Here is a 258,760-nt window from a genome sequence, read left to right on the forward strand (position 1 = left end):
AAAAACAGAAGCCAGGGAATCAGGGACCTGGGGCATTCCTAAACTGTCAGGGAGACTCGTGATGGCAGGACTGTCCCTGGGCTGGGTTATGGAGGGAGCTGGGAGCCCTCTATCCCTTGGAGCCGGCCTGGTCCTTATCAGGCAGGGACACGTGGAGACAGTGCCAACCAGCACAGGTCTCACCAAGCTGGTTTATGTCTTGGAAGGTTTCACTTGACATGGGGCTCTGCTGCTCGACTCTGAAAGCCAGGCTGCAGGGCTAACAGTAGGGCCCGGGTCTCCCGCTGGGCACCTTCCCTCCTCGGCAGCACCCTGAAGCCCATAAGCCTGCACCTGGCCTCCTGTGAGACTCCTGCAGCTGAGAGGGGAGGAAGTGGGAAGAGGAGTTAGGGAGATGGGCCCAAGGAGGGGAGTGGCCTTGTCCCACGGTGCATACCCGGAGAGCACCTCTCTGGGCCGGGCAAGCAGGCTGGCGCACACAACTAACACCCCATGCCTGTCAGGTCCCTCACAGTCATCTGTGCAGCCACCCAGGAATGGAGAAGGGGCAGTGGGGTCCTGCAGCGAGGTGCAAGGAGGTGAGTTACGAATGCTCTGCCTAGACAGGCAGTTACGAAGACCCACTGGCCTCACAGCCAAGGGCACAGAACATTTCTGAAGATGAGCACCCTGTGACATTCCGGAAGGATGCCATCAACGGCTTCTCTGCAGTGAACATCCCTGGGCTCCTCCTGTGTGGCTGGGGCTGCAATCAGCAGTGTCCTGGGACAGAGTAGGGCTTGGGAGTCTCACTCCTCAGCAATCTTCTGATTCCTTATTGATGTCAGCCACCAGGCCACAAGGAATTCAACGTCACCTACAAATGTTACTGGACCTTAGGATTGTCCTAATTTCTTTAAAGACACATCTTCTTCAGAGTTCACTAAGATATACTGTTTGGGTGAAACACATTGTTTCAGAGGTTTTGATGGGGGTGTTTTGAGATTCATGCAATTCCTGAAATCTCATGCAGTGATGAATGGTCTGCTGTGGCTGGGCACCACACGTGGGTAAGAAGATGCTGTTTAAATCACAGCAGTTTCTTTACCAAACTCTTCAGGAAGCACCCCCTTTTCTCTGAACCCCTGCCCATCTGGGTTGTTTGACTGTGCAGGGCAAACTGATTTTTCCCTCCCGGGCTACGGGTAGGTCTGTCTCCTCCCTCTCTGCCCATTCCTCCTTCTTCCGCTGCTTTTTATTTAAGTAAAAACAAATCTCTACAAAAAGAAATTTTAAATCTTTAATGAAATGGACCATTTCCTAAAAAAAAAAAAAGACCAAAACAGACTACAGAAGAGATTTTAAAATTTCTGAATAGACTGATTTCCATAGAATAAACAAAGAAAGGTGAGCACCTTTTCTTCCCCCAAACACTAGGTCCAGAACATTGCTCAGAAAAGTTCTTTTTTCCCCCTAAAATGTTTATTTCTGATTTTAAGAATCACACTGTGACATCGTCAGTGATTAGTTCTGCCTCACCGGAAACGGCTGAAACTGCCGGGAACACAGGGCGCCAACGCCATTGTCCTTCCCACGGCGGTAGAAAAAAAATGAGAACCTCCAAATCCTTTTCCAGAAGAGAGTAAAACATTGATGCCAAAGCCCGGGACAAAGGCTAAATATAAAAGGAAGTTACAGAGCCACTTTACGTATGAGTGTCAGCGTGAAAATCCCAAATAAAATACCGGAAAACAGAGACAGGCAGTGCATCAAAAAGAACAGAATGCGTAATGTCGTCACAAAGACTGCTCGTTATCAGAAAATCTATTAGTGGAATTCATTATAGTAATCAGAAGATCATATCTATAGGTGCTCAAAAGGCACTGTCAAAATTCAAGAGCTACTATTGATTAAAGTAAAACTCCCAATAAAACAGGAACAAAAAGCCCTGGCTGGTGTGGCTCAGTGGACTGAGTGCCGGCCTGCAAACCAAAGGGTTGCTGGATTCCCAGTCAGGGCACACGCCTGGGTTGCAGGCCAGGTCCCCAGTAGGGGGCGTATAAGAGGCAACCACACATTGATGTTTCTCCCTCTTTCTCCTTCTCTTTCTGTCTAAAAATAAATAAATAAAATCTAAAATAAAAAGGAAAGAAAACAAGAACAAATGGATACTTTAAAAATAAGAACAACAACACTCAACACCCCCATCTCAGTCCACGGGTCAGCATCATGGTCTGGAGGGAAAACAGCAGGAGTGTTCCCGCCGCGGTGAAGACCACTCACGTCCACCACTAGAACGTGCTGCTGTACTGGAGGGTCTAGTCCATGAAATCAGGGAAGAGAAGCAAATTAGAGATATGAAAACTGAAATGCAGCAGGGAAACACACTCTACTCACAGACCACCATAACCATGCATTTCATGGAACTCTATTGAACGCAACATACACTTGCGTCAGTCACTCTTAAGTGCTTTATGTGTAATTCACTTGATCCTCACCCAAATCCTCCCTTGGAGATATTGTGATATCACACTTTACAGAAGAGGAAACTGAGGCATATAGAGGCCAAATGGCTTGTCCGAACTCACACAGCCAGTGAGTGGCAAGGCTGGGATGGAATCCTGGCAGTCTGCCCCCAGAGCCATAGATGGTACAGTCTATACTGGGAATATCCACGAGACTCATTGGAAAGACAACTATAAATAAGTCAAGCAAGGTGGCAAGGCACAAAACCGATATGTAGGACAAGCAGTAATTGAGTAGAGGGTATAATGAAAGAAAAGACCCCATTACAATGGTGACAAAAATGAAAAAGTGCCCAGGAATACAATGAACAAGAAATGTGCACAATCTCTGTGAAGGAAAAAAGAAGCACAGAAAACAAGGGAAAGATATACCATGATTTTGGAAATGTACACTCTACATATAAAGCTGTCAATTCTTCCTAAGTTAATAAATGTAATATAACCCAGTAAAAACACCAGCTGGTTTTGTTTTGGAATAAGCAAGCTTATTGCAATTTTGCATTGAAAATAAACACACACACACACAAAACCCCTAAAAAAGAAAAGTCATAATGGGATATTAGCCTTGTTGAATGATATGATAAAGCCTAGAACTTAACACAGCGTGAACTTTCACACGTGGATGGGCCAGTGGGTTAGAACAGAAGGTTGAGCAGACTCGATGCCCCCAGGAGGCCAGTATGTGCAAAGGTGCCTCCTGAATGAGTGGGAGACAGGTTTGTTCTGTAAATGCACTGGTGCACCCAGGTGGCCCTCAGCAAAGACAGCATGTCAGAGCACACATGCCAGAGAAGAACACACCGGACCTCGGTCTAGAGAAACAGAAAGGATGTCCAGTACTTACATAAGTTGTCACAATTACTGCATTTCAAGAGGTTTACATCTCCGGGGTCATGTTAAAAACCAGTGGTTTTCAAGTAATGGAAATTATTAAACTAACTCTGAATTTGATATAATTTTGTCAGAGCACTTAGAAAAATGTAAACATGAAATAAATAATGTGATTCATTTATTAAAAACAGCTGATGAAGTAACTGAATTCATGGGAAAATGTGTATAAAGTGCAGGGGTAGACAGAACAAATAAACCAGAGACTATTGCTTCTTACCAAGATGAAATAATAAGGAAGATTTATATTGCTGCCTGAAACAAGATAAAACAAAACAAAAACAAAATATATGAAACAATGATTTTGAACACTGGATGTGGGGCGATGAAGGACAGTGAACCTCAGAGAGCAAAAGGAAGCAAACCAGTTAAGTCCTGAAATTGCTCAGTTAACTGTCTGGAGATTTTCCAGGCTACGGTGCCTGGAGGATTGCTCTAAAGGAGGAGCTTTAAAGCTCTGGGGAGGTCAAGGCAGTGTGTGTTCTCAGGGAAGAGCACTGAAAAGAATGGAGCTACATGGAGAGAGACCCTCAGGCCTGCTGGTAGCCCCTCCTCCATATTTAGCGGAATCCTGATCAACACGTGTGTAAGAAGAGTGCTCAAGGAGAGGAGAACAGCATCTGGAAGGACTGGAGGGGATGACAGATTTGTAACTGTGGAATGATGAACTTGAAGGCATTGCTATAAACAATCCAAAATAAAACTCAGAGAAAAATGAACTTAAAAGAACAAAGAGAGCAGCAGTGAGCTGTGAGAAAACTTCCAGTGGTCTGATACATGTGTAACTGGAGACCCTGAAGGATAGGAGGACACGGAATGGGGGCGCATAAAACATCTCTTTTTTAAAAATATATTTTATTGATTATACCATTACAGTTGTTCTATTCCCCCTCTTCATTCCCCTCTACCCGCACACTCCCTCCCCCACCATTCTTCCCCCCTTAGTTTATAACCACGTGTCTCAAGTTCTTTAGATTCTATATTTCCCCCACTATTCTCGCCCTCCCCCCTATCTATTTTCTACCTACTGTCTATGCTATTTTCTATGCCTTCTCCCCCCTTCTCCTCCTCCCACTCCCCTGTTGCTAACCCTCCATGTGTTCTTCATTTCTATGGTTCCACTCCTGATCTAGCTGTCCTCTTGGTTTGCTTTTGTTTTAGGTGTGGTTGTTAACAACTGTGAGTTTGCTGTCCTTTCACTGTTCATATTTCTCATCTTCTTTTTCTTATATAAGTCCCTTTAGCATTTCATATAATAAGGGCTTGGTGATGATGAACTCCTTGAACTTGACCTTATCTGAGAAGCACTTTATCTGTCCTTCCATTCTAAATGAAAGCTTTGCTGGATAAAGCAATCTTGGCTGTAGGTCTTTGGATTTCATGACTTGGAATACTTCTTTCCAGCCCCTTCTTGCCTGTAAGGTCTCTTTTGAGAAATCTGCTGACAGTCTGATGGGTACTCCTTTGTAGGTGACTGTCCCCTTATCCCTTGCTGCTTCTAGGATTCTCTCCTTCATTTTAGTCTTGGCTAATGTAATTATGATGTGCCTTGGTGTGTTCCTTCTTGGGTCCAACTTCTTTGGCACTCTCTGAGCTTCCTGGATTTCCTGGAAGTCTATTTCCTTTGCCAGACTGGGGAAGTTCTCCTTTATTATTTGTTCAAATACGTTTTCCACTCGTGGCTGTTTCTTTCCCCCTTCTGGTACCCCTATAATCCGGATGTTGGAACGTTTAAAGATGTCCTGGAGGTTCCTAAGCCTCTCCTCATTTTTTTGAATTCTCATTTCTTCATTCCTTTCTGGTGGGATGTTTTGTTCTTCCTTCTGGTCCATTCCATTGATTTGAGTCCCAGTTTCCTTTCCATCACTATTGGTTTCCTGTGCATCTCCCTTCATTTCAATTAGTTTAGCCTTCATATGTTCCTCTAATTTGTGACTTTAATCAACCAGTTCTGTGAGCATCCTGATAAATAGTGTCTTGAATTGTGCTTCTGAGAGGCTGGCAATTTCTCGGTCGCTGAGAGTTATCGGCTCTGGGACTTTGAGTTCTCCTTGCGCCATATTTTGGGCTGTTTGTGCCTGTTCCGTAGCAGGATCAGAGCCCTAAAGTGTTCACTAGAGCAGGGCAACTAAGTCGCTGGGTTGTGATGTTGTATGTGGGGGCGGGGTCAAAGAGGAACAATTGTGTTCCGTCTGCTGCCTGCCTCCGTGGCCCCCACCGCCGCAGCCACCACTGTCACCAGGCCCACGTGTTTCGTTCCACTGCAGGCGAGTGTGCCACCGCCGTCAGCCCTCCACCACTGGGTTCGCCCCCTGGGGCCTGCGTGGTCCATCTCACTGTGCACGAATGTGCGACCGCGGTCAGTCTGCCCCACACCCCAACTGGTTCCGGGCTGCCTTCACGCCTAGGTTGGGGGATCTGTCCTGCCCGACCCTGCTCCGCTGCTGGCTCCGCCCCTCTTACCGTCCCCGTTGAACGGTTAGTAGTTGTCGGACTTCCGTATAATTCAATTTTCTGGTCTTTGGGTGTGTCCTTGTTCTCCAAACCTTTGTTGTATTCAAACTTGGCTGTGGGAGAAGGCACAGTGTTTCCACCTATGCCTCCATCTTGGCAGAAGTCCTCAACATCTCTTAAGAAATAATGGCGCCCTGGCTGGTGTAGCTCAGTGGATTGAGCGCGGGCCTGTGAGCCACATGATCTTGGTTCGATTCCCAGTCAGGGCACATGCCTGGGTTGCAGGCCAGTTCCCAGCAGGGGACTCACGAGAGGCAACCATACATTGATATTTCTCTCCTTCTCTCCTTCCCTTCCCCTCTAAAGGTAAATAAATAAAATCTTTAAAAAAAAATAATGGCTGAAAGTATCCTCAATTGATGAAAACTATCAACCATGCAGGTCCTAGCAGCTCAAGAAAACACAAGCATGAGACACTTGAGAAATTATAATAAGGCACACCATAATCTAATGGCTCAAATCATCAAAAAGAAAGATTTTAAAAACAGCCAGTAAAAAAAGACACACTGCGTATGGAGAAACAAAGATGACAATAACCTCAAACTTCTTGTTGGACACAATGCAAGCGAGAAGACAGCGGAGCAGCACAAATGAAGTGTGAACCGACAAAGCCCGAGCGAACCTGTCAAACGCAAAGGTTTCCCACACAGACCTTCCCGAAAGAAGCCCTGCCAGCAGAGCCATACTGCAAGACACGGCCCAGGTTTCCCTCGGACAGAAGGAGCAGACCACTGGGCAGAAATCTGGGTCTGCACAAAGAAGTGAAAAGCACTGAAAATGGTAACTATATGGGAAAATAGTTAAGATGTTTTCCTGTAAAATCTTTAATATGAGATAAGTTTTTATAAAAATTGCAACAACCTAATGTGAAGTTTATAACATATGTGTAATTAAAATGCAAGACAACAGTATAAAAGCCGTGAGGGCAGGGGTGAAAGTGGGCTCTTTTAAGTTTTTCACGTATGCATGACTGAAGTAGTGTATTACTTGAAGGTAGACTGTGAGAAGTTTACAAACCCTCAATCAAAAATAACAAAATAAGGAGTTATAGCTAATAAGCCAACAAAGGATCTAATGGAATCATAAAAATATTAGGTGAATCCAGAAAAAGTCAAGAAATGAAGAAAAAGGGAACAAAGGTGGGATAGCTAGCTATACAACAGACTTAAATCTACATATATCAATAATCATGTTGAATATACCAATAATCATTGGCAGTGTTCTAGATATTCCAATGGAAAGAGATGATCAGACTGGATTAAAAAGGCAACTAATTTTAAATATAAGACACAACTAGGTTAAAAGTAACAAGGGTGGAAAAAATATACCATGCTAACACTAACATAAGGAAAGCTATAGTGACCATGTTAATCAGACAAAGTGGATATCAGAAAATAGAATAATACTGGAGGCAAAGAAGGCAATTTCAAAATAACGAAGAAGTCAATTGATCCAGGACATTAATGACACTAAACAGTTATGCACCTAACAATGGTTTCAAAACAAAGTGAAAATAGAAATGCAAGGAGCAACAGACAGACCCAGAACTGCAGTGTGGTGCGCAGGTTATAGATACAAGATTAATATACACAAATCAACTGTATTTCTATATATTGACAATGAACAAGTATAAACTAAAGTTAAAAATTCAAAACAGTATAGAAAATATGAGATACTTCAGGATAAGTCTGACAAAATATTTGTAAACCTGTACAATGAAAAATATAAGCATTGCTAAAAGAAACTAAAATATAAAAAAAGAAAGAAAAGATATACCTGTTCATGGGTCAAATAACTCTTTATTGTTAAAGTTGTCAATTATCACTGAATTAATTGTAGGTCCACACCACCTCAACCCAAACTCCAGCAGATTTTCTTTTGTGGGAAATTAGCAGCTGATTCTAACATTCATATGGAAATACAAAAAGGACCTAGAATAATAGTCAAAACAACTTTGAAAAGAACACTGTTATCTGATTTTGAGACTTAATGGCTACAGTGGGTGAGACAGTGTGGTACAGGCATAAAGACAGACAAACAGGCCGAGGGAATGGAAAAGGGAGCGCAGACGTAAACACACATACACAGAGAACCGACTTTTGAGAAGGTGCAAAGGCAGTTCAGAGGGGAAATGACAAAACTTCTAGAAGAAAAAAATGAGAAAATCTTTGTGATTTTGGGTCAAAGATTTCTTTAACTACGACACTAAAAGCACAATCCATAAAAGAAGAAATTAACAGTTGGGACTTCATCAAAGTTAAAAACTTTCATTCTTCAAAAGACATCATTAAGAGAATGAAAAGACAAGCTACAGACTGGAAGAAAATATTTGCAAAGCATGTACTTTAGAATCAATATGTAGAATATATTAAGAACTCACAAAACTCAGTAAGAAAACCAAGTTCATAAAATGGGCAAAAGATTTGAACAAATACTTCAGTAAAGAAGACACAGACAGAGAATAAGCACATGAAAAAATGCTCAGCATCATCAGTCACCAGAAATGCAAATTAAAACCACAACCAGGAGCCATTTTGCACTCATGGAGACAGGCAGAATGAAGACTGAGCCGGCGGATGCTGCTGAGGGCGTGGGAGAACTGGCACTCTCACACAGCTGGGGGGGTGTGGCATGGTGCAACCACTGTGGAAAACAGGTTAGACGTTTCTTAAACAGTTAAACATACACCTACCATGTGATCCAGCCACTTCACGCCTACGTATCTACCCACAAGAAATAGAAAAATATGTCCACACTGGGTTTCATACCTGGACATTCATAGCAGTTTTATCTGTAGTGTCTACTCAAGGGTGAGCCCTGACAACACCCCTCACCTCAGGTTGCTGGGCATCACCTGGAGCAGGTGACCCACCTGGCACAGGGTCATCCCATCTGGGCACAGCCCCTGCCCCAACTCCCCTACCCACCCCGTGCTGACTCCTACAGGGCATCCTACATGAAGCCCCCTCGACACTCACTCCCCAGATTGCTCCTGGGCTGCTGCTACCACCCGACAGACCAGTTGCACCTCCCTGTCCCTCCCTGTCCCCACTCTTCCCCCACTGTCCTGCACCTCACTGGCAGCTTCCCAGAGCTCAGACTGAGAGCCCTCTGTCTGCCTAGACCCTTTCTTTCACAGCCTGCATTTTGTGAGGAATCCTGTTGGCTCTCCCTTCAAAATGCCTCCAGAGCCCAGCCCATGCTCCCTGGAGTGGCCCTACCTTCTGGCAGTGCCTGCAGCCTTCAGAGCCTGTGCCCTGTGCCCTTGCGTTACCTGCACCAGCTCTGGTGCCCAGCCCTGGCTCCAGCTGCCCCTCCACCTGCTGTTCTCTGTCCAGGCCCACCTTGTCGCCCGTTTAACCCAGCACTTCCAATTTTCTGATGCGCTCCTCATTGCTGGGTTTATCACATCTATTGCTGAGGCCCTTACTCACCATGTCCACTGGCCACCTGCTGCCCCCATACTGATGGGGGTGCCCAGAGGAAGGCCTGTGTCCACCACACCCCTGCCACTTCCCAGGCCCCAAGTGCAGGTTGGCACATGGCCAGTGGGTCCAAGGGATGGGTGAATTGCATGGACTTCAACCATCCGATGTGAATGTGGCCTGGCACTGCTATTCTGTGCACCCGGCTTCAAGTGGGGGACCCCAGGGATGGTGAAGGAAGTATGTTGCAGAGGCCTGGGCACACGGAGCGGGGCCTGAGGTCTGGCCCGACTTTGGGCAGACAAAGGGGACTCCTGCTAAGAGGTGAGTGGTGGGCAGATCATCTCAGCCACTGCATGCTTGATGGGTTCTAGGAGAGGTAAATGGTCTTTGTATGTCTGTGAGTCGCCCTCTGCCTGGGACCTGTGTCCCAACCAGGGCTTTAGCGTCCAAGAGGAGCCATGGGCTCATTCAAGATGAGTACAGGTAAGCCAAGTAGACAGTTTGGTGAGGGTGTGAATGTACATCCTGGGAAGTGCCTGGGGTCACCATGGGTGGGCCAGCCTCCCACGCCCCCAAAGACAGTGGGAGAACTGGTTTCACAAGTTAGAGACTGGCACTTTGGAACAAGGGCAAGAATGGAGTTTTCGTTATTGTTATTTAAGTAGTTTTGCAAAAGTAAAACTAGAAAGATTTGTGCAAGTCAAACAATTAAGAAAGGGTTGGGAGATAGGGAACAAAGTCTTAATTTGTGTGAGAGAGAATCAGCCTTGTTAGATAGCAGGTGGCCACAGGGCCAGGTCTCATTAGAGGGTGACTAGGCAGGTGTGCATGTGTGTGCCCACACAAGCATGTGTGCACGCACACAAACATGTGTGCATGCCTATGGCGGGGTCTGAGCGAGGGGCACAGAGAGGAGCCAGAGCCAGTGGGGACAGCCCACGACATTTATTGAACTCGGACATGGTGCTGAGGCGCTTCCTGGTCAGTCCATGCCCTCCAGCCACCCGGAAGCCCCCCAGGGCCCATGTGTGCCCCCCACCATGACATCTCTGTGACGTTGGGGCCTAGCACTCCCCTTCACATCACTTCTCAGATCAGGACCTGGCACCCTCTTTTCCTTCCCTAAGAACAAGGGGAAGGACACAGCCTGACCCCAGCACAAGACCTGCATGGACACATGGGCCGAGACAAGCAAGGCTGCAGGGGAACAGTGAGCGGGTAGGGCCAGGTGAGAGAGGAGCAGGCATGGGTCTAGATGGTTGAGGGAGGGTGGATTATAGGGTGTGCTGTCAAAATGTTTAAACCAACTCTTAAAACAGTTACACTGACACTAAGGAACGGTATTTCTAAAATGCCATAGATGGGAGTGCCCCCAAGCATTGAACATAATAAGTACTGCATGCGGACATGTGAGCAGACTGGAGAAGTTACTGAATGAGTGGAGCCAGGGACGGGCCTGCAGCTCACAGGCAGCTGTAGATATAGACTTGCTTTGTCGACATGTGAACCTCTACGGCACAGACCGTTCTGTTAGTAAAGAAAACCTCTATTTGTATTTGTGGCGAAGGGTGGGCTGTCTGTACAGGACGTGTGAACCAAGTGGACGCCAAGGTTCGTGGTATGGAGGATGCTGGGCAGGATTAGAGCGCGCCCATCCCAGTGACCTCAGACGTCAGCCTAGAAGAGACAGAGGCACAGGGAGACAGGTCACAGCGTTCTCATAAAATGAGACCATACTGGAAATGCATCACTCTGTGGTATCCTCACAGCTTTGGCATCCGTCTCCCTTTTTACACAACAGAGTCTCAGTTCACTGCTCAGTAGCCTTGGGCTGGAGACAACAGCCCAGCAGAAGAAAAAGGATGGCAGGGACCAGATCCTGGGGTTCTTCCTTCCCGGGCTCCCAGCATCCCCACCCCAGTGCCCCATGCTTCTCACCATATTAGGGGCATGACCAGAACCACCTGGACAGTCAGAGGCCATCACAACCATTTCTACAGCAACCATTGGGGGGGGCACTAAAGTCATACTGCCCACAGGGGCTGCCTCTCTGTCTCCCGGGGTCTCCCTCCAGCTCCCCAACATTGTGGGGTAGGGAGGAGGGTCTGGCCCCCAGTCGAGGAGAGGCAGGGTGCCTTCCTGCCCCCTTGGTCACACCATGTTTTCCAATGTGCCCTAGGCAAGGAGGCTGAGGTGAGTGGCCCAAGAACGGTCAGAAAAGTTGTCTACTACTCTGGGCTCCTCACCATGTGCCCTGGCTGGGACACAGGACCCTACCTCCCCCAGCGTGTAACCATGAACCCTCGCACAGTTCCCTAATGCACTACTCTGCAAGTGTCTAGGTTTGGGGGGTCTTTACAACACACACTATGAGAGCACAATAACCTAGTAACGTGACTCTGAAACTACAGGACCCTTTATGCTGAATCTCAATTAACCCAGGTATATGGCCGACCCCAGACCTTGGTTGGCATAGCCAATGCCTTCCTGAAAATACTCTTGCCTCTAACCACCTAGGCCCTCATTAAAGACCCTTCAGGGTGAAAGGTGAAGTGGGAAAGGCCCCATGTCTGTGTGGAGACTCTCCAGCACCTTCCATGCTAGGCCCAGCCAGGGGAAACCCTGGGGAGACCTACTCTGCACCCACAAGAGCCAGTCTCTGAGTGCCCTAGCCACTGACTGCACTCACCTGGCATTGATGAGGTACTGAGCGAGGCTGATGTTGGCCGGGGTCCCTGTGATGGTGATCTGGCGCTCTGATGACCCTTCTGTAGCGTTGGCGATTTTGATCTGAGCTCCAGACATCTGTCGAATTTCATTGATTTTGGTCCCTTGGCGTCCAATTATACAGCCTATTAGCTAGAAGAAAGGATGGAGGAATTTCTTAGAGAAGAACCCACAGTGGCCCTGAGCAGAGTGTGCAGAGCCCTGGGAGAAGTTCATGGGGTGGCCCAGCTTTGGTCTCCACCCCAGGCCACCAACTCCTTGCTTCCAGAAGGGAGAGACACTGCTTTCCTGTGGAAGGGATGGGAGGTATGGACACCAGGGCTCTGCTTGGTGACCTGTTTGCAAGTTGTCCCAAAAAATCAGGAGACTGGAGAGCCACATGGCTGTCACTATCCAGTGTCCTTTGGGGGCCTGAGAGACATGGAGCCTGGAGGCCCAACACCAGCACCAAGGCTAAGGCCATGTTGACATCTTCTTGGCTGGGTTCTCAAAGTGGTGGGATGTTTGTCTGAAACCAGAGTAAAGCTCACTGCTGCTTAGAACCTGTCTTCTGATAAACCTGGATGAAATTCTGAGGACATGTCAGATGCTCTCTTTCCTTCCCATCCTATGACCTCTGTTCAAGGATAAATGCAGTAGCCTCTGGCCACTCAGCCAGCTAGAGGAGGGGATGGCCATGGAGAGTGAAGGAGCCAGAGGGACCAGAGCCAGGGCGTCCCCTGGGACATGGAACAGCCAAGTGTGGGACCAGGGTGCTCCTGAGGTCAGGGCCAGCTCTCCACGGCCTCTCCCAGACCACCCTGCTGCACGTGGAATTCTGAGTCCTTTCATTCACATGGGGGCCGTCAGTGAGAGCTCTTAGCAGGAGCACAGAGAAGAGGCCGGAATGTGGGGCCTGCGCAGTCGGTTTCCTATCCACCTCTCCTGTGGCAGTCTGGGCAAGGGTGTCAGCACTTGTGGTGACACAAGTTCTGATTTCTTATGTCAGCAAGGCGGCAGGTGCAGGGTTTGGGGCTAGGCTGGAGGAAATCCATGTTCAAATGAAGGGATTCTGAACCTGCACAATGACAACAGCTCACTGGGGACACAGGTGCATCTCTGCCTCTTTTTCCCGAGGTAACTATGGCATCTCAGTTCTGCTCATCTATCTGTAAGGACATCTCTGCTACTCTCCTAGGTTAGACCAACTGCCAACTAGACCTTAACACAACCCCTCGCCCCCAAATGTCCAGACACACCTCTGACCCCAGGCTGCTCAGCTTCCTCCACCTCCTGCCTAAGTCCCCCAAACTCTACCTATACCTCCCCAGGCCCTTCCCACACACCCCGGGGCCCACCTACCTCCCCAGGCTCTGCTCGTATCTCACCAGCATCGCCCCTCACTCCTTCGTGCCTGGCCCTGAGGTTAGGGAGAGTGACTTACAGAGTTACCAGACCGGGATCCTTGACTTGCTCTTCCCTGCCACCCTCCCACTAGCAGAGAAATCTTGAGGGCTCCTCGCTGACCCAGTCAAGGCAGGTGACTGGCAGGCCTGCTGCGGCGGGCCTGGGCACAGCAGAACTGGAAGGAGAATGTGGGGCCAGCTAAGTTCCCTGAGGACTCGGGCACTCAGGAGTCCACCTAAGCTTCCTGCCCTGACTTGGTGTCCTTCCCTTGTCCTCCCTCTGTCCTCACACCTTCCTCGGCCACTAGACACCAACTGTCTGGCAGCCCACTTTCCCTTCTCGTACCTTTGCACCTCAGTGTGAGAGGCCCTGCCCAGCCCACACAGTGCCACGCGCCTGCTGCACAGCCTTCCTCGTTTCCGCTCCAGTAAGCCGTCTGAGGAAGATTTCCTCCGGCATGTCTCCATCCCTCGTTCTCTTAAACACGCCCGTCTTTCCATTTTCTTGCAAAAACGTTCTCACACCCAGCCCTCCCCACCACCTCAGGGCATCTCCCTTCCCTGAGACCTCTCACACAAGGGCCCCTGAGCTGCTCTCTGCCCACCCTCCATGGCTGATGTGAAACAACTCCCTCCCAGATAAAACTGTGCTGAGTGCTAATGAGAAACCACAGCTCTCAGTGCAGCCCCCTGACACTGACAGCCGGCTGAGCATAAGATTCTTCTAAGCAGCTAGAGGGGACGTGAAAAGCCACAGGCCTCTCTAATCTGGACAAAGCGTGAGGCCCGCACCAGCTAGGGCCTAGACTGGCTCCTTTGGTAGAAAGCATGCTAGGCCAGCCCTGCAACCCAAGGCCGCCGTTTCACACGACCCCTCAGGCTTTCCAGGCTCCCCAGACATTCAGTCCAGAGACCAGCCCTCTAAGCCTTTTGTGCCCCATTGGACATTTAAAGAAAGACTAGAGAGGAACTCTCAAATAACACAGCCTCCTCCTCACCAGACTTCCCCGTCAAACCCCACAGGAACCAAGGGGCATACCTACCCTATCATACCTCCTACAGCTGCCTGTGTGAGCCCTAAGGTTCCCTGTTCCAGTAGAAGGGGCCCAAGCATGGGGCCACCACAGGCAAAGTGACATGAGTGAGGCAAGCTGTGCAACGGGCAGTGAGAGCATAGCGGTGACCATTAGAGATGGAACACAAGGCTGCCAGCTGCTGGGGGCAGCTCCATGCACAGCTCCATACACGGCCCTGACCTAGCTGGGTTCCCACGGCCACAAGGGCTGGCTGGCTATGTCATGGATCCTGTGTGCCATTTAGGTCACCACATTCATCTGTGGGTAAGTCATGGTGACATACAGATGTTGGCACAATTTCCCTTTGTCTGATTTAACTTTGACCAAGAGACAAAAATGGACAAGATGACAGGCAAGTGTCCCAGCAGACACATTCTACTTCCTTCCTTCCCTCCCCAAGGTGGCAGGAGGCCCAGGGGAGCTCCCAGCAGGAGGGTGGTGGCCATGCACTGGGAGGGGACCCAGGAAACATCTCCGTACAAGCTTATCCCCTTGCCTTTTAGGTTCACTGGGTTTAAAACAAAGGCCCAGCTCAGAGCAGGATACCTGCCATTGGTGAAATGGTGTTTCAGGGAAAGGCTACACAAAGGGGACGCCCGGAGCAGAGGCCACGTGCACGTATGGTGTGGGTAAAAAGACTCGCAGGCTGCCCAGAGCTGCCGCTCGAGGACCAGCCACAGGGGAGGACATGTCCGGAGCCTTGAGAGCAGAAACCATCTCCATTTGAGAACGAAGAGCCACATTACCCGATGCAGGAGTCTGGCCTGCACCTGCATGAGGGGCCCTGGTGAGAGCAGTCCTTCTGGAGGGCCTGCCTGTCCAATCGTCCCACACTGCCTGACCCCTCCCACACCAAGAGCAGGCCTCCCTCTGAGGTCACAAGTCTGTGCTTCCTGTAGTTCGTCCACTGAAGGGAAGAGGCAGGACTTCCTCCTGGGCCAGTGTGAGGCGCAAAGCAGTGAAGGTTACCAGAGGCTCTAGTGCTAGGGCAAGAGAGCCCACGTCCCCACATGGCAGCCTTTCTGCACTGCTCAGGACAACTGTCCCTCCAGGACACATGGCCCACGTCTGCCTTGGTGTCTTGGGTTGGGGATCCGAGTCAACATTTTTAGTATGACCCACAGGTTCGAGGGGTGATGCTGAGGGGGCTGAGTGTGAAGGGAGCTCAGAAGGCCACCTCCTCAGCTGAGCCCAGGCAGGAATAGATGGTGGACACCAGATCTGGGAATCAGGCAAACCCGTGACACTCCTGCATCCTGCAGACTCACAGAGAACCCCAAACCCTTCAGAGACCTGGGGGGCACAGGGTGGGGCCACGCCAGACCATACCTGGGCCCCCATTTTTCAAAGGCAAACCCTCAACCAGGGCAGTGCCTTCCCATGGGGTCAGTGGGGCCCTGAGCTTCTCAGCCAGCTCTGGCTTCTGAACTCTAAGTAAAACTTGAAGACCTGTTTGCTCCTTTCTAATCTGGTATCTTAGGGGCTTTTATGGGTATTAAACTGCTTAATGCAGGAAGGAAGGGGGAGGTCATAAATAGGGTCAAGGGGGCTTGGGCATACTCACATCATTGGGAATGGTGAGCTCGTGAGTGCTGGCCGGGGGGCTGGCATCCAGACCTGGGCACACCAAGGGTACACGGTTAGGCTGGTGGAAGGCTGCTCCCATGGCACCCCTGTGCCTGGTCCATGCTCGGCCCACACAGGCCGGGCAGGGCCAGGGGTTGGCTTGAGGGGTAGGGTCAGTGTAGCTGGAGGCCGAGGACCTTGTGAGCTCTTCACTCTACTGCAGTGCAACTCCTGAGTCCCAGCTTCTCTCAAAACAAGGAAAATGAAACCCAGCAGAGTAACATTTCACTTTCTCCTTTTGGACATATCATGATGTCCCTCCTCTGACACACGGAGGGACATCTCTAGAAACCCTTCGCAGGCACATAGAAAGCACCATGCTAAGCAGCTCTCGGGGTGTGGCTATGTCTTAGAGACTCCATGGGGTACCCAGGGCACAACTCTGTGACTCTGGTGCCTGTCCTCCACGGGTTCTCTATTCCCTCTGCTCTTCCTTCTCCCTGACCAAACAGTGCTCAGCCTCCTCTGCTGGCCATCTGCTCGGCTGTGGTGTCGGCTGTCTCTGACACTATACTCCCCAAAGGCAGCTACCCAGCCTGCTTCAAGTCCCAGCATGCAATTCTTCCAGTCTGGTGCTTCACTGATCCCAAAACAGTCTGCTGCGTTCCTAGAAGTCTGCATTTCTATATGGGTGTCCTATGTAGGAGATGAAGACACAGACATAATTTGTCACCAAACCCCAATCTTTATCTTGACAAATCTTAGTTTAGGAGCCAGCAAATCAAGACAGCTTATCAGAACTCGAGACAAGATCTATTCTTGCTTTGAAAACATTGACAACAAAAGGCAGAGGGGGACTGGAGTGGGAAAACCAGTGGAGACAAAGGCCCAAGGCAGGCTGGGCCCCCGTACGACACACTTCCATCTTCCCAGGAGGCATATCATCAGACCTGAAGTTCACAGCCGAGACCTTGCTCTCTTCTTGCTCCCGGCCCCATGTGGTCCCAGCATCTCGGGTGACACAGCTCAGCCCAGAGTGTGAAGTGCTCTGGCTCCACCCCTCCTTGCCACCTACAGCTGACTACAAAGACCAGGCTCAAGTACCTTCAGGGTATTCCAGAACCAGAGCCCTCACCCCACATTGGTCCCTTCCCCTGCTCTTGCCTCTCAGGACGGCCTAGAGAGGTCCCAACAAGACGCGCATCAGATCCCTTCAAGACTCAAAGCCTGCCAAGGGTCCCAGCTTCTCCCCTGTGCCCCCGGCCACCAGTCTGTGCTCCCTGACACTGGACCTGGGGCTGGCTTGTGCCCAGTCTCACCTCCTACCCTCTCCTAGTCCCCACCCCTTTTCCTGCTTCTTCCTTCACAGCACTGGTGTCTCTGAAACCAGATGCACCGTGACCATCTGTTTCGCTGCCATGAGTGACTCTGTGAGGACGGTACTGTCCTGGGGGACTGCTGAGCACGAGGACTCAGATGGAAGATGCTGCATGAACCATTCATCCAGAATTGTCTGTCATTTTTATTTTTTAAAAGCTAAACCTAGTATTTCTGTTCTTTACCTTCTTTTAATAGAGGTATTTTCAATACAATTATTTGGTGCTCAACCATCAATACACATTCTATTAATAGTGACATTCAAAATGCCATTTAAGAGATTTCTTCAGTCCTGTCTGAGTCCTACACAGGAACTCCTAGCAGCCTGGCTTGGGAAGGACATAAAGCCACAAGTCACGTTTGTTCAATGTGGTATATTTTGATCAAGGGGAGAAAGGTATCAGATTTATTTTCAAGAGGAAAGTAACATTAAAATAATAATGTGAAGACATGGCATTTAAAACTCACTTTCCTGTGTGCCAGGGCTCTGTGCCAGGGTGAGTGTCTCTCTTACAATGATGGCATCCCCTCTCCAGGACGAGAACAATGCTTCCCCAACACAACCTGAGCCTGCTCTGGAAGCAATGCTGGCATCAGCCTTCAGGGTCCTGTCAAACAAGTCAATGCCCCTCTTCATGCTTGCCTGGTTTAATCTGCAGCAATGCACATGTGTGTGCATGTGAAATGTGTGCACATGTGTGTATGCCTGAGACCGCATGAGCTGCAGGTCTCATAAGGCCTTGGGGGGGGGGAGGTCACCACAAGGAGGAGTGAGTCCCCTGTCCCTGAGGCCTGAAGGCCTTAGGGAGGGGCCCTAGGGGAGGGTGGGGGCCTTAAGACTTCTGTGAGCCCCAGGTGCACAGATGAGCCCAGATGCAGCCTGTGATGAAGTCTTGGGGCTTCCTTCAGCCTCAGCTGCACCCTGGGGCCCAGAACACGCCCCTGGGCTGACAGCCAACACCACCGGAAACGCTCCTCTCCTGCACATTTCCTTTAACTGGACACTTGCTCTTTTGCTCTGTTTCAGGATTTCCAGGGGGAGTGGGCGGCCCCTCCCTCAGAGGACACTCGCTATGTGGGACCACAGGCCTCCAGCGGCCTCACTGCTCCTTGCTCTGGGCAAGGAGACCTATAAATCTCTGCCCTGCCCTGCACTATCCCAGGACCGTTCTAATTCAAGTCAGAAGGGTGACCAGAGTAGTCTTATTGGGGAAAGTGTGCTCCTGCCTCCTGGAAAATACATTCTGGGAAGGCACACATCACAGCAAAGTCTGCACTACAGACCCCCACACGCCGTGCCACTAGGAAAATAAAAGACAATACAGACGGTGGCTGTCATGTTTGAGGACTTTGGATGATGGGCACTGCTGGAGCCCATGACCCACCATAACACTCCTAGCAGTGACCAAGGCAGAAGCTAGGAGCTATGGATGTGAAGGTGGTGGGCACACAGGCTCCGTCTCCACAACATGGGCCTCCCCTTGCCGAGGTGCTGGCTGTCCCCTCCTCCCCAGGTTATGCCCCGGAGCCCAGGCCTCCGCTCTTCACTAGAGCACTTTGTTTTACCTGACGATGGGCCCATCAGATTTTGAGCTTCTTCGGAGGAGTGTAAAGGCAGCTTTTCTCCTGGAGAGCAAAGAAGAAACAAATTTAATGTTTTGCCCTCAAGGAGATAAGCAAGGTCACTTCAACTAGGGAAGCTCAAAATCTGACTGGCGCACGGCAGCCCAGCACGTCTGATGGGCTCTCATCTGCCGCAGCTGCCAAGGCAATGCTCTGTGTGTGTCATTGGAAGGAACCCACCCTTCCTCCTGTGCTCAGAGGGAGCTGAGGACCACTGTGCCATGGGCTGGGGTCTGGCTTATCTTGGTTTTCCCAGGGGCAGGGCAGGTGCTGTCCTGTTGGGTGTCACTCCTGGGATGTGCACTGGAAGAGCATCCCTGTGTGCTTGTCTGAGTTCTCAAGCCTGGACAGAAGAGGCCCCAGGGCTGGCCAGATGGATATGTTCAATAGGAAGGGCCCCCAGAATGCCTGAGTGCAGCAGAGAACAGGCAGACCCTCGATGGGACAGATGTCCCTTCTCATAAGATGGCCAGCTGTGAGGTGACTAACCCTCTCAGGGGACACAGAAAGGCCTTCTACCTGGCCTTCAGCAATGTGCACACTGATACATGTTAACACACCCTTGGCATTCACAGCTAGAACTGTACCTGCTCTGCTCACTGTCCTGAATAAAGCCAGTTCAGAGAGAGAAAGTCCCCAGGTGAGAAGAGAGGAGGTCAGAAAGGGCAGCTGGGTACGTACCGGGGAAAGCGGGGTTGGTCTGTCCGAGGGGAGGAAAGGGGGTTTGCTGCATGGCCAACTGGTGGAGCTTGGTCAACTGCTGGGGGTAGGAGGGACATGAGAGCTAAGAAGGTTATTGTCATCGAGTACAAGTCACACCAAATTAAAAAGGCAGTAACAGAACTCCGTACAAATAGAGATAAAGAGGGGCCATGCGAACACATGGCAGACGCAGCAGAACTCAAGGACTTGGCCTGGGAAAACCAATGGGCTGTTGTCAGCAGGTGCACTGAGCCCCATTCTTCTTCTTGGTTCCCTGGCAGCTGTGGCCTGAACCAGCCAGACTTCCCAACCACATGGGCCTGAGTGGACAAATGACCCCCAGACCAGTGGGGAGGCCGCTGGGCCCCTGGGATTCATACGGAGTGCCTAAGAGCCACAGAACAGGACCAGCTGGGCCGCTAAGAGCTTCACAGTCACGCTGTCACTCAGAGCTCACGTGCACTGTGGGAAACCCATGCGATGCTCCCTTCTGCAAGCCTGCCCTGCCCAGTCCTGGACTAGGCCTGGGTCACTCCTGGGGCTAGCCACGCCTCCCATTCTGCCTCCTGTAACCTCCGAGATGAGATTATAGGGTGTAGTATTTTAAGGTTCTGTGGAGGGCGTGTGTGACAGTGCCCAAAGGCCTCCCTGCACTGGTACCCACTGTGTCTGAGCAGGCAGCTCTCTGTCCCCTATCCTCAGCCACCAGTCTTTGGGGCAGGGGGCTTTGAAATAGTTTATTTAGTTCTTTTATCTTGGCCTCATTTCTTAAGTGAAAACTAAACACATCCCTGAGGGGAGGACAGCACATTCTGGGGAATGTCCTCAACCCCTCAGCCTTTTCCCAGCACAAAGACCAGTCCGAATGCTCCCGGCACAACTTCCAAAGCCAAACCTGGACTCATTAAGAGGCAAGAATGGGGTCCTCTGTGAAGAGCCCAGAGGCCAGTAGGTGGGGACCCTCAGGTATAATGAGAATCTGACCAGGCACCCACATCTGTGCCATCTTGCAAGATCTGGGCACCTTCAGCACTAAGACATATGCCAGCTGCTTCTTTCTAGTGCGTGGAGGCTCACTGCTGCCCACAGATGGCCCCTCTCCCTGAGCCTTCTGTCCCATCCTTGCCCTTAAGCTCTGCAGGGGCAGCACCTGGGCACAGGGGTTTGGGGTATGCTAGACCGTCATTCTGGCCACTTCCTGTTTCCACAGGTCAGGGCCTCAGTGTGAGGAGGTGTGAAGTCAGGCCATGACCAGCTTGTGGCCTCTTGATCACATCTGTGAGGCAGAATTTTGGAGCTGTGAGGCACTGGGATGCAGGTGGCCTGTCTTCCTACACTGTTCTTAAGCATTTCCATCAAAGAGCCAGCTGATTCCCTCTTTCCCTCCTGGATATCCTAAGTGCATCCAAAATGTAGTCTTGTTCCCTCTCCTAGGGGGTCTCCCTGTCTTCTGAGGTGTTTCTTGACCTGCAGCACTTGGGTGGGTGGGTCTGCTCAGAGACAACTGGCCACATTCCAGACTCCATGAGGCCATCCAAGGCAGTTATTGTGCCGACAGTCCTGAGGAGAGGAGGTTAGGGGAACTTCTAAGAGTTCCCAACAAGGTGGTGCTGGTCAAGGCCACAGTAGGGGCTGGGGTCCGATAGTCACCTGCTGCCTGGCACATACCCCCTTGACCTAACTTCCCTAGGCACAGTGGGACCTGAGTGGACAGGCATCAAAGCCCCTGAGAAAGGTGCCAGGAGAGCATACCCAGGAGACACTATCGCAGAACAAGCAGTGAGACTTGGCCGTACTTGTGCCTCAGGCAAGATGCTGAGAGGCCAGGCGACCCTGCAGAAAAGGGGCCCAGACCTAGCTGCACGGCCAGGCAGCCTAGCAAAGGCTCCTCTTCCCAGAGACATGGAAGTGCCTTGTAGAAAGACAGCAAGTACCTAAAGGTGTCCTGGAGCATGAGGACTAAGGAGTGCATGAGACCATCCTCAGCCTTCTGGGGACTTCATTGTACGGAGTTGATTCTGCAAACCCCACCTTCCACTTGATGGCCCTGGGGCTGGGACAGCTGTGCCCTGTGTACAAGTCACACGGAGTCATGGAGGCATTCAGTGGGGGCTGTGCTCTGAATTTACCCACATGGGAGAGTTCAAACTAGGCCTAAGATTTCCTCACAAGGAGGTAACTACAAGTTACTAGGGTGTGAAGGAAGCCCTGCTTCTGGAGATAACAAATGTGACCTCAGAGAGTGAAGGCCAGCCCTGTCTTGCTCAGGGTAGTCAGTCATCAAGGATGGGACATGCTTTGGGGTCTGACCAGCACTGGGATTTCCATACAGACTCACATAGGGAGGGCACCCTGGTGTGTAACCAATCGTTGGGGGCTTCAGGCGTTCCCCCAGGGGATGGGGCCAGCAGGGAGGCCAAAAAGCCCTGACAGGCTGCTTTCTGTTTCTGTTCCACTATTTCACTCCCTGTCACCTGCTCATGTCTGACAGTCAGGCTGGAATGCTCCCATGAGAGCAGGCCCTCTTATCTGTTCCTGCATCTCCAAGATTGCAGAGCTATGCACTGGTCTGTTGGAGGGAAAAAACTGGGCTCTGAAGGCAGAACCTCCTTGAGTCAACCAAACCCTGACAGCTCTGTGGAGACAGGACCATCTGGTATCCTGGGGCTACCATCCCCACCTGTAAAGTGGGGGAACACATGTGTGTAAATGCCAGGCTGGGAATGCTGTCCGGGCTAACTGGTATGAACAGTCACATTAACTAGCAGGAGCTTTCCCACCCACTGTCCGCAGGCTCCAACCTTGGAGGTTTCTCTGTCGCCTCCCTGGCGGTTAAACAGATGAGGTGCACCAAGCAGCCCCTGCTCCGGAGCCACCAGCTGTGTGTCACAGCATGGCTCCGCTCGTACACAGGGGTCTGACACCTCCAGACCCAGTAATTCCCACTGCAATGCATGTGCTGCTTTTTATGAAACAACGGCCACAACGGCACATACATCCTCATTCCCACTCACCCACAAGTGTAAAGTGACACCTCGAGGAAGCGCTGGACCAGCACCAAGATGCCCAGATAAACACCACTGGTGGGGGGCTGACAGGCAGGCGCCAGCTGGCGTCTCTCGTCCTGGCTCTGCCCTTTAACTAGACAAGCACTTCACCTCTTTGAGACTCCATTTCTACATTTTTTAAAGGAGGAAGCAGAACAAAGTGCTACGGGGAATTCCTGCTTTTTGAGGTATTTTGCCATTAAAAAACAAACTCACAGACTTCCAGTTCCCACCAATGGCTACAAATCACAAGGAGGGAAGGCGAGGGAGGGAACAGAGGAGGTACATTCTAGGTCCTTCCCCAGGGCTTGTCGTTTCTACGTGGCGTTGTGTCAGGAGATAAAAACACAGGCAAACACCAAGCACAGACAATTGCTAAAATGTAAACATCCATAAATAACTCCGTGAATTATCACAAAACATACCATGCAACTACCTCTCACGGTCGTAAATATATCAGCAAAGCGGATGGATATGCATTCACGTCTCTTTTCTGTAAAATGCTTGCTTGTGACGTTTGTCTGTTTTTTTTTTATTGGGTTGATTTTTGGTGATTCACAAGAACACCTTATGTATTTCAGATACTAATCCTGTTTCAGTTATATCTGCTGAAAAGTTCATTTCCTCACCCTCCTTATGGGGTCTTTGGAGAAACAGAATTCTAAAATTTATTGTAGTCAAATTAATTCCTATTTTATGGGCTATGTTTTAAGAAACCCTTCCCTGACTTGTGTACAGAACAATATTCTACTATATTTTCTTCTAAAAGTGCTATGTTTTTCTTGATACATAAGGAGGGTTTTGTGGTTATTGTTTATCTTGTAAAAACCCATTTCCCATGCGGATGACCTGCCACCCTGGCATCTCGGTCACAGATCTGGCTCTCTCACCTACGTGGGCCAGATCCCGGCTCTCTGTTCAGGCCCACTTGCCTGTGGTCTCTCCTTGCACCCAAACCAGTGTCTCAGGTAGGACCTCCCGACTGTAGGTCTTCCTATCACTAGGGCAAATATCCTACCATATATTCTCTTAATATTGGCGATTCTTGGCTTTTGCTCTCATATGAAAATTTTAAAAAGCCAGTCAAGATTTTGATTGTAATCGTATTATTGCATTTTGTGCCTCACTTTGGGAAGAATTAACATAGTTAAGATACTTGGTGTTTCTACCTATGGTATAGAACATGGATTGTTTCTCCATTTATTTCGGTCTTCTTTAACTTTTAATGAAAGCAAATCTTTTTAAAAGTCATCTTTTAACTACTGATGTCAACTGAACTGCTTTGCGATCTATGATTCCAATTTGTGAGAGCTGGTGAGTCTTCTTTACGGTTAGAATGTCATCAAATTTCATCGGTGTTTTCACAAATTCTTCTGCTCTGTGGGTGTAGTGTTCAATATATGTCAATTCTATCAGTCTCACTGACTGCACTGTTAACATCTTCTTTGTTCTTGTCTACTTGACCTTTACTGAAGGAGAGGTATATTAAGGTTCCATTACAATGACTGTCAAATTCTCTTTATGATTTGTCATTTTTTTCTTTATATATGTTGAAGCTATGTATTAGGTGCATATAAATTTTGAATTGTTGTATCTTCTAGTGACTGAACCTTTTATCAATATGTAATGACTAGATAATGAATTTGCCTTAAAGTCCTTTTCCCCGGATTGATATTTGTAAATTGGGTTTCTTTTGGTTAGTATTTTCCTAGAATAGCTTTTTCTATCTTCTCAGTTTCTCCAGGTTGTTATTCTTTAGATGTCTCTTGAAGGAAGAAAAAAAGCTAGATTTTTACACAAGTCTGATAGCCTTTAATTTTACTGAAAAATCTTTTACTTTGATCACAATTACCCATAGATATAAACTAATTTCTGCCATCTTTTTTCTTTGTATTTCTTACTGACCTGATTTTCTAGGGTTCTTTCCTTTTTCTTCATCTGTGTTCTTCTTTTATAATAATAATTGTCCCCTTACCCACTTTCCTTTCTGTGCCTTTATGGAGTTTATATAATTGAAGTCTTTTCTACTGGTGGTCACTGTGTAACTGTTATTAACATGCACATTTGAAGCCTATATTCAATATCTGTACCTTTTCCTGGTGGTACAGTGACCCACAGGGTATTTAAATCCCCCTCAACCCTCCTCAGTCTTCTGTTCGATATTCCTATCTATTTAGTTCTATTACGTTAACCCCACAAAGTAGACAGCACTGATATCGATTTTACAAAGTGTGTTTTCATTTATCCAAATGTTTACATTTTAGTGTAGTAGAGAGTACCCCTGTTTTCTTTATGGTTTGTGCTTGTGCTAATGAAAGAAATGGTAATTGTCTTTGCTCACACTCCTCCTTGCCTTTCTAGCCTTCCTTCTGGGATCATTTCTCTCCTCCTAAAGGGCATTCATGAGAAGCCTGTTGGTCACAGCTGTTTGTCTGCAAATGTCTATATTTAGGTCCTTGGAAGATGCTCTTGAGATATAATTTTAGTAACTAGCTTTTATTACATCACCATCTTCTGGCTCCTACTGTTGCTGGTGAGATGTCAACTCATTCTCACTGTTGTTCTTTGTAATATTCTTTTTGTCTCCGACTACTTAGATTTATTTTTGGTCTTTGATGCTGTGTGGTTTTGCTTTGATTTGTCTAAGGTAGACTTCTTTTTGTTTCTCTTGTTTGGGATTTGTTGGGACTCCTGAATGCAAGAATTGGTTCCTTTTATTAACTCTGAAAATTTCTTACTGCTTATCTCTTAGAATGTCTCTGTGTCCATTCTGTTATCTGTCCCCGAGGCTGCAAATTAAATACATGTTCTTCCCTGTTATCTTTGTTATCAGTGTTTCTCAGACTTTTTGTGTGTCAACAGGTCACGCAGAAGTCTTGATTCTGAGAAGGAGCAGGCTGGGAAGGATGGCCTCCCCAGCGCCCTGCTACTGGGCAGCTCAGTAGGAGAAGGTGCTCATCTACTTGGTTAACCCTAGGGAAGGGGGACACAGACATGAAGATTTAGCTCAAACCAACAATAGTGGCAGTCAACCCAGACCTCCTGTTTTGTTGAGAGTGGCTGTGGTAGCCCCAGTCTGACAGCAGGTGGGTCACGGGTACCTCTCCCCGACTTGGAGCTACTCAGTCTGGAAAGAGCAGAGACTGCCGTGTGGCCATCGGCTGATGGCCATGGAGTGCAGTGCTGGTAGTGCTGGTTACTCTTCCCACGTGCGCTACGAAATTTGAGCAGTGGCCTCAGTACCACCTCCCCACAGGGCGAAGGGAGAGGTCTCCATGTGTCTGCAGTGAGCCATGCAGCCCATCAGCCCCTGGAAAGATGTAACTGTGCATACTTCCACTGATCTCTTTAGTTCTATTATTACTCACATGTTGCTTATCTCACAATAAGTAGCTACCTATTCCACGCCCCTACAATTTCCCCTCTGTTTACTCTTTAAGGGACAAGTTTCCTGGCAGACACTGGTGCCCATATGACTCCCAATTATTTAACATCCTCTGCTGAACTCAGGCGGTGTGGGGAGTGAGCCCATTGCTCCATTCTCTGGCTCCTCACTGAAAATGTCCACTTCCTTGCACATGCAATTGGATGATGGTCCCGACCGCTACTTCACACTGTTAGTGTAAGGCTCAGGCAAGAAAACAGAGGTGGCCAGTGCTTTGTCACCTCTAATATGCTGGTTTTGTTGTTGCTTGCACTCAGCACCCTCTCTAAATGAGGAGCTATTAAGTCTAGGGATGACGTGGAAACTGAAAACTAGGAATAAAGATCGCACATGAGGGTAGGCTTGAAGCTAACTCATTTCTATCAGGAGAAAACAATTTCTTCCTGGTGCAATCGCATTAAAGTGGCAGAGAAACTGCATGAGAGAGAGAATGGGGCAGTCTCTGCACTGTCCATCCAGGCTCTGCAGCTCTCCGCACCTGCTCCCACACCTGAATCTGGAGTCCTCGCTGCCTGACGCCAGGGGCAGGACACGCGGAAGGCAGTGGGCTGCTTCTGAGACTGATGAGCAGCTGGCCTAGCACTCCAGTGGCCAGTGGCTGTGAGTCCTCCCTCCACCCAGCACTCCCCATGGTTCTCCAGAATGTACAAGAGTGATAAGCTTCCAGAAGGATTCGAGTAAAAGAATGAAAAAACCTGGAGGGAAACTGGTGGCAAGGTGGGTGGGAGGTGTTGACAGTTCTCAAAGGTAAATCGGAAAGCCTTCTGTAAAACTGAGCACAGAAAAAAGTGTGTAATTTCCTTCTAGATGAAGAAATATTCAGATCAGATCTAAGAAGGGTACTCTAGTAAGACATGTCTGATTCGGGTAAGATATTACGATCCTAAGAGATGTCTATGGTGTATTAGCCACTGTGGTTGAAATATTTAAATTGGACATTCAATTATATTATAAAGTAAATTAACATTTCCTGTAGTGATTATATTTGGGTTCTAAGAAATGAAGCTTTTAAAATTACTACTGACTTTAGTAATTTTAAAACTGCCCAGATAAAAACTGCCTTCCTGGCCATCACCACCTATGTCACCAAACAGTCATTTTATTTTTGTTTGGGATTTATAAATGTGATTTATAAATAACCATCCAAGTCTTCTACTCTCTGTGCCCGCAGGAAAAGCAGTTACAAAAGCTGCTCCTGGCCGGGTCCCAGCAGCTGCTCCCAGCGCCACTGTTGGTCCACAGGGCAGAACATCCGGCACAGAAACCCATCTCGACAAGCAGCCACCCAACCCCATCTCTACCAAATGCAGGGAGGCAGCTGTAGAACGATAGTTATAAGTTAGTTTAAACCAGTCTGAAAAAACTGTCAAACCTCCCACTTTGAAGAGACACTAAGAAAATCACATGAAAAGAGCAAAACAACCGACTGATATAAAAATCAACCAAACCAATCACAGGCACCTGTACCCGCCACTGGACATTTCAGATCAGAAACACTTCTCTGTCAATTCAGAGCCTGAGGCAGGAGGCAGTGGTTGTGAGACCACCAGNTTTAAACCAGTCTGAAAAAACTGTCAAACCTCCCACTTTGAAGAGACACTGAGAAAATCACATGAAAAGAGCAAAACAACCGATTGATATAAAAATCAACCAAACCAATCACAGGCACCTGTACCCGCCACTGGACATTTCAGATCAGAAACACTTCTCTGTCAATTCAGAGCCTGAGGCAGGAGGCAGTGGTTGTGAGACCACCAGCCTCGCGTCATCAGTGGGTCTGAGCATCAGTCTCGGGCCCTTCATCAAGGGCCAGACCACTGCTGAGTTCTCTAGCTGTAAGAAGGTCAAAGAGCCACATCTTTGAACCTGCTACTGCACACACACACATTTCTCGGGGCGAGAGACCACCACACCCAGGGTTAAATGAAGGCTATGTCATCCTGGGAACCAGGCCCCTTGGCTCCACTCTGATCTCCCACCCCCGCCACTTCAGACACTCCATTGGAGGCTGTGGAACCCGCCCACTGCAATGCCACTGATCCCAGCTGGTCCCACACGTGCCCCCTTGCCCTGCACAGCACTCCTGCATGTGGGGTTGAGCCAGCCCTCCCTCAGATGCTAACATCGGCCTCCCTCAGTCCATGGGCTGTGGGTTAAGATAATACAGGACAGGCATCACCCATCATCTGGAGTCAGAAAGGTTCCTGGGCTATGGGCAGTTCCTGCCAGCTGCTGGGGCCTCACAGCTCTCCTGCTCTGGGTTTCATGGGCAATGCCACTGACCTCCTGGAAGTATGAGACATCCACTTTTTCTTTAAAGCTGCTGATGGTTCTTTTGAGAAGGCAGAGGAGGTTCACACCTTCACCCCCTGCCCACCACTGAGATCTCATTAAAATAAACCCATAGAAGGGCAAAGAGTATCCCAAGTAACAGAGAATGGGGCGGGGGGGAGTCACTGGCTGGGCCAGGTACTGGCACCCATGGAGGCCGAGGTGGCCGTGGTGGCTTCAGCAGAAGGTTCAGGAGGGTTGGTCAGGGGACTGCAGTAAGATGGGGTCAGAGCTGGGTATCACCCTACAAACTGCCTGACATTGGAGAGCTACGCCCCCCGCCTAGCTTCTGTTTGACAAGTGGAGCCCTAACAGCACATTCTGGGCAGGAGGAATATGGCTTCCCAAGGGGACAGGCGGGTGTGCCCACCACGGATGTAGAATTATACTGTCCTCACCTCAGGGTGAAAACCAGGAGCCATTAAAAATGGCTTGGGGGTGTGATGGGTGGGGAGAAACTTCTTTTCACCATGTCCTCTATCATTTGATTTCTATACGTGCTGATTAATAAGGTGTGTTTTTTTTAAGGAGAAAAATCGTCAGCATTTCTTTTCTACTCAATAGAAAATTTCCTTCAGTGACAGTGAACTGATCTCTGCATTTCCAATGCACGTACTGAATGTTAGTTACTTCTGAAAAACCCTCCCCCACCCTGCTTTTGCAGGGCACTCAGATGACCCCCACTTCACCTGCCCAATTCAAAGTGGAAGGGTTTGCAGAAGAGCTGAATGCAGGCTCGCCTGCGCGGCAGCACCTCCCTGTCAGGAGCAGAGCTGGAATATTTGAAGCTCAGCAAATGTGCAGGACAATGTAGAAAAGAAAAAGGGTTCTTAAAATGGACTGCAGGTTCGCTCCACCTGCCAAAAGCAGCGAAACCAACGGCCTGCCTCAGCCTCTTTTTCTTGTTTCCTCCTCCCTCACCCCATTTCTCCTGGCACCAGCTAGTGTGTCCATCTTTACCTTTCTGTACCTAGACAGAAAGCCCTTCAGCTCTCCATTGCTGCCCCACATCTCAGCCCGAGAGCTGCAAGCGGTCCTCTTGCCCCCCAGGCCACAGGAGTCCAAGATGCTTCTCCCTGAAGTGCCTTCAGGATGTCTTTGTCCCCCCAGCAATGATGTTATTAACTCTAGAATGAAACCAAGGCCTGTCCCCTTTGGCCTTCCTACTGTATGGACCCTGTTTCAATTAGGGCTTCTCCGTGGAAGAGTATAGCCTCCCCAGATGTTCAGATACCCTTTCTGATGCGTCTCAGACCTATTTAACAGCACGTCACCTCACTTCTTAGGTGCCTGTAAGATACTGCTATTCCTGCCAGGGGGCAAGGGTGGGCACCGGGGACAAGGCAGTCCTGCAGTCCTCGCCCACCCAAGGCCCCGTGTGCGAAGGAAAGCCCCCACTGCAGCAATAACCAAAACAATTTGACATCAGGCCAAGTCCTCCACATGAGTAGAATTAGTGCTAAGAGGTTGAAGGTTATTCAAGGTCATATGGATACGACAGAGGTCAGGGACACTGAGAGACTGGTATTAATATTATTGAGTAATATTAATATTGTAGCAGTTCACAGCAGCATGCAGGTAGTAAATGGTAACGAGAAGAGGAGGGAAGGGAAACAAAGTGAAAACTCACATCTGGGTGCGGGATGGCGTACTGTCCCTGGATCGTGTAGGCCTAGAGAGAGAAACACTGTCAGCCAGGGAAGCGGAGGCCCTCTCCTGCAGAACAGGCTTTCTCCTGGGTGGGACTTTCATGTGAAGAGGTCCCAAGCCCTCTGGTTACAGCTGTCCCCTCCCAGAACACATCTCCACCTGCCTCGTGAAGGACAAAGGGGAGTGACCTGGAGTCAAGCCTCACCACCACCACCCCTTGCTGGCTGGAGCTACAACCACACACGAGCCAGGGAGTTGCACCCCACTTCCTAGAGGTCTGCAAGAGGGAAATGACTCACCCCTGAACGCTTCTGACTCCCATACCCCCAGTTTCTTAAAAAAACACCTAAAAAAAAAAACTTTAAAAAGTGACTCAAAACCAATTTTGCAAAAGCCGGATTAAATAATAAATGCAACCAAATCAGTCACAAGATTGACCAGTTCATCTTCCAGCCTCTGAGAATGGGGTGGCTGTTCTGACTTGGGAGGTAGCACACTCCTGGCACAACTCCCAGGGGGACCAGAGTGGGTACTGAGGCCTCATTTGGTTTCAAGACAGTCAAGCCCTGGCTGGTGTAGCTCAGTGGATTGAGTGCAGGCCTGCAAACCACACGATCATGGTTCAATTCCGTCAGGGCACATGCCTGGGTTGCAGGCCAATTCCCAGCAGGGGACTCATGAAAGGCAACCATACATTGATATTTCTCTCCTTTTCTCCTTCTCTTCCTCTCTAAAGATAAATAAATAAAATCTTAAAAAAAAAAAAAAAAGACAGCGACTGGGACCAGTCACAGCAAGTGTGGGACCCTGCAGCCTCTCCTACTGGTCCCTGCACAAACCCCACTGACAAGTAGAGGCCCTGCCCACCCCACCTGCCTCAACAGTCCATCAGCTAAGATACTTCCAAAAATTAATGGCCAAAAAACAAACCACACAAAGTCAAGGGAGAGTAAAGACCAAAGACTTGCCATCAGGCCTTGGTGATGTGGAATGTACCCACCAGCCCCAGGCCAGCCACACTTGGGCCTGTAGGGACAGGGTGGCTCAGATGTGGAAGGACATGGCTTCTAGCACCTGGCCATGTAAGACCCCCATGGCATGTCCTAAGCTCACAGCTGATGGCCCACCCACATAAGTTCCTGTGAATCTGAGGGAAATCTCAGGCCTGTCCAAAAGTCACTTCCAGAGACCCCAAACTGAAGGTGTTTCCAAATGGCAGGTTTTGCATCTGCTGAGTTTTCATATAAACAGTCCAGCCTGGGAGCTAAAGACCAGCCAGCCATTGGACAGGGCCATGAGAGGAGAGGCCCGAGTGTGGCACTTCACAGGAAGTGAAGTAATCTTATCAGAGAGCAGTGTCCTGGGGAACCAGCAGTGGGGTGCTGCCTGTGCTTGTGTTGTGAGTCCACAGAAGCTGTGTCCACACCTCATCCTCAGGGTTTTTGGAGGTGTCACCAAGCATGCTCCAATGTACCACCAAACATACACTGACCTGGGACACACGCTACCCACAGAGCCAGGCAGGGACAGGCTGGCCTTGCAGTGCAGTCCTGCATGTCTGAGTGGAGCCGGTCTTTGCCCTGACATCTTAAGTTTCTGGCTCACTTTCCCCTCACTTAGGTGGCCGTGGTCTTCAGTTTCGTTTAAACTGTGTGCACAGCTGACCATCCCCTCTAGATCTAGGCAGAGTAGAGGTAGACAAACAGATAAAAGGTTCTGTCAAAATGAAACTTGTATCATCTGTGGTCAGCTGGAGAAGCAGGGTGCCTGCCTGCTGCCTCCGAGACCTCCAGAGGCGTGTTACCACTGCAGGCAGGCCACCTGCAGGGAGGGGGATCTGCTCACAGATAAGTCAGGGTGAGATTCTCTGGCCACACATCTCTGAAGTCCAGGTTTGAAGTGTGTCCAGAGGGCAGTGTGGGGTATACTGGAGGGGGTCTCCTTGCTGTGTTAGGTCTCATTTACACCCTCATTTCTGAGTCTGTACTGTGGCTCCTCTGCCTGGTTACCTGCAGTGCACTGGTGACTCTGTCTCATGTGACTTTGGCCCCCAAAGATGACCAAGACTAGCCATTGGCTGGCCTGGACTGTCCCAAAGGCATAGGCACTGGGTTATGATGCTGACAGCCTGGTGATCACCTCGGGACAGGTGCCCATGTTGGTGACTTAGAGGTGGGCCCACTGCCCTGCCTTACAGATAGGGAGATGAGGTGGATGGCAGGGTGCTGAGCACAGCTCAGCCCAGCCATGGGCCCCTGTCTGTGTTAATATTAATGAGCCTCCTTTTTGAATCAAGTTCCACACTTCACTGAGTGGTATGGTCACTGGTTTGTTCCCACCTTAGAGCTTAGAGTCAAGACCACACAGGTAACTAACCTGCTAGCTAATCACGACTGTCGGGGGAAAAGGAAACAGACTTCAGAACAAGGCCCACTGTGACACCCCCTCCACCCTGCTCTCTGAGGTTGGTGAGAAGAGAGGAGCAGCCATGAGCCCTCAGGTCCTGGCCTATGGGCCTCCCTTTCCTGCCCATGGCTGATGTGGAAGATGTATGAGCGTGAAGCCTCCTGGCAAAGGTCAGAGGTGTTGGGAGACTTAGTGTGAGTCAGGCTGGGGGAAACAGAGACACCCCAAATACGTACACCCAGGGGGGTCTGCCGCATCTGGATGGGGAAGCTGGGAGAACCACAGGGGAGCTGTTGTGTCCCTCAAATGCTACTAAAGATGTAGAAACACAAGCCCCATCTTTCACCTGACATGGGAGTCAATTCTGAAGATTCCCTTATGTAGAGGAGAAAAAATGGAGAAATTTGTTATGTGCCTCTTTCCTTCCTCTTTTAATGATAAAGTAAAACACCATGGCTGTTCTCCCCTGACCTGGATCACCTCTGGAAAGTCTCTGTCTTAACTCTCCTTTGAACAGACACACATCACTGCCGACTGGACACAGAGCTCCTCCAGGCACCACTGGCCAGGCATCTTCAAAATCCCACCATTTGCTGTGGCTGGACAAACTGAGATGCTGGGCATGCCTCTGGGCACAGCTCCCTCTCTCCTCGCTCTCTCTAGGCCCTACTAAGTTAACTGCTGCCATTGCATAAAATTTTTCTGTGACCCCTGGCCTCCTGAGCCCCTTCCTGGTAGAAGAGCAAAGAGGGCAGTGGCTAGGCCATAACGACAGGCGTGTGAAGTGAATACTTCTGGACTGCTGTGACCGAGAAGGCTCTCCTCCAGTTGAGCATCTTTCCCTTCCTCAGAGGCATGACCCTTCCCTCGCAGGCTCTTAGGAATGCCTCGGTGGGAAGTTGGGAATGTGTGTTTCACGGAAAAATGGGACTCTAGCTCTTATAGTCCTAGCCGTTTCAGCTGGTAGCCATAAAGGTCACCTGTAATAATCCTGGCCCTCCTACCTGAGCTTCTTAAAAACACTTGAGGACTAGGTATGAGCAGGTGCAGCCCAGGGAGAACTGGTGGGAGCGTGGACCCGTGGTCCTCCTGTGCCAGGTCAGGGAGAAGATGTTTCTGGGGCCCAGATTCCACAGGGTGCCCACCTTGGCCCTTTCTGTCTGTTGGACACCTCCTAGCCTGGCCTTTCTCATGCAGCAGCCCACCACGTTCACCCCACTGCCCACCCCGGAGCCTGGCAGTGGGCCGAGAGAGCTCTGCATCCAGCGCTTGGGGGGCAGGAGACGTGCACGTGAGAAGGGAGAAAACCTGAGTGCACTAACGGGCAGCGGCGGGGGCTGCAGTAAAAGGCTGAGGTTGGCAGTGGAGGCCGCGAGCGGGTCGGCTCTTACCTGACCACCTGCAAAAATGACAGGGGTGGAGGCGGGCTTTGGGCGGTAGGGAATGGTGGCACCTTTCGGTGGGGACTAGGAAAAGGGACAGGAGAGGGAGAGAGAACGTTAGACAGCCTCACAGCGTGACAGTCATGAGGGTGGGGAGGCCTCCTTCCCGAGCCCACCCACCTTGCTACCCTAGTCTGCCCCAACCCCCTGGGCCAGCAGCACCAGAGGGGTGGGGGGACTCCCCATGGGGGAAGGATGCCTGCCTGAAACCATGCCCTTACCACCTCAGTCTCTTCCAGGGGGGTCACTTCTCCCCTCTTAACCACTGCCCTAATTGCATCCACATAGGTGACAATCACCCCAGCAGTATGGTGGGCAGTGTGGGTTTGAGAATGGGGAATAAAGGAAAGATGTGACCCTGTCTTTGCCTGTAGGACCCCACACACTGGGCAGACAGCCAGATGGTCGCCTCAGGCCTGAGCACTATTGCTCCACACATGTGTTAGCCTGGAGTTGTCCTGAGAGAGAAACTGTCCCTTTCTCTTGGATCCTCTGGAAGCTGGGCTGTGTGTAGCTCCGCTATGGGTGCTTCAGGCCCTGTGTCCCAAGGCCTTGCTTAGCCCGTGGTGATGTCCAGTTGACATAATCACAGCAAAGTTAGAAACATCCAGTTTCACTATTTAGAAAAGGAGCCTTTTAAAAGAACAAAAGGCTTAGAGTCCAAATTAAATATTCTACAGTCATGATGAGCTTTGCTATAATTTCCTTTGATTACTTTGTGTCCAAAAGTATAGGATTCTTATCTTCTGGCGAATGATCTTCTCAAGTATCCGAAGTCTGCCAGATTCTCATAAAGTTGACCTAACTCCTGGGTCAGAGGCACTCAGGCCCTCCGAGTTCTCCTGGTGGGTAGTCCGCCCTTGTTGCAGAGGCCACAGGCCAGGCCCGGTAATCGAGTCAGTAGCCAGAGGCAGATGGTGGGGGCCAGGGAGGCCTGCCCTATTGGCAGTTCTGGAGGTCTGGCCCACAACCTGGCCAGGTGGGTATGACATCAGAGTGTCCCCACCCAAGACACACAGTCACACACAGTCATGTGGGGACAGCAGAATAGGCAGCAGCTTTAATTCTGCAGCCCAGGCCACCTTCAATTCCGCAGCCCATCATGAAACCTTGAACAGATTGTGCAAACTTGGCTATGCTGGGTGTCCTTGGCTGTGCTGTTTGACTTTGGCCACGCTGTGTGATCCTGGTCATACTATGAGACCTCACCATAATGTCGAAGGGGTACCAAGAGGGTCTATGAGCTGACTGCGACTGGTGTCTGGGGTTCAGTATTTCTGCAGTTATGACTGAATGCCTCTAGAAATGTTTCTGTACAAACTGGGGTTCACTATGGTCTCAGACTGGACTCAGGGCTCACTGTGGAAGAACCATGACTAAACCAAGAGTGAACAAGTGACCGTTTTCACGCTTCAAGGAGAGGGCTCAGCCTGGCTGCTGCCCCTGTCCCTGAGCCAGGCATCTGTACCATGAGACTCAGCCCATTCCTTCCCCCCGACTCCATAGTGCCCTCTGACCCCATCAATGGCAGCATCAGCAATCCCAGCACTGAGTACTGCCAGGCCATGTTGCCAAGGATGACAGGATTCCTGATTTCCAGCTTCCTCTGATGAAGGAGAGGCCCTCCGAGTACAGCCTCCTGTCCGGCTTCCCCCTGGAGCAGGTGCTGCTGTGCATGGTTTGTTACCCAGGGCCCCATCCAACTTGCCCGCACTAAGGGGCAACCTTCTAGGTGGCAATTTCAAAGGTGTGAGGCCCCCCATAGCCATGCCTGGGAGTCCTTTTGTCTTCTGCTTTGTTTGTGTAGTTATTCTTCACTGAGAAGTGGACCCGACTGTTTCCAGGTGTGATGAATTTTCCTCCCCAGGTGGTACAGCTGCTCCTGACCTTCAAGAGCTTTGTGACACTGACAAGAAGAAGGCATCACCTCAGTCCAATGCTTTCTTTGATTTTAGCCCTGTGTACTTCACCATTCACCAACCACATAAGCCTCCAGCCATCAGGAAAGACACAGGGCAGTTCCAGTCATGGCCTGCGGGGGGCGACGGTGCCCCACAGTTAAGGAGGGTTGAGACTGCTCAGGGGGGCTGACTGACCATGAACGTGGCACAGGCAACACCACCTGGAAGGCGCTCTGAGCAGACCACAAGTTCTGTTCTGACACTTGACTGGGGACATGGGCAGCTGTGTCAATACTGAACCTGTTATAACTCTTCGCCACCCTGAGGCACCCACCGCTGCTTAGCGGACGGGAGTCTGCCAGCACTCAGGAGTCCTAGGCCTATTGCTGCCGCTCATGTGGCCTCACTGGGGGCTGAAGGGAACATGGGCAGCACCAACTGTCGCGACGACCAGTGGTTGGGAAACGTGAGAACAACAACATTTAGGAAAACATTTTTTACTTCCCGAAATACACTTCAGGAAAACAAGAACTATACAATTTTTTTGAAGAGTTGGACATGGGTTTTAATACCAAGCCAAGTATGAAAGGGCAATACGCTCACAGTTGCCCAGCAGGGCATCGGTTCCCCTGGGAGATGGTTGTGGCAGTCACTCAAGCAGATCCTCGGGCCCCCGCTGCCTGGCCGCCAGCACAGTTGCTGGAACCTTGAATTTGAGCCAGGATGACTGCATTTGAGCCTAAAGAAAGACAGGTAACTATTGGCTGCTTCAGTGATTGTTGTTGCATTTGGGGTATTGTCTGAAATTTAAATATTGAGGCTTTTTCCCAAAAATTTGAAGAGAGGCTTTGTCTTGTTCAGCTGGCTTTTAATCCTTTTATTTACTTTTCCATCTTTAGAATTTGGGCATTTTCGTGTGCTTTTCCTAAATCCTGTCCTTTGTATCTCAATGGGGCTCTCAGATGCCTTCGGCAGGTCCGGAGCAAGGAGTCTCGCCCAGAGGAAGCACCCTTCCCCCTCCGGTCCCCTTCTCCAGCGCAGACGCCCTCCAGTGCAGATCCCCTCTGGTGCAAACTCGTCTTCAGAACAGACCTGTCTTCACTGCAGATCTCTTCTACCATTTTTGAGGCCCAGCACTTTAGTAAAGGCCCTTCATATCACAAGTAATAACTCTCCACCTCAGTTCCAGGGAAAAAGGGAGGAGCACACGCCTCCCCACATGTCTTCTCCACTGACAGCCCATTGAAGATGATGGACCACCCCCGATAGGTGGCAGACACCAGTGCTGTCCCTCCACGGTGGCTGGCATGGCTTCCACTCAGGTGACTTTGGGCCTGGATCAGTGACCTGGGTCATATTTCTGATACCTGGCCCCTACACAGCCCTGACCTTGTGAAACCTCAGGGCCCCAAAGCACGAAAGCCTTTGTTGTCACCAACACTAAGAAGCCACAGCCAGCGTGGAGCGAGGGCAGGCTGGCCATGAGCACAGACGCAGAGACTGTACCTCCAGCATGACCACACAGATCTGCTTGACGCACTGGATGATAGCGTCGGGAGTTCCTGAGATGGTCACTGCCCGCTCTGTGGAGTTGGGCAGCATGTCCCCGGCCACCTGGACCTGGGCACCTGTGGACTGGAGAAACCAGACGTTGGAAGAGGCACAGCAGAGAGAAGAGGGGGCAGTGAATGCTGAAGCAGCACTTCCTGGATTCTCCGGAGGGTCTGCCTTGGGCACAGTGTACCAGGAAGCCACCCTGACATTAGCCCCATGTTGTTCCCTCCATGGGCAGCCAGGCCCTCCGCATGTTCCCTTGGGGAGCCCCTGTGGGCAGATCTTGTGTGTCTCAGCACAGAGCTGGTGCAGGATGAGCATCCCTGCCTAGGAGGTGTTTTAATTGGTGGGCAGGCATTCACAGGAGACAAAGACAGAAAGGGAATCACGTTTTTCAAATATGTGGAATTCTATCTCCTCTGTGGAGTTCTAGATCACAGAGAAAGATGGATTCAAGATGAGCCTAAACTTTGTGACCTATTCACTTGAAAGAATAAAGATGAGGTGGCCACCCTCATTTTGGAAGGGAAGGATCAGGCTTTCTGCGAAATGAAAGAACATGAGACTATAGAGTCCGCAGTTCCTACCAACTCCATCCCAGCTGGGATGGCTCCTGTTCTCCCAGAAAACTGAGGGCAGAGACCACAGACCCATGTGTAAGGCCTCTGTGCCTCAGAGCCACATGGCAGGGGCGGGGTTCTCAATCCACCCTGTACTAGGAGGCCCCTTCTCGTCTCCAGTCAAGACACATGCAGTGCCTGGCACCTGTGCACATGCCCCCTTATCCACCCAGTGGCTCAGCACCCACCAGGATGGGAAGGGTCCTGTTACCTCCCTGATCTCCTTGATCTTGGAGCCACCTTTGCCAATCAGGGAACCACACTGGCTGGCTGGGACCACCAATCTCAGCGTCACTGGGGGCTTGCTGGTGGCAGGGCTGTTGCTCATGGAGTTGATGATGTCCTGGGGATGGAGGAAAGTGTGTGTGTTGGCTGACAGCCTGTGTGTGAACACCAGGAATGCAGATGCGAGGCTCTGCTTCAAGCCCCTGATGAGCCAGGGGGCAGGGAACACAGGCTAAACAGACTAGCAGCAAGGGCCCTTCCCCGAGAAGCTCCAATCCATGGGGAAGAGGACCCAGTGTGAAGATGCGTGCACTCCTAGATGAACAAGCACATGCCCAGGAAAATAGCTGAGTGTGCAGAGAGAGGGCACGGCAGCCAGGTTGGGCTGGTTACAGCAGCCTGAAGACCAAGTCAGGCTCAGAAGGACAAGGAGAGTGGTGGGACGGACAGAAGGGGACCCACAAAGACATGTGCCAGGGCAGCCGTGGTGCTGCTATGGACAGGGGAGGGCGCAGATTGGAGGGTACCTGGATTCAGAGCCTGACATTTGTCCTTAGGGCCTGGCAGAGCAGGGGGGGTTTGGACAGAGAGGGTGACATTTTTGACAGAAAAATGTATTCTCCAGCTTGATCATCCTCTGAATACATTCAATGTATCTCCAAATAATTTAAAAAGTTTTGAAACACATAAAAACTTTAAGATGTGACTCACTGACATACGTACACAGGCATTCATGTGACCCCACAGGGGATTCACTCCTCCACCTGTGTCCCCTCACCCGTTCACACCGAGGCCAAACTACTCTACCTGGGGTCAGGCCAGCTGCTGTCGAGAGGACTGAGGCCCACACATGCCGGTCAGGGCCTGCAGACACATCAGTGAGATGGGCAAGCACACCTGCTGACCAAACAAGGGAGACACTGGTCCACCACCACGGGGACCAGAGCAGGGAGAGTCCTGAGAGGCGGAGGAGGGGACAGGAGCTGAGAGACGTTGTCTTGAGTGGGCTAGGCCATGACCTTGTCCAGATGTAGGGGAAGAGGTGCCTGAGAACAGGCTGGGACCAGCCCTGTCCAGCACTTATCTCAAGTGGGCGAATCTTACCTCCTCAAACTTGTAGGCGATCATGGCAAAGGCCTTGAAGATGGCATCAGTTGGGCCTGTGATGGTCACGATTCTTTCTGGGCAGTTTCCTTCCGAGATATTGATCCGGGCGCCACTCTAGAAGGGAGTTGAATAACCCTAGAAACTGGATTGAAGCTGACCCTGCAGGGCCAGTAATGGGTGGCTTCTCCCCCAACAACTGATACAAACATATTCAATTGGCCACTGGTGGACTAAGCTTGGCACTAATCAGTAAAGGTCTCTCCAGTACTGCCTTCTACAGTGAAATTTTAATTAGAGAAAGGACCTGAGTGACCAGTAAGGATGCACTGTGCCCATGGCAGCCCCTGCAGGCATCTGCATGTCAGGGAGGGGCCTCTGTGCTGCTGGGTGCCTCTAGTCAAGTGCAGTGACTACAGCAGCCCTCCCGCCCACTGAAGACAGTACACAGCTGATGCACACAAACTCACCTCTTCACGCATCTTCTTCACAGTTTCTCCTTTCTGCAATAAAGATTTAGACAACAGGAAAAAGAGTCACTCAGGGGTCCGCTACAGGCAAACAGAGGGTTTAGTGCAGCAGCCAGAACCTCGGGAGCCCCAGAACCTCAGTGTGCCCTGGGTGAGCAGGCAGCAGCTCCTCAGGAGGTAGGGCTTCCTACTACCAGGTGCTGCCCAGAGCCTGACACACTCCATGACTCACTGAGCCCTCAGCACACCCAACATGTGAGCCCACAGAGGAGGAAACCCAGGTGTTTACCCAGGAGTATGTAGCTATGAAGGCAGAAGGGCTTGGAGCTGGGGACCTGATTGCGTACCATACTTGGCCAGGGCACCTGCTCCAGAGAGACAGGAATACACCCAGGTCATAGCTGTTCCCATCTTCATCATAGGCAAACCAGGCCCAGGCCCACAAGGGGGAGGGGAGAGGGGGACACCCTGAGGCATATGTAGAAAAAGCTGAACTTTGAGCACTGGAGGTGCCCCCACTGCACAGGGACCACTTGGGACCCCAGGGATCCTGAGGTGGTCAGAATGGACCAATGGGAGGACAATGCCTCCCCGCTGACTTCTCCCATAGGCACAAGCTCCAAATATGCTGACTTTTCCCCACGGAATGTTTCTTCTGTTTTGGAATGGAAATGCAGAGACTCACTACCACTCACAGAGGCAGATGACCACTCTGAGGAATGGAAGTAAAGAAACTCTTACTGGGCTGTCACACCCAGGAGGATGGTCTGGCTACCAGGGCAACGGGAGGCAGGCAGGGCTGCTGAGCAACCAGCTGGGAGCCAGTAAACAGGATGCCCTCAGTCCAGCCCCATAGCGGTTTGTCTTGAGAGGAGGGGACTTGGAATTCCTCTGGGATCCTCAAATGCACAGAGACGCACGCTGCTGCCCTGCAGGCACTTCTCCCCCAACCACAGAACAGAGACCCCGGCAGAGACAGACAGTTTGCTTAATTATTACCTTTCCGATGATGCTTCCAACTTCCTGTAAGAAAGATCACAGAAAGTTGATGTCATAGGGCAGAAGGAGAAAGCAACTATGACAGACACTGTGAACCCACCTGTTCTGAGTGAGGAAGGGGCATTTAGACAGTCAGAAGAGGGCTTGCAGGCCTGTGTCTGGAGAGTCCCTCTGTGCCCATCTGACCACCACTGACCCTGGTCCTGCTCTGACAGACAGACAGCCAAGCAGAGGGGAACGGCCAGCTGCTTTCCAGCTAAGCAAGTCAAGAGACACACCTATACACTTAAGGCTGAAAGGAAACCCTGTAAGAAACAGGTGAACAACAGAATCTCCCTCAATTTTGTGATATACAGAAAAGTTAGCACTGCCTTTGCTACTTCACTTTTTTTAAAAGGTAGAATATTCAAAGACACCCTTGAACTAGTTCTAAAGCCTGGAGCCCATGACAGTTTGGACATGTGGCCCCAGCCAGGTCTGCTCATCACAGCACCTCTCTGTCCTGGAGAGACCCACACAGTGCCACTGTGCATCTCACAGAGGTGGGACCAGCCTCTTTCTAGCCACCACGAATGACATCTTTCAAAATTAAACTTCTTGGTATCACAAAACAAAGACCTCGGCAATTACGTTTCCACTCCCAGGGGTGTCCAGTCTGCAGCCTGTGGGCCACATGCAGCCCAGAATGGCTATCAGTGCAGCCCAACACAAAATTATAAATTTACTTAAAACATTATGAGGTTTTTCTGTGATTATACATATCACAATGTATTTAATGCGTGGCCTAAGACAACACTTCTTCCAGTGTGGCCCAGAGATGCCAAAAGGTTGGACACCCCTGCCTAGGCTAAGGGGAAGGGATGTATGTGCACTGGGGACTGGGACAGCAAAGGACAACTAGGCATGAGACAGTGACCCCTTTGGAGGCCAGTCAGGGACTTCGCCTCCCATGGGCAGGGTTTGGTGCTTGTTGGGGCAGTTGAGGCTGGAGGTAGGGGCTGCATAACTGACTCCACAGACTGCCTACTATGGTGCACACCCAGCTTCCACAGCCTTGACCAAATGCCACCCCCAGCCGAGGAAAGGAAAGGCTGCTGGTCATCTCTCCATCAAAGAAAGGGATGCTCTGGGTGTCAGCACTCCCCTTTCTGGAAATACAGGGTGGGAAGAGCCACAGGCACAAGAGCAGAGCCTCTGCCAGCCCTGACAGAGGCCACACACATCCTGAGAATCAGGCTTCTTATAGCACAAATGTGGACAGAGGGGAAGCTAGGATGGACCCTGTACCATTGGATTGGAATTAGGGTGTAAACTGCTAGGGCCCAATCTAGAAAAATCAATATGCAAATAAATATGCAAATGTGTATGTGCATGTTTGTATTATAACACAACATTCACACATACACATGCACACATATACACACTGGCACACATGTATGTTTCCCATCTCTGTCTGGGACCCAAAATAGACCAAAGGCAGTGACCACCCTATGTGCCCCAATACGGGCCTCAAACACCATCCTCCCCTTGAATACGTCAGGCTTCTTTGAAGGAACGGCTGATACCATGACTGCAGCAGGGGAAGCACAGATCAGTCATGAGCAGCGTTTTGGGCCAGAAGCCAGGCAGTGCTATAAAAATGATGGGTCATGTCAAGGGGACATAGAGCCAGCATGGAGGGACCCCCACTGGCCAAGTCAGGGACAATATGAGCATCAAAATAAATAATGACAGAATGGAGAATAATTGAATAAAAGGGCAAACCCTGAGTCAGCCTGTGCAGACATGAATGAGCAAGGGGATGAATGAATACACTGAAAGCCTGCTGACAAATAGGGTATTTACATAGTGTCTATGTACCCCCATAGTGTCTATGTTCCCCTAGGAACTACCTAGGAACAGTGGGAGAAAAGCAGTTCTAGGTGGAGATGCCTGGCAGATATTTCCCAGATTGGGTGATCAGTAATGGGACATGCTGAAATCTGGACCACCTGATAGGAAAGTTTCTGTGATTTTCCTGCCAACAGTGAGGAAACATCAGAGAAAGCCAATGTGAGAGGCATTCTACAGAAAACTGGAGAGAAATGTTCAAAGGTGAGAGGCCAAGGAAGATCAGGGCAAGTCCTCCAGGTTGAAAGAGGCTGGAGACATGACAAGGACATGCAGTGTGAGGCCACCTCAGAGTGTCCTGTTGGGAAGGGCAGTGCAGGGATGACTGGGACAGTCAATGGAATCTGTGGTCTGGTGGCCAGAACAGATCAGCATCACTGTCCTGACTTGACAGGTGCAGGTGGTAATGGAGGAGAACACCCAAGCATGTAGAATATACATGCTAATGTACTCGGCGACAGGACATCAGATCTGCGACTTACTAGTTTCAAATGGTACTAGGAGAAGTGTACTTCAGGCTGGACTGCTCCTGCTCTGTAAGTCTGAGATTACTTAAAATTTTAGAATGCATAATACAAAACAGAGTCCCCAGCAGTGGGCGAGATCTCCCTCCCTCCCAGCCTGTCTGATGCCTTCTTTGGAGAGTGACGAAGGCAGGGCTTGTGCTTCTGTACCTTTCCATGCATTAGCAGGCGGATTGTCAGGGTCACGTTCAGGCCACCTTCTGAGACCTTGGACTCCATCTTTCTTCCAAAATGCGGCTGGGGGTGGTAGGTTAAGGTGCCAAGGGTGCCGTGAGGAAGGATAGATGGGGCCCAGATGGTGTCACCTGGAAAGAGAAGGCACAGATGCTGCTGAGAACACCAATGGCCAATGCAGTGAGGGATGTCCTGGACTCTGGGGGAGGAGGAGGCTGCTGATGAGAGGCAGAGGCTCAGGAAAAGGCTTCCTTGGCCTCAGTGGAATGACCTGCTGGGGCATGGGGTACAGGGCAGTAGGGGGATGGGCCTCAGAAAAGCCCTCCAGGGATGGATCCAGCCCCACTGCTCAGTAACTATAGGACAAGCACAGGTTATCAAGTCCTCTGACCTCAGTTTTCATCTCTGTAACAAAGAAACAGATCTCTTAGCTTCCGGAGCGTCCCAGGTGGACGCTCACATCCAGTGAGTGCCCATGGTGCTGAGAGTTTAATGCTGCCCGTTCCTCTCACATTGATGCCAGGATCCCCACCCTCCTGCCATGGGGATCACTCTGACTTTTTACCCTTAAAAGTCAGGAAATTCCAGGTATTGCTGTGCCCTTGACATCTAGAGTAGAGATACCTTGGTAATTCTCACTTCAGAAGTGGATTTTGTGTCTATCAACTAAACTGCCCCAGAGCTGAGCATGCCCCTTTATAAATTTTCAGAAAGTGTTTTGCACCCCCATTTCATTGGTCTGTTTGCAGTTTACTTTCTGCAGACAGCTGGCTCAGAGGTTAGTGAAGGCAACATGAAGGCTCTACTTTGTGAGTTACAGGCAAGGAGTGATTGTGGGCAGTGAGCCTCTAGGACTGGAGGGAGGAGTGCAATGTGCCCCCAGGCTGTGTGCTGGTGCTCAGGTCCTCGGGACTCGGCCTGAATGGGTGAATCACGGAGGACAGTGTCCAAGCAGGGAGCTGAGCCCCCCACCCAGGTCTGCATGGGGTTCCTGACTGCAGCCCCTTCTTGGGGGAGGATCCAGGTCCTCTTCTGGGCTGGATCCCGAGGACAGGTCACCCCCGACCCTAGTGTATGGAGTGGCCACACAAAACCAAGACAGGCACTTGTGAGGATTTGGGCAAGGTCAGTTGAGGGCTGGTGTGGACAGTGTGGAGGGGACTCTCAGATCAGACAAAGAGAGGTCTAGGAGAACTGGGCATGTGCAGCCCAGATATTGGGGGGTGGGGTACACCTGACCCTGCCTCTAGGGCTGGGAGTTGCTACCTCACTCTGAGGGCAGGGGTATATGTGAGTGGTGTTTTTATAGCCTTTCTTGGAGTTGGAGCAGGCAGTCTGGGCTCCTGTCTGTCTGTGCAGTGCGCAAAAGGGGTGGGTGCTGGAGAGCCACCTGTCTGCGTGCAACGGAACATGGCAGGATGTGGAGAGGTGAGGGGTGTGTACAGGGACATTGCATGATGAGCAGGTTAAGGGACACATGGGTGCAGAAACATCACAGCATCATGGGAGACCCACATAAAGGAGGAGAAATGAGGATGGAAGTGGCCCCAATGGGAGCAGGGGGTTCATTGGTTTTGGAGAGAATGGGTGGGTAGGCAGGCAGGGGAGCTGGAGATGGGGGCCATAGGGATCTGACAGCAGAGTGTCTTTATTGGTCAGAGAGGGAAGAAGGGCTGGCCAGGGGAAGATTCTGGATGGCCCCTGGTGTGGGTCCAGGCCTAGGAGAGGCCCTGAGCCAACCACACATGGCGGCATGTCAGGCTCCAGGAGCCACAGCCTGCCCAGGTGCATACGTGAGTGTGCCAGGACAATGAAGGACAAGGCTTTGGAAGCCCTAGGGGAACCCAGGGCTGGCTCTGGAAGAGCTCCTCACATACTACCCCACATTTAGTCCCTTCGATAATGACAATGTCACACTGCCTAGGCTGCTGCTTAAATCCTTCAGGAACGAAAGTGCTGTGAAACCTGCATGCGTCCTCACGCACCCGCCGGGCTGTCTGGACATTGGCCCTATGATGTAAATTGTAAAGATGAGATGTTCCGTCCACACAGGTTAAAGGTTAAAAAGGCAAGCTTTTCCTCTAATCTTATAGGGTTTTTTTTGGGGGGGGGCAAAAAGTTGTTTTTCCTCATCAAACTATTTCTGCTAAAAATAGTCTAAAAGGAAAAAAAAATAAAGCACAGAATCAAAGCCCATCCCATCACTATGTAATATGTAACGGACACCTGCAAAGAGCAGTCACGGGTGGTTGACGGGCATGGGCAAAACTGACAGCTACTAATGCATTTCTGCAATAATAAGCACTTACATTTAAAAATGTNTTGTTTTTCCTCATCAAACTATTTCTGCTAAAAATATTCTAAAAGGAAAAAAAATAAAGCACAGAATCAAAGCCCATCCCATCACTATGTAATATGTAACGGACACCTGCAAAGAGCAGTCACGGGTGGTTGACGGGCATGGGCAAAACTGACAGCTACTAATGCATTTCTGCAATAATAAGCACTTACATTTAAAAATGTATTTATAGGTAGCTTCAACACACTCCAATTATTAGTTCTAATTATTCACAATTAGAACATTTAAATAGCAAGGATTTTAACATGAAGGTATAACATACAGCAAGAGAATTCTAAAAATCACCCTTCTATATGCATGTCCTCTATCCTCACTGTCCAGCACAGTAGCCACTAGCTGTGTGGGGTTATTTGTAGTTAATGTAAAAAGTTCACCAGCTACACTGAAGTGTTGAGTGAACAGCCTCATGTGGCTACGGGCTGCAGATGGAGGAGCACAGACAGAGAGCGTTGCTGTCCCCCAGAGTTTTGGTGAAAGGTTCAGTGCTCCCGGGCACTTGGAGGAAAGACCTTGGAAAGGAAACAGGCTCTAGCTCCAGTGACTGGTGTGGCACCAGATATAAGTGTGGCACCCTGCAGCAAGCCCTTTTGACTCCAGGATGTGGAAGGCCAAATTCCCAGTACCCATACACTGGATTGCCAGGTGCCAGGTTGGGGAGCCTGCTTCATTTTCATTAGAAAAACCTCCTCCTGTGTCAGGGGGACAGCAGGGCCCTGTGGCCTTCTGTTATATAAATGTTTCCAGCCCATGGTGGAGAAAGTAGGTCAGCGAGTGCCAGGGGTGCTGCAGGCTCCAGGCTGTCAACTACCATCAGTCACACAGGCCAGCGAGCTGCTGCAGAGGCCAGTGCCTTCCTTCCTCACACACACAGTGCGTGTCACAGTGCTCTCTGCAGACTGATGGGAACAAGAAACAGCCCAGGGAGGTGGTTAAGGTCACCTGTGACACAGTACCCTTGACCCTGAAGAATTCACCCTGTGCCAGCTGGCGAGCGGAGCCAGCCAGAGAGTGGCATGGGGCAAGTGACTTCTCCAGGATAGTTGGGCCTCTCAATGGGTGTGGGTCATCCTCTGGTTGTCCTGCCAGATGCTAGGACACCTGCTCATCCTAGGCAACCTCAAGAGTGCCCAGGGCCTTGCTCCCACTTCAGGGGCAGCAGCAGCCAGACTCCTGTGTTCACAGTCACCCCAAAAAGTCAGAAGGGTGTTCTACAAACTGGCAGATTTGTCTTACCAGCTTTTTTTTTTGGTTAGTGTTAGCATGGTTTATCTTCTTCGTCTTTTACTTTTAACTTCTTTGTGTCTGTGTATTTGAGTTTCTTACAGGCAGCATAAACTTAGACCTGCTTTTTTTAAAAAAATCTTATTTGATAACCTCTGCCTTTTAATGGGCCATTTAGACCATTTACAGCGGTTGCTGATATGGCTGAGTTTAAACTGATCATTCCATTTGTTGTCTGTTTTTACTGTCTATTCTTTGTTCTCCATCTCTATTGTTTATTTCCTCTGCCATCTTTTGGATTAAATGCATGCATTTTATGATGCCAGTTTACCTCCTTTGTCCACTTGCTAGTTCCAATGCTTTGTTTTGTTATTACAGTGGTTGCTTTAGGGTTTACGTCATTACAGGACAACGTGAATCGGTCTTGGACACTTCACATGGAGTGCTGCAGGTTCCAGGCTGTCGACCACCATCAGGGAACCTCAGCAGTCTGCTCCCACTTACGCTCTCACTGGCACTGCTACTATCATACACTTAAGTTCTACCTATGTCATAAGCCCTATTTTTGGTTTAAACAATGATCTTCTAAAGGGATTTGCCTAACAAGAAAATACCTCATTCTTGCCCGTTCTTCACTCCTTAGGGTGGATTCAGACGCCTACCTGCTGCCATTCTTCTGCTACCTGAAGAACTTCCCTTAGCATTCTTGGCAGTGCAAGTCTCCTGGTGACGGATTCTCTCAGCTCATATTTGTCCGAAAAATCCTTTTTTCAAATTCAGTTTTGATGGCCATTTCACCTGGTGGAGGATTCTAGGTCGATAGAGTTTTCCTTTCAGTCCCGAAGAGGTGCTGTCCTCACCTTCTCACTCATCTTGTCCCCAGAGAGGAATCCACTGAGTCTCACCGCTGCTCCACTGTGTGTCACATGTCTTTTTCCCCGGCGTAAGAGTTCTTCTCCTAATCATCGGCTTGAGCAGTTTAATTATGATGTGCCCTGTTACAGTTTTCTCGTGATTTTTTGTGCTTGGGGCTTCCCTGAGCTTCTTGGACATGTGCCTTAGTTTTCATCAAATTTGGAAAATTGTGGCCATTGTTTTTCTAAATATATGTTCTGCCCCTGCCACTCCCCCACTTTCAGGGCCTCCAAATACACACACACTGGCTCCCTGCAGTTGTGCCACAGTTCACTGATGCTCTGTTCGTGCTTTCCTACCTCTTTCCTCTCTGTCTTTGAGCTTACTGACATTTACTATGTGATGCTTAGCTGTGGCTCCTCCCACTCAGGATACTGTTTATTTCAGACTGCAGTTCTCACCTCTAGGAATCCGTCTGGGTTCTTTTTTTTTCTTCTAGCTTCCACATCTCCAATTGTTTAGCTATAATAATGATTTCAAAATGTTGTCATCATTGCTGAGTCTAGGTCTAGAGGGTGAACACCAAATTGGGAGAGCACAGGCACTGCCAACCTGGACAAGGGCTCTTTTGCTAGGGGTCACAGGGCAAGTACTCAGCAGTGCTTGGCTCAGACCTGGTCTTCCGGGGGCAGCACACCAACAGCACTCTTGCGAACCAAGATGAAGGAGACCTGACAACTGAGTCGCTTCTTCAAGCCCACTGCTCTTTCCAATCCTGTGGGCTGGCACATGGCTGCAGCGCAATGGCAGCCACAGTACCCTTATTCAATTCAGTGTGATCTATAATGCGATGATCCAAACCTGATATCCCCTGGTTTCCTGTGCTGAGCAGTGCTGGAGAGCGGGACTCCAGAGCCAGAGTATCCACTGGGAGAAACTGGTCTCAAGTCCCCCAGGCAGGGCAGCAGTAGCCTTCAGATGGTACATTTACTTGTAAGGGCTGCCCCCGGTTTCAAAGAGTTGCCCTCTAATGCTGGGCTGGAGAGAATTAGTGGGAACAGAGGCAGATTTTGTGAGATTGTAATTCCGTGTCTAGATGAACTCTCCACGTACTTAAATGTTCTTTCCACACCTGTGCCCTAAGGCCAAGGGGCACGTAAAGCAATAAATATTTGTAGCTATTTCAAAGTAATGCCACAAGTACACAGCAGGGAGACTAAGGTATGGACTGTTCAAAATCACAAAGTGACTTAAAGGGAGAGCTGTCTCTTCACACTACTGCAAATCCTTTCCAAGAGTAGCATTTGGGAGGAGAGAGGGAAGGATGATTGTGGGGCGCTGGGAAACTAAGGGGAGGGGCTGATTTGACACTGGGGTGAGCAGATGGCCCACACTCCCATGCTGCCTGTGGGAGTGCTGAGACTGCTGAGTCTGCCTGTGATCAAGACCAGATTTTCTGCTCTGTGGCCCTCCTGCAAGCCAGTCTGTGGCTGGAGGAGCCCCTCTGAACTAGGTCGAAAGGGAGCCAGGCATGCAGATTCCCATGTTCCTATCTGGGCTGTGTCTTTGCAAATGAGGCATCAAGAGAGAGGTGGGGAAGAAAATCTTTACAATTTCTAAAGACATCCCAGGCTTTACATGACTTAGTAATTCTTCTCCAGTCAAAGGAAACAAACAGAAGGCACTGATATCTGTGCTGCTGTCCCTATCAGCACTTGGGAGCTGGCCCCAAGCCACTTGGAGCTTTCCTGCCCACACTCTGCCTTCCCCAACTCCACCACCACTTTGGCTCCAGAGACGAAGACAACTCAGGAAGGAACATTCAGGAAGCAAACATACAAGGGTGATTTGACATGCAAACTTTGTAATCATCCACATATACACACATTCTTTCTTTCCCCATATGTAAAACACATTTGTTTAAATTTCACTTAAAACTAGTGACAGATTTAAGAAGTCAGCTTCAATGGGTGGTTCTGTGAAAGGACTGAAACTGAGGTTAGGAGGCGGCAGGAGGGCAAGTCACCGCACAGGAAAATTCTATTGCTGCCTCGATGTGGCACAGCCAGCCCCACTATGACACAGCCCACCCCAGTGTGGCACAGACAGCCCTGATGAGGTACAGGAGTCAGGCATCAAAGATGAGGGCCTGAGCCTGCACTGGCTGCTCTCATACCAGCTCCTTCCTCCAGGAACACATAAAGGCAAGAAGTAGACTGAAATTTGCCTCATAGGTAATTGGTAATTAACAACTTTGTTAATTCAACAAGTATTTCCTTGGCAATTATTAAGCTGCAGGCAGTGTGCTGTCTTATAGGCAGGGATAAACAGGACAGGGATAAACAGGTCAAAAAATCATGATAACAGTGACAGGAGATAGAAGTGGAAGAGGGCCCACAGAGCAGGGCTGTCGTGGGTGAAATCCCCCCAATGTAAAGCCATCTGGGAGTTAGTCATAGGCCAGGATGAGTCCTCAGGCAGCTGTACTTGGGGACTGTGAGGGCTCCTGGGGGAAGCTCTGAGAAGGACTGTCACCCTTACTTTCCAGAACTGCTTCCAGGGCAGCAGTCATGCAGGCATCCTATCCTAGGAGGGCAGTGCAGCTGTGAGATTCCACTCTGGGAAAGGAGGCCCTGCCCCACCTTAAACCCTAGTGCTCACTTGGTGGCCCAGTGCCTACCCAGTGGCCCAGTACCTCACCTGGTAGTGCAGTACTCACCTGGAAATCTAGTACCTCACCTTGTGGCCCAGTGCCTACCTGGGGGCCCAGTGCCCACCTTATACCCCAGTGCTCACATGGCCAACCTGCAGTGGCAGAGAAAGAAGGCCTATGCTTTGGAATCACCTGGATGGGGTGTGCTGCCCCTTAGGGCATGATCCAGCTGAGGAAAAGAAAGGCTGCTGGTCATCTCTCCATCAAAGAAAGGGATGCTCTGGGTGTCAGCACTCCCCTTTCTGGAAATACAGGGTGGGCAGAGCCACAGGCACGAGAGCAGAGCCTCTGCCAGCCCTGACAGAGGCCACACACATCCTGAGAATCAGGCTTCTTATAGCACAAATGTGGACAGAGGGGAAGCTAGGATGGACCCTGTACCATTGGATTGGAATTAGGGTGTAAACTGCTAGGGCCCAATCTAGAAAAATCAATATGTAAATAAATATGCAAATGTGTATGTGCATGTTTGTATTATAACACAACATTCACACATACACATGCACACATATACACACTGGCACACATGTATGTTTCCCATCTCTGTCTGGGACCCATAATAGACCAAAGGCAGTGACCACCCTATGTGCCCCAATACGGGCCTCAAACACCATCCTCCCCTCGAATATGTCAGGCTTCTTTGAAGGAACGGCTGATACCATGACTGCAGCAGGGAAAGCACAAATCAGTCATGAGCAGTGTTTTGGGCCAGAAGCCAGGCAGTGCTATAAAAATGATGGGTCATGTCAAGGGGACATAGAGCCAGCATGGAGGGACCCCCCATGGAGACCTAGGTGGCCCTGGGAGCAGCATTTTGATGTTGCCCAGATTCCTCTTGAGTGAAGCTGCACAGGAGAACCACTGATCCTAATTCCCACCCCAGACTTTCTGCCACTCTACTGTAGGAATTCTGGTAGGCTGCCATTAACAGGAACCGAAAACTACCCAACAGTGACCTGGCACTCAGGCCTGCTTTCCTCCTTGAGAAAGAAATTGGGAGGGGGGCAGTGAGCTGGTGGAGGGGGAGTGCAGAGTGTGGGAAGTGAGGATGTGGAGGGACAGAAAGACTTGCAGCCATATGGCCAAGGGCAGAGGAGGGGAGATGTTTTTATAATGGAACACCACTCGGCCATAAAATGGAACAAACTATTTATGTACTCAACAACTCTCTGGTGAATCTCCAGAGAATTAGGCCAAGAGTAGAAGTCAATCCCCAAAGGTTACAAACTGTGTAATTCCACTTATGTAACATTCTTGAAATGAGAAAATTCTAGAAATAGAGAACAGATTAGTGGTTGACAGGGGCTGAGGAGGGGGTGTGGATAAGAACAAAATGCTTGTGGCTATGAAAGGGCAGCATGGAGACCCTGTGGGGATGGAATGCTCTGTGTCTTATCCGTTCTGGTGTCAACTTCCTGGCTCTGATATTTCCACTGTTGTATTCTAGATGTTACCACTGAGGGAAGCTGAAGAGCCTGGGATCTATCAATTCTTACAACTGAATTGAATCTAGTTACCTCAAATACAAAATTTATTTGAAAGCAGCTGCTATGACTTGAGATTGTACCAGATAACTCTCAATTCGCAACAGATTAAGGGGACCAAATATTTCCTCTGACAATTGAACAAAATAACCATCTGGACACTGTATGAAGTCATCGAAGTTTTAAAAAAAAATTAGTATCAGAGATAAAAAATCACTAGCTCCTCTTGGGGGCAGCATTTAGACCAAGTTCCTGACTTTAATGTTAAGTCAGAGAGCCTACCCCCTTCCTTCACCAGCCTACCACCCACACATCTCCTTACACACTCATCTATTCACACATGCACCCACTCACATATACACACTCATACTCACACACTTATACACTAATCCACTCACCCATGCAGCCACTCACTCACCCACTCACACATGCACACTCAAACAAGCACCCACTCACACTTATCCACTCACACATGCACTCACCCACTCACCTATACACCATCCCCTCACACTCACCCACTCACAGATGTTCACCTCATTTGCACACCCACACACTCATATATGCACTCGCTCACACCCATCCCTACTACTCATTCATGCACATGTGCACACTACATGCACACTTAAGCACCCACTCATACCCACTTGCATACACACACACTCAATCATACATGCACTCACTCAGACTTACCCCTCACACTCACCCACTTATGCATGCACACTCAAACAAGCACCCACGCACACCCACATACTCACTTGCACATGTATTCCCCCACTTACACAAGCATACACTCACACCCACCTACACATTATCTACTTTAGCACACACACTCACCCACCTGCACATATACACATTCAATTATTCATACATGCACTCACAAGTGCCCACTCAGACACTAACCTGTCCACCCACTCACCTACTTGCACATGCACACTTACACATTTCTTGCATGTGGATGTTTCCCCAGTACCTACTTCAGTATGTATTGGTACTGGCATGCAAGGGCTGTGGCAGATATGTCCCTTGAGAACCTCTACTAACAACTTGGACTCAGCCTGTCCAGGAAGATACAGATCATTCTGGGGCCCAGCAGTACTTGGAGATGTGTACAGTCTTTGCACAGGGCTGGCCTGGTGAGAGGACATTGTGTGACACAAGCCTTTCTGCACAGCTCAGGGGTTATGGGTGTAGGCAGAATTTTGGGGATGCATAGAAAGGTTACCCATGACTCTGAAGATTGCACAAGCCTGTGTCGTTTTGCCCCAGTTTGTGGTGACAATGTGACGGTGACTCCAAGTACCACAAACACAAGAGAAAAGGACTTCCAGTCCTTCCTGTAAGTACTGAGCCAAGGCCAGCCCTTGCAAGGTGGGTCTTGCATGCCCCAGGGAAGTGCTGAGAGTCCACACCCATTCCCTCCAGGGCAGGCAGAGAAGTGTGTGCCTGGTACCTGATGGCCCTGGTTACCATTCTCAGAGGACGCAGCCTCTCTACAGTCACACTCTGCGGCCATCAGCTCTTGCATTGGAACTTAAGAGAGATACATCTTGCCTTTTTTTTTTTTTTTCAAATCTTGCCTTTTATCACCAGGGACCTTTCAGGACCTCAAATCAGGCTGTCCCTCCCTTGCTGACACCCTTGGGCATCTTCCCATTGCCTGTGTAATTCAAGCCAGGCTCCTTTCCTCCCGGAGTGCTGCCCTCAAGCCTATAGGTGCCATCCCCCACCAACCCTGCAGAACCCTACCTGGCTCCACTGGCCTCCCTTCCAGCCTACTGCCTGAGGCCTTCTGCTGAAGACAGTCCCTGCCAGGCCTCTACCTACACTCCCTAACTGCCAGTGTCCCATCTTTCCTGGGCCCTGTCCTCTCCCACAGCCCTGGCCCTATTGCACTGGGGCAGCAGACATGTTTATCTCCTTTATTCAACAGTGAATGCCCAGTTCCTAGCACAACTCCAGGCCTACAGGAGGGCAGGAACAAACCCAGTACAGATTTAAAGATTGGATGAGTACATACCAAGTACCAATAAGTAACAAGCTCTGTTTCCACAGTCCCACAGGCTACTCTGAACCAGAAGTCAGTGAGTTTTAAACTCAGATACTCATGAAACAGCTAAGATTATATTTATTTTTCTCTGAGATAACATTTCCATTTCTCCTCCCCTTATTCATTCACTTGGTCACTGAGGGTTTGCTGGGGGCTTCTGTGTGCTAGAATGGGAAGGGGTGTCTGGGAGATACACTCAGCTGGGGCAGCAGACGGCCCAGCTAGCCAGGAAGAGCTGGAGACCCCTAGGCCTTCTGGGGAAAATGAGATCTGTTTGCACATCCAAGCTAGATGACCTTCCTCTCCATCCCAGGCTCAGTGTAATTTGCAAACCTACCAGTTCCCAGTAGAGGGCAGAGGAAACACGTGTCTTGTTAAGGCCAATAAAAGGTTGTAGAAAAATACCAAAAAAAGAAAAAAGAAAAAAATCCCACCCCTCTGGAAATAAAACAAAGGACTGCCATACCTTCTAAATTCTCAAGATACAGGGCTGTTTTTGTCTGCCTGTATTTGAGGTGATCCCAGTTAAAGAGGCCTACAGTCCGTTTTCAGTTTCACTGGTTTCTGTTACTTTATTATTTCCTCCCTCTACTTTTTTCTTTTGGTTTTTTTATGGTGGAAGCTTAGATTGTTTGGGAACTTTTTCTCATGTTAGTACTTAGAACTATAAATTTGACTAGGGGCATTGATTTACTTGCATCTTACCAATTTATGTATATGAGTTCAAAATATTTACTAATTTTCTTTGAAAGTTCCTCTTTGATCAGCACATTATTTAGAGGTGTGTGTTTTAATTTTCAAATATTTGGAAATTTTCTAGTTATCTTTGGTTATTGATTTCTAGTTTAATTTTCTACACTGGACAGAAAATACACTTTTTATTATTTCAATCATTTTAAATTCTTTAGGCTTTCATTCTTTTGCACAGAATATGTCCTACCTTGGCTAATATCCTGTATGCACATGAAGGCTATGTTGTGCCCTTCTTTGCTTGGTGGGCAACCTGTAGAATCTACCTGGTGGGCTATGCTGTTCAGTATGTCTCTCTCCTGACTCTGTCTTCTTGGTCCATCAGTTACCCAGAGAGCGGAACTGAAATCTCTGACTATAATTGTGAATTTGTTCTTTTCTTCTCTCTATTCTATCAGTTTTTGTTTTGTATATTTTGAGACTATTATTTGATATATATGTACATCTCAGATTGGTTCGTCCTCCTAGTGAACTGATCATTTTCTAATCATGCAACGTCCTTCCTCATCCCAGGGCATTTCCTCAAGCCCTGTCCTAAATGCCACTTCATCTGACATTCTCTTGACTAGTGTTCACCTCTGTCCTTCAACTTTTAACTCGCCAATAGTATTGTATTTCACACTGGTGTCTTGTTGACTGCACAGAGATTGATCTTGCTTTTTTTATCCACTGATACTTTCTCGCTTTAATAAAATTATTTATTTTTAAAATTTTTTATTGTATTTTTCCATTACTGTTTATCTCTCTTAAACTCTCACTTTTAATTGGTCTACTTACATAATCTACTTTTTATATTTGCAGATTTAATAGTTATCAACTCTAATGCATGTGTATATAGGTGTGCGTACAACTTTGAAATAATTTTAGCTCCATGAGAAATGGCAGAAATCATACAGTTTCTGCATACCCTTACCAGCTTCCACTCAACATAACTGCAGGACTTCACCAGAACCAGTGCCGGATGTGGGTAAGACCCTAGTAATAAACTGCCCCAGTCTTCCTACGCCCCTTTGTTTGTTTGTTTGTCACATATGGGATTGTATCACACATACAGATTTGTCCACCTACCTGCACAAGCAGGATCACCAGGGAAGCTCCTGTATACCAACCCTTTATGGTCAACCATTCCCCCGAACCCAAACCCCAGGCAACCAATGATCTGTTCTGCATCACTATACTTTTATCACTAGAACTCCACATAAATTGAATCAAACAAATGTAATTATTTCAAAGTGGCCCTTTCACTCCACATAATAATGCCTTCTAGAGCTGCCAAGTTGTTGGACATAACAGAGACTTGCTCCTCTTTGCTGCCCAGTAGCATTCCCCTATATGGTTGTACCACAAGTTGTATGTCCAGTTACCAGGAAGGACATCTGGGTCAATTCCAGTTTTTGTCAATTACAAATGAAGCAGCTAAGAACAATAGTGTGCACAGCTTTGCATAAACATGTTTTCATTCTTCTGGGATAAATACCCAGGACTGTGACCACTGGATAGAGTGTTAAGTATACGTTCAACTTTATAGAAAATTGTCAAACTGCGTGTCCGAGCAGCCACACCATTTTCTGTTCCGACCAGGACAGACAGTCCTAGGAGCTCTGCATCTGTGTCGGTACTCGGCACTGTCCGTGTTGCCACTGTAGCCATGTTGACAGATGGCAGTCAGACCTGGCAGTGGTTGAGTTTGTTTTCCCCAACAGAGAAGGATGTGCCATCTATTCCCGTGTTATTTCCCATCCACTTGTCCTTTTTGGAGAAGTGTCTGCCTCAGTCTTATGTCCATTTTCTAACTGGGGTGTTCGTCTTCTTACTGTGGAGTTTAAGAAGTTCTCTACAGATCAGGGGCGCACCCCTTGTTGGAATCTCTGGTTCGTCTTTTCAGATCTCAACAGGGTCTTTCACTGATCAAATGTTTTTGTGACCAAGTGCAATTTCTCAATTTTATCTTTTATGGCTTTCGTTTGAAACTCTTATCTTTATAGGTGTGTCTAACCCTTTCTCCTAGTTTTCTACTAAATAGCTTATTGTTTTACACTTTACATTTAGATATTTGATCCATTTTGAGTTAATTTTTGTACAAGGCATGAAGTTAAAGTCAAGAGGGGTTTTTTTTGAGGGGGGGGCGTGTTTTGTTTTTTTGTGGATAGACAGCCAACTATTTCAACATCATTTCTTGAAAAAACTGTCCTTTCTGTATTAAGCTGCTTTATTACCTCTGTCAAAAATCACTGTCCAGCCCTGACTGGTGTAGCTCAGTGGATTGAGTGCGGGCCTGTGAACCAGACGATCGTGGTTCGATTCCCAGTCAGGGCACATGCTTGGGTTGCAGGCCAGTTCCCGGCAGGGGCCAGTTCCCAGCAGGGGATGCACAAGAAGCAACCATACATTGATGTTTCTCTTCCTCTCTCCTTCCCTTACCCTCTAAAGATAAATAAATAAAATATTTTTTAAAAAAAATCACTGTCCATACTTGTTGGGGTGAATCCTGGGCTCTGTTCTGTTTTATCTATGTATGTGCTTGCCTACGCACCAATATACAATATGTCTGTTACTATAGTATCACAGTGCCTTAAAATTACTCTAACTTTATTCTTTTCAAAATTCTCTTGGAATAGCTAGTTCCTATGTGTCTTCATGTAAACTTTAAAGTCACCTTGTTTATATCTACAATGATCCCTGCTAGGATTTTTATAGGAATTGCATTAAACTTATAGATCTATTTGGGAAGAATCAGCATCTTTACTATGTTGAGTGGCCCAATCTATGGAAACAGGATGCCTCTTATTTAAGTCTTTTTGTTTTCTAGCATTAGTTTTCTGTTGTTTTCAGCATACAAATTCTGGGCACACTTTTTAGATGTATTGCAAGTATACAACTTCTGGAATTCCTATAAATGGTGATGTATTTTGAATTCTGGTTTCTGACTACGAATGTACTATGAATAGTCAAAGTACATTCATGTACTTTGAATTCTGACATTGATAGCATATAGAATATTATAGATCTTTGTATGATGACCCCTCATGCTTAAACAAGTGAACTTGCTTATTAGTTCTAGGAGGTTTTTGTAGCCTTAATGGGATTTTTGATGTACATAATCATTTCATTTGCAAACACAGACTTATTTCCTCCTTCCAAATCTATATGCCTTTTATTTCCTTTTCTTGTCATACTGAACTGGCTAGAACTTACAACATGCTGCCCAATAGGAATAGTGAAAGCAGACACCATTGTCTTGTTAACAATTTTAGGAATAAAGCATTTGTCTTTCACCATTAACTATGATGTTAGTTTATAGAGGTAGCTTGCTCCATTTTGACCAGAACCAAAGCCACATTGATCTTTTATAATGATTAAAATGGAAAAATCTATTTATAACCAGTATTAAGTGAAATTCTGATACAATAAATTTTCCAACCATTCTTTTTCTTTTTTACAAAGGAATCAACAGAATTGTAGTAAAATACTGTCATAATAAGCTGCATAGCTATAACAGTAGTAGGAGCGGTAAATAGTGCACATGTCCCAGGTTCTATTACATAGGCTAACCCCTCTGTCCTAAGGCAGGAGGGCCAAGGCCATCACCATTTACATATGAGAAAAAGAGAGGTTATGAACTGAGTAACAACCAGCTGGCTCCAGATCTCATACTCCTGACCACCAGATAGGTAAAGTCTACATATTTTCATGCTAGTCAAATATAAAGACCAATGATGGTATTTGTTTCAGAATTAAAGGAAAGAGTCTCATGGTTGAAAGTGGCATGCGACTTCCAAGTTTTAAGGCTTTTTCTGGGGGTGGGAGCAGCAAGTAGATTTGGGTATTAAAGTAGAAGTAGTTTAAGGTGTCTGGGATTTTTAACAGCATCACACTCACAGCAAATGCGCTAACTTGTCCTCTACAACATGAGATTTCTTGCCCAGAGAAGGGAGCAGAGGTCCTGCCAGCAAACTGCTACCCAAAGCCCACATGGCTGCATGGAGTGCCAGTCAGGGCTCCCATCAGCTGTGCTAAGTCCAGGGCTGTATCTGGGCCTCAGCTGTCAAAGGAGGTGGCTATGATCAGAACCCCAGGGAACAGGCACAGACTTGATTTATTGTGTTTAACAGCTCAGTGCCCATCAGGCTGCAGGAGCCAGTATAGCAGAAACCGACAGAGCTTATTAGCTACTTTCTGCTCCTTGAGAGACTCACAATGCAGATTTTGTCCTTGGGGCCATGGAGGGGAGGGGAGTTCTGTCCTGTAATGATCTTGCCAGGCACGGTTAGCATTGGAAAGACAGTCAGGGTTTACACAACCTGACTTCAGCAAGCATTCTGCACAGCCTGCTGGCTTGTCACTTGCGTGCACACAGACAAATGTGATGGGGCTGGGGAGTCAGTGGCCTTCCTTCCCGTGCACAGGCCCTGGCATGCTGGCCTTGTATCAGTAGTGCTATGGAGATTTTCTCTTTCTGGCAAGGTGTGGGCTTCCGCCAGTCCTAGCTCTGAGAAAGTACACAGGGTCTAAGGTGTGACCTGCCTCAGAGTGTCTCTAACAGACATTTCAGGTATTTCAACCATGCGTTCAAGGTGAATAACAACTCTGCTGTGGAGACAGGGCAGGCCTCTCTAGACCTGGGTCTAGGCCTGGCTCTGCCATCTCCACCTGCCCCTATGGTGAGGAGCTCGTGTGCCCAGCATCCACACTCAGCATGTGCACGGTCTGTCTGCACACAATCTATCTTCCCATGGACCTTCTGGCCACAGTGGGAAGCCAGCCACAGCAGGGACATTTGACTAAAACACTCAGTTATTACCAGGAGCCTGGGACCAGTCACCGGACAAAGGTGCCATCACTCTCGAGTGGCTCTGAGTTTGGTGAAACAATCAGGCTGCAGCCTGGGGCAGCTGGCAATTCCAAAGGTTGAAAACCCGCCATCCCTACTTCAGCCCTTAAACAGAGATAGGTCAGGGGTCCAAAAGTCCTCTTCTGGAAGGAAGGAAAGGAGAGCTGCTTATAGTATCAGAGTCAATGAGACACTAAGGGGAAAGGCTGGGGAACAGTCTCCACGCTTTCACTGCACTGGGAAGCACTGCACACCCCTCCCTCCTGCCTTCATCCCGGACTGAAGGCACTCCCTAGGGCACTGCTGGCAGACATCTGAGACCACTGGGAGAAAAGAAGCTAGGTGTGGGCAAGTGGCGGCCAGAGAGTCAGGATGGCAGACGTGCGGGGCCTGCCGATTTGGCACTGTGCAGGCCCCAGTCAACGAACAACCTGAGCTTTCTGATGATCTGCGACTGGGCTCAGTGCAGCTCAGTGGACACCACAGGTGAGAGCAACAGCAGGAGCAAAACCGTGCTGAGCCCATGGCCGTACAAGGCCAGGGCCTAACCCGATTGACGAAGGTGTCTGTATGGGTCACACAGATGTCACAGTGGGCCAGATATGCAGCACAACGGGAAGGGATGCCCAGGGACAGATGCCCCAAATCCTCCTGTAACCTCTCATGCAGGGACACACACACTCTGCTGTGGGTCTGTGCTTCCTGAATTTCAGGGCCTTGGCAGGCCCTTGGCAAGAGAGTGCCCCCACAACACAGAGACAGGCCAGCAAGACAGGTACAGATGACAAGACTGGGCACATATGATTCAGAAAAATCTACAAATAATTATAAGAAGGGATGGATTTAACAGGGTGACTAGAATGATACCTCTCTTCACAAGCAAACATAGAAAATACAATTAAAAATTTTTCAATTTATAAGAACCTACTAAAAAATCAGAGTTGGGATAATTCTAAGAAAAGGTATGTAAAACCTCTATGTAGAAATCTATAAAACACTAATAATTTGTCAAAACAATAATTTGTCAGTTCTCCCTAAATTGATCTGAAGATTCACTCCAACAGACAAGCTTATTTTTAAATGTATGTGATGAAGAACAATTAAAATTAAAAAAATGTATGTGAAAAATTAATCAGGCCAAGTGTAGGCAAGACATTCCTGAAAGAAAGAACCAAGTGAGAACACCTATTTACCAGAAAGTGTGGGCAGTCCGATCTGTGTGACAGGGGCACAGGAACAGATGACTAACTGATGTGCCATGGCAAAAACTCAGGGACAGGAACACATAGTGCGAGAAAGCAAACGATAGTCTTTGCAGTCAGTGGCACTGGTTAGCAGGGTCAGCAGCTGCAGAAGGAAACACTGCCCTATTGACCCCACCCCCAAATCAATCCCAGGTGGACTGTGGCTCGAGATGAGGAGACAACCTAAGGATGCTATCTACGTGAAGTGAGGACGGGGACAGATCACCTAGACGTGACAGCTCAGTGGTTCCGAGAAGACTGATACAATGGACCACATTACAGTGAGGGTCTCTCTGCCAACAGACACAATTGGAAGGGCGAAAAGGGGCCCACAGAGTGGATAAAGATATTTTCACTTTACTTAATCACTCAGAGCTCCTATTCAGAAAATACTTACAGATTGCTCACAGAGAAGTGGGCAAAGCCTTGACCAGCCACCTCCCAAATGGCTGATGAGTACGTCAGAAGGCAGCAAATGTCATCAGTGATGAAGGAAATGCAGGTTATAGTCATAGGCTGGACATCAGGATGGCTGACACTCAACACAACACAGCACAGACCCCCATGCCAAGCCTTGGGGTGCACAGCCTGTGCTGGAAGGCTCAGCTGCTGCGCACACTGTCACACCAATCCCAGCCCTGTGTCGGCTGCAGGTCTGTGCTCTGACCCAGCACATCCAGCTTCTGAACAGCAGCATTCTAACATTCTGATCAAACACTCACAGAATCAGCATGTATAAAGAGTGCTAATAATACACGGCCAAAAGGAGGTTTATTCTCGGAATGCATGGATGATTAATATCAGGAATTCTGTCCACGTCATTAGTAAGTTAAAGGAGAAACTCAACAACCATACAAATAACAATGAACAACACCCAATGCTGGCATCATGTTCACCACGTGCCAGGTACACTCCTCGCTGCAGCCCTGTAAGGAGGTGTGTCCCCACTTCACCCCCAACATAGGGCCAGGGGTCACAGCTGGGATGTGGGGGACCAGGACTCAGCCCAGGGCAGGTTTTAGATCCCCACTGAGCAAACATGCGCTGCTTCTCAACAGCGGCTGAAAAAGAATTTAATAAAACTTCACAGCCACCAATAATAAAATAAAATAAGGAAAGGAGAAATGTCTTAAGTAAGGTAAAGATTGTTTATTCCCTCCCCTGAAAAAACAAAACATTGATTTGTGTCTGTGTCCTTGTGACTCTTTTTTACGGGGAAGTGGGTGGAGCATAGAGCTTTTATTACAACAAAGGGACACATGTTAATTTATACCAAGAGAAATGTGAAAATCAGGAAGAATTTTAGGTAAATAAAAAAAAGGGTGCCGCGCTGCAGCACGAAAGGCAAAGGAGGCTAAGATTAGTTGAGTACGTGAGATTTTTAAGGAAATATAAAGCCCAGCCAGTTATGATGGAAAATGCTGGGACAGGGCTGCTCTGGTCCACAGGGACCCTTCCTGTTCAGAGGCCGACCCCGCCTGAGCCTACTCCCCACAACCATGTAGGATACTGCTTCCTGTTAGTCACATGTCACTAGATGCTCACACTGCCCTGCCCCCCAGGAACGAAGCTCTTCATTACTTTCTGGCACTGATTTGTCCGCTGACTAATGTGGCACCCCAAGTAGACATCTCAACCTCCTTCTGGGGCACCCTGAGCCAGCCCCACATGCAGTGCTGCTGAGATCATAGCCCCTCCATTCCCTGGCAGGAAACACAGACCAGCAGCCAGCAGTTACCTGGAAATGTCCTTCCTCTACCAGACGTAGAGATCTGAGTGGTGGAGTGGGCCCAGAGTTCACACACAAGAAGGCCAGTTACTGTCTGGGGCCATAGGGTTGGTCAAGGCAAGAGTGCCCCAGCCTAATGACTGGTCAGGGTCACGGAACCTACGTATATCATTAGCACTGCCCAGGAATGCAGGGGTGAGGCAGGCTCACGGCCTGCCCTCCTGCACTCAGTCACCTCTGCAGCAGAGGTTCTTCTTACCTGAGGGGACTCGGAGTGCAGGAGGCAGAGGCCTGGCTTGCTCATGGAGGTAGTCAGTACTGTGCCGCTGCCTCAGGACCCTGTCCTTGGTGGGCATCTTCACAGGATGTGCACCAGTCAGGGCACCTCAGGGACACAGGGGTTCTCCCTATTGAGAGGGCTGGCTTCTCTTTTGTAAAGGGCGTAGGGTCATCCTCCAGAATGAGAGCAGCGCCATGGGCACAGAGATGCGGTGATGCTATAACAGAACAGTCCACCATACAGTATGCAGACCAGACACAGGGGCCAGAGGCAGTGAGTGGCTTGCCCATGTCACTGAGAGGGTAGGCTGTTGGCAGGCAGTGAGCTGTGAGTTGGGGACATACTGGCAGCCCTAGGCAGCCTGGCCTAGGCCCCAGCCTCACTTCCTACCTTGCCATGTGAAACAGATGGGCCTGGGACCTAGTGGTCCAGCCTGTGACCACAGGGCCCAGGAACTTCCAGCCAGAACACACTGCTCTCAGGCCAGTCCTTGTGCAACTGCCCAAGGTAGAGGCATTAAATCTGTAGGTCACTTATGTCTTCGTGGGGCCCCAGTAAAGCAGGAGAGGGCCATATCACTCGTTCCACTTCACCAGCCCAAGGTCCTGGCTGCCTGCTGTCAAGTCTCCTAGAAGATTAGGCTCGTGTTCTTACAAGATTCCCGCAGCATCACAGATGAAGTCACAAATACTCCTAGCTGTGCCAGAGGAATAAGCTAACATGAGTTTATTTCTGTCAGTGTTGTAATATTTTAATAATAATATCATTACAACACTGACAAATAGCATTGGCTAAAAATAAAATATATTTTTAAAAAAGGTATGTGCTAAAGAAACTAAAACCATTAATAATGTTTCCAAATGAAGAAAAAGAAAATTCAGGAAGAAAAGGAAGAGAAATAAAGACAGCAAATGTGAGTAAAACTCTAAGGGGAATAAAAATGGGAGCAATACAAGAAAAATAAATGATTCAAGTAGTTAAAAGTAGACAAGATTTATAAGGGTTAAGAAGGCAGACACAGCACCAGAGAGCTAAAAATTAAAAATAATTTCAGGAACAAAATCCCCACAAAACAACTTAGATACGTAACTCAAAAGACAAAAAAAAAAATCAAGTTTAAAGTATGGCTAAAGGCTACAAAAAAAAAAACCAGATTAAAAAATTAAGAATACCAACAAGTTGGAAATTGAGCTTGGCACCCCTGATCTGAAAGTGACTTTGATAAATGGGGGCAAGAGCACTAGCTCTGGGCCCTGCCCGAGGATGGAGCTGAGCCACAAGGATCCGCAAAGACCCAGCATGCAGACGCAGGAGGCAGCGCCTAGGCACGGGCTCTAGAAATGCACACACACGCTCAAGCATGTGGTCTGGCTGGGAAAACTCGCTCCCCCGAAGCCTTGGCCTGTGTTTCCTGCTGGGCATGAACTGCTCTGTCCACTGAGGATGCACTGACCCTATCCTGAGAGGGAAGAGTAGGAGGGGGACAGCCAGGGGACCTGGAGGGGGCAGTGGTGGGCCCATCCCCATGTGCCCTGTACTGTGCTAAGGGGTTTGAAATTGTAGTCAGGTCCCACCCTTTGGGAAACCCACCCTGTGGGAAGCCAATTGAGGATCTCATAGGAGGGGGCCCTAAGCACATTCTCAGACCTCTGACTGTCCTCACCCTCTCTCTGCCAAACTCGCTCTGGGGGAGGGAGGGGAAAGCTGAAGATGACCCCTGGGCACCTGATGGGTCCTGGCAGCTTCCAGGGGTGGGGGCAGCTTAGCATAGAATAGAAGATTGGGGGCCAGCAAAACCACAGCAGTGACCGCACTATGGGCTACTGTGGGAGAGGGCAGGGGCGGGTGCTTGGTGCTCCTGACAAGATTTAATCCCCTGATTTCAATCTGCTGATGGTCCCTTAATCTGAAAACTGTATAGTAGCCAACACATTTAATTTACTTGTAATGGATTTGGTTGTTTTTATCTGCATGTGTGTTGGAGGAAGATACAGACAGTGTGCGGACAGTGGAGCTCGGTATTTGCCACTTGACAGAGCACAAAGGCAGAAATGCTGCACTGGCGAAGCCAACAGGACAACCAGACGGACCCACATTCTCAGATTTAGTCCTACTGCAAACAAGGACTTCACTGCAGCAGGACCTGAACTTTATCAGAGACAGGTTTCCACTGACCTGCCCATTGCCAACCCCAGCACTCCACCACCAGGGCAGGCAGCAGTCTGGGCTCCAGTGATGACGTGCTGCCATGGGCTTCCTCCGGAGCTAGCTGCTGTGTCCCAGCACGCCTCCCCAGTTCCTCAGCACCATAGGCCAGGATCTTTGCCAACTGGGGCTACAAATGGGGGATCAGGATGGGGACGGGGATAGTGGCGGTGGTCAGGAAAGCCCAGCCAGGAGATGGTCTCTCCGTGCTTCTGGAAGTCTGGCCAGGCAGCTGTGCTGGAGGCAGGCACTATATATGCAGCCAGGGGACAGGCCAGCATTCCTGTCTCGCTTCCTCCCTGTGCACCCCAGCCCAGTCTGAGGCAGGGAGCTCTAGAACCCAAGGTGTCACCTACTGAAACCAGATGCTACTCTGTAGGTTCTTTGGCAATTTCAAGCTGAGAAAGTAAAAAATATTCATTTCGTGGTCACCTAGACTAGTGGCTTTTAAAATATTTGATTGTAACAGCCACAAAATCTTTTAAAACAAGTTAAAAGCACAACATAAAAGCAAAACAAATGCAGGCAGAACCACCCTGGCTAGGTGAATGGGCAGCCCTCTCACAGCTGAGGAGACAGGACCCCAGAGGCTCTGAAAAACACGCAGAGGGACAGAGCCATCCTGAATTTTCTTCCAACCCTACCAGGGTGGGAGTTGATGTCACTGGAATCTTTTCTCCACAGAGACCAAACACTATGTTCTCATTTTGCATAGATACCACAGTATATGTGTGTTCTGTGATTAAATTTTAAAACTCGGGTCTAATTAATAGGTAGGAAAATGCACAGATCATAGGTATGCAGGTTTATTTTCACATAGGCACTTACCCACGTAATCAGTTCATGACGTGCAACACTCTCTACCCAGAGAGAAGTGCCTGTGGCTGTCTTGCAGCCCAGCCAGCCCCATGCAGCGCTGCTTGCTGCTGTCACATGGTCCCTTCAACTGCTGATCTGCTTGGTGCAGTCTCCACTTTCCTGCCTGGCTTCTCTCACCCAGAACAATGGTGCTGAAATCTGCCTGTGCTGTGTGGCAGAGTCAGCCTCCCTAGCACTACTGACTGCCCTGCTGACTGGGCCCCATGGTGGGAGCGGGGCCACAGAGGTGACCCTTGCCCTGTCAGTGAGCATCGGCTGAGGAGCAAAGTCTCTGCACCATGTGTATGTCTGCATGGGGACATGGTCCTGCCAGGGCCATGGATGTGCCACCTTCACAAATCTCCACGAGATACTCCTCTCACTTCCAGGCCCAAACAGAGCCCACATATCCTAACAGGTACATGAAGGGTCCCCATTCCCCCTTATAAACATTGTAGACACACATGCAGTGAGGCAGATTCCCAAACTGTGGGAGACCTGCATAGACGCTGCTCCACGAGGCCCTGTGCACATCTAGCTGTCCCCTAAGCAGTTTTCCTTCAGGTGCTGCCATCCTGGATGCCTCCTGGATGGGATCCATGCTTAAGCAGGTGTGAGCAGCTGGCTACTAAGCTGGCTGCCCTCTCACTCTGGAATGGGACCCCTTCCCTCAACTAGGCCTCCAGAGATGTCCAGACATGACAGTGGCTCCTGCAGTCCCCCTGCTTCCCAACAGACAGCCTGTGGTCACTCACTTCCTAGGCGAGGGTGTCATGAGGCGTGGCCTCCTGCCTGCCTGAGTCCCAGTAAGGACCACAGTCTCTCCATGGTCCCTTATCTTCTGGTTTTCTGTGAGCAGCATGCTCAGCAATGGAGAAGATGGGCACTGCTTAGCAATGGAGTCTTGCTGTGTGGCACAGACACAGATGGACCAGGCCCTGTCAGACCTCAGCCCCACAGGACAAACCTATACACCAAGTCACATGCAATGGAAAACCCGTGAGACCATACCACATGCTTCCCCTGGTTCATATCTGACCTGAATGATCATTAGACGGCTATGCTCAAGCACAGTCACTTGCCTACAACAGTGTCTGCCTCACTGCAGCAACAGGTCACCCGCCTGCTACGCAAGGAGTGCCATGTGACCATAGTTTATACTTTTACTCCTGTGTAATTGATTCACTGGCTCTCACACTTACACGGACATCAGTACCCCCAGGAAGGTGTGGTAAATCAACCATACCCCACCCCAGAGTTTCTGATTCAGGCTGTCTTTGGGAAGAGGTAGCCGAGAACCTGCCTCTCCAGAAAGTTCTCAGGTGATAGTGATTGTTCGGGACCCTATGGAGAACCATTGCCCTGTACTATTCATAAAATGATGCAGCCAACTTGCCCTGCTGGTGTGGCTCAGTGGATTAAGTGCCAGCCAGCGAGCCAAAGGGTTGCTGGTTTGATTCCCAGTCAGGGCACATGCCTGGTTTGGGGGGCCAAGTTCCCAGTAGGGGGTGTGCATGAGGCAACCACACATTGATGTTTCTCTCCCTTTCTCCCTCCTTTCCCCTCTCTCTAAAAATAAATAAATAAAATATTTAAATAAAAATAAATAAATAATGAAGCCAACACTCAGAAAGAAGGAAGCCCAGTACTATCCCTGCAGGCACACCACACCGACCCTGCTGAAGGATGGCCCCGGGTTCACAGCATCAGACTGCTGGTCCTCAGTCCCTGACCTCTGAGGCTCCCACCTTGGTCAGAATGAAGGTATGTCTTCGAGAGCTCCAGCTCTAAAATGCTCAAGACACCAAACCTTCCTGAGAGTTCCTCATATAGTGACAATCTGCTTAACGGTGGGTAGTTTCTGCCACTCATAAAGAACCTGGAAATCTTACAGACATGGATGGCACACACCACCCACATGTGAAGCATTCAAGGTCAGAGGGCACCTAAAGAGCAGCCCAACTCTATCATGTGCCCTTTTCAGTTCCCAAGTGAGTCAAGGCCAAAAGCAATGAGCATGTTGTTAAGACACCAGGCCCGTGTGTTCCCTTCCCAGGTCAGTGTGAAAGGGAAGGACATGCATACTGGAGACAGGCAGAGACAGATACCAACTATGAGGGCCAGCATGCCCATTCTTCCTGCTTTATGTTAGGACAGTCTTCCAAGACACACAAAGGGGTCACAGCCAGTTACTTCTGCATGGTTGCATTTATGTTACCTCTGGGGGAAAAAAGTCTATTCTGCTGTAAGAAAAGAAAATTGGCATCGCGTAACACTTGTGGGGCAGAGAGAGCAGTTCTCATTTCCCCCTAAAGGCAATAATTTGAGGGTATAACTTTGCAATTTTATTAACATAAACATACATGGTTGTCACACCAGAGTGTCTCAGTCTTGTTACCACATGAGATGACTAAGTGGTCACATTATCCTAGACAATGGGGACACATGTCAGGTGTGGTAGAAAAAGGAGACTGTTAAAAACTGCATCAAAATATGTGGAACCTCCCCAGGATTGAACACATTTTATAATCACACATATGAAAACACTAAAATTTTCTGCCCTATCTTACTGAAAGAGTAGAAAGACTTTCCTTTCTTCAAGACTGGAAAATGGATAAGAAAGAGTCTTTTAGAAATATTCCATGAGACTGCTTCAAAGGCTGCAGTTGGAAGGAAATGGACATCGCTCTAATAAAGAGTATTTGCACCAGGCATTACTTTCAAGAAGAGAAAAGCTTCTTCTCTTACCAAGGGTGCAAAGGCTCTTTTTTACATCTAAAATGTAGAATTCATGATCGGAAGTGTTTACATTTACTTCTATGAACTTGGCCATAGACCCATGATTCCTGGGAAGTTAGTTAAAATACAAATAAAATATTAGATATTTTATCTATGAAAGGCAAAAACATTTTTCCTATAAAATATAAATCAAATATCATTATGACTTTGGTTCTGACAAACTATTTCTGGAAACATTTTTTCCCAGCAAATACAAACAGGAGATACAATTTGTCTCACCATGGCACCAACAATCTACATATATTTTGAGGATATTTTATTTTACTCATTATTTGCCAAAATACGTTCATTGAAGGATCCTGAACTAATGGAATACCTTAGTTCATTTATAGGACAGGCAAAACCCCCCAAATTTGGTTATTTATAAGCTGTAAAATTCAGGTTATTTTACAAACACCTTTAAACTATTATACATTCTACATCTACTTATCACAAAGGAATCACGTTCACTGGCCTTCCCAGAAATAAAAGAATTATGTTATTTCTCAAGATTGGTATCAAACTCCAAAACTGTATGTTCTCCATCCAATACTAATACACAAGTATTAACCTTATTCTGATATGCAGATCTCACTCTCCGTTCATACTACTGGAAGCCAAAGGCTCACCTGTTTCCTTGAGAGGCCAACATTCCCAAACAAAGGCGCTCACCACACGGAGAGCGCAGAGCCCCGCTCCACAGGGATGTACTCAGTATTCCCAAACCTACTCCAGTATCACTGATGACAAACATCTGTAAAATTGCATGTTTACTTTTCTACACAATAACACTTTAACATTAGACTGGTAATAGTTGACCCTGATCCTTAAAAACGAACCAGATTTTTGAAACAACGGACCCAATATGAATACTCTCCTCAGAATGCCCAGAACTATCTAAGTTAGACACCCTGCCCACTCTCCTGGTCCTGAGCAAAACACAACATTGCTGCAGCAGGACCTCACGACGCTTCCTGATGACCCGCACCCACCCTGCTCTTCACCCTGGTCTCCGTGGGCTCTGTGTGCATGAGCCCGTCCTCCTCACTAGGGCAGCCTTCGCTAGACCCCAGCACCTCCTTACCTCTGAACAGAGCAGCTATGCGGTCGGGCAGGGCTGGGTGGATGTGGCTATCGGACAGATGGTCACTCTTCCCGTTTAGAGAAGGAGAAAATTAGAGTGATGCTTTGTTCTAAACCAAAGGAAGCTACAAATCCCATTGGCCTCAGGTTGGAGACCTCGTGACATGGGACGAGGCACATGTGACCTACTTTTTGCCCAACTCCCCTCATTCTGTTGGAGGGGTGCGCCTGGCACAAATGTGCTGTCATTTCAATGACTCTTTCCCCCAAACAGGGGCCACCGCACAAATGCCTGCAGGACATCCAGTGCAGCAGCTAAGCCCTTGGAAAGGAAAGGGTGGGTGGGATCTCATGACCCAATATTAATCAAAATGCAGCTCTTAAGACTTGAGCTGTCACTGCCACTGTCCGCTGTCTGCCGTGGACAGGCCTCACAGGAAGCCAGTCCTACCGATACACAGCGGGCTTGGCCCTGGGACTGCAGGCTGAGGCTCTTCTTCAGCAGGATGAGGGGCCTGAAATGGCACCAAGTGTGAATTCTCACCTTCCCATTTTTTCTTCATTGTCATCTAGAGCTTCCAGGTCCAGCCGTAAAAGCAAGCTGCATGTGGAAGCTCAGTAAGAGATGAGCCCTGTGCATCTTTCAGAGCCACCCAGATGTGAGGGTTCTGATGTGGGCAGTGAAGGGTGGAAGGGTAGACCAGGACCCCAGGAGAGAACACGCTGGAGAGCCCATGGAGAATGCACACTGGTCTACCCATCAGGACGGGCACCCACCAAGCAGGAGAAAGTTGCCCTCTAGCTCCAACTTCAACTGAGTTATTATCTGTATCTCATCATCTCACACAAAATCAGGTGTGGATAAGTGACAAAACACGTATCAGCCTGACCAGTGTGAATCAGTTGGTTGAGCAATCTCCCACAAAGTCAAAGGTCACCTGGTTTGATTCCTAATCAGGGGGCATTACTGGGTTGCAGGCTGGTCCCTGGTTTGGGTGTGTGTAAGAGGCGGCCTATAGATGTTTCTCTCTCACACCAATGTTTCTCTCCCTCTCTTTCTCCCTCCCTCCCCCTCTCTCTAAAATATATATAAATAAAATCTAAAAAAAAACCCACATATGGGGTAGCGGTGAAAACAGGGATGCAGAGTAGCTGTGAGGATGGGTATGCATTCAGCCAGGGGCGCCTGAGCTGGCCACTGTGCGCACCCCACTGTCGCTGCCATGGCTTTCTAACACCAGCAGAGGTGCATGGAGAGAAGCGGGGGACATGCAGGTATCACTGACCACGGTCAGCCTGATCATTCCTTGCAGGATAAAAAATTTAAAATAACACAAGTATTCAACACAATATATGGATGATACATTATCAAGTTGTACACCTCAAACATACATAATTTTCTTAACCAATGCCACAGCAATAGACTCAATAAAAATTTTTAAATAGATAAAATAACACAAGTACTGGATACTCATTACAGAAAAGCAATAAAAATGCATACATGCAAAAAATAACATAATTATCCAGAAAGACCACCAGTGGTAGGGATATGTTTTTGAAGTCTACCTATTTATACTTTTTTTCTAATAGGTGTGTGTTAATATATTTTAAACAAAAATAGGATCAAATCACCCATGACTGTCCTGTTTTTCTCACCACTATATATAAAACATTTTCCTATGTCAATATATTTAAATCTACATAATAGGGATCAAATTCCCATAGCATTCTATCTTATACATAAGATTTCATGTATTTGTATGCATAAGAAAGTAACCAATCTGCTATAATTGTGTATCCAGGCTTATAAATTGTTGCATTATACAATGTTTTAATAATAATCTTTGGGTGTACCTCTTCATATCCTTCTCTTATTTCCTTGGAATACATATTTATAGATGTAATTTCTGGGTCAAAGGATACATGTGCTCGAAGCTCTGGCAAACAGTGACACACTGTCTCAGCCAGCTGCACTCCAGGGTATCCCACCCTCCCACACCAGGGCAGACTCTGTCATCGGTGCCTGATTTCGCCGAGCCCTGGGGACGTCAACATTCAGTGTCCAGGCAGAGGAGGAAAATGCTAACAGTGAACATTAATATAAGCCTTGCTGTGTGCCTGGCACTGTGGGCTCACTCACTCCTCCCAGCAGCTCTCCACATAAGACCTGCCCTAATCCTCCACAGACAGCAATGCAGTCACTCATGGCATGCGCAGAGTCAAAATGCTCAGCCATCGAGGGCCCACGCCCTTGCCTATGGGGAGTCTAACAGCATCAAGTATCACTGAGGGAATGTAGGGGAGGTCTGGATACTGACCTTTGGGTCTGGCAGGGGCAGCTCTGTGGACCTTGACAAGGCAGGTCTGGTGTAAGATCACCGAGTGGTGACAGCAAGGACAGTTGTCAAAGGGACAGATTTGGGTGGTTACTGCAAGTGGATGTGCTGCCAAAGGGCGTGCCTGCCTGCTCATGTGCAGTGGAAGCAGAGACAGGCAGCAAGGCAGAAGTCACACCCTTGATGAGATGAGAGGAAAGAAAGCAACATGCAGAAGGGACATGAAGGACCAGGGTCACCAGCTGAAGAAAAGGAGCTGAGGGTGCAGGGACCACAAAGGCGAAGAGGAGGCATGACCCAGAGGTTGAAGAAAAATGGGAGATGGTGGCATCCAGGGCACGAGGGGCAGAAAAGCTACCACTAAGTAAGCTGAATGCTGCTAAAAGGGACAAGGCCGGGGGGAGAACTGAGGATGTGAGTGCAAGCAATTTCAAGGGTAGAGGGAGCATCGCCAGTGGAGAGGGGAGTGGAGGAGAGGCAGTGGTAGGATGTGGGGGCAGAGGAAGCACACTACTCCCCTGGGGGGTCGGCCAGCTCTGGGTGCTCAGTGGCTTTGTGTTCATTGGAATGAGTTGGGCTAATGGTCAGTCATCTCCTCCATAGCTGTGGGTTTTCTGTCTTAGTGGATTCCACCCATTACTTCTGTAGCCATGTCCTGTGCATACGTGGGGTGATACACTTAGCAAAGAGCACATGGGTACCTGCCAAACATGGCCAGGCCGAAAGCAGGCAATAAGCAATGCAGGTCTTAATGGATGTGGGCAGGCAAGAAAGGACACATAGAGACCAGCAGGGGCCCCTTTGGCTCCTGGCTCCTAGCCTGGGGGTATTCCCAGCCCATCCTCTACCATGTACCTGAAGAACTCTGGTCAGTCCCAGCTCCAGTTTACATAACCAGCCTTGCTCTTGACCACAGCCTGGGACATGCCAGTCGTGTGAAAGGAGTCATTTCCGTAGGCTCCTCTCCAAACCCAGAACAGACTGGCAATCTACTGTGACCAGTCACTGACGTACAGCCGACACAGACACCTGGAGGCTGAAATAGTTTTAACCTTCCTTCTTGGAAAGAAGAACAAAGCAAAGATCAAAACATCACAGGACACAGGCTTACAGAATTGGGTCAAGCACCATCAGATTAAAAATGCTAAACTGCAATTCAAAAAAACACCAAAACCGGACAGGCAGCATCTAGGCAGGGCGGGCAAGGAAGCTGGTGCTGAGAGGAATGGTGACCTTCAGAGTGTTGACAAGGAGGTCCCTATTAAGTCTTATGACTTTTTAAAAAGTATTTTTATTGATTATGCTAATACAGTATTCCCAATTTCCCCTCTTTATCCTCCCTCTGCCCTGCAGCCCCCAACCCCCTTTCATCCTCCGCTTAGTTCATGTCCATGGGTTACACATAGGAGAGTCCTGTGAGTCCTCTGTTTCCTATACCATTTTTTATCTCTTTGCCTATTTTATGCCTACTAATTATGCTTCTTCTTCCCTGTACCTTCCCCCCCATTCCTGCCTTCCCTCTCCCTACTGAAATCCCTCCATGTGATGTACATTTCTCTGATTCTGTTCCTGTCCTGGTTGTTTGCTTAGTTTTTGTTTTCATTGTTTTTCTTTTCTTTTAGGTTCATTTGTTGGTAGTTGGGAGTTTGTTGTTATTTTACTGTTCATATTTTTTATCTTCTCTTTCTTAGATAAGTCCCTTTAACATTTCATATAATAATGGCTTAGTGATGATGAACTCCTTTAACTTGACCTTATCTGGGAAGGACTTTATCTGCCCTTCCATTCTAAATGAAAGCTTTGCTGGATAGAGTAAACTTGGATGTAGGTCCTTGCCTTTCATGACTTCAAATACTTCTTTACAGCCCCTACTTGCCTGCAAGGTTTCTTCTGAGAAATCAGCTGATAGCCTTACAGGCACTCCTTTGTGGGTAACTCTCTCCTTTCCTCTTGCTTCTTTTAGGATTATTTCTTTCTCTTTAATCTTGGCTAACTTAAAGATGATGTGCCTTGGTATGTTCCTCTTTAGGTCCAACTTCTTTAGGACTCTCTGAGCTTCCTGCACTTCCTGGAAGTCTATTTCCTTCACCAAATTGGGGAAGTTTTCCTTCATTATTTGTTCAAATAAGTGTTTAACTTCTTGTTGTCGTTGTTCTCCTTCTGGCACCCCTATGATTAGGATATTGGAACATTTCAGGTTGTCCCAGAGGTCTGTAAGACTCTTTTCATTTTTTTGAATTCTTATTTCTTCATTCTGTTCTGGTTGAATGTTTATTTTTCATTTTGTTCCATCATTGCTTTGAGTCCTGGTTTCCTTCCTGTCACTGTTGGTTCCCCGAATATTTCACTTTATTTCATTTTAGGTATCTTTCATTTGCTTTTTCATTTTTCGACCAAGCTCAATCAGATCTCTTAAGATGCACACGCACTTGGGAGGTATGTTAACTCAGAACTTACTGAACATTTGTGTTGGGAATCTGGATTAACACATGAAACGGCTTGAAGGAGACTCCCCGTGGCTGCTGTTGTGGCTGTAGGTGAATAAAACATCCTCAAGTGTATTCTTAAGGCTTTGGCAGTGCTTCTAATTAAAAACACATGAGGGAATAATCTAGAACTGGGTTGGAGAGGGGCAAGGCATGTGAGCTGACGAAGGAACTTCTGAGGCCTGATTTACAGGTATAAACTGGGCAGACAAAAGTCAGTCCTGCAGGCTCAGAACTTTAAGGCCCATCAGAGAGACTGTGGACCTTGGGGTGGAGCATACAGCAGTGCACAGAACACATGCTCCTGCATACATGCACACTGGCATAGAGACACACACGCTCTTGCATACACACTCCTGCACAAATACACACACATTCCTATACTGGAACATACATGCACATACACTCCTGCAAACATGCTCATGCTTCTACATGTGTTTCTGACACATTCTCATAGACACTGGCACACATGTTCCTGCACACATGCTCACAAGCTTCTACGCACACAATTATACACACGTGCTCTGCACACGTACACACATGTTCCTATATCCACACACACATGTGTACTTTCCTGCACACATACTCTTGCACCCTCCCCACACACACACACTCATGCACACCACACACATGCTACGACTGTCAGCAGAGCCAGGCCAGTGTGCGGTGCTTAGCACAGGACCATGCACACGGCTGGTGCTCACTCACAGAGAACCAGTAAAGAAGCGGACAACAGACCCAGCTCTTCAGATTCCCCACTCAGCATTCTTTACAAAATGTCAGGATGAAGGTCTATGAGAGTAAAAACGGGAACTCTTAGGGGAAAACAGTTCTAAGGGTTCCCATGCTTGACAAAAATTCAAAGCAAAGAGCCATGGAAAAACATTTCTGCCTCAGTGTCGACCTGCTCCTGCAAGCACAGACCAGCTTCTTCAAACACCAGCTCAGCACAAAGTGACGTCTCAAGAGTCAGCAAGCCAAGAGGTTCCCACATTATCACATTATTGCACTGACTGCCTTTCTTGTCAAATATTCCCTCTCATGGTCTAACTTTCTCCCACGCACTGCTTCCCAGTTGACACCCTGTCATGGACTAAAGACAGTGAAATGCAGGTGGGCCACACGGAACATACTTCACTTTCAAAGGTGAGTCTGACTTTGTCACATACATTCTTGGTAAACAAACAAATGAGCAAACAAAAGATACTTTACAACAACTCACCTTCCCCCATAAGCAGCTCTAAGAGTCAGAGCAGATCCATAGACACAAATGTTCGGACTCGTCGTGATTTAGAGCATCATAACTGGAACTGGTGATTTACAGAAGGCCTGACTTTTGTCTTGAAGCACAACTACCTGAAACACAAAAACACAGGACATATGAGCTTACAAATTTATGATTCTGTCCACTAGGTTCAAGAGAATAAATGGCTTTCTTGCATTCACAGAGCAGCAAATGTGTCTTAAGCATTCAGGTACAAGGCAGGTACAGAGCATGGAAATGCGGTGCCAGTGAGGACGTACCCTGGGGCACTGCTCTACCATAACCCTAACGAGGCAGCTTGGAACATGAGGAGGCTTCCACTTTATAAACGAGAAATCCCAAAGAAGTTTTTTGGTAAAGCTGTACAAACTTTTGAGAATATACATAAAACACTCAACTTTTTATTTATAATATTTAGTATGTATTTACACTGATTTAAAAATAACATTTATGAAATTATGTATTAATTTAAACACATAGCTGGTTTCCACTTTCATGGCTAGTATAAATGCTTCAATTCAAACTCTTCCATTTCAGCATGCAATTTTGTCCAAATAGAGCTGCCTTCTGTATCATCTGATGCTTTTCTAGAGTGTATCATTTTTGCCTCAGTCTATCTAAGGTTTTTGACTTTCTACATTTTGAATTCATGTTTATAGCCCAAATTGGAAATTTAACCCTCAGTCACAAGTACCCATTTTTATAAAATTATCCTCTTTGCTGAGTTTTCCACTCTATTCCATAGGTATATATTTATGATCTTTACAAATTATTGCTTTAGATGTCTTAAAAGACTTGTTTACAACACTGTCTCAACATTTGGAAGTGTGAGGTCATAGTACCAAAGTAATTAGAAACCTATGTTAAATGCCTTTGCCTTTCTCTGAGTCAATCAGGTAACCACTGCAGGCAATAAACCACAGCAATGATTGAATTTGTCTCAAGCTAAAATGTCATATCCATATAATATGTTGAGGTTCAAATGGAATGTGAGAAAATACCACACGTAAGAAAATTCCATATAAGATAACATTGAGTAAAACCTCCCTTTCATATGGTCACACAGCATCTCACTGGAGAAGACCGTCACACACAAGTGTAGTCAAAGGTTTAACATGCTACTGTTCAGTGGATCAGAGGCGCCTGATTGTCGAGTTAGGCTTCAGGTCAAAGAGTGAGAATTCATCAGAAAGCAATGGAAGACTTTTTAACAGGGGGCTAAGACAATTCAAAGGGGAAAGAATACTCTTTGTAACAGACGGTGCTGGAAAAACTGCATATCCACACGCAAAAGAATGAACTTGGGTCCTAAGCTTACACCATATACAAAAATTAACTGAAAGTGGATGAAAAACCTAGACTTATGAGCTAAAACTATAAAACCTTTAGAAGAAAACATTGGGAAAATCTTTATGACACTGGATTTGGCAATGATTTTATGGATATGATACCAAAAAGCACAGGCAACAAACAAAAAAAAAAACCCAGATGAATTAGATTTCCTCAAAATTAAAAACTTTTTTGCATCAAAGGGCACTAATCAGAAAATGAAAATATAACCTACAGAATAGGAAAAAACATTTGTAAGTCATATATCTGAGAAGGGATTAATATTCATATTACATAGAGAAAGCTCGCAATTCAACAATCTTTTTAAAACAACAAAAATTGTGCAAAGGAGTTGAATACATATTTCTCTAAGGAAGATAAACAAATGTTGAATAAGCACATGAAAACTAGCTCAACATCATTTTAGAAAAATGCAAATCAAAACCACAATGAAATATCATTTCACACACGCTTAGGATGGCAATAATGGTAGTAGGAAGAAGAAGAAGAAGGAGAGGAGGAGGAAGGAGAAAGAGAAAAGGAGAAGGAAGAAGAAGGAAAAAAAGCAGAAAGTAGTAAGTGTCAGCAAGGATATGGAGAAACTAGAATTGCCATGTACTGCTGGTACAAATATAAAATGGTGTAGCCACTTTGGAAAACAGTCTGGAAGTACCACAAAATTAAATGGAGAGTTACCATATGACCTAACAATTCTAACCCTAAGTATATAACCATGAGAACTGAAGACATGTTCACATGAAAACTTATATATAAATGTTCACAGCGGCATTATTCGTAATTGCCAAAAAGTGGAAAAACCCAGGTATTCACCAATTGATGAATAAGTAAACAAAATGTGGCATATTCATACAATGGAATATTATTTAGCCACAAAAAAGAAATAAAGAACTGATAGATGCAACATGGATGAACCTACACAAATTATGTTGAGGGAAAGAAGCCAGACAGAAAGCCAGACACTGTGGCATCCCATCTACATGAACTGTGCAGAGCAGGCAATCCGGAGACAGAAAGTGGGTTAGAGGTTCCCAGGGCTGAGGAAAGAGGGGATGGGAGCGCCTAACAATGAGCCTGAGGTTTCTTTCTGGGGGATGAACATGTTTGTAACTAGCGGTGATGGGTGCACAGCTTTGTAAATATTCTAGAAACCACCAAACTGTATACTTTAAAAGTGTGGATTTTATGGTATGTGAATAATAGTTAACTAAAAAAACAGGTAATAAAAATTCAAAAGTTTTTTTAAAGCAATGGAAGAAACCTCCCATTAAACATGACAAAGTTAACATATGTTTATCCACCTTACAGGATCTGCACTAAAATGACACAAGATAAAAAGGCACAAACTCACAAGCACTAATAAGTCCAAAAAATCTAGAACCACCACCAAGTAGTGTCAACACAACTCTGGAATCCGGACAGTGGATGAAAACATGGCGACCAATACAGCCAAGCAAAGAGCACTGAGCCTAAGCCTATAGGGGAGAAGCCACTAGGAAACTCTCGTTCACACAACGGATTCTAGAAGGTTGTCATGTAGCTCCCAAGGTAAGACGTGGAAGCCAGGGAGTTGAAACAGAAATCCTAATTTACAGTTTCTGGAGGGTAGCTTCAGGCCCCCAGAAAGCCTAATCAGTAGGTAAGTACTATTCTCCTCCCACGGGCAACTGAAGAGAGTTACCCACTCAGGGTATGACAACTAGTGGTTCTGAAGGTAGGGAAATGCTGAAATTAAAACCGCAGTATTACGTTAGAAGACAGATGAACAATGAAACTCTTGCCCCCCTTCTCCCCAAGAAGCTCTCAGAATGCCAGCAGACAAGGATTATTCCCTCAATAAGTTCTACACAACAGAAATAGCATAGACAGAAATCTCTGATACGAATTCAATCAAACCAGAAATTAATGATCTTTAACCAAAGGACAATTTACACTGTTTTAGAAACATCTAAAGGAAACTAGTTTACTAAATATAAATAGCCCTGTGACACTAAACTGGTAAGGAACACCATGAGACTAGCAACCTGGACAATGACGTGACAGACACATTCATGCAATGCCTCACTTCTTACATCACCAACATGTACCAAGGAGCCAGGGCCAGCCAGCACCCTGTGCAGTTAGATAAAATAATGATGAAATCTCAGAGAGGAAAGGCTCTGCTATTCCTTCCCAAAACACAATCGGTATTAGGAAGGAAGACACTGAATGAGGGACATGACCCCTTTCCTCACCTCTATGGCCTTTGCTACACGACCCCCTTAGGAACAGGAGAAGCCACAGTTTTTAATGCCTTGCTGAATAGACTGCCACAACAAATCAGTGTCAAAGGCTAGTCCCTTGGTCTTTCCTTATGCCTTCGTCTTGTCTAAAGAGGGTGAGTGAGGGGAAGGCAGCTGAAGATGGTGTGGAGATTGAGAGGGGCTGTGTTGGGTGGGGTGTTCTAGGCCATTTAAGAAAGGGTACAGGTGAAATCTACAGGAAACCAGGTTCTGAGAAGGTTCTGAGAGAAAAAAAAGGCAATGATAAATCATGATATTTTAACACAAGCAACTTTGTTGCTGGTATGAAAAACAGGCTGAAGGTAAAGAGGGGCAGAAGAAGCCAGGAGAAAATCTAAGAAATTAAGCAATAATCCAGTCAAGAGATGCTATTATGTGCATTGAGGAAGTATGCAGTGGCTGGGAATTCAGTCTGATGAGCAATACCCAAGCCAAGCCAGCAAACGGCCCATCCAGCAGAAGATGCCAACATGCCATTCTGCTACAGTTTACATAGTGACAAGGTAACGAAGAGGTAGAATACAGGAAACCACACAAACATCAGAGTGTGTGTGCATAAAACGAAGCACCTGCCATTTAGAGGTTACCCTTCCTCCAACCCTCAGGGAACAACAACAAAAACTGGCCATGTTCTGACTCACTGTGCAAGTTTCAACAAACGGAAGACAGGAAATCAACAGACAAGGCTTTCCACCCACTTGGCAATTAAATTAGAAATCATTAGCGAAAGATAACTTTGTAATCCCCCTCGACAGAACATCTTTTTCCATGCTTCTCAATAAGAAATGAACAGCACAACATAATAATGAAATTAGAAAATAATTAGACCACAACAATAATAAAATTACTGCATGCCCGAATTTGAGGCAAGCAGCTAAGAGAAAGCTAACAGGAAAAGTTACATCTTTAAAAGTGTGTATTCTGAATAAAGAAAGGCAAAAATTAGTGAGAACAAAATCTAATTTAAAAGTTAGAAAAATAACAAGACATCCACAGAAAGTAGAAAGAAGGTAATAATAAAAAATAGATCAGAAAAGAAAGAAGATCCAACTGAGATCCAAGAAATAAATATAAAATTTATTTCTTCAAAAAAAAAAGGTCTAAACATATGCAACTTGCTGATGACATTGATCAGGAAAAGTAATCCAGAAGGTACAGATAACTTAGTACTTTAAAGGAAGACAATGATTTAGTAATTTAAAGGGAGACTAGACTATTTCTCTGTAGCTTTCCTGCTGAGTCTACTAAAACTCTGAGCATTAAATATGAAAGAAACATGAAAGAGAAAAAAATCAACAAATGCTAAACACTGAGAGAACAGGGATGTTAAAATTATCTGACAAAGATGGTAAGGCACCCATCACAAAAATGCTTCAAAGATCATTTATGAACATGATTAAAGCAAATCTCTAAGAACCTTCACAGAGACACAGAGGTGAATAACAACTTACACACTACCAAAAGTCAATCAAAATAAAATAAACAATCTCCAGATCCCTACAGTCATTAAAGAAATTGCATTTATAATAAAAAGGTCCAGGAAAAGATGTCTCCAGGCCCAGATGGCTTCATTGGAGAATTTCAACAGACACTCACAGAAGACTGAACAGCAACCTTGGACAATCTTTTAGAGGAAGTGGAATACTTTCCCACTCATTTTGTGAGGCTCCTCTCACCCTGAAACCAAAACAAGAGATAAAGAGTACGGAAAACAGAAAACTACAAACCAATCTCTCTCATGAACAGAGACACAAATGTTTTTAAAAATTTAAATTAGCAAAACAAACCCAGCAATGTGTAAAAGAACCATACGCCATGACCAAGTAGAATTTATCCAAGTATGCAAGACTGGCTCCATGTCGAAACTCATTCAATATAACCCGCCATTATCTACAAGCTAGGCTAACATTGAGCCGAACAAAGGTCAGAGGGCCTGTGAAGCATTCAACAATGTTCTTGATTCCTCTCTGGTCAAAGTTCCCTGCCCCCTGTGTCATGCATGGCCAAACACTTGCGCTACCCAACTAGATGTGGGCAGACAGCACAGGTCACTTTGCTGCACTGGTGACAAGCATCCTGAAGATGTACAGCAGGACTCCAACTGACCTGCGACTGATGGGTGTGACATGTGCAAGCCACAGAGACCTAGGCCATGCTGACAGTATCGAAGCCACTGCTGGGTGGGGGTGGGGGCCTCCATACAGTGGGCTGGGCAATGACATCAGAGGTTGGGATGACAACAATCATAAAAGCAAAAATGACTGCCTGGCAGAGCAGAAGCAGACAGTTTCCTGACAATTAGGAGGTGCCTTCATTTTGAGAGGCCACACTGAAGAGGCACACGAAGGAGAAGAACCTAGAAGAGGCAGGGTGTGGGCTGGCGGCAGCACAGGTGGGAGATCCTGATGGGAGGCCTGGAGGGCAGATGGTGCAGCTTTCCTACATCTAAGAGGGAAGACACCCCCAAAACTTTGGATCTCAAGACCCCTTTACTCTCTTAAAAATCACTGGAAACACCAAAGTGCTTTTGTTTGTGTGAGTCCTATCACTATTTGCCTTATGAGAAATGAAAACTGAGGAATTTTAAATATTTTGCGTAATAATTTTAAAATAATAATACACCCAAGTTAACAAATGTAGTATTTTAAAAACAATATTTCCCAAAAATCAGTGAGGAAATGTGACATTGGTTTCTATTTTCGTAAGTTTCCTAAAGCCTGTCTTAATGAAAGACAGGAAGGCTACTGTATCTGCTTCTGCAGTTAATTTGTCGGCATGTGTGTGTCTGCGTTGAAGTAGGTGAAGACAATTGGCCTCAAATGGACATGCAGTTGAAAAAGGGAGAGAGACTTCCATGACCTTTTCAGACCCGACAGTGGCGATTTCTTAAAGGCTAGTTGCAGAGTGCACTCTAAAACGAGAGGAAAACCACATCAGTGACCTCTCTAAATTATTACATTTGAAAAGCCATTGGTCCACCTAAGTCCTCAATACACCTTTTACCAAGGCCTGGTTTTTATAACATCCTATATTGGTCATTGGAAAATACTGGTTCTCCCTTATGCCAATCTCCTTATGTCACTTATTTTACTAAATAATATTACACATCACCATTAAACTCATCAGAAAAGTCTTGAGGTATTCTGAATCTGTAGATAGTAGCAGATACACACTTCAGAAAATTCTAATTTTTTGCTTGAGAGCTCAAAGGTCATTGGGGCAATGAAATTCTGACACTACAGGCTAATGTCAATCATTTCTGAGAAAATGTTGGTCAAATACCCAAGTCCAACAGCTGTTCTCCAGTCATTCCACTAAGTGGAAGCAGTGCCCCCCGTTGGGTGTGGTCTCCTGCTCACCAGCCATACCAGTGCGCTTCCTGGATGGCCCTGTGCTCGGGGGCCAGCAGAACTCCGTCACCCACCATGCTGAAAGCTTACAATCTGATACAAGAAATAGTTTAACTCTTCATCAAGGTCATTATCAAGTGTGGCTGGAATTTTCTTTTGGTCATGAGTGAGTCTAGCTAGGAATACAGCGACCACCAGAGGAGCCTGGGGCCATGGCCTTACTGGTGCTCAGGCAGCAGTTTAAATTGCCATCAGCTTAAAAGGCATGTGATGAGAAGGAAAAGTCACAATGCAGCATCGCTACGAAAACTAATGTTTGACCTTGCAGTCCCCAGAAAGAATCTGTAAACCATGCACTGAGGACCATAGCAGTTGAAGATAAAACTGAATGAGAATGCATTTGAGTGACAAACACCTGTTAAAATTCAACTTCATGACAAGGATCTAAGTAAGGATATGGCCAACACATCTGCAGTCAGCTTGGGTGGCCATAACAAAATACCACAGGCTGGTATCTTAAAAGAAATTTACTGTCTAACAGTCCTGGAGGCTAGAAGTCCAAGATCAAGGTATCATAAGGCTAATTCATCTAAGGACTCTCTCCTTGGCATGTAGATGGCCATCTCCTCCCTGTGTCCTCACATGATTGTCCCTCTGTAACTGGCCCTATTCCAATCTGATTAGTGCCCCTGATCTCTTCGAATAGGGACACCAGTCAGATTGGAGTAGAACCCCCCCTAAAGACCTCATTTACACCCTTCAAGGCCCTAATCCCAAATATAGCCAGAGGGGAGGTCAGGGCTTCAGCCCGTGAATTTTGAGGTATACAATTCAGCCCACAGCACCCTCCATCCAAACTGCCAATGAAACACTTCCAGATGGTAATGGGGAAGACCTCCAGCTGGAGGTTCCCTATAGAACTTTCTAGACTCTGAGGCCCAGCAATTCAGTCTAGAGAGGGGTGAGCCTCCGAAAGAACTGGGGGTTATGACCTCCAGTACACAGCACCGGCTGCCATTCAAGAAAATGAAAAACTAAGTCTATGGGGGTCCTGCACTGGCAAAGGTGCTACTAAAGAAAAATGCTGTCAGACCTGGGAAGAGGAAGGCACAGGCAGGGAAAGCGCCAGGCCTCTAGGGTCCTCTTCACTGTGGCCAAGGAGGAAATGGAGTACAGGCACCTCAGGGGAAGGGGTCTCCGAACCATAGAAATCCACCCGGGCCCACTGCCTGGTCTTGTAAATAAAGTTTTATTGGCACACAGCCATGGTCATGCACTTGCTTTTTCACATTGATGGTTCTCTCTTCCTTCCTCTCCAAAATCAATAACCATATCCTTGGATGAGGACTTTTTTTTAAGGCATGGAAGAACCTTCAATGCATATTGTGAGGTAAAAGAAGCCAAACTGAGAAGGCCACACACTATATGATTCCAACTCCGTGACATTCTGGAAAAGGCAAAACTATGGAGACAGTAAAAAGATCAGTGGTGGCCAGGGGATGTGGGGAGGGATGAATAGGCAGAGCACAGGTCCTACTCTGTGTTACAGAGCAATGAAACTACTCTGTATGTTATAATGACAGACACATGTCATTATCCATTTGTCCAAACCCACAGAACATACACCACCAAGAGTGAGCTCTAGTGCAAATTATCAACTCCGGCTGATCATGTGTCAATGTAGGTTCACCAACTGTAACTAATGTGCCCTCTGGTGGGGGCTGTTGGCATGAGGGAGGCTATGCTTGTTGTCAGGGCAGGGATGAGGACTATATGGGAAATCTCTAAACCTTCCCCCAAATTTTGCTATGAACCTAAAATTGCTCTAAAAAAATCTAAACTCTTCATTTAAAAAACTGTTTGGTTCTTCCTCACATTTACTTCTTTGCTAAGATTTTCCAGGGTTTTGTGTATTTCAAGTGCACAAAGTAACGGCCTCCGAAGCGTTTTTATGAAAGCTTCATCACTTTACCACCTGTGCACCTCAGTGCAGGTGTCTGTCCTCTTTTCTCATTCAAACTGAGTCCTCCTGGTTCTTAGCATGTGAACTGACTTTCAGCTGAAATCTGGGCACCGTGATATTATGCTATGAAACCTGGGACTTATTTAAAAGCTTGCTCTGGCCTCCTCGGACCCCATTCTGGCAAGGAAAGAGGTGAGGTGTTGCCTTGTTGCTGCCTGGTTGGGTAGAGGCCCAGGTTCTCCACTCCACCTCCACTGGCACCTTGGTGGGGGCCCTATCATGGCGAGGCAGGTGGGGGAGTGCTGGCTCCCCTTTTGGCCCCCACTGAAGGGGGCTTCTTCAGAGCCCAGCAGGGATGAAGGCACGGGACTCCCACCCAGCCTTCTCCAATGCCAGTGTGGCTTGGGCTGGAGCACCTTGTTACAGCCTGGTGTTCTCCACTGGGCCTTTCCTAGAAAGGGCGCATCTGGAGTTGGGGTTTTAGGGGAATGTGTGGCCAGAGTAGAATGCTTCTTATCAGATGTTTCTATCTGGCTAAGCCCTTTTGCTTAGAGACAGAAGGGCTGTTTGGATTTTTCTTTGTTTTTGGTCTACGTCCACTGGCATTGCAGTTTCTGACTTGTCCAGGCCCCAGTCCAGGACAAGTTGAGGCAAAAGGAATTCCCAGGGACACCACTGGGTCTTTCCTCAGGTCCCCAGGGCCTGGTCTGGCTAGTCTGTCTTTGTCCCTCCACTTAAGACTTGAGTTCCATGCTTTTTTCCCATGTAATGCCCAGGGTTTCAGTGGCACTGTTGCAGGAATAGGAAAGTAACTCCACTCTGTTGCCCTGGGAGCAGAAGCCCGCGGCCCCACTTTCCATCCTCACAGACAAGTCTGTACTTAAAGGACATTATGGAAGTGCCATCACAGAGTAGGCATGCTCTGACATCTGCTTCTTTTGCTTATCCACAGTGCTGCCCAGTAGTTTACTTGTCTGTCTTTGCCCAGCAAAATTCAACTGTTCAGATAGATTGCTGTAATTGACAATGCTGGGATTTGTCTCACTCTCATTTTTTTCATGTCTTCTGTTATATACTTTGCTATGATTCATAGCTAGTAATTTGGGAGTAACCATATCTTAATACTAGTGGTTAAAATATGAAGAAAAAGAAAGCCTGCATTTGAATTTATTTCTCTGGCAAGGTCAGAGTGCTGCTGTGAAATGGAAGACTCCACACGCATCCCCACATCCCATCACTGATCCCCCTGTTGAAATGACCTCACTGTCACGCCTGATGGAGGCCTGAGCAGACACCCCCAACTGGCTGCGTCAGCCAAGGTGCCTCAGAAAAGATGAGGTCAGGGGTCTGAGCTTTCCTTCCTTCCATCTGAAGTCCTACTGAAATGAGTATAAATGTACACATCGGAATGGTCTATAGTCCTGAAAAATAAGACAGGGCCCCCCCCTACTCCCCTTCTCCAAACAGGCCACAACCTCAGGGACTCTTGTCCAATGACACTGGGCTGCAGTCTATACAGATGGACCAGTCATCCTCTCACTTCTCAACCCCCCAGCCCTGGACTGGCCCCCCTCCACATGGGCTCTCCAAAGGGCAGTGTGCCTTGCTGACCTCAGGTGCCCCACCACCAGAAAAGTCAGAGGCTAGTGCCCTCCTGCCCTGGCTGTCCTTTACTGTCACCTCCTGAGGGTTTGTCATCTACAGGAGGCTCGACTGAAGTAGCCGAACCAAAGGAGCGACTGCAGTCCCAAGGAGCTGGTATCCCAGGGACCCTGCCCCACAAAGCATCTTCATCTAGACTCTGAAGAAACTTGCTTTCCACTTTAGAGCCTGCTGGTGGGATGGGGGGTGTTCAGGCTCTTGGGAGACCCCATAAGAACCACATCAATGAGCAATGAGGCAAGGCCCAAGGCACACGTTTGTAAAGCTTCCTAGAACCTAGTGTGTAGCCCCAGCTGGACCACGGGACTGAGGGATGCTGGCCTGGCCTCAGGGACCAGAAGTGTCCTCTCTTCAGTTGCCTATCTGTGAAATGAGGGGCTTTGAGGTTTGCAAACATTTCCCCCAGGAGAAACACATTCCTTTCCAAAGCAATTGTACTCAGACCCCATATCCGCCACCAGGAGGGGGCTCTTCAGGAAGTTCAGACCTCTATTGCTAGTGAGAGTCCCATCTCTGGATGGCCCCTAATTCCTGTGCAAATTTCTTGGGGCCCCTCCTACACACACAGGGTCATAAACGTTCTTGCCAAAGCAACAGACTGAACACAAGAGAAAGCCTTGGCAGGTGTGAAATGATGAAGCAGCAGACCAACCTGGGGGCCAACCCCAGGATGTCATCATAAGAAACCATCATTGCTACCAATACCCCCCAGAATTCCTGTCCCCACACCCACATGCCTTGAAGACAAAGCTGGGAAGGAAGGGCGAGAGCTCATGGCTTGGTTGTGAAAGTGAATATTTCGGTGTCACTGCATGATGCCAGGCCTGCTCAGAGCCACGTGGCTGTAAACAGGCAAACCTGATGTTGGGGTATAGGGCACATAACGTCATGCGGCCCTCTGCTTCCACGAGTGAATGTGAGGACTCTGGGCAAGACTCTGAGAGTATCTTTTCTGCTATTATTTGGCTTAGTGACTTAAGAGAACAAACATACTGTACGAGAGAAGAGAAGAGAAGAGAAGAGAAGAGAAGAGAAGAGAAGAGAAGAGAAGAGAAGAGAAGAGAAGAGAAGAGAAGACTAGAAATCCAAAAGGTATAGCAAGAAGTTGAGAGTTTTAAAAACCCCAGGTGCTCTGTAAACTAATTTGCAGTTCAGTGCAGACTTTTCTCTGGAATGGCCTAAAGTGTTCTAGAGAAATAAGGAGGGGGGTAGGACTTCTGGGAGACAGAGTGAAGGCACAGCAAATTCTCTCCCCCAATGACAATGATAAAATTACACAAAAGAATCCAAAAATAGTCATTTCAGGATGCTGGAAATCAACCAATGGCATGTAACAAATTGAGAAGCATTTATTCTAGAAAACCTATTGAGTCTCGTGTCTCACAGCAAAGGGTGGAAGCCTTCCTGCTACACGTGTCTAAGCATAACTGAGGCATGGGTGAAGACAGGCTTGCCCACACAGGCACAGTCCCTAGGAAGTCAGCCTTGAAAATAAACACAGGACACTGAGCAGAGAGCTCATGCTGTGGAGAAGACAGGTTCCACAATTTTCCAGGCAGCAGGAAACTCCAAAGTGTTTCATTGGTAAAGAAGAGTTATCATAGTTCTGTTGTTCCCGACAGACCAACATTGCTCAGCGACACAGGTAGACATCACCAGGGATCCTGGACCACAGGCATCCATGTTGAACTGTTCTGGTTTGCATGTTTGTGCATGTATGTGTGCTTACAGGTGCATGTGGTAGGTGCGTGTGGTGGCTGTACAATCAAACCTATGGAGAAACCAGAGGCCAAGAGAGTTGCCTGGTGTCCTGGAACTGCTCCGCAGAGGCAATGCCAGGAGAAGACACTTCTGGATGCAAGCGTGGCACAGCCACAGATGGCAGGGGAAAGGTGTTGGTGGACGGAGAGCACAAGGAAGCCAGAGGTCAATCCTGGGCATGCAGAGTGAGAGGCCGGACTCCCTCCTGGGCACGAGCAAGAGCTGGACACTCAGGCTGGGGCTCAGAGCGAGCTAGGTTGGAGATACTATCAAAGTTGTTGTGACTCAGATGAGGCTGAGTTCCTTGGCCCCAAGCATAGCCGAAGACCAGGCTCCAGGACAATGTGACTAGAAAGGAAAAGAGGAGGGGGACACAGCTAGCACTCACCGACAACCCAAGAGTAGTAAGACGGAAGGACAGGCCATGCATGAAATACGTGCTCTTTCTGAGGGTGGGTTCTGCTTCTAACAGTATCAAACCCACCAAGGTCACCTGTAAGGGATGGCCTGCCAGCTCTGGACATGAGTATTCTTTGTCAGGAAAGAAGTAGCTGGACAAAGAACAAGTCGGGGATTTTAGTTCCCCTTTACAGCATACTCTGGATACATGGCGATGTGGGACATTCCCTCCAGCCTGTTGAATAACTGTCCCCACATAAGTCTCCTCAGTATCCTGTGTGTGATAGTGTCACCCTGAGCAGGATCCTCTCTAAAGAGGCTAAGGACGTTGGTCAACAGAACCTCCCCAACTCAACAGGGGTAGTACTTTCATTCTGGATATTGCTAAAAGCCTTTGGCTTCCTGTCACAGAGAAGCCAGAACTGAGTAGTAAGAGCCACCCTGGTGACAAGACTGGCCACTAAGTGGCAGCAGAGCTCTGCGGTCTAATGGTAGTCCTTCTAAAGAACACTCAGAAAGACTCATACAGAATGTGTCCCTCCCAGGTTTGGTCTCTCCCCGCTCTCCCCCAGGGGCCTGCAGACTTCGGTCTTTCTGGTTCTACCTTCTTTATTCAGGAGGTGTATTTACACACAGTGCCCCTCACCCAAGACCCCATGGGGGTCTGGCAGTTTGGCACTGCAGCACCAAACATGCATGCACTAGGTTTTCTCCTATCCACACACACCTATGATAAAGGTTAATTTATAAGTTAGGCACTGTAAGAGATTAACAGTAACTAATAATAAAATAGAACAATAACAATATACTATAATAAAAGTCAACTGAATGTGATCCCTCTCCAGTAATTTTTTCTATCTTTTAGTCCCTACCTATTTCTGAGTCTGTGTGGCCATCCCTTATTTGCAGTAAGTGGCTTGGTTTTACCTGTTTAAGGGGATCGCTTGCTGAAGTCCTCGTAGAGAGGCTCAGTGTTTTCTGGAACAACATGTTGCCATCAATTAGAACATGTTTTTGGTTCACGTCTTCTACCCACAAAATTAATACCTTTTTCACCTTAACTAAGCATTATGAACACCGTGGCCATAACTTTCACAGTTTGAGGTGTGACAGCAAAACTAACATGAATTTCTTTTTCCTTCTTCACAAGAGCCAGGAAACACAGACAGGCCACGGCCCAGAAGCAGTGGCCATACAGCCCCTACACAAAGCCTTGTGGGGCCCAGGCCTGGCCACACATGCTCCTATCTGCCTCTCAACTCCACTCCCAGAAGTGCTGCGCAGGGACTATTTCCCGATCTCTGCACCTTGTGTTCCTCCTTCCCCGCCTGTGTTTTGGAGGAGCACAGTATGGCCCCTGACTCCCATCTCCAGGTAACCCTGGCTATTGACTAGTCCTCTTTAAGTCTCCTGTTTGTCTTCAATCAATCCAGGCATCTGGCAATAAGCAACCTACTGTTACCACAGTCAGTCAGCTGGAGCGCCAGGGAGTGTCTCCCACTGGCCAAGATGGCGGCAGGGGGAGGTTCTGACACTGAGCGCCGCCAAAAGCTAGGAATATGAATGAATAGGTCCCCAAGCTTGTCAAAAGCTAGGAATATGAATGAATAGGGCTTGAGCATGCCAAAAGTGAGAGAGATGAATGGAAAGGGCCCCAAGTGCACCCAAAGCTAGCAAGATAATTGGATAGGAAAAACAGCCCTCTCCTCCCTATCCCTATTAGGAATGGAGGGCTTGAGCAGTGAAAGGAGAAGGCCTTCGAAACAAGAGTCCACCATTCTCCCAGGTTGCATGGCACCTGAATAAACCCTCTCTCCTTTTGCACCAGCACCTGCCTCACAAATTTGGCTTTTGTTGCAGCAGGCAGCTGAACATCTGTTTTATTCGGTTATACTACCAGCAGTTGCTCTTGTAGTGGAGTTTGAAAAAAAATCTAAAACCTATCTCTGAAAGTACAGGAAAAGCTGTAGATTAACAATTGAGTAAAAAAAAAAGAGAGAAAGAAAGAAATGAAAAACAGATTGCCAAGGTTCAATCTGCTTTAACAGAAATGCCACAGATGAGAGCTCATATGAATCAGCAGCAATAATGAGTCAGTCAAACAAGGATGGCTATTTTCTATTGATACAACGATCATGTTTCCACAGAAGAGCAAGCATTGAAATATGTATGGCCAGATGGAGTAGAAATAAAAGGAAAAATGAACATAGCATTGCTAGCCTAGCATCTCACTGCGTTCCGAACAGTGTAACATGATCATCAAAGTGTGCAAGTGTGCTGTCTTGAGTTCAACTTATTAGTGTCACTGCATAGGCCTTTTCTCTTCTGTGACCTATGACAGTTTGGACAATTGCTCCCAACCACATTCTCCCTTTGCCAATGGAAGCACACTCAGCACAGCCACACTCCAGACCCTCTAGCATCTCTGATGCTAGGCAGTCACATGACTTGTTTGGGACAGTGGGACCTTAATGGGCAGAGGAGGCAGGACACAAACCCCGAAGGTTCCTGTCCAGGTGGCTTGCCCTGTGTGCTTCTGTGACCCAAGAGAGGAGATCTGTGTTGCTGCCACTTCAGCCCAGGCATGGTATGAACGCAGAGCAGACCTGAACCAGGGGATAAGTCTGGGTCCCGCCTGGTTAGCCAAGCAGGTATTCAGACAGCATGCCATGTCACCAGTACGTCTCCAATGTACATTTAATCTAGGAATATCTCTCACAGCCACCATGCAGTTCCCATATATAATAAAATAAAAATTCTTTAATGTCACCTAACACCTAGTCTATATTCAAATTTCTAATTGCCTCTAACATGTCTTTTTACAATTGCTCTTTTCAATAATAATCCACATCAGGTTTACAAAATGACCTTTCTTAAGATATATATTTTGCCTGGCTGGTGTAGCTCAGTGGAATGAGCACGGGCCTGTGAAGCAAAGGGTTGCTGGTTCAATTCCCAGTCAGGGCACATCCCTGGGTTGCAGGCCAGGTCCCCAGTAGGGGACACATGAGAGGCAACCACACATTGATGTTTCTCTCCTACTCTTCCTCCTTCCCTTCCCCCCTCTCTAAAAAAATTAATAAAATATTTTTTAAAAAGATATATATTTTGTTCTGTACCTGCCCCTTCTCTTTTTACAAGCATTTAATTTATTGAACATACAAGTCCTCTTAGAATCTTCCAAATTTTACATTTAACTGAGTGCCTGCTCGTTACATCTTGACATGTCCTCTGGCCTTGAATTTCTGAAAACTAGTAGTTAATTCTAGAGGTTTGCTTCAGACTCAGATTCAATCCCTCCTTTGTGCTGGGCTGTGACCTTCCCATGGGGTCAAAGCACAAGGCAGAACAGAATCTGGTTCAGCCTATGGAGAGCAAGACCAATAAAATGGCATTGGTCTGGCCAAGATACCATTAAGTATGTAAAGTGGAGTCACTTATGTCAACCAAGATGGCTGCCAGTCAGCTATGACACTGGTTCAAGAGGGAAACTGCTTAAGTCATGATAGACACATTTAGCCAGGAGACACACTTAAGATATCTGCACACGAGGCCAGAATAGCCATGTCTGCAGAGAAGGACCACCCATAGACAGGCTCCTGGGGAAATTCCCACCTGCCATCAGGGTGCCAAGAAAATGGTAGAGTACACCACTTTCAAGCTATAACTGACGCAGGCTCCAGACCACTACTGAGACTGCTGAGATCCACACCAGACTGCTGTGCAATGCCACACTGATCTCCCTTGACGTGGGCTGCCAGAAGCTCTGCCCTGCTGAACTGAGGACTTCGTCTGCCCTCCTGCCCACCTGGCTCCGGAGATCCTTCCTTGCAAGACACTGATGACTCCCTTGCCCACCGTGCTGTCTCCTGGACCTGCAGACCGAGACTCTGGGACTCGGGTTTGTTACTCCCCACTGATTGCTCTGTGTGTGTGTGTGTGTGTGTGTTATATTTCTCTGAACTTGTTAAAGTGTGAGTAGGATATTAATATATGTGGATTTACTTTGAGTGAACCTGCATTCAATAAAGGCTGAGCAAATAGCAAAGTTACTGTGTGTGACTCTTGTCTATTCCTTGGTATGGTATGGCTGGTGAGGATGCTCAGCAGGTAGCTAGCGGAGCAGTTGCCTGGTTGACTTATAGAAAAGACTGTATCAAGAACATATGCTCACAACATGGCCCTCTCTCTTGATACTGCAGTTGGCAGTGAGTCTGGTGGTCTCTCTGAAACAATATGAATATAAGTAGAAGCTTTACTTCATCCACTGCTTGATACACTGTTTAAAATACAGTCTTCACAGCAAAAGAGGGATGCTTGCTGGATCCTATCATTATTATTTACTGATGATTAAAACATTGAGCAGGTTTCACCTAACGACCTTCAGGGAACAATGACATTTCTGTTGTGATTCAGATTCATTATGACTCATAATGGATTATTATGTATTTGCTCTATTTCAGTCCACTGCAGTCCCTAGTTTTTTGATGTTCACAATGTTACATCTCTGGCACCCAGAGTCTTTCAAGGTAGCTCACGTGTGATTTTGAAATCACCTCATTAGTCTTGTGAGTTCCTTTCCTTTTATTTTAAACCAGATGTTTGAGGCCTCTCTTATACATTTACTTGTTTACACAAAATAATAAACCACTCCTCCAAGAGATCTGCCCTTTTAGACACTACAATACGGACAGCAGAAGTGATCATAACTCCTAGAACTGTCACACAAAATGTGCTAGCATACATTTTTTTTAAAGTAAATCCTGCCCTGGCCAGTGTGGCTCAGCTGGTTGGAACACTGTCCCACAAACCGAAAGATAGTGGGTTCGATTCCTGGTAAGGGCACATGTCTAGTTGCTCGCTCAGTCTCCAGTGAGGGCACTTACGGGAGGCAACCAATTGATGTTTCTCTCTCACATCTGTCTCTTTCTTTCTCCCCCTCTCTCTCTAGTCCTCTTTCAAATCAATAAGCATGTCCTTGGGTGAGGATTATAAAAAAAAGAGAAAAAAAGTAAATCCTGTGATTCATCCAGACAATGGAATACTATTCAGTGACAAAAAGATATGAGTCATCAAGCTATGAAAAGTCATGAAGGAACCTGAAATGCATGATGTTAAATGACAGAAACCAATCTGGAAAGGTTGTATGCTGTAGTAGTCTACTAACCCAGAAAATAATACAATATTTAGAAAGACTAAAATCACAAAAGGTGTATCTGTGGCCACCAAAGAATTAATGAAAAATAACTAACAAAAGATATCATGAACTCCCCCAAATATCTGAGAATTAAGCAATACATTCTAAACAATGCACAGGTCAAGAAAATAAATTGCAAAATAAATTAGAACTTTTGATAATGATTAAAAAAAACAATAGGTCACCATCTGTGGGATGCAGCTAAAACCGAGTTGAAAAAATGTAGAATTGTATTAGAAAAGACGAAAGGTCTAAAATCAATGATATAATCTTCTACTTTAAGAAGCAAGAGAAAGTAAAGCTAATTAAGTTCAAGTAAAGAAGGCAGGTGTGGAAGCCACAGTGATGCCCTAGCCCTGGGATCCTATGAACATGTGACCTCACCTGGCAAAGGGACTTTACAGATGTGGCTAAGGTTACAGACTTTGAGATGGAAAATTATCCTGGGCTTATACAGAGGGCCCAATATAATCACAGAAGTACCTTGAAGTGGAGAACCTTTCTGAGCTGGGTCGAGAGAAAACGGATGACGGACGGAGGATCAGAGAGACATGCTGCCTTGCGGAGATGGGAGGCCGAGGAAGGGATCATGACCCAGGGGGTATGGGAAACCTTTAGACACTGAGAAAGACAAGGAAACAGATTCTCCCACTATACCCCCCTCAGAGACACCTTCTGGAGACCCCTGACCCAGTCTGGACTCTGAGAAAGGGAAGAACTCAGGGAGGAGGGTCCAGGCAGCTCAGTGACTCATACACTATTAGGCCAGGGAAAGGAGACTTGGGGGAATGGCAGCCCAGGCTGGCTGAGTTAAGGCCCGCAGGGAGCTCTTGGTGAGCTATTCTCAATCCACAACCACAGTGATAGCTCACATCTCAGTCCGTGGGACAGGGCCCTGCATATCCTGTGGGATCTAATGAGCAGTCTGAACTGTGACCCTCAAGCCCAAGGATGTACAGGGCCAGGATGCCCGCTGCGTAAGGGGGCAAGTTTGAAGACAAAGCACCATCTGAAAGAGATCACTGGCTTTACAATTTGAAAAAATAGTTTTGATTTCTCACTGTGAACTATTTCAAACCTAGAGACACCAGAAGCTATGAGACACCAGTGTACCTGATATTAAGGATTAACAAATGTTAACACCATGCTATATTTGCTTCAGCTTATTTTTTAATGACTAAAACATTAAAAAGACTAAAGAAAAATGGCCCAGAAGCCTCTTTGCTCTTGTGCCCCCCAGGCCCTGCCAATTGAATGGGCATTTACCCCCTGCTCAGTCTCACTTCTCGGTGTGTGAGCTCCAAACAAGATGTCCTGTTATGGCATGTGTTCAGAAGGTCAGCATCAGTGGCATGACACTACACATGTCCCACTGTGGCTCACATTCAAGACTTATCCACACGGATCTAACTCTTCACTTTACAGGTGTATTTATACACAGTGCCCCTCATCCAAGACCCAAGGGGGTTGGAACACAGGTAGCACCAAACACTGCATATACTAGGTTTTCTCCTAACCTTTAGCACCTATGATAAAGGTTAATTTATAAGTTAGGCACTGTATGAGATTAACAACAGTAACTAATAATAAAATAGAACAATAACAATATACTGTAATAAAATTTATGCAAATGTGATCTCTCTCTCTAGCCATTTTTGTATTTTTCAGCCCCCACTTATTTCTGAGTCTGTGTGGCCATCCGTCACTCGTAGTAAATGGCTTGGTTTCACCTGTTTCGGGGAACCCCTTGCTGAAATCCTCACTGCCCTCAATGGGAACTGTTTTGGGTTAGTGCCTCCTACCCACAAACTCAATACCTTTTTCATCTTCATTGGGCATTACCGCACACTGTGGCTGTAACTTGCACTCTGAGGTGTGACAGCAAAAGCAGCACCGACATTTTTTCCTTCTTCACGATTTCACAGATAGAACAGTCGTTCTTACCCTAGATCTCAGCAACCTCAGCATACAACTTTTTTCTTTCCTTATTGAGAGTGTTTACCTCTCACTTAACGGAAGCACTTTACAGCATTTCTATGGCATCTCTGAACTGTCTGCATCACTGCTCTTGCACTTTGGAGCCGCTGTTGAGTAAAATAAGGGTGACTTGAACACAAGCCCTGAGATCTGATAACTCAGACTGCTCATGCGCAGAGAATATGCACAGTGTGGAGATGCAGGACAACGGAATAATTCACATCTCGGGTGGGACGGAGCGAACAATGTGAGATTTCAACATGCTGCTCAGAATGATGTGAAATTTAACTTATGAAAACTTGTGAAATTAAAAACTTACACATTCCAGAACTTATTTCTGGAATTTTCCACTTAATATGTTTGGACTGTGGTTGACTGTAACTGCAGGTAAGTGAAAATTGGCCTGAGTATTTGCCCAGGAACCTGCTCAGGTGTGTCTCCTTGTACACATGTGCCTGGTTTCTCTTGTGTATATTCCAAGGAGTGGGAACGTTGGATCCTGGGGACATGACAGTCCTCCACCTTCCTGGACACTGCCAGGCTGCGCTGCCAGGTGGAAGCCCTAGTCTAGCTGCCCCAGCCACGTTTGAGGGCCCTCCGGCATGCTAGTCAACCTTCTGTATCTTCAGCCCGTGTTTACCAAAAGTTAGACAGCAGCCCCTCCCTGTCCTACTTCTCATTCCTGGGGCTGAGGGAGGCTGGACCCCTCAGTGGACACTGGCCAGATATTTCCTCCTCCATGGCTCTAACACATTCTCTGTCTGGTTTTCTAAGAACTGTTTGCACTTTGCTTCCCTGATCTGTCGCCTTCCTTGCAGTCTGCATACGAGTTGAACCCAAGTGCATAAGAAGGTGCTCAGAGTACATTGAGGACTCTGGGCTCATGTTGGGATGTGTTAAGGGAACATGAGGCAAGGGGACAAGGCTGGAGGGTGGGTGGTGCACTGCATTCAGGAGGGAAAAAGCAGGTTCTGGGGTCAGGCTCCTGTTGGGTAGCCAAGAAGACACCGTGGGAGGATAGCTGGCCAGGCCCAGAATGTGTCCTGGCGGAGAGGTGCCCATGTTCACATCCCTGTCTGTGAGCAGAAGAAGGCCTCAGAGAACAGGCAAAACACCTGAGCTTTCAAATGCTGCTCCATTTAGTGGCAGACAAGAAAAAGAACGTGTATGGCCAGGAAAGACACATTCTCAGGGGTGGGAAGGGCAGGGCTGGTGTGGCAACAGCCACAGAAAGGGAGGTTTTCAGAAAGGAACACAAGAATGGTCAATAATTTATTGACTTTAAAAACCAGCAGGCCATGCATAAGTTGCATTCGCAACTTCAAGGCAAGGAAAGATGAAAAGCTGGCCAAACGTGGACAAGACTGGCTACAACTCAATGTTTTTTCTAAAAATTTAAGCAAGATAGTTACTTGAAGATAACTAGGACTATAGGTACTTAAAAAGGAAGGCATCAACATTATTATTTGTGATCATGTGATTCTCTACCTAATATATCTTGACTTATAAGACCCAAGAGGATCTTAGTAGGATCCCAAGAGGATCATCAGTAGTTTACTGATGACAGATTATAAACTAAAGATGCAAAAACAAATATCTTTGCTATACATCAGTCATAATTACAATAGAAACCAAGAATACAAAATATAAAATGAAATGGGATAACTTGAGTAAGGAGTGTGCAAGATCTACACAAGAAAATTACGAAGCCTCACCAACTGTTTAGGGTGAAACACGGGCAGATGGCCCACATGTCCTAACGTACACGGGTGACTTCAATGGGGCGCCAGCCAAAGTCCAACTAGGCTTTTTATGGGGTGGGGAGAGTAAACGGGTCACAACACAACTTTTCCATAGAAACAGACAAACAGCCACGAGATGGACTATATCTGAACACTAAAAGGGGCAAGCACAGACTGTTAAGTTACTGATACAAGTGGCACTTCTCATCAATACGGAAATTTTGATTAATTGTAAAATGGCTCTGAGATGACTGGCTAGTCCTTTAAAAACAAAGTATAACAAATAACAGTTATCATCTGGCTTTGTGACACTGTCTCCTGGCCCCAAACCCACTCCTCTGTGCTGCTGGGCTGAGTCCGCAAACAGCACCAAGTCAGCTTGCAGCCCCAAAGGGCACAGGTCTGGACACAGGACAGTTGGTTCTCTGGGGCAGAAGGCTCACACATGTAGGAGTCAGCTGGCTGCATTCCTGCCTGGAGCTGGGGCCTCTTCCTGGCTGCTCAGTTGATGTGAGGTCAAGTGCAGCTTCCTGAGGCTGTAGGACTAACTTCCTCGATAGCCATCAGCTCCTAGAAGCTGCTTACATTCCCTATAGCACAACCCTCATTGGGAATTTTCTTGTGCTTCCGATCTCCAGCTTCCTCCATCGCCTACTTCTCACCATGACTTAAACGGCTCATGTCACTGGGTCAGGCCATCCAAATAACCTGCCTTCTGATTCACTTGAAGTCAGCTGACTAGAAATCTTAATTACATGTACAAAATCCCTTGGCCAGGCAACACAATATAATAGAGGAACATGTCCCATGTCCCACATACTCTAAAGGGGAAATTAAACAAGGCCTGCACACCAGGTGAAAATTTGGGAGGACTACCCTAGATTTAGGCCCACCATACCTCAAAGGCCGGCTTTATGTCAGGTTCTTTAGCAGGAGGTCCTGGAGGGACGGACGGAGGTAAGAGGGCAGACAGGTTCCTCCTCTGGCTCCTCAGGCAGTGGGGAGGAGGAAGTCTTGGCAGAGGCAGCTCCTTTTCCAAAACTCAGCCTCTTCAGCATCTCCACCAACACTAGAGCTGTGGCAGCTTCCCAAGGTGAAGGGCACTCCCTGGAACATGGTGACCCCCAGCCTGTGACCCTAGTCTTGGGGGCTTGCTCTACAGAAACGACCGGGCTAACCCACATGACTAAGCAGTTCTCAGCCTCAGCTCCTCATTCTAAATAGAAACGAGAAAACACCCACCTTTCAGTATTTTGAAAAGTACTCTGTAATTTGCAAAGTGCTATACAGATGGAGAATTTTAGGCCTTACATTCCTAGGATGATTCTAGAGTAAGAATAGGAGCTAAAAAAGCAAAGTGTGAAGAAAGCATTTTCTGCATTATATCTGAAGGTGTCTGGGTCCAAACAGCACCAAGATCTGACTATTTGCTAGTGGGTTTGGGAAGAAAGGAAGACCTGTGCCATGTGCTCTGGGGAGGACATGTCTCCTGACGACTCCCATGTGCAGGGCCAGGAGGCTGCATCAGGCTCAGGTCGTCCTCACAGAAATGCCTTACCTGCTCATGCAGGAGACCAAAGGGGAACCAGATAGCATTATCTTCAAGGTCCCCAGCTCAGCTTTAGCTGCTTCTGTGCCCTTCTCCACATGCTGCCCCAAGAGGCCTCAAGCACCCAACCCAAAAGGTCCCACATGGCTGGGAGGCAGCAAAATGAGGGAGAACATAGGGGTTCCCCAAGGAAGAGAGGAAAGATTACTCTCCATTCATAATATGAACTGGCTGGAGATCCTGACCTTGGCTTCCTCCAGATGGCCAGCTCTGGGTGAGAAGGTGAGGGGTAGTGTGCAACCCCAGCAGCAACCCCAGTCACACATAAAGAGCCCCTAGGGGTCCTTAGACCCTCTGCTGTCAAAGGCACAGAAGTGTCCTGAAACAGCTCTGTGCACGTCCAAAGCCATAGCTAAGAGAGTGTCATCCAACCTGCCACAACTAGAGACAGAGGACAGCTCACTCCATGCTTTGCTCTGTGGACACCTGAATATCAGGTGCACCAGCCCGAGAGATCTCGGGATGAAACTCAAAGTCAGGCAGTCTGAGTGCCTGGCTGTGCAGCCCCCAGTATCCTGGCTTCGTCTGACTCATCAAACCTCTTGGAAAAGGGCAATGGCAATGGGCACCTTGCTCCCTGCACTCCTAGGATAAGACCAACCAGGGGCTTTTCCAGAAGGACCCACAGGAGCCCCAGGGACAGCATCACCCTACTTAAACCCCAACTTCCCCTTAGCTGCAAGAAGTGACCAGAGGAACTGCTCACACAGCAACCCAGGCTCAGACTGAAGGGGCAGGACCAGGTTATATAAAGGAAAGAAAATTCAACTCAGTATCCATTTTGAAGGGGCTCTGCAAGGGATTCTCAGTGACTCTCCTTAATGAAGCTAAAGAATCAGGAAAAAAAAAGTATTCACTACAAAATAAAGAATTTTTATTTCAAATTATAATTCTGTGCAATATAAATTAAACTTTCTTTATTGAAAACAAGAAAAATAGTTACAAAGAACTATAGGCGTTTAAGAGAAAGATCTGAGTATCAATTAAAAGTGCAGGAAAACTAGCCCTGGCTGGTGTAGCTCAGTGGGTTGAGCGGGGGCCTGCGAACCAGATGATCGGGGTTCGATTCCCAGTCAGGGCACATGCTTGGGTTGCAGGCCAGTTTCCGGCAGGGGCCAGTTTCCGGCAGGGGCCAGTTCCCTGAAGGGGATGCACGAGAAGCAACCATACATTGATGTTTCCTTCCTCTCTCCTTCCTTTCCCCTCTGAAGATAAATAAATAATAAAATATATTTTTTAAAAAGTGCAGGAAACCTAGACCACCCAAGATATGCATGAAAGGTGAAACCCTTTTCCTCATGCAGCCCACACCCAGTGTCCCTGTGGTTGGCAGCCCTGGCACCTCCAGACCTACCCCCACTGTGTTCTCATACCCTCAGCTGCTCTCCAGAAGCCCTCTCCTGGGGCTCTCACATTATCCTGCTCCCATCTCCCTGCAGGCTTTTGCACCCTCTGCAACCAGAGCAGCATCCCAAGAGCACAAACTGATCTGCCTGCTTATAAGCCCCAGGCCTCTCAGTAGCCAGGAGAAAGTGTAAGTCCCCAGCCACACCTCCCCACATCATTCAAGCTCCATGTCTTCTCTCCTCACCCTGCTGACCTTACCCTCAGAGCCCAATCTCAACATCCAGGGCCATCACAGCCCTGAACTCTCATAGCCCAGGAGACAATACAGATACTTGTAAATGTAGTTATCTTTCATGACCATTAAGCCAAGAAGAGACAAGAAAGGGAGGCTAAGTCATCAGAGCTGTTTTATGTTTTGAAAGATCATCCTGACCACTGATGACAGGACCTCGGCTCCAATGAAGCTTTGTGACCTGCTGGAACACCTTGGGCCCTAGCCAACCTGTAGGACTGGACAGGACAGGCCCCCCTGGTGGAGCCACTAGGAGGAGGAGGGGAGCAGTGAGAGTTAAGCAGCATGTGCACCTGTCAGAAGGCACCCCAAGACAAGGACCCCCTCTGGCAATCCAGCTGAGAGGCCACAGATAGCTCATGGAGAGGTCCTTGAGAAATATTAGGAGAGCTTGCGGAGGGATGGTAAGCACTGGAAGGCCACAAACTGGATAGCTCAGTAATGTAATTAAGAGACACTGGAGGGACATGTGAATTACAAAGGCAATTCATTTTTAAATTTTAAAAAATATTTTATTTATTTATTTATTTTTAGAGAGAGGGCAAGGGAAGAGGAAAGAGAGGGAGAGAAACATCATTGTGTGGCTGCCTCTCCAGCGCCCTGCACCAGGACCTGGCTAGCAAACCCAGGCATGTGCCCTGACTGGGAATAGAACCAGCGACCCTCCAGTTCGCAGGCCTGCACTCAATCCACTGAGCTACACCAACCGGGCATAGGTGATTCATTTTTATAATTTAATTAGCTTAAATTTTGGTAGATCACAGAGAATAATTATATAGGTTTGAATCTTCACATGCTGTTTTGCTGTTTCCCTCCTATATTATCTGCCCTAGTCTCGCTGGTACAAGCCAAATATTTACTAATGTGATGGATCAGCAGACGCAGTGAGGGGCCCTGATTAGCACATACTTTCTAGAATTCCTTCCAAACAAAAAGGCAGTCCAAAGCAGAACCTGGGCAAGAAGCACACTCCTGAGATAAAAGGTACTGTTTTCAAGTTGGAGAAGTGAAGAAAATAGTGTGACCAGGGCAATGCCAGGTGTGGGTCACCTCCCTGTGAAACCTCCTAGAGAAGAGCAGAGGCAGTAAGGAAGGAGGCGGAGCACATTTGCGTGCTATCCTGAGCCGATTCCCTTTCCCTATGGTTACCTCCTTCAACATCAAGAGGTCACCGCAGCACGGTAGGCTGGCCTGGGACATCAGATGTCCTCAGAAATGGTAGCCAGTGCTGTGGGGGAGAAAGAAGCTGGTACAGTCAGTCCGGGAGGTGGGGCTACATGAGGGCTCACACAGGCTATGTCACAGACATATCAATTCACACAGATTTCCTCCACAGTTAGGTCCAGGATGAGACTGCCACAGGGCAGGAGTGAAAACAAGATAGAAGATGATGAAAACAACACTGTGGGCAGATCTGGAGAATTTTCCAGGGTCAGGCGGGTGGGCATGGCAACAAGAATGGAGCAAGTCCGGGACTTCCAAGTTTAGTGGTCCCAAAGGCTCTGAGCCTACAGGCCAGAAGGAAATGGTCCAGAAGGCTCGGAGCCTACAGGCCAGCTACCGTGTCCTGCTTGGGGTGTAAGCAGAAAGCTCTACATGAGAGGCAGCTGTGTGCCCAGTGCCTGCCCAATCTAAGGGCTTTACTGAGCCCATCTTTCTTTGCTATTGGTCTTCTGGGCACACTACCACCCAGCAGCCGGTGCCGTTCCTGGCTGCTTGTAAACCATGAGTCCACAGAGAACTGTGGGGCCATGGCTGGTTTACACTTGACACTGAAGAAAGCAGCCACAGTGACAGGACGAGGCACTGCAACAGGAAAGACTGCCCACCCCAGATGCCAACCTGGGAAGGAAGCTCAACGCCAACTCCCCTCTGGGGCCTCCTCCCTGAGAACCCCAATGTCACTTCACAAGGCTACTTGTCCTCTTTTCATCAGATGTTTAAAATTATATTCTGAGAAATTTATTTGTTTTAATTAAAATTCCAGTTTGAGGAAAATATTGAGAAACTAGAACAAAAAGCCTGGCTCCAGCAGCCCTAGCTCACCTTTGAGTCCCCACCCAGCACATCCAAGTGTTGCCTCATCCTCCCAAAGTCTCCCAGGACGTCTGTCTGAAGACAGATCATCACATCTTTCACTGAGGAATACACTGTACTTACGTATTGGACAATGGTTTATTGTGATATAATTTCAAATCTTGAGGAAATCATACGACTATTATAAAGACCTCCTATGTATATTTAGTTGTTCCTCCAACTGTTCACTTTTAGGCATATTGTCTGTCATGCATATTTTCATTCATTCATTTACTCATTAGTTCTCCCTAATGATCTACACCTTCTGAGAGTGATTAGCAGACATTACGCACCTTGACCCCAGATATGTTAGTGTGTATTTCCTAAAAACATGGACATCCAGATAAACAAAGTACATCAATGCAATACAATTACATAATTCCCTGGCCACCCAGTAACTGTGCCTCCCCACAAGGGCTAAATTCATTTTAGCCTGTCATAAACATAATTTAAGAGGGCATTCTAGAGCTATGAAATTAGAAATGCTATTATCAACAATGTCTCCCTTCTAAGAAATTCAGGAAAACAAATTTCATGTGAGGCCAAACTCCATGCAAGGTTTTTTAAAGACAAAAGAAAATAAGAAACAAAGTAACATCCCTACTGACAATAACACAAACCATAGAGACATGAGAAAATAGAAAAACCATAATCTAATATCTTTAAATTGATTTAAAAACATTAAGATAATAATGCAAGAGCTAAAAAAAAGAGAGTAAGTCAGAATGAGAAAAACTCAAGAATGAGATCATAGAACTTGGGAAAGAACTTGGAAAAGAAAAATATTTCAAAAATCAAGATGAAATTAAAAGATCAAATAAACACAGCAAAGGAAAACACAAAACTTTTAAAAATCAAAAAGAAAACAAAGCAATGAGAATTCATGAAACATGGAGAAGAAGGAAAGAGCAGCTACAAAGAGGACTAACTCAGGGGCCAGGTGGCTTCCAAACCACAGCTCAACCAACTCTTAAAATGAAAATATTTAAGACTAAATGCTTTGTTGGAGACCATCTGCTAACACTTTATTTATAGTGTGCACATCTGTCTTTGGAAAGGGTAGTCACCTATAGGTCACTTTAAGATGACCTGCACAATCTTTGTGTCTCAATGTTGCTAATCTCAAAAACCGATTAGGGGAATTTTTGTGTCTTCTTTGCACTATGAAACAATTTACACACCTTAAAAGTGCCTTTCCCCTTAGAACTGGGGTCTAGTGAGTTACAGATCTCTGAGCACAGTTTCAGTCACTGCCCCAGTGACGGGTTATTCAGACTTTTTATGCTTCAATCATATTGAAGCAATTTGGTTGATTTACATTTTTTTCTAGAAAATTATTCATCTAGATGTTTCAATTATTTTGCATTAAGTTATAAATAGCCATTTCTCAAAGTTTTAACAGCCACCACATATAGTTTTTACTACTTTCTGGTTACCCAAGTTTTAAGTTTTGCCTTTTCCCCCTTGATCAAAGTTGCTGACAGTTTTAAGTATTTCATGGTCCTCTTCCAGAATTTATCGCACCAAGTGACAAGTTTTCAGGTTCTACTGTATTCATCTCTAATTTGTCTTAAATTATTTTTGAATTCTTTCTCTAACATTTTGAGTCACAGAGAACTCATTTACTTCAAATATTTCTGGTTTTCTGACATTTCCTCCTAAGAATTGTTCTGGCAGCACCCTCCATGTTTTGATATGCAGCATTATCTCATTTTATTACTTTAGTTTACACTTTATTTAAAAGCATTCCAAAATCCCTACAAATATAATGGAGTCTGGGTTATTTGGAAATATCATTTTGTGATTATTTTCCATTTTTATTGTACTTAATGACTTCTGCTGAAAAATAAAATTTTCTTTAAAATCAAATACATACTAAATATACATATATATATATTTAAAACCCTCATTTTTTCAAACCAGGGTAAATGGTCCTGATGTGTTTAAAAGAAAGGAGGGAGGGAGAGAGAGGACAGGAAAAACAAAAAAAAGAATATTCTATGTTTGGAACAGAGCTCATCAAGAATGCTATGAAAATTCTTCAGACGTGTATGTTTTTCGTTATTCTTGATTTTTTAAAATTAAAGTTTCCCATTATGGTACTAGGTTTGTCCATTTCCTGTCCTACAAGCTCTTCCTTCATAAATTTTACAGCTATGTAATTATGTACATAAAAGTTCATGAATACCAGCTCTCCTTAGAGGATTATAGCTTCTCGAAATGAAGTATCTTTGTCCCATTTAATGCTTTTCATCTTTTTCTTGAAAATAATATTGTTAGTTCTGCTTTCCGGTGATTAGAATTTGCTTACACCCTGGCTGGTGTGGCTCAGTGGAGTGAGTACCAGCCTGTGAACCACAGAGTAGCTGGTTTGATTCCTAGTCAAGACACATGCCTGGGTTACAGACCAGGTCCCTGGTGGGGCACACATGAGAGGCAACCACACATTCATGTCTCTCTCTCCTTCTCCCTCCCTTCCGCTCTAAAAGTAAATACATAAATTTTTTAAAAAAGAATTTGCTTAGCATACTTCCCATGGATAAATTGTTTCTGTATCATTTTTAAGACTGAGTTTCATCTCTTCATAAAGAAAATGAATACTTTTGTTTATTTAAAATGTTTTTCAAGTACAGTTTTCTGTCTTTTACTCCCATCCCAGCCCACCCCTCCGGTGCTCCCCACCTCCCTCCCATTTCCACCCCCCTTAGTTTTTGCCCATGTGTCCTTTATACTTGTTCCTATAAGCCTTTCCCCTTTTCCCCTGAAATTCCCTCCCCTCTTCCCTCTGGTCACTGTCAGCCTGTTCTCTATTTCAATGTCTTTGGTTATATTTTGCTTGCTGGTTTGTTTGTTGTTTAGGTTCCTGTTAAAGGTGAGATCATATGGTATTTGTCTTTCACAGCCTGGTTTATTTCACTCAGCATAATGCTTTCCAGTTCCATCCATGCTGTTGCAAAGGGTAGGAGCTCCCTCTTTCTTTCTGCTGCATAGAATTCCACTGTGTATGTGTACCATAGTTTTTTGATCCACTCATTTACTGATGGGCACACCTAGGTTGCTTCCAACTCTTGGCTATTGTAAATTGTGCTGCTATAAATATTGGAGTGTATAGGTTCTTTTGGATTGGCGTTTCAGGGTTCTTAAGATATAATCCTAGCAGTGGAATTGCTGGGTCAAAAGGCAGATCCATTTTTAGTTTTCTGAGAAAATTCTATACTGTTATCCATAGTGGTTGTACCAGTCTGTAATCCCACCAACAGTAAACTAGGGTCTCCTTTTCTCCACAAGCTTTCCAACACTTGTTTGTTGCTTTATTTATAATAGCCATTCTGACCGGTGTAAAGTGGTATCTCATTTTGGTTTTAATCTGCATCTCTCTGATAGCTAGCGATATTGAGCATCTTCTCATGTGTCTCTGGATCCTCTGTATGTCCTCCTTGGAGAAATGTCTGTTCAAGTCCTTTGCCCACTTTTTAATTAGGTTGCTTGCCTTCTTAGAGTGGAGTTGTGTAAGTTCTTTGTATATTTTGAAGATTAAACCCTTGTCTAAGGTATCATTGGCAAATATGTTTTCCCAAACAGATGGTTCTCTTTTTATTTTAATACTGTTTTCTTTAGCCATCCAGAGGCTTTTTATTTTGATGAGCTCCCATTTGTTTATTCTTTCCTTTATGTCCCTTGCTCTAGGGGACATATCAGTAAAAATGTTGCGTGACACATCTGAGATTTTCTTGCCAATATTCTCCTCTAGGACTTTTATGGTGTCATGGTTTATATTTAAATCTTTTATCCACCTTGAATTTATTTTGGTGTATGGTGTAAGCTGGTGCTCAAGTTTCACTTTTTTGCACGTAACTGTCCAGTTCTCCCAACACCATTTGTTGGAGGGGCTATTTTTACTCCATTTTATGTTGCTGCCCCCTTTGCTGAATATTAACTGACAGTAGAGACTTGAGTTTATTTCTGAGCTCTCTGTTCTATTCCACTGGTCTATGTGCCTGCTTTTATGCCAGTACCAGACTGTTTTGATTAGTGATCTTGTAATACAGTTTGGTATCAGGTATTGTAATCCCTCCTACTTTGTTCTTCTTTCTCAAAATTGAAGCTGCTATTTGGAGTCTCTTATGGTTCCATATAAATTTTTGAAGTGTTTGTTCTATGTCTGTGAAATATGCTGTTGGTACTTCAATAGGTATTGCATTGAATCTGTAAATTGCTTTAGGTAGTATGGACATTTTGATTATGTTAATTCTTCCAATCCATGAACACAGTATATGCTTCCATTTGTTTGTGTCTTCCTTGATTTCTTTCTTCAGTGTTGTGTAGTTTTCTGCACAAGTCTTTTACCTCCTTGGTTAGGTTTATTCCTAGGTATTTTATTTTTCTTTTTGCTATATAGAATGAGATTTTTTTTTTATTTCTGCCTCTGCTGTTTCATTGTTGGTATACAAAAATGCCTTTGATTTCTGGATATTGACTTTGTAACCTGATGTTATGCTGAATTCATTTATTAGGTCAAGCAGTTTTTGGATGGAGTCTATAGGATTTTCTATGTATACTATCATGTCATCTGCAAACAGTGACAGTTTTGTTTCTTCCTTTCTGATTTGGATGCCTTTTATTTCCTTTCCTTTTCTGATCGCTGTGGCTAAAACTTCCAATACTATATTGAATAGAAGTAGTAAAAGTGGACAACCTTGTCTTGTTCTTGATCTTAGTGAAAAAGGTTTTAGTTTTTGCCCATTGAGTATGACGTTGGCTGTAGGTCTCTTATATATGGCCTTTATTATGTTGAGAAATGCTCCCTCTATTCCCACTTTGCTGTTTTTATCATAAATGGGTGCTGTACATTATCAAGTGCTTTTTCCACAACTATTGATATGATCGTGTGATTTTTGTCTTTGCTTTTGTTTATGTGATGTATTACATGTACTGATTTGCAAATATTGAACCATCCTTGCATCTCTGGGACAAATCCCACTTGGTCATGGTGAATGATCTTTTTAATGTATCGCTGGATGCGGTTTACCACTATTTTGTTGAGGATTTTAGCGTCTATGTTCATCAGTGATATTGGCCTGAAGTTTTCTTTCTTTGTTGTGTCTTTATCTGGTTTTGGGTTTAGGATGATGTTGGCTTCACAAAAAGAGTTTGGGAGTCTTTCATCATTTTGCATTTTTTGAAATAATTTGTGAAGGATAGGGGTTAGCTCTTCCTTAAATGCTTTGTAGAATTCTCCTGGTCCAGGGCTTGTGTGTGTCGGGAGTTTTTTGATTACTGCTTTGATTTCTTCTGCTGTTATTGGTCTGTTCAGGCTTTCTTCATTCAGTTTTGGAAGATTATATTTTTCTAGAAATTTGTCCATTTCACCAAAGTTTTCAAATTTCTTGGCATACAGTTCTTCACAGTAATTTCTTACAATCCTTTGTATTTCTGTGGTGTCAGTTGTACTCTCTCCTCTTTCATTTCTGAGTGTGTTTATTTTGGTCCTCTCTCTTTTTTTTCTTGACGAGCCTGCTTAAAACTTGTCTATTTTGTTTATCTTTTCAAAAAACCAGCTCCTGGATTCACTGACCCTTGGAATTGTGCTTTTAGTCTCTATGTCATTTAATTGTGCTCTGGTCTTGGTTGTTTCCTTCTTTGTACTTGCTCTGGGCTGTCTTTGTTGTTGTTCCTCTAGTTCTTGTAGGTGTAGGGTTAGGTTGTTTGTTTGAAATGCTTCTATCTTTTTTAGGTAGACCTGTATTGCTTTGAACTTCCCTCTCAGGACTGCCTTTGCTGTGTCCCATATGTTTTGGGTTGTTGTGAGTTCATTTTCATTTGTTTCCAGAAACTTTTTTATTCCCTCCCTAATTTCATTCTTGACCCATTCTTTGTTTAATAGCATGCTATTCAATCTCCACAATTTTTAGTGTTTTGGGTTTTTCCCCTTGGGGTTGGTTTCTAGTTTCAGTCCCTTGTGGTCAGAGAAAATGCTCGGTATAATTTCAATTTTCTTGAATTTGTTGAGCCTTGTTTTGTGTCCTATCATGTGGTCTATCTTTGAAAATGTTCCACACGTATTTGAAAAGAATGTGTATTTAGCTTCTTTGGGGTGAAGGGCTCTATATATAACAGATAAGTCCATTTCATCTAGGGCGTTGTTCAATGCCACAATATGTTTGTTGATATTTTGTTTGGAAGATCTGTCCATTTTTGACAGTGGGGTGTTAAAATTCCCTACTATAATTGTGTTGCTGTCAATATCTTTCTTAAAGTCCTCTGAGATTTTCTTTATATAGTTAGGTGCTCCTATGTTGGGTAGATATATATTTACAATGTTTATGTCTTCTTGGTGTATTACTCCCTTGAGTATTATGAAATGACCTTCTGGGTCTCTCTTTATGGCCTTTTTCCTGAAGTCTATTTTGTCTGATATGAGTATTGCTACCCTGGCTTTTTCTTTCCTATTAGTTTGCTTGGAAAATTTGTTTCCAGTCTTTCACTTTCAGTCTGTGAAGGCCTTTTGTCCTGAGGTAGGTCTTTTGTAGGCAACATATGTGTGGGTCATGCTTTCTTATCCATTCAGCTATTCTGTGTCTTTTGATTGAAGCATTTAATCCATTTACCTTTAAGGTTATTATTGATAGGTACTTATTCATTGCCATTTTTGTACCTGTGTTTTTCTGTCTCTCTCTTTTCCTCTCTTTCCTTAGAGCAGTCTCTTTAGCATCTCTTGCAGAGCTGGTTTGGTGGAGGTGTATTCTTTTAGACTTCTTTTGTCTTGGAAGCTATTTGGCCTTCTATCTTGATTGAGAGCCTTGCTGGGTAAAGTAGCCTTGGTTACAGGCCTCTGGTTCTCATTACTTGGAATATTTCTTGATATTCTCTTCTGGCTTGGAGCGTTTCCATTGAGAAGTCAGCAGCTAACCTTATTTGGGGCTCCCTTGTATGTTACTTCCTGTTTCTCCCTTGCTGCCTTTAAGATTCTCTCTTTCTCTTGGAATTTTTCCATTTTAATGATGATGTGTCTTGAAGTGGGCCTCTTTGGGTTCCTCTTGACTGGGACTCTGTTTCCTCAATTTGTGTGACTTTTTCTCCCATCAAATTAGTAAATTTTCCATCATTACTTTTTCAAATAGGTTTTCTATCCCTTGCTCTTCTTCTTCTCCTCTTTCTGGTATCCCTATTATACTGATATCATTACGTTTCATATTGTCTTGAATTTCTCTTAATCCCTCTTTATTCTTTCTGAGCCTCTTTTCCTTTTCTTGCTCTTTCTGGGTGTTTTTTTTCCTACTTTGTCCTCCAACTCGCTGAATCAATCTCCTGCTTCATCGATCCTGCTTTTGATTCCTTCCACTGTGTTCTTCAGTTTAGAAATTGTATTCTTTCTCTCCTCTTGGCCCTTGTTGACAGTTTCTATTTCCTTCTTCATGTTGATATAGTTTGCAGTGAGTTCACTGTAGTTTCCCTGTAGTTTCTGGTAGTTCATTGTGAGCTCACTGAACTTCCTGATAACCAGTGCTTTGAATTCAATATCTGACTTGCCTCTATTTCATTTAGCATTCTTTCTGAGGCTTCCTCCTTTCCTTCCATTTGGGGATTGTTTCTTTGTCTTTCTATTATTTGCGAGACTTTTCTTGTTAGCTTCAGCTTCTTAAATTGATCTGTTCTGGCTCCCTGGGTTTATGGTATGAACTTCTGTGGTAGAATACCTGTGCGATTCAGTGGTGTAGTCTCATTGATCTCCTGAGCTCACTGGTCTTGGGCTCTCCTTTAAGTTGGCTCTGTGCTTGTGTTTTGATTGTTTCTGGGTCTTTCTTTAGTGGGTGCTTCCCATCAGCTGGTTAACTGAGGGTCACTCTGTCCACCACCTCTTGTAATTTGTTGTGCTGGTGAGGGCAGGTTGTGTTGAAGCTAGTTCTTCCATGTGTACAAGGTTTTGAGGATTCCCTTTTGCTCTTGTTCAGCTGTTTGTACTGGGTAGTTTCTCCACTATTTAGTTGTATTTCCAGATAGGTCCTGGATTGAGGTTTGTGTGGTTTCCACCCCCTCCTTTACCTTCTTCTGTTGCTATCTGTTGGTGGTTCCTTTGTTGTTGGGTTTCCTCTTCCAGTGGGTATCCTGGTGTTCACTGCTTCCACCTACTCTCTTGTTGGTTTCAAACCGGCCAAACCAGTTTTTCTGGTATTGCTGCCGCAGCAGGCTGAGGGACAATTGGTGTGGTTTCTCCCTTCCCAATGTGTACTCAGCCAGTCTTGTGAGCACTCTCCCAAGAGCTAGTCTGGCGCCTCTCCCCAGCACCTTAGATGGGGGATCCAGGTCTTCTTCAGAGTGCTCTTTACCCAGAGTTATCGCTGGGTGACTATCGGGGTCAGTGCAGGTCACTGTTCAACTCTCAACTCTCTCAAGCCGGTGACCACAGACTCTGTGGGTGATCACGGTCCCTGTGTGTTTGCCTCTTTGTCCTTATTCCCCTCTGCAACTTCAAGCAACCAGGTCTCTCCTGCTGCTGCTCAAACCCTGCTTGTCCGGGGAGGGAGGGACATGAATACACATCTGAACTAATACCTACATGATATCTTGCCTTATATATTTTCTATGATTTCTATATTTTTCCCTTCTATACTACCTTTTATTGACTTAATCAGATTTTTTTTGTTCTAGAGTTTTTCCTCTACAAGATTGAAATTATACCATCTGGGCCTCTGACTGGCAATGCCTCATAAATTGTTACTGTGTTTAAATGCATAGTTACATACCATAGGCTATATAGGAGTAGAATCTACACATCTCTTGGAAAATACCAAAGTTTAGGGAACTTTCACTTTTTTCTTTCTCGTCACTATATAAATACATATACATATGATTTTTAACTATTATTTTAATTTGTACCCCAATGTGCATCAACAATTATTTCATAACTGGACTCTTTCCCTACTATTATTAGTGGGCTCAAACATCACCCTCTTTTATAGATGGTTGCCTTTTTTTCACCGTGTCAAGTGTCTTAAGGGTGAGGCTAATAAGTTCTGAGCCCTTGACTGTCTGGAAACATCTTTCTTTTGCCCTTCAATTTGAATTCAAGTCCAGTTGTGTATAAGATTTCCGATTTGGAATAATTTTTCCCCAAGTTCTTTGAAAATGTTGATACAATTAATTCTAGAATAAAAGTTTGGCATTGAGAAATTTGATGCCAATTGCTAGGTAGACCTTTGCTCCTGCTGAATGCTTTTGGCAGTTTTCTTATGTTTGGTAAGATCCTGAAAATGTAGTCCTTATACATTGGGACACTTCCCCTGCTCAATATTTAGTCCCCTGACATGTTCTGTGCCTGAGAAGGGTCCTTATAGTAGCTTTTCATTATCCCTCCTGAGCCTTTTACATTCTCTCCTTTTTAGATTCCTATGCAACAGAAAATGGAACTTTTCAGACTTGCTTTGGCCTCACACTCTCCAACTCTCAGTCCTTGATCTTCATTCTAGAGTAGCTCCAGATCCTCGGGTCTGCATTCTGGAATATCTCTGGTCCTCTAAGTCTGCATTCTGCAATAGTTTCATGTCCTCTGATCTGCATTCTGAAATAGCTCTGTGACCTCAAGGTCTGCATTCTGGAAGAGCTCCAGGACTTCTAGGTCTGCATTCTGTAATAACTCTGGGTCCCCCTTCCAGGTCTGCGTTTTGGAATAATCACTGACTCATTTGTCCAATCACTGATTCTGTCTTCATTTTGCCCGTACTGTGATTTTAAGCCACCCTGATTGTTCCATTTTGACTAAGTTTTCCTCCCAAAATCTTTGATTTTTCTTTTGAAGGAGCAATGTTCTTGTTTTGTTTTGTTTCATTTGAATGACTGTTCTTCTCTTTATGCCATTAACTCTTCCCTTGAGCATCTTCTTTTGTTGCTTTTGGTGATTCTTTCTCCTATTGTTAGTTCTCCTCGAACCCATGACAGCTCCTGGCTACGCCTACAACTCCACTATTGAGAATCCTGATTTGCCTGCCATGGATGTAAGTTCCATTCACTCTGGTCTGCCCTGGTACTTGGGGGGAGGAGAGGTGGGTATCTTTGGACTGTATCTGCCAAGATTCTGTTTTCTGGAGTAATTCTCTGCTCCTTTCTAGAGCTGGTTGCTGTCAGGACACAATACCTGGTCCAAAGAATACACTGGCAATGGGAGTCAAGGCATGGGGCAGGGGTGGGAGGGGCTTTCAACCAATCTTCTTAAAGTCCTGATGTCCACTAACCCTGAGCTGGGTGTCCAAATTCTCATTCATAGGACATTAGGAGTCTCTATCTGTCTTCTGCGATATTTTGATTTCATAAGCACTATCTGTTTCTATCCCTTAATAACTAATTAAAACATCTGACCCTCTACCTGCATTTATCAGTGTTTCTACAAAAGTCCTAAGTTACTTTTGTTGTGGCTGTCTTAGAATGTCTGCCTTTTGGGGGATTCTGGTACAGGTGACAACGGATGAATCCTCTCTCAGATAACCATCCTGTTCAATCTGCAAAACACTGACTTGTGTACTGATTTGTATTGTCTTTTTGAAAAAAAAAAATAACAAAACCAAACCCCACTTAGGTTTTCTTTTAACAGCCAGTTCATGAACTACCTAAAGTCTAAAAATACCCATTTTAAAGTTCTGGTTGATAAAGTGAATCTCAAAAGCCACAGCCTGTAGCCCTGTGTGTGGCCTCCACCTGCTTCCTAGCCTAGTCCTGGCATAGCACCTACTTCCCAGCCTAGTCCTGGCATAGCAATCCACAGAGGCATAGGATGAAGGATGGGGAAACTTGAGGACAACCTGCCTGAAGTCCCAGTGAAGAAAGGAGAGAAGAAGCAGGACTCATACCTAAACAACTGTCTGTTGGCCCGTGAGTGGGCACTGCCACTGGGCTAAAGGCAGGCCATAAGGTGGGGGTCAGAGCAGATGAGGCCAGAGAGGAACCACAGACTTGCTTTCAGAAGCAGAACTCAACCATGTAGTCGCTTTGTATTTAAGACTTACCCTGCAATTTCCCTGTTGTCTAATTACCCTGTGTCACCTCATAATACTTACCATATAGTTAAATGGTTGGCAGTTACCATGGAAACCAAGTACCATTCTCTAACTTGGAAAGGTAGTTGTATTTTTAAAAAATTCTTAGTTGTATTGTACTTTGATAGAGATTAATTCACAACTGCTGCCAACTTAAAAAAAAGTTAGTTATGGACAGCTGCCTTTTCTGCCCTCCCACCTCCTTCCTGGGGAAGTATGTCCATCCCAGATTACACCTAGAGTCACCATCATCTGCTATTTGCATGAGTGCTTGTCTCCCTTTGTCCTCAACTTGCTTCCTTCTTGCTTGGCAAACGTGACAACCTGTTGAAATGACACTCTTTGCCAGTCCCTGCCTATACAGAGACAGTTGCATAGAACTAGAGAAGACACAAACCACTTCCACTCACACCACAGACCGCAAGATAGCTGCTGCACCGCAGTCTCCAGTTCTCCAGCATTCATACACAAACCTTAAGTCGAACCCTATGAAATTACCTTTCACTATATGGCAAAAACATGTGAATACTGGCAGTTCCTAAGGATGATGTGTATTTCATTCTAATTCCTCTGTCTTCAAACTTCCCTTGTCCCCCTCACAGGAAGGTTTCCTGGGATGAAACTCCTCTGGGCAATGACCTACCCCCTTAGCCTGCTCCTCCAGACAGCCACCTTCTCAGCCCCTGCAGCTCAGCTGGTGACCCCATCTACCAGTCACTGTTGCTCCCACCGTGGAACAAACCTTCCCTGGCACCTGCCCTAGTGCTCACACATCACTTTTTACTCTCATTCCTTTCAGTCAACAAAACTGTTCAAGCTGCCAATGACCTTCATGAACCGCAGTTCTCTCTCCCAAACTGCTGCAGGAATAGAGTCAGACCTCACTCCTGACCTATGTAGTGTCCTCTGGGCCTCCTCATCTCCCTCATGGGTCCTGGCTTAGCCCTTAATCAGTTCTCTGTTCTACTGCAGCCTGTCAGGTTGGGGCACCCAAACTCATCCCTGATCCTCTTCCCTCTCTGATGCTCCCTTGATGAGCCTCTGCTTCCTGCATGGAATCTGCATGAGTCCCCACTTCCAACCCATCCTCATCTTAGCTACAGTCTCATCTGTCCAGCTGCTGATTCAACAGTCACCTGAATGTCAAAGTGTCTCACCTTAACATGTCTGAAGGCTGACACTCCCACTATGCTCTCCACAGCCTTAGTCTCAAAAGCTCAAGAGGATGCCATCCTTTATCAGCCTAAAACCTTGCCATCATCCTTGCCCCGCTCACATCACTGCCACTCTGCTGGGAATCCACACTGGCTCTGCCTTCCAAACATATCCCAAACCTGACCAGATTTCACCACCTCCTCAGCATTACCTCTCACCTGACTCATGTAGCATCTCCTTATTGGTCCCTACTTCCTCCCTGGGTCCCCTGAGCATCTGTTCTTCACCCAGAAGTCAGAGCAATTCTGCAAGAACCACCTTCTGCTCTGGGCCCTCTGCCCTCACAGAGTGAAAGCTCTCAGGCCACAGTGACCCATTCGCACCTCTCTCCCTTGCTCACCAACCCACCACACTGGCCCATGGCTGTTCTCCAGCCATCTTCACACTGAGGTCTCATGCTGGCTGTTCCCTCTGCCTGGAATGCTATTCTCTCTCCATTACTTATGCACTCACCTTTACTTAAATGTCACCTTCTCAGTGAAGCCAACCCTGATGGCCCTGCTGACCACTAACAACCTCCAACCACAACCATGCATGTGCGCACACACACGCACCCTCTCACTGTTGTTCTCCCTTTTTCTTTATCAGTGGAGCTCATCACTTGCTTTCTCAGGTGCAGTCTACCTTTTAGGGCTGTCTCTGGGGACAGAGCCTGTCAGTGTGTTTGCTGAAAGGCCTGACCCAACCTAGAACCAGGACCTGGCATAAAGCATATACTTGATCCGTCTGCAAAAGTAATCTGTTGAATCTGAGTTTGCAATTAAATTGTCCCAGCTTCATTAGAATTACTCCTAAAATCAGTTTTGATTCTGAAGTGTCTCATTACCTTCACTATGTTTCTAACCCAAAGAGAATCACCTGTAGTCGGTGAAAGCATTAACATTCTGTATAGATGAACAGTAACATCACCACACACTCCAGGTTGCATCACTGAAGGGACAGGACGTTCTTTCTCATTTCACTACAAATGACCCTGTTAAAGGAAACGAACAGCTGAGAAGCATCCGAGAGGCATGAACACCGGCAGGTTGTGCTCACCCTGTTAAGAGGTTAATGGAAGCCAGGGTACAATTCAGGGTTAAGAACCGTAAAAGAAGTGGTCAAGCAAAGGGAGCAACCAGAAGTGAGGACCAGGCCCCGAGTTGGGGTGGGAGAAGGGAGGGTCAAGATCTGGGCTGAGGTGGGTCAACCAACAGGCACTGAGGTCGGGCACAGGCAGGGCACAGGTGGGCAAAGCAGACCAGGAGAGGCAGGGGTCACAGGTGAGTCATTGTTTGCAAGAGGATGGGGCCGGGCAGGTAGGTCACCAGCAGGGGTAGATGAGAGTACCTGGGAGTGTCTCCTTCTCCCGGCCTGTGGACGCCTGTCCTGCCAGCCCACCTGCTTCCCCCGAGGGTGAGGACACTGTCCATCTACCAAAAAGCAAGGGAAAAGTGTCACGTTACCCAATGAACGCAGCAAGGCCAATGTTGTGGCACACCTTGAAATCCCACTTGGCCCCAATTACTTATCATTCTCATATCTGGGGGTTCACAAACACCTGATATATTTGAAATCTGATTTGTGCCCATCAGCAATTGTCACACACAATTTCATAGGCCAAGGCACTGCTCCCTGGTGTGTATGTGCCCCTGTCCATGCCCCACATGGGTGCTCCCATTGTCTCCAAGGTGCCCTCCCTGCCTCTGCTCTGATCTACTCAAAGTCCTTACACTATCCTCGCAGCCTGTATAGCCTGAGCTGCATCTCAAAGCTTCAACTGATTACTGTGGCTTCTGACTTACAACACATTGTTGGAACAGTAAAGGCCCTCAGATACAGCAGAAATGTGTTTTTACAAATCTGGCAACACATTTGGAAGAGTTCAGGGGTGTCCGGCATGCTGTGGACCCCAGCTAAGCACCTATATCTACTTCAATGGAGCAAAGCAACTGAGGAGGAGGCCCTGCCTGTGGGCACTGTCACCCTCCTGGGAGGTCTTTCCTGGGACTCCATGCGCAGTAACCCAGGGCCACCAACCCTACCCTCACAGGGAATGACTGGGGTCTCAGGAGGCTCCTTAATAGAAGGCGGGCGGCAGGAACATGCTTCTAAAAAACTTAGATGAAACCTCAAGATGTAGTCATTATCCTACTCATACCCAAAGAATTATGTTCCAGAAATAGGCACTGGATTAAAAAGACATGCCAAATCCCTAAAAGGGGGAGAAACTAACAATACTTAAGCACTTTATTTTTTACAAGCATTTTCATTATTATTCCCCTACACCTAGTATTTGCCAGATTAGGAAGCAGGTATGATTATCCCCACTTTCACAAAGTGGGCATAAGGCTCAGGGAGGGAACGCAGCTGTCAGGGTCACAGGGAGGGAAGACCCTGCCCCATCAGCACACTGCCGCCCTCTGGGATGCGCTTCTGTGCGAGGAGCAGGGCAGACGGCTCCTTCAGAGGGCGAGGGTAAATTCAGGACATGCTGCTATTTACGGCATTTTAATGACTGTTATTCTGTGTCCCTTCTATGTAGGAGAAGTAATGATGCCAGAACATTCTCTGCTCTGTGTGTTCCCAAAGCGGTGGGTGAATTACTTCACTTCATGTTTCAGGTTTCTCAATGCTTAAATAATAGTAACCAACCATGAGTCTGGAATAAGCTTGGCAATACACGTAGATTCTTTTAACAATGTAACAATTAAAACCCTTCCTGGTCTTAGGTAGTTTTCATAACACTTCAAAGCTATAGATATTTAAGTATAAAGAGTAAAAATATAAAGAAAGAAAAGTCAGACTCTCTCCTACTTTGCTGAGTTCACGGTCACTGTCACCATCCCTGTGAGCCCATCCACAATGTTCTGCCTGTGTGGCAGGAGTCACGCAAGCCTGCGCCACACCTGGCATAGTATTCTTCACCTTCATACATCTCAGAGTTTTCTTCAATCAGCACATTCAGAGGTACCTCGGCATGAGAGGTAAAATACTGTACTTTTTTTTAGAATTTATTTATTTATTTATTTATTTATTTATTTATTTATTTATTTTTAGAGGGGAAGGGAAGGAGAGAAGGAGAGAAATATCAATGTATAGTTGCCTCTCATGAGTCCCCTGCTGGGAACTGGCCTGCAACCCAGGCATGTGCCCTGACTGGGAATCGAACCGTGATCATGTGGTTCACAGGCCTGTGCTCAATTCACTGAGCTACACCAGCCAGGGCTATTTTTAATTTCAGAGAAATTAACCAAAACCTTCTACATATAGGTGTAGGCAAATTATATCCCATCAGGTTCATGAGTACTATCCTTCCAGCCACTGCCCACATGATTCACTGTTCACATTCTGATCTCTGACAAATTGAGAGGTGAAATGTTACCATATCAGTTTAATTGTTCAAGACTTTAAGGTCTGTTTATGTTCACTGAACATCTGGACCTTGTATGTGAAAGGCCTGCTCATGGTCTTTGTCCACGAAGCAGAATAATTAATGACTCACCATGGATGGGGTGGGAATTACCACATTTACATGGTGTGAGTCCTTATTAACCATTTTTGGTTCTTCTACTGATAATCTCTATGTGAGGCTCTTAAATGCCTCATGCATTGGTCAACTGGCCTGGAAGAACATGAAGCAAATAGATCATGCCCTGGTCCCCTCTGCTTGCTCATTCCTCACTGTGCTCCTCCATCACTGCCATGCACACTACTACTGCTTCTCATGAGGTCTGCGACATGAACAGCCTGTTCTCCACACTCCCTGTACACTGTGCACGTGGGGTCCCCACCAGACTTTCTCTGACCTTTCACACCCTCACTCCATGGCTGTCTGGTCCCATCTTCAAGGAGCCCTTTCAGCATGTGTGTGTGAGCATCGCTTTTCCCTACATGCTCACATGTTTGAAAATATATTATTGAGAAAATTCTTTCTTTCCTAAAGATTTCCTATACTTTGCTACACTTTTATCTAGCATGAAAATCCCTGTGGAAACATCTGGGGCCAGCAGACATAAATAGAAAAATGGGTAAAACCCAGAAAAGCACTTCACAAAAGAGATCCAAATGGCCAATAAGCACATGAAAAGGTACTTAAGTCTCATTAGTAATCAAAGATATGCAAATTAAAAACAAAAATAGATGTAAATACTCACCCACTAGACTGCCTAAAATATAACAGTCTGGCAATTCCTTGCCAAGTGCTGGCAAGAACAAGGAGTAACGGGAGCGCTGAAACACCTTCCCATCACTTAGGCTGTTATTTTGTTCTGAAAACCATTCTACTATAGAGGAAAACAACGTACCCACTGATTGTAATGGAAAAACTATGATGTGTTCAAGCCCAACCAAAAATAACCAAACAATTTTCACAGGTAGAAAAAAATATGACTTGGATGGTAAAAACAAACTTATAAAAGTAATAAGTAATTTAAAAGCAAATAAACACAATCTGCATTTGTTCAAAATGCAACATTAGGAAGACTTGACAGTATGCCTCAGAGGAAGAGGACAGGATTTCCCAGTGGTCTGGCTGGAGGAGAAGAGTGTCACTCTCGGGAAGGCACATTCCAATTTCTGCGCTATTTTCTCCACCAATTTATATGCCTTTTGAGGTTCATGGTTATTTTGCACTGTGAGTGCATGTACAAGATGCAGCACAGCACAGCACCATTAGGACGGAATGATGGCACATGGAAATAGATTCACAACACAGGAGGGTGTGATGGGAGATGGAACCGCTGTGGCAGTTCTCACAGGATGCACACATGAACCTATTGTTCATCCAAACACTGCATGCAGTGACATTCATTCCATATTTTCTGATGGAAAAAGAGAAGGGGGAAAATAGGAGAAGGCCCATCAAGGGACATGTATAAAGGACACATGCACAAAGAGCCAAAGGGGGTAGGTTCAAGGGTGGGATGTAGGGATGGGTGGGGTGGGGGCGTTGAGGTGGGGTGAAAATGGAGACAACTCTACTTGAACAACAATAAAAAATAATAAGAGTAAGAAAATTTTAAATATTAAAATCCACAGTAGTAAAATTATAATACTTTGCATTAAATCTAATAAAATATTTGTAAGGGAAAAAAGAACTGATACATGTCTCTTTTTTGAAACCATAATGCTATAATATCACTCCATACAGTTTATGTAATTTGTTTGGGGTAAAGAGGTCATTGTACGGAGGGGAAAAGATGGTGCTCCAAAATTTGGTGTAGTTTGGAAGAGCAATTGTGGAGAAAAGGGCTTGCCTGATCAATCACTACCTGAGGCACCTCTGTGTTTTGCTGGTCTGAGTACAAACTACGAAAAAAAAGAACGGGTCAGATAAGACAGCTGTGCACGAGCAGGGCGCAGCAGCTCCACTCGGAGAGGCAGGGCCAAGAGACTTGTGCTAGATGCAGGCCGTGGCTCCTGGAAAGGGATGCACCATCTTGAAATCTGGTTGCTTTTCAGACTATCTTTGCCTCTAGTCGTCAACAATCATGTGCTTAGATGTGAGAAGAGTGATTCTTGTTTGTTTCCTTTCTAACTTACACATTTTAGCATAGGCTGTTCCATGAATCTAGCACTGATATCTTTCAATGGTTTGAAAAACTCCATGGCCTTTACCTACTCAGATATTTTTATTTATTTATTTATTTTTAGAGAGAAGAGAAAGGAGGAAGAAAGAGAGGGAGAGAAATATCAATGTGTGGTTCCCTCTCACATGCCCCCTACTGGGGACCTGGCATGTTCCCCGACTGGGAATTGAACCAGCAGTGACCCTTTTGTTTGCAGGCCAGCACTCAACCCACTAAACCTTACCAGCCACGGTACCTATTCAAATATTTTTTTAATGCACTGCCCCCCCACTAAAACTCATTCCATTCCATTTGACCTTTTGACTCTGCCCACAGGTCACTCACATTCTACTTTGTATTCTCTGTTCTCTTGTGCTTCCATACAGATATCCTGCATTGAACTGCTGCCCACTCACTAAGCCTGTTTTCTGTTATGTCCAGTCTCCTGTCCAATGAAATTATTCATTTCAGAGCCTATATTTTTCAATTGTAGAATGTATGTATGATTCTTTTTATAGATTATAATTCACTCTGGATCCCTTACTTTCTGTCACGGGTTCCAGTTATGTTGCATATGGCACAGCTGTCTGCCTTGCTCTTGGTCTTGCCTCCCATTACCCACCCACCCACACTCTGCAGTGTCTGAGCCACATAAGAACTTGTGACCTGGAAAATAATGTTTCACAGGACCTGGTGTGTTGGCTTTTCCCAATTCGTATTGCTCTACTCTGAGCCTGGCTACAGTGGATAGATGCTATAATGATCACCTTTGTTATTATGGGCACACTTTTCCAGGGACATTGCCCCCACCCCTGTTCAGGCCAATATGCTGCTCAGAAAGAGCTCAAGATCGAAATTTACTTTTTAGCCACCCATGACACTACACTATTAAGTTTACAATCAACCAAAACCCTAAGTCTTTATTGAATATCCACCAAATTTTAATGAATTCACTCAACATGTAATCTGTGTAGAATTTTAGGTAGCCTACTGTCCTGGCCTCAAGATGTATCATCTATTGGACACGAGCATAGGAAAGCTTAATGTTACAAAATCCAAAGCTTGGTTCAAGGCAACAAAAGCATCAGGGGCATAAGGAAGGTATGATTCTGTCGAGGACAGCGATGCAGACTCCTGGCTAAGGGAGAGGGAAGAAGCAAGCATGGTGAGGTACGATGGGAGGACTGGTGGAAGAAGGCCACTGGCTCAGCCATACCCATTTCCCTCTCTACCTCCCAAACAGCCAACGAGTCATGCAAAGAAGTCAGGAAAACAAACCACTCATGGTCACAAATGTAAAAGGCTCTCTGTAAGCCCCAGTGTGACAGCATGGATGGCTGGGAACCTTAAGGCCCCTCTGAAGACCTTCCAGAAGTGCCCTGGAGGGAGACTCAGGTCCCAGCCGAATGGGGTGCCATGTAGGAGCCAGAGGTCATGGAGCCTCCTGTCAACATCCTATATGAGCTGCTAGCTTCTAAAGGGGCATGAGGCCCAGCCCAAGTGACCTGTCTGTCACCCTGCTCAAAGTGCAAGGCCCTAAGATAGATGAGGGCCTCACATACTATCCTCACACACTTTAGGGCCCAGATAGGACCAGACTGGGCTTCTCTTTCAAGAAAACACCGAAGCCATGAAAACATCCTACCACATTAAAAAAAGCGCACACATATAAAACACAGCAGGAGATAGAAGACGAACATATGTTCAGAAATATGTACAAAAAGAAACATGAGTGGTTTCAGTCATCAGCCTGTCAAGTGCTTCCAGAGGAGAAAGAAAACAAAAACTCGCAAGAGATTTTAAAACTATGGACTGGCCATCTAAAAAGAAAGGGAAATAAGACTATCATGTAACAAAGTTACATTAGAATTTAAACAGCTTTAGATGAAGTAAAGTCTAGACAAACTGTAAAAGAAATGTAGGACTCTGGGACCCAAAGGAGAACTGTGATGAGGGGTGACACAGAGCCAGGACAACCTGCATTTCACTCGGGCACTAGTGTTTTCTAGCGTTTAGAAAAATTACTGTAATCTGCCCAATGCCAGTTCCCTTTCTGTTGATGGGAATGCATAGACGCCTTGGGAGGCAGTTACAGAATGGGAGTGAGGCCCTTCCTGGGGACACACACAATCCCTCAGTTCACACAGGGAACAGTGCTCTCCACAGGCCTTCAAGGGCAGTTCACGCCTGGGGGCACACCAACACCTTCTAACAAACAGCACACTATCACCTGGTCTCTAACCCAGGGTTGCAAGTGTCATCTCCCTCCCACCTCCCAAGGAGGCAAGTCTTACTTACAGCACTCTGTCAATGGTGGAAACTTTTCCTGCAGATTCAAACCACAGAGATGTGGGAGAGCACTGTGGGAAAAAGTACCAGCAACCCTGGCGGCCCCAGCACTTCATGGGCCCAGAAACTCAGCCAGGCTGCAGGCAGTGAGTGAACTCAAGGAACCAGTGAGGGCGAATGAAGGAGAGGGGGAGACTGTGCACGAGTTAGTCCAGGAGCCCTTGGGCCTGTGGCGATGTCATCCAAAGCCTGGAATGCTGCTACTGGTGACAAATCCCCTGAGCTTGAGAGGCAAGTAGAGTCCTGTGTTCTGGAACAGCCCACCACTGCTGCTGCTTCCTACAGATCTGTGCTCCCACAGGACAGTGCAGTGGTGTTCTCACACCTGGGTGAGAGGGGCAGCAGTGCAGAGGAGGAGGCAACAGGTGGCCGGTCCACACCAGGGACTTCCTCCTGCTTCTGTTCTCTGGGCAAAAGGAGTGAAAGTTCCCAGGAGATAAAACCATCAGACTCTCATGCAATGAACACATTACCAAGAGTTTTGAGCTGTCTTCAATGTTCTCTTTGCTAAACAAATTTAAATCTCCACAACTTGTAAAGAAAAGTCATGCTGATATATTAAACTAAATCAAGTTGAATTACCAGGAAACTATCACACAAGAATGTGATAATGATATTCTGGGAAATCTGAATAAGTCTCCCTTCAGATATATTTGCTTTGCCACCCATAAGAAACCACGATTAAATCCCACAGTCTGATGCTAAGTAACAAGAATTCTGCTAATGACTTTCACTGTGTAATTGAAGTGCCTGCAGCAATTTACTGTCAGTAAAAGCAAAGCCAAGTAACACCATATCTAAAAGTGAGTGTCTCCAACGGCAGAAATCTTCATCTTGTTGAAGGATTGTTGCTGGGGAGCACGAGGGCGCCTCCGAGGGGAAAGACAGTGATAGCTCCCCAAGGCCTCTGCCTCCGCCAGGCTGCCACACAGAGGGCGGTCCCACAGTCCAGGGGTCTCCTCTTTAAAAGGTTAGAAGACAATCCCACCAGAGTAAGCATGAGGGAACAGCTTGAAAGACAGAAGCTCACACATCCTGCCAAGCAAGGACATGGGCGGTGGCTTTGGCCAACCTGGGTAGCAGCAGGGACTAAAAACTACAGGTACCTTTTCAAATAGTCGGACAAAATCCCAAACCATGAGAGCTCAATAACTCCCTGAGATTCTGTGCCCTCTTTCACACTGCTCATTCCTCAGAGGGCCCTTGTGTCTCCTACTCCAGAAAAGGCCCAGCATGGACACCCTTCCTTCTGAGCCCATTTCTATCCTGTCTCACTGCTCTGGCCTGAGGGCGCCCAGCGGGCGCCCAGCCAGAGTCTGACATACAGGCCGGGGAGCCAGGGCCTGGTGGTGGATTCCCAAGGACAGGCCAACAGAGACCTGCCTTTGTCACCAGAGGGCTATCTTACTTATCCTGGGCATGTCCTTCTGCCTCCCCATACATAAGGTCCTTCATTTATTAAAATAGGAATAAAAGAATGCTGGGTGGTTTGTCAATAAGTTAAACATATGACTACCACATGACCCAGCTGTTCCACTCCTAGGGATATGTCCCCAAAAGTGAAATAGGTGTTCAGATAAAACTTGAACAAGAATATTCATGGCAGCATTCTCCACAATGCCAAAGGGTGGAAAATACCCTAACGTCCATTAATATTGCACAATGGTGGAATATTACTCAACCATAAAAATGAATGAAATTTTGATACATGGTACAATATGGAAAACCACTGAAAACATGCTAAGTGTAAGAAGCCAGACACAAAGGGCCACACGCTGTATAATTCTGTTTCTGTGCCACATCAAGAAGAGGCAAATCCAGAGGCAGAATGCAGATTGGTGTGGCCAGGACAGCAGTAGAGAGGGCTGGGAGTGACTGGTTAATAACAGGTATGAGGTTTTTGGGGGGCCATGACAATGCTTTAGAACAAGATGGGGCGACTGTACAACATGGTGAATGTACTCAATGCCACTGAATTGTACATTTTTAAATGGTTAACTTTATGTTGTATGAATGGCACTTCAATTAAAAAGTGGCTACCTCAGAGTTGCTTTTAGGATCAAAAATGAGCACTATGTCAATGTGTGTGTGTATCTAGATGACAGATGATAGATGATAATAATGAATGTGTGCATTTGCATATATTTAGATATACATTTAAATGTTTCTCTTTAAACAATGCCTGACACGTAGTAGTGATACTCTTCTTGTTCTTGTTAATTATGTGTTGCCCTTCCCATTTGCTGAAAAAGAGCCCCAAAGAGCCAGCTATAAAGAACGGACAAGTTAATGGCCATGAGGCCCAAAGGGGCAAGCAGGCTCTCAGGTTGAGGAGAGCCCTGACAACCACATACCCGTCCCGAACCTCCTCAATGACCAATAAGTGACATCTGTTTATATCTGATGGGGCCCACCCTCAGACAGGCCACCCGCAGATTACTCTCCCAAAAATGCAGCCACTGAGTATATACAACATGGTGCCTTGAGCAGCTCAAGCACCACAACATAATGCCACAGACAAGGTGGCTCGAATGGCAGACATTTGTTTCTTGCTCTTCTAGAGGCTAGAAGTCTGAGATCAGGGAGTGGGCTCGGTCGGTTCCTGGTGAGGGGCTTCTTCTCAACTTGCAGATAGCCTCTTTCTCACAGTGTCCTCACATGGAGAGGAGAGAGAGCACTCCGGTGTCTCTCGCTCTTCTTGTAAGGCCGCAGTCCTGTTGGATTAGGGGCCCACCCTTAGCATTTCACTTAACCTTATTTATCTCTTTAAAGGTGCTGTCTCCAAGTGCAGTCACACTAGTGGCAAGGAACTCCATGTGTGAGTTCAGGGACAAATAGGTCCACAGCAATGGTTTCTCAGGAGGAGAAAATCTGTCCCATGATGAGCCACGTGAACGAATCAAGTGCATCCTTAATGATTCCAGTGCTCTGCTTACAGGTGAGGCTTAAGAGGGACATCTGGAGGCTCTAAGTGAATTGTCATCTTCAGTCTCTGCTATGAAACTCTCCATGATAATGATACCTGGACTGCCACATCAGTATTAGGAAGGGACAAGAATATGGCAGTAGACCATTTTAAAGTCACCATGGCATTTCCACATTTAAGAGATATAATTTACACCCAACATTACTCACCATTACTGTTAGCCCCAGAGTGCCCATGAGGCTTTCTGGAAGTATTCAACTAAAAACATCATTCCTAAGCACAATTATTAAGAGGAACATAATCTAAGCCTTTCCCAATCTCAACGACAGGAAGGAAAAGAGCAACCAGCCCTTATTCAGAATGAATGATTTGCTTCTTTTATTTTCTCTGACTCTGTTAAACATCATCCCCAGTGACTTTAGAGAAGGTCAGTGGCCTCCACAGTAGTCCCACAATGCAAGGCTGAAGCTGTGCCTGGGCCAAAGGGAGGGGGAATCCCTGGGTGATCAGACAGAAAGTAGGAGCCCAAGACAGCCATGGGACAGCAAACAACCGATGAGCCACAATAGGAAACTGTCCCCAGGGTTGGACAGGCTGGCTGGCTGCCTGCTGGCTGGGATAGCAGTCACAGCTCATTAGTGCAGATACCGCCCTATTTATTTATGCTAGCCTTCTAGTTTATGCTGCTGTTCCTACCGACTTCTTCATTTTAGGAATGTCATTTTTCTAAAACAAAAAATCTGGTCACATCATTCCTTGCTTTATACCCACCAAAAGCCTACCCTGGCCTGAGAATGTGGTCCAATTCTGTATGGGTCTCCTGGGCCCTAGCTCGACCCCCCACCAATCCCACCCACGGCACCATACCAATAACCTGGAGCAGTCACCGCAATGCCACATGGGCACCGGCTCACACTGCTCGGTCTACCTTAAGTACACAGCTCACCTCTCACCATCCCCAAAGGACCACTGGCACCAGTTCCCCAACTTGGGAATGAGGGTAGACCCAGCACTGCATGCCATCACACAGAATAGTCAAGGCTGCTCCAAAGGTGGACACAGTGCCATGTACCATCCCAAACCTGAGCAAAATAAATTGGCATCAGACTTTGCCTTAAAGAAATGTAATTAAGACAGTTCTCCCAAGCCAATTAGGTACAGACTGCTCTCAGAGGTGACAAAGACGCTTCAAGGCCAGGGCCAATGTGGATTAGGGCTAGGGGCATATATTAGAAGTGTATGTGTGCATGCATGTGCATGCAGGTGAGAGATACACATGGATCATCACACACATTCTTATCTTACTTCACACACAGGATACCAAGTACACACACTTTCCAGTCGGCATCTAGGAGCTTGTGTAAATCTCTAAAGCTCATCAGCTCACTAAATGCACATAAAATATTCAATGAAACATTTCTCTTTTCTTTAGAAAGGAACTCTATAAGATGACAAGAGGTATTCTGTTTATGTAAGTAGCTGCTCCCAGGACCCTCATGCAAACCCCTGCAAGAGATACTGTCACACCTCCCTCTCTGTAAGGAAATCCAGGCAGTGGCAGAATGCCCATGGGTCAAGGTCACTCAGGAAACATGTGGATAAGCTAGGATTCAAACTGAGGGGACTGGCCCAAGGTTAACCACTAAATACAAAGGAATGAATAGCGCCAGCGTTCACGCAGTCAGCAGTGCTCTGGATATTCGAAGCATTCATCTCAACAGCAACCGGGACAGAGTGCTGCAACCTGGGCCAGTGTCATAGCCACAGGCCATACAGGCGGGCCCCAAAGCACCAAACACTACCAGCAGGTGTGCACAGAGCTGGGGAGGAGGGGACACCAGGAGAGCTGGCCCATGAACTCTACATAAAGAGTCGCTGTCCTTGAACCACATCAGGCCAGAGAGGGCTCAAGGGGAACCTACATATTGTATTTGGTAGCTGTTCCTGTGGTAACAGTGGCCCTGGGCAGGGAAGAAGGAGCCACACTGAAGGCACCTTGTGAACCAGGTTCTGAGCCAGGCACTTGCATTGCCTAATTATTCCCCACAGTCCTCCAGCAGATGAGATGCTTGGCTTGGAGAGACTAAGCAAGTTGCTCCCAGTCACAAGCGGTCGGTGCAGGGGCCCCATTCTAACCAGTCCCCATTCACTGTGAGGCAGACCTAACTAACCCAGGCCACAGCGGAATCAACGTGAGCAGGTGCAAGAGAAACGCCCACAAAAAGGGGATGGACACCTCTGGCTTCTCCCCAAAGCTAAGCTGGAGAGGCTGCAACCCTCCAGAGCAGGTTACCCCTAGAAGCTGACCCTGAGGTTTCTCTCAAGCAGCAAGGTAAGTGGAGAAGCAAGAGAAAGGATCTAACCTAGCCCAAACCCTTGCCCTCCTCGGGAAGCATCCCTACAGTTCCCCAGACTGGCCTTTCCTACTGGCTCCTCCTGTACCAGGCATGTGCCACATTTGAGAAGGAGGTGCTCTGGGCAGGCCAGGCTGTGCCAGCTGAGAGCAGTAAGTAGATTCCCTGCCCTGCCCACACTGGGCCTCTACCACTGACCCTTCCCCCTCTAGTTCCAAGCTCTTGGGGCCCCTGTCCCAGTCAAAGGGGCCAAACTCACCACACCCCCTTCCTTCCTGGAGCGCCACATTATGGGCTCAGTTCCCTCAGCTCCCAGGAAACTCACATCTGTCTCCACGTTTGTAATTATCACTTAAGAAAGAGTACAGAGTGATGACACCATTCCCTCCCTTGCCAGAATGCAAGACACAGAAAGGAACATTTAGACCTTGCTTTTAGGTTCTGTGACTGTTTAAATTAAAAGTACGAAAACACCCTTGAGTCAACTGACTCCATGTGTCCCCCACGTGCACTAACCAGAGCTGACTGCCCCTTCCCAGAAAACTCTCTCAGGGCTCCTGTCTGCTGGGTTACATGGCAGCAGTGAGATGAACTGAAACAGGCAGAGAAACAGGGTCAGAACCACCAGCGCCTCACACCAGCAGACAGTAACTAGTAGACAGTCGGCTGGTTTGACTGGAGCACAATGATATTTGTGAAACTCTGTATTTCAGAAACAATTATTTCAATAAGAAAAAAGGGGAGGAGACTTTTGAGCTAGACTTTCACATTTCTAATAATAAAGCTATTTTCTGTCATTATTTCAATAACAAAAGTCATGCATAGCACTATATACATTGTATGATTAGAAGTTAAACTAACTGGTTGTTTGATACAAATAAAATCAAACCTAACCTATTAGTGAGCAAATCTGAGCAAGGTGGGGCCAGACCAAAAAAAGCCAGTGACCAGAGGCTTCTAGGAGCATGATAAATATGGGAAGACAGAGTGAGAGTCCTACAAGAAGCCAAGAGGGGATAAGAAAAAGGTAGTTGTATTTGACAGACATGTCCTGTGCATGCAGAGCAGTCCACATAAAGCAAATCACATTCTCCCCAGGGCTGACAGCTCTGCTGCGATTACCACTCAAGAAGTCATGCAGTAGGCAGTGTGGCTGCCCCTCCCATGGCCCTCTTCTTCTGCACCATGAACGTGTACACTCAAGTTGAAGGTGGCTGAGACCCAGCCAGTGTCACCCCTCCACACCTGGGAATGCCCCTCTTCCTTCTATTCCTCTTCTCTGACAGGCGTCCAACTAACCAGATTCCCTAAAGTTAATTCTGCCACCAGCTACTCATTGTTTTTCAAATATTCCTTGCAGAGAGAGTTCAGGGGAAGACAGATGACCAAAAATGAAAGGAAAACAGTAACAAACCCGTGTCCATACAGCACTCTCGTGGCTTCTTCCCCACGTATTACAGTTATCACAGTGCAAACACTGAAGCGCCATCAATCCTGAGACTATATCAGGAAACCTTGTGCCCAGGGCCCACACAAGGTCTGGTACATGATCAGAGCACCAGGAGGGCTCAATGAACGTCACATAAATGAATTATCATCCAAGTGTCATCCAAGCCAGAAATGGGGAATAAGATTTCACTCAAGGACTCACACTCCAAAACCTGAGTTCTGCAAAATATGCTCCCAGCACTAGAAACACCCTTGCTACTTGTATTGTTTGCCAGCGAAGAAGCTGGTTAGAGGAAGGACAGATTTAGAGCTGCTGTAGCACTGTCTGCCCAAGAGTGACCGAATTTGGTCCCTCTAAACTGTTAAACTTCTAAGCAAGGTGTGTCAAACTCAATAATAAGCAAGAAGGCAAGCACTAAAGAAGCTAGACACATATATACTGTTTTTTAAATTAAATTACTTAGACAAAAGCCCATAACACACAAAAAAGATGATGAAAACAACCATGAAAGTTGTAAGACATGGAAAAGGTCAGATTCAGGCTAATGCTTGGGAAGTCTACAAGGTAGTGGTCTGATCTACAAGGGTCATGTGGAGATGGACCTCAGGGCCACTACCTCACTTCAGACCAAGTGACCACTGGAGGAATTCCTCCCTGAGAGTGAGGTGGTTTCATACATGTCCACAGATTCTATGATGCTCCTTACGTTCTACGATTCTCTCATGAGAATATAACTCCCTTCCCACAAGAGTAGACTACTTGGTAACACACTTGTGAAGTATCAGTGTCCTGACATCTAAGATTAGGACATAACAAGCATGTGATTCTCCCTTACTCCTCTTTTAGATCACTGGCTTCGGAGGAGTGAGTTCCCATGCCACAAGGACACCCAAGTAGCCCTATGGACAGGCCTAAAGGTAGGGAACTAAGGTCTCCTGCCCAAAGCTACACAGGAAGCCAACCTGGAGGCAGCTCTTCCATCCCCAGTCAACCTTTACACTAGGGAATTCCATTATGACTTTTCAATCTCTCTCCACATCTCTTATCCCCTCTTTCATTGTTTACATTGTTTTGTCTCTCTGTGCTGCATTGTCAATAATTACTGTAGTTACAGCAAACAAACAAACAAACAAACAAACTTAGAAGCACAGTGAATATGGAAAAGAAGGTAAGTGACAGGAAGTGTAGAGTAAGAAAGTCTGGAATAATATAATTGAGTTTTTGAGGAAGAGAATGTGGTAAAAATAATGTGTGACAAGATAAACCACATGGAATATTTTTAAAAGCTACTCCAGTAAAAAGGATTCTGATATCAAACAGAAACTTCGATCTACAAAAGAAATAGAGTATTACTGGGCTGGCCAAAAAGTCCATTATATTTTTTCCGTATGATGGCTCTAGTAGTGCAACTTCATTTGAAACAGTCTTGTTAAACTGTATTGTGACAGCTATCAGTGTGCATTTTTAAAAACTTACCAAAATCGGTGAATTTTTGTGCAGCCATTATTGAAGATGGAAGAAAATACGCAATGTTTTCGGCATATTATGCTTTATTATTTCAAGAAAAGTAAAGACACAACTGAAATGCAAAAAGCAATTCATGCAGTGTATGGAGAAGGTGCTGTGATTGATTGAATGTGTTAAAAGTGGTTTGCGAAGTTTCTTGGCACTGTTGACACTTTGGCCAAATAACTTTTTGCTGTGGGGCTGCCTAATGCACTGGAAGATGCCTAGCTTCTACTCACTAGAAGCCAGTGGCAGGAGATAGCCGACATATTCAAAATAGCTAAGTCATTAAGATATTGGTGAAAATGAAAAATGTGTCTTTTATTTTGTGGAAAAAATGTAACAGACTTTTTGGTCAACTCAATGTAACAACTAAAGAGATTGAATCCACAGTTTAAACTGTCCAACAAGGAAAACTCTACACTCACTGGCTTTAAAGGGAAATTCTAATAAACAATTAAGAGAGAGAAACACTAATTCCACAGAAACTCCTCCTGAAACTAAAACAGGAGCGAACACTTCTCCACTCACTTTATGAGGTCAAAACTACCTTAATAACAAAACCACATAAAGCTATTTCAAGGAAAGAAAACTACAGACCCTAATCCCTCATAAATATACATGCAAAAATCCCTAACAAAATCTCTTTTACATAATACATCATGACTAAGTAGGATTTAACCTGGTAATGTTAGTTCAACAGTGGGAAATCAACCAAAATATCATTTTTATACTCTTAAAAGTGAAAAACCATTATTTCAATAAATGTATAAGAAGAATTTGACAAAATTCAGTAATATTTTATAATAAAAACTCTCAGTGAATTTTTTACCCTGATAAAAGGTATCTATGAAAAACCTACAGCTATCATCATACTTAATGGTGAGAAACTGAATGCTTTCCCTCCAGGATCAGAAACTAGGGAAGGATGTCCATTGTACCTTCTCTGATCACCATCACACTGGAAAGCCTAATAAGTGCAGTAAAGGAAGGAAAAGAAATAGAGCATATGGACTAGAATCTATTAAAAAACAGTAAGACCGCAAGATACAAGATCAATATACAAAAATCAATTATATTGATATACAATATCAAAAATTCAAAATGAAACTAAGAAAACAATTACATTTATAATAAAATGGAAAGTAAAATACCTAAGAATAAGTTTAACAAAATGCAAAGCCTGAACTTTGAAAACAAAATATCACTGAAAGAAATTATTAAAAACCTAACTAAATGTAAAGACATCCTGTGTTCCTGGACTGAAAGACTTCATATTTTTAACAAGGCAATACTTGCCAAATTTATTACAGATTCAAGACAATCACCGTGAAATGTCTATCTGCTCTTTTCAAATATAAATGGTCAAGGTGATCCTAAAATGTATATGGAATTGCAAAAAAAAGCCCCAAAAAACAGAATAGCCAAAACAACCTTGAAAAAGAAGAGCAAAGTTGAAGGACTCACACTTGTTAATTTTGAAACTTACTACAAATCTACAGTATTCAAGATAATGTGTTATCAGCATAAGGAAGGAAGGATGGATGGATAGATGGATAGATAGATACTAGATAATAAACCTATACATCTATGGTCAAAATTAATTTTTTTAATCTTTATTTTGTTTTTTTTCCATTACCATTTAGCCCCCTAATACAATCACCCCACCAGCAATTACCACATTGTTGTCTATGTCCATGAGTCTTTCCTTTTTGCTCAATCCCTCCATCCCCTCACCTCCTGCCCCACCAGCTGTTCATGCTGCTCTCCACCTATGATTGTGCCCATTTTCCTTGCTAGTTCAGTTAGTTCATTAGATTCTACATGAGTGAAATCATATGCTACTTGTCTTTCTCTGACTGGCTAATTTCATTTAGCATAATATTCTCCAGGTCCATTCATACAGTCACAAAAGATAATTTTTTCTTCTTTATAGCCAAGTAGCATTCCATTGTGTAAATGACCCATAGATGTTTTATATGCTCATCTACTGATGGACACTTGGGTTACTTCCTTATCTTGGTGAATGTAAATAATACTGCAGTGAACATAGAGGGGCTTATGTTCTTTCGAACCAGTGTTCTAGATTCCGTCAGATACACTCCCAGAAGTGGAGTCACTGGGTCAGAAGACAGATCCATTTTTAATGTTTTGAGTTATCTCTATACTGCTTTCCATGGTGGCTGCACCAATCTGCATTCCCACAAACAGTGCAAAACGGTTCCGCTTTCTCCATATCCTTGCCAGCACTTGCTGCTTGTTGATTTATTGATGACAGCCATTCTGACAGGTATGCCATGATATGTCACTGTGGTTTTAATTTGCATTTATCTGATAATTAGTGACATGGAGCTTCTTTTCATATGTCTAGTGGCCATCTGTACATCCTCTTTGAAGAAATGTCTATTGAGGTCCCTTGCCTGGTATTTAATTGGGCTGCTTGGGGTTTTTTTGGTATTGAGTTTTGTAACCTCTATAAATTTTGGATATTAATGGTTTATCAGATGTATTGGTGTATATGTTCTCCCATTCAGTGGGTTGTATTTTTATTTTGTTGATGATTTCCTTTGCCTGTGGAGCTTTTTATGTTAATGTAGTCATATTTGTTTATTTTTTTCTTTTTTGTCCCTTTCCTGAGAAGATATATATGATAAAATACTGCTACAAGCAATGTCAGAGATTTTGCTGCCTATATTTTCATCTATGATTTTTATGGTTTGGGGTCTAACATTTAAGACTTTGATCTGTTTTGAATTTATTCTTGTGTGTGGTCTAAGAAGGTGGTCTACTTTCATTTTTCTGCACATATCTGTCCAATTCTCTCAACACCATTTATTGAATAAACTATCTTTAACTCATTGTATGTACTTGCTTCCTCTGTTGCATATTAATTGACTATAAAGGTGTGGGTTTATTTCTGGGCTCTCTATTCTGTTCCATTGATTTATGTGTCTGTTTTATGACAGTACCATGCTGTTTTGATTACTATGGTCTTATAGTATAGTTTGATATTAAGCAATGTGATTCCTCCAACTTGTTCTTTCTCAGGATCACTCAGGGCCTTTTATGGTTCCATATACATTTTTGAAACATTTGTTCTAGTTTTGTGAAATACATCATTGGAATCTTAATAGAAATTGCACTGAATCTATAGATTTGAGTTGTTTTCACATTTTAATGATGTTAATTCTTCCTATCCACGAACACGGTATGTGCTTCCTCTTATTTGTATCTCCTATTTCTTTCTTCAGTGTCTTATAATTTTCTGAGTACAGGTCTTTTACATCCTTGGTTAGGTTTATTCCTAGGTATTTTATTCATTTTGTAACAACTGCAAATGGGACTGTTTTCTTAACTTCCGTTTCTGTTAGCTCATTATTGGCATATAAAAATGCAACTGATTTCTGGATTTAATTTTGTATCCTGCTACTTTGCTGAATTCATTTATCAGTTTGGTAGTATCTTGTTAGAATCTTTGGGGTTCTCTATGTACAGTATCATGTCAACTACAAATGATGATAGTTTTACTTCTTCCTTTCCAATTTAGATGCCTTTTATTTCTTCTTACTGTCTGATTGCTGTGCCTAGGACTTCCAGTACTATACTGAATAAGAGAGGTGAAAGCAGACCTCCCTGTCTTCTTCCCAACCTTAATGGGAATGCTTGTATTTTTTCCTCGTTGAGTAGGATGCTGGCAGTAGGTTTGTTATAGATGGCCTTTATTATGTTTAGGTATGTTTGCTTTGCTGGGAGTGTTTATTATAAATGGGTGCCAGCATTTTATCAAATGCTTTTCTGCATCTATTGATATGATGACATGGTTTTTATCCTTCATTTTGTTTATGTGATGAGTCACATTTATTGATTGGCAAATGCTATACCAACCTTGCAATCCCAGAATAAATCCCACTTGATCATGATGTATGATCTTTTTGATGCATTGCTGTATTCGGTTTGCTAATATTTTGTTGAGAATTTGAGTGTCTATGTTCATCAGGGATACCAGCCTATAATTTTGCAGTGTCTTTATCTGATTTTAGAATTAAGATAATGCTGGCCTTGTAAGATGAGTTTGGGAGCCTTCTCTCCTCTTGAATTTTATGAAATAGTTTGGGAATGAGAGATGTTAGTTCTTGGAATGTCTGGTAAAATTCATCTGTGAAGCTATTTGGTCCAGGGTACTTGTTTTGGGGGAGTTTTTTGATTACTGCTTCATTTCATTGATATAATCTATCTATTCGTACTCTCTAATTCTTCCTGATTTAGTTTTGGAAAAATTGTATGTTTCTAGGAATTTATCCATTTCATCCAGGTTGTCCAGTTGTTGGCATTTAGTTGTTCACAATATATTCTTACAAACTTTTGTATTTCTTTTTTACTTTATTTATTTATTTTTAGAGAGAGAGGAAGGGAGAAAGAAAGGGAGAGAAACATCAACGTATGGTTGCTTCTCATGTGCCCCCAACCAGGGACCCAGCCTGCCACGTAGGCATGTGCCCTGCCTGACTGGGAATTGAAGCAGCAATCCTTTGGTTCACAGGCCAGCACTCAATCCACTGAGCCACACCTGCCAGGGCCAATCCTTTGTATTTCTTTGGTGTCAGCTATTATTCATCCTCTTTCACTTCTGATTTTATTTATTTGGGCCCTTTCTCTTTTTTTCTTGATGAGTCTAGTTAGAGGTTTGTCGATCTGATTTATCTCTTCAAAGAAACAGCTCTTGGATACACTAATCTTCTATATTTTTTTAGATTCTATTTCATTTCTTTCTGCTCTGATCTTTATTATTTCCTTCCTTCTACTCATGAGGGGCTTTGTTTGTTGTTCTTTTTCAAGTTCCTTTAAGTGTAAAGTTAGATTGTTTATTTTGAGCTTTTTCTCATTTTCTGAGATAGACCCGTAATGCTATGAATTTCCCTCTTCGGATTGCTTTCCCAGTGTCGCTCAGATTTTGGATTGCTGAATGTTCATTTTCATTTGTTTCAAGGTATCTACTAATTTATTCCAAGAGCCTGTTGTTGACCCATTCATTGTTTAATAGCATGCTATTTAGCTTCCATGTCTTTGCATGTTTTTTTATTGTTCATGTGATTGATTTCTAGTTTCATAGCACTGTGGTCAGAGAAAATGCTTGATATGATTTCAGTCTTCTTAAATTTACTGAGACTTGTGTTGTGCCCTAAACGTGGTCTATCCTAAAAAACATTACATATGTATTTGAGAAGTATGTATATCCTGCTGCTCTAAAATACCAATGGGGGTATTGCTGCTCTAAAATACCAAGGGATGAAATGCTCTAAAAATACCAATTAAATCCATTTGACCCAGTGTGTCATTTAAGGTCACTGTGTGCTTGTTGATTTTTATCTGGAAAATCTATCCATTAAAGTCAATGGGGTGTTTAAATCCCCAACTATGCCTGTATTTCTACTGATCTCTTCATTTATGTCCATTGAGATTTTTTTCACATATTTAGGTGCTGCTATGTTGGTGCATAAATGTTTACTAGGGTTATATCTTCTTCTTGGATTGTTCCTTTTATCATTATGTAGTATCATCCTTTGTCTCTTACTATAGCCTTGGTTACAGTCTATTTTGTCAGACATAAATATTACTACTGCAACTTTTTTTCCTTTCCATTTGCATGAAATATCTTTTTTCATCCCTTTACTTTTAGACTGTGTGTATCTTTCAATCTGAGATGGGTCTTTTCAAGGCTGCATATCTATGGGTCTTGCTTTCTTATCCATCAGCTACCCTATATCTCCTGGTTGGAGCATTTAAGCCATTTACATTTAAGGTAATTATTGATAGATGCATAGTGCCATTTCATTCTTAGACTATTTTCCTCTGTCTCTTCTTCTTCTTGTTAAAGTAAGCCCTTTAACATTTGTCGCAGTACTGGTTCGATGTTAACAAACTCGTTTAGCTTTTTCCTATTTTTCCTTCAATTTTAAATGATAGCCCTGCTGGGTAAAGTAGTCTTAGTTGTAGGTCCTTGCTTTTCATCACTTGAATATTTCATACCACTCCCTTCTGGCCTGAAATGTTTCTGTTGAGAAATCAAATGACAGTCTAATTGGTGCTCCCTTGTATGTAACTACCTGCTTTTCTCTTGTGGTCTTTAGGATTCTCTTGTCTTTAAACCTGGTTGTTTTAATTATGATGTGTCTCAATGTAAGCCCTCTTTGGGTCCAACTTGTTTGGGACTCTGAGCTTCCTGAGTTGTTGGTGACTGCTTTGTGTGGTTTCAGAGACTATAGCCCCACAAGACCAAGCTCTGAAAGGGACTGGTAAGTCTCCCTGGGAAACCAGGTCATAACACAGGTGGCAGGCATGACTTGATTCTAACACCGAGGGTCCCGTGGGAATCAGGCCTGAAATGTATATTTTTGTTCTCTGAAGCCAGCTCTGTTCAGTGATAAGCCCTGTTAGAATAACTCAGATGTTTGAATTCAAGGCATAAGGAGTGAAACTCCCTACTTCATGATTTTATAGCCATCTGACGCCTGCATGTCTCACAGACCCCAACCTGAAAGATTTGTGTTTCTTTAATTGTTATCTACAGTGTTCGTTTTTTTTATGACTACAGCCTGTTGGACATTGATTGATAAGCTATGCACATGTGCTGTATCCCCCTGCACTTCCCAGCCCTAATAAAAGCTGTGTCAGAGAAGGGCTCAGGGCATTCTCCACTGGAGGGAATAGCCATCCCTTTTTCTGCTGGAGCAACAAGATTGCGTCTGGGACCACTCTATTTCCATCTGCAGCAGCCCTCGGGAACCTCGTGGGCTGAAGTTCCCCTCACTGGATTGTGTGTCTTTTTCCTTCACCAAATTAGGTAAGTTTTCAGTCATTATTTCTACAAATAGGTTCTTGATCTTTGCTCACTCTCTTCCCCTTCTAGTATCCTGTGATGTAGATGTTGTTACACTTCATGTTGTCTAAAATGTTTTTTAAGATCTCATTTTTTTAACTTTTTTTCTTTTTGCTGCTCTGCCTGGATGCTTTTTTTCTCCTTGTCTTCCAAATCACTGATTTGATCCTCTGCTTCATCTAATCTACTGTTTATTCCTTCCAGTGTATTATTTATTTTAGATATTGCATTCTTTATTTCTGACTGATCCTTTTTATGGCTTCTATGTCTTTTTTCATGCTGTTGAGTATCCTTATAATATTACTCTAAACTGTCTGATAAATTGTATGCCTCCATTTCATCTAGTTCTTCTTCTGGGGAATTCGCTCATTCTTTCATTTGGGGTTTGTTTTTTTATCTTCCCATTTTTACTGCTTGTTTGTTTTTTCTACCTTAGTTATTAAATCAATCAATGAAAAAGCCTCAAGCTATAATCAGCAGTCAAAATTAAGCACCACAAGAGTGGAACAGAGTAACTCCTGTGGGCATGGCTATTGCTTCCCCTCAGGCTGATGCCACTTGGGGAGGAGTGCTCTCCCCAATAAAAATGGCTTCTGCAGTATGGGGAATGACTCAACGCAGGGACCCTAGAGGCTGTTCCTTCAGTCCTCTCCCCACAGCCACCAACCAGACTCTCCTCAAGTGTCTCTAGTTCACTCTGCCCTCCTTCTGCTATAGCCCAGGGTAAGTGGATGCAAATGAAATGTTGTGTGTTGGCCCTTTAGGAGGCCCTCTGCATGTCATGCTGTCTCTCCCTGGTAGACAGAAACCCTGCTGTTTTTCACAGCTGGATGTTATCTGGGTTCCTTTCTAGCTCCAGTGCTGTAGGCTGGGAAGCCCAACTTGGGGTTTAGAGCCCACACTTCTCAGGGGGAACCCCCCAGCCACTGACATATCCCTCTGGAATGTCAGCTGCTGCCTGTGGGAGTCCAGTCTGCCCTCTCATGCCTCCTCCACACTCCCTACCAGTCTGGTCATGGTAAAGTGGTTTCTTCTGTCTGTCCTTGGTTATAAGGCTTCTTTCCAGCTAGTGTTCAATTGGCTTCATCTCTCAACAATTTAGTTCTAATTCCAGATTGGTTCTGCAAGTAGTTTAGTACAGCTTTCACTTAGTCTTCCTCCATCTTGGATCTCCAAAATGAATTTTAATTAGAATACTAAGACCATTCAATGGGGAAAAGTTAGTTCTTTCAACAAATGAAGCTGGGACAGCTTGATGTCTATGTGCAAGAGAATGAATCTGGACCCCTGATTCACACCATATACAAAAATTAACTCAAAATGGATCAAAGACCTAATGGATCAAAATGTAAGAGCTGAAGCTATAAATGTCTTAGCAGCCAACATAGGATAGGGCAAAAACTTCACAACCCTGGATCTGGCAAGTATCTTAAATCCAAGTAACCACAGAAAAAAAACAGATTGTGCTTCATAAAAATTAAAAACTTCTCTGTGTCAAAAAGCATGCTACCAAGAAAGTGAAAAGACAATCCAAATAATGTAAGAAAGCTTATATCAATTATATATCTAAGGATCTGGTATCCAGAATATATAAAGATTCCTTGTAACTCAACAATAAAAAGACATCTTATTTTAAAAATGGGCAAAGGATATGAATAGACATTTCTCCAAAGAAGATATACAAATGGCCATTAAGCACATGGGAAGTTGCTCAACATTATTAGTCATTAGAGGTATGCTAATCAATAGCACAATGAGATACCACTTTCCACCTACCATTAGGATAGTTATAACCAAAATAAACAAACAAACCCAGAAAAGAGCAAGTGATACAAAGAAACTGGAACACCCAAACATTGCTGGTAGAAATGTAAAATGTTATAGTCACTTTGAAAAATAGTTTAGCATTTCTTCAAAAAGTGAAACATAGAATTATCATATGATCCCACAACTCCACTCCTAGGTATAAACTTAACATAGTTTAAAACATACTCAAACAAAAAACTTACACATGAATATTCATATAGCCAAAAAGTGGAAACAACCCAAATGTCCATCAATTGATGACTAGATAAAGAAAATGTAGCATATCCGTATAATGGATTATTATCTAGCCACAAAAAAAGGAATAAAGTACTAACAGATGGACCTTGAAAATATTATACCAAGAGAAAGGAGCCACTTATATGAAATGTCCAGAATAGGCAGAGAGACATATTGTAGATCAGTGGTTGCCAGGAGCTGGGGGCTGGGAAGAGTAGGGTGTGACTGCTAATGGGCATGGGGTTTCCTTTAAGGGTAACAAAAATGTTCTAGAAATAGACAGTGGTGAAGGTTTCACATGTTAGTGAAGATACTAAAAAAAAAGCCACTGAATTTTACACTTTAAAATAGTGGATGTTATGATACATGGATTTTATCTCAAAAAACAAAATAACAGAGAGATGCCAATTATCCCCAAATTAATCTGTATAGATCCAACACAACTTCCATCAAAATCCCAGCAGTCTCTTTTATAGAACTGACAAGCTGGTTCTGTAATTTATATGGAAAAAGAATAGGACTCACTAGGAAAACAGTTTTGAAAAAGAAGACCAACATTGAAAGACTCATCTTCCTGATTTCAAGGCTGACTTTAAAGTTACGGTAACCAAAATATGGAGGTGTTGGTGAAAGGATAGGCATATCAAGTAATTAGGCAGAATATAGAGCCCAGAAAAAGATCTACCTATATAAGGTCAATTGACAAAGCAGCAAAGATCATCAGTGGAGAAAATAATAGTCTTTTAGCAAACAGTGTTGAAAGAAATTACACCCACAGGGAACAAAACAAACTTTCCCAGTATTTTGTGCCATATTTTTAAAAACTAGCTCAAGGTGGATCAAAGGGAAGAAAATGCAGAGACTAAAATGTAAAACCTAAATTATAAAATTTCTAGAACTAAACATAGAAAATAATTTTTGTGACCTTAGGGAAAGTGTAGAATTCTTGGCCATGACACAGAGCACAACCCATAGAAGAAAAAATTTGACAAATTTTACTTTATCAAGAGTAAATATTTCTGATTCTTTGAAAGACACTGTTAAGAAAATAAACCACATTCTGGGATAAAATATTTGAAAAACATGTATCTGATAAATGACTGGTATCTAGAGTGTATGACAAACTCTCTCAACAATAAGAAAACAAACAGTACAAAATTGAATGTGTAAATTTTAATGTGTACATATCAGAACAGACTCTACACCAAGAAGGCATACAGATGGCAAATAAACAGAAAAAGTGTTTTTTAGTATCATTAGTCATCAGGAAAATCAATGCAAATGAAAACTATGAAGTACCACTGCACTTCCACTAGAAAGGATACAATTTTAAATTGACATCAAGTGCTAACCATTCCAAAAGCAACAGGGACTTTTCATGCATCGCTCCTTGGCATGCAGATGGTGATCACTTTGGAAAAACACTTGGTAGTTTCAAAATTAAACACACACTTATGGGATCTAGAAAAGCGCAATCCTAGGTATTTATGAAAAATGAGGAAAGCTTATAGCATGTTTATTCATAATCCTCTAAAAATGCAATAAGCAAATGTGATTCATTTATTAACTATAACTCATAACAATAAAGACACATCTCAAAGTATGACAGGGAAGTGAAAAGCCAGACTCAGAGCTACATGGTATGACTGTACTTCCATGACATTGTAAGGAGTAGCGTTCAGTTACAATAAACAGACCTGTGTTTGTCAGGAGGAAAGAGAGGAGAGGGGGCAGGAGGGAACTGGAGTAATGAAAATATTCTGTATCATGATTGTGTTGATAGCTAGTATCTGCATGATTTGTCAAAAATGATCTCATCTATAAGTGGAACCTAATCAACAAAACAAACAAGTAAGCAAAATATAACCCGAGACACTGAAATAAAGAACAAACAGATAGTAACCAGAGGGGAGAAGGGTGGGGATAATGGAGGGAAAAGGGGGTGGATTTATTAAGGAACATGTATAAAGGACAAAGCAAAGGGGGTAGGATCGAGGGTGGGAGGTGGGGATGGCTAGGGTTGAGGGGAATGGTAGGGGGAAAATGGAGACAACCATACTTGAACAACAACTTTTAAAAACCCTAAAAAGAATGAAGTTTACACTACATAAATTTTACCTCAATAAATGATGTAAAAAATTAATCCCAAGAGGATAAGCATAAAGAAATCTGTATCTAAACAATATGTTAGTGATACTGAAAACCACTAAAGACAAAGAAGATTGTAAAAGTAACCACAGTTTTAAAAATTCCTTTAAATGACCACAGTTTAGATAGAAAGCTGGCTTCTCCATAGCAATGGAATATACAGACAAAAGGGAATCATTAAAGATAAAGCACTGTAGGATTTCTAGTATCGTTTGGGATGTGGCTAAGAAGACTTACTAACTTTAGACCAGTGATTCAACCTTTTTCATTGCATGGCACACAAAAGCTAATTACTAAAATTATGTGGCACACCAAAAATACATTTTCTGTCAATCTGACAAAAAAGTAGGTATAATTTTGATTTACAAATATAATAATAACAATAACTACTTACCCTTTTTGACCCAAAGTGACTTTTTAAAAAATCAGATGCTTATACTTGTATGTAATATTTCTGGTACCAACCAGAATTAACCAACCAGACACAGCCTTATTACGCGACATACCCAATAAGATTCAACTCTAATATAAGATTGATATTATTCAAGACAGCGCATTCACAAAAATGCTGTTGCATTTTTTAATTTGATGATCTAAGGGAAAAGAGGTCAGTGCCCTTTACTAAATAGTCAAGTATCTCATGTTTTAAAATTTTTTGCACACCAGTTGAAAAATCACTGCTTTAGACACTGGTAAATCAAGTATACACATCAGACAAACAATGAACACAAGAGAAACCACATTTATACAGTGAAAGAGAAAACTGAAGGAGGAAAAAATCATTTGTCAATCAAAAAATGAGAAGAGAAAAATTAAACACAAGAAAGTTGAGCTAAACAGAAAGACAAAAATAAGATTGTAGGAAGGAGTCCAAATCTAGTAAATAAAAGTAAACTGAAAGCTGCAGTCTTTAAAAGACAAAGCTTGTAACACAGGATACAACAAAATGTTATTAGACATCGTTTTAAAAGATGCACTACAACATACAGATACAGAGAGGCTTAAACAAGGGGAGAAAATATATACTGTAAAATACATCAGAAAATTTTACTTTATGGCAAAAAAAGAGCATTACCACAGACAGGCCACATTACACACAGATAAAAAAGTTCAATTTAAATTTATTAGCAACATACAATGATTCCAGCCTTCTATGTACCCAAAACAAAATCTCAACATCAGAAAATGAACAGAAAATAGATAAATCCCCATTTGCATTGTCAGATTTGGACACAACTATCACTGGGATCAACACATCAGCTACAGAAAAATATCTCTAAGGATAGAAATGATTTAATCAGGATTACCAGGTTTCATCTACTGAACACACAGAGCTTATACTCCATACCAGCAGGCATACTCTGCTTTGAAACCAGAACATAAACTGCTCAACCACACACAAACCACCCTCCACACACATAACACCACGCAGATAGACTACTTCACCCATAACACAGTAAGCAAAAAAAATTAAAATATTTAATATACTGTATATATAAATATAAGTGTATATTATAACATAGTTTGTATTTTTTAAACTTGATGTATTTGGAACTGAAACTTCTAAATAACTCCTAAGTCAAAAAATAAATCATAGTGGAAACAGACAAGATTTGAGTGAAGGATAATAAAACACTAGCTATCTAAATTTGTGCACTGCAACAAACTGCACATTAGAAGAAAATGTTAAATCTTAAATGCTTATTTATACAAAAAATGCTGAATGTGAATGTGCAAAATCCAATATAAATTTTAAAAAAGAACAGTAAAGTAAACCCTGAGAAGCAAGAAAGGAAGAAAATAAGAACAGAAATTAATAAAACACAAAAATAAATATTCCATTAAAATCAACATATTGAACATTTTACTTAAAAATAAATTTAAATTTATTAAATTTTAGTAAATATATTTTAATAAATTTAATAAATTTATTTATCCTTAAATGAAATTTTAAACTTAAAAATAAATAAGTTTAACAAAAATTAAGCTACACAAGTACTAGGATAAAACATGAGTATTTTCTCTTTAATCTGAGCGTAGAAAAAGGATATATAACTGTGAATAAAAACCCCAGATTCAATAAAAGATATATAAATTATATATATATACCATTTATATATATTATATAAATTCAATTCAATTCACATTCAATATTTATGAATATATATAAATTCAATTTTATGAAAAATAAAAATGGTATGGCAAAAATAACATGAGAAAATATGTATAAAAATAAATTAAAAACTGCAACATATATTACAGAAAAAAATAATATTCCAAATGTACAAGAAACTCCAATTTTTTGAAAGGCAAAAAATGACCAGAAATCCTACTTAAAAAAAGCAAAAGACATAAAAAATTATAGAAACCTGTCTTTAAACTTGTGAAAAAGTGTTCCATTTCACTCATAGGAAGAGAGAAATGCAAATTAAAACTATACTCAGCTACCACAGCTCTCCAGTCACTTTGGCAAAAACTGACAAGCCTAAGAACACACTTAGCAGGGCACACTGTGGTGGGAAAGGCACGCGGACACACTTGGTGGTGGAAATAGCCAATGGGACAACCCCTAAGGAGGTGAATGTGGAAATATCTACCAAAATGGCACATGCACTTTCCACTGAACCCAGCTGTCCCACTCCTAGGAGCCAACCCAGAAGACATGATAAAAAATACCAGTGACACGGCCATTAGTCACAGCCTGTAATGACATGAACTTAGTTACCCTAGCATCAGGGGAGTGATGAGATAAACTATAGGAGGGTCACACAGTGGAGCAGCACCAGACAGCAGGAAAAAAAGAATTCGGAAGCCCTCGTGAATCGGTGGGGAGTGACTTCCAGGAGACACTGTCAGACAAAAGCACCAGTACGAAGGGGTGCGTACAGACGGCTGCACAACACAACACGTGCTGTGAATGCCACCGAATGAGATACTCACAACCGATAAAAATGGCAAACTCTGTTACATATTTCACCACAAAAAATAGTAAAAAGCATATTTAACAACATATATTACACATATTTTGTAAAGAAAGAAGAGAAACTAAGAAAACATACATATATTTCCTTTTTCCCCAAAATGTAATACAAGAATAAACCACACAAAAGAGCAAGGGAGAGAGAGATTTGTTTTCCTACAACAGTATGCTGGTGACTATTTAACCAACAGCCCTTAGCAATGGGAGGAGAGGCCCAGTCCAACCACTATGGGAGACAAAACCACCAACACAATGTCACTGAACATGGAGTAGAACAGGAATGTGCAGAAGTGGCTCTCAGGGGCTGGTGAAAGACTACTTTACAATACCACTGTCATCTGCAAGGGATGGGCTAATGGGAAGAGAAAGAATTATAAACATTGTAAATACAGTAAATGTTGTATTTATTACATATACACAAATAATATATGTGTGTTTATACATGTGTGTGCATGTATGTGTGCATGCATGTTTATGTACATGTGTATGCACATAGTTCTCATCTCTGTCCATGAACAGGGGTTAGAAGTGAAGACACCCCAGGAACAATAAGCATACCTAGTACCCAAATTCTGGTGTTTAATAACATTTCCATACTACAAGGAAGCAGAGCCCTCCAAAGAAATGCTGATTCCAGGACTGGGCAGGTTAGGTACACGAGCCTGAAACATGATACAAGAAATATTAAAAATAAAAATTTAAGAACAAATAGGGAGAGGGAAGAAAAGGAAGAAAGGGAAGGAGGGAGGAAGAGAGGAAGGAAGAAAGGGTGTGTTATGGACTGAATGTGTCCCCCCAAATTGGTATGTTGAATCCTAAACTCCAATGTGATAGTATCAGGAGGCAGGACCTTTCAGGGTGGTTAAGTCATGAGGGTGGATCCCCATGACGGGGTTAGTGCCCTTATGAAAGAGTCCCCAGAATGCTGACTCTCCGCTATGTGTGAGGACAGTGAGGTGTCTAGCTGCAACTGAAGCGGGCCTCACCAGAACCCAACTGTCAGCACTCTGATTTTAGACTCTCAGCCTCCAGAACTGTCAGAAATAAGTGTCTGTTGTGGATAAGTGACACCTGGTCTGTGGTACTTTGTTACAGTAGCTTGACCACACTGACACAGAGCTAAGACAAGAAGGAAGGGAAGAGGGACATTCCACAGGGCCAGGAGTCAGCCTGGAGAATTCCTGCTGATCTGGAATTTGTGCTCCAAAGTCATTGAGGACAGTGAAGAGTAATAAAGTAGGACAGTGATGAATTAAAAAGGAAGCCATGAAACTAAACTGACAATACACAGATAAATAAAGAGAAAGGGAAGAGGGGGAGGGCTCCTGCTCACGGCAGATGGCTAAGCACTAACAGGTGTATGCAGAGAGTGTTGGAGCTGGACCATTTTGCAACCATCACAGTAAAGACTGGCCTAGCCAAAAACATCAATAGATTCTCAGTTTTCCTGAAGAGCAGGATATCTGTAGGTTCTTAAAATACCTTCCCCTCTATTGCTTATTATCAGTAGTCACAAGAGGGAAAGTAGTCAGGATCCTGGAAGAGAACAGACAAGTCCTTGATCGGGTGAATGGTCTAACATCCCCCCAAAGGCAACTGGACACTGAAGCCCTGAGAAGGCCTACCTCACGGGTGGAGAGTCCACCCAAGAATGCACAACTGGAACCTCAACATGAGGAACCGAGGAAAGGGAGGGACCATATTCTTCATAATCTCAATGTCACAAGAGTGACAGAAAGGCTGTGAACATGTCCCAGGATGAAGGAGACAGAAGGCCCAAGACAGCTTAGAGTAACACGCACACCCATAATGGCTGCAGCCCTGGAGAGGAGCCAGGGTGTGGAGCACATGGCTGAGCCTATCCAGAACGCCAGGGTGCAGGGCAGAGAGCACTGTTGGGTGAGCAATCACGACCAGAGAGGCCTGTTCTTCGCAAGCAGCGGTTCTGCCATCTCCACATCCAAACCCATGCTCCTTGGGGACTGACTTCTGAGTACCTTCCTACACTCTCTCTTTACTCTTCAACCTTTGTCTCTTTAACTCTTCTGTGGGTTTTAAACTTATTCAGATAACACAAACAAACAGATCTCTCCTAGACCCGCATTTTCAGAGTTGGACATGTGAACAGCCCGCCCCCATCACTGCCAGCCCAGTCCGTCTACACTTTCCTGCACTACTGAGCTGAGCTTCCTTCTCAGTCACGCCAAAGCCAGTGACACCTCTAGTCTATTTTACTGTATTTTCCTCCATTAAACTGGTTTAAAAAAAGGTTTTGTGACAACGGACAATGTTACAATTAAAACAGGCATGCTCCAAAATTGCTGGTGAAAATTAAAAATGCCTTGATTTCCTGGAAGATAATTTGACCATGAGTATTTGAAGCCTGAACTTCTCACAATTTAATACTAACGAGATGAAGGGGTTAAGAGAAGTTCTAGAATGGGATATCTGGACTTGTCTCCGCTCTGGTGCTAACTCCAGTGTCCCTATTGATGAAGCAGGATAATTAAACACCTTGGAGAATTTGGGGAACTGAGCGAGAAACTAGGGCCTAGAACACAGGAATGACTATGGAAACTATCTTCTCATATGGTCACATACTTATTCCTGGAAAGACGCCAACACCTTCGCCCTTTGGTGAAAGCTTAAATGCCTGACCCTGCCATCCTCTTGGCTAGGACATTGCTCCTTCTCTGAGACTGGGTGGAACAGGTAAGAAGATCCCACCTCACAGAGGGGGAAACAGTGCAAATGGAAACAACCTAGCCAAGGTTAAGAGGGTAATAGGGGCAAGAGCTAGAAGCAGAACACCATCTTGGGGTCCCCAGGTTGTTTCCACCAGCCCAGGTGGGCTCCTACCAGAAAGTCTTTACCATGATTTCTGCTCATGCTCTCCCAAATGTATACAAGGGGATAATAGGAACAGCTCACTGTCATGCTCCCTATAATAGCTGCACTCCAGCTGCCACCAGCCCTGCTACCTCTGGCCTGAGGCCCAGGCCCTGCAAAGGTGGTGCCCTGCTTCAGTGGAGTTGAGAGGCAGCCTAATAACCAGCATGTGAAGAGGGCAGGAAACAGTGTTAAACACCTAGCACGTTTCCTCAATTACAGGGGGAGCAAAGCTGTGGGTTAGTCTCACGCTCTGAAAGAGTAAAATGGCCAGAGCACTTGGAAAAAGGTCAAAGCCTATAATGAAAGCCTCCTTCTGCCTCAGTGTAACTGCAGTGTCACTGCCACCCTTCATACGCAAAGATAAGGTGGCCTCCCCCATAAAAGTAATGTAAGATTCACAGTAGCAGGGGAGTACACACTAAATCAAACAGTGTAATCTGTAAACGCCGCTGGATTTCTGGAGAAAGAAAACAGAAGGCTGAAACAGCAGAATAAGTTTGCTTAAGCATACAAGTAAAGCATCCTTGGCCCCTCGGACTGTGCATGACATTCCCCAGGTAGAACACATCAGGCTGCTCACAGCCCTCCCCGCCCGGGAGCATCTGATTCACTTGTGTTAAGAACACTGGTCAAGGGGCCCTGTGTGAGTTGAATGAGCAGTGCACAGACAAGCTGGCTCCTGCATGTCTGAATGTCTCCTAGAGGGCACTCCTCCACCCCTGTACACCATCCATGGGTACCACAGACCAATGACAACAGTTCTCAGATCCATCACTGTCTCTGCACACAGGGCCACCAGACAGCCTGGCAGTGCGGCTGCACAGGGCAGAGTGAATGAGTCATCTCGTGAAAAGCAACCAACCCCTTCATGCCAGGCTGCAATATGACCTAAACCTCTGGGAGCACAGCACGCTCCCACATCCCTGAGAGAGGAAAAAGGCTAAGAGAGATGAGTGCCCTGGATGAATGCCACTCGAAGAAAGGAAAGCTAAGAGGAGGGAGCAGGTGAAGCCCCCAGTGCCTGAGGTCTCCATGGCTGTGGCACTCAGTTCTCTCTCAGAGCCCCGTGAATGCCTATGCCCACTATAAATAAAGAGTATATGTAAAATGAAAGGCAGGACTGTGAAACCTCAGAGGGGTCTGATGTCAGCGGGGCTGGAGGCCTCTGCAGCCATCTGCACTTCACCATTACTCCTGGAGAGGATATAAAAATGTCCTCCCCTCCTGAAAACTAGGACATCTTCACTCATCTTCCTGGTCCCAAGGCCCACAGTTCAACAAGGACATGGTATCTTGGCACGGGGGAGGAGGAGGTGGGCAGTACCCATCGATGCTGGAACTACTGCCAGCACGATGCCCAGGAGGAGGCCAGCACCCTGACAGCACTCCCTCAGGGGGCACTGCCAGGTGACAGAGGGCAGAGGTGACACTGCCCCTAGACTATAGCCTCCTAGATCAAGTGAGCATCTTGGCCTAACAGCATGTGGACTGCACACCTACCTGTCAAACAACAAATCCTCTTGCTAGTCCCCTCCCTCACTCTGAAGTACAGTGAAATCAAACTATACACACTTCATCCATCTCTGTGGCAGGCAGCTAGCTATTCCTCCCAGGTCCATTCTTCCTCCTTCATGACCACAGAGCTGTGAATGAGCACTGAACCTCCCAGGAGATGGCCCCACCTTCCAGGAAACCAGGGACCACTCTGCTGCATTACTGGTATATAGTTGTCCTGTGTAACATCTTAGCAAACAGTGATCCTGTGTAACGCTACTGGTTTACAGTGGTCCTGTATAACACCCCTGGTATGCAGTTTTCCTGTATAACACCATTGGTTTGCATGGTCCTGTATTACACCGCTGGTAAGCAGTGGTCCTACGTGACACTGTTGGTATGCTGTGAATCTGTGACCCTGCTTGTGTATACAGTCCTATATGACACGGTTGGTATGGAGTTGTGCTGTACAATTCCATTGGTATGCACTTGTCCTGCATGACACCACTGGTTTGTAGGGGTCTTTTACAACATTGGTATATAAGTGTCCTGTATGATACCATTGGTAAGCAGTTCTCCTGTATGACATCACTGGTACGCTGTTATCCTACAGGACATCACTAGCACGCAGCCATCTTATGTAACACTACTGGTATGCAGTTGTCCTGTATAATACTATTAGTTTTCAGTGGTCTTGTACAATACCATTGGTATGCAGTGGTCCTGGATGGTACCATTTGTTTGCAGTGGTCCTAGATGACATCAGTGGTATGCCGTGGTTCTGTATAACACTCCTGGTATGCAGTGGTCCTGTGTAACACTATTGGTTTACAGTTGTCCTGTGTAACAGCACTGATAAGCAGTTGTCCTATATAATACTGCTGTTATCCAGTGATCCTATATGATCCTATATGACAACATTAGTACACAGTGGTTCTGTATGACACAGTTAATGTGCAGTGGTCCTGTATGACACCACTGGTTTTCAGTGTCCTGTATGACACTGTTGGTTTGCAGTGCCTAATGTGTACCATGATTCAAGTTGCCATAACTTACATTTCACATCCTTAAAGTGCTATTGTTTACCCTTTCTGCTTCCACACGGTGATAACACAGAAGATGTACATACACTTTGTTGTACCAGAGGTAATGCCAACCAAATGTGGTATAACCATACACAAAAAGGCAGGCCACCCAGAGTCTTGGGTGGTCATGGCCTCTGGGCAGGAGGCCTAGTGGAGCCCAGCCTACCTATCTCCAGGACTGTTATGGAGATAGGTAACAGTCCTGGAGATAGGACTCCACTGATCTCTCTCCAGTGCAGCCTCCATGGGCTCAGCTATGCTGTTGTCACAGGTCTCTCCCAGGTCTCTCGTCCCCACCCTCATCTCAGCTCACGGCAGGGATCCAGTGCCCCTGGAACACTTCTCCCTTGGATCCCACACAGAAGTGAATCTGCTCCCCAACTCCAGACTCACTTCTTATTGCATGTGCTCTTCTCCTCTCTCCACCCCAGGTGCGACATTCCCTTGGTGTGACTCTTGTGCCACCCTGTCTGTGTGCTCTCACCTTACTCCAGTGAGTCATGGTGTGTCCTCCCTCTGCAGGCCCCCAGCCAACAACCACCAGCCCTGGTCAAGGTCGGGTCACTGCTCCCACATGACCATAGCCCCAAGGGATCACTGTGTCTACTTTCACTGAGGTAGACAGGCCATATCCTCTAGAATATAAAGCTTTAAAACTGGAAACAACAACAAAAGCATAGTCTTCCTCAAGAGGGGAAAATTTTAAAACAAAGACTAGAAATGACAAACATCTGACAAGAACAGGTCACATCAAACCAATGGGATGGGATTTAAAGTGTCTTGAAAGAAAATGGAAAGCCAGATGAATTGCTTAGAAAACAGGTTAAAATATCCCAAAGAACATTCAATTGGGTAGAGAGATTACAGGGTAAACCTAAAGGAAGGAAAACAGTGTTCAGTAAAAGAGAAATTAAATGTAAATAAAACTATAAATAATTAACATACTGAAAGCTATTAAAGAATAAAATAGCTAAATTAAAAATGAAGACAAATTTGACAAATCTGATGAAAAAAACTGAAATAAGCATTATAAATTAAAAGAATGCAATAAGAGACAAGAAGATGGAAAAAGTCTAAAAGCACATCTGTATACATCTGTGCCCATGTGTCTGAAAACTTCCCTGAAATAGACTATTTCCTAAGGAAAAAAAAATAGAAATCACATAGGCAGTCAACAATTTGTCTACAAAATAGACTCCAGGCTTAGGGGCTTTGACAGAGGAATTCCATCAAATACTAGGCCAACAGCATTTGCTTTCTATAACAGATGATGCAAAAATATGTACTTAAACAAAGGATACAAAAATAGGAGAAGGAACTTCCAGTCACGATGGAGGCATAGGTAAACACAGCTTGCCTCCTCACATAACCACATCAAAATTACAACTAAACAATAGAACTACCATCACTCACTGTCAGAAACCAAATGAATGGAAGTTCAACAACTACAAATTAAAGAAACCACGCCCATCCAGACTGGTAGGAGAGGTGAAGACTAAGAAATGTTAAACAGACTGTTCCCTTACCCATGTGTGGTGGATAAAAATTCGGGAAGGATATCTCAGGAGTGAGGAGTCACAGCCCCATACTAGGCCCCCCAAACCAGGGTTCCAGTACCAGGACAATAAGTCCCCATAACTTCTGGCTGTAAAATCCAGCAGGCATTAAGTCTATGGAAAAAACTGCTGGAGTCCCAAGCAGTTCCTCTTAAAGAAGCAGCACACAGATTTACTCCAATTCACAGCCTCTGAGCTCCAGCACTGGGGTAGTAGCTTGAAAGGCATCAGTGGCATCCATGGAGAAACTGAAGTGTCTGGCATCAAGGCAAGAGCTGAGGAACAGCGTCCTCCCAGACAGAAAGGCATGCAGAGGCTATTGTTCCTTTTCTGAACCCTTCCCCTACCCAACAGAGCCACAGAGCTGGCAGGTGGGTGCCATATCTGACACTCCATCAACCTGGCAAACACTGTGTGCTCTACCCTGGAAATCCCCTGAAGCTCTACCCCACCCAACTCAAGGGCTCTCCCAAGCTGTTAACAGTGGCCTTTCCATAGGAACAGCCTGCTCTGGCGCATGCTTCACAACTTCCTAAACTGTCTCAAACAAGCAATACCTAGCTTCAGTGAGCACCCAGCCCTCATGCCTCTTGCTATGTGGCCCCAGGCCGGGCACTAGCAGTAGCCATCCTGTGTTCACAGCTTGGCTTCACCTGGGAACCTCCAAGCCCAGCACAAGTAGCTGTCAACTCAGATTGCTTTTTAGCTCATGCAGGGTGGCCCCACGCAGAACACAAGTCAGGGATGACCTCGGCCTGCACCACCTGGGAACTCCCAGAGCCTGTGTACCCAGTGGACAGCTACAGATCATGTCAGAACACACCACCCTGCCCCTGCAGAATGAATCCTCCATTGAGGAGATTGATGGTCAGTGGTCACAGCTAATCCTTTCAGCTGACTGGCCTGGGTAAATCCTCCCATTGACCTGCCAACAGCAATCAAGGCTCAACTACAACAGCAGGGTTTACTCAGCCCACAACACAGAGGGCATACCTTGAGTACCCAACTTGGGTGATAGAGGAGGCTGTGCCACTGGACCCTACAGGACACCTACTACATTAAGCCATACTACTAAGACATGGAGTAAAAGCAGATCTACCTAATACACAGAAACAAACACAAGGAGGCTGCCAATATAAGTAGACAAAGAAACATGGCTCAAATGAAAGAACAGATCAAAACACCAGAAAAAGAGCTAAACAAAACAAAGATAAGCATATGCAGAGCTGAAACAACTGGCTCTAAAGATTCTCAAGGAACTTAGTGAGAACCTCAAGAACATAAAAAAAACCTAGTAAGAAAAGAAGGATACACTAATTGAAATAAAGACCAATTTATAGGGAAACAATGAAGCCAAGAATCAAATTAATGATCTGAAACACAAGGAAGCAAAAAAAAAAAAAACAACCAATTACAAACAGTAATAATAATTTTAAAAAAGGATAGTATAAGCAGACTCTTGGACAACTTCAAGAGGTCCAACACTTGCATCATAGGGGTACCAGAAGGAGAAGAGAAAGTATTAAAAGATAAGGATTCTTTTGTAATACTTCCACAGAACCATTATAACAGCTAAAATGAACAATAATTTCCTAACATCATTAAATAATAGTGTTTTAAAGAAGAAAAGTAGGGGAAGTTTGTCAAGTCATGTGTGGAAGCAGGTTATCATTTACATGACACTGAAATAAATGATAAATTAGAAAAAGAAACATACAGCAGTAGCATCTTGGCTCTAATCCTAACCCTCACACTAACCCCCACGCTAATCTGTACAAAAACTAATGCTCACCCTAATCCCAATCCTAATCTATATAGTAACTAATGTTCACACTAACCCCCACCCTGGCCCTAACCTGAATTCTAGCCCTAACCCTATTAATAACCTTCATTCTAGTCCAAATAAAATATTGGGAGGGACCCTGGACAGTGTGGCACAGTTGGTTGGAATGTCATCCCCATAACCAAGTCTGCAGGTGTGATTCCGAGTCAGGGCACATACTGAGGTTGTGGGTTCAATCCCTAGTCCAGGTGCATACAATCCCCAGTCAGGGCACATAGGGGAGGCAACCCATCCATGCTTCTCACTTGCATTGATGTTTCTCTCTCTCCCTTCCTCTCTCTCTAAAAGCAATGAAAAAAATGCCCTCAAGTGAGAATAAAAAAATAAAATAAAATAAAATACTGGAAGGGTATTACAATGGGAGAAAGTATTAAAAATATCAATAAGCACTGGGAGGATTTATTCCAAGAATCAACACAGAATTTCATCAATGAATGTTCTATATTAAGAAATTGTAGTACCATTTACACAATGGAATACTATGCAGCAGAAAGAAACAAGGAGCTCCTACCCTCCACAGCAACATGGATGGAACTGGAGAGCATTATGCTAAGTGAAGTAAGCCAGGTGGTGAAAGACAAATACCATATGATCTCATCCATAAGTGGAACCTAGTCAACAAAACAAACAAGCAAGCAAAATATAACCAGAAACACTGAACTAAAGAACAAACCGAAGGTAACCACAGGAGGGTGGGGAGATAATGGGGGAAAAGAAAGGAAAGGATCGTTCAAGGACCATGTAAAAAGGACCCATGGACAAAGCCAAAGTGGGGAAGGATGGAGGGTGGAATGTGAGGGTGGGTGGAAAGGGGTTAAGTAGTGGTAGGAAAATGGACAAAACTGTACTTGAACAACAATTTAAAAAAGAAAGAAATGAAAGGAGGAATCATGTAACTAACTTAACAGCAGCAATGAACACATTTAGTAAAACATAACTTTTGTTTGGCTTTTTAAAATCAAGCAATAGATTAGCAATAATTAGGAGAAGACTTCTGTTACTTGATGTAAAGGATTTACCAAACAGCAAGCATACTTCACGGTAAAAATGCTTGGGTCAAGTCTGGGATAAGTCAAAACCCAACTGAGAAATCTATTGCAACTAAAAGCATTTTTAACATATGGGCACATCCAAATGCATTAAAAGTGATAGTTTTCCTATAAACTATTTAGAGAAATATAATAAGGAAATTTCTTATTATAATAACCAGATGTTGGAAAAGAATTTAAAAGAGAAAAGTATCTACGGCAAGAAAGCTACAAAATGTAACTGAAGGCTAATAATAGAATGGAGAAACAGAATACCGTCCTAAACTAGAAACTAATAGTTAAAATTTCAGCTGTTTACAATTTAAATTACAGGTTTTATTCCTCTAAAATGAAATCCCAACCTCAGATTAACTTTTTTAACTTGAAAATCATCATTCTAAATTTCATCTAGAAAATGAGTAGCCAAGAATAGCCAAAATATTTTTTTAAATAATGATGATATCACATAAATATACCATAAAACTAAAATAATTAAAATAGTTGTACCAGCACAAGAACAAACAGATCAATTTGAGAACCTGGAAACAGACACTAGTATACACAATACTTTCATGTAAGATGCACACAGAGGACAAAAGTAGCAACACAAATTACTAGGAAAGGAAGTACTTTTCTTTTCTTTTTTTTTTTTAACTGCACATCACGTTTTTATTGTTCTGTTACCGTTGCCCTTATTTTCCCCTGTTGCTCTTCCCTACCCCGTCCACTCTGCCCCCACCCTGCTCCCACAGTCTATCCCCATATTGTAGTTTATGTCCATGGATCATTTATACCTTTTCCTTAAAGAGATCCTTCCCCATCTTTCCCCCATTTTCCTTCTCTCCCATCCTCTCTGGTCACTGTTAGTCTGCTCCTAGTTTCCCTGATTCTGGTTCTGCTTTGCTTGTTTGTTTGTTTTGTTCATTAGGTTCCTCTTACAGGTGAGATTATATGGTGTTTGTCTTTCACTGCCTGGCTTATAACACGTAGCATAATATTCTGCAGTTCCATCCATGCTGTCGTGAGAGGTGGGTGCTCCTTCCGGAAAGGAAGTACTTTTCAACAAATAAGTCTTTTTAGTACTTAGAAAAGAAAAATAACTTATGCCTTCACCTAATAACACATATCAAATTAAATCCCAACTGGATTACATGGGTCAATGCAAAAAGTAAAAGTGGAAAACGTAAGTGACCACCCAATTTCAGGATGGAAGCGGTTTCTAAATGTAAACACAATAGATGATGACGTTACAAAGGAAAATACTGATGTAACTGCCCCCAAACACCAACATCAGATTACAAGATGAATGAGTTGACTGGGGAAAATACCAAGAATGTAAAAGCATAATATCTTCAATAAAACAGTTTTACATATAAGGAAAAGACTAACTATAGCGACAAAGCTTGATCCACTGTACACATTACATTGGTTTCCCATGTTCTCAGGGACACAGCAACATAGGCACTGTATGCTGCTCTCATCTAGCCACCTTGAGATCAATTTGGCAGTGACACATTCTGCCTCTTAAAATATCCATGTCTTTTGAGCCAGGAATTCCATGTGGATGAATACTGCATACTGCCTCACAATGAAGGGAAGCTGATTTATGCTCAAGGATACTCAAATCAGTGACAGATCTGAGAAAAACCCAAGTTTATTAAACAAGAAGGGAATGAGTTAATAAATACCTACATCCATAAAGTGGAAACCATACAACCTTTAAAAACTGAGACTTTCACCATGGCACAGTGACTCGGCTGGAACATTGTCCCAATACACCAAAAGGTTGCAAATTCGATCCCCAGGCAGGGCGTGGACGTTGATGTCTCTCCCTCTCTGTTTCCCAACCACTTCCCCTCTCTCTAAAATCAATAAACATACCCTCAGGTGAGAATTTTTTTAAATAAGATTTTCAACTGAAAGACATGGAACATTTTGCAGTATATCATTCAGTTTAAAAGCACGGCACAGAATTGTATATACACCTTGACCTCTGGTGAAAACCTGGAGTGAAACAGATCAAAATGTCTGCAGCAGTGCCGTAGGCCCAGCAGCCCCCCAAGTATCAACCACCAGCAGGGTCTTCACTGAGCATCATGACAGAGTGGCTCACATGCGTGGGAGAGAAACAGAACAGACACACAAACAAACATGGGGACCTGAGATGCATGGCCTCATGGGAAAGGGTTACTCTATGGGTCTAAAGCTGAAGAGCAGAGCTCAAGCCCCTGAGGAGAAAGATTTTTTCACCAGATTTGGGGGAAGCAGAGACCACGTGAACCAGCCCAATCGTGCAGACAAAGCCCTGCTGGGGAGGACCAGATGGCCCACACAGTCCAGCTTGGCCCTGCAGGAGACAGGAGAGAGTGGAGAGGCCTTGTTTTCATAATCATTTTTTTTGAAAAACAGCATTTGCGATATTACCTTTCAATTTTATTTTTAACAAAATTGTAAATGTACATGGTTTTCAAGCCAAAGAATTCCACGAAACTTAGGGTGAAAACAATGTCCCCTCCCACAGGCATCTCTCTTGGTTCTTCTCTCCTCTTTTGGTATTTCTCTCTACATTTCTAATTCCCAGGTTCAGTTTGCTCTTCTTGACTTTACAGTCTGAGTCATCCACTAACTTCTGACTATGAACATGAAATTAACCCTCAGAGCCACCCACACACCTCTGCCCACTCTGGTCTGACCATCAATCGCCAATACGCACTGTCAGGACATGCACATGGGAGCTCTCTGACCTTATTCCTCCGCCTGCTGCATCTCCCTTCTTGTGCTTCCTAGAGTTAATAAGGGTTTGCTAAGTGTCCTGTGTGCTTATGTCAATTTATCTCCAAACACTTGGCCAGGGATCACTCAAACATAGCAGGGAACAATAGCCTGATCTACTCACACACATCCAACAGTCCACCCAGGTTTCCAGTGTTGTGGGGCCATTAGGGCAGGAGCTAGCTCCACTTTCTCTTTAGAACTGTTCCCTCCACTGGGCCCAAAGGCTCTAGTCCACCCCCCAGGGGAGGAACCTGCAGTCTTCAACCAGGGTGGGGAAGGATTCACAGGCTTGCTGGAGGAGGGGGCTGGGAGTCTGACTGCTTCTTAAACAGGCTTTCCACTAATTTCCTATTTCGGCCCTATTTTCATTGCTGCCTCCTTCCACCCCTCTCCTACCACCCCATTTTCAGAATGAGTCCTGAGACTTGGTGGAGGGGGTAACTGTCTGCAGTGCAGTATATTCACCTCCCAGGCCTCCCAACACACACACACACCCCTCTCAGATTTCCGTTTTTCAGATCTGCTAGATCCCTCTGTCCACCTACTTCCCCAAATTTCCAAATTCTGTCACCTTCTCTCTGATCTCTTGGCAGGTTGTGCCCTTTTAAGTGGGCTTTTAAAAGAAGCAGAGGTCACTGTAAATTTAATCTCCCAATCTGACTGAAAATCAAGGGAGGAATTTTCAAATTAATTTTAAGATGGGAGCTATCAAGTTATCTTAGATACTAACAGAGGTGATCTGTCAGGAAGAAGAAACTGAGGTCCAGGAGTGAGGCGGCACAACGGAGGCAGCAGCAAGTCCCTAAGTAACGGAGAGAGGGCCTGTGCTGGGATGCAGGGAGCACCAAGTGGAGGGGCGGGTTGGCAGCATTCCAGATGGGAAAGAGGCACAGCACCGGCTGAGACTAAAATCTGAGGAAGGAAGATCAGATGTGTAAGCATGGCCTCAGATAAAAGCGAACCCACCAGGGATGTGTGGCCAGAGTCGGGGTGGGGATGGAGGCTGTGCCAAGTCCCTTGGCCAGTCTGCAGGGCTGCATGGTCTCCCTGCAATACCCTGCTGTTATTGTGCCTAGTGGACACTCAACTACATGAAGGAGTCAGGGGTGTTCACGAGAAAATGATCGCAGGGCTACCCTGTGAACTGCATGCAGCCTATGTGTGGCAGGGTCACCAAAGACACAGCAGGAAGGGGGCCTCTAAAGAAGGAGTCCTGGCCAGCAAGCTCACTGCCATAGTCCTCCTGTCTAAGTGAGTTTTAAAGTTATGTTTTAATGTTCCAAATTTTCCAAGTCTATAGTGAAAGTTGTTATCTTAATGTAATGCAAGGAAAAAGCTGTGAAAAAATGCTGTGAAAAGCAAATAACCGATTGAGCATTACAAAGACTAAAAGACTTCAAAGTAAATAAAAATGTCAACAAAGTTCCTGTTATCATTATCTCTTAATTTCCTGCTCTTAGTGTAGACTAAGGCCCAGGCCTGGGCTGGGCAAGGAGGGGTCTCCACCGCCAGCCAGCTGTAGGATCCCCAATTCCCCTCTGCCTAACAAAGGGGGCTTTCAGGAGCCCCAGCTTTATCTAAGCACAAGCATCACACTGAGGCCAGAAGCCCATCTTCAGCTTCACTAAGTCAGATTGCCCTTCACTTCAGTCTAAGGAAGTGTGGAAAGTTCTCAGAGATGTGAAAATGGAAACCCAAGTTCTTCCAAACCACCAGTTCCCCTGGGCATGAGCCACTGCAGATGAGCTCCATACCGCTCATCACACCCCCAGGAATCCCACTGGAAGGCACTGCAGGACTCAACCAGGATTGCCAAGAGAGGTAGAACCATTTCTGTTCCAACCAGATGAGTGTTCCTAACAGCTCCCTTCAAACCTGCAAAAGAGGCCACAGGTGCCCTATAAAAAGCTGGCTGCCTTCACTTAACCAAGCCTCAGGGAATTCCCGGATCCCGGCTGCAGCCCTCTGGAACTGCAGTCTTGATGGCTCAAACACACTATTTGTCTCTGCCTCTCCTTATGGCATAGAGCCAGCGGGCGCTGTGCTGCGCCAACAGGGTGGGTAACTCAGACAGCTTGGCCCACCCAGGCATGCTTATTCATCTCCAGAACTGCAGTCAGTCCAAACTAGGGCGGAGAAATTTGGACAACACCAAAGTCTATGGGGAAAGAGGCCCAGCGTATCCGGGGCATTGTTTATATGCCTGAGTTCCAGAAGCCCTTCCCTTGGGGTTTCTGTGAAAATTAGATCCAGATTTGCACAATTACAATGTTGGTCCCAAGCCAGGGGGAATCTGGATGTTCTCTATGTAACAGCCTCGGTTTGAAAAAAAACAATCCAACAAAGATAGAAAAAAAGACCCCCTGGATCCCCACTCCCATAGTCAGCCCCCATTCCTGACACAGCAAGTGGCCTCAGGATGTCCCTCTACGGCCCTGATATGTCTCTGATACCCACTGACATCAGCTCCTGTCCCTGCTCCTTCACTCCACTTGGGTCCAGCCACCCTGACCTCCCCGCTGCTCCACGAACATGCCAGGCACATCGCCCAGAGCCTTTGCTCCATCTCCCCTGGGGCCTGCAGCCCTTCGCCCTCCAACACCCACAGGGCTTGCTCTTGCACCCCCTTCATGGCTCTGCTCACTTGTTCTCTTCTCAGGGCCTGCACTGACTGCCCATTCAGAACTGCACCCAGCACTCCCAGAGCCCTCCCGGTTTTTCATTTCCTCCACAGCAGCATCCCCACTGGACACACTGTTACTTACAACACTTGTTTTGTAACCCCCACAAGGATGTAAACTAAAGGTATTCTAGAAGAGTGCCTGGCACATCACAAGACATTCCACCAATACTTGCTAAATAAAGGAAAGAACAAACAAGGTCTTTGTTCAAACAATTTGTTAAGCAAGAACGCTCCTCTTCAAATGTTCAGGACTGGGTTAACCAACAGTCCTAAATACATATGTGCACATGCTCCCAACTCCTTGCCACCATCTCTCAAGGGGGCTGCTGATGAAGTCACTGTCTTGCTGCAGACGACAGGCCCTGGAAGGTCAGTGGGCTGTGCCTATATTGCCCTCCCACCAGGATGGCTGAGCTCAGCACTCCATGGTGGCCACTTGGGGCTGCTACCGAAACCACTCAATGGCAAGGGCAGACACTGAGTTCAGGGCTCACCTCACAGCATCAGGCAGCTCCCACTTATCCTACCCTTGTGAATCAGACTCAGGCTAATGAAGTCAGAGGCCTTGGATTAAATCCCAGTCTCACCACTGACCACCATGGTGTCGTCACTTCCTTGAGCCATGGGAGTAGAAGAGTACCTACTTCACAGGGCACGTGGGGCCTAAGACATTTAGACCAGCACAGCTGACACAAATCAGGCATTTTGTAAAAATTAGCTGCTCATTTGTATTCCATGCAAGGCTGTGAAAACTTTTAGAAAATATTAAGTTTTAGAAAAACAGATCTCTTAAGGATAAATTTAAAAGGAGTCATTTCAAGGTGGTTTTGCAAAACTGGAGTCATGGCCACAAAGAGGTGTCCACACGACCTGGACACGTCATCATGGGCACAGAGCACACATATCACTGCTGGCTGTGAGCACTACTGGAACACGAGAAAAAGGCATGTGTCTGTGCAGGGCACACTAACAACTGGCCTCAGGTCCACTACTGGACAGTCTGGTCAGGTTAATTTTGGAGAAGAAAGGTTAATGGAAAAGGAGAAAACCGCCTCTTTTTCAACTTTGGTCCTACAAAAGCCAGACAGAAAATTGTGCATATCGCTGGTACTGTTGCTGCACCCTGACCTGTGACAGGTCCCTCATGTGACACAAAACCAGGCCATAAAGAAGGGCAGCAAGACATGTGACTTTGGGTGTAAACAAGATTTTAAAAAATCAACTGTTGTGGAAAGAATCACTCAATTAAAGATGTACCCTCTACAAAGGCATTTCAAGAAGCACTACTTACATGGAACCACGTGAAGATCTTCTCTCTCTGGACACAGCCCTGTAAATAGGTTAAAAAATGATTGTAGTTGAAAATCACAGGTAGAAAAGAACACAAAGAATGTTCTATCACCTTAGACATCAGACTTCATCACACCAAAGTAATTTGTTTAAAAAATGTAATCATAAATCAATTGTTTGGAAAGTCAAAGCAGTTTTCCAGAGAAGGAATCCCATAAAGAATAGTTAGATTTGAAACTGAGTCTAGAACTTAAAAAGTATCAATAAATGCTCAGAACCCTAGACTGCCCTAAACTGTGACCAGACCAAGGAGACCTGCCTGTGCAAAGACTTCAATAGTATATAAACGACGTTACTGGAGATTCCTGGCAGCCCAAAAGCCTCAGTCTGAAGAGGATGGAAGTATCAGAAACTGCCAAAGAACGATATCCATTTCCATCCATGACAGAAAGAGGGACTGACTCTTCTGTCTCAAACAATTGAGAAACAGACAAAAGACCTGAGACAGCATGTTCAGACACAGGAGAAAACAGGCATCATGGGACAATGATCGCTGAGGGGAAGAAAAATGTGATGTATCCCAATGCAGACTGCAGTGTGGGGAGCTTCCAGGCTACAGTGCAGAAGAGGGGCCCAGGAAGAGCAAGCAGAGTCCTGAAAGGAAGAAACAGCGTTGAGATTCAGGGAGGCAATGACAGCTAGAATGAGCAGGGCAGAGTACCAGAAAGGAGAACACTGCACAGAGAAACGTTCCAGAGACCTGGGGGTGCGGGGTGGTATGTCACCCAGTCTTCACTCAAACACGGATCGGCACAAGTGAGTGAGCAAACTACCTGCAATCAGAGAGAGCCAACAGAAAGAAGCAGGACAACAGGTGGTGCAGTGCCCACAGCTCTAGAAATGTGTCGTTCCCAACAACCAGACCAGAGAGCCCTGCGACACAAGGCTGAGCTCCTGGAAGAGTGTCACCTTGGCAGCACAGTCACTTAGCACCAATCGAAACTGGTGTCCTAAACTAAGAGCTGCCTAACAATGTCCAACAGCAAGCCACCAAAAGATCTAACCTTTCTAACTCAAATGGATTCTAACAAGAAAGTTTACAATATTTAAAAGAATACAGAACCCAACAACATAAATTGCACTGTATCTTGCACCTATTCAAAAAATAACAAGCATTCAAAAAAATCTCATAATGAGAACAGTTGATCAATAAGGAAATGATTCAGACATTACACCAAAATAATTAGTACACAAGGTCCTTAAAATAGCTATTATAAATGTACTATATATGTTTAAGAAAATAGAGGAAAAGATTACATGCTATGGAGACATAAAAAGTATTTAAAAAGACCCAAATCAAACATCTAGAAATAAAAAATATTATGTATCAGAAGTGAAAAATACACTGGATAGGATTAATGTTACATTAATCAAAAAGAAAGATTAGTCAATAGGCAGACAAAACAATATGTGCACATAAAAACTATCTAAAATGAAAAGCTCCTCTTCCCTAAAAAAAAGAAAACAAATATACATGTAATTGAGGACTTAAGAGTGGAGTCCAGGTTGAGACAAAAACATATTTAAAGAAATAATACAAAAAATTGATAAAAATTATGAACCTATAGATCCAAAAAAATTTTAAAACCCCAAGCAGAAAAAACACGAAGGAAATTAAACCAAGGCACATCATAATCAATTTACCTAAAGAGAAAACTTAAAAGCAGCCAGTGAATAAAGAAACATGGTGCTTGCTCTGGCAGCACATTTCCTAAAACTGGAACAACACAGAGGAGATTAGCCTGGCCCCTGCGCAAGGATGACATGCAAATTCATGAAGTGTTCATATTTTTGATATTTTTTAAATAAAAAGACAGCTTGCATCCTAGCCACTTACTGAAGGTCCCACAATGTTGCATTCTAATCTTTGAGGTAGAATGTCTTAACCCCACTCAGAATATGAGATGACCGAGGATGAGGGAGGTCATATGGCCTGTTTAAGGTTGATCATCCCAGGATGGGAGTCTATGTTTAAAACAGTGGTCCTCTCTCTTGCAAACTCACCTCTCCTACAGATCTTTCTGTTTTCCTCAGAGTAGCTGGAATCAGAGGGGCTACTAGGAGGAGAGGTCACTGCAAGTGCTCATCACCACCTCCACACTCTACCCTCACTGTCAGGGCTAACGTGGAAATAGATCCAGTGAGGTCCAGCAGCACACGGCAAGTCCTAGCACTCACCAGCTTCCCGGCCACTTCAAGCCCTGACTCTACCCGCAGGCCTGAGGGGGAAAACCAGATGCTTTCTCGCTTGATGACATATTTCTTCCTGCCTGAGATTGTGAAGAACAGAAAAATATGTAAAGAAACATTGTTTAGGCATTAAACATACTGCCTTCAAACAAAGACACAGAAATAAATAAATAAATAAATAAATAAATCATGTACAGAGAAACAAACACAGACATGGTGGACAGAGGGCTTTTCAGAAACAATGCAAGCCAGAATTAATGAAATTATACCTCCAAAGTAATGAAGGAAAAAAAACTCTCAACCTTAAAGTACCATACGTAATAGAAATGACTTTCAAATAAAAAGGCAAAATAAAGACTTTTTCCAACAGACAAAAGCTAAAATAATTTATGTCCAACATACCTGAACTAGGAAAAACATTAAAGTTAGCCTATCACACAAAAAGAAAATAATATCAGAAGACAATCTTGACTTACAAATAAGAAATGAAAAGCACTGGAAACAAAGTTCATGAATAAACAGAAATGTGTATTTCCTTAATTTTTAAGGTTGTTTAAAAGATAATAGATCATTCAATGCAAAAATAATAACCATGTATTGTGGGGTTTGTAAGAAGTAAAATGGCATGACAATGACAGAAAGGCCAGAAAAAGGTACGAAGTTACTGTTCTTAGGGGGTGTTGTTTGTTTGTTTGTTTGTTTGTTTGTTTTAGAGAGGGGGGAAGGGAAGAATACAGAAAGAGAGAAACATCGATGTATGGTTGCCTTTCGCACACTCCTCACCAGGGACCTGTCCCTCACCAGGGACCTGGCCCAAAACTCACACTTGTGCCCTGACTGGGAGTTGAATCACAGCAGACCTTGGGATCACAGGCCAGTACTCAATCCACTGAGCCACACCAGTCAGGGCAGTTCTTAGGCTTTACACTACAAGTAAATGAGTATAATATTACTTGAAGACAGGCAGTGATAAGTTAAGCACATATACAATATAAGTTAAGAACATATACAATAAATCCCAAAGCAACCTCTAAAAGCAAAGAGTATAACTAATAAGCTAGTAAAAGTGATAAAATTGGTCATAAATAACCCAAAATAAGCAGAAAAAGAAAAAATGAGGGTCTAATTAAAAATGAGGCAAATAAAAACCAATAGCATATCATATCAATATTCACATTAGATATAACTGGTGTAAAAATCCTAACTGAATTAAAGAGACTTTAAGATTGGATAAAAAATAGAACCTCTCAGAAAGATGAAATTCAGATGGCTCCTAAACACACACAGCAGATCATTCTACCTTTTAAAGATTTATGGCAGAAAAGCCAAGGTCTGCTAGGTAGTACCACATAACCTTTTAGTCCAGAACAGCTCAGAATACTGAAAGACAGATTTGAAAAGACCAAGTACCCACACTGGGCTACCACAGCAGAACTTAACTTCAACAACTCAAATTGATGAGTTAGTAACAAAGACTTGGTTCAAGAACCAGCGCATCAAAAGGAGGAAGCAGCAGCTACAGACTTGGCCAAGTCCGGCACTAGAAGCACCTAACCAAATAATCTCAGTAAAGCAGAAGAATCTTTACCTGTAACTTCTACAAACACTCATCCCAAGAGTCCTGGCACTGTGAATGTCTATGACCATGAACCAACTAAGACTTCTTTTATTGAGCAACCTGGAGGGTCCGGTGCCTAAGTGTGGAATGCATCATGGGATTCTCAGCCTCATGATCTCCAACAGATATGTCTGGGTGAGTCTGATCCTCCTTGGGCCTCCATTCCCTGAGACATAGATCAGTTTATACTCTGTATTACTTAGCCGTGGATGACCAACCCAACAGTCTAGATCAGTCCCTCTTCCCACAGTGTCCTGGTCAAGGGGGTATGGCTAGACTGATCTTAATTGTGATGGCTAACCCATCCACAGCTCTTGAAAAAGATCTGTGATCCAAATCCTGCCAAACTGAGAGACATTTCCAATCTGAAATGGGTCAACTCCAATCTAAATAGACCAGTTATTTATTGTTTTCTATAAGAAGAAATCTCTTTATCTTCCATCACTGCCTGAAATTTCTGTCCTCTGAGCCTCATTTCAGTATCAAGGGCAGTCATCAGTGCCTTAGAAGGAAGCAGAAGCCAGCCAGTTTTCCTTGGGTCCTAATATGTCCCAATTAACCCTAGCCCCATGAAAGCACCCCAGCTAAAGTCAATACCGTGTAAAAATGACTGTCCCCCAAGGATCATGTTTATTTCTTGTTTATTTATTTATGTTTGTTTGTTTGTTTTTAGAAAGAGGGGAAGGGAGGGAGAAAGAAAGGGAGAGAAACACCAATGTGTGAGAGAAACGGATCTGGTTGCCTCTCACACGCCCCCAACTGGAGACCTGGCCTGCAACCCAAGCATGTGCCCTGATTGGGAATCAAACTGGCAACCTCTTGGTTCACAGTCTGGCACACAGTCCATGGAGCCACACTAGCCAGGGCCCATCTTTATTTCTTACACAAAGAAAGAAAGAAAGAAAGAAACAACAAACATTTAGGAATAAGACATCAGCAAGATTGGTAGAATAGGAGGTGCCAGCACTCGCACCTCCAGAAAAACAATGATTAATAGACACCACCTATGAAAATAGTTCTGAGAGAGCTCTGAAGCATAATGCAAGAGCTACAGCAACCCAATGGAGCACAAAAATAAAAGATGGCAACATAGAAAAACATAGGCAACATTTTACCTGTGCCAATCCATCCCCATTCTCCCACAGCTTGTCACCAAAAGGGATCCCCTCAACTGTGACACTCCCCTTTGGAGGAAAAGGAGAGCAGAAGACTCCAGCAGCTTTCACCACCAGGGACCCAGGCAGCCCTTGTGGCTGTCAGGGACACTCTTAAGTTTTGCCACTAAGGACTCACTCAGTCTTTGCCTATGCTAATCTCAGCTGATGGAGCTTCCCAGAATCCGTGTCACTGAGCACTCCAGAGAAGAAGCCAGTGATGTGACCCCAACCACAACAGCCCTGGCCCAATGCATGACCACCCACACCCTCAATGGTTAGGTATAATAAAATGGATATTGATGGGGTTCAAGCAAAAGTTTTAAGTAGGCCAAAAGGATTAAAGAGCCCCAAACAAGTCTGCTTTATGTATCCTGGTTTGTACACATTTTGAAAGCCAAGACTTAAAGATTATAAATATATATCTGACCCACAATTACATCAAGCTACAATTAGAGAGATAAATGAAGATGAAGGTAGACAAAAGAACCAGGATCCTTTGACTCAACCCCTCACTGGGGCCCAAAGCCTTTACACCAAAATGGTCAGGAGGTGGGGAAGTTTCTGGACTTCCTGATATGGAAGCCCCATGAACTGTAGTGCCCAAATCCATTGGTGAAGCCCTGGTGTGGACTACAATTAGACTGAGAGAATACAAAGGCTGTTCTCCCAACAAAAGTGTTGATAGGATTATGAACATTAGGATGTTTAAACACTTTATGCAAATAGCTTGTGTCATCTTTACCTGAATGTTTTTATGGGAATGGATATTCTATCTGGCTATGAAATGCTTACCCTACCAAGTGTTGTAAAACCAAAACTGTCTATTTATAAGGAAGCCACTTGAAACACAAACATATATATGAAATAAGAGAAAAATGATGGAAAAAGATGTGCCATGCTAAACCTAATCAAAAGAAAGTTTGATTCGGGTTATATGAACGGCTATATGAACGTTAGAAAAAGTAGGGCTCAGAGCAAAGAATATTATCAGAAATTAAAAAAGACATTAAATAATAATAAAGAGCCAAAACAACTTGGTAGAAGATCAGTAAAGGACATAGAGGACTCGATACCATCACCCACATTCCTTAACTAACATTCATAGAGAACTCTGCACCAGCAATTTTTCATCTCATGGCACACATAAACTAATTACTAAAATGCCACAGCACACCAAAAATATATTTTTGCTTACCTGACAAAAAATAGGTATAATTTTGATTCATTCACACTGGATGGCTATTGTTACGTTGGCTGTTGTCAGTTTTTTATTTGACAGTCTAAGGAAGGGAAAAGAGGTCAGTGCCCCTGGCATTGCCTATTTTAAAAATCCTTGTGGCGTGCCAATGTGCTGTGGCACATCAGTTGAAAATCGCTGTTCTACGCAATAACATAATACATTCTGTTCAAGTAATCATGGATTTTTAAAGACCATAGCAGCCATTAAAAAATGCAGTAAAACTTAAAAAGTTGAAATGAGAAAAAGTATGATCTCATACCACTATGGAATTCAATTAGAAATCAGTAACAGAAAAGCATCTTGAAAATTCTCCAAATACTTGAAAATAGATAGCACACTTCTAAACAACACATGGGTCAGAGAAGAAATCACAATAGAAATTAGAAAGCATTTGAACCAAGTAAAAAGGAAAACATAAGATATCAAAATGTGTGGGATGCAGCAAAAGCAGTACCATAAGGGGAATGTGTAGTACTAAAATGCCTAGGTTAAGGGGAAAAAGTTCTCAAATCAATAACCTAAGCTTCTATGATACAAAACTAGAAAGAAAAAGAAGAGCAAATTAAGCCCAAAGATAGCAGAAGAAAAGCAATTAAAATGACAGTAGAAATCTATCAGCTGGAAAGCAATAAAAAATGCAGAATATTAATGAAAGCAAAAGTTGGTTTTTTAAGATCAATAATATTTATAAACATCTAGCTACACTGATCAGGAAGAAAAGTCAAGAAGATACAAATTACCAATATCAATAGTAATAAGTAAAATATTACTACTGATACAAAGGACATTAAAAAGACAAGTCAAACCACAATGTGATACTCATTTGACACCTAGTAAGATGGCTATAAACAAAAGACCAGAAAATAACAAGCATTGCTGAAAGAGGATGTGGAAAAATAGACACCTTAATACATCACTGGTATAAATGTAAAATGATTCAAGTCTGGGGAAAGACTGTCAGTTCCTTAAAACATCAAACATAGAATTACCATGTGACTCAGCAATCCCACTCCCAGGTATATGTCCAAAATAAATGAAGACAATGACTCAAATAGATATTTGATCACAGTATCACTATTCACAATAGCCAAAATGTGGAAACAACCCCCATGTCCATCAACAGATGAATGAATACACAAATTGTAATATATCCATAAAATGGAATGTTCTACAGCCATAAAAAGGAATCAAGTACTTATACACACTACAACTCAGATAAACCTTGACACGATACTAACTGAAAGAATCCAGACATAAAAGATCACCATAGTATATGATTCCATTTATATGAAACATCCAAAATATGTAGATCCATAGAGATAAAAAGCAGATTAGTTGTCCAGAAGGTGGGGGAAGGGAGAAACAGGATGTGACTACTTAATGGATGTGAAGTGTTTATTGGCAATGATGGATAAATTTTAAAAATTCTGAAACTGGGTGGTAGTTGCAAAACACTGTATACAATGAATGTCACTGAACTGTACACGTTAAAAATAATTCATTGCTCCCCGGCTAGTATGGCTCCATGGATTGAGTGCCATCCTGTGAACCAAAGGGACACCAGTTCGATCCCCAGTCGGGGTACATGCCTGGTTTACAGGCCAGATTCCCCAGTAGGGGGTGCTCAAGAGGCAACCACACATTGATGTTTCTTTCCCTTTCTCTCTTCCTTCCCACCTACAAATAAATAAATAAACAAACAAACAAATAAATAATTGCACCTTATGTAAATTTTACTTCAATAAAAAATATAACGTAACAAGGATGTTAGAAATGTGCAAGATAGAGGCAGGAGGAACCAGATGATCTGATCTAAATGCCTTTATTTGATGCTGTGCTTAGGTCAGTTGAGTCTGGACCGACTGCAGGCCCAGGGACTGGGGCAGGGAACTGGGGTGGCTGGAATGGTGTTTTTAAAAGAAAAGGCACAGGATTTGTGAGGGGATACGGGAGGGGTTAGTCTCTTGCTCTTCTGGGTGGGTGCCTCAGGGTTTCAGGATGTGAGCCAGAACAATGGGTCAGGTAAAGAGCGAGACTGTTCCCAGGTACAGGAGCATCAATCTGACCACAGGCCATTGTGGCTGGGGCCAGATGTCTATTGGGCCTGGCGGGAGAGAGTTTTAATTAAGCCTGGGGCTACCGAATGAGTCAGAATAACCGAGTCATGGACAATCCAGCGGGTTGGAAAACTGGCCTGACTGGGTCATGAGCAGTCTGGCAGATTGGGAAACTGGCCTGACCCTTTCAAAGGGAATGTTAGAAATTATTGCATGGTAATGAATTTAACAACTTTAATGAAACAAGTTCTTAGAAGAATCAAACTATCAAAACTCACTCAAGAAGAATTAGATAACCCTATATGTATTCAAGAAATTGAATTCAAGCTAAAAACCTTTCCACCAAAAAAAGAGTCAACTGGATGGTTTCAATGGGGAATTTCACCAAATACTCAAGGGAGAACTAATACCAATTCTTTGCTAACTCATTCTGAAAACTGACTATAAGGGAGCACTTCCCAACCCATCCTATGGAGCAAGCATTAACCTGATACCAAAACCACAAAAAGACACTGCACTAACACACCAACATTCCTCATAAATACAGCTGTAAAAATTCTTAAAGTTTAGCATATGAAATCCTACAGTACACACACAAAAAATCCATGACAAAGTGGATTCCAACCAGAAACGCGACTGGTTTAATGCTTTTTTAAAAAATCAATGTAATTGATTTTTATATGGATGGCCATATAAACTGACTAAAAATGAAAAACTAAATAAAAAATTATATGATAATCTCAATAGACACAGAAAAAGCATTTGGCAAAATTCAATATCAATCATGAAAAAAATCCTCAGTGACCTTTCTGAACCTGAGGAAAGACCACCAGCCGCCATCATTCATAAGGCTGTGAGACTTATGCTTGCCCCCAAATCAGGAACAAAGCCACTTTAACGAACAATTCTTAGTATGATACCAAAGACATAATGTATGTAACAGAAACATTTATAAGTTGAATGTCATTAAAATTTAAAACTTTTGATCTTCAAAAGACACTTATAAAAGTGAAAAGTCAAGCTACAAACTGGGAGAAAATATTTGCAAAACAAGTAACCCATAATAAAGGACAGTATCCAGAATATACAAAGAACTCTCAAAACTGGGTAAGAAAATAACATAATTTTTTAAATGAGCAAAAATACTTCACCAAAGAAAACATGTGGATGGCAAACAAGCCCACAAAAAGATGACCTAGCAGAGAGGGAGACAAGCCACCAAGGCCAACCAGACCCAGTCCAGGAGCAGGGTCTGAGGCCCAAAGGAGATCCCTTCCTCCCCACCCTGAATGCCATGGCTGAAGAAATCTATGACACCTAAACTCTCAACAGTGGGACACAGACAGAAGAAATGGCCTCACTGTCTCCCCAGGGACAGGCAGACACAATGGGATCACTTGCTTCCAGCGGCTTGCAATGTGCTGACAGGAGAAAGCGCAGGGCCCCTGAGCACACATGGGGACCTGGGGCCAGAGCACCAGGCCTGTTGGGTGGCTCCAGGCCAGGCCTTCCTGGGGTTGGACCTGACTCCTCTGCTCCTCTCTACACTGACCACACTCACTTCCTTAAGTGAGCCCACCCAGTCTGTTGCCGTAAATACTTGCTACCCTAATGATCCTCTGAAGTAATCGCCCTGACTCTGCCCTCTGCCCTGACTCTGCCCTCTGCCCTGACTCTGCCCTCTGCCCTGACTCTGCCCTGACTCTGCCCTCTGCCCTGAGCTCCTGTATCAACTGCCTACCTGACCAAGCCACCTGGATGTCTAGATCAAAACTTCAAGACCAAACCTGACCCTCCAGAGGTCATCTTGCCTCAGTTACTCAGGCCCCCTAGGANAATGATCCTCTGAAGTAATCGCCCTGACTCTGCCCTCTGCCCTGAGCTCCTGTATCAACTGCCTACCTGACCAAGCCACCTGGATGTCTAGATCAAAACTTCAAGACCAAACCTGACCCTCCAGAGGTCATCTTGCCTCAGTTACTCAGGCCCCCTAGGAATCATCTAGGCCTTTTCACCCGCCTCTCTGACCCTTCTCCAGCAAGTTCTGCCTTAGCAGGGCCTCTGACCTTACCCTCCCACCAGCTCCCACCTTGGCCCACCATCTGCTCCCTTACAGACTCCAGCCAGAGTCAGCTTCAGAGAACAGGAAGGTGGACCCAACTTCCTCAGGCACTGAGGATGTCATCCAAGCCCTCGTGCTCCTTTCCCACCTCCACCCTTCTAAGGTCGCCTCCCCTGGGTCTGCTCCAGTATTGCTGCTGCAGCTGGGGTTCACTGTGTGAGCTCCCTCAGGCCACGGGCTCCATTGCCCCCTCCTCAGAAAGGCTTCCCTGGACCACCTGCCAGGATCCCCCTCCTCTTTGTCAGTCTTCCTATTCTAATCCATCTGTCATGTGCTGTTTCATGTTTATGCCATTTCCTTTTTGGGGGGTTCCCTGCCTCAACTCCTCACCCCAAGTGAGCCACTTGGTGGCAGGAGCAACATGTGTTCCCTACCATCCAACCAAGACTAAAAGAGTGCTGGGTGGGAGGAGGGCCCTTGAAACCTTTGAGACAGGTGCACACACGAAAAGACAAATGAACAGACAGGCAGCTGCAACAAGTGGAGGCCTGCACATTCTCCCTGGAGGTACAGCCCTGAAGGAAAAGAAGCAGCTGTAAAAAAAATGTGTCTACATCTGTGGTTCTCTGTCTCTTTCTTCAAAATCACAGAATAAAATAACAAGCAGGGGGAAAAATGAAGACATTGTACCCACCATAAGAGACTTGTAATTCAACTAATCACACACACACACACACACACACACACACACACACACACACAAAACCAAACCCAACCACAAACAGGACATGTCTGAACAAAAGTCCTCATCTGTTTGGAGTTTACATGCCCCAGTTGAAAGCCGCTGCTGGCCACATGAGATGCAGCCCAGAGCCAGACTGTCCCATCGCCATCAGTTGAAACATGACACCCTAGCATCATATATGTAACCCACACCCACAGCGTAATTTTATCTTTGGAAAGACATTTAAAAAGCGCAGACCAGAAATGAGAAAATTAACAAGTAAAATTGTATTCCTTTTGTGGATTTAGCCAGAGATACAAAGAATGGTCATACTCTTATTAAAACGACTATTTGTGATTCTCCTACTTTTACAAGCACGAGCACCCACCAGGAATGCATGCACTCCCTTCCTGAGGGGCTGTTCTGTCCTCCCGCTGCCCCTCTCAGGCCCAAGTGGTCCCCATGTTCCAGCAGTCTGAAAACCGTCAGCAGACAGCTAAGGGAAGCAGATTTTCCTCTAAATCCCACTGAGGCCCCCATCCCAGTCCCAGCGCCCCTGACCTTGCCTTTTCTTCCTCCCATGGCCATGTACACATATCCACAAATCCAACACCCCTGTCATCCTTTTGACACTGCTGACGTTTTACATCAAAGCTTAAATGTTCATGTCATGAAATGGGCTGTCCCACCTCATTGTTCAGGGGAGTGGGGCTGGGATCCTTCGGGCTCCCCTTGGAGCAGCTCCTTCTGACATGAATTCTCAATTTCTGGAGCTCTCCTGCCAGGAGAGAATAAGCGAGCAGAGAGGAGCAGTGCACGGAGGCAGCAGCTGCTATTCCATCGGATGTTTAGCCTACCACTTCCAAAGACCACTTAATGAGGACTTGAGATAATACTGGCTGTTTCAAGGTGAGACACACAAGTGCAGCTCCTAGGCGTCCACTCATAGGTTCCATTTTGCTAAACAGGAGCTCATGCTTTGACAGATCTCAGTGAAGGAAGAGCATACACTACTGTTTTTACCTAAAACTAAATAGGTCATTGCAAAGATCTGACTTCAGGAGGAAGGCAGTCTTGAGTCCAAATTTCTCCAGATCTGAAAGACCAAGTTCCTCATTAACTCACCCCCTGCAGCAGAGCAAATTCAGAGTTCTGCAGTGCCAACCAGAAATCGGGGTTAACTAGAGTTTAAAGGAGCTTCATTCCCATCACAGAACCTACTAATGCGGTTACTGTTTTGAAGTAATTATACTCTTGGTGATGGTCTCAGCAGAAAAGAAACAAGGTAGCCAGAGCAGGGGGTGTTGAACTTTACCCCTCAACCTCAAAAAATACTGTCTTGACACCAATGTGTAGCAGTGACATACATAGTGGTGATGTAATCAAGGAGACCAAGGAATGTAAACCCCAAGAGCCCCTTGCCTAACACGAGCCTGTGCAGCATGCCAGCTGTGCTCCCTGCCCTGGGACGGCAGGTCCTTCATCTTTCTACACACCCTAGTGCAAGGTTCCTCCACTCCGAAGCTCACGGTTATATGCACAGCAGCTGCCACATCCCAGGAGGGGGTATCACTTGTTTCATTTCCTATTTAAAATACATCATACTCCATGTGTGTGAATAGAGATATGCATAACCATATTTCAATCCTTTTAAATTATACTGAACTTTGTTCACTATCAACTTCCAAAATCTGTTTGGTCTCTCACCAGGGTATTGAAGTTGCCTAAAATACATCTACTAGACTTTCTAGACAACTCTCCAAATGAAACAGTTTTTCAACCCGTGACAAAGAACTAGCTCCACACACCCCCACCTGGACCTACCCAAAAGCAAGCTGCCAAGCAGTGACAGGCTCTGGCAAGGACAGAAGGCCAGGTGCTCAGTCCCTGCTCCTTATAACGAGTCTGTATCCTGTGATTGTAAAATGCATGCTTGCTCTTGGTGTATAAGGCTTGGAAAGCGCAAGAAATATATTTAAAAGCATCTCCAATGCCCAAAAAGAAGCAATGACAGCAGCAGAATGTATTTTCTTCTAGTAGTTTCTCATTATAACATTATCTTTATATTTTTTAAAACAAAATGAGATAGACCCTATGTGTTTTCAAAACATTATAATATATCCATGTTTGTGATATTTGTAGAAAATGTCCATTAACAGCCTTTTACTAATATGCATTGATATTCAAAGAAATCTTCTATAAGTTTCTATACAGAAACTTATCTATTATTTGATATTACTTGCATTGTTTTTTAAAAGATTTTATTTATTTATTTTTAGAGGGGAAAGGAAGGAGAGAGAGAGAAATATCAATGTATGGTTGCCTCTGGTGTATCCCCTACTGGGAATTGGCCTGCAACCCAGGCATGTGCCCTGACTGGGAATCGAACCACAATCATGTGGTTCCCAGGCCTGCGCTCGATCCACTGAGCTACACCAGCCAGGGCCTGGTTGCATTGTTTTTATACTTAGGAAAATGTTTCTATATGTCAAAAATCAGACTTTTCACCATACCTTTTCTATGAGTATAAAAAGGACATACGTTCACTTTTTAAATTTTAGAAAACTCAGAAGCACATGCAAACAAATACTAGCAGTAACAGGAGCTCAAAGACATAGACACTGTAGACCTTGGGTTTGTACCTCCTTCAGGACTTGGTTTGTGTTTAAAATACACAAAAACACACTTGCACAATATGCATGCACAGGCACACACATATGGCTACCCGTTACACATCATGTACACTATTTTTATGTGTATTTTGGCCTCATATGCTGGTGGATTTCTTCATCTCATGACTCATTTCTGTAAACACTAATGGCCACCTAATAATGGATTGTGCTGTGAGAGCACAGTAACTGACGTACTGAATCCCCTACTATTATGCATCTGGAGTGCCTCCAACTGTTAATGATTTGAACCCATGATGTAATGAGCATTTTCTGTACATATATTTAGTGATTATCTGATTATTTCCTGAAGATAAATTCTAAAGAATAGAATTTTCAGCCAAAATGACTGAGTATTTCTAAAGCTTCTGGTACATCAGGACTAAGAGCCCTCCAGAAGCTCATCTCCCTCTAGTCACAAAACAATGATGTGTGAGAGTTGGATCTCTGTGATTCCTTGCCAAACTCCTTACACTTTTATTTTTTTAAGTATATTTTATTGATTATGGTATTAGAGTTGTCCCATTTTTTTCTCCCCTTTATCCCCCTCCCCTCTGCTGCCCCTCCCCTCCTGCATTCTCCCCACCTTAGTTCATGTCCATGGGTTATACATGTAAGTTCTCTGGCTTCTCCATTTCCTACACTATTCTTAATCTCCGCCCCGCCCCATCTATTTTGTGCCTATCAATTATGCTTCTTATTCCCTGTACCTTTCCCCCCATTATCGTCCTCCCATTCCCCACTGATAGCCTTCCACATGATCTCCATTTCTGTGATTCTGTTTCTGTTCTAGTTGTTTGCTTAGTTTTTGTTTTTGTTTTTAAGGTTTGGTTGTTGATAGCTGTGAGTTTGTTGTCACTTTACTGTTCATAGTTTCTGATCTTCTCCTTTTCCTTAGATAAGCCCCTTTAACATTTCATATAATAAGGGCTTGGTGATGATGAACTCCTTCAACTTTACCTTATCTATCCTTTCTTTCTAAATGATAGCTTTGCTGGATACGGTAATCTTGGATATAGGTCTTTGCCTTTCATAACTTGAATGAAATATTTCTTTCCAGCCCCTTCTTGACTGTAAGGTTTCTTTTGAGAAATCTGCTGACAGTCTTATGGGAACTCCTTTGTAGGTAACTGTCTCCTTTTCTCTTGTTGCTTTTAAGATTCTCTCCTTATCTTTAACCTTGGGTAATATAATTATGAGGTGTCTTGGTGTGTTTCTCCTCGGAACTTTGGTACTCTCTGAGCATCCTGGACTTGCATGTCTAGTTCTTTCACCAGATTGGGGAAGTTTTCCTTCATTATTTGTTCAAATAAGTTTTCAATTTCTTGCTCTTCCTCTTCTCCTTCTGGCACCCCTATGATTCAGATGTTGGAATGTTTAAAATTGCCCCAGAGCAACCTCCTTATTATAAACCTTCTCAAAATATGCCAACAAGATGGTCCAAGAATGACAGGAATACATTCATCATGAATAGTCAGGCTGGTATCTTCTTTTTTTTAAATATTTTATTTATTTATCTTTAGAGGGGAAGGGAAAGAGAGAGGAAGAGAAACATCAATGTATGGTTGCTTCTTGTGCATCCCCTGCTGGGAACTGGCCCCTGCCAGGAACTGGCCTGCAACCCAGGAATGTGCCCTGACTGGGAATGGAACCGAGATCGTCTGGTTCGCAGGCCGGTGCTCAATCCACTGAGCTACAGGCTGGTATCTTCTGACATTTGTTGGTACTTATGTTCCTTTTGTAAACTGCCTGATCAGCATTCACCAGCAAAGTAACTAAATGAGTTACTGAAACACAGGAGACTTACAAAAAAGGATGAAGAATTAATTTCTGGTCAGAGTTTCAACAACTGAAAGTAAATATATTGTAGAAAAGCACACATTCAGGTGATTTTATATTAGAATAAGAAATTTTAATAGACCTAATAATAATCCAATTAAATTAGGAGGAAATCACTGTGAACTCAAGGCCATAAAAGGTTCATCTCTAGTTCTCTCACTAAAAGTGGCCACCACATGCCAATCACACTCACATGCAGCCTGAAGCCAAGATTTTAGCATCTAACACTGCTTTTCACAAGAAGAAAAAGAAGTCCTTTGCCAAGTAGCTGTTTCCATGACTTGAGGTAGGAGAAAGCAGAGGGCTCAAATACAAAGTTCTGACCAGAAAGCAAGGTGCCTTTAAACGTCTGGGGCAGCACTGGGGCAGCAGCTGACAGGGTCCCAGGCCAGCGTGTGGGAAGCTCAGCATATGAGAATCATTATTATACTTTATCTGTGACCATTATTCAGTTTAATCTGAAACAGGAGCTCAGGCTGAACTCAAGATCCAAATCATTCTAGAACCTGTGACCAAGTCACCCAGCCTATCAACTAATGGCTCTGAAGTGCAAAGCCTCACCTGCTGATCTACTGTGCCCAGGTCACCTGCCCTCTCAGAAAGGTACAGAGGAAAGAACTGCCCCACAAAGGGGAATGATGCCAGGTCAATTCATTAAAACTACAGTGCATATATATTTTGTAAGGTTTATGTGCAGTAATAAATTTTGTCATCACTGTATTTCTGCTTGCTTTTACTGCTAATGTATTTAAAACAATAATTTCTAATTTTGCTTAAATTGCTTTTAAATTAATTATTATATATATTTAACATACTGAGCCCTAAATAAAGTCCAAATAGTAGCAAATGTTCCTCATAGATATTACGACCCTCCCATTTCCCACTGGCTTTTTTACCTTTCATGGTCAATCTGGAGATGCCCTTGCTACTAATCACTGTCTAGCATGTGTCTCCACCTCTTCTTACTAGCTTTTGATTTTGACAAGTGGTGATCTTCCCTACAGAAGTTCTGAAATCTGGCATTCTTTTACTTTCCAGGCTTGGTGTCCTGATTAGAGAAGTTTAAGCAAAATCAATGACCCAAGTTTTCTGTTCCCAGTTGTTCAGCTTTCCCTACCCACTTTGATAGCCCTTGCCTGTCTTTCCTTATGTGTCAATGTGGTGAACTTTATGGATTGAAAATGATTATCTCAAATCAGAAAATAAACATAATAGGCATCTGCATACTTACCATAAAGAATAAAGAGTTGTCACATTTTGCTTTATTTGGCTCAGGTCTCTACAAACAGCTCCTGCAGATGCAACTGAAGCACTATGTAGCCCAGAGATCACCTCTGCTTCCCTCCAGGTAGGTAATGACGTAATGCAAAGATGGCACACCATCCTCCACAATCAGTGTTTACACCTTTCCTGGCTGTGTAACTATCCGACACTACCACAGTGCACCCGTACTATTGAAATCCACTTTTTTACAGTCAACATTGCTAATGAGATTTATGCATCTTGATATCCACAGATCTGATTCTTTCATTTCAGTGCTGAATGATTTTTTACTGTATCAATAGAACAAATGTCTAGGCCCGTTTTCCTGAGGCCAATTAGGAAGTTTCCACCAATTCACTATTACAAACACTGAAGGACCACATCCCTCAGACACTGTGAGTTCTAGAGAAAATGCCTGACAATGACATTGGTGGGTTATATGATATGCATGTTACCAACTTTACTTACATAACCAAATTCATTTCCAAAGTGGTTGTATCAGTCAAGCAGTAAGAGGTCCCATTTCCCCATACCTCACCAACATTTATTAACTGACTCATGTTTGCCAATGTGATACATATGAAATGGTCTCTCATTGCTTTCATTCATATTTCATGGATTAACAGAAAAATTACAGAGTTTTCATATATTTATAATCTTTCTTGTTTCCTCATTTTGAACTATCTTTTCATAGTCTTTATCTGCTGTGTGCTTATTCTTTCAATATCTTTAACATTCTTTTTTTAAGTTATATGACTTTTAAATATGTCCTCCTATCTGTAGTCTGTCTTTTAAGTCTATAAATTTTATCTTCTATACAGATGATTTTTCTATTTAATATAGTAAAATAAACCAGTATTTTTCCTTATAGTTTGTGCTTTTTGTGCCAACACCCAGACGTCAAAGATAGTCTTCACATTCTAGTATTTTTGATAGTCTTTTCTTCTGTAAGTTTTAGTTTTCTCCTTCATATTCAAGATTTTATTCCATCTACATTTCAGTCTCATATATGAAGGTCTAGGTACGGACCTAATTTTATCTTTATCATACACAGAGAGGATTATCCCAGTACTGTTTACTAAAAGCTCTATCCTTTCCCATGGACTTTTAATGCAATCTGCAGCATTATGAATTTCTCTGTGTGTGAGTGTGCACAGTAGGGTGTGGGTATGTGTGAGTGTATGTATAGATGTGGGTATGTGGGTGTGTGAGTGGATGTGTGTGAGTGGGGGGATAGGTATGGGTATGTGAGTGGTATGTGTATATGTGTGTGGGAGGGTGTAGATGTGTGTGTGGTATGTGTGGATGTGTATGTTCCCTAACTTTATTGCACTGGGAATACAATCTGTCTATTCCTGAGCCAAAAATACAAGTCCTAAATATTACACCTCTATAATAAAATTGACATTGAAGGAGCAAGTCTCCTCTTGTTCATTTGTTTGTTCCAAAATTACTTACTGTTTTGGTCCCTTACTCTTCCACTGTATTTTAGGATAAGCTCTTCAAAACCCACAAGAAGATTTGGTTTTTCATTTAATTGACAAATGTCATCTTTAAATATTGATTGATCATATCATTAATGAGATATAACTGATATTGTCTTTTATTTTTTATCAATCTTACCAAAGTTAGACTTTTTTTTCTTTACACACAACCAGCCTTTTATTACTTCTATTCTTCTTTGTCCTGTTTCACAAATTTCTGTTCTTACTTTTCTTATTTCCTTCCTTCTACTGTCTTTTGTTCTCCTAGCTTCTAAACTCAGACACTTATCTGATCAATTTTGAACCTTTTTTTATCCTCACCTAAGGAAATGTTTTGATTTTAAAGAGGAAGGAGAGAGACAGAGAGAAACATCAATGTGAGAAACACCAACTGGTAGCCTCCCATACACACCCCAACTGGGGATCGAAACCACAATCTAAGTACGCGCCCTAACTAGAATCGAACCCACAACCTTTTGATGTTTGGGATAACGCTCCAACCAGCTGAGCCACCCAGCCAGGGCGTCAGCCTTTTTTCTCTTCCAATACATAACTCTGAGGGTATAAAGTTCCCCCATGCACTGACACAATCCATAAGCCTTAATCTACATCGTGAAGAGTTGGTCAATTCGGGTATTTCCATTGTGAGTCCTTCCTTAATTTGAATGATTTTTAGTGTTTTTTTAATGTCATATATGTAAATTTTCCTTTCTTGTGCTTTTATTATTGATTTCTGACTTTAACTTCATTGGTCTGAGGACATGATCTGAAAAAACTAGAGATTGACTTTGTGACCATTTTGAAAATGTTTCACACATTTCAAGAAAATATGTATTTGCTAGTTAGTTGCAGTTTTTTCAGACAACCTAAAGATAGAGCTTGTTCAAATCTTGTATATTTTTATTTATGTGTTTGTATCTGACCTACTAGTGTTTGTTCCTAAGAAATAAACACTAAAATAGCCCATATGACTGTGAATTTATCCATTTCTCCTTATAAATCAGCCAATTTTCCTATATATTTTGAGTTTTGATTATCTTATATATCTATACATTCTGAATCACTCTTATCTTTATCATAACTATTTTCTTTTATCATCGTATAGAAGTATATTATACATTAAAAAGCTTTTTGTCTCCACATGCATTCAATCCAGTATTAATAGAGCTATACCAGTTTGTTGTAGGTATTAACTGCCTAGCTTATTTACTTTATATCACTGCAAAACACTGTCCCAAATAACATTATGAAAAGCATTTGGGTGGATTTTGTACTGTATTGTTTAAATCTCACCTTAAGAACTTGGTGGGTGCCCTGAATCATGGGATCTCCTGGAGGACTGGATGTAAGGTTTGAGATGAGAAGTATACTCGGGGAGCTCTAGGCTTCTGGTGTAAGCAACTAGACAATGAAATGATGGTGGGAAGCTCCCAAGTCCACTTTTGGATCTGTTATGTCTGATATGCTTGTTAGACTGGCAAATGAAGATGCCAAATAGGCACCAAGTCAAACAAGTCCAGGGTTGGTTGGAAAGGTCCGGGGTTGGAACCATCAGAACACAGAGTGGGTGAGACCCCAGAAGGAAGGAAGGAGGTGGAAGCACGATCAGCCACCACACTTTATAGAGACACAGGAGCCAGACAGTGCATTCAGAATAGTGTGTGGAGACCACCAGCCCTTTAGGGAAAAAGCCAAGGCCAAGGACAGAAATATTAAAATCCCCAAACTGTGACAAAGTAGGAACACAACTGGACTTTGATCAAGTGCTCTGAGCATGTCCCACCCCCAGCTGTCGTGGCAACAGGTCCCCTTCCCCAAGCCAACAAGGAGACCACCACATGCAAAGGAAGAAAACAGAAGTCAAAAGCACAGCCATTACAGTCAGGTTGGTTCATCCTTCGGCAAGGTCTTGACAGGAGTCACTGAAGCAGACAATGAACCAAACCTTGTAGAAAGCAATCTGCATATAGCTAAAAGGGTACATTTTCACTCATACTCACAGATGAACTGATGGGTTGAGCTGATTCCTGTCATCAGTGTGAGTCAAAAGTCACATGGGTAAGTATCTTTACTATTATTCACACTGGCATCTCCTCAAAGAGCCTAAAAGCTGAGATAATGTAGATCCTTACCCCAGAAAGCCCCTCATGGGGCAGTTAGAAAAGCAGCATGCTGAGAGGGGTCCTGCCTGCACTGCACTGCACTCCCTGCACTGGTCAGGCAGGCTGGGCCCTCCAGAACAGGCTAGAATAGAGAGTACACAGGTGGAACACAGCTTCAAGGAGTCCACACTGTGCTAGGTGACAGCTGACCACCAACAGCCTCGATGCCATGGAGGACAAAAGACCTCCCTGCCTCAACATGGTGAGCTGCAACATTCAAAAGGGGAGACCGCTTCCTCCTGGGTAGATAGGGAAAGCTGCGTGGCCAGACCAGGCTAGTTTGTTCTAGCCCCTATGGGTAGAATTGGCATACTGGGTCCGCAAAGGGACAGTCCTGATGGATAGAAACCAAGAACCAGGTCAGGGGCTCTGCCCAGTCTGGCAGGAACATACACTACATAAGCAGGAGAAGTGGCAGGTTGAGCTGGAGAGACAGGTTGCAGGCCAGCACCAGAGAATCCAGAACATGTGGTGGAGGGGCTTGCTCACCTGGCCTTTATCTGAAAGATAATAGGTTGCCAAGGACAACTTCACAGTGGAGGCATGTTGAAATCTGGAACCCTATTACTATTGGAATAACTTCCTAAACTCTGGGTAATTAATACATTTATCTTCCAAACACTCATGTGGTGCTGGGAGATTTCCATGTAAATTATATCAAAGCAACCCTCACTAAAAATGTGTCATCACAATTTATATAAATGTAGATCTGGAAAACAGCTCAAGTTAATGAGATGCTGACCATAAACCAGTGCATATACTACCAAGGGAAGACTCAGAGCAAATCATTTGAAAAGGAAAAAGTGTACTTGATAGAGACACAGAGAGTCAGTCTTCAAAGCTGACTTGTCAAATGAAAAAACAGCAAAGATGGAAACTTAGGGGATTACAAATTAAAATGGGATACAACTAGACACCTATTAGAATTGTTAAAATTTTAAAAACCGACACACCCAATGCTTGCAAAGTCTCAGGGTAGTAGGAACTCACTCTCACTCATTCTAGTAGGAATGGAAAATGGTGCAAGCCACTTTGGAGGTAACTGGGTGTGGGGTATATAGGGATTCTCTGTACTATCTTTATAATAATTCTGTAGATTATAAATAAATCTAAATAGTTTCTTTAAAACTGTTTTAAAATTAAAGGCTTATTTTTAAGAAAACCTTCAATTAAAGAAAAAAAAAAGACCAAAGTCACCAACTTTTCAGTAGTTTGCAGGAAAACAGCAACTTTCTCACAGTACCGACAAATTCAGGTAGATTGCATGTACACTTGGATACTGATATTGCAGAACTCCAAGGGAAGATATTTTTACAAGAAAGTCCAAGTTCATGGGAAATGCTCAAGATTTTATTATTTGGGCACCATGTAACTTGTAGTATATCTGAAATGCAAAGTATTTTTCCACCAACTAAGGTCTGCTTAGTGGTAATGGAAGCAAAACAAAGTATCAGCTTTGCCTCAAAAATATTTCTAATTCTTACACTGAATTTAAGTATAAGACATTGAATACTCGAGAAGGCAGGCTATCATTTCTGCACACCATAAAATATCTTCACACTTACTGGTCACTCCTTAACAACAGTCCCCTTTGCTGAGCACAACCCATTAAACACTTCCTATGCATGGCCTCTCCCCTCACACCAACTCAGCAAGACAGAGACTAATATTTCCATTTTCCAGATGTGGAACCTAAGGCCCAGAAAGGCTAAAGGCTTTGTCTGAAAGCTTCAAAGAGAGCAAGCTAGGGAGCCAGCCTTTGAACTCTGGCCTGCCAGGTACCAGAGCCAGCCAGCTTCTCCCTCCAGGATAGGATCTGCCAGAGGCCCCTTGGTGTGTGCACACAGCCGAGATACAGCAAGGTGGTCTGCCGGCCAGGGCCTCGCCGGGCTGTGAGCAGAGCTCATTGGTCAAGTGGGCATTCTTGTGAATAGTGCGAATGTTCCTGGGGGAACAAAGGAGCCTTCCTACATGGAGAAAGATCAGGAGTCATCTTGAATCTGTGCCCTTGAAACAAAGCCAGGGTCTAAAAGCTTTTACGGAACCACATGCATCACAGTCATCAATATGCCATTAGATCCTGGACATTAATTCCCTAAAAGTATTTCCGAACCTTTGAAAGGATTAACCCTTTACCATATTGAATTGTTCCCCTCCCAGAAGCTATAGTTGTTGGCTTTTTTTTTCAATTTAAATGAGACATTGATTTTATTTTTCTACCTTCATAAAAGTTGCTTAGATAAAATAAAGCAATGTTTTACAAGTGATCCCTTGCACTTTTATATCCTGAATATTAGGATGATCCTCTTCAGTTTACAAAAGTTCTATGGGTCCCAAACCTCAAGGGGCAAAAACAGTGTAATTACCCTCCCAGGCTTCTTGATCAGAGGGGTTCCTCAAAGGTTTTGGGAGACAGGGTACACAGGATCCCAAAAGTCTCCCAAGAAAATTTAGAAGTCACTGAACCTAATGCCCAGGCATGGAGAATCCCGGTGCCCAGCCTCCTGCTGCCACCTCTTCCTACAAGGTGGCCCCATCACCTGCCAGAACACCTTCCGAAGCCAGAGCCCCCACCTTTCTCACCAAACCTCACACCCTTATGGTAACGCTGCCTGTCACTCCCCCACAGTGACACTATAATCCTGAGTGTGCTCCTTTCGCACAAAAAGACTCCAATCTTCAAACAGTACCTAACACCTAGGAGAAGGGAGAGGAGGGCACTTAACTAGACCTTCCTTCTGGGAACAGCTTTTTATGAGCTGGACTAACCTTCCTCAGTTCTGTGGCTGATACTCACTGGGGAAGCAGGACTATCCTTGGCATCAGAGAAGCCTGAGCTGAATCCTGACAGTTACCAGTGGAATGACCTTGAGCAAGCTTCTTGACTCTTCCAAATCTCAGTGTCCTCCTCACATTCCCAGGGCTGCATGAGCGGTCAAAGGACAGCATGGGTGAGTGCTCAGCACTGCAGTGTAGCAGATAGATCAGTGCACCGCTCCACTGACACTGGAGACCTGCCAACGCCAGCAACAGCCTCAGTCTCTGACTCCCTCTCCAGGAGCCTAACAACAATCAGGAAGCACACTGAAACTGGTCTATCACCTCCACCATTTATATGCCATACTCCTAATAATGCAACCTATATTTGCCCACTGCCTCTGGAATCAATCTAATTATGCTTCCTAAAAGACAAATCATATACGATGGCCCAGAACCTCTCAAAACAGGGCAACAGAAGTTCATCAGGAATTCAGATTCCCCGGTCTCACACCTGCTGGATCAGAATCTGCAGGTTTAAAGATCCCAGTGATTCATGTGTGCATTAAAGTTTGAGAAGCACTGCCCTAGATCCCTAGAGACCACAAGTCTTTCAATTCCAAAATTTCTGTTAGGGACTATTTCAGACCAGAAAGCATTCTTTTCTTCCCACTGCTACTATTAATAGCATGTATACACACTTAGACAGCATGAGGAGTAAACAGAGACTGGCTTCGAGGGCCTGAAAATAAGAGTTGTAAAAAGAAAATATAAGTGTGCTGACAAGCCTCATCACCATGAGGTTTCCTGTCATCTTTTTATCAACCTCCCTCTAAGCACTTTCTCCTCAGTCTGATCAAAGTTTGCAGAAATAGTGATTTTTTAAAATATAAACACCCAATTCCCAGATGTAGGTGGCACTGGGAACTGGAACAGTCTCAGACTGAAGAAGAAGGAGAGGAGGAATTCACTGGCATTTTCAGACACCTTCTGAAAGGCAGCGAGCTCATCTTCCCTGTCCACAGCAGACCAGCGCCACCTTCCTCCACCAGCTAGACGTTCTTAATCTAAGCTGCTAAAAGGCTCCCCATGCCTTTTGGGATTTGTGCTAACTGAACCAAGCACTTGCTGATTAAGCCAAAACCTCTCCTCTTTCTAGAGCATTACTACATGGGTAGTGGGTTGGGGGCTGAAGGAGAGGAGGGCAGGGTGGGGGAAGAGAAAGACAGCAAATAACAAACTCTATCCACCACACACCAGTACACTAACTAGGCTCTGCTACTAGAAACCAGCCCAACAAGGCATCTGGGCAGTGCTTAACAGAAAGAACAAGCCTGTCCCCTGGATGCTGCAAGACCTAACTAGTTTGGGGACCTAAGCACTGCAATTCTGCCAAAGCCCCCGGGTGACTCTCCTGTGCATTCAGGGTGGAGAAGTATGACTCCTGGAGAAAGGGTCTGCTGGAGTCATTACCACTGGCATTCTGCAGTAATGAGGTGGGTCTTCTAAAACACAGGACTGCTGATGTAATGGCGTAAGTGACTGCTGGGCTACTGGGTGTCCTGAATGGTAGAAGTCTCTAAGACAAATGGAAGGTCTTTCCAAGACTGGTGCTCACAAACCATAAACAGACATGTACAAAAGCAACAGTGTGTCCTGACACTGGACATCCTCTGTGCCTCTCCCACCTCCAAGTGGACCAAACTGGGGAACCTATGGCCAGGCCAACATTTATCTCTGCCTGCTGGGTGTATGGCAGGAGGCAGTGAGCAATGGTGTGATGCCCATTTTCATGTGGCCAATGAACTAAAAGTGGTTTTTGTGATTTTAAAAAGTTGGGAAGAAAAAAAAAGAATGAGACACGTCACATGGGGTCTACATACCTAAAATATTTACGTTCAGACTCCTGGTTTGTGATAACCTTAGGTGCCCAGATGTACCCAGCATGAGTCCACACTGGTGTGCACTTTCTCTACCAACTTTATAGCCAGGAAAGACCTGAAATGCCTTGAACAGGGGAAGCCAACATAACCTCAGTCATCCTAAGAGCCTCAAGGAAATGAGCTCCAAAAGGAGCACAGAGAGGCCCTCGTCTCCATGTACACAAGGAGACCATCCAGTTGAATGGCTCAGGAAGAGTCTCCACAGCCACCTCAGCTGGTGGCTCTTCCACACGACAGCCTCAGTGGAGGCCAACTAAAGAGCACTAACCAGACTCCCAGAAACCAAAGAAAGGCAGTACTTGGTTATCTCCCAAATCAACTGTCATGATGTATTCAACAGACAAGAGCACTCTGTGTCATATACCTCACACTATATCGCATCCCTCTGTAGGTCATCTGGCTCACAAAATTGATTTAGGAGAGATTATTCAATTCCATTTTGCATTTTCATGTTTTGGAACTCTGCCAGCAGCAACTTCTGTTCTTCCGGAGGTCAGAAAGCTACGGACAAGACAATCTCCTGCTGTTGTAAATGGAACTGCATATTCCCTTTATGAATTTCCTGTCAATCTTCAAATTACTTCAAATACGATTGCCCTTCATTTAGACAGTGTTTTATGTCTCCATGTCTACCTTCTCCCCATATTCGATTACCTTGTCGGCTGCAGACAGCTCTCCCCAGAGACCCTCTGGGCGCCTATGTTGAAGGGAGTGTTGGTGAATGGGGACAAAGGGGGGGCAAGTGCAACTTCTGGTTTGCAGCAAGCTGGCTGACCACAGCAAATGTAAGCTAGTATGTCTTGCATTTTAAAAACTCCTGTTCTTGGTCCCGCTCCCCCACCAACCAACACCACAGCCCCATATTCTTTTAGCAGAAAAACATGTGAACAATCATTGCTGTCTTCTCCTCTCACTGTGGTCAGGCTTTACCTGCCCTTTCCTCAGCCACCAGCCACTCCACGTTGCCAGTGTCTCCCTCAAACACCTTCCACGTTTGATACCTGTCACCTCATCCACTCAGTGCTTCCTGAGCTGACACTTGACCAGCTACTCTTCTCAGTCGCTCCTTTAGAAGTGTGTCTTCTCCCGACCTCTTGACATCAGAGGGCCCTGCCTTGGTCCCAGGTCCTCATCTGTCTCTTTACCTGCTTTCAAAAACTCTGTCCCTTCACCTAGAAGCCCAGCAGTCCCAAACCTCCATCTCTCTCTCCCAAATCCCAACTCATGTGCAGGGGCCTGTTCCTATTGCCTGTGTTGTGTATCCTAACTGGAGCCTCAGGCCTCCCAGCCCCTCCAATCCAAGGCACTGAGGGCTTCCCCATCCTTGACCACCACATGCCACCTTTCAGGCTATCTGAGCAAAAATCACTCTTGATACCTCTCCTTTTCACATCACAGTTCTATGTTTGTGAGCAAGCTCTGTGAACTCTACCAGCCAACCATGACCAGAACCCAACCACTGCACAGCCCTCTGCCCTACTGCATATCACCATCTCCCTTTCCCAAGTTAATGAGATGACCACCCAACTGGCTTCCTTTTGTCCTTGACCCAGAAAGGGCAGGCAGGACCATCTTTTTAGAGCCTAAGTCCAGCCCAAAGGCTGACCGATGAGATCAACTTCTACAGGCAGCTGTATGACGAGGAGATTCATGAGCCACAGTCCCAGATCTCCAATATGTCCATGGTGCTGTCCATGGACAACAGCTGCTCCCTGGATCTGGACAGCATCATCACTAAGGCCAAGGCCCAGTATGAGAAGATGGCCAACCACAGCTGGGCTGAGGCTGAGGCCATCTACAAGATCAAGTATGAGGAGTTGCAGAATTGGCTGGGAAGCACAGGGATGACCTGCATCACACAAAGACAGAGATTTCTGAGACTAACTAGAACATCAGCAGAATCCAGGCTGGGATCGATGGCCTCAAAGGCCAGAAGGCTTCCCTGGAGGCCACCATTAAGGGTGCCAAAGAGTGTGGCAAGCTGGCCATCAAGGATGCTCAGGCCAAGGTGGCTGAGCTTGAAGCCACTCTGAGAGCCACCAAGCAGGACATGGTCCAGCAGCTGTATGAGTACCAGAAGTACTCATTCATGAGCTTCTGGCCCTGGACATGGATATCGCCACCTACCGCAAGCTGCTGGAGGGCAAGGAGAACCCACTGGAGTCTGGGATGCAGAACATGAGTATCCATACCAAGACCATCAGTGGCTACTGAGGTGGGCTGAGCCCAGCTTACAGGAACTTCAACTACAGCCTGGGCTTCCAGGTCAGCCTGGGCTCTGGAGGGAGCTCTGGCTCCTTCAGCTGCACCAGCACCAGCTCCTCCAAGATGGTGGTTGTGAAGAAGATTGAGACCCAAGATGGGAAGCTAGTGTCTGAGTCATCTGATGTCCTGTCCAAGTGAATGACTACTGTGGTCCCTCCTGTCCTCCAAGCTGGCAGGAAAGGAGCACTGTATGGGAGCAGACAGTATAGGAGACCCACCTGAGGCACAGCCCCAGGCCTCAGCTCACCCTTCCAGTGAGGTTGTTTACTGCCTGGGCCACCACCTCTTACCCATGCCTCCAACTAAAAGCCAAATCAAGTGGGGGCCTTTTTTGCCCAAAATAAAGCCTCAGCTGGCTCTGCGAAAGAAAGAAAGAAAGAAAGACAGAAAGACAGAAAGACAGAAAGACAGAAAGACAGAAAGACAGACAGACAGACAGAAAGAAAGAAAGAAAGAAAGAAAGAAAGAAAGAAACTGCCAAACTGTTGTCCAGAGAAGGTATACCATTTTACATTCCCACAAGCAATGTATGTTCCTCCACATCCTAACAATCATTTGCTATTATCACTAATTTTTTATCACAGCCATTCTGACCTGTGTATCTCATTGTGGTTTTAATTTGTACTTCCTAAATAGCTAATAATGTTGGGTATCTTGTCATGTGCTTATCTGCCATGTGTACTATCTTCTTCCTGATGAAATGTATCTTTGTGTCTTCCATGCAGTTTCTAGTTGGTTTTCTTTTCTGTTGAGTTTTGATAGTTCATATATTTTCATTATCAGTCTTTTCTTAATATATGATTTATAAATATTGCTTCTAGTCTGTAGCTTTCCATCATCTTATCAAGTTCTTTTGCAGAGAAAAAGTTTTTAACTTTCATGAAGCCCAAATTATTTGGACTTTCCTCCTATAGAAGATATTTTATGTCAAGTTTAATAACTTTGTCCATCCCTTGTCCTAAAATATTTATCCTATTTCAAGGTTTTATAGATTTGCATTTGTGATACCTCTGAGTTACTTTTTGTGTTAAGGTACAAAGCAGATTAAGGTTCGTCTCTTGCTTATGAACGTGTAATTATTCCAGCACCACTTGTTAGAAAGGCTATCTCACTGATACTGGATTGCTTCTGCAATTCTCAATCGTTTGAGAAAATAATTTCTCAAAAATCATTTGGGCATATTGCCGTGGTTCTCTATACTATTCTCTATACTGGGTTCCCTAAACTGTTACACTGACCTGTGTGTCTGTCCTTCTGACAGTACCACATAGTCATGATTACTGTGGATATAACATCTTGAAATTAGGCAGACTGATTCCTCTCCCTTTAGTCTTCCTTTTCAAAATTGTTTTAGCTCTTTTGGTTTCTTTGTTTTCCATATTTATTCTAGAATCAGGTTGTCTATGCCTATAAAAATGTTGGCTGTGATTTTAATAGAAGTTGCATTAACCTGGTATAATAATTAGGGGAAGAGCAACATCTTTACTATGTTGAATTTTCCAGTCCAAGAACATGGCCTGTCTTTCCATTTTTTTAGAGCAACTTTGATTTCTTTCATCAGGATTTTGTCATTTTCAGCATAAAAGTACTATGTATGTTGAAATGTACACCTACATGCTGTTTGTATATTTTTAATTTTGGTATCTCTGTGTTTATTCATAGTACGTAAAAATAAAACGGATTCTTGTGTGTTTATTTTGAATTGTACAACATTGCTAAACTCATTTGTTGGTTTGGTTGTTTTTTTTTTTCCTTTGGGTTTTCTACATTTTTGTAACTTCCTATGAGTCTATAACTATTTAAAAATAAAAGTTTTAAACATATGTGAGATACAGCTAAAGTAGTGCCTAGAGGGAAAATTATAGGTCTAAATGCTAATGTCAGAAGGAAAAAACCCACAATTATCTTAGTTCCTACCTTAAGAATCTTGATATATATATATATATACACACACACATACATATACATGTGTATATTCATATGTATATATGAATACATATATATTCAAAATAATTAGAAGAAAGAACATAATAAAGACTAAACATCAATAAAAGGAAAGGACCCAAAAACTAGAGAAAATCAATGAAAGCACAATCTATATATTTGGAAAATCAATAAAATTGATTAACTGCTAGCTAGATTGATCAAGAGAAAAAACACAAGTCACAAAAATCTCAGTAGTAAAAGAAAAGATAGCATTACAGATCTTACAATAATGAAAAGGATAATAATCCAATATAAAGAAATTTTATGTCACTGAACTTGATCACTTAGAAAAAATCAACATCTTACGAAACACAAGTTACTAAAACTAACTCAGGACACAAAAATCTGAAAAGCTGTAAAAAAGCTACCTTCTTAATTTAAAATTTTCCCACAAAGAAAACATGAAGTCTGGGTGACTTCTATCAAAAATTTAAGGAAAAAAAATATAATCTGACACAAACCCATTTAGAAAAGAGAGAACACTGCCCAATACGTATTGAGGCCACTTTTATCCCGTCACAAAACCAAACAAAGACATCAGAGGAAAAGAAAACTACTGAACATCAGTTTCCCTCATGATCCTAGATGTAAAAATCCTTTCAAAAGTATTAGGAAATCAAATTCAGGAAGACAAATAGGTAAAAGATAGATAGATAAAAATATCCATCAGGACCAAGAGGAGTTCAACCTGGCAAGATTCATTTAACATTTAAAATGAAATAAATGTGCCGAGCGGGAAGGGCAGCAGGGCTCAGGGAGCTCACAGTCCCCAGAAAGACTTAATTCAGTGGGAGAGCTGAACTACCCTGAGACTCTGAGAGTGCCTCAGCACCTAGGCCAGCAGAGAGGGAGAAGGTGGTGTGTGAGCTGCCCCTAATTAGTGCCCCTCACAGGCAGCACAACTGGTGGATTAAAGCACCAGCCTGGCACAGGGAACAGTGGGGGCTCAGCAGTGCACGGAGGATCTGGGCTGGAGGCTGGGCAACTGTGAATACTGTGGCTCAGACCTGACCCCCATCCTCACAAAACCAGAGGAAAGGAGAAAAAAGTAAATAAATGCAGTTCAAAATATTAATAGAATAAATGCAAAATAACCCATGATATCTCAATAAATACAGAAAAAGCACTTGACAAAATTTAACACAGATTCATGATAAGAAAAATTTTAATTTAGGAAACAAGAACAAGAGGGGAATTCCTCAAGCTGATTAAAAGTATTTATGGAAAACCTAAAGTTAACATTATAATTAATGGGGAAATGAAATGACTGAATGTTTTCTCCATAAGATAAAGAACAAGGCAGGAAGATTCACCCTCACCACTTGTATTATAATATAATGAATGTCTGTGATAATAAGTTGAAAAAATAAATAGAAGGCACACATATTGGAAAGGTGTAAGTAAAACTATCTTTATTTGCAAATGACAAGATCAAAGGGAAAGGTTATTAAAACTAATAAGTGACTTTAGCTAAACTGAGAATATAAATTCAATATACAAAAATATATTGCACACTAGCTAACAATTAGAATGTAAATCTTTTAAAACAACCACTTAAAATAAAAACATGAAACATTTGAAGGGTACATTTAACCAAATGTGTGCAAGATTTGTATACTTGAAGCAAACCTCTGGAATTTCTTGAAGGGATGAAAAGATCAGGTATCTTTTGTTCTGTTACTGAGGCCACTTGGAAAACCTCCAGGTCACCTAAGGATAGGGCCAGTCACCAGGGGAACCAACCATGTGATTAGAGGGTTGGACCTTTCAGCCCTACTCCGCCCACCCTACCAGCCCTGCCCCCAAGCTCCAGGGTTGGAGAAGAGGCGGAGATTGAGTCCCATCACCAATAGCCAATGAATTCATCAATCATGCATAGGTAATGAAGCCTTCATCAAAACCCAAAAGTTCACCCTTTGGAGAGCTTCCAGGCTGGTGAACACCTTGGAGATTCAGGGGGACTGGTGCACCCAAAGAGCATGTAAACTTCAAGCTCCTTCCCACATACCTTGCCCTATGCATTTCTTACATCTTCATCTCATCTGTATTGTTTATAATATCCTCTCTAATAAACTGTAAACATAATTAAATGCTTCTCTGCGTTCTGTGAGCCACTCTAGCAAAGTAACTGAACTCAAAAAGGGACCATCCCATTTATAGCCAGTCATTTAGAAGGCACAGGTAACAAACAATGAAGACTTTTGACTGGCATCTGAAGTGGGACAGGGGTGGGGGGTTGGCAGTCTTGTAGGACTGAGCCCTTCACCTGTGGGATCTGAAGCTAACTCTAGTTAGTTGGTGTCATAATTGGACTAAATTGTAGGGCACCAGCTGGTGTGGGAGAATTACTTGGTGGCATGGGAAAAACACATTATCAATGATCAATAAAATGCAGATTAAAACCACATAAAAAATACCACCACACAACCTCCAGAAAGGCAAACACGTACAAGAAACCAGGTAACAATGCATTGCTGGTTAGACTGCAATCTGAGTCAACCACTTTGAAAAACTATCTGGCAATTATCTACTAAAAGTAAATAACAGCAAGCCTTGTGACACGACAATTCTACCTTTGGGTATATATGCAAGAGAACTGTATATATATGTCAGCCAAGAGACACCAAGAACATGAAGTCAGAGAGGCTTTATTATTAATTGCTCCAAACTGGAAACATCTCCAATGCCCATTTGTGGTAAAACATTTGAAAAAACAGGCACCTTGTGCTACAAGGTAGACAATAGTTTTACAGTTGCAAAACTATTCCACCTTTGCAACTGTAAACAAAAAGTTGATGCGGTATTTCGTCCACAAAAAGAATTTACTCAGGAAAAAGAAAGGACTGTAATCCTGCACATGCAGATATAAGTCACATGCACACACACACAAAGGCAAGAAGCAGCAGGAAGTTCTTTTCCGAGCAGAAGAAGGAGGTACAAGGAAGGGCTGTCACAACCCTGAAGCTCTGTTGTGATCCTGGAGAGCTTCCTATAAGGCTACGGAGACCTACATATGGTGTAAGAGCACCTCCCACAGGCCCTCCCAATTCCTGTCTTCCTTAAATTCTCTGTCAGAAATCTTGACAATAAATAAAAACCCCTCTGAGCATCGTTTTGAACTCCTGCTCTGGCACAAACTGACTGAGAACATCCTCTCTATTGATTTCATTTTTTTTACCTTTCCTTTCATCACTTTAAAATTCACAAAGGGCCTGTTTGTTTTCCTGCTTTACTGTATCCTACTAATAAGACAGAAACAGAGTATGCAACCATGTCTCATTTTTTAGCCAGATGTGTACTATTTATATCCAAAAACTACAAGGGGCATTTCATCCATTCTGTGGCAGCAGAGGAGGCGGAGAGTGGACATCACACAGGCTCAGACATGCTGGTCATCATGCACCAGGTCACACCTTGAGAGACATGGAAGACAACTGTTTTCTATTTTACTAATTAGAAATCTAGCCAATAAAGGACAACAGCTATCACTTGTTGCACACCAATAAATACTAACTAGAACTTTAATCAAACAATCAGTCAAGAGGATCTATGGAAGGAGCTAGGGCTTATGAAGTTCTTGCACTTTACATAATCATAAGAACTCGATAGGAAGAATTCTGTGTTTCTAATAAAGGTCTATGGTTCTAACTTCTCCCTCCCTTAACTTCCTTTTCCCTTTTATAAACACCCCTCCTCCTTGGCATACAGGCCAGAGTGTGCAAGTGGCTTGCCATGTCTGCATGCACTGGGCTGAAACCCTTCCCATACCTCCACCCCCAACAAATAAGTCCTTTTGGGTGACAAAAACACCTAGTCGATATTATTTTTCACACAACACTTACTATGTGCCAGCCCCACTGTACAGTCTCCAAGATCAAGCTGAAATGCCTGTCCTCTCCAAGGCCTTCTTCCATCTCTCCAAAGTGCCTGCCTTTCAAAGTTCCATGTCCTTCCTTCTCTCTTCTCTGAAGATGCAGAGCTGACACTTTATGGTGCTGAGACTTATGTTCTTGCATTATCTCCGTCCCCGATGGATTATATGCTGCTTGGGGGTGGGGCTATTGCTCACCTGTGTTTACATCCTTAGCATCCACCAGCACAGGGCTTTTCTGCAAACAATGTGGTGGGTTGAATTCCTAGCATCACAACTCAGAGCCTCAGCCTGAGAAGACTTTCTGAAGAGGAAGAGGTCCCGGGCTCACTTGATGAAAGCAAGAGCCAGCACATGGCACAGAAAAAGAAAGAGCAATCTTTGTGATGGTTCTAGTCTGCTGCAGTGACAGTATTAATTCCAGTGGAGCTCTTGGCCAGGAATGTGGGAGCCGAAAGGCTGATGAGCTCATCGCTGAAATGCTGGCAAGCATGCTGATTCTTGGCCCAGCCCCAAAAGAATGTGATGTGAACATTACCCGCCATTAAGCTGACTCAGAGAACAAATGATTAAGTTCCTGATAATCAAGGAGAAGATTCTGGCTTGGCCATTCTTCATTCTGATGCAACCTGAGTTTAATGCCTGGTGAGGGATAATTCCAGCCCAATACAAAGGAGCAGCTCTGACGGGGTGTATGTATTCTCAGCTAGTCTTGCCTCACGGCAGGGGGCAAGGAGCATTTCACTTTCTAATGTTCCACCAGCCATTCAGAATCCTCTGTGAGCAATCGTCTTCAATATCAGGCCATAAAACAGGTGATTCTGTTTATAGGAGCCGGGCTATTTAAAGACCAGCTAGCTCATTAACGTCACCTGTCACAGCCCTGTACTTGATGTAGCAACTCAATACAGCCCACAAGTGGAGGAAAATCTTCACACACCAAGGAAATGAAAGATGTTAGTGGCCACAGATCACCTAATCCACACCTCTGAGGACATCAGAAAATAAGTCTCTAGGCAGGAGTGATTCCCAAATGACCCAAAGACTAATAATCCCACAATATTTCCCAAATTTTCACGGTTCTTTCATTCTGGAGGCCTTGGGGTGGGGGTGCAGTGAGACTCCCATGCATGACTTAACCAGCAGGAGGTGAGGGCAGCACTTAGAAGGCAAACCTAAGTTCGCTCTACTCTCCCTCCACTCCACTCCGGCACAGATCTCACCACACACCCCTCTCCCTGTTCACTAACACCAACCTCACTGACACCTGTTTCCAGAAAGAGACACAGACATTAAGAGTCCAAAGGCACAAAAAGTTTATCATATGGGGACAAGAAGCCAGGTTTCTGTCTTCAGTTCTAGCTCCAAGGAACAGGGGCAAGAACCACTGACACTAGTGATAGTGTTTGCCCTACAGGTCTGTGCTCTGAGACAGGAGCTCTAACCCTGGTTTCTCAGGAGCCTTGGATTACTAATATTCTGTGGTCTATTATGCACTGTGGCTTAGCTAATTCCCTTCTTTTTAGAAAGATTCGATCATGTTTAACACCCCTTCTAGGCAATAAATTAGAAACTGAATCTTACAGTTTATAATATTTTTCTCATGATGATCTGGGAACTGAAAGGGAAATGCAGCTAATCAGAATTCCTTATTCCCTGATTCCTACTAGAAGTAGCTTTATTATTCTTTCTATACAGAGCACTGGAATCAACCCAGAGTTCCCACCCAGGTAGAGGCATGAGGAAGAGCTGGGATGAGCACATGGCTCTGCAGACACGTGGGCTTGTGTCCCCACACTCCCTGTGGGCAATGCAGCTCATCCATGACAATGACATCCCTGGGCAAGAGGCATGCTTCTCCACCTTTGTTTCCCCACTGGCACGCAGTAAACCTGAGTAAGCCAGCCAGCCAACAGTCACTCCCTCCTCACCCACCACATCACTCTGGCACAGAGCCCTTGTGCAGCTGCTGTGCAGAAGCACAACTTTCCTGTCTCCTCTGTCTTACACAGTCATCCCCGGGTACCTGCAAGAGATATTGATTCTGAGACCCACAAAGAGTACCAAAATCCACAGGTGTTCTAGTCACTTATATAAAACGGTGTAGTACTGGCATATAACCTATGCACATCCTCCCTTATACTTGAAATCATCTGTAGGCTACTTACAATACCTAATATGATGTAAATACTATGTAAACAGTTGCTATACTGTTTTGTTTGAGGAGTGACAAGAAAAAATATCTGCACATGTTCAGTACAGATACAATCATTGTAGGCCTAACTTCACAGTACACATCAGCAATAATGTAGCATTTTTAAAATACTTTTGATCCAAGGTTGGTTGACTCCATGGATACAGAACCCACAGATGCAGAACCTGTGAATATAGAGGGCCAGCTGTATATTCTTAGGCAGCTTTTCAGTTGAGAGCTTGTCCTACCAACCTTCTTTCCCTCATAAAAAAAAAAAACCCTAGGAAAAAAACGTTAGGGTCAGTAAAACTATCTACTGCACAATACTTTTGATCTCCATCTTAGTACTTATCACAGAGGTCTACACCCCACTAATAATACTGGTACTGATAAATGTCAAATTACAGAACAATCTGGAGTCAGTCTCCATCACAGAAAAAAACTGCTCACAGAGCTTTTGAGTTGAAAATCAAATTCTAGACTTCTGGTCAATATGGTGGCATAGGCAGACAGGGCTCACCTCTTCATACAACCACATCAAAATTACAACTAAACTATAGAACAACCATCACTCAGAGCTGTCAGATATCGAGTTGAATGGAACTCTGATAACTACGGAATTAAAGAAACTACATCCATCCATACTGGTAGGAGGGGTACAGACATGAATGGGCTGACCCCTCACCCACACCTGGTGGATAAAAATTTGGGAGGGATATCTGAGGAGCGAGGAGTCCCAGCCCTACACCAGGCCCCCAGCCCAGGGTTCCAGTGCCAGGAAGGTAAGTCCCCACAACTTCTGTCTGCAAAAACCAGCAGGAACTGAGTCAGTGGAAGAAACCTCTGGTGTCCCAAGCAGTTCCCCTTAAAGAATCCACACAGACTCACATACTCACTCACTCCCCTGAGCTCCAGGACCAAGGTAGCAATCTGAAAAGCACCAGTGGTATACAAGAAGAAACTGAAGTACCTGACACCAAGGCGAGCTGAGGCCATTGTCCCTTTTCTAAACTCTCCCCCTCCCCCAGAGACAGCAAGCTGGTGCCATAACTGAGACTCTATCAACCTGGCTAACACTGTTTGACCACCTTAGAGATGCCCAGAGACTTCGCCCCACCCAACTTACAGGCCCACCCACGCCGCTTTTCAACATGAACGGTTGGTCTTGGCTCATGCTTCGTAACTTCTTAAATCCTCTCAAACAAAAGCAATGGCTAGCCTCAGTGACCCCTAGACCCAGCACTAGCGGCAACAAGCCTAGATTCACAGGTTGGCTTCACCTGGGAATCTCAAGCTCAGAACATGTAGCAGCCATCTCAGATTGCTTTATACCTCAGCTCAGGCAAGACACAGCGGTAGGGGGTGGGAGACGGGGCTGACCTTGGCCTGCACCACCTGGAAAACCCCAGGGACAGTGCTCCCAGTGGACAGCTACAGACTACATCAGAGCACCACCACACTGCGCCTACACTGCTGATCCTGCAGAGAGCAGAGGCTGATGTTAAGTGGTCACAGCCAGTCCTTGCAGATGACTGGTCTGAATAAATCCCTCACATCGATCCACCAATAGCAACCAAGGCTCAGCTACAAGAGCAGGGTGTGCTCAGCCTGCAAGAAGGGCGCACCTCAAGTGGAGGTGATCAACCTGGGTGATAGGGGAGGTGCTATCCCACTGGACCCTATAGGACACCTACTACATTAGGCCACACTACTGAGACATGGAGTCAAAGCAGCTCTACTAATACCTAGAAACAAACACAGGGAGGCTGCCAAAATTAGGAAACAAAGAAGCATGGCCCAAATGACAGAACATTTCATTTCTGGAGGTCAAAACTCCAGAAAAGGAGCTAAACAAAATAGAGATAAGCAATCTATCAGATGTAGAGTTCAAAACACTGGTTATAAGGATGCTCAAGGAACTTAGTGAGGACCTCAGCGGTATAAAAAAGATCCAGTCAGAAAAGAAGGATACACTAATTGAAATAAAGAACAACTTATAGGAGAACAACAGTAGAGTGGATGAAGCCAAGAATCAAATCAATGACAGGAACATTAGGAAGCAAAAAACAATCAATCATACAAGAAGAAAAAAAGTATCCAAAAAATGAGGATAGCATAAGCAGCATCTGGGACAACTTCAAGAGGGCCAACATTTGCATCATAGGGATGCCAGAAGGAGAAGAGAAAGAACAAGAAACTGGAAATCTATTTGAAAATATACAATTAAAGAAAATTCCCTAATTTGGTGAAGGAAAAAAATACGCAAGTCCAGGAAGCACAAACAGTCCCAAACAAGATGGATGCAAAGAGTCCCACTCCAAAATACATCATAATTAAAATGTCAAAGGTTAAAGATAAAGAGAATCTTAAAAGCAACAAGACAAAAGGAGGTAGTTACCTATAGGGGAGTTCCCATAAGATTGTCAGCTTATTGCTCAAAAGAAACTTTGCAGGCTAGAAGGGATTGGTAAGAAATATTCAAAGTCATAAGAAGCAGGATTCTACAGCAAAGATTGCTCTACCCACTAAAGCTGTCATTTAGAATCGAAGGGCAGATAAAGAGCTTCCCAGACAACAAAAAACTAAAGGAGTTCATCACCACCAAGTCATTATTATATGTTAAAGGGACTTTTTTTTAAAAGGTCAAAATGAACATTAAAATGGAAAAAAAACAAATCTATAAATAACTGAATCTCAAAACAAACCAAGCAAACGAGAAGAACAGAGACAGAATCATGAATACAGACAGCATTTTGATGGTTGCTAAATGGGAGGGAGATGTGGGAGAATGGGTGAAGAGGTGAGGGGATTAAGAAGTACAAATAGCCCTGGCTGGTGTAGCTCAGTGGATGAGTGTGAACCTACGAACAAAAGGACTGCGGTTCAATTCCCAGTCCAGGCACATGCCTGGGTTGCAGGCCAGTTCCCGGCAGGGGACCATTGAGAGGCAACCATACACTGATATTTCTCTCCCTCTCTCCTTCCCTTCCCTTCTAAAGATAAATAAATAAAATCTTTCAAAAAAAGAAGTACAAATAGGTAGTTACAGAATAGTCATTGGGATGTAAAGCACAGTACAGGAAATGGAATAGCCAAAGACCTTATATGCATGACCCATCATGGACATGAACAAGAGTGGGGAATTGCCTGAGGGAGTTGGGGGTCTGTGGAGAGGGGAGGGGGAAAATCAGAACAACTGTAATAGTATAATCAATAAAATATAATTAAAACATAAAAAAGAAAATTCTGACATCAGTTTCTAAAATTTACAATATTAAAGTTGAAATAAATTCCTCAACTTCCTTCCAACATTAATCTTTCCACTGAACCTACCTTCCTGTTAGCATTCACCTAAAAACAAATAAACAAATAACTCAGTCTTCCCTCTGACTCAGTGTTTGGTAAAACTCATCAAATCAGCAGTTCTCTGAGGTTCTTCACCAAAACCACCTGTTTCCACTCAATCCCATTATCCTATGCCACTAAACCAGCAGTTCTCAAACTTTTTGAATTCAGAATCCTTTTCATTTCCTCGAATTATTTTTAAGTATATTTTATTGATTGTTATTACAGTTGTTCCATTCCTTTTTTCTCCCCTTTGTCCCCCTCCATCCTGCACCCTCCTTCCACCAAGTTCATGTTCACGGTCATACATATAAGTTCTTTGGCTCCTCCATTTGCTATACTATTCTTATCCTCCCCCTGTCTATTTTGTACCTACAATTTTATGCTTCTTATTCCCTCTACCTCTTTCCCCATTCTCCCCCTTCCTCTCCCCACTGATAATCCTCCATGTGACTGCCATTTATGTGATTCTTGTCCTGTTCTAGTTGTTTGCTTAGTTTATTTTTGGTTTTATTTTTTAGATTCAGTTGTTGATTGTTTTGAGTTTGTTGTCATTTTACTGATCATAGTTTTTGATCTTCTTTTTCTTAGTTAAGTCCCTTGAACATTTCATATAATAATAAGAGCTTGGTGATGATGAACTTCTTTAACTTGACCTTATCTGGGAAGTACTTTATCTGCCATTACATTCTAAATAATAGCTATGCTGGATAGAGTAATCTCAGATGTAGGTCCTTGCCTTTCATGACTATGAATACTTCTTTCCAGTCCCTTCTTGCCTGCAAGGTTTCTTTTTGAGAAATCAGCTGATAGTCTTATGGGAACTCCCTTGTAGGTAACACCTTTTCTCTTGCTGCTTTTAAGATTCTCTCCTTATCTTGGGTAATGTATTTATGATGTGTCTTGGTGTATTCCTCTTTGGGTCCAATTTTTTGGGGACTCTGAGCTTCCTGGACTTCCTGGAAGTCTATTTCCTTCACCAGACTGTGGAAGTTTTCCTTCATTATTTGTTCAAATAAGTTTTCAATTTCTGGCTCTTCCTCTTCTCCTGGCACCCCTATGATTCTGACGTTGCAATGTTTAAAGTTGTCCCAGAGGATCCTAAGCCTCTCATTTTTAAAAAATTTTGTTTCCTCATTCTGTTCTGCCTGAATGTTTATTTCTTCCTTCTGTTCCAAATTGTTGGTTCAGTCCCAGATTCTTTCCCTTCCCTGTTTGTTCCCTGTATATTTTTCTTTATTTCACTTTGCATAGCCTTCACTTCTTCCTCTATTTTGTGTCCATACTCAATCATTTCTGTAAGCATCCTGATTACCAGTGTTTTGAATTCCACATCTGACAGGTTTGGCTATCCCCTCATGGCTTAGTTCATTTCCTGGAGTTTTGATCTGTTCTTTCATTTGGGCCATATTTCTCTGTCTCAGTGCACCTGTTGTATCATAAGAGGCAGAGCCTTAGGTATTCACCAGGGTGAGGCAACCCACTTTGCTTTGTTGTAAAGCTGTATGTGCGGGAGGGGTCAGAAAGGGAACAATGCCACTTGCTCTCACCCTCTTTCAGTCACCTCCCCTGTTACCCACAAGCAAATTGGGCCCTTCTGGTGCTGATTTCCCAGTGGGAGGGCTGGTGTACATCCTAGGACCCTGTGGGTCTCTCCAATGAACTCTCATTTGAGGCTGGGAGTTTCTCTCACCACCACAATCCCCACAGAGTTTTATTGCCAGAAGTTTTGCCTTTAGTTTCCAGCACTGGAACCCTGGGTGGCATAGTCTGTCTCACTCTCCAGTTGTTCCACCTGGTTTATCCATTCACAAATGTGGGACAGCCCGGTCCTCCAGCTGCCACCTCACCAGCCCTGTGTACTCCCTGCTGCTTGTCCTCTCTGCCCCTCCCACCACTATGGATGGATATTTCTTCTTTAACTCCTTGGTTGTCAGACTTCCATACAGTTCAATTTTTTAGCAGTTCTGGTTGCTTTTTGTTTTTAAATCAGTTGTTGTCCTTCCTTTGGTTGTGCACAAAAGCAACCAAAGGATGCTTTGTATCTACCAATACCTCCATTTTAGCCGGAAGTCAGGATCTTCAAATTATTTCTAAGTGGGTTCTATCTGATATTTATAGTACTTGAAATTAAGACAGGGATTTCAAAATTATATATTCAGTAATTCATTCACAATGAATAATAAACCTATAATATGTTATCAAAACTAAATTTTTTATTAAAAAACTATATTTTCCAAAACAAAAATAATTTTTTAAAAAAATGTTAGAAGAATTTGTGGAACTCTTTGATGTCAGGGTTAATAAAACACAGCTATATTCTCATATCTGCTTCTGCATTCAATCTGTTGCAACCTGTTGTTCTGGTTAAAGTATGTGAAAAAGCCCATCCTCACATGGACATGTGGCTAGAAACAGGAAGCACATTTTCATAGGTTTATCAGACCACTATGGATGCTACCCTTTGGAAAATTCATACATAAACACTTGATAAGTGGTCATTTCTTAAAGGTTAGTTGCAACATGGAATCTGAATAAACTTCTCAATAAACTAAAAATAAACTTTTAGGACTATATCACATTAAAACCCATTATCAGTCAGTTTTGCACCTTGAACAGATATTTTGCTCATGCATGACTATTGTAACAACATGCGTTAGTCATATGGAAAATAATGGTTCACTGAGTTATATCCCAAATGTTAATACATTTTAATATACAATGTCAAAAAACCACATTTGTTAATATCGTCACCTAGGTTTATCAAAACGTCTTTGACTTTGGGAAGTTATCAAGCTTAAGAAGTTATGGCAGATACAACTTCTAATTTTTGACTGAGAACTCAAATTTTTATCAGTTACAACAAGTGCAGGGAGTTGTTTCACTTTTGAAGTGACAGGTTCAATTTCAGATGTTGCCGGCCAAAAACACAAGTCTGAATAACCATAGTCTGTCTGTCAGTTATTCTTTAAAGTAAGAACAGTATTTCATCAGAAGAGGAGCTAGTTCAGCTCCCAATCCACAAAAAGCACAAGAGTTTTTCCTCAAAACAGTTGTTGTAATTCCATCTGCAGACATGCATTAAGTGAACTTTCAATTCTGTCTCTCAGAATATTAAAAAGACAGGTGCTCGAGGGGCCAAGATTTAATAAAATTAATCATTTTTATTGCATCATCAATGACATTCTCTTTTTTTGGTAGAGAATAAAGTTTTCATTCACTCTCCAAGAAAGGAGAGGGGCATGGTGTGGAGAACTATGACAGCTCATCAAGGACAGTTTAAAATTATGTTGGCTTTTAAGCAACATCATGATGTATGTGAGGGGGTGGTGGTGAAGGACACCACCAATGCAATGCAAGTAAAGTTTGGGACCCAGCCTTGATGGTGTTCAGACACCCGTGGTTATTTTACCCTCCATCATTTTGTGTCAGCTGCCCAAATATCAACACAGTAAGAGAGGAAATAATGTCTCAGTACCATTAGGAAAATTGCTGTGACCTCACCAACCCTCTGAAAGGGTGTTAGGGTACCCTGAGGGTCCACAGGTTACAAATATCATGGGTGTACTTGGGGTGTCAAGAGAGCAGAGAAGAGGGTTTGCATCTACTGGTGAAGCCTTGTCTACCATGTCTAGCCTTCAGCATGACCATTGTTGGTTTATAATATAACTGAGTGCCCTTCGACTATTCATTAAACAGTCCTCCCTCTTAGGGTGGAATTTAACTCTCTGTTCAGGAATGACTTGTGACTCCCTTCCAGCTCAATATTCCAATCTCTTTACCTAATGGTGCTACAAGTAATAATGCTCGGGCCTCACCTGCAGATTTCCCTGATGGACTAGTCAAGCCTGGGCCTGTATGTAGGAGTATACCTGCCCAAACAAGATCTTAACACTAGGCAGACAGGCCCAGCCAAGAGCCTCAGCCTCAGCACCCAACAAGACGCGGAAGGGCTGACACACCATCGTGCAGACTCACTGAAATGACCCCACATGACTGCTGTTCCTAGGCACTTACTGCTGGGCCTGAAGGAAAGGAGCCCTGACGCCAGGCTCTCCTCAGCAAGTCCAGTAAAGCGCAGGGCCCTGCCTCAACCGCATTTTGTTCTTGTACATGGGAGAGACTCTAGGGACCTTGTTGTCGAATGCCAGGAAGCACAGCTACTCCCCACTGAATCCCTGTTGGCCCAGGAGAAGCTGTGCCCAGAACAAAAGAAACAGAATGATAGGTTCTGTGTGGGGCGTGTCCAAGAGCAAAAGCCCCTAGACATCCAAATGTGCCAGGAGAAGTCGGGGTGCCATGTGGGGGCTGGAGCCCAGCTTCAGGGGGCAGGGAAAAGAGGCGGCCAAAGTTAGGGTCACAGACCCCTGTGTGAGTCAGTGGTCCAAATGTCACTCCAGGGCCTAATATAAATGCAGCTCTGATAACTTCTCTCAATATCAGCCACCATGCCAGTCCTGTGGATAATACAAGAATTTGAAAAGACCATTAAACCCAATCTTGCAGCTTCCTGAGAGAAGTATGGCTGCCACAAGATGAACAGTTTCTCAGTAAGTAAACAATCTACTTCATTGTTAGATATTAATTAAGGAGGTAATTAATCAAGTCTAGAAAATTCAGCAAAAGTTCAATCAAAAGGGCCTGTGAAAGACATTCATATGAAACATGGTTCTATTACAAAACCTTCTACGTTTAAAACTCCTTAAAAACCCAAACTGCCAGTCTGGAACATTAAGTACTGTAGACAATTATTAACTGTGTCATACTACAGGTAACTATAAATTTCATTCTCCTTCAAGTGTCACCATCTTGGACTGCTTCTTATTTGCTTAAGGATAATTATGAGTAAAGCTAAGAACTCTCTGAAAAAGCACCGGACTCAGTAAAAATCACCAAGGGGCACTTTCACTGGCCCCCTTCTCTGTGTGAAGCTGTTAAGTTTCCAGAGTTGGTGTGGGTACAGTATGTTGTTGTAGGAGCACTTGGCTTTAAAGGATGAACTTAGTGTGCTACATAAATTATTAATCCCTCAAAGTGCTTCAAGATGAAATAATAACGCCTTATCCACCAGAGAGCTTTACAATTGAGTGTGTCTGCATGTCTACCACCTCATTTCCCTTCCACAACACCCCCAAGAGAAACACAGGCCAGGTACTCATATCCTCCTTTCTTCAAAGCAGAAGTAGATGCAGAGCAAGAAAGGGGCCCCAGGCCCTGGCTACCAGCAGGAAAGAGGGCTACCCCGTGAGTGCCCTACCTCACTGCAACCTGGGCTCAAAATGGTTTTCTTCATCAATTCCATCTTATTTATATACCAGCTTATTCCCCCAAAATCAAAGTGTCATATTTTTTTCTTCTTGTAAAATCAGAAAGGCTTGATTTTCAATGTGAATATAGATACAAACAAGAAAGATGGACCACCATGACACACCCTTGTAATGTCTGTCTAGAAAACTTCCACAAATGTACAGCTTCATTTCCACATGGTAAAGAAATAGAAAATGGGTCAAATAATTCCCAAAGAAAGAGAGTAAGTCAGAAATTTTCCTCTTTTAAATTCTCTGTCATTAAATACATATTTCAACAGTGATGAATTAAGACAGAATGGATTCTTTGAAGAGGGATGATGCCATAATAAAAACCATTGTCAGGCAGCTGGTAATAAGGAAGCCCTACTTTATGGGTTGCAAAGTGTTTCCAGTAATCACCTAAAGGCAGACCATAATCAGACCCAGCCCCCAATTCAGGAACAGGAGGAAAGGGAGCGCCAGCAGTCTGGGTGACTGCCTAACAGGGCATCAGAGAGAGGGATGAGGGTAGGCAAAATTGGCCTACTTGGGAGAAACAGGACAGTATCTAGAAACAGTCCAGAGACATGGGGCTTGCCTACTGGGAAAANACCATTGTCAGGCAGCTGGTAATAAGGAAGCCCTACTTTATGGGTTGCAAAGTGTTTCCAGTAATCACCTAAAGGCAGACCACAATCAGACCCAGCCCCCAATTCAGGAACAGGAGGAAAGGGAGTGCCAGCAGTCTGGGTGACTGCCTAACAGGGCATCAGAGAGAGGGATGAGGGTAGGCAAAATTGGCCTACTTGGGAGAAACAGGACAGTATCTAGAAACAGTCCAGAGACATGGGGCTTGCCTAGTGGGAAAAGCCACCCCTTCGGCTCCCCAGGAGTATAATGCAAGGCTGACCAAATTCTGAGAAGCAAAAGCCCCGAAAGACTCCTCCGTCAAAGGAAGGGCACAGGTGTACACACAGATTAGATTGTAGGGTTTCTCTCCCATCCACAGCCATGCCTTCAGATACCCTGAATAGCAAGACAGAGACAATCACCCTAGGTCTCAAATTATTCCTCAAAATAATTCTGCAAATACAATGTCTAGCACTTGCAAAGAAATAAGACACCATGAGCAAGGAACAGTAGAAGTCACAAATAACAAAAACAGATCCACAAAGACATGAGAAGTCAGAATTATCCAATGTAGGCTATCAAAAAAACACTTGTGCTAACACAAAAACAAACAACTCCATTTATTTAAATGGACAAAAGACTTGAACAGACATTTCTCTAAAGAAGATATATCAATGGCCAATAAATACATAAAATGCACAACATAAGGGATGCTAATCAATAATAAAATATCACTTCATACCCACTAGGAAATAGAAGTGTTGGCAAGGATGCAGAGCAACTGGAATCTGTGTACATCGTTGATGGGAGTGTAAAATGATACCACTGTAGTAGAAAATGGTATGGTGGTTCCTCAAAAAAATTAAACACAGAATCACCATAGGAGCCAGCAATTCCACTTCTGAGTACATGCCTCCAAAAAAGTGAAAGCAGAAACTCAATCAGATATTTGTACAACCACGTTCATAGCAGCAGTATTCACAACAGCCCAAAGGTAGAAGCAACCAAGTGTCCATGAGCAGATGAATGGATAGGCAAAATGTCTTCTATACATACAATGAAATATAATTCAGGCTTTTTTTAAAAAAAGAAATTCTGACACATGCTACAACATGGAAGAACCTTGAGGACATTATGCTAAATGAAACAAACCAGTCACAAAAGGACAAATACTATTTGAATCATCACTTGTAAGAGGTCCCCAGAGTAGTCATAAAGACAGAAAGTAGGATGGTGAGTGCAAGGGGACCAGGGAAGGGAATTACTATTTAATGGGAACAGTTTTGATTTTGCAAGATAAAGCTCTGGAGATGGATGGTGGTGATGGTTACACAATGGTATGAATATACTTAATACCAAAGAAATGTACACTTAAAAGTGTACACTTAAAATGGTAAACTTTATGTTATATATGTTTTACCACAACAGAAAACACAATGATGCACAGAAAAGAATATGGCAGTTCCTTAAAAAATTAAATATAAAATTACCATACGATCCAATAATTCCACTTCTGGATATATACCCAAAAGAATAGAAATGGGGGTATTTAATTGATACTTGTGCACACATATTCATAGCAGCATTATCCACAATGGCTAAAATGTGGAAACAACCCAAGTGCCCATTGATGGATGAATAGATAAGCAAATTGAAGCATATTAATATAATGGAATATTATTCAGAAATAATATTAGAAGAATATTCAGAAATGTTCAGAATATTCAGAAATAATCATAAAAGGAAGAAAATTCTAACAGCTATGACATAAATGAACCTTGAAGACATTATGATAAGTGAAATAAGCCAGTCACAAAAAGATAAATACTATATAATTTCACATACATGAGGTGCTTAGAACAGTCAAAATCACTGAGACAAAAAGTAAAATGATAATTTTCAGGGGCTGGAAAGAAGGGGATGGGGAATTATTGTTTAATAGGTATAGGGTTTCAATTTTATAAGATGAGAGAGCTACGGAGATGATGATGGTGATGGCTGCACAATAATACCACTAACCTGTATACTTTAAAATAGTTAAAATGTTAAATGTATTTTACTGCAACTTAAAAAACTAACAAAATACACTACACTTGCTATGTTCAAAAATATGAAACATTAGAAGCTATAAAAAGTAACATAGCTTTCAATGTTTAAAAAATCTAGAACTGAAAAGTAAAAATGAACAGGTTTCAAAGCAGATTAGGTGCAACTGAAGGGAGACCTGGTGAACTGGAAACTAGGTCAGAAGAAAATATTCCAACTAAAGCATGGAGAGACCAAAATCTGGAAAATACAACAGAGATGGTATGAGAATATATGGCTAGAGATCTAACACATTTAATAAGTATCCTGAAAGAAGAGAGAAGATGAGGCAGAGTGATATCTTAAGATAATGGCATCATATTTTCCAGGATTATAAAAGATATTAGGCCATCAATACAAGAAGCCAATAAATCTTAGGGAGGGATGCATGGAACCTAGTGAAACTACAGAAACCCAAGGACAATGAGAAAATCTTTTAAAAGCAACAGGAAACACACAGATTACCCCCAGAGGAACAGCAGGTATACTGACTACTGAATTCTGAACAGGAAAAATAAAAGCCAGATACTGTGGAAAGAATCTCCAATGTGTTGAAAGAAAATAATGCCAACATAAAACTCAATATACAGGAAAAAATCTTTTAAAAATAAAGGTGAGAGGGTGATGTCAGTAAAAATAGCAAAGTAACAACCTCCAAAAATTCCCCTTCCATAAAAGCAATGAAAAATAGCACAAAAAATTGTCAGACTCAACTGTTTTCAGATATCTTGGAATTTAACCAAAGGCTTGCAGCAATCGAGGGAGCATTTGTTAAATAAAAATGGTTGACTCTCCATAAGAACAAATCTGCGGTGTTTTCACTTGCTCTACTGCTACTCACTCCCCTCACCTTGCGCCAATGCCACCTTCACTTTACAGCACTCTTGAAAACCAAAAGCCTGCAATCATAGTGAAAACCAGCAGTGTGGCACTGACCAGTGAGGCTCAGTTGGTTGGGTGCAGTCCCACAAAGCAAAAGGTCACCGGTTTGATTCCTGGTCAGGGCACATGACTGGGTTGCACAATCACTTCTCAGTCAGGGTGCATGCCAGAAGCACTCAATGGATGTATCTCCCTCGCATCAGTGTCTTTCTCTCCCTCTTTTTTCTCCCCCTATCCTCTATCTCTCAAAAAAATAAACAAGTAAAAATTTAAAAAAAGAAAACCAGCTGTCTAGCAGCCACAGAAGGGGACAGAATATAACTTTTTTATATGACTTTTTTTGATATGACTTATAGGTTCTATTTGCAAGGCTGTTTTTATTTGATCTGAGTCAGAGCTAGTCCAGTGACAAAAGCATTTTGCTCATAGGTGTACATCAAAACAGAAGCAATTGTTTAACTACCTGAGACAGTGGGCAACAGTTGCATTAAGTAATTCATTAACCCAAAAGCTTAAAAGGAAAAGCTGGGGAATGAGATGTCCATAGGGGATTTCAAAAACTCCAATATATTCCTGGGAATCTAGAAGGCCCCCTGTATACGTAGAGCTGTATACATACCCAAGGCTGTATGAATGGCCAGGAAAGATCCAAGATGGCTGTAAGCACTCACACTAGGCTGACTTTGAGGCTCTGCACAAGGAGGAAGTGAAGCCTGAGACAGAGTTGTTAATTGCCTGATTAAATGTTGAAGCATTCCCCAATATATACACACAGAGTCTATTGGGAAACACTAGAAAATTTATTGATTCCTGTCATTTAAGGAAATCTCTGTCTAGTCATTAACTAACCACTAGGCTAGCCAATCAGAGACTTCAGTGGAAACACATGACAAAGAATGCAGACTTTACAGAGTTAGTTCAGGAAAATAACCAAACAAAATCTACAACACCAAGCAGCAAAAATAAAAATAAAAAATCCCATGGGACAGTGAAGAATTATATTTTCATAACTGCCAATATATTATCCAAATGTTCAGTTTTCAACAAATCATTATGAGACACAAAAATAAGTATAACCCATACACAGGGAAAAAGCAATCAATAAAAAGTGTCCTGAGGAAGCTCTAACAATGGCTTTACAAGATAAAAGCTATATACAACCTATGTTAAATATGTTCAAAGAACTAAAGGAAACCATATCCAAAGGATTACAGGAAAATATGACAATGATATCTTATCAAATAGAAACTACTCATAGAAATAGAAATTATAAAAAGGACCCCAACAAAAACCCTGGAGCTAAAAAGTACAATAACTGAAATGACAAATTCATTAAGAGGATTCGACAGCAAATTTGAGCAGGCAAGAAAGAATAGGTGAACTTGAAGATAGGTGAACTGAAATTTTTTTAGGCTAAAGAACAAAAATGAAAAAGCAGGAAGAAAAATGAAGAGAGCATGCATGAGTTGAGCCTAATCTCTCTCCCTTACTACAAAACCCAATGGTAGTACTTGCGTTGAATAAACTCTAACAAAAAAAAGAAAAAAGAAAAATCAGAGCCTCATAGACCTGTGGGACACCATTAAGGATACCAACTTATGCATAATTAAATTCTCAGGACTAGAAAAAGGGATATAACAATATTTAAAGAGGCAAAAATTATAAAAGACTGTCAAGATTTCTATATCCAGCAAAATTTCTATCTCCTTCAAAAGGAAAGGGGGGGAGGAAAAAGAAATTAAGACATTTTCAGATAACAAAAATTGACAGATTATGTTACTAGAAAACCTGCCCCACAATAAATACTAAAAGGCTGCCTTCAGGTCAAAATGAAAGAATGGTAGCTAGTACCTCAAATCTAGGTAAAGAAATAAAGAACACCAGTAAATGTAATTGCAAAAGTAATTATAAAAGACAATATAAATGTAATGTTTGTTTGCAACTATTTTCTCCTATCTAGAATAAGAGATAACTGTAAGAGACAATATTTATAAATCTGGGTTGATGTGCACAAAATGTGTAAAGATGTGCTTTGTAAGACAATAATAGCACAGAGGAGAGGGAGGTAATTGAAATATACAGAAACAAAATTTTATATATTATTGAACTTAAATTGGTATGAACCCAAACTAAATTCTTATAAGTTGTTGAGAGTAAGAAGCCCCAGGCAACCCCTGAGAAAATAACAAAAAAAAAAAGTAAAAAATGGCAATGGAATTTAAAATGCACACTAGCAATGGAATTTAAAATGCACACTAGAAACTATCTCCTTAACACAAAAGGCAGTAACGAAGAATACAAAATTAAATAGACATGGCATATTTACAAACAAAAAACAAACAGCAAAATAGCAGGAATAAATCTCACCTTATTAGAATTGTAATAAATGTAAATCGATTAAGCATTCCAATTTAAAAGCAGAAACTACTGTCTTTTTTAAAAAACACAGTCCAATTATATGCAGTATGCAAGTACACTCTTAAATTCAAAGACACAAATAGACTGAAAATGAAAGGCTGAAAAAATATATAAAATGTAAAAAGGCCCTAGCTGGTGTGGCTCAGTGAACTCAGTACCAGCCTGAGAACCAAAAGGTCACCGGTTCAACTCCCCATCAAGGCACATGCCTGGATTGCGGGCCAGGTCCCCAGCTGGGGACACAGGAGAGGCAACCGATTGTTTCTCTTGCTCATACATGTTTCTCTCCCTGCCTTTCTCCTTCCCTTCTCCTCTCTCTGAAAATCAATGAATAAATAAATAAGAAAATGTAAGAAGAGTTGTAGTGGCTATACTTCAGACAAAATGGTCTTAAAAACAAAAATTGTTACTCGGGACAATATATAAAAATTATATGCACATGTATCAAACAGCTAAGCCCCAGAATACATGAAACAAAAAACATTAACAGAAACAAAGGGAGAAATAGACAATTCAACAATAATAGCTGAAGATTTCAATATACTATTTTTAGTACAGGATTGAACAACAAGACAGAAGATTGGGAGGAGAAAAGATTTTAACAGCCCTACAAAACAATTTAAAAATAAAAATACATTATTTTAAACTACACTACACATGGAACATTCTTCAGAAGAGACCGAATGTTAAGCCAGAAAAACAACTCTCAAAATTTAAAAGAACTGAAATCATACAATTTTTGTTCTCTGACAGCAAGGAAAAGAAATTGAAGCCAAAAACAGAAACTCACAAGTCTGTGGAAATTAAACAACACAATTCTAAGTATCCAAGAAATCAAAGAAGAAATCACAAGGAAAATTAGGAAATACTTTCAGATGAATGAAAATGACAACACAACATACCAAAACTTATAAAAGGCAGCAAAAGCAATGACTAGAAAAAGTTATACCTGAGACACCAATATTAAAAAGGAAGAAATATCTCAAATTAATAGCCCAAACATCCACCTTAAGGGAAAAAAAATTTATTTAATTATTTTTCAAGTACAGTTTTCTATTACTCCATCCCATCCCACCCCCCATGCTCCCCCCTCCCATTTCCATCCTTCTTAGTTGTTTGTCCGTGTATCCTTAAGAAATTTTAAAAGCATACTAAACCCAAAGTTAAAAGAAAGGAAAAAACAAATATTAGAGCAAAACTAAATGAAATAGGAAATAGAAAACAGAGAAAAAACGAAACCAAATGGTGATTCTTAGAAAATATCACCAAAACTGATCAATCTTTATCTAGATTGACCAAGAAAAAGAGAGAGAAGACTTAAATTACTAAAATCAGAACTACCAACCTTATAAAAATAAAAAAGATTATAAATATTATGAACAATTGTTTGCCCAAAAATTAGATAACCTAAGTAAAAAGGACTAATTCCTAAAAAGACACAAACTCAAAAATGAGTCAACAAGAAATAAAAAAACGTCAATGCACCTAAAATAAATAAAGACATTGAGTTAGTAACTGAAAATCTTCAACAAGGAAAAGTCAAGGGCTAGATGACTTCACTAGTGAATTCTACAAACACTTATGAAGAATTAACACTATCTCGCACAGACTCTTCCCCAAAATTGAAGAAAAATGAAAGGATACTTCCCCATTCATTCAAGGCCAGTATTATCCTCATATCAAAATCATACAAAGATACCACAAGAAAAAAAACTATAGACTAATATGTCTTGAGAATACAGATGCAAAAACCCTCAATAAAACAGTAACAAACTGAATCCAACAACATATAAAAAGGATCATCTACCATGATCAACTGGGATTTATATCCAAGGAATGCAAGGCTGGTTCAAGGTACAAAAATTAGTCAATGTAATGCAAGACATTAATAAAATAAAGGACAAAACCACATGTTCATCTCAATAGATGCAAAGATAATTTTACCATAAAAACACCCTTTTGTGAGAAAAATACTAAATAAAATAAAAATTGAAAGGTATTTCCTCAACCTAATAAAGGCCATTTACAAAAACCCAGAGCTAACAACATACATAATGGAGAAAGACTGAAAGCTTCCCCCTAAGATCAGGAACAAGATAAGGATGTCTGCCCTTGCTAGAACAATTCGACATTATACTAGAGGTCAAAGGTGTGGAAATTACACAAGATATCGGAATAACAGTTATTCAGATTAGAAAGGAGGAAGTAAAATTGTCTATATATGCAGATGGCATAATCCTATACATGACACAGAAATCCTCAGTAATCCATTAAAAAACTATTACAGCTAACAAATTCCACGCTCATGGATTAGAAGACTTAATATTGTTAAAATGCCAATACTCCCAAACTGGTCTACCCATTCAGCACACCCCCTAGCAAATATCCCTTTATGCAGAAATTGACAAGCTAATCCTAAAAATAATATGAAAATTCAAGTAATTGGGAATAGCCAAAACAACCTTAAATGAGAACAAAGATGGAGGACCCACTTACCAATTTTAAAATTTCACACAAAGCTCCATTAAGACTATGTGGTTCTGTCATAAAGAGAGATGTATACATCAATGGAATAGAACTGAGAGTCCAGAAATAAATCCATATTTTACAGTCACTTGATCTTCAACAGAGATTCTAAAACCATTCAATGAAGAAATGGTCTTTTTAAAAAATGGTGCTAGGACAAATGGATAGTCCCACTCAAAAGAATAAAGTAAAACTCCTCTTTCATACCATATATAAAAATCAAGGGTGAGGAGTTAGAAGAACAATTATAAAGGGCATATGGACAACAAGGGGGACTGGAAATGGGGGAGGGTGGTAAGGAGGGCTGGGGTGGTGGGAAAGGGTGGGGAGAAAAGGCAGAAAACTGTACTTGAACAATAACTTTAAAAAAAGAAACTTACTCTACTTCAAAAAAAAAGAAAAACATTAAAGTAATTTTTAATTAAAAATAATAATAAATTATCATTCCAAGGTCAAAAAATTTAAAAAGTGTCTTATATATCATGCATATAATCAAAGTAGTTTCTAAATCTATGCCTTGAATAAAAAGAGCAGCAAATCTCCTGCAAAAAAAACAAACAAAACAAACAAACAAAAAAACTTCTACATCACTGCCCTGGCCAAGTGGCTCAGTTGTCTAGAGTGTCGGTCCCATACACCAAAAGGTTGAGTGTTCAATCCCTGGACAGGGCACATGCCAGTCAGTTCAATCCCTGGTTGGAGTGCATATGGGAGTCAATCTATCAGTATTTCTCTCTCACATAGATGCCTCTCTCTCTCTCCCCCCTCCCCCTCCCCTCCTCTTTCTCTAAAATCAGCAAATATATCCTCAGGTGAGGACTTAAAAAAAAACTTGTACATGACTTGTCATGGCACATTACTCATAATAGTCAAAAAAAGTAGAAACAATGCAAACGTCTTCCTATTGGTAGATAAAATGTGATATACCCATACCATGGAATATCATTCACCCATGAAAAAAGAATGAAGTTCTGACACATGCTATAACATCAATGACTCTTGAAAATTTTATACTAAGGGATGTTTATGATTCCATCCATATAAAGTATCCATAGTAGGCTGATTCCAAAAGATAAAAAGTAGATTAATGCTTGCAAGACACTGGAGGAAGGGAAGAATGGGGACTTACTGTTAACAGTATGAGATTTATTTTTAAGGTGATAAAAATGTCCTTGAATTAGGTAGTGATGGTTGCACAACTTTGCAATAATACCCAAAACACTAAATCATAAACTTTAAAGGGTAAATTTTATGGAATGTAAGTTATATTCCAAAAAAATTGAGTAAATGGAAAGAATTTTAAAAAGAATAAAAGTAAAATCAAAATATTTTTAGAAAAAAATAGGGAGTGTCTATCAGCAGCTGACCTGCAATAAAGGAATGTCTAAAGAAGGTTCTTCAGGCAGAAGGGAAAGGAGCCCGGAACGAAAATCAGAAATGTCAGAGAGAACAATGAAAAGTAAAACATGAATAAAAATGTGAATAAATCTAAATGAACACTGACAGCATGTGAAATAAAATGGTTAATATTAATATCATTTACTGGAGTTTAAAAAGGGGACAGAGAATTAAAATACCCAACAAGCACATACAAATCTGGAGGGAGTGAATGGAGTTCAAGTGTTCTAAGAAACCATGATCTCTGCATGGCCCAGTAGGAAGGTACAACTGCATTATCTGAAGACATTAATAACACATTATCTAATTTACATGGTAACCACAAAAAAGAAAAATAGAATATAATCTCCAATGTACTGGAGAGGAAAAGTAAAATGATTTTTTAAACTCATGGTACTAATTTAAAATAATACCAGAAAAGACACAAAAATAAACACAAAATGTAGAACAAGATAAATACAGGGGTGAGCAAAGGTAGGTTTACAGCTATAATACAGTACAAATCAATAATATAAGAATAAACTATTTTGTGTATGCACAACTATAAACCTACTTTGCCCACTTCGGTATGTAACACGATTGTGAATTTAGACTCAACTAGATCAGTAATTACATTCAATGTAAATGAGTTGAATGTTCCAATTAAAAGACAAAGATATTCAACTGGATGAAAAAAAGTCTAATTGCATAATCTGTGCAAAAGATATATCTAAAGTATAAGAATATGGTTGGAAGTAAAGTGATAAAAAACAAAGACATCATGCAAATATGAGCCTAAAGAAATTTGGAATGGTTATATTAACAGCAGACATGTTATACCACAAAGGCAAAAATTTATTATTAGAGATAAAAAGAAACACTGACAATAAAATCTCAATTCATCCTGAAGATAAAACAATTTTATATTTGCATACCACTAAAAACATGGTCTCAAAGTTTATAAATACAATAAAAAACTGACGGATCTACAGAGAGAATTAAGACAAACTCATAATCATAATGACACTGTGTAATTATCTTAGTAATGGATATAAAAAACATATCAAAAATATATATGAGTAAGAAAAACAGGAGATGTGAGTAACATGCTTATCAAGTTAGCTGATAATATAGAACATTGTTCTTTTCAAGCACACAGGAACATTTGAGAAAACTTCCAGTCCACATTGGGTATTAGGCATTTAGCAAGTTTCAAAACATTAAAATCATAAAGAGTAAGAAATCTGGGCAATGCAATCATGCTGGAGAAGAATAAAATAAGTAAATAGAAAGTGTACATGTTTGAAAATTTAAAAATATTCTTCTAAATGACTTACAAATCAAAAAAATTATAATAAATTAAAAACTACATTATTGCAGTCTACTTGGGCTGCTATAACAAGATATCACAGACAGTTTAAACAACAGACATTTATTCCTTAAGTTCTGGAGGCTTGGAAGTCCAAGATCAGGGTGCCAGCAATGTCAGGGTCCAGTGAGGGGGCCACCTTCCTGGATTGCAGGTGGCTGCCTTCTTGCTGCATCCTTACATGGCATGGAGAGAGAGAGGAAGCACGCTCTCCATTTTCTTCTTATAAAGCACTAACTACCCCATCATAAGGACCTCACATTCATGGCCTCATCTGAACCTTGGGGCTTCAACATATGACTTGGGGGGGCAGGGTACAATGCAGCATATAGCATAGAGTAAACAATAATGAAAAACTTCAAATCAAACTCTGCATAATGCACTTAAAGCGTTATTTATAAGGAAATGTTTCACCTTAAATGCACATTTTAGTAAAAGAGAAAAGCTGCATATTAATAAATTAAGTATTCATCTCTAATTAGAGAGAACAGTTACAGGAAAGAAAAATTATGGGCCAATGTCACTCACAGACTTGTACGCAAAAATCCCAAACAAATGATCAGTCTTTGGAATCTAATCAATATATTAAGGAATAAGCTACCATGAACAAGTTAGTTATATGATACAGTAGTCATCTGTTGATGATAGAATTAAAGATTTTTATTGTTTTTATGATAATCTTTACTTTAGAAAGTTTCTAAATAAGCACTCATTGTTTCATAAAACACATATTTTTGAATTAATAATATTCTGATCTCTAATCTTTATGATGTCAACTAGCTAAGAATGGCAAGACTGAGCAGCCAATCCATTTGAGTGATCACACGCTACAAGATCTTACGTGTCTCAGTGTCCCTATTTGGTTGAGAACAAAGAAAAAGTGGATAGGAGTGGAAAAGGATTTACAAAGATAGGGATGTGATAACAGCAATTCATAGGCTTTTTGCCCAGACATTAAGGGAGCAAGCTCATACACAAACATGTCTATAAATAGAATCCATACTGCACTTTAATGAATAATTTAAAAGCACTTTGCAAACAGGGTTAAGAAAACAGAAACCTAAATGCTCAAAAATCAATAGTTCTGTCCTATCCCAACCTGGTGAATTACAGAAACAGCCATAGAGTTCTATATTGTTTTTTAGAGACAATGAAAGCTGAATGGTTAAGTACGAAAAGGCTTAAAAACATCTACAAACTCTGACCTAATAATTCTGCCTTTCAAAATTTATCCTTCAGAAATAATAGGTGATAGGCACAAAGATTTTTGTACAGAATATTTATCAAAGCATTATTTATGATGGTAAATATTTTAAAGCAGCATAAATGTCCAGCTACAGGGCAGTGGTTCAATCAACTGGGACACCCACTGGAATAGTATACAGCCGTTCAAAATCATATTTTAAAAGAATATGATATGACACAGGAAACACTAGTACAAAGGGAAAAAGTTGTTCATAAAACACATTATGGAATGAATCCCAACTTTTAGGATACACATACTACATATATATACAGTATAAAAAAGTATTAGCTATCTTTGTGTGCTAACATTATAAATAATGTTTTCTTCTTTATACTTTCCACTTGCTCCAATTTTTCTACACAAAACATTTGCATTAATTTTATAAATAGAAAAAACAATTTTAAAAATAATGAAAAACTGACTAACTCAAATAAATTCAAACACCCTTCATCAACCCAGACCCACTTCTAGTGACAGTACAGATCTGACACATTAGTTTTCTATAGATGCATAACAAATTTAGTAAGTTAAAACAATATACATTTATTACCTCAGTTTCTGTGGGTCAGAAGACTGAGAAGGCTTAACTGAGTCCTCTGCTTAGGGTTTCACAAGGCTGAATCAAGCCGTTGGCCAGGCCATATTCTTACCAAATGGCTCAACTGCAGGAGAAGCTACTTGTAAACTCGCCCAACCTCTTGGCAGATTCTGTTTCCTTGTTGTAAGACTAAGGACCCTCACTTCCTACTGGCTGTCCCTGCATACCAACTTCAGCTCCTGGATGCCACCTCCAGTTCTTGCCATGTGGGCTTCCCCAACATAGCCATTTACTCAATCCAGCAAACAAAGTCTCTAAATAAGTTTCTAGCAAGATAAAATTGCATATAATGTAACATAGTCATGAAAGTGACATGTCATCACTTTTGCCATGTTCTATTACAAGCAAATCACAGGTCCCAATTCACTGGGAGTGGTTAACACAAGGGAGTGAATACTAAGAGGTGGAGATCACAGTGGGGCCATCTTCATAGAGCCTGTCCACTATATCTTGCCTCCCATTGCAGAGCCCAAGCAAAGAAAGGAAACTTACGCTTGCTTCCGAAGACTCCTCTCATCAATCAACCATCCCTAAACACGACTGAACCTTGCTCTCGACACTGCTGAGGCAGTAGAGTATCATAAGAATTGAAGGAAGAGTTCACCATGGGTCAGAGTTAACATAGAGAATTCATTTCAGCAGGTCCTGTGCCAGTGTTGAAGAATGGTTAAGATTTAGATCAATGGGAAGGAATGAGGAAGGGAGATTTCTCCTCTGCATTAAGAAATAGAAAGCAGGCATTTCCAAGGTGGATTCTGGAGAAAGTAAGTAGGAACACAAACCAAAATGATATCTTAACTTCACATTCGAATTGGTCCTTTGATGAACAACACACTTGCAATACCTACAATCGAGACTTAGGCACACCATGTGAGTTTTGGCTAACTCTGGCACTGACATCAATTAGCCTCCACAGTGTGGTAAATATTGCTAATATCCAGTTGTACTAAAATTCCAGGACATGGAAGACTCCACGTCCCTACCCCATTTTAAACTAGATGTGGCCAAAATGACTACTTTTGGCCAATAAAATGTGAGCAGAATGAACCAGGAACCCTTATAAAGTAATACTTGCTGGTGCAAGAGTCTCCATGCTCTAAAAGGGCTCAGATCTAGGACATTTAAGAAGCAATTTGCCAAACTTCCAGGGGAAAAAAAAAAATCCCTTCTTCTCAGGAATAATTACAGAGATAATGAAGCATCACCTTGATACTAAATCTGAAAAAGAGTAATACAAGAAACAATTATTATTGATTAAGACTGCTAATGAGCATATGTAGCCAAATCCTGAATGAAGTATTACCATATTGAATTCTATAATAATTATTAAATGTCATACATTATAACAATGTACAGTTTATCCCAAAAAATCAATGATGGTTTGAAATTAAAAGATGAAAATACTTCATCTCAGTCATAGTTTAAAGAAAAAACAACATAATATCATTTAAACAGGTACAGAAAGCCATTTGATAAAATTCAAAATCTAGTAATGATTTTAGAAAACATTTTATCAAACTATTAGTAGATGAGACCATCTTTAACCTAATAAAAGGAATCTACAAAAAAACCAGAAAACTTCACAATTAAAGCTTTAAAAGAATTCCCTTTAAGTTAAAAACAATATTAGGACAGCCTTATCACAACTTTGTCTAGTGATCTAAATAAAGGGAATAAGACAAAGAATAAAATATTATTATAATAAAAATATTATTATATTTCTTTTTATATTATACTTATGTATATTTATATTGCCATTGTTTATTATGGTAAATCATATTTATTTTATTTTTATTATATTTATTTTATATTATATTTATAAATACATTGTTTATATATTTATATTTATATTTATAATAACAAATATTATTATTAAACACTAGGAAGAAAGAAATAAAATTATCATTATTCACAGGAACAAATTTGAAACATCCTCACATGAATGAAATCTGATACATTTCAAAGGTAGCACTGCTGGGGAAAGGGTGGTACTCAGTAAATATTACTAGAAAAATTCTAAAATTATGTTTCCACCTCACACAAAAATAAGTTCAAAGAAGAATATTAAAAGCAAATATTCAAAAAAATGTTAAAGAGAGGATATCTTATAACCTTGTGGTAACAAAGAATATCTTAAATAAGACTTAATAACCACAAACCATAAGGAAAATATTGATGTTTGACTATATTAAAATTAAACATCTGCTCATCAAAACAGCACTTTAAAAGGATAAAAATAGTTCACAAATAGAATCCAGAATATATAAAAAGAACTTCTAAAAAGCTATATAAAGGACAACCCAAGCAACAAATGCACAAACAATATGTGAATACAATTAAGAGAGAAGAAACCTAAAGGGATAAAAAGTTCCTAAATGCACTAGTAATCAAGGAAATTCAAATTAAAACACTGAGATATTTCATATCTACCAGACTGACAACATCTGAATATATGAAGGGTTAACAACAATGTGAAGAAATAAATCCTTGAAAAGTATTTTAACAACAGCTCTGAGGTTGGAAGTGGACCTACCCTACAACCCCACAGTCTCACTTATAGATGAATACCAGGTGCACTCTCTCCTCAGTGCCCAGAACTGGGGAAAGGCCGACCAGTGGGGCAGGAAATTAAGAGGGGGTTGGGGGAGATGAACAGGCTGCGAGGAGAAAGACTTCAAGTGAGACACAGGCCAGATAAGGTAATATCAGATGCCATGCTTACCGGGGCAACCTCCTCCCCAAAGCAGCTAAATCAATTTATCTTCTACAGTCAATCTTACTACATTATTTCCTCCTTAAACTTAACCAGCTAAAACTTCCTAGAGTAGAATCCCAACTTCTATCAATTTCCTGGGGCTGGTCTAACAAATTTCCATAAATTTAGTGGCTTAACACAAATTAATTACCTTATAGTTCTGGAGATCAGATTCGAAGTCAGACATGGTTCTCAATGAGATAGAATCAAGGAGTAAGACAGGCTGTGTTCCTTTCTGGAGGTTCTGGGAAAGAATCCATTTTCTTGCCTTTTCCAGCTTTCCCTGCATTCCTTGGCCCGTGACCCTTTCTATTTTCAAAGTCAGAAATGATGGGTAATTTTCCTCATTTCACACCACTATGACACTGACTCCTATGCCTACTTCTTGTACATTTAACAACTCATGTGATTACTTTGGGCCCAGCAGGGTAATACAAGATAATATCCTTATTTTAAAATTAGCTGATAGCCCTGGCTGGTGTGGCTCAGTGGGTTGAGCACCTGCCTGTGAACAGAAGGGTCGACCATTCCAATCCCAGTTAGGGCACTTGCCTGGGTTGTAGGCCAGGTCTCCAGTTGGAGTATGTGAGAGGCAGCCAATAGGTGTTTCTCTCACACATCTCTTGCACATCTCTCAACCAACTGATGTTTCTCTGGCACACTGATGTTTCTCTCCCTCTCTTTTTCCCTCCCTTCCCCTGCCTCTGAAAATAAATACATAAAATCTTTTAAAAAATAAAATAAAATAAAATTAGCTGATTAGCAACAACCTTCATTCCATCTGCTCCCTTAAATCCTCTTTGCCAAGCAATATAACAGATTCACAGGTTCTGTAGATTAGGATGCACTCAGCTTTAGAAGGCCATTATTCTATCTGCCACACAATCTCTTCTCAACTCTCCCCCCATACACACACCTCTAGTGGAGTACCAACCCTTTCAAAATACCCACCACCCCTCCAGCCTCCGCACTACTACATACCCTGTTCTCCCATCATACCAACCTTCTTCCCTTTTTTGAATTGATTTATACCCATGCAAGCCTAAAAATTATAACTCATCCTCCAGAGCTCAGCCCAAAGGCTAGTGCTCTTTGATGCCTTCTCTTTTTGCTAGCCTAAACGAATCCCCCCTCTTTCAATACACTAACCTAGCTTTCTGTATATCCCAACTGCAGCCCCGAGCATGGCCCTCTGTGACCATCTGTTGACATGTCTTTTCCTCGTCCAAAGTAGTGAGTCCTTCAATGCTTAAGAATTCTGTCTCATTCCCCTGTGGGTTCTCAGGTGATATCACAGAGCCTGGCGAAGACTGGGCACTCAAAGAGTATTTCTGAAGCCTGGAGGAGGCAGAAGAAAGCTGCCCTGGATTTCCCTCAGCAAAACAGATGCAAAGAGTAACCTGGGTTAAGTACACAACCAACAGGGCCAAAGAACTGGTTAAAATGCTCATAACAAAAACAATTCAACAATTCAATGTTTACTTTGATGCACAGTTTACTATCGTGTGGAAGAAACTCTATACCACAAATAACACCCATTATTTTCTATTGCTAACCTGTAGGGCAATTCTAAAGGAACAGGTAAAATTAACCTCGAGAGAAATAAACAATTTCTCTAAATGACTTACAAAGATGCTCTCAAACTTAGAGAAGAGAGGGTAGATGTTGCTCCAACACAGCAGTAATGCCTGGAGACTGCCCAACAGTCTCACCACATAATCAGAGAGCTCTGGTCCTGCTCCAGGAAGGGTGGGAGGCATAATGTCCGTGAGTGTGAGGGATGCTACAATCGACACTGTTTAGGGAAAAACAAATTGCCTACATGTAAAAATATCTGTACCTGCTATAGTAAAAGTACATTCTTCAGAGGATGGTTGTTAATCAAACATGATCTCATTTAGTTTCAATGATCTGCTACTTGATATCCATAGCTAGCAAGAAAATTCCCACCTGGGGAGGAAACTGAGCAAGGGAATGAAACTCTTGAGTCTGCACAACTGTCCACTATAAAACAGAGACAATAATATGACTTAACTTTTTAAAATGCATGCTTCCTTTCAGATTCAATAAAATTACCCTGTTTAGCTTTTCTTTAATAGTATGAATTCTGAAATTCATTCTAAAATGTACTCCAGAAGGGAGAGAACTACAGGGGAAAAGGGGAAGGACTCACATGAACAAGTATAAAGGACACATGGACAATAACTAAGGTGGGGGGCGGAGATGGGAGGGAAGTGGGGAGCACTGGGGGGGGGCAGGGCTGGGACTACAAGAAAGAAAACTGTACTTGAACAAGAGTTAAATGAAAATTAAAAAATAAAAATAAATAAAAATAAATAAAAAAATGTACTCCCAAAACCACTCTCGCACTGGAAAGAAAAATTGAAGATGAAAAAAACTCAGATGACACATATTCAGCACCATGGACAGTGGGCCCATGACTTGCCTGTAGAGTCCTTCTCATGAGGACTAAGAAATCAGAGCTGCCCAAAATACATAGCATTTATTCTAATGTTTAAGTTTCAGGGTCATTCTAATTCATAAGCAGGTATTTTTCTTTGTTATGGGCTAAAGGACCAGTCTTCTTCACCAAAGGGAACAACTTCTACCTACCAAAACCATTCACTGATCACCTTTACAATAAAGCCCTGGGATTCTGAGAAATTAGGAATGACTTTGCCACTGACACATGGCTATGAGACCACAAATTGGCTACAGGTCAAGGAAGTGAACTGCTGAAACTAAAGCACAGCATCCAGTCTTGAGTGGCTAGATTGTTTCAAGGACCTCATGGGACTTTTGCAAACACAAATGCAGCATGCTCTGAGCCTCCCTCTAACAACAGGGAAAGAGATAGCTTCTTTTTAAACATCTTGCAAAACGAACAAGTGCTGAAATGCTATCATACAAGAAAAGTAACCTTACAGCTGTGTATTTTCTCTAAACCTGAGTATTAATAATGACATCTGAAAAAGTGATGTTCTGAGATGCAGTATCACCAGTGATCAGCACCACCTATGGCAATATGTCACAAAGCCCTGAATTCTAAACAGGACACTTACCCTTTTCAGTTTTAAAGACTCCTTTTACCATAAAACCTTTTTGTAACTTTATAACATTGAGTATTAATGAATATAATATATAAAGTTGTGCAAATCTTAAAATCATGTGTAATGAACCTGCACTGTACAAAAAACAGCATCTACAGCATCTACATACAAGGGAAAGACAACAGTACTTTGCTGTCCGACATGAGTTGGCCCAACAACATCAGTTGACCGCCCTCTGTTGCATTTATATGTGAAGACCCCTTGGTTTCCACTGGATCTCCAGGCTGAAAACACCATTCAAAACTACTCTAGCTCCTCCAACATAAGGATCAATGAGGTCTTTTGGAATCTTGCTAACAATCCCCCCGGAGTGCCAATGATCTTCAGTCTCCTGAACCAAAATGGGCCTCCCTGAGACATCTTTTAAAGTTATGAGTTGTCCCTGGGCACGAGGAGCCTGGAAACCAGCTGTCTTCAACAGGGAAACTCCCTTGCACGCTCCTTTGGTTCCCACATCTGAGCCAAGTTCAAAGAACAAAAAAGGGACAACAGCTCATCCCTGTGCCAGAGGAATGGAGGGTCTATATACTACCCAGCTAGTCTCTAAGTCTCTCTCTGGTCAAGGCCTGCTTGCCCCTAGCATTCCTCTCAGTGAATCGCACACCATGAATTCTCATGAACCCGGGCAGTGCTCGGTCAGCTCGAAAGCGGGGCAAACAGGCCCTGGAGTCTATGCTGCCTCGCTGGGAAGGCAGAAAGAAGATAACTAACCCCACAAGATTTACGTTCTCATTTTTCATTCACTTTAAAATGCGCCGTGTGAGAAATATACTTCGGAGTAGAAAGAGAAAAATTAGAAAAGCCACCGGGCAAAAAGAAAAAATAAACTTTTAGTGAACAATACTTCCGGAGCAAAACACTTGTGGGAACAATAAGAAACACGTTTTAGCCCACCCCCAAATAAAATACACTGACCAGAACAGAGGAACGTGCCCCTAACCCCCAGGTAACCTCCTCCCCGCTTTGACGCGTGTCCGGGGAGCGACGCAGACGCCTCGGCTCAGGGGGCATTGGCGGCGTCTGAGCGAGTGGACGCGAAGGGCACCGCGAGAGTCCGGCTCTCCCGCACCGCGCTCAGCACCTGCGCGTCCGCGGCAGCGCCCGCGTCCCGAGCACAGGGCGCCGGGGCTACTGCCCCCGCAATCTTTCTCAGTCCTATGCGAGCAAGTTTAAGTCGTTTGAAACTTAAGCCTCATAAAGCCCAGAACAAAATCGCGGCAGCTGTTCACCCACAAGCGAGGCCATCCAGCCGTTACCGAAGGCAGTGTCTCGCCAACAACTTCCGAGGGAGTGGGGGAAGGGGAGACCCGCGGCATCCCATCACGCCAATCCCAAACACCCGCCTCCACCCCCGCCGGGCCCCCGGCACGCCGCGGCTACTCAGAGACGCGGCCCGCCCAGCGCTAACTCGGAGGGTCGCGGGGAAGGGGTGGGGGGGTGGCGGGGGCCTGATCCACCCGCCCACCCGCGTCGCAGCTGCCGCCCAAGTTGGCCGGGACGGGAGGGGCCTCCCCTCTTTCCGTCTCTCAGGGGCTCGGTCAACCCGAGCCGTGCGCCTCCGTCCGCAAGCCCGCGGCTAAAGTTGGCGGCCGCCGGAGGTCGCCGCCTGGCCACGGCCTCTGACCACCGCCCGGCCCGGATCCCGACCGGGACCCGCCCCGAGATTGACACCAGGCCCCAGACCCCGCACCGGACCCCGACTCCCGGCCTGGACCCCATCTCCACCTGTGGACCCCGCCCCTGGCCCCGCCCGTGACCACTCACTCACCGAGAGCGTGTCCGCGGGCCAGCCCGCGGGAGGCCCGGCCGAGATCGGGATTGGGGACGGTGTGATCCAGGCGGTGGCGGAGGAGCCAGAAGAGACTGAGTCTGAGAAGTCCGAAGAGACTGAAGCTACTGAAACGATTGAGGCGACTGAGGCGCCGGTAGCGGTTCCTAGCGCTCCAGCCGAGGCGCTGCGCGCGGCGCGAGCCCGCCCCTTCTGTGTGATTGACCAATCCCGCACCGCGCGCCGCCAATGACCCCGCCCCTGCCCAAGAGCGGAGTCCCGCGAAAGCGGGCGCCACAGACCAATGGGACGGCGTAACGGAGAGTGAACGACCAATCAGAGCCTGTGAAGCTCTCCTGAAAGAAAGCAGCAGCGTCGCGGAGGCGAGGGCTGAACCGGGCCAATAGCGATGGGGCAATACGAAAGTTGGGGAGGGCAGGAGGCGGGGACTTGGGCCGGCTAGTCACAGGCCGAGGGAGGGTTCCGGGGGGCGTGCCACTGGGTGAGGTAGGGGTGGGGCCAGAGATGGGGCGGGGCTGTAAGTGGGAGCAGAGAGGGACCTTGAGCAGGCCGGTTACTAGCCTGGGCGGGGCCTGGGGCAGAGAAAGGGGCGGGGCCACAAGTAGGGTGGGGCCGAGGCGGGTCCCTGGCTAGGGAGTGGCCTGGGAGGTCCCAGCCTCGGACTTGCGCTCCCTCCTATTTCTGCGGCCGGGTCCTTAGGTGATAAGTAAAGGTAACAGTTCTCCCAGTCTCTGGGTCTGTTCCCGAGACCCCAGCGAGTCCCCTACCGGCCCCGCCGCCGCCCCTGCCCCTACCTGACTGAGCTCCGATGCCCACAGCGAGCCCGATCTCCCACCTGTCCCATCGCCTCGGAACTTGTCCCTTTCCTCCACGCCGCAGAATCCATTTGTCGGCAGTGTGCGCATCTGCCCGCGGGGCCGACTCGGGACGCAGATGGGCTTACGCCTGGACGTTTACAGGTGCCTGGTTGGCACACCTGCCCACATGTGACCTGAGGCTGAAAAGCTGGGTTGTCCTCGAGATCAGAGCAAGTCCAGTTGTTTCATATCATTACCCTTTCTCCACACCTCCTGGGCTTTGGTGTGCTGTTTTGTTTCTATTTCGGTCATTTTCGTGCCTCTCAACCCCTCGTGTCCCATCTCTGCATTGTGGCCTATTCTCAGCAAGAATTACTTCTTCCGTCGCAACATCCACGACACGAATCAGGTCACAGGCACTGTGGTAGCCTCAGACCCCCGGGAATCACTAGGGGACTGGGTAGCTGGGCCAAGCATCGCCCTCACCGGGCCCTGGAGCCCGGGATAGGGCTCATCCTTGATCGATCTCTTTTGCCTCGGAGCTAGGGGAGGGGGCAGCCAGCGGCCAGACCAGGGCTTGGTGGTGGCGGGTGGGGATCCTGGGAATAGTTGTGTCCTCCGCAGGCATCCCTGCTCAGGGTCTCATTGGCACCATTTGCTCCTAGACAGGGACAGAAGGCATTTCTCGGGCCTCTCCTCTTTGAACCCTGCTGCTTCGTGGGTGGTGAAGGGTGGAAAAGAGGGCCACAGGAAGCCCACTCACTCAAAGGTTACCATTATGACCTCTTTTTCGAGTGTGGAAGCATTAAAAACAGCCTAGTACTGGAGCCTTACCACAGGACACAAGGAATACCCGGCTGGCACCCAGAGGCAGGCAAGACTGGGCAACACCCAGAGAGAAAGTTCTGGAGGGTCCACACCAGAGGAGGTTGGTTACAGGGAAAGTCACAAAGCTACGGTGTTCATGTCCTCACATGGCACTTCTGTAAATCAAAAACAACCTTTAAAAGAAGGGCATGGGCTGGAGGGTGAGAAGGGTCTGGTGGGGTAAACCTGCAAAGGAGGCAGCATGGTTCATAAGGCTTTCGAAGACCGGGTCTGGAGGCAGGGACCATGGGAGTCCCTCCCAGCAGTGCGGGTGACACCCATCCTGTTCAGAGCAGGAACCTGTGTTTTAACCGTGTGCTTTAGAGATAAGATGGAGAATGTAGCAGGAGAGGGAGGCAGAAGCCATGGTTCAGTGGTCCCACGATGGAGACACCGGGACACGACACTGGGAAGTGAACAAGAAGGGATGGTGGCAACACAGCCAGCAGGACTTGGACCAGGAGGCCAAGGGTGCAAGAATTTCCAGCGTCCCAACTTCGTGGCTCTGTCAGCTTCATTGTGACTCCGCAGGCAAAAGGGCCAAAGGGACCCTGGGGACCCCATTCCCAAGGCCAGAATGCACCGCGGGGGCACAAGCAGAGCACCCTCAGCCCTCCCACCCACCGCCTAGATTACAGGCTGCCAGCCTCCCACTTCCCAATCCTCTCCAGGAGCCGGACGCCTCTCAGCTGCCTTCATCGCCTCCTGAAAGACACAGATAGTCATTAGGAAAGTAATGATAGTGTTTTCGGGACAGCATGTTGGACCCTAACAACTTTCAATTATTTCCAGTTCCTGGGAGGAAAAAGCAGCTCATCTCCTGCCTCCGCCTTTGACACACAAGACAATCTGTGTCTGCGGGCATATTATCACAAGTTAGAATATCTGTGAAAGCCGAACTGCCGACCAGAGCAGCCTCCACCCCCACACCACCGCAGCTGGGCGGGGCGGAGCTGGCCTGGACTCAGCTCCGCCCCTTAAACAGGACAACCCGCCTCCAGGTCTCCACCACGAGGTTGCTTTGCTTCTTGCTCTGCATTAACATCTTGAGTGTGCTTTCGCCGTTGTCGCCTCGGCCTTTCCCGTGAGAAGTGCACCCAGGGGCCTGTGTTTATAAATAACTCCATGATGTCTTGTTGAGGGGAGTAGAGAGGGAAGGAGACACATAATTATCATCTGCTTGGAATGATGTCAGACCAAATCCTGGCAAGTCTCATAGCACTGGCCTTCCTGTCACACACATCCATGCCACCAGGGAGTGTGTCCACCTTATCACAGGCTGGAGCATCTGGAGGGGTGGGGACGGGAGCCGTGTTGATTCCATGTTAGACAGCTTCATAAGGTGAACAAGGGGTTGTGAGGAAGGGAGGTAGAATAGTTATATACAGAAACAGTCCCCGTGATAATTAGTGTTAATGTCCTCCCAGGTGTGTAGATCTCCCCCAGGCTTCCTTGCACGTGGAACTCAGGACTGCCAGCTGCAGGGTCCCCTTCTCCCCTACTATGGGGAGAAGTCTTCTGTGAAGTACAGGGCATCTGATGACTTTCGGAAGGTCACTTACCCCCAAACCCCTCACCCTTGTGGGCCTACTGCAGTGTCAACTCACCTTGTCATCACAACCACCTTTATGCTTATCTAAACGCGAGTTTGGGAACGGGGTAGTGGGAAGGGTTGTGCTAAAATCCCCTTCAGAAAACAATGAGGAAGAAGCTCCCTTCATAGGACCCCAACCCCAAGGCACCCCCAAAGTGTCATGGGCCTGCCCTCCCTCCCTGCAACTGCCACGGCTGTTGTCACAAAACGCTGCCTGAGGGAGGCAGGGTCTGCTGAACTCGGAGGTGATTCTGTGGGAGCCAGGGTGGTGCCATGAAAATCAGGAAGCAGGTACTCGGGTCAGTGCACAAAGGTTCCTCCCTGTGACATCAGAGCCGAAAGACAGTGCCTGACTTGTCTTGCAATTTTACTAGGCAGGATAATCAAAGGGTCTCCTCTGGTGCCTTCAGTCCTCCTCCTAAACAACTGTGGGAAGGTCCCAGGAGCAGAAAAACCAGGGCCCATCAGGCCTCTAAGGTGAAGGCTCAAGATAGTGTTGGTGGGAAATGAGCTGCATAGGAGGTGATGCATGGATGCAGCATACAAGACAGATGCACGGATGAAGGACAGAGGCAGAGAGAGGGAAAGAGACAGAGAAAGAGAGAGAGACACACAGAGAGAGACACAAGGAAAGACAGAGACAGTGAGAGAGAGAGAGAGAGAGAGAGGAATAGAGAGAGAGAGAGGCAGAGAGGGGAGACAAAGAAAAAACAGAAAGGAAAGGAGTGAACTGGATCAGCCAGCTCCAGACCCCCAAGTATTTGTCAGGCTCTGGACCGTTTCTTTGGTTGTTTTTTGTTGTTGTTATTGTTGTTGTTTTTTAGCATAATCTAGATCCCACACCACTTTTATCTTCTTTTTTATATATTCAAGGTTTCTAATATTTTGAACAAGAGAGAGTAAACAAAGAGAGATACTGCCTTCTTTTTCCTCTCTGAAAAGAACTGCCACATCTGCTCACACATCACAGGAGCAGCAGTAGCTTGGGTCATCCAGACTTCCCTTCTATTTTTAGAATTCCAGGGTGAAAGGGGAAGCCAAAATTCCAGCCCTCCTCCATGTACCTCAGCCATTAAGCCTCTACAATGAGAAGTACTATCTTTGAGTCACTCAGCACCCGCCCTCCCTCCCTCCACTCCAGGCGGCAGGTAGAAGCTGGGAGGGAAACACAAGACTTCTGACACCTGCAGGAAGAACCCCAAGTTGTATGACTAAATGTGGGTCACTGTGGATGCTTCATCGGTGTATATCTACCGGTCTAAAACAGACTCCTATTCACTTGCAATTTTTTTATTAGGGTCATGTGAAATTTCTCTGTTGACATAAATAAGCATCTCCAGTCAGCAGCAGTGAAGGCGATTTAAACATATTGATCTGATTAGTAGAACACCCTTGTGATAGAAAGAGGGCGAGGTGACAGGCTGGCCCCAACCCTCCACACCCTTATTTACTTGCAACCCCTATTTTCTCAGGGTTTCATCTATGTCATCGGATCCCAATTGCACTGTCTTTCTACTTTATTGGTCTCTGACTCCTGCCATTAAAGACCTGTGATGAGAACCTTCAGGGGAAAATGCAAGAATGTAAATGTTGAGAAATAAACCATTAATATGAAAATTAAGGAGGAAAACCCCTTTGCTACTGTATGGATCACAAACTGGGGATCTGTGAGCCAGGCCAGCACATGCACCCTGACAGCACCATGCAAGCAAGAGCTAAGGAGTTTGCAAACTCATGAACAAAGGCAAGGCTACAAAACTAATCCTCGAGTGTGTCTTGGGGAGGGTCTCAAGTGTGTCGTGTCAGGCGCTCCCCAAGATGCCAAGCCAAGGGTCCAACGCTAGGTCTTATGGACAGAGCCAGAGCAGCAGAAAAATCCCTCTAGCAGACAGAGTGCAAAGGCAGGTTCTCTCCCTCCCCAGCCGTCTGACACTCAGGCACCTCAGGTCTGTTCCTCCTTTGTGCTTAGCTTGGTGATCCAGCTCACTCCCCGTCAGACAGTGGCCTCTTTCCCCATCACTCTCATACCTGCAGAGGAGAATCCTCAGCCCTCGTCAGCCAGGTGCCTCTTTTTTTCCATCTTTGTCATGGGTCCCAGCTCAGCTACTGAGGATGGGGGTGGAAGAGGTTCTGCTTTTATATCGCTGAGTTCCAGTACTGCAGCCACCAGGGTTTCAGCTAGGTATTATCAGATCCACAGCGTGCAGTAGCAATGCATCATATAAAGGAAATAGTGCGTTGGGGATCAGGTCTGAGCGGGATCTGAGGCTCAAGAAAGTTCCCACTGGTCTAGACCCTGTGTGAGCTACCTCCATTACACCAGTGCCTCTGCCTCCACATATCCCCCATGGCCTCATAGGGGTTCTCTACAGTGAATGATAGACCAGGAAGAAATTTTAGCCTGAAACATGGATGGGTCAGCACAATATGTTAGTGCCTGCCAGAAACAGACTACTGCCACATCACTATGCCCTCTGGGTATGGTGAGGCCCCTCCAATCCTTCTAGTAGAAGAGCTCTGAACTCAACACTTAGTAACACCATTTACGTGGAATGATACATGCCACGGGTAAGGATGCTCACAGGCTCCAAGGCAAGCAACCCCAATGACTTGGGCTGTTGATCAAAGACCTAGAAGGAACAAGATTAGAAATTGGAAAGAAGTCATTTGGGAGAACAGGCGTGTGGATGGCCCTGCAAAACAAGGCCCAGTGAAGGAAGGTCTTTGTGCCTAATATTGTTACCTCTAGAAAGCACTAGAGGGACAGAATAACTCACCGGTGGACACCAGCCAGCCCCTGTCCTCAGCTGCTTCACTTCTTATGCCAGTGTCCCATGAACCAAGTGGCCACGAGAAAAGGAATGGTGGCCACACGTGGCTCCAATAGCACGGCCTCCCCCTCATCGGAGCTGACCCAGTGACTGCTGCAGCCAAGCGCCAGCAGTGCAGACCGACATTGACATGGCACTATGGTTCGGGGGACCAGCCATCTTCTTAGAGGCAGACAAATGACCTTGGGTGAGAGAGTGATTTGTCCTTCCAGCAGCTGATACATACTTTGGTACGAGCGTTGCTTCCTTGTCCTACGGGTCTTTCAGCACCCTATCCAACTACTTAGAGTTCCCAGTCTATCGATATGTCACCTGTGGAAGATTAAAGATGGCCACAAATTCCTTGATATTCTTCCTATCAAAAGGTGAAGTTCATGCTTCTCTTTGAAACTGGGTGGGTTCTTTGGCCAGCAGAAAATGACAGAAGTGGTGCCGTGCCAGTTCCTGGGGCCAGGCTTTAAGTAGCTTCCATTTCTTCTCTCCTGGATGCTTGCTCTGGAGGAAGCCAGCCAGCACGTAAGAAGCCCAGCTGCCCCGGGACTGCCGTGCTGTGAGCAGCCCCAGGCTAGTCCCATGCAGAGGCTGAGTGGAAAGAGAGATGCCCCTGCTGCCCCCATGGTGCCAGCCATCTCAGGCCACTGAAGGGCTTTCGGAGAATTCCAGCCTTAGTCACCTATGACTACAACCACATGAGGGGCCAAAGGGGAAACCATATTGGATAACAAAACTAATTCACCCATGAGACCCATTTCAAAGTAAAGAAGGTACTGCCCTAACGGGTGCGGCTAAGTGGCAGTCTCACAAAGTAAAAGGTCGCTGGTTTGATTCCCGCTCGGGACACATGCTTGGGTTGCAGGTTCAATCCCCTGATGGGGCACATATGAGAGGCAACTGATCAGGGTTTTTCTCTCAAATTTCTCTTTTTCTTTCTCCCTCTCTTCTGCTCTCTCTAAAAAATAAATAAAATCTCTTTTAAAATGTAAAGAGGTAGGAAAATTGGCACATGATGATGGCATTCGCTGTTGTTACCATGTGTCCCATCACCTAGAAGCAGCCGATCTGGAAAGAATGATGGAAAGGCTTGTTAGTGGCTCAGTTAGGGCGCCAGCTCTGGGCCAGCACCCTGCAGGGGTCAGTCACTGTCTTCCAGAGCATAGGATCTGTGCTGGAACAACAGTCGATAAATGGCGCTGGGTCCCTCGTACCTTGAACACATGTTCCAGGAACCAAGGCATGGAAGCCAGTTTGCCCTTCTTACCAATACTCTTGGTGAACCACCTGCATGGTCAGTGGTTCCGCCACCTCAGTCTTAGGCTCTGCTGGGTGAGAAGTCCTGTTTCCTTGGTTAGGCATGAGGAATGCTTCTGCCAGGGTTACAGCTAGACTGGAAGCCATAGAAGCCATTTGGCCACTTTGGGCTTTTGTGCCCATGGACAAGCAGGCAATGAATAGACTTATTGCACTGGTGGTAATCAACCCCAAATCCCAGGAGCTAGATTTGCTGCTACTCGGTAGAGCCAGGGAGGAAGATGTCTTGGGCCAACAGGTTCACTGGGGCTCTTGGTGTCCACGCTAAGTGATAACTATAAATGCGCAGTTGCAGCAGCCATGGCCCATCAGAGGCAAGGCAACTGAGGGCTTGATTCCTTAAGGCAAACAACTCAGACCAGTGAAGTTCGGGTTGAGGGAGACTGATCCAGAATGGGGTGGAGGAAGGAGATGATGAGCACTGGTTTCGGTACCGAGACGAGTTGCAGCAGCGGGGACCACAGCCTGGTTTGCCAGACCTTTCCATAACTCTTTGGTAGATAAGACTAGAGAACCTGGAGAATCGTATCTGGCCTTCACTCTCAGAAAATAAATAAGAGCATCTTTTCTCAGGTGAGGTTGTAAGAGGTAGAGTGTAGGGTAGGGGATTCAGTTTGTGGATCACTTAGGGTTGGTGCAGTTGCTCTGCTGTCTGACCGGCTCAGCCCTGATGACATTGGCCTTGCTCCTGCAGTCACAGAGCTGGGTCGCTATTGTTGCCACTGCAGCCACTACACATGGTTGGGACCAGCAGGGTGGCTGTTGCCAGTCCTTCATGCCATGGGGAAACAACACCCAATGGTACCTTTCCCCAAGTCATGATGGAGGCCTCTTGCCTGCTTTCTCAGGACTTCCTTGTTGTCTCTGGGGGGTGAAATGCATCAAGATACGTCATTACTTGTGTACATGCAACCTGGAAGTATGAGAGAGTAAACACCTGCTGAGGCCAACTGACCAATGAGCCATAGGAGCTAACAGGTGAACTTTACCCTCGTCCTTCGGTGGCTCAGACAGGCCAGGCCCAGGAGCTCCCTGTGCCCTCTATTAGTCTGTGATGCACAGTGACCTTCCTGATATTTGCTTTTGTGCCTTCCAGCCCCAGCTCCCTGGCCCCTCACTCCTTCTCTGGGATCGCACTCCCAGGAAAAAGGTAGTACATACAACTGCCTCAGGCTCTATTTTGTAGGGAAACTGGGTTAAGAATAAACGACAACAACAATAATGTAAACTTGAACTACACAGGCTGGTTAAAACAAATCGAACACTATAAAAGTGTCCAAAATAAATGATAAGTCCAAGCCACAGTTGTCATGGGAGCTGACGCTGGAGCAGTTCTCAGGGAACAAAGAACAGAGGCAGACCCTGCAGTGGTGGCAGGGTGAGCTTTAACGGGCAGGTCAGATGAGAGATATGTCTCTGTGCCTGCATGACCTGGGACAGCTGCCCCCTACAGAACACAGGCCCTTAAGCTCCCCCTCTCAGAAAAAAAAGACTGGAAAAATTCTACTCATTGTGCTTAGAAATCAGCAGCTCTATATAAAAAAAAAAGGTCCCCTCCCCCAAATAAAAACTCTGAGCACATGACATACAACTGTGAAGTCTGAGTTTCCACTCATTCTTGGTGCATGGATCTCCAGCTAAGAAACTAAAATAAAAACTTGTCTAAGTGATTGAAATTCTTGGTGCCTGGAGAGAAGAAAACATGTATTTTCCTATAAAGACACTTCTACAACCTAGATGAGCTTACAATGAAATATTCAAGCTGTACAAAGGGAAGAAACAGCATGAGAGAGTTGACAGCTATAAGGGACAACAGGACTTGTCTGCCCCAGAACTGAAGATAAATCAGAGAATGGAAACAATAAGAAGATCAAAAGCAATATGAATAAAGAGAAAACAAAATGTTTAAAGAAGCAGACTATTTAGAAACTCTAGAAATGAAAAATACAGAAATTAAAAATTTGAGGTAGAGGCTAAAAACAGATAAGGCAGAGCAGAAAAGAGATTCAACAAACTAGAAGGTAGAGACAAGAATATCATCCAGAAAACATCACAGAAAGATTAAAATGGTTTAAAATATGGGCCACAAAGACATATGAAGTACAGAATAAGATGATCTAATTTAGGCAGTCAGGAGAGAGTGAGAAGGAAGCAATGGTCAAAGAGAGAATGACTAAGAATTTTCCAGAATGGAAACTGTAGTATCCTGGGGCTGCCATAACAAGGTACCACACACGGGGTGACTCTAACTATAGACATTAATCGTTTCCTAGTGCCGGAAGCTGGAAGTCTGAGATCAAGATGGTACAGGCTGATTCCTTCTGAGGCCATTCTCCTTGGTGTGTAGAAGGCGTCTTCTCCCCTTTGACCCATATGGTTGTCCCTCTGTGTGTGTGTCTGTGTCCTGATCTCCTCTTCATATAAACACTCAAGTCCTGTTGGGTTAGGGTCCACTCCAGAAACCTCGTTTCACCTGAATCTCCTCCTTAAAGACCCTGTCTCCACATACAGCCACATTCTAAGGTGCTGGGGTAAAAACTCCAACAAACGAATTTGGGGGGACACAGTTCAGTCCATAATAGATGCCTGAAGATTGAAAAACAGGGAAGCAGCACTCTGAGACTTGAGCCAAATTAAAACAAAATTCCCCAAAAGGAGAGACACTGGAGAGAAAAAGCTGATGTCTAAAAAGCTCAGCAGGTGATCGGCAGCAGCCGTAGGTGTCGGTGAGGAATGGTCCTCCACGTCCAGGCAGGCCGAATGTCAACAAGAAGGCATGCCCCGGACCCCCAACGGCAAAGTGGCTGGAGGCCTTTCAGACCAGCAAAGCCTGCAATTACAGACTACCTCCGAGGTGACTGGTAAGAGCCATAGCCCAGTAGGAAGAAGACCGAACCCAGAAGAAAGACACGGGACACAAGAAGAGGCAGCGAGTGGGTGTAACTAGGCCTTGGATGTAAAATCAGCAATATAGTGACTAACTTGGGGAAATGTGAAACTAAGAACTGAGATACTTGACCTTTGGGTGTCCCCCAAGTGATTCCCTGAGGGAAGGGGGCAGAGAAACACTGGAGCTTCTCTTTGCAGTCATCCGATGACCTGACACCATAGGATGGGCAACATGTCACTAGGGTGATGCTGACTGCACTGTTCTCACCGCTCTTTTGCCCAGGAGACAAAGACAGGAGGGACTATCGTGCTGTAGAGAGGTAGGCAGAGGCCCTCCCCCACTGGCCACCGCACACCACGCGCTGTTCCTGCTGCTCACAGGCCTGGACCACTGCTACTCGAAGGCAGCAGACCCAGCTGCTCCTCACCAGCAAGCAGCACCCCAGAGCTCCATCACGCAAAAGGGCACCTCTCCTATTTCACACAAAGGAGCCTGGTAGACTAACGAATCTCTTTCCCTCATCTCCCTCGTTGCGGTGGGAATTCTTGTGGCTGACTCACCTGGCTTTTATGTGACCCATGGCAATCTCCAGCCTCACCTTCTCTTCCCATCCCCAGCCCTGTCCTGCCCTGGTGGTGAGTGACCCAGCTCACTCAGCCAAGTTTTGCCCACTACACTTTTACAACATATACCATTGGCCTACCATAGGCCTGGGCATATGCTGGTGACTAGGTCTGCCCTAGAGAGGCCCACCAAACCTTGGAAGCACTCCTAGGAAGTCTAGTAGGGAACTCCAGGGGCCAGGGACCCGGGATGTGGTCTAGAAGGGAGGAGGGTACGATCCAGGTGGAAACCCAAACATCTGATTCTACAGGGAGAGTCATGGTAGAGTCAGAGAGGTCTGAGGACAGAATTCCAGGTGACCTGTGCCCAGGTATGTGGATTGACAGGTGCTATTGCTTTACTTGAATAACTGTTCCTCACCAAGTAGCTACTTTAAAAGACACACACGTGCACACACATATATAACCCCACAGCCTGGAGATGACATTACTAACATGAACTGAAAGGGGCAGCAGGACAAGATTTCGGACCCTAACCACTTCAGAGGACAAATGAGGCTAAGCCATCATGGTGTTCTAACCAGGCCTGGGAGTGGAACGCTAGCCCATATTTTAACAAAAGGCAAAAGACCTTATAGAATCTACCCATCCAGGTAAAAATGGAGTTTTAACAATCAGTGAGAAAATGTTAAAAAACAGGTGATATACTCTGAAAGCTGGTATTTGAACTGTTTTTTTAATGTTATGTGTCTTGTTACCAGAAGTTTCAGTGAGTTTTTAACTCATTTGTTTAAAAACACAAATACAACTCTTTCCAATAAGCTTGCAAGAACAGTGATGATGAGTTTCACAGGAGATGGAAATTTACCAGCCGAAATTCACCAAAAGCTTTTGCATAATTGATGGATGGACTGAAACAAACAATATTATGATTTTGGAAGTGCAGCCAACAATGCATCTTTTATTTGAATTTACATATAATTCAAAGGTTCTTTTGAGCTCTGACAGCCACATATTGAAACACGCCCATCTTAGACCCTGAAAACTGCAGTTTTCCTGTGGGCCAAACCAGGTGTTGGAAAGAATGAAGCATATTTACTCATACTAGCCTCCCTAAATGGTATTGCAACTGCCTGTTCTCTGTGAGGAGACAGGACCTGTGTCCACTCCCCTTGACCCAGAGTGGGCTCCTATGGACACCTCAGTTCAGACCATGGTGTATGTGATGCTGCAGAACCTGTGTGGCGAGGCCAAAAGGACGATCCAGCTTTTGTCTGGCTCTGAGTCTCTTGGACCAATCACCCGGAGTGCTGAGACTGGAGTAAAAGTTCTCTAACCGGATGCCGCCCGCTGGAGAGGCCATGTGGAGAGACCCCCGGGCACAATGAGAGCCCACTTGGAACCCTTCAGTTGAGTTCTCCCAGGCTGGGTGCCAAGCACAGGTGTGAAGGAGATTTTGCTGGTTCCCAGTCACTGTCTGAGTGCAAGAGAAAGCCCAGGACCAAATGCACAAAAAGAAACGATTGCTTGTCTTTAAGCCACTGAGTGTTGGGGTGTTTGGTGCCAGCATCAGATAAATGGACCAAGTGGTTTGCAGAGCTTCAATGCTCGGAAACGTGCAGCTGGTACTTCAAATCGCAGCTCCTGCTGCCACAGACCGTGGTCAGCACCCAGACTTTGGTCCTCAGTGCTCATGAGGGCCTTCAGAAGTGGCAGGAACGAGAATGGGTGCTAATTCCTCTGACTCAGCAAGTACCCAGTGGTGCATCCCACAGCCACACGTGGAGGGGAAGTCAGGAGCCATGGTGGGTAGCGCAGGTGTCTACTCATGATGGGTGCAGAGGGAAATCACATGGTCAAGTCTGTGAAGTCGGTGACCTCTGTCTCAGGAGAGGCTGCTGCTCTGTTCCCCCAGCCCTGCCCTCACCTGCCTGAGGGCACCTCGCACTTCATTGTCTACCTACAGAGCATACAACCACCAGATAGGCGGCTCATACTGCATTTTACAGAGGAAACTGCAACACAGGCCGCACATCACCACTCTGCCTGCTTCTTTAAAGTGCGGTAAAGCACTTTAAATTTTTGCAAAATTTTCCTCAGTCCAAAGCTAGGGCATGTTCTCAAAGCACCAGGATTAACAGCTCAGTATTAGAGCAGCTCACGTCTATTCTGTGATGTTCTGTGACGCCCTCCCCAGGAAGGAGGGCTGTCCCCCAAGATCAGTCCCGAGAGCCCCTTAAATAAGTTGACTGGACAGAAACCACACTCCCCCACCCTGCAGCCCTGGCTGTCCTGCCTGACTCTGTGTTACTCGAAGTAACAGATGACACTTTGCACAAACCTCGGCATTAAAAATTTTAAGGAGAAAAACCTGATGAGGATGAAGTGCCTGATCCTTTCCGGGGTTTATATCTTGGCATGGGGAGGACTTCAGATTAAAAACCCTCCATCCTGGAAACGGAGCACATTGTGCCTCCCGCTGCTTGTCACTTGAAACGAAAGTATTTGGATTAAGCTTATTTTTTTTCTCTTTAAGCTGCCCAGCACATACTTTGCCCTGAGAATGGCTTTACAAAGCAAAGACATTTATTTCCCAAGTGGTGGAAAATTGTACCCCTCTGAGCGACCTGCTTATGTGAGGAGAGAAGTCCTGAAAGGCACCCACATCAAGTCTGGTTGCTGGCCCACAGCCTGACAGTCCCCACCCTCCAAGAGTGACCACATTATTTCTATTAGGGGTGTAACAGGATCACTGGGTCAAGTCATACTATCAAGTCAAACATGGCCAAATGGGAGGGGCCAGGCCTTAGGATCTCCCGGTCCCCTCTCCCAAAGCATGGTTCATGGTCACCAGGGATGGGAGAGCCTGCATTGCCCCTGGGTCACTTCTGGCTGCCTGACTCAGGCATTCACTCCGCCTGAGCCTCAGTTTCCTTGGGAGGTAGGGGCATCCACATCCTGACTTGGCCACAAGGTGGCCATGCAACCAAATGGCATCATGGGTTAGGTGAAATCGAGTTCAGGAAGGCACTATTAGCACAGCGGGGTCAGCCAGGATGGTGATGTGATTGGTGGGTGAGGAGGAGGTGATACAAACCAAGCAGTGCCCACAAGGGCTGGTTCTCAGTGAGGCCCCTTCCCCTCTGTCTCGTGAACGGGCGGGGTAAGCCTCCATGATTCTTCCTGCAGCCCCCCTGAAGCAGCCTTTTAATCTCCACCAGCAGGGCCAGCCCTTCCCTACTCTGAGGTCAGTCAGTGGTGGTGACTGCCTTGTTTTGGCCTCCTCAGTGCAGGCACCTACCTCCTTGAGGCAGCAGAAACCCAAGCAGGACGCTCATTCTGTGTTCTGGCACATTCTGGCATGTTCTGGATGCTGGGCACACATTGGGATTGGGATAGAGATGCCACTACCCCCAACTGCTCTGAAAGGAGATCAGAAATCTCCAGATGGTGGGTGACAAGGACAGTGAAGGTGTTGATGGGAGAGGCCTGGTTCTCCTCACTGACACATGTAAAGAATTGCACATCAGCAAATCTATTAGCGTGCAGTCAGAGTTTATTAGTGATCCATTCCCATGGAAGAGAACAGGCCTAGCTAAGGGAACATGGGCGAAGGCACAGGTTCAGGGCAAAACAGGGTGCTGAAAGTAAAAGTGGCCAAAAGCCGCAGTAGCAAATCCCCAGGTGGCCAGAGGCCAGGTGGCCTGAAGCCACGCAGCCAGAGAGCCAAGAGCCAAGAGCACGAGTCCTTTGTTCTGAGGACTTACGTAGTTGGTGGGATGAGAGAAGAAAGTTATGTATTGATTGACAGGTAAATGTGGTGCCAGCTTTCCCAGGGGGGACACGACTGCCCAAACTTAGGTATGTGTGGGGGTCTGTTATCCTGAGTCCTTATCTTGCTCCAGACTCCATTTGTTCATCTTATAAAACAGATACATGACAGGAGGCAACTAATTGAAGTTGGGGGCAGTTACCCAAAGTTATTTATGGGCTCTCTCTGTAAGCATTAGGGACTCCCTCATAAAACAGATAGTGACCAGAGATAGGCAGTTAACTGAAGTTGCATTATGGGCTTCTTCTTTGAGCATTGTGAACCGTCTCCCACCTTCCAGGCCTTGGGATGAAAATGCAATTTCAAGGCTTTCTTTTCCAGGTAGTGGAAATGCTACATAGAATTTCAAGGACTTCCCTCCTTTTTTGCTAACATAGTGTTTCTTGTGATGTTGGAACACCTGGCGTTATTATAGGGCCAGGCTCAGGACTGCTGGGTTAGCAGGTGAGATGTGCCTCCCCCCTCCTGTCTGCCTTGGTTTGCTATCCATTCTGCCAAGTACTAAAAGGCGTTTCCTCGCAACCAAGATGCTAGACGCTGGCCAGTAACACCAGTGCAGTCTCAGGGTTCTTCCTATGCTGTCTCCTGCTTCAAAGGACCCCACGTGGGTTGTGATGGAGATGGGGGTGCTGAGGCAGGGGGCTCCGGACTCCTAGGCACTCCTAGCAGTCCTACCCAGGAGCCCTTGCCAGGCCTTCAGGGAGGACTGGCCCAGCTCCAGCCCAGCCCACCCCACAGTCCTTCTTCACTGCAGTCCCCGTCACAAGCCACATGTCTGCTGGGACATTTGCTCAGAAACACAGGCCTGACACAAACATGCAGAGACCCCTGGAGCCCAACCCAGGGTCAAGCCCCATTAGGAGACAGGATGTCACCAGATGTCCAGGAGGAGTTGATTTGCCTGAGATCATACAGCCGGGACTATGCTGAGCAAGTGGGGACACAGGGTCTAGTCACCTCTCTGCGAGGCATTGTGCACAGAAGCACACCATCTAGGAACTGAAGCTGGCTCTACGTGCCGAAACTTTAACAATGTTTTGATTGACCATTTAACTCAAAAGTTTAGTTGAGCCCTGGCTGGGTAGTTCGGTTGGTTAGAGCATCACCCAGACACGCCAAGGCTGTGGGTTCCATCCGCAGGCAGGGCACCTACAAGAATCAACCAATGAATGCATAAATAAATGGAACAATGAGTCGATGTTTCTCTCTCTCTCTCTCTTTCTTTCTCTCCTTTCCTTTCTCTCTAAAAATCAATTTAAAAAATTTAGTTTAAATACAACTTAAACTAATTTTTTTCTGAAGTGTGCTTTATAATCTTCTGTGTCCCTCAGTATGATGTGATCTTCAGACAAAACTGCACCACGGGGCTGGGCCACAGGGAGGTCGAGCCTGAGTGGGGAGCCGGAGCTCCTGAGTGAGAAAAGGGACGAAGTGCCCACGTCAGCGAGGATGGAGTCCGCTCCCTTGGGCAGCCTGGGGGTGATGCAGGCATGACCTATTGGCAGGTGTCTGTTCTGTGGATAGGCCAACTATGCAGAAGGCATAGTGTCAGCTAGGGTGGAGCTGGCCTGGGGACACACACAGCTCTGTGAGCCACCCCCCTGGAGGGGGGAAGGGGTGGGAAAGGCGGTCATGGGATCTGCATGCATTTTGCAGATGCTAACAGCAGGTGGCGGCGTGGGGGCACTTGTGTAGGGGACAGGACTGGGCTGGTGACAGTGTTTCCCACATAGCTATCTCCACAAGGTGTAGCAATGAGACTGCAGCCGCCCAAACCATATCTGGGACCCTCATTGCCTGACTCACTTAATAAACACCCAGGAAATGAACTAGAATAGTAGGCGCCTCTTCCTACATACAGATTCGCTGGGTTTCCACAGGCGTTGTGGGAGCAAGGGCTCCTCCCAGCCTGCGCCTGGGCCACGATGTTTTATTCACCATGTTTTACATCTTTCATGGGCTCCCTTCCCCCAGAGGCCTCGGAGGGAACGCACAGCGTGTCCTTGTCAGCCGTCTGGACCTCCTTTCAAAGCAGGGCGCGTGAGGCTTCCACTCACATAGGGGTGATTGGTCTGTCAAGCGGAAGCTGGTTGTCGGCTCTTGTATTTTTACGGCATTACCTGAAAAACAAAAGTAAATGAGCACTTGTGCAGTATGGGAGGAAAATCGAGGGGGGCGTGCCATCTGAAGGAACTCTGGCCCCTCTGCTGCGGCTCCTACAATGTCCTGGGTGAGCAGACCCTGCTTTGCCCTCCAGGTCTGCAGCACAGACCCATCCAAAGCAGGGGGTCCCCCCAAACTGGGGCTCACTGGCCCTAATGCTGCACATCCAACTCCAAGGGAGTCTTTGGTCCCTGTGGGCATGGTGGGCATCTGTGGCTAAAGAAGATACCTGCAGACCGGCTCTTTGCACCTGGCAGCAGCGGACAGTTAGACACGGGGCCCCGATGTCCACTCTGTGCTGTCTATTTCTGCCCAGAGTCTCCGAGTCAGATCCCCAGGAACTGAGTGGATGCACTGGCTCTGCTCCAATGGTTCAGCCAGAGGGACCAGAGCAGAAAGCACAGAGTCATCAGAAAGACACACATGCACACGTGCACATGCCCACATACCCACACGTGAATATGCAGGCACACACACGGGGGAAAGGGACCACTGCAGGTGGAAGGAAGTGACCAGAAGGAAGCTAGGGGTCAAGGAAGGGATGAAGAGCAGGAGAAAGGGCAATAGAGGTAAATGTTACTGTAGAACAATAATAACAATGACTTCCAGAGCTAAAATATCAGTAGATTTAAAACATTTAAGAACAATAATGCAGAGAGTGGGCTGGAAATGGAATTAAGGAGTTCTGAGTCCTCGTGTGGTCTGCTAGAGGTGACAGGAGAAATTTATACTAGACTCGGAACAAAGATAAGTGGAATCCAAGGGTAACTACTGAGTGCATAGTAAAGTAATTTATATCTGGCAGGTTAAAAGGGGAAAAACATGAGATAAAACAATCAATCTGAGAGAAGCAGAGAGAAAAGGAATAGGGAACGGGTGAGAGAAACAAAAATCAAACAGGAATGCATCTGATGTAAACCCAGATAAGTCACATGTACAAGGACCAAGTATTTCAGCTAGGAGGTCACGCTTGTCACACTGGACTCAATGGAGACACCCTTGGTAAGGTGTAAGGATGAGTGCACAATGGGAGACCAGGCATGCAGGCCCTAAAAGAGCCCTGGTATAATCGTGTTAACATAACGTCATGCCAGTGAGCAAGCATGTTGGAAAGCGAGGGCTCTGAGGGAATGATCCCCCGGGAACATGGCTCTAGGACCGACTCCCTCTAAACAGAGTCCCAAAATCTAGTAAGCGACCTTGCAGAGTCAAAGGCAGAAAGAGACCCACAGTCACGCAGGACATCTAAAGCATCCGTTGGTAGCTGGTAGGCCGCACAGGCAAAACCCAGGCATGGATGGTGAGGGTGCAAATAGAACCGCCACCTCAGCAACTTGTAAACAACAGCAGCCCACAGGTGCGAGAGCAGCCAGATGGCGCTGAGGACTGCCCAGACACTCGCTGTCTTGCCATGGAGGGACCTGAGGGTGGGTTTCCTGGGCTAGTTTTTAAATTATTCTCAGATTCACATGGCCACCTTTTCAGTTTAGATTTTTGCACCTTGTTTACAAGTAAAATAGGTGGATGATTTTCTTTACCTGTTGAAGGTATCCCATGCGTGTTAAAGTGTCTCCCCTGAGACGTGGCCTCATCTTGGCTTTATACATGGGTGGCCATGAACATACCGGGAGGGTTTAAACAGATGAAAAGGTACATGGTTTCATTTTTCTCTACTTCAAGCACTGCAGTAACCATCCTGTGTACGTCTGTGTGTGCATGCATGTGCATGTGTGCGCACAGCTTTGTGTGTGTCTATTGAGAGTGGCAGCACAGGTACAGGGTGGAAGGGTGTGCCCACAGGGGTCTCCACACAGACATCTGTAGATTGGAGTTTCCTAATGTATGCGGGAGGGACACAGCCACCTGGTGGGAGCTGACTCAGGACAATACACAGGCTCCTGCCCCACTGCCCGAGGCCAACACGCCAGACCAGAGACTTGACCAGAAAGAACAGGAGTGGACCCACAGTGGTCCCTGGCTCACTGTGAGATCACTAAGAGGAGAACTGGGCGGCGAGATACAAGGAAGGAAGAGAGACAGCGACTTTGTCTAAATGATCATTTGTGTGAATGTAGCTAATTCTCAGTCTCCCTCAGATTTGAGCAGCTGACCCCACATCTCTCTTGAACCCATTTTTGTCCTGGGTCCTCAGGACACCACATTCCCCCTGTGCCTGCACAGTGGGCCACTCAGGGCCTGGCCTCTCACCCCGTCCCCTCCCCTCCCTTCCTGCATGGCTCCCTGGGGCTTCTCAGCTTTTCAGCTCCAGTCACTGTGGGACCAGAGGTGTCCTTGCATAGCCCCCAGCCTCTCCACAGCTGAGGCAGCATGTTGGATGCCCAGAGTACAAGGCCAGCAGACCCTCCAGTCAAGGTGCCCACAAGGCCTGGCCCACGAGGTCAGTGCAAGTCTGCCGGCCCATGCATTGTTTTGCTCACGTCAGAATCAAATCTACCAAAATGCCCTTTGCCTCTGTCTTCAAGCTTTTCCACACTGCATCCTTCCTGGTGTCTTTACCTTCATCCCCTTGCCCAAGCTCCCATCACAGCTCCCAGATTATTCTGAGAGCCTCCTAGATGGTTGTCCTGCTTCCCCAACCCCCAACACTTGCCCTACTGTCTATCCTGAACACAGTTGCCAGAAAGACGCTTGTGAAAACTGAAGTCAGAATACACCCCCTCTGCTCGAAGCTCCCACTGTTTCTGCATTTCTCTCCAAGTCAGAGCTCATGTCCTCCCTGTGGCCACAGGCATGGGCCCCCACTTCAGCCACATTGGCCCCCATGTGCCTGGGCTGGGGCTGGCTATACAGGAAGCCCATGCCCACTTGCTCTGTGTCAAGCCTCACTCAGTGAGACCTTTCCCAGCTGCCTTAGTCCCATCCTGCTGCTCTGCCCCATGGTTCAGTCTAGCTGGTGACAACCTTCTCCCTGAGTACACAGCTCCCTGGACCAGGGTCTTTCACTGTTTGTCCAGGATGTGGGACCCCCTAACCCCCACACAGAAGGTGCTCAAGTGGGTTGTGGTGGAGGACTGAACAGAACCCACATGCTGGAGACCCTCTTAAACCTGCTCCACCCTTGACCCTGACCCTAACCCAGCTGCAGTGCAGGGAGCAGTTCTTCACACCTTACACACCTGTCCTCAGCCTGCCACATGGGACCAGGGACCAGAGAAGGTGCACTCACCTTTTCAGTGGCATCCGTGAGTGGTGTGGTCCCAACACTGTGGCAGCTATGAGCAGCCTGGGCAGGTTTCTTTCTACCTCTAGCAGTGGGGGTCGGGGTGGGTGGGGAGGACCCATCCCAGGATGGGGTCTGCAGCCAGGGCAGCAGAGGCATGTGGACAGCGTCGGCAACAGGGCCCTGAGCCAGGAGTGATTCAGAACCCTAGGTGAAGACCCTAGGCTGTTTGCTGCAGGGTAAGAAAGTGCTGCTCAGGTAGGACCCAGGCCAGAGGGGGCAGCTATTCCCACCTTAGCAGGTAGCCCAGACCTGAGGAGACAGCAGACCCCTGGCTAAGGCCTGGGCTTGACCCCACAGGACTGGAGCCACTGCCAGCCCCCAGCTGCCATCATAGGTCCTTTTCTACCAGAGGCTTCCTGGAGGGCTGCCTCGAGCCCCCTGACTGAGCCTTCCTCTCAGAGGCCTTGAGCATAGTCCCAGGGTCGCCTTCACAGTCTGACAAGACAGGGACCCTCCTGCGGCTCCATCTGGCCATCCCGCTGAGCTGGGGTATGAATATTTGATGAGGCCATGCAGATGAGTCAGGATGTATTTGTGGCCAGGAGGCTGACAGGCGGAGGAGAGATATAGCACCTCATCTCAGTCTCCACGGAAATTCCTGATGGCCTCGCTGAGAGGGCAGGTGAGGGCACCCAGGGGGCTCCAATGGCAGCAGGAGAGTAAACGTTGTTCTCAAATTCTAGAATGTGACATCTCAGAAAGGGCTGCAAGCCCCGGCTGGTGTGGCTCAATGGATTGAGTGCCAGCCTGCAAACCAAAGGCTTGCCGGTTCGATTCCCAGCCCGGGCACATGCCTGGGTTGCAGGCCAGGTCCCCAACTTGGGGCACACAAGAGGCAACCACACAATGATGTTTCTCTCCCCCTCTCTTTTTCCCTCTCTTTCTCTGAAAACAAGTAAAAAAAATCTTAAAAATAATAAATATCAGAAGGGGCTGCAGCCTTCAGAGATCAGAGAGGACCCCGAGAACAGAGCGGGTGTCCACCCGGCCCCGCACTCTGCAGAGCCCCGTCCTCCCAGGGTCGCCTTGGTCACTGCTGCTTGGGAGGCACCAGCAGGGCTGCCAGACTTGCTGGTTCTGCTCCAGAGCAGATTGAAGCCTGAGGCCCAGCAGCAGGTGTGGTCGGGTTTTCTGTTCCCCAGCCAGCCCGTACCTGCCTTGTGCCATGGAGCAAATGCACAACCTTCTGGAAGGCCTGGTTCAGGCCTGCACCTGGACAGGTGACCAGGGTTGTCCATCTAGCCTCATGAATGTCCCTGTGCCCACATGTAAAATGAGAGGAGGGTGCCTATGGAAAAGTCCCCCGAGAGCCCAGCAGTGGTCAATGCCCTTTTCTCTCTACGTCTCTGCTAGAGGAAAATGGGGAAGGAACAAGGACATTGCTAGGAAAACAAGTGTCCGCTGTTTCCTGTTCAGAATACCTAAACATCTCGACAAATGTACTTCATAAGGTTTTTAAAACATGGCTGAGATGGCCATAAGTGGGTGGAGCAGTGGGAATCCAGAAGCAACTAGACAGAAAGTTCCTTGGGGTTGAGCTCTTGTGACCTGGAGCCCCGACTGTGAAAGCCTGTAGTGGAGGTGGGGAAGCCTAGAGCCCGGCAAAGAGAGGGGTATCAGAGACCCCACACAGAACATGGGGTCTCCCAATGAACCACACACTCAAAGAGAAAACCCTGACCTGCAGAAAGATCAGAAAAGAAAAAATAAAAAGAAATAAAGGAAAAAAGGTCTGCTCTGAGAACACTGCATAAAACCTGACTCAATACAAATGTAGGGACAGCTGTCCCAAAACCCTGTGGTGAACCAAGAAACTCAAGACAAAAATGGGGTTCAACATGGTCCAGAGTTGGTGGTAACTTGATGGATATGCTTAAAGAAATCAAAGAAGGTATTGAAAATTACTGGACAAGGGATTATTATAGAAATAATAAAGGATAACTACAACTGAAAACTCAGCAAATAGATTAAGCAGCAAATTAGATACAGATGTATATAAAACTAGTGAACAGGAAGATATGTTGAAGAAGCCACTAAGAATGCAGCCCACAGAAACAAAGGAGGGGAAATAAGCTTCTTTAGTGGCCAACACTCTCTGTGCACTAAAAAGATACCACATGACCTAATAGGGGCTCCAGGAGAAGAAAGCAGATAAAACAGGGCCAAGGTAATAGTGAAGAGATAATGGATGCAAAAGACAGCATTTGTCAGGTTCTAATCGTTTAATGGAACTAAGCAGGGTAGCATGAAGAAAGCTGCATCTAAATATGTCATGTCAAGACCAGAAAATTTCAAAGACAAAGAGGTTACAAAAGCATCTAGAGAAAAGGGAGGAACTCACTTAAATAGCAATTAAACTGACATCTCAAAAAGAGTGGAAGGCCTTAAGGCCGTGATATTTTCCAGAGCCTGGGAGAAGATAACTTTCAACCAAGAGTTGTTCATCTCATGAAATTATCTTTCTAGAATGAGGGTAAAATGAAAACATTTGTAGTTAAACAAAAACTAACTACGATGGAGTAACTGGGTCCAGATTTACTCTCTCACATTAAATAACTAGAAATATGGGCAAAATATGAAAGGAGATGTTTTAGACATGGAACGATAGGCGGGATTGGGTAGTGATCCTGGCAGGTAGGAAATAAATGAGATGAGCCTTTTAAGTGCCCCCAATTTACTATCTTGCTGAGCTGGAGGTGGAGTTGGGAGTTTGGAGAGCCCAAGGCAACTAGAACTTGCAGAGCGTGAGTACCAGAGAAGAGGGGGCTATGGTGGGTGGTGGGGGGTACTCAAGGGGTGGGAGGGAAGAAGGAAGTAAGAAAGACAGCTGCAGGAAGTCCACTGCCATCTGGCGCTGAGTGCTGACCTGTGCAGGCATTTGAAGAAGCTATGTGTCCCAGGAAAGAGCCACTGCCCCTGGCTGTGTGCTGTGGTCACCTCATCTGTTTACAGTCTTGACCACCAAGGGGGAAAAGAAGGTGTTTGTTTACACAAGTGCTGTTTGTTTATCTACAGGCACAACTCCATAAATAAGCAGATGACTGAGCCCAGGGGAGAGTTACAGTGGCCCTTGAGTGTCCCAGCTCCTGGCTCAGGGTCTCCCAGGGAAGGCAGAAAGAGTTCCAGAAAGGAACCTGGACCTGGGACTGCAGACAAAAATTTCCAAAAAGGCAGTGGAGGAGGGGAACCCCAGCAGCAGTCAGGGGTATGGGCAACAAGGGGCCCTTGATGGCCCAGTGGCCTCCTCGCACAGCCAGCAGGATCCCACTGTCAGCAGCTGGGAGCCTCTGTGTTGGGAGGGGGAGAGCCATGGGGCCTGGGGCCTTGCACAGCGCACGTGTGTGTGTGTGTGTGTGTGTGTGTGTGTGTGTGTGTGTCTGCGGATGTGGAGGTGCAGGTGGGAAGTGTGTCTGTGGGGGTATAGGTGTGTGCACACATGAATAGAATCTAAAGTCTGCAATTACAATGGCAGTTTATGCACCTTTCTCAACAACAATACCCCCAGATTAGGATATAAAAGAATGAGCCGGGTCTAGTTATACCGATCTGAAAAGATCTCTTCAATATATTATTGTTCACTATGTCAAGATTCAGAGCAGAATCACATGGTGTGATCTCACTGGCGTTGTAAGTGTGTGCATGTGCAAATTTACACACCTGCACCTGTGTAAGTGCAGTTTCTGAAAGATCTCGAGTAGTCACAACAGCGGGGGGTAGGGACAGAACTATAGTCTGTGGGAGCCGGACACAGAGGAACTTGTATCTCTGATTTAATTCCCTTTTTCATGTTTAAATTATATCATACACACATATTAGTTTTATACAATTAAAAAACAGAAGAAAAATTCAGTCTAAAAATCTGATTCATTAACTCTGCAAAAGATGTCCAGTTGGTTTCCCAGTTGCCGTGTCAAATCAAATTGGTGACAGAATTAATCTCTCTTGGTCTATTTTCGACAGAGAGAACACAGCAGTTTGACATCAATCCATGTATTATGAAAATTGAAATGTGTGCCCAAACACAGCCAACCTTGTAGGGGAGAAGCTCACATGAGCACTCGGTGCTTCCTTTCCAAAACCGCTCTGTCCCGAGGATCCTCACGGCCTGTCTCTTCTCTTTCCCAGCTCAGTGGTGCGGGTTATGATGGAGATATTCTTAGAGCCATTGTCGTAAAACAGAGCCGGCCCACGTCACTCCTGCTTTCTCTCTCCGTGAGTGAAACAGAGCCGTGCCGGCTGCAAGGTGACAGAAACCTGGACTGTCTTGGTTTAGATGAAGGCTCCTATCCTGTCACTGGATACCCTCTCAGAGCGTCACAGCTCCCTCTCCAGGGCCAAACCACTCCACAGTCACCGGAAAAGAATATAACCCTGGGCTCAGACTCTGGGTCTGCATGCAGTGGTGGCCATGTGGGGCATGGACACATCCCCAGTAGATGTTGATGACACTCCCCTCTTGGGGACCCTGCTCCAAGGCTGTCTCCAGCCTAAGTCTCTCCTACCACCTGTCACACCAGAGACCCACTGTATGTTTGTCTCCCCACCAAGACGTGAGCACCACAGAGGGAACGTGTGTCCCTTGTCACTGTTATGCCCCCGCAATGTTGGCAGGAGCTCTACAGCCAGGTAAGGGGGGAGACGGCACTGTCTAGGGCTGTGGTCCCCACAGACACCCTTGCATAGCCTGGGTCCTTCCCAGTGGAGGAGGCAAGACAGCCATACGCCTCTGGCCCAGGTCTAGGGAGCAGCCACGGCCCCCAGCACACCCTCCCCTCCTCCAGCTGATAGGGCAAGGAGCGGGCACCAGGTGGAAGGACCCCGTTCTCCACAAGGACAGTGGCAGCCACCCAGCAGTCCCAGAGAACACTGCTGTGCTGGAGCCATTGTGACTTAGGGGTCTGTTCCCCAACTCCCCCTCCCCCTCCCTTCCCTTCCCCCTCTCTCCTCCTGACAAAACCCTTCTCTCCACGAACTGCAGTCCAGGATGGAGATAATAATATCTGAATTAAGAATCAGAGAACAATGGTGATGTGTGAGAGAGGGAAGGGACCCGATTAGAACAGGACTTTAGAAGAGACACCCTGAAGTCGTGACATTTGGGCTCAGTTCTCGAGGCTGAGTGGGCGGCATGGAGATGCAGAGGGTGGTGAGTAAACATCCAGCCAGTAATTAAAGCCAGTGTGAGGAGGAAGATGCCATCAAACCTCAGACTTGTTAGAGAAGTAGGCGCAGGGCCACCTCGGGGCAAATGACACACTCCAGATGCTAAGACAATGCAGACGTGTACCGACCCAGATGCTCCCAAGGTGATGAGATTCGGAGCCACGTGCCAGCACCCCCATCCCTCCATCTGGGCCCCCAGAGCCCGTCATGCAGCACCCCCAGCACGGCCCCCACCCTCTCGCCCCTCACACCTTCCATCAGGAAATTAATCCTGTGCAATCTTTCTCATTACAGACGTTGATAAAGCAGCTGCATGCAGAGTTCACGAGGGAGCAAAACAGCAGCTTCAGGGAGGGAGAGGCTGGTGGGGCAGGAGGGTGGGCCCTGGCAACAGGCACACGCTGGCCGTGCACAAGGGTCACAGCATGTGGAGAGCCCCCAAGCTCTCTCAGAGGAGGCCCCTGGCTTGGTCAGCTCAGATGGGAGCAACAAAGCACCACAGACAGGATGGCTTAAACCACGGACGTTCATAGTCTCACGGTCCTGGGGCCTGGACGTCCGAGACCAGGGTGTCACGGGGCTAGTTTCTCCTGAGGTATCTCTCCACGGCATGCAGACAGCCGTCTTCTCCCCATGCCCTCACATGCTCGTTTCTCTGTGTATCTGTCCTGATCTCCTCTTCTCACAAGGACAATAGTCCTACTGGATGAGGGCCCATCCTAACGACCTCACTTAACTGTCTTTAAAGACCTACCTCCAAAAACAGCCACATTTTGAGGTGCTGGGGATCAGGGCTTCAACATAGGAACTGGCAGGTGCAAATCAGCCCCTAACAGCCCAACTCCACCCCAGAAGCTGAGGACGAGATCAAGGGCCAGAGTGGGGCCCACTTCTCCGGCTTTGCCCTTTGCCCTTTGCTCCGTCTCCACAGGGAGGCTGTGCGAGGTCTGGGACTGTCTCCACTGTACATCTCACCGGCCACACCAGCCCCCAGACCACGACAGGCTCATAGGAGGTGCTCCAGGGCCTCAAAGGTTCTCAGCAACTCAGCCAACAGCACCAGGGGTTCTTCCCAGCACCACAGTCCTAGGGCCAAAAACTGTCTGGATCCCAGGAGCCTGGTGCAGACAGACACCTTCGTCACTCTGAGGATCCAGACACTCGAAAATCAAGTCTTCACAGTCTGGACAGTCTGGGGTGGAGGTGGGGGCTGTGCCCTGGTTCCGGGTACTCAAAGGGGTGATGGGAAAGCTCCACTCTGCACATGCCCCCACTCCCACCCCTGGGCTTACCGGCCCCTCCCCATGGCTGCTGACTGGCCTGTCCCACCCTCCACTTGCCCCAAGTGCTCAGGAGTTCCTCCTTCCCCCGCCTGTGTGGCTATCCATGGGCCCACATTGTTGTAACTACTTTTTAAAAAGATTTTATTTATTTATCTTCAGAGGGGAAGGAGAGAGGGAGAGAAACATCAGTGTATGGTTGCCTCTGGTGTGTCCCCTGCTGGGAACTGGCCTGCAACCCAGGCATGTGCCCTGACTGGAATCAAACCACGACCTCTGGTTCACAGGCCCGCGCTCAATCCACTGAGCTATGCCAGCCAGGGCAATGTTGTAACTACTTTTAAAATCATAAGGAAAACAACTTCCTGCTCAAAGAACATGTTTCACACATAATGTTGATACATCGGTCTTTATAAATACAGTTGTACCCATTTTTGTTGTGTTTTATGGAGGGGGACCCAGGAAGGGAGGAGCCCCTCAACCCTGGGAAGTCAGTTGGGGGGACCCCCCCTGCCTCAGCACCTCTCAGCCCTCTGGCAGCAGGGCCCTGTGATTTCCAGAGCATCTACCGACAGAAGCCTCCGCCTTAACTCCCTGATCCCTGGTGCTTGGCAGGAGCCAAAAGCCATGTGTTAAATTGAGTTTCCCCAATTCTCGTTGAACTGAGTTCAGGAAGCTTTCTGATTCTGAGAAATTCCCCGTGGGATGAAGCCACAGCTGCCCCTTCTTGCCTGCAAAAAGGTGCAAATCACTCCCTGGTCCCAGTGGGGGTGGGCACAGCTGGCAGGGATCAGAGCCAGGAGCTTCGGAGCAGAGCCAGCAGGCTGGGTGCCCAGGCCCCCCAGGCCTTCAGGGGTGGCAGGGGGTGCTGACCTTCCAAGGAGCATTCCCAGGGTAGAGTCACGCGGTCCAAGGAGATTCACGACCCCTGGGCCCGAAGGAGGGTGGACACTGTGGTGGTCTTTCTGGGCAGGTGGGAGCTCTCTGGCCCAGGCCTATATGATGACTGGGCACGGGGCGGGGCCTGGAGCCTTGATTCTGAAGCAGTGCTTTGCCAGCCCGCTGAGGCTGCTCATCAGCAGGAGGGCAGGGCCTCTTCCCGGTCTCTGTTCCTGGCAGAGATGTGAGGCCAGCAGACCTGGAGTGCGTTTCTACATTTAAGGAGAAATGGGTGCGGCGGGGAGGGCTGAAGGATGTCAGAGCTTTATTAAAGCAAAGCAGCAGCCCGACTAGGGCGGGGCAGAGCTGGTGGAGGGGGGTTGGGGGGGAGTCCGGCCCTGCTCCACAAACACCATCAGTGACGCCGACTCTCTCGCAGGCCCTCTTTACTGGAAGAGGAAAGGACATTGCAAGTTCCGGGCATATGTGGGTGCTGACTCACCGTGAGGCACCGAAGGTCTGCAGAATGCTGTAACGTGTTTTTGCAGAGGCTGACCCAGGTCCGGGGAGAGGCCGGAACGGACCTACCGTCCTCCATCCTCAGTGAGACTGCAGTGAGCTGGGAAAACACATACCCCTGCGTCTCCTTTCCTCTTACACAGAACACTTCTTCCTGACACGGCTGGCCATCAAATGTCTCGTTTCCCCACCAAGCGAGTCTCCAGCTCCAGCCGGGTGTCCTACAAATCCACTCAGTTCTGACACCATCTGCCTGGAGTTGGCTTCAGATCCCACAGGTTCAGGGGTCAGTCCCACGGGACTGCTCCCCATCACTTTAGATGCCAGTTGCAAGTCCAGGTTGTCACCTGCACTTCTGACCAATTGGCTATAGGTCAGAGGTCCCTACAATTCCTCCTCGGGTTTGATTAATTTGCTGTAGCAGCTCAGAGCTCAGGGAAATACTGGTATTTCCCAGCTTATTGTAGGACATGATAAAGGACAGGTGAACAGCCAGATGAAGAGATGCACGGGGCAAGGTCTGGAGGGTCCTGCGAGCAGGACCTTTTGTCCATGGAGTCGGGGTATGTCACCCTCCCTATGCGGAAGCATTCACTAACCTGGAAGCTCCCTGAGTGCTGTGCTCTTGGATTTTATGGAGGCTTCCTCATGAAAGCATGACCAATCACTAACTCCACCTCCTGCCCACCTCTCCTCCTCTGAGGACGAGGGATTATGGACTGAAAGTTCCAGGCTTCTACTGTGACTTGGTCTTTCTGGTGACCAGCAGAGGTACCTCATTAGAATAGAAGATGCTCCGGTCGCTCAGGAAACTACAAGGGATTTCAGAGCTCAGTGTCAGGAACCAGGGGCAGAGACCAGTGTCTGCATTTTCTGTATCTCCCAGCACTCACAGGCCCCCTTCATCAGGTGGAATCCCCAAGATGTTGCCTCTCACATGAGACCCTGGCCCAGCCCCTGGGGGATGGAGTACCTCTCCCCTCTGGGAGGGAGGGGCCATGTCCCATCAGCCCTGCTGCCCTGACAACAATGAACCAAGTCTGCCTCCATGACCAAGAGTCAGGAAGTGTCCTCCTGCTTCAGAATTTCAGGGGGAGCCAGGCCCCACTGTGCACCCTGGGGGGCTCCTCAGGTACTGAAAGCGGATGGTCCTTTGTCTTGGCTGCTGACAGCTGGGCCCTGCCAGTCAGTTCATGGAGTGGTGACTCGTCTCCTGGGCTGAGTGTATGGCAGGAGATGGGGTCTCCAAAAAGGGGAGGTTTCCCCGCTGTCAGTAAGAAGGCAGAGACCAGTGACAAGACGTCCTCACTTGTAAAAGCTGGAGAATCAGCTGATTCACATTTCCAGTGAGTGAAAGATGACACAAGACATAATCAGCCAATGGACAGGCGTGATACTGACAACATGAGGGGCCGGGGCGGGTGATGGAATGAACCTCTGCACTGGGCACACAGACCAGTCATAAAAGACTTCCAAACAATCATGGAGAAATGAAGCAATGACCCCAACTTGCTGGCCAACGAGCTAGATGGATGGGTGGACACAGGACAGCTGGCTCCATTAGGATGTACCAAGGTAGGATGGCGCTGGAAATAGCCAGGTTACCTGCCAGCTGCTGCCAGGCCTGTCCCATCCCTCCCTGAGGGGTCCCATCCCGGGCCACCCACTTTTGCCCCCCATGCATTCCCCGGATGAGGGCCAGAGACAAGCAGATCAATCAAGGGCCTTGCACCTGGTAACAAAAGCCCCTTGGCGGATTTCTGCAAATCTAGCATCCAGCCTTGGCAGGACAGCCCCTGCCCTCCATGCTTGAAGGTGGGAGAATTCACTTGCAAACACCTTTCTCCCCCACATTTCACAAGGATGCCCCTACGGAGCTGTCAGCCCCTGGAGGTTCAGGGGTAGGTAGCATGAGACCCCTATAAACTGCTGAGAGGTGCCCTGGGCTCCAGGCTAAACAGCAGAGGACTCTGGGGGGTGGGGGCAGGGTGGTCAGGGTTTCCCATTGGCCAGCAAAGGCAAGCCCCAGAGGACAGAACTGGGGGGGGTGGCGTGGGGGAGTGATAGGGGAGGGGCCATGTACAACCTGTTCCCTGTGGTAGGGCCTCCCCTTCAAGGATTCAGCTTCAATGTGTGCCCAAAGAAGGACTCCACCAGGGGTCTGTCTGCTGTAGGGGGTTGGGCCCATCTTCACAGGGGCTCACCAGGGTATTTGTGTGCTACATGGGCACCTCATGGTGTCCATCTGCCATGGTGAGATGTTGGGGTGTTTGTCTGTCATGGGGGACATTGAGGTCAGGCTCTGAAGTCAGGACACAGGGGTCTTGCTCCTGACAGGTGTGTCTGAGTGATGCTGGCACTTTCTACAGACTGCGGGCAGTTAGAATTTTGTCTGTTGCTCATCATAGCAACCAAGAGTCCACGTGTTCGCAGATCACAGGAGCCAGAACCAGGCTATGCCCTCTTTCCCCTGCACCACCAGGGTGAGCCTGGCACTGGGATGTGCTGGGGAAACTGTGAAATGCAGACTCCCAGGCCATAGGCCAGGGAGGATGGGACCCAGGCCCTGAGCTTGCCTTGGTAACAAGCCTCCCTTGCTGAAGAGTCTGGGGCTGCAGCTCACCCACTTTGTGCAGGGGCAAATGGGATGGGCAGGGCTGCCAGGCCCGCTGCCCACAGTTCAGGGGCCTTTAGGAGACACAGGTTTTCTGTGAGCCAGGATGAGGTGGGTCCATACCGACCTGAGGACGAAGCAGAGCTCTCTCAGGGCAGAGAGCGTGATCACCAGGATGAGAGTAACAGCCTCAGGTATGTCTCCCGTCACCTGAGGCTGGAGGCTGGACAAACCAGTGGCCCCGGCAGGCAGCTATGTGAGAACAAGCCCCAATGTTGGGAACAGACAAAACCCTTCTGTGGGGAAGGATCTGTGGGCTCCTGCAGGGTGACGGGCAGGGTCTCTGTTCCCTGCTGTGAATGTCATTACTTGGTAAAGTGAAGACAGTTGTCAGACTCAGAAGTGAACGCCTAAGATCTGTGTGGTTCAGTCCGAGCTAATTAAGTCAATTACACATACCGGCATAAAATATGGCAAACCAAACTTCTGTCCCTGCGGGAAGTTCACGACCCTGTCTTTTCCAGTGTTGCTTGGAAATCAGAACCCCCCATACGTGGGTGACTGTGCACCCCTGGGCAGATGTATTTGGAAACAGGAGACCAAGGAGGTGAGCGTGGCTTCTCTGCGGCGCACCTGGGCTTCAACCGGCACGTGCGCCCCGTGACTGCAGAACAAAGGGAAGGTGCACAGATCTTTGCACAGTGTTTATTTTGGGGTAGTGCACACTTGGGGACCCAGTGTGGATGCTGGGGTTCTTCTGTGTTCCCGTTACTTAGAAATGACTACCTGGGACATGGGAGGGGTCCAGTGACATGAGGCAAGTATGCTGAAGACAGTATTGCAAAACTTGACTACCACATCTGCACTGACCTGGAGGCTCTGAGTGTTCGGGTCCCACGCCTGCTCCCACCTGTGCTCGGGGCACCTCCTTCCACCCTGCAAGGCCTCCTCCATCAAGGCCAGGCCCTCCCTGGACACCTCCTCCTGGGATCAGGCTATCGAAGCACCGAACGGAGTCCCAGTGCCCTCAGGTCCCGACAAGCAGCCCCTGATCCAGGTTTCCATGCCTGGGAAATGCTGCTGTGAGA

The 258,760-nt window shown here is 45.0% G+C and overlaps 2 protein-coding genes, 1 long non-coding RNA gene, 1 other non-coding gene and 1 pseudogene across 22 annotated transcripts; 4 read left to right on the plus strand and 1 right to left on the minus strand.

Moving 5' to 3' along the window:
- Positions 1-10,264: 10,264 nt before the first annotated feature.
- PCBP3 (poly(rC) binding protein 3) lies at positions 10,265-227,306 on the minus strand. Of its 19 annotated transcripts, none has more exons than XM_037065190.1 (17): positions 227,108-227,306; positions 162,171-162,209; positions 116,671-116,753; positions 76,054-76,187; positions 43,549-43,703; positions 40,985-41,008; positions 39,986-40,018; positions 39,516-39,632; positions 38,398-38,529; positions 37,519-37,647; positions 34,061-34,135; positions 30,244-30,285; positions 19,770-19,845; positions 19,032-19,091; positions 16,087-16,139; positions 12,024-12,193; positions 10,265-11,011 (listed from the first exon to the last, which is right to left on the minus strand). In XM_037065190.1, exons 4-17 carry the CDS (start codon positions 76,061-76,063, stop codon positions 10,975-10,977), a joined length of 1,113 nt encoding a protein of 370 aa, XP_036921085.1. In that variant the 5' UTR covers positions 76,064-76,187; positions 116,671-116,753; positions 162,171-162,209; positions 227,108-227,306; the 3' UTR covers positions 10,265-10,974. The 19 variants fall into 19 exon arrangements, with proteins under 19 accessions (XP_036921085.1, XP_036921081.1, XP_036921077.1 ...); XM_037065186.1 differs by having other exon boundaries at positions 33,992-34,135; XM_037065182.1 differs by having other exon boundaries at positions 19,770-19,848; positions 33,992-34,135.
- LOC119000246 (uncharacterized) lies at positions 56,820-69,917 on the plus strand. Its single transcript, XR_005069268.1, has 3 exons — positions 56,820-56,830; positions 59,382-59,384; positions 69,642-69,917. It is a non-coding gene; the product is annotated as an uncharacterized LOC119000246 (long non-coding RNA).
- On the plus strand, positions 113,029-166,368 carry LEUTX (leucine twenty homeobox). Its single transcript, XM_037064842.1, is given in 4 exon segments — positions 113,029-113,091; positions 165,852-165,992; positions 165,995-166,223; positions 166,226-166,368. Coding segments are annotated over 4 exon segments (576 nt in total).
- On the plus strand, positions 163,917-164,023 carry LOC119000370 (U6 spliceosomal RNA). Its single transcript, XR_005069302.1, has one exon. It is a non-coding gene; the product is annotated as a U6 spliceosomal RNA (small nuclear RNA).
- Positions 182,864-189,856, plus strand: LOC119000069 (keratin, type II cytoskeletal 8-like; annotated as a pseudogene).
- Positions 227,307-258,760: the final 31,454 nt, after the last annotated feature.

This window comes from Sturnira hondurensis, unplaced genomic scaffold (genome assembly GCF_014824575.4).
Source record: "Sturnira hondurensis isolate 20B ecotype Veracruz unplaced genomic scaffold, ASM1482457v3 Scaffold0015596, whole genome shotgun sequence".
Lineage (NCBI taxonomy): Eukaryota > Metazoa > Chordata > Mammalia > Chiroptera > Phyllostomidae > Sturnira > Sturnira hondurensis.

Bases quoted from the DNA above. Each gene is read 5' to 3' on its own strand.
- PCBP3 (XM_037065185.1), bottom strand. The intron at 19,092-19,769 runs GTACGTACCCAG...TTTGCTCTCCAG, and splicing joins GACCAACCCCGCTTTCCCCG to GAGAAAAGCTGCCTTTACAC. The intron at 12,194-16,086 runs GTGAGTATGCCC...CCTTTCTTCTAG, and splicing joins AGCTCACCATTCCCAATGAT to CTAATAGGCTGTATAATTGG.